This window comes from Ursus arctos, unplaced genomic scaffold, assembly GCF_023065955.2.
Source record: "Ursus arctos isolate Adak ecotype North America unplaced genomic scaffold, UrsArc2.0 scaffold_28, whole genome shotgun sequence".
Classification (NCBI taxonomy): Eukaryota; Metazoa; Chordata; class Mammalia; order Carnivora; family Ursidae; genus Ursus; species Ursus arctos.
This window is the reverse complement of record NW_026622963.1, coordinates 29,239,029-29,482,821: the sequence shown is the minus strand read 5'-3', so window position 1 is coordinate 29,482,821 and position 243,793 is coordinate 29,239,029. Positions and strand designations below refer to the sequence as shown.

General features: G+C 44.4%; 1 protein-coding gene across 1 annotated transcript; it reads left to right on the top strand.

Moving 5' to 3' along the window:
- Positions 1–13,606: 13,606 nt before the first annotated feature.
- SV2B (synaptic vesicle glycoprotein 2B) lies at positions 13,607–192,241 on the top strand. Its single transcript, XM_026510421.4, has 13 exons — positions 13,607–13,728; positions 123,961–124,800; positions 149,919–150,099; positions 150,410–150,561; positions 155,526–155,659; positions 156,982–157,071; positions 160,757–160,867; positions 161,677–161,765; positions 163,918–164,082; positions 179,988–180,121; positions 182,466–182,666; positions 186,572–186,731; positions 189,155–192,241. Exons 2-13 carry the CDS (start codon positions 124,260–124,262, stop codon positions 189,336–189,338), a joined length of 2,142 nt encoding a protein of 713 aa, XP_026366206.2. The 5' UTR covers positions 13,607–13,728; positions 123,961–124,259; the 3' UTR covers positions 189,339–192,241.
- The last annotated feature ends 51,552 nt before the right edge of the window (positions 192,242–243,793 follow it).

The following is a 243,793-nucleotide window of genomic DNA, read 5'->3' as shown; positions in this document are numbered from 1 at the left end:
ATTCTTTTTCATGTGGATATCCCATGGTTTCCCAATGCCTATCGAAGCAATGTGACTTTCATTAAGCCATAGAGTTACATAGTAGCAGAGATGGGCCAGAACTTCAGTTCCCTGATTTCCTTAGTTTTTAGGATTTCCCCCGCTATTCTTGGTCAGTGCCCCATTGCCCACCATCTTCGATAACTAGGGCATTGCTATAACAGCACTGAGGCATTATGGGATCTATACTCGAAGAGTATACTTGCATTTTAAAGGAAGATTTGGTGTCCCCAATTTTTTTTTAGTAAGGAGATCATACAGTGCTCCCTGCGCAACTGGTCATCCAGCTACTCCCCACCCAACAGATCATGCAGCTACTCCTCTACTTTACTGTTCCACTGAGTCTGGAAAGGAGAGCAAATCGCAAAGATTTGGCTTCATGGTCACCTGTCATTCATACTTTACTTCACATACTTGTCTTTACTAAACCATGGGGCTCCTGAGGAACCAAGCATCTCCTCCGAGGGAAAGAAAAAGGGCTTGTTTAAGAAAATGTAAGTATTTGGAAATATGAATTATGAAATGATTAATGGAAGAAGTCCAGACTTAGTGAACTTAATTTCTGAACTACATTCTATCTACTGAGTCTCTCTTTGATCATGATTCTAGTTTGATTCACATCTAAACTGCCTTCTCTCTCCTTTTCCTTGCAAGAGTTGGTATTTAATGTATTCCAGAGGGAAAGATTTAATAAATTAAGGAGCAAAACTATTTGAAAACCGCTTTCAGAATGTGTTAAACAGGACAAATGTCATCCAGTGTAAGCCTGTGCAACCCGATATATATTGGGTCCCACATGGTCTAGCCTTGGCAGGTGTTATATTTAAAGAAACAGAACCCAGTGGCTGAAAGTAATTAAAAGCAATTCCAATATTATCGATCATACGGTTACGGATTAGCATCAAATGGGTTCTTGGGGCGCCTGGGTGGCTCAGCCTGTTAAGCATCCAACTCTTGGTTTTGACTCGGGTTGTGATCTCATGGGTCGTGAGATCCAACCCTGTGTTGGGCTCTGTGCTCAGTGGGGAATCTGCTGGAGGATTCTTTCCCTCTGCCCCTCCTCGCACTCCTGCATGCTTACATGCTCTCTCTCTCTTTCAAATAAATAAATAAATCTTTAAAAAACCCATTAAAGTAGATTCAATTCATAATCCACATTTCTTTCAATCTTTGCTTCTTTCGCCTACTTGACTCTTCCTGCCCACCTGCAGTCAAATGTCCTCCCTAACACCTATCCAGTGGCCTCTTCTAATGTACTCTTTTTCCTTCTGGAGTTCTTTTTCCTTCCTCAGCCATTTGCCTCCTCAAAGATTTTACTGGCATGCCAAAGGGATGGGAATGAGCACCTCTCATCCCTCTTGTCCAGGCCACTGTCATTTCCAGCCCAGATTATTGCGTTAGCATCTAAACTGGTTTCCATGCTTCTGCTCCTGCCCCTTACTGTCTGTCCCTAATACAGAAGCCAGATGATCCTTTAAAATTATGTCAGTCTTACCTTTCCCCCCTCCTATTTATTTGTTTACTGTCTGTCTCCTTTACTAGACCCTAAGCTCCTCCATAGTGGGGAATTTTGTCTGTGTGTTTCCCTGCTATATCCTCAGTGACCACAACAATGGCTGGTACACGGGGGGAACCCCACATTTGTGGAATGAAAAACTGAGCTGATTAATGGATTTTTTTTTTTTTGGCTTCTTTTGTCTGTGGTATTTCTTCTGTATAGGATGCCTTCTGCAAGAGTTGGCATGATTTCAGCTTCTGATTACAGAAAAAACAGCATGCTTTAGTTTGCAGAAGCAAATATAAACAAACTTTGAACGTGGACAATACAATACCATTAAGGCTTCACAACCAATGAGGAAAACAAATCTTCTGTCTCAGGGAAAACTAATTCTGTATTTCTGGCTGCCTTCCTGCTGCTACTTGCCATGCCAAAATTCACAAATATATCTATATGTCTATATATCCCCCCCCAGGAGTCTCCTTTTATTAAAGGGGGGATTAAAAGGAAAGAAGTGACTTAAACAATAAGGAAGTTAGTGTGCTCACCTAACTGAAGCTACAGAGATAGCCAAATTCTAGCAGCTGCATAATGACCTTGGGCTTGCAGGTGCTTTCAGTTTCTCTCTCTGACATCTGGTACTGCTGTGTGGACACCTCATATCCTCATTCCACCTTTCATCCAGCCATTGGTGCAGGAATAAGCTGCACAGTGGTATCAGCACCTGCCTCCAGCTGCAGAGCGTGTTTTTCACTCTCTGCCCCAGGGATTTTCTGATACATCCATTCTGGGACTCTTTGGGAACCAGCCGGAGGGCCAGCGGGACACTTGTGCATAGTCAAACCTGCAAGTATGATGAAGTTAACATTCTTTGGGCAACATTTGACCAATGGGAGATGAAAACTGGCAGAAAAATGATTCAACCCTCCAAATGTCCAATGGTGGCATTTCTGAGTCATAGTCTGTATAATTCCTCAGAGTTTGCTAGCAGGACCAGTGTTTGGTTGTCAGCAGTAGGGACTAGTTCGCTAATGTGCCCTTGTATTTACTTTCCTTTTCTCCTTGTTTTGTTCTTCAGAGTTTCCCCAATCTTGTTCCCTGGGGTCATTTAAAATAAGCTACCTGTATAGAAATCCCTGCCTCAGGCTCCGCTTTCAGGAGAAAATTAAGCAAAGACAGCTCCTACTAGAAGGGACCCAGGAAACTAGTCACTCAGGTTGGATTCTGTGACTGGATCCCTCACTGGCCTGATGGTGGTGAGGACTCTGATTGTTGGTGGAAAGTAGTGTGGTATGAAGCCTTGGCCTGGGGTGCCATTACAACTAAGACTTTCTATGATGGAGAATTGGATGAAGAGCAGGTAAAACCCTGGCTTAGGAGTGGGTAACTTAGGTTAAGACTTTGCCATTAGGCTAATGCTCATCCTCTTCATGGTTGTAAAATGGCCGCCAGTAGGAAGCAGGGTGATTTGTTTCCTCTTGCAGATCCAGGAAAGAGAAAGAGTAGTTTTCTCTTTCGTGTGATCTCGTGGACTAACTTGAATCAATTTCTGTTGCAAAGAAATGCCATTAGGTTCGAGTTTCTGAGTGAATCATGGACCATAGCACTGGAATTACTTACTGGAATTACTGACCTGGGGAACTTAGGTCAGTCATGGGCCCCTCATGGAGTTCACATCTTCTCCAACTTTTCCAAACTTCACAGTTGCTTAGGGAGACTGGATTGGATGCTAGGGAACCAACTACAATGTCCACTACCTCCTTCTTCTCCTGGTCCCCACGATGAACTCATCCTTCTTCAAGACACTTTTAGAACATCACCTCTTTTGTGAAGTCTTCGGTGGGACAGGATTGTCTCCTCTGCACTATATCTGGACATAAATATGGTGGTGGTCTTGGAAGCACAGGCTCTGAAGCCAGTTCACCCAACTTCCTAGTTGTGTGACCTTGGGAAGCTTGTTTAAACTCTGTGTGTGTCAGTATTCTCACAAGTAAAAAGGTACTTATGTCACAGAGTTGCTATGAAGAGTATATACGTTAGAACATGTAAGTGGTCTAGAATGGTGCCTGGTAAATAGTAAGTACTCAGTAATGTCAGCTATTATTAATATGGTTGTACATATAGGTATACATATTAATATATTTGTTTTATTTTTTAAAAACTATTAATCAATTAATTAATTAATTTATTTATTCATTTATTTATAGAGCGAGTGAGCTGGGGGGAGAGGCAGAGGGAGAGAGAGAGAAGAGAAACTCCAAGCAGACTCCCTGATGAGTGGAGAGCCCAGTACAAGACTCAATCAGTCCCAGGAACCATGAGATCATGACCTGAGCTGAAATCAAGAGTCAGACACTTTAATCAACTGAGCCATCCAGGTGCCCTAATATATTCGAAAATGTATTTCATCTTTATGAATCTGTTATAGGATTTCACTTCTGGTCATCTCTGTATCCCCATTGTTTGAAGCAAATACATTTTTGTTGAATGAACAGATAGTACAGAATACATGCTGTAGAAGTATCTGGAAGGGAGAGATTGCTGTGGAGACTGGGAGAGGTAACAGGGTGGTTTGGTCAGGTTTATTGGAGGAGGTAGCATCTCAGGAGTAACTTGAGAGACAACTTGGCTTTTTATAGGGTTGAGGACTGGAAATAGCATGAGGAATTATGTGTGTAAAGATGTAGAGGAGAACATAAGTACAAAATATTTGAGGGAATGGACACATTTGGAAAGAATGGACGTGGTGGGAAGGGAAGTGAGGAGGGATAAAACAGGGCAGCTAGGTTGGAACCAAAGTGAGGAGGAGCCAAGACTTTTAGGGGAAGAAGGGTGATTTTGTGGAAAAAACCCAGGCTTTGGAACTATATCATGATTTAACTCTTAAATTTAACTCAGTTCATGATCCCATCACTTACTCTTCGTGTGGCTTTAGACAAATCACCTGACCATTCTAAGTTTGTTTTTTATTTATAAATTAAAAATAATGTGCATCACTTGCAGTGTTTTTAGGAAGATTAGCAAAAATATACATAGAATGCCTTTCAAGTGGCAGTCACGTGGTAAAGGCAGCTGTAAGGTGTTGGTTATAGTGACATGTAAGGTTAAAGGCTTTTTTTTAATTTTTATTTTATTTTATTTTATTTTTTTTAAAGATTTTATTTATTTATTTGACAGAGATAGAGACAGGCAGCGAGAGAGGGAACACAAGCAGGGGGAGTGGGAGAGGAAGAAGCAGGCTCATAGCAGAAGAGCCTGATGTGGGGCTCAATCCCACAACGCCGGGATCACGCCCTGAGCCGAAGGCAGACGCTTAACCGCTGTGCCACCCAGGCGCCCCTAAAGGCTTTTTTTTAAATACAGGGAGAGTGGCATTGTAACATCATTTGATGGTAGCATAATTGACCCACCAACATTTATAGAGTGATAAAATCCAGGAAATGAACCAACACGTCTACCAGAAATCTCCAACGCATGGAAATCATGGTCTTCTTTGGTTGATTGACAAGCAGCGAAAGGTAATGGGAATATTTAAAATCCCATCATAAGATTATGTGGATTTTTTTCTTTCCTCCTTACGTCTTGGGTTTATAATTCTGCTTTCAAACAGACCATTGCTTTCTTTATAGAATTGTTTGTTTTTTCTGCACTATCATGTGATGTTTTCTTTTCTAAAAATCAACAACCTGAAGTCTTTCTTCGTAAGTTCATGTCCTGGATTTTTACTATGGTCAGATATGAAGTTCAAGTTCCTCCCTGCCAGTACAGGGAGTGGAAGAGATTCTGATTCTTCGTATCTTAAACCTTTCTCTGGTTAAAACTGGTTAAAAGCTAGAAGGGATTTATCATTATCACATTATTCTTAGGCAAAGGCCCACAAAGAGTGAGCACTGGCGCTTTCAGAATGTGCTAGTTTCCGTGTTGTAACGTATGTTGAGACTTATTGCTTGTACGCATGAACCAATAGCTGCCTAATGACCTCTGGGCCCTCATCTGGTATTCTTTGGTTCTTTTCAAAATACGAGTTGATTGTGGATTTTCCCATTTTTGCTCTAATTATCTTAGTCTTTGCTGTTCTAATCAAGCAGTTAAGGAGGTCACTGCACTCAAATTCCAAAAATGAAAACCATAAAATGAAGGTGGTCTCTATAATGCATTTGTATTAACGACGGGAATTGTCATAACTCACCATAGCATTCTGTGGGAGGAGGGCACAGAAAAATTGACGGTTGTCCCTTATGTTTCCTGAAGACAACAGGCAAAAAGGTTTTTGATTAAGATAAATTTATCTCTTAGGGCTTGAGGAATAGAAAAAGGTAATGTAGTTTCTATAGAAAGTTTTTGGTAAGAAATATGCCTTGAATTTAAAATAATTTATTTATATATCTGACTCAAAACATATCTGAAAAGGTTTAAAAAATTAACTTCTCTTCAGATTTTCAGTTAGAAATCAAAATTAGCATTTCTTTACCTATTAGAAAAGGGCAATCCCATTCATTGGTGGCAATATATCATCATGGCTACTATCAGCCCTAGTTTTGGAATGAGATAGCTTAGGTCCCTCTCCTGGTTTCATTATTTGCTCTTATGTGATCTATGTGAACTTGTCTGAAAATGGTACCTACCTCATAAAAATGTCGGGAGAGTTAAAAAATCGATTTCTACTTTCTGTAAGATTAAAAAACATTTTATTTATTTGTTTGAGAGAAAGAGAAGGAGCAAGCACAGCAGGAGAGGGGGAGAGGGCCAGAGGGAGAGGGAGTAGCGGACTCCCCACTGAGCAGGGAGCCTGATGTGGGGCTTGATACCAGGATCCTGAGATCATGACCTGAGCTGAAGGCATACACTTAACTGACTAAGCCACCCAGGCATCCCTCCAGTAAGATTTAATAAGTAATGGTAAGCCATTAATCTTGTGCATCAACTAGAAAATATTTAGAAAGCACATTTTTTTTTTTAGAAAGCACATTTTATTTTATTTTATTTTATTTTTTTTAAAGATTTTATTTATTTATGTGACAGAGAGACAGCCAGCGAGAGAGGGAACACAGCAGGCGAGTGAGAGAGGAAGAAGCAGGCTCCTAGCGGAGGAGCCCGATGTGGGACTCGATCCCGGAACGCCGGGATCACGCCCTGAGCCGAAGGCAGACGCTTTAACGACTGCGCTACCCAGGCGCCCCTAGAAAGCACATTTTAAAAGATATCTGAGGGGAGTGGAAACAAAAAGGACTAAGTGAACTTCGAAAGCTAGACGTGCTCTTCCCAGGGGAGCTGAGTTTACTTTTTTTTTTTTTTTCCTTACTCAGATTCGCTGAGTCTGATCATGGGTTGAGGAACAGGCAGAGGAACTATACTAGGGGAGGAGAAACCGGCAGAGATTTAGACTGCCATATGGCTCGAAATGCTGGTTTGAAATTTAGAGAACCCCCAATGTCAGTTTGCCTGATAGAATATTTGTTGAATGCTGAGTTGAGGGGATTTATGAAACTAAATGCTGGACTGGAGAGGCAGATGACATGCTTTTGCAGTCTCACAGTGCTTATAAGAAAAATTTCTCCTGGAGTCAATGTCCTACAATAAATATAAGACACATCTCATCTTTGAGACATATAAAAACAGGAGTGAAACTAATCTAAGTAAAGCTACTCCCTAACTCCTTGGAAACTTAATTCCTGCATGGATCAAGGTGACCAACACCTCATCCTGTCTACCTAACAGGTGGCAAGATGAACCATTTCTGGAGGAAAATAAAAAGTTCAGTTTTCAATGGTTTTTTCATATACAATAAAAAAATCAGGATACATGCAAAGAGGCAAGAAAATTTTTACTAGTAATCAATAGAAAAGAAAAGACTTAAGTAGACTAAATTATCCAAATGTTGAAGTTAGTAGATTTTATTATATTAAAGAAAATAGAGGAAAAGATGAACAAAATGGACAAAAAGAATACTTCAAAAAAGCCTATGCAAAGTAATCAAATGGACATTTAAAAAATGTAATGTTTAGACTTAAAAACTCCTTGGATAGGTTTAACAGCAGATTGGTCACAGCAGAAAACAAGTTAAGTGGACTCAAAGAAAAGTTAATAGAAAATATTCAAGCTAAAGCACAAAGAGGGTAAAAAAGGAATAGAAAAAATATAATGTAATAGAAATGTAAGATGATATCTAAATGGTGTAATGATGTATAACGTATATGCTCTTTTTCTTTCTTTTTAAATAATTTTTAAAAAGATTTATTTATTTGAAAGAGAGAGAGCAGGGGGATGGACAGAGGGAGAGGGAGTGAGAAAGAATCTCAAGCAGACTCTGAGCTGAGTGCAGAGCCCAAACTGGGGCTTGATCCCGTGGCCCTGAGATCATGACGTGAACCCAAACCAAGTCAGACACTTAATTGACCAAGCCACCCAGGTGCCCCTATAATTTTTTAAGTTATCTATTTATTTAGAGTGAGCATGAGTGGGGGAGGAGCAGAGAAAGAGGTAGAGAGAGATCCCAAGCAGACTCCATGCTGAGTGCAGAATCTGATGGGGGGCCTGATCCCACCACCCAGAGATCATGACCTGAGCCGAAATCAAGAGTCGGCTGCCTAAATGACTGAGCCACCCAGGTGTGCCCATATGTGCTCTCTCTTGATCTAAGAGCATAGGAGAAAGATAAAAGGTCAAAACAACATTTGAAAACATAGAAGCTGAGAATTTTCTAAAACGGATAAAAGACATTAACCCACAAATTCGAGATGTCCAGAGAACCCCAATCAGGATAAATATTTAAAAAATACACGGGAACATCATGATTAAACTTCTGGAAGAAAATAGAAAGAGAAAATATTAAAGGCAGTGAAAAGAAAGATAAATTTTGAAGTGGGGATAACAAGACTAACAGCAGACTTTTCAACTGAAAGTATGGCAGCAGGAAGACAATGAATGATATCTTTAAAAATCATTAAAGTAAAAGAGACTTTCATCTTCAAATTCAATACATAGTGAAAAATCATCCTTAAAAATTAAGGTGAAATAAAGACATTTTATGTCAAGAAAAGCTGAGAGGATTGTTGGGCTCTAGCAGAACTTCACTGCAAGAAATACTAGAACGAGTGGCTCAGACTGAAGTAACAGGATTCCCGATAGATGCACAGAACTCCAGGAAGGAATGAAAACCACTAGAACTAGAAAAGGTGTGGCTATAGACATAGAAAAATATCGATGTTTTAAAAGAACAATAATAACAATATCTTGTGGGTTTTCATCTACAGTTGGTTTTGAAGTGTATGGGTCCACTTATAAGCAGCTTTTTTGACAAATACGAAACAGTATTGTGAATGGGCTTTCTCTTCCTTATGATTTTCTTAATCACATTTCCCCCTCCAGCTTACGTTATTGTAGGAATACAGCATATAATACGTGGAACATACGAAATATGTATCAACAGCTGTTTATGTTATCGGTAAGCCTTCCTGTCAGCATTAGTTATTGATACGTAAGTTTTGGGAGAGTCAAAAGTGATACATGGATTTTCAACCGTGTAGGGGTCGGTGGCCTTAACCCCCACATTGTTCAAGGGCCCGTCGAATATATTACATATACAATATAATCTATAAATGATATAGTAATTTGCCACATAAAAAGTTGTCTTATCAAAACTCTATAGCCTGACCAATGCTTGGGACAGCTTTATTTTTGTAAGAACTCTCTTCAGTCCACATCTGTCACCCCATGATACTTAACATCATACATAACACTATGAAGACTTTTTCCCCTGAATTCATGACTAAGACAAGGATGTCCAGTATTACGACTTTAATTCAACATTGTATGAGAGGTCTTCATGGGAGCAATAAGACAAGAAAAGCTTAAATAAGAAATAGAAACGTTGGAAACAAAAGTGAAATTTGTCTTTTTCATATATGTCATATACCTTCAAAATCTAAAATAACATACAAACTGTTAAAATTAATAAATGAATTTAGCAATGATACAAAGATACAGGATAGGAGGACAATATATTAAATATTTAATAGATATATTAAAATCAACGTACTTTGATACTGGATATAAAGCCAACATAAAAATTTTTATTTTGGCATACTAGCAACAAATAATTGGAAAATCAAGTTAAAGTACCAGTTACAATAGAATCAAGAGTGTGAAATACTTAACGGAACACTAACAAAATATGTGCTAGATCTCTTCACTGTAATCTATAAAGTAGTACTGAGAGAAGGGAAGTTCTAAATAAATGGCGAGATATACAATGTAAAAGGAGTAGAAGACAATAGGTGTCAGTTCTCACCAAATTCATCTATAGATTTAGGGCAATTCTAATCATAATCCCATCAGGGTGTGTGTGTGTGTGTGTGTGTGTGTGTGTGCATACATGAGTAAATCAATAGGTTGATTCTAAAATGCATGTGGAGAAGCTAGAGACCTAAAGGGGCCAAGACAATTTAGATGAAGAAGAACAAAGCTGGTGAGCAAACATTATCAGATTTCCAGACTTATAATAAAGGTAAACTAATTAAGATGGTGTAGTGATAGTACAAAGATATGCACATAGACCAATGGAGTAGAATGAGGAGTCTAGAAATAGATCCACTCTAGGTGGCCATTTATTTGATTTAGAACACAGGTGCTATTGTGAGCCAGTGGGTAAAAGGGGTCTTTTCCATGATGTTTCTGGAACATCTGGATAGCTATGGAGAAAAAATAAATTAGGACCTACTACATCACATACATGGATAGAAGATAGACCAAAATATGAAAGGTAAAACGGAAAGGCATTCCAGAAGAAAACAGGAGAATAATAGGTACCTGACCTTGAGGTAGATTGGATTTCTTAAACAGGATCGCCCAAATTATATGATTAATATTTTAATCATAAAAAAACCTGATAAATTATATTTCATCAAAATTAAGAGAATAAAAACATAAGCCCCAAACTGGGAGAAGATATTCAAACTACATATATCCAATCAAGGACTCACATTAAATAAATAGAACGCCTACAGATCAGTCAGAAAAAGACAAGGAAACCAGTAAATTGGTCCAAGGACTTGAAATGGCACTTCACAAAAGGATATTCAAATGGCCAATAAATCAACAAGGAAATGCAAATTAAAACTACACTGAAATATCACTACACACCCATAAGAATGGTTAAAATTAAAAACATAATGCCAAGTTATGGCAAAGGAGTAGAAAATCTGGAATTCTCATGCTCCAGGTGTGTCTGCACTGGCACAACCACTTTGGAAAGCTGTGAGCTAATCTCCACTAAAGCAAAGCATGTAGTTACCCCACGACCTAGCAATTCTACTCCTGGTTACATACCCAAGAGAAAAGTGCACATGTCTATCATACACTTTATTTGACACCAACTTTATTCATAACAGCCCCAAGCTGGAAGCAACCCAAACGTTCCCCCTCAGGAGAAGGAATAAATAACTTGTATTATATTCAAACAGTGCGGTACTATATAGTAAGAAAAAAGATGGTCCTACGAATATATATAACAATATGGATGAATCTCAGACATTATTTTGAGTAAAAGAAGGCATACCCAAAAATACCCACTGAATGATTCTATTCATGTATAGTTCAAGAACAGGCAATACTAACAGATGTGGAAAGAGGTGAGAATAGCAGTTACATCAGGGGGATGAGCGGTTATTGCTTGGGAAGGTGCGCAAAGAAACTTCTGGATGCCAGAACTGTTCTATATCTTCATCTGCTTGGGGGCTGCACTAATCTCTATGGAGCAGAAGCTATATGCCTGTGCCCTTTGCGACAGCAGCCAACAAGAGACCATGCTTTCCTATAGCTTACATTCTAGTGAGGACAGACGTTAGGCAACTAACTTTAGTAACGTGTTGGGTGCTGTGGTAGAAGACTTGGTGGTGGCTCTAGGCACACAGATCAGGGAGAATTCAGTTATTCTAGGGAGGAGGGGAGAATTCCTCAAGGAACAGATGGCTCAGCTCAGAACCATTAGGCATTAGGGAAAGGAGAGGAGAAGGAAGAGAACATTGCAGGCAAGGCAGAACGCTATGTGCAAAGTGCTGGAGGGGAGAGGGAGACACGTGCAAGCAACTGACAATTTGGTATTGTCTGAGTACAGGAGAAGGGGGGGGCGTGGGAAGGCAGGGAGGCTGGGCAGTGAGCTGCCTGCCCTTTGGCGACTAAATGAGATGTGTTACAAGAGTTTCAGCTTTTCTAAGGCCACTGGGAAGCCAATGCATGGTTGTAGGTAGAAAAGAGTCAAGATCACGTTGGCGTCTTAAGGAAGAAGTCCAGGAGGCTGAGTGGTGGGAGCTCCTGGGGTGGTCCTGCTGAGAGAGGATGGGAGGCCTAGAGTGGGGCGGGGAGGTAGGTGCTGGCCAGCCACGCACTTACTGTAGAGACAGTGACAAGGGGGGAGCCGAAGACCTCATGACGGTGGCTTGTGCTGGGTGAGGAAGAGGAAGTCTTTCAGGACTTGTGAGCATTTCAGCACTACTAGCAAAGGAAAGCAGTTCCAGACCCTCCAGGAGGCCAGGCACACGGGGCGATAGTTGATTTCATCTCTGAATTTCCAGTGTCATTAAGTTCCCTCTCACTTCCTCCTAGAAGGAACCCTGTTCCTGAAAAGAGCCTTTCCGGGTGAACTTTTCTCTGGGTGAATGGAGCGGGGTGGGGGGATATTGGTAGGAGGGAGACAGGTGGAGGGGTTCATCTGATGCAGCAAGCCCCGTCGCGTCTTCCTCTTTCTTCCCACTCGCCAAATAGGTTCTTTTCACTCAGTTCCCTGATGAGGGAACAAGGACAGAGCGATTTAATTGCATCCATTATCTGAGATACTTCGGCGATACAATTAGCAGAGAGCTCCCCTTGCCAGGAATTTGAGTCCTGTCCTCTGATGCGTCCTAGTCTGGAGTTGGTGAGAGGGGATGTGGAGTCCACAGCGCCCCCTCGCCCCAGGCGGGGTGGAGAGAGCGAAGCGAGATGACGACCAGAATCGGTCGGGTACCAAACTCGAAACTCGAGGAATAAGTTTAACATCTATCGGTCTACAAATGCAGACAGCCTGGGGCCCCGCCGGTCCCCTTCCCGGCGAGTTTTTGCATTCACTCGCCTTCAATCAGAAGGGATTTAGAAGCACAGAGCTGCCGGCAGCGGATACCGCTAATGCCTAGGCCGGGGGAGAAAGCGGGTTAGGATCTGATCCCGCTGCACAGAGGACCCAGGAGCCGCCCGCTCTCGGTGCTCGGAGTGGCGGGGGCGCGCTGCGTGCTGCGCCTGGGCCGGCGGCGGCGGCGTGGGCGCCGTGATGCAGGTGTGACAGCCGCGGACTCCTGCCTCCGCCGGGATCGCCCCAGCGCCGCGGTGGCCGGAGCTGCGGGCCGGGCCGCCAGCGCCGACGCTGCTCCGCCCGCACCCACACCCGCACCCACATCCGCCGCCGCCCCCGCCCGCGGATTTCCCACCCAGGTAGGCGAAGCCGTGGTTCGCTCCGGAGCGTGCAGAGCCGGCCGGGCGCGGACCCCGCGCGCTCCGGGGGCCTCCCCAGCTCGCCTGCGCGGCCGAAACGGACCCGCTGCTACCTCTGAATTGTTTATAGTAAATGGCACCAAAGACAGGGGGAGTCTTGGAAAGCCGGCGCGGAAAAGCGAGGACTTGCCCGCCGCCTGCGGCTGCGCGCTTCTTTGAAGGTGGCATTCCCAAGGGCTGTTTTTAAACCCGGTTTGAACTGTTAGCGCCGTGCAGTTCTGCAACTTAAGGCTACTGACATTTGTTAAGTCCGTTTCCCTAAGCTTTCTAGCCACGGCTGTTAGTTTCCATTCTATACCTAGGAGATGGATTTTGCTGGTGGCGGTTTGTTCCTAAAGAACGGATGAAAAACATGCTTACACCTGGTGGCTCTTGGCTGGGGTTCGTGAGTGTGTATTTCTGCATGTGGAGGGCGCCCTCCGCGGGCGTGGGAGCCGTTTCTTAGGGACACAGAGAGGATCTGTTTAGAGATGGATTTTAGCGCAAGGCAAAGAACATGATTTGTTCTGCAGGGATGGGTGAGCAAACGCGTTTGGCCAGGGAGGAGCGAGGCACAGCCGTTTCTTCTGCAGACGGGTGTTAGATATCTGCTGTCCGGGGTTCAGCAAGGCTGGGGAAACAGGACCCTTGAACCAACAATCGCAGATGCAAACTAGCTCCGTTTCAAGGTAACTTAACGTCCTTGTCTTGGGCTCTGCTAAGAGCAGCTGGGTGGGGTGGAGTGCCGGGGGATCCCTGCTTGTTTTCTTAAAACCTGTTTGGGGGGTAAATGTGGGTGGCTTTGAGGTTCCAGGAGCGGCAGGTGAGGGGCGAGAGGTGAGTGGGGAGGGAGGTAGGCGGGCATTGCGGCCAGCTCTGCTACACTGGACTGCTTCTACGTTTCTGCTTCCTGCCCTTTCCAGAAGAGGTGGCTTGTCCTGCTTGCTCCAGTCAATGCAGCAGATCCCCTTCAGACTCATTCTGCATCTTTCTTGAGTCAGCAAATACTCACCCAGCACCTAGTATGTGTCAGAGGCTGGATTAGTCCTTGCAGAATGCAGAGACCAGGAAAACAGAGTCTAGGTTTACCAGAAGCTCACACCTGGTCGGGTAGAAACACCTGTAATAATCAAGTGTGATGAGTTCCGTCATGCAGGTGTGTGGAACGGGTGGTGGGAGTCGTGAAGAGCAAGGAATAAATTGTGCCAGGAGATTATTTTTTACATGAAGCCCTCACCGATGAGGTATGACATGGATTTCAGTAGGCCCTGGGTCCCTCTCTTGGTCCCTTGGTCTGTGAGTGACCCACATTGCTCTCCGACCCCATCAGCATCCCAGCCACTGGATGGGCAGAGCGCTACAGGTCACGACAAGGCTGGCATTTGCAGTGCGTGACCAGACCCCAGTACACACACACACACACACACACACACACACAGGAGTATGCCCAATGCAGATCAGGCTTTTTTCTCTTTTTAAAAAAATTGGTGGTTTTCCTAAACTCCAGGACCAAGAAGGTTTTGAAGCAGTACTTCACAAAGGCAGGGATTCTGGAATATTCTAAGGGATTTTCAGAGCAGATGAACTCTGTCTTCTTCCCCTTGGGTCCCTGACCTGTCTGTATTTTTCCCAGCCCAGTTCAAAGGGAAAGCTCTGACCTTGATTATGTCTCAGTGGGTGGGAAGGAAAACAGAAGCCGTTACTACCTATCTGTTGTCTGGGAGATGAAAATCCAACCTAATGGATGTTTCTTCCTGCACAAAAACTGTGGTGGGGGATGAAATATGATAGCGCTCTTGCATGTTGCATGTTTGCCGGAGCTGCATATCACATGCGTTTGCTCATCTAAACCATCATTCAGGTGTTTGAAAAGCTCCTCCTGCAAGGAGCCCAGGCTTTGATGGGCGAATGAACCCAGGTGAGTGTCTTGAGCAAGTTAGAGCCTCTCTTTGAGCTTTGCTTCCCTGATCTGTGACATGGAGATAACAACAGGGTTGTTACAAGAATTTCATAGTAGGTGCTTACAAAATATTTGCTCATTGTTGAATGATTTTTGGACATAAATTGTGTGGTAGGAAGTCGGTGCTCAAGAAATTGCATTTCATCTATTGAGTACCTACTGTGTGTCAGCGACTACTTTATGTGTGGGGAATGCAGAATTGAACTAAGCGAAACCCCTATCCTCAAGGAGCTGAGTGTGTGTGTGTGTGTGTGTGTATAAAACAAGATAGTGGATCGGCCAATGGTACGTTGTAATGGAGAGAAATAAAGCAGGGTGAGAGGAGGGAAGAGTGCTGCCAGAGGGTGCGGTGAGGATTGTTGTTTTTTTTATGCAGTCTGGTCAGGGTAGGCTTTGCTGATAAGTGACATTTGATCAGGGCCCTTGGGGAAGTGAGGGAGTGAGCCAGCCAGATGCTGAGAATGAACATTCTGGGCAGAGTAAAAGCACCTGCAAAATCCTTGAAGCAGGAGAGAGGCGTGTTCATACGAAAATCAGAAAGGAGGCCAGGAGGCTGTGGTTGAGGGAGGGAGGGGGACAGCAGTAGGACTCGAGGGTGAAGCAGCAAGGTCACTGGGGTATTGCCTCTTATGATTTATATGTGTCACCAAGATTTATGTCCTGAGCTCTTGGTTAAGGAATTGGCCGAAATGCTACACTCTATGTTTGGAAGAAGGTTGGTCGGTAGACGTAGGTTCCTGTGGTCACTCAGAGCATAAGTCAATGCAGCGAGCAGAGGCATAAGTCTTTGCAAGGCGATGAGAGGCACAGGAATTAGGGAGGCAGTGCAAAACAGTGTGCAGATATCTTTCATCCAGATCAAGTATTTGTGTTCCTTTTGAACCTGAATGTTGTTTGTTTCCTTTCCCCCACCGTGAAAGAAAGCACTACCTTTCGTGAATAGTCCTGCAGACATTGTTCTTGCTAGTTATTACTGGTTTTCTCTGCAAATGGTAAGAGTTTCTATGGTTATGGAAAGGTGTTGTGGTTAACTGGAAACACCCTGACCTCTGGGGTCTCATGGAATGCATTTACCTGGTGTCATATGATGAATCGATTTGAGGGTTCCATCTTGCATGGTTAGGATGAAGACCACAGTTTGCTGCTCTACCCTTTCGAGACTTTGTTCCTGTAAAGACCTGAGAGCTCCATACCACAACCATTTGTGGGGGCAGTAGGGCTACTGCAGTGTGTTCTATGGACAGAAATGGGGCTGGGTGCCTGAGAACCTTGTCAAAGTCTCTGTGAAATACGATGTCATGTGGCTATGTCACCATCAGGGTGGCTGGCAGGATTTCCCTCAAGTTGCCTCAGAAGGTGACATTTACCTCGGTGAATTCCTCCCATCCAAGGTCTGGCTTTTAGTTTTGCTGCCTTGCAAACCGGATCTGTCTCTCTGGGCCACATCCCTGTGATCTTGCTCTCCTGCATGCCACTCTACTGATTTGTAATGGCTGAGACACCGTGGGGCATGGCTAGTAGGTCTTTCTGCACACTCCCCTTCGTGAGGTCTAAGTCAGAAGGGGGAAGTTTCCCAATGAGCATGTACTCAGAGCAGAGCAGCTTAGATGACTACCCTAGGGCCTGATCACCCATGTTAGGGTTGATATTGCCAATGGGACTCCAGGAGAAACCTCCCCAAAAGCAACCATTTATTGTTTTCGCACATGTCTATGGGTTGGCCTGGCAGTTTGCAGATCTGGGTTATGCTTGGTTGATCTTAGCTGGGTTTACTCATGTGATTTTGGTCTGCTGATGGAGTGGCCGAGGACTGGCTACTTTAGGATGACCTCAGCTGGGATGACTCGGCTCTGCTCCATGTGGTCTCTCATCCCCCAACAGGTGAGTCTAGCATGTTCCATGGTGATGGTAGGAGTCCGGGAGAGAGTTGAAACCTGCATGACCTCATGGGGCCTAAACTTATAGCTGGCACACTGTCATTTCATCCTTGTGTGTTGACAGGATGTCACAAGGCCAGTGCAGAGTGAGGGAGTGGGGGATAGACTCCACTTCTTGGTGAGAGGAGCTACAGAGTCACATTGCAGAGTGTGGATATAGGGAAGGGAAGAATTAGGAGTATTTTTGCGATTGATCTACTCTAGGGACCTTAATATTTCAAGTCCCCTGGCTAAGGCTTCTTTTCTCCTGACCTCTGTTTGAATGGGCAATGCCTGCAATTGGCCCCTTTTCTCTTTTCTTCTGTGTTTCCATGGCTGAACTCTGGGCATATATAACTTTAGATAGTCATTCATTCACCAGATGTTTGTTGAGTGTTCTCTGTTGTGTCAGGCATGTTATAGACAGGGGATACAGCAATAAAATACAATGTCCATCCCCGTGAAACATTAATTCTAGTTGGGGGAGATAAATAATATGGAAGTAAATAAATAAACGTGTAATGACAGAACATCAAGTGGGGAAGGGGGGTTGGGGAGTGCCTGGTTGAGTGGGGGTGGGAGTCAGGGTCGAGTAGGTGGTGGGCATTTTATAGAAAGTGGTCAGGGTGACATGAAGGAAATAAAAGAGTGAGCCAGATGGATATCTGGGGAAAGATTCTTTTAGGCAGGGGGAGCAACAAGTGCAAAGGCCCCGAGGTAACAGAGTACTGGCATGTTCTGGGAACAGCAAGGAGACTCATGGAGAAGGAACTGGGAGAGGGTCAACATGGTAGAAATTGAGATCAGGGAAAGAGCAGGCAGTTAGGCAATACATAGTCTTATAGGGCCTTGTGTGGACTTTGGCTTTTACTCTAAGCAAGATGAGAAGTTATTGGAGAATTTTGAACACTGGTTGCCATGATCTGATTTATGTGTTATGATGGCCACTTGAGATTTAGACCTTATAATCGACTTAGAGGGTCAAGAATGAAAACAGGGAGAGTAGCTGGGAGGCTACTGCAGTTCTTCAGGCAAGAGGTGATGGTGGTTTGGACCAAGGTGGCTAGTGATGATGGTGAGAAGTGGTCAGATTTTGGATATGTTTGATGATGGAGAAGACAGGACTTGCTGATTGGTAGATTAGGGTATGAGAGCAAGAAAGGGGTCAAGGATGACTCCACATATTTTGATTTGAGCAACTGGAAGAAGAAGCTCTTTACTGAGATGGAGAAGGAACAGTCATGGGGTTCAACTGGTTGTCCAATGGGAGATGTTAAGTAGATAGTTATATATGTGAGTCTAGAGTTGAAGGAAGGGTTTTGAGGGTCATTAGCATGTTATTTATTTGTCCTTCAGCAAGCCAATTCACTGCTGTATCACTAGTGCCCAAAATGTTGCCTGGTGCATAGTACATGCTCAATGAATATTTATTGAATGAATGAATGAATGAATGAATGAATGAATGAAACTGTTTATTCACTGGCGGTGACTGTACGTCGTTGCTTCAGTAGATCTTGAAGTGTAACTCCCCGAAGTTATTCCCTTTCTATCCAAGGTCTGGTGGGAGCCTTATTGTGGATCTCATGGACTAAAAACAGACTTTAACAAAGGCTCCAGTTGCTTATTTTTTACAGAGAGCAATGTGTGGTGACAAGTAAGAAAGAAAAACAAGTGGAAGCCAAAAAATAGCTCATACTTTCGAAAAAAAGGAGACAAGATCTTCCAGAGAGAGGTGGCTGAAATTCAGGGGTGTGATGTTCTTTGGTTATTATTATACTGCTCTTAATTTAAGATTAAGCAGGAGCAGGGAAGAATCTTGAAAAAGGGAGAGATTTATTTAAATCAATTTTGTGCCAAGTGAAAGAGTGTCACCAGCTCGCTTGAAAAATCCCACATCTACAGCATCTTGCATAATATGCTCCTCTTTATAAAAGGAGAGATATAGGCAATAGTTTTATTGGAAAGGGGGAGGGTTAGAATAACCTCAGTCTCAAATTCTAGGTGCTATCCATTTCCTCCCCATGGTGTGGCTGGATATGTGTGAGGGTGAGTTTTGTTGGCAATGATATTGAGAGGGAGGGAATGAGAAAAGTAGGTCGACTATAGTCGAAAGTGGTTTCCTCTATGTGTGTGTTTGTGTGTGTATGAGGAAGGAGAGAGAGAGAGCGTGTCAATAGCAGGAGGGAAAAGCATTGAAGCCCAGAAGGAAGTAAGAGAAATATAGCAAGTTGGCCTCCATTTTTATGTATGGGTAATAAGCCTGACCACATAGGGCATGGGATGGAGCAGTGGGATTTGGAATCAGACAGAACTTGGTTTGAACTCAAGACTCATTACTTTCTATCTGTGTAAACTCAAGCAAGTTATTTAATTTCTCTGAGCCTTGGCTTCCTCGGGTGTAAGGTGATGATGATAATGGTGATGTTGATGATGGTGATGGTGGTGGTGGTGATGACGGTGGTGCTGGTGGTGATGGCAGTGATGATGGTGGTGCTGGTGGTGATGGTGGTGATGATGGTGATGATGGTGGTGGTGGTAGTGATGGTGATGGTGGTGATGATGGTGATGATGGTGGTAGTGATGGTGATGGTGGTGGTGGTGGTGGTAGTGATGGTGATGGTGGTGATGATGGTGATGATGGTGGTAGTGATGGTGGTGGTTGTGGTGGTAATGATGATGATGATGGTGGTGATGGTGGTGGTGATGGTGGTGGTGATGATGGTGATGATGGTGGTAGTGATGGTAATGGTGGTGGTGGTGGTAGTGATGGTGATGGTGGTGATGATGGTGATGATGGTGGTGGTGGTGGTGGTGGTGATGATTGATGGTGATGGTGGTGATGATGATGATAGCAATAACATCCAAGTGTTCTGCAGTTCCTTTCATGCTCCTGGACTTGGAAATATGTTTGTCAAATGGTGATTAAGTGATCACCATATCTATAAGTTCCTAAAGGACTTAAAGATTCTGTGTGAAGAGAGAATTGAGAACTGTCATTTAATGTTCCTAGGGCTATTGAGAAGACGATTTTCATGGGGTTCATAATATTCAAAAGTAGACAAGTGGATAATAATCAGCCTTATGGGCTGGAGATTTCCAAGTGCCTCAGAGGGAAGCCAACCTTCTATTCTCTGTAGTAAGCCAACCCCACTAGCTCAGCTCAGTCATATCCCATTGTTTGGTGAAACTCCATGGCAAACATTTCTTAGTCCCTTGGATTATGTAGATGCAGAAACTTTCCTCTCAGGTGCGTCTGGGCATTGCTCCCAAAAATCTGCCTCATGGCGTCTTCTCCTGGAAAAATCTGCTGTAATCTCTGTTCCAGGCACATAGTAGGCCTGTACTAGATATTTACGAGATACATGAATGAGTAAATACTGTTGCGGTGGTTCTATTGGCTGAACTTCTTCCTGGGGATTCTTCACTGGCCTGGGCAAGAAATGAGAGCACAGCTAAGACTCCAGCACCTAGTAGGTGCTCAGCAGCTAATGGTGTCTCTTCCCCCAGCTTCTGTGCCTTTGCTGCCATTCGGGCCTCTTCTAGATCAAAGATCATACACTCAACTTTCCCTTGGAGCTCTCAGATACATCAGCAGCAGAGGCCAAAGCTCCTTTGCTGTCCTGACTATTGATTACAGTTCACCCAACAGCGTCCCCTGCTCCAGCAATGAAGAGCCCCATTATGATTCCCTCCACACAGAAGGTGGGCCTATCCGATCTTCCTGTTTTCTACAGAAACTCCTGCTTCACCCAATTTCTGTTTCCTTTTCAGAGCTTGCTTCTGTCTTGGATGGCAGGGGAGAGAATAACGTTAACTTTTTTCCCCCCCACAAAAGACATTTGAAATTTCTCCCCTAACTGGTACCTGAAATTGAGTTGAACTGCACTACTTTATTTTTTTTTTATTTTTATTTTTATAATGATTTTTTATTATATTATGTTAATCACCATACAGTACATCCCCAGTTTTCGATGTAAGGCTCGATGATTCATTAGTTGTGTATAACACCCAGTGCACCATGCAATACGTGCCCTCCTTACTACCCATCACCGGCCTATCCCATTCCCCCACCCCCCTCCCCTCTGTAGCCCTCAGTCTGTTTCTCATAGTCCATAGTCTCTCATGTTTCATTCCCCCTTCTGATTACCCCCCCCATTTCTTTATCCCTTTCTTCCCCTACTGATCATTCTAGTTCTTATGTTCCATAGATGAGAGAAATCATATGATAGTTGTCTTTCCCTGCTTGACTTATTTCACTTAGCATTATCTCCTCCAGTGCCATCCATGTTGTAGCAAATGTTGAGAACTCGTTCTTTCTGATTGCTGAGTAATATTCCATTGTATACATGGACCACAACTTCTTAATCCAGTCATCTGTTGCAGGGCATCTCAGCTCCTTCCACGATTTAGCTATTGTGGACATTGCTGCTATGAACATTGGGGTGCATATGGCCCTTCTCTTCATGAACTGCACTACTTTAAGGAGTTAGATCCTATAGGCCGCATCCTTTCTCCCACTTTCCAGATGGGAAACCTGAGGCTCAGCAAAAAGAAATGACAGAGAAAAGTACCCTTGGAGATGTGGAAGGAACAACCTCATTTCCTTCTGGTCCAGCTCTGCATAGATGCAAGAGAAGGTAATTTTGCCAGACCTCCGGCACCTTTTCGAATCACAGATGTCAGAGTCTGGAAGCTGGCTGTTTCAGCTGGGGGCGCGGTGCCACGCCCTGCTTCCATGCCAACCACAGATGCCACGCAGGCGCTCTGGGCCCCTAAAACTCACCTAAGCAGGGTTAGGTGTGAGTTTTCAAAGTCTTCCCATGACAGAAACATGCAAATGAATCCCTGTCCATGGGAAAATGCGCCTTCATTACTCCCAAGTGAGCAGGTTTTGTTTTAACGAATATTTCACGGGCATTTTCCTTTTCAGGTCCAGAGAAAATCCGAGTCAGTAAGGACTTTCTTGAACCACAGGGTCTTAGTGTTTCTGAGCCGAAGGGACCTCAGAACACAGGAATCTCAACTTCTTGGGATGCGTTCATTGCTCATGGCGGGGGTAGGAGTGGGAGTCCTCCAAGTGTGGGGGTGGTGGAGCTGAGTCTAGAGAAGAAAATGACTTATCTAAGGTCCTGCAGTAAGTTATTGTTGGCAAGAGGGTCAGAGCCCAGTCAGGCTTGCAGCAACAGAAGTTCATCTAAGGGTAGGGACCCGGAAAGAACAGAACAATGGGGCCTGGGCTCCCTTCATGGTTATGCTTCGAAGTCCTCGGAAACAGCACAACTGGTTTGCAAAGGCAGGTGGGAGCCTGGTTAGACCCCTCCATGGTTGCCTCTGAAAAATCCCCTGGGGTTTCCCCTGCCAGCCTCCAAACTCAGGCCCAGTGAGAGCTGCTCTTGCTCTGCCTGCGGCCTCTGCTCTCTTGCCATGCCCAGAGTCTGACCGTGGCCTCGGATCTGATCTGGGGTGCAGCCGATGGCACAGAGGGAGGAGTGGAGCTCAGCTGGCACGTGGGCAGTTCTGAGGGAGAGGAAATGGCCTTGTGGGGAGGCCTGCTTCGGGCAGAGTGCTGGGCCCAGGGACAGGGCCGGAGAACTCATGGCAAAGGCATCGGCTCCTGACCTTGGCCCCAGAGGGCTCAAGGGACTCAGTTCCGTTCCTACCCCTATGATGAGTGACGAACATTCCACCCATGCTCACTTGAATGTCCATGGGTTAAATGCAGCCACTTGAATTTTTTTTTTAATCAAAGCATAAAAATGAATCTTGAAGGAAAGGGAAGCTATTGGAAAGTAATGTAAAAGCAGTAGCTTAAAAGTTAAAGTGATGGAGGATGAACTCCAGGGGAATTGTCATAAGCAATATGGAAGCAAGATGTGGTGCTGAGCCAAGTCCTCTTGTTCCCCACAATGAATGACTTTTTTCCCCCTGCTTTGGGTGATGCTGGCCGATCTGCAGAAGCTGTGCCAGGCTCCTCCCCTCCCCTCACAAGATTGGTGGCCTCCTATTTCCACAATGGCCCAGGGTGTGGGATTTTGGGGCACGCAGGGTTGTGGGAGGCCGGGTTAGTCCTATCCGGTTTCTCAGTGTCATCTGCGTCATTCCCAGGTCGCTGTCCTGTTGCTTTCAGCCCATTTCCTGTAGACAACAGGGGGTCCTTCGGGCTGACTGGATCTTCTGGTCAGCTCCTGGATTCTTGAGCTTCTTGGAGATGCTGGAAGGCAAAGAGCCCCAGAGCCAGTCTGCCTAGGTCCCCAGCCTGGCTCTGCTTCTTACGAATGTGAGACCTTGGGCAGGTCATTTAACAGCTCTGTGCCTCAGTTTCCCAATCAGTAAAATGGGAATGATGACAGTATTACCTACTCTATAGAGTTATGGGGAAGAAGACATGAGTTAACTTGCACAAAGGGCTTAGAACAGTGCCTGCCTCCTAGGAAAGCGTTCCCTGGGGGCAGATAGTATAAATGCCACGGCCTGGCTGAAGTCTGTTTATGGCAGCTGCCACTTCAGTCTGAGTCCGTCACCCCAGATTCCTTGGAGCATGCTCAGGACTCTGCCCCTCTGCTCTCACCTTGGAGAGACAAGGTGCTGCTTCGGGCTTGCTAATAAATCTGTTTTATTCTCACTTCATAGGTAAAGAAAGAAACAGAGAAGTGTATTTTTACAGCAAACGATTTTGTACCAGGTGCTAGGACCACACATGCATTCGATGTGGTTTCTCCACGAGCTTCTTCTAGCCATGTGATCATGTGACAATAAGGATTATTATTGTGATGCATCCATGATTTCAGTGCATTTTCACAATCTCTATGAAGTGGGGGCTTATTGTCTCCATTTTATGGCAGAGTAAACTGAGGTTCAGAGAAGTTAAATAACTTACCCGGAGTTTAGCGACCACTGAAGGGCAGAGTGGATTCAAATGCGGAGCTGTCTCATGCTCTGGAGCGTGTTCTCCGCTCTGTGCTCTGGTCCCCCCTCCCCCAGTCCCGAAGGCTTGTTAGGTGCAAGGCCGCAGCCCACCAACCTGACTTGGCCTTCTCTATTTTTGATACTACAACCCACTGTCTTGTAAAGGGAATTTGCAAATATCTGGCTAGTGCTCCATGGGCTTAAACCAGGCACTGGATGCAACCGGCTTCCCAGCCTCCGGAGCTGGTTTCCTACACTCACATGTCCACCTGCCCTCCCTGTAGGCTTGTTCTCGGGGTCAGTACTTACCTATAGGTGGAGATGTTTAACTTCAAAAAGTGTCAAACTTCAAGTGTCCTTGAGGGTTGATGGGCCCTAACTCAGTGCCCCGAGGCTCATAACTGAGCTTCTTCTATTACTTTAAGACCAGTGTCCTATCTTCTCCAAGGATGAGTTGTGAGAAATCTGCCTGGGCTCCTCTTCACAATCTGACTTCATTTGTTCTGGATGCTCAGGTTGGGTTTGGACCCACACCCAAACCATGCTCTTCGGCAGACGTCCATTTAGCCACTGCTACATTCTACGCTTTGTCTCTTACACTTTTCTCTTACTGGAAGTTCTTGCTCTAGAACCTTTCCTCATCTGGAAGCGGAGTCTTTGAGCTTTGGCCCAGGTGCATCAGGTGCTTATGCAAACGAACTCCAGGGCCTTGATACTCAAAGTGTGGGCCCTAAACCAGTAGCATCAGCATCACTTGGCAGCTTACTGGAAATGTAGAATTTCAGGCCCCACCCCAGACCTGCTGAGTCAGAACCTGCATTTACTGAGATCCCCCGGGTGATTGCACAGGTCACACCATCTCCGTATCACTTTTTCCCTGCTTCAGAGCTCGCATGGTCACCTACTCTCGGCCCCACACCTCTGGCTCATCAGAGAAACAGGAACATGACTCAAATAGGACCTGAGCTTCCTCTGTTGGCCTGGTCCTAGTGCTTGAGCTCTGCCATCGGGGAGCTCATTAATTAGTAACTAGAGCACAAGGTGAGAAAGTGATAATCCAGAGGTACACACCGAGTGAATGTTTGTGGGAGCACAAACTCTAAGCAGTTGCTCTTGCTAGATGAGGAAAGAAGACTGGGGACCAGGAAAGCTATTGGAGTAGGTGAAGGGGTATGGCCTCGTTGGGTGCTGAAGGATGGTATAGGTTTCCGAGTGGGTGGTGGGGAGGAAAAGGGGATTCCTGATAGCAAAGATAGTTTGCAGAGTAGAAAACAGACGTACAAATGCTTGGTTGATTCAGAAACAATAAAAAGCAAAAGACAGGTGTGGCCAGAACATGGAGTGTGAAGTGGTTTGGGTCACGGGGTGGAAGACAGGGAGAGAGGGGTGGGGAGGAGAAGTTTGTTGGGAAGTGGTGTGGACACCCACTGGAATCTCTTGGGGGTCTAAAGGTTACCAGGTGTGTCAAGGTGGGAAAAGCTCAGGAACCACTGAGATACATAGAGTGGCTGATTGTCTTGGCTCCTTGAAATGGTCCTGTAAGTAATGAGATAACTGCTCACTGTTCTGAGCTGTGGCCACAAGGCTTGGCTGTGTATGAATTGGGTGGATCAGAAGTCCGATATGGTCTCGTTCACAGACATGCATCCAATTAGAGAAATAGCAGCCTTGGAAACCGTGATTGATGTCTTGGAAATGCTTTAAGGTGCAGAAAGACCCAAGAGAGTATGGACAGCATTTAAGAAATAAAAAAAGCCCTTAGAACAAATGGAGCAGAAAGTCCCGTTTCTTGTATTTGAAAGAGCCTGAGCCACTATTTCTCAGGTAGTTGCCTGGATTACACGATTTCAACCCATAACTGTTCCGACAGTTACTAATTAGGAGTCCCCTCCTGCCCCCCCACAACCTTTCCCCTTCTTGCCACCATTTTGGGTGTATTAGAACCACATTACTGATAATCCAGAAAATTGGGAAAAGAAAAGGGAAACCCACCTATAATCCCATCATCTATGTAAGCATTTTGCATTATTTTTCTTGCTCTCTCTCTTTTTTAAAGAATTTATTTATGTATTTGACATGGGGAGGGGGTATAGCACACAGCAGGGGGAGCAGCAGAGGGAGAGGGAGAAGCAGGCTTTCCTGAGCAGGAAGCTGGATATGGGGCTCGGTCCCAAGACCCCGAGATCATGATCTGAGCTGAAGGCAGATGCTTAACTGACTGAGCTACCCAGTCGCCCCGAGTTATTTTCTTTATTTAGAGATAACTATGTTAAGTATGCAGTTTTTGGAACCCCTGTGGCAGAGACTGGCAAGCTCTTCATCAAACAAATCTGGTTCCTTAGCTTCCGGTGCCAGCAAACTACATCTCCCAGCCTCCTTTGCAAGTGGGTGTGGCCATGTGACCCATCCCTGGCCCTTGAAACCTCCCCGTGTTCCTCCAGACCCTTTTTCTATCCTGTTTGCTGCTGTCTCATGTACAAGAAATAAACCCTGCCTGTGTTGAAACACAGACTGACATCACAGAGTTCATTTGTTACAGTGGTTAGCCTACCTTCACCAATACAGAGCCTGAAATTGTAATTTCCCATTCCCCCCCCCCAGAAGCTTATGGGAACACATTATAAAAGATCAAGAAGAGTGTTTCTTGACAATATGAACATTACAAAGTTGCCCCCTGGGCTGACCATTGGGTTGCCTGTTTTCTAGGTGCTCCTTCAGGGCAGAGAAGGGTAGGGGGTTGAGCATCAGTCTTTCCTCTGGTGAGTATTCCAGGAGCGTATACACTCTGAAAAGTCTAAAGTTCAGTATTTTCCCTTTCCTTCTCTCGTTTCTGACTTGTGCAAAATGATGGGACTATCTTGTAGAATCTGTTTTTTAAAAGATTTTAGTTGTATAGTGCGGTTTTAGGTTCATAGCAGAAGGGAGTGGAAGTTGCAGAGGATTTCCATACGGGCCTGCCCCTACAGGGGGAGAGCCCCCACTGTTAGCAGCCTCCCCCCCACAGTGATGAACTGATGAACCCACATTCACACATCATCATTCCCTGCAGTCCATAGTGTACCTTAAGACTCACTCTTGGTGTGGTACATTCTATGTCCCATGTAATTTATTTTTACAAGATTTTATGTATTTATTTGAGAGAGAAAGAGAGACAGCACGAGCAGGGAGAGGGGCAGAGGGAGATGCAGACTCCCCACTGAGCAGGGAGGCGGATGTGGGTGGATCCTGGGACTCTGAGATCATGACCTGAGCCGGAGGCAGACACTGAACTCCCTGAGCCACCCAGGGGCCCCATATGTCCTGTATCATTTTTAAGCCAGAAGGCTTGCTCTGATACTTAAAGGTTGTGTAACTCCGGGCAAGCTGTTTAACTTCAGACCCGCAGTTTTTCCAGCTGTGAAGCGATCACAGTACAATCTACTTTCTAGGGTTCTTGAGGAGTTTATCAAGGATTTAATGGTTGTTCCATGGTGCTTAGCGAAATACATAGGTGCTTAGCACTCGGTAGTGCTTCCCCACTAGACTGGAAACTCCCTGAGAGCTGGGCCACGTCATCTTGTCTACCACCGTAGCTCTGGTGTCTGACACTGTCCCCAGCACACAGCTCAAACTTACTTACCAAGCTCGGAGCACCTTTAAGAAACCTGCATATTTCAAAGAGGAAGTGCTGTGACCCTGGATTACAGAACCGAGAAAGGTGTGAGAGGAATGTGGGGAAGGTGTAACACCTTGACCTTGGGGTGCTGGAGGGTTAATCTATCAGCTTACCAAAAGGGTTAGAGAACAAGAATTTGCAAGAGAAGGCGGGGTGCTCCCCATTCCTGGTGTGGGTGCTTGGGATTGCTCTATATTTGGATGGTGACTGTCTCGTCTGAGGGTTAATCCTCTTTGTCCGAATCATCCATCCTGGGGATTAACTGCTTTAAACTCCAAGCCTCACCGGCCCTGACAATGGGAGCTTTATGTTGCCAAGAACCAGGGCTTCCAGGGGTCAATTTCTGTCGACCCAGCACACAAGGCTCCTTTGTGGTTAAGTCCAGCCCCTTAATGCTATGGAGGGAGAGACTGAGGCCCTGACAGGGGAGGTAACTTATTATTTCCTGTAGTGGATCTGTGTTTAGAACCCCCATTTCCAGCTCGGAGATCTCTCCTCGGCTCTGTGCTTGTCTCCAGTGAAGGATTCAGGAAAAGGAGCTTAGCTGAAAGAGTCCAACAGTGGAGCAGCGGGAGAGCCCCGGTGCTGATGTAAATTCCATATCGATCTGGAGAAGTCTCCAGTCTGTCGGTGAAAAGTCCAGCCTGCTTCCTTGCTCATAGGTAGGCTACTTAGAAACCTCCGTGGGGCTGAGTCCCCCAACCATTTTCTGATTTGGTGTGCTTGACTCAAGATTCCCATCCTGGGATGAAGGACATCTGCCCGGCCCACACCCGAGGGCACCCTTGCTCTAAGTCACATATGGAATGTGAGGGAAGAGGGGTTCTCAGAGGAAAACTGAGGATGGTCCCAAGAGGAGCCATGGTTGTTGGACAGGCAGTCCCCTGACCATCACACACCCTGGGCTGGCTTCTCTTGCTGACGTAAGGATTCCTAAGCATTAGCTTTGTTGGGGAGTGTCAAAGACTTTGAAAGTCTGGCTGTATTTCCATCTTTCCTTCTTTTTCAAAGGGGTCCCAGTTTTCATAACCATGCCCTTGTTTGCCCTAATCTTGCATTTTAAGAATTAAAATATGCACGATTCAAAGATGGATTCCCTCTCCCCATTAAATCCTTTTTACATTGATTTATTCAGCGCGCATTTCTTGACTGCCCACTGAGCCAGGCACTGGGGTTAGTGGTAGGCAAGGAAGACCTGAGCCGTGCCCTCTGAATTTCGAGCTTGTCTATAATTTGAAGACCCGTAGGCACCCTTGCTGCCCGTCAGGGGTACGAAGTTCGGTTAAAGAAAGTGCATTGTTGAGTCATATCGATGACGAGCTGTTCTGCCAAACAATGTGACTCTACCTCCTATCTGTGCATAGGGAATCCTCGAAGGTGATGAGTAAAGAAACCCATCCACCTGAGGCTGGGAGAGAGGGGGTGGCCTGCGTTCATGCCGCTTCTCTTTGCAGGGTGAATGAGAAGCGGCACCCCGGGGCTGCTCTGTTGCTGGGTGGTGGTGTTTGAGCACCGGACAGCATATCGCTTTGCTATTGTCAGGTTATTTGTATAATCCCAGCAGCTGACAGTGGTGTAATCATTTTCAAAAGCAAAAGCCTGACGATATTTGCTTAGAGAGAGAACAAAAATAGGCAGAGAAGGAGGTGTGTTCCACAGTCCCGTGCTGAACGTGGGATTGCTCTGTGCCTCACAAAGGCCAGATTGTTCCTTGGTTAGAATTCCCCGTGGGACTTCCCCTCCTCGAAGTTCAGGAAAGGGTCATGAATTCTGGAAGGGAAGCCTGTCTCATTCTCTTTGCACGCACTGACACAGCTAGAAAAACCGCCTTGGCCCCCGGGATCTGGTCGGACCCGTGCTGCTAGCTGATAGGGAGCTCACAAGCAGCCACTGTGGCTTTGAGCCCAAGGTCAGCAAGCAGAGTACGGACTCGGAAGCGCACAGAGCTACACTTTTCTCTCTTTCTGTTTTATGTCCCATGGTGGTTAGGCTCTGGAGTCAGATTGCTGCATTTGAAGCTCATCTCCTGTACTTATGACTTGTGCTTCACTGCTCTAGGCCTCCCTTCCCTTCCCTGCAAAACAAGGGCAATGCTAATAGTGCTCTCTCTCATACAGTTGTTAAGAGAAATACGTTAAATGAGATAATACAGTGGTCGGCATAATGTTGGGTGTATAGCAGGTGTATGAGTCAGCTGTTACTGCATCACGATGATGCTGCGTAACAGACAGCCCCAGGTAGCTCAGTGACTCCCACAACAAACGTTATTTATCTCCCTCATGAGTTGGCTGGTCAGCTGGGCTGGCTTGCCTGCAGGCGTCAGGTCAGGTTCAATCCAGCTATCAGGATGCTACTTGCATCCACTAGGGACATATTCTTCCCGTGGCAAATGATAAAAGGACACGAGGGATGCCAAACCATATATATAAGCACATATAAAGCCTCTGTGCACGTCATGTTTGCTAACACTTCATTGGCCAAACTAAATCACATGTCCAGAAGCCCAACATCAAGGAGGTGGGAAATATACTCCTCCTTTCATAGTGGAAAATACTACCGTGTTACATGGCTAAGAATGTGGCTTATGATTACATGGGGGAGAAGAATTGAGAATAATGATTTGATATCCTAGAGCAAGTTGGTTCTGGAACAGGATGCTGAATGGGACTTTTCTATCATCCCCGAATCGTCCCTCGGAGTGCAAGTCTGAAAATAAGAAGGTTTAGGCACTCTGCTTTTTTTTTTTTTTTTAAGATTTTATTTATTCATTTGACAGAGATAGAGACAGCCAGCGAGAGAGGGAACACAAGCAGGGGGAGTAGGAGAGGAAGAAGCAGGCTCCCAGTGGAGGAGCCCGATGTGGGGCTCGATCCCGGGACTCCAGGATCATGCCCTGAGCCGAAGGCAGACGCCCAACGACTGAGCCACCCAGGCGCCCCTAGGCACTCTGCTTCTTAAACTGAGCCACGGGAGTGCCTGGCTGGGTCAGCTGATGGCACATGTCACTCTTGATATCGGGGTTGTGAGTTTGAGCCCTGCATTGGGTGTAGAGATTAAATAAGTATATAGATAAATCTTTAAAAAATATAAAGTAAGCCACAGATAACTGGGGTCCGTCATGACTTTCCAGGAGGTATCAAAACTGGCCTCGGAGCCCTCAACCCTAAGCCCAGGGTCTCTGTAAGTATAGAGATGGAAAAGGAAAGAATCTTTGGAATCTTGGCCTATAGGAAGTTCTTGCTTGAAAGCAAAAGACTTTTAGTGGCCCCTGGGTGGCACAGTTGGTTAAGCGTCCGACTCTTGGCTTCAGCCTAAGTCTTGATCTCAGGGTTGTGGGATCAAGCCTCGCATGAGGACCTGTGCTCAATGTGGAGTCTGCTTGGGGTTCTCTCCCTCTCCCTTTCCCTCCACCCCTCCCACTCATGCTCTCTCTCTCTTTCTAAGATAAAGAAATAAGTTTTTTTTAAAAAAGAAAATGAAAGACTTTTCACTCCCAACAAAGTCAAGTGAAGAGAATTCGGGAGACTCCCTTGTGGAGATGAGATTTTGCCAGGAGGGAAGATAGGGTACCCTGCTCTCTGGCTGAGTGTGTGCTGACCTGCGAGCCAGACACATTCCAAGCCCTGGGGCTATTAACGGACTCGAGCAGGCTGTGCAGAAGTCTTCCTTTGAGGGCTTGATGTGTCGGTTGATGCCTACTTCTAGTCTGGAAATTTTGGCAAGCAAAAGGCTTCATGGAGTAGCCCATTCTAGCAGGGAAAGATGAATGGTAGCGTAGTGCCAAGGGAAGAAAGAGCATTTTTCCAGTACATTCATTAAGGACTCAGGAAGGTGCAGAAGTCTCCATGGGAGGGAGCATAAAGCTCAGGGGAGGAGCTGAAGCCCCAGGGCTGTCCAAGTAGTACCTGAGTCATGATGCTGAATCCTGCACCAGTGGAAAATCTATCTGAAGAAGTGGACAGATGAAAGGACAATGGGTGGCTTCAAGGTGGGACCTGGCTGCCCCTCTCTGAGAGGCTTCTCAGTGCTGGTGGGGACCTAGGTGAGGCTGAACACTTTGCCCCAAGAAAACTGCATACACAGGAGCCACCAGCACCAGAGGGGACAGTGCAAACCAGAGTAATGCCAGGGAGGGACATCTCCCTATCACCACCACCATCATCATCATCACCATTTCTGCTGCTTTTCTGCTTCGCTTCCATTCTAGTTTGAAGGAACAAAATTAGTTTACTTCCGTTTTCCACTTCTGGCTCCTCTTTATAGCTCCTTCATCTCTGTTTGGAGCCTTACAAATTTTATGCACTGGCTAATGAGCTCTCTCTGCACGGAGGCAGGGTCTGGGGGTGTGGGCATGCAGGCTGATCCGCTTGGGGTTCCTAGCTTTTACTCCTAATCTCCAGCTTCTCTCTGGCCGACAGCAGATGGAATTCTCTGCAGGAGGCTCTGCCAAGTTGCTCCACTTTTGAGAATAAGGGAGGGTCCAAAATACATAAACAAAATCCTGGTAGGGAACCTGTCTTTGCAAGGAGCAAAGGGCTGGCATTTCTGGGGGAACATGCTTTTCCCAATGGTAAGAGTGATCCTTTTAAAGATAAATCTTGTCCTCCTTTGATCATCTTTTAGCATTCAGGTAGAGATTAGTGGCTAATATGGATGAGCAAAGGTAAGCTGTGTTGAAGGTTCTCTGTCATTTGTGGTGCAAGTACAAAGCCATGGCTTGCTATTCATTTGTTCTCATGCTTAGGTTGGGCTGCCTGATGACCTGCCTGAAGTGAGCAAGTGACAAATCCCATTTCTGGCTCTGGTTGTTGTAAACTAATGTAATATATGAAGTGTGACTTGTTTCAAGCCTTGTGTTTGCAAGGAAATTTGAGATTACCCAAATCTATTGGTGAAATTACTATCTATTCAGTGGTGACATCCAGGTAGTCCTTATTTCCTTATATTTAACTAATTTTTTTTTTCCTGATCAGAGAAGTGGTACTTGCTATTGAATAAGATTTGGAAAATAGTGAGACTTAGACACTGTAAAGCTCTTTATTTGTGCTTCCAGTCAGCTAGCTGCAAGGTTTGTTCTAATTTACCCTACAATGGGCAATGTATGAGTCATTTCATCCTTGCTTGAAGGACTATCTTTAAGAGAAAAAGCAAACATTGTCAATTTGTTAATTGAAAAAATATCTTATTTTACTTTTCATTTATTTGATTGTTAATGTGAATCAGCACCTTTACTAAGTGACTAGTCTTATTTCCTTTTCTAAGCCCCGTCTTTCCATGCCCTATGCCATTTCAGACTGGGTGTTGGTGTTTTCTGTATTTATCAGTAAGAGCTCTGTGTATATTGAGGGTATTAAATCAGTGACATAGTAAGTCTGTAAACTGTAAATGTTTCCCCAGTCTATTTGTCTTTAACTTTGTATTTATGTGGTCTTCTGGCCATGTAGAAATCTCGTTTTATATACTCATATTACCAGTATTTTCAGTTAAGATCTCTTTCATTTCATGCTTAGGAAGTCGTTTCTTACCCTAAAATCAGGAAAGTATTCATCTGTAAATCTTAACTATTTTTATTATTTTGATCTTGTATGTGATGTAATATTAATCATTTGGACCTTATTATGACTTATGGCGTGAGGTAGGGATCTATCTTTATTTTAGTCCACTTACCTGTTGTTAATCAGTTCTTTCATAGTACTTAATGAATACTCCTCCTTCCCCCAGTGAACTGAAAATCACCTTATATTTTGTTTCATTTGATCTCCCTGCTTCTTGTGCCCAAACTAATGTAATTATTTTAGCTTTATGTTATGCTTTAATACCTAGAAGTACAAGTCCCTCTTCATTCTTTTAAAATGTTTCTTGGCTATTTTCACCCATTTATTCTTCCAGATGACTTGCTGAGTCATGTGGCCAAGTTAAAAAAAAAATCCTGTTGGAATTTGGATAGAAATCCAATTTAATTTCATTACAAATTACATTTATATTTATGTAGTTACATTACAAACTAATTTGGTAAGAATTGGCCAGACAGAACATGGTAAGTTTTTTTATTTACTCTGTGTTTATTTTCTGTCTCCTTAGAAAGCTTTGCCTTTTAAAACCATGATAATAAAATAATAGAAACTAATCCTTTTGAGAATTTAATATGTGTGAGGCTTTGGGTTCTTTAAATTCAGTATCTCATTTAAGCCTCCCAACCTACCCAAGATGATTCAGATAGCAAATGGCAGAGCCATGATACCCACTCAGAGCTTTCTGATTCTGAAACCTGAGCTGTTAACCTCTACAATAGAATCCTTTCCTTAAGATTTCTGCAAATTGAAGTGGCAGAGAACTAGTCTATGAACATACTAATTTTTGTTTTGTCCCCTTGGGCAAGTTTTCATCTAGTGCTATGGTTTTCAATCTGACTGTACATCAGAATCAGCTGAGGAGTTTATTAAAAAAAAAAATCAATTTCCTAACTGTCCCGAGACAGTGAGGAAAGCCTGAAACTATAGGGACGGGGTGGGACTTTGACTTTTTAAAATAAAATGACCCCGATGTGACCTTTTTAAAATAAAATGACCCCAGTGATAAAGTACATCTTCAATTATTAGTTTGGCTTCTACCGTTTTAGTTTACCTGCTGACATCACCCATAATTCTTGGGTAGAGTTTTCTTTGTCTTTCATGCCTATTATATTTTCTCATAATTTGTACCTTTTTATATTTTTTCTCTTCTTTCTGAAGATGGACTCTACATCCAGGCAAACCAAACAGGGCACTCCTTAGCTGGGAGAGGGAGGAGTTGGTGTGGAAATGGTAGCAAATGAGATCAGAACATCCCTCTCTTGAGTGAGGTGGGTCCTCATCCTAATCAGGGAATGAGTTCCTCTTTGCTACTCCCTTGCCTTCCACACCCACCTCAAGAAAGGGTCTATTTATATCAGTAATATATTTTTTGAAGATTTATTTATTTTAGAGAGACAGAGAGAGGGAGAGAGGGAGAGAACATGAGCAGGAGGGGAAGAGAGAGAGGGGGAGAGAATCTCAAGCAAACTCCACGCTGAATGCGGAGCCCGACGTGGGGCTCCATCTCAGCCCCCTTAGATCATGACCTGAGCTGAAACCAAGAGGCAGAGGCTTAACTGACTGAGCCACTCAGGTGCCCCCATATCAAAAATATTTTTATTGCAATCTTGCCCGTTGACTCCAGGAGTCTTACTACAAAGACTGTATTCCCAATATGTGCTAAACAGACCCCTTTGGTAAACTTCCACTACATCAAGCCCTATGAACCTATTATCTCATCGACATGTGTCCCATTAGGCCAGGGATGCCGAGGATGTAGGTAAGATGTGCACAGAGCCTGATCAGAGTGGGTGTTTATCATCTGTGCCCTCCCTCCCCTCTACCAAGACGTTGGTGTCAATGCTTACAAATGGGGTCTGCAGACATCCTCCCTGGGGACTCAGTCAGGAAAGCAGGGGTCCCGGGGTTGGTTTTTCTGTCTGAATCACGTTTAGTCACTAAGCTTTCTCCTGCTGGGTTGACTCTTCCCCATCCTTACGCATTGTGAGCCATTTGGACACCAGTCCCCTGCTTGTTGTCTGCCAGCACACTTGCTGCAGAGCTGGCACTCCCCAGTTCTGGCTCCTTCTCCAGCCTTTCTGCTGCTTCTAGCTGCTTGTTTCCTCTCCCCGTGATTTAACAAAACTGGATGTCCCAGTCGAGATATTTTACATCTGGGGCTCATCTTCCCCAACCTTTCATCTGTTTTCAGTCCTCCACTTTCTAAGACATCTATTTAAATAAGAACTTGAGGAAGAGACGGTGTGGGTAGGCCATAACACCACTGAGTCTGCATTTGCTTCTCTAGGAATAACCTCAAAAGTCAAGATCCCTGCAGTCAACACGCATGGGCCCCTTTGTCCACTGTGCTATTTGTGGGACAGAAATGGTGGTGGAGGGGATTTGCATTTGTTGAATGCCAGTTACTTGCCTACCGTTTTCTGAAAAGTAGACCTCATTTGCTCTGCGCAGCAAATTCCTGCAAGGTAGGAAGTTTACTTTCCGCTTTATAAGGAAGCTAAGTCACACACCCCAGGTCCCATGGTTGGTGCATGGTAGAGTGCTGTGTAGATAAGCCGTCAGCAGGGAGGACAAACCTGAGCTCTGAGCACACTTGGTCTGTGTCCCCTGCATGACTCTAAGTTCCCCCTTTACCTGTAAGTCACCTGGGACTGCACGGAGAACTGTGGCCCCGAGACGTGCCTTGCAGAGGTACATAGGGAAAGTGGGGGTGCATTGTGTTGCCCCGAATGTCTCTCCATCACGAGGTGTTTAGCTCTGCCAGTTCAGAGAGGATGCTTCATATCCACTAGGAAACGATTCACCCGGGGAACCTCGTGCCCCTCATTCTGGGGAGATCATCTTGGGGTAACACCAGGGTGGGCAAACTCTTTTGTTTCGCTGGCACTGGTTCGCTATCCTTTTCTCACCACATTCATTAAATTATCAAAATGTTATTAAGATTTAAATGAAATCTCCCCGCCTCATCTCTCCATCTGTTCTCCCTATTTATTCCCTCAGGGACGTCACGAATCTGTCATTTGTGATTTTACAGCTTCTCGTATCCGCAGTGCCAGTGGTGTACCCTCCGCAGGCTATGAGGCACAACTCTCTAAGCAGGACTCTGGGGGGGCCCGTGAAGCTCCCAGTACCTCCTTCCTCGGGGACTGAGAACCGTCTCGTGGGGGCCAAGCCCGGCAGCCGGGTGCGGGTGGGGGCACGGGTGGGGGCACATGCGCCCTTCCTGTACAAAACAGAGATTTTCAGGCCCGCAGAGAGATCAGGGGCTTCTGTTAAGTCATCCCCCAACTTTCTGCTGTCCAGAGATGTGGAAGTATTTGTTCTCGAAAGGGGAGCGGGTTAGTGGGCTCGGGGCTGCCGTGACCAAAGACCCTAGACCGGACGGCTTGGACAGCAGACATTTACTTTCTCACATGGCTCTGGAGGCTGGAGATCCGACACCAAGGTGCCCGCAGGTTGGTGTCCTCTGAAACTTCTCTCCTTGGCTTGCAGATGCCATCCCGATGATGCGTCTTCACATGGCGTCCCTCTGCGGGGGTACTTGCTGGGGGCTCTGTGTGTGCCTCATCTTTTCTTTTTATGAGAACACCAGTCAGACTGGGTCGGGGGCCACCCTTGGGGCCTCATGGTAACTCGACACCTCTTTAAGGCCCTATCTTTTTTTTTTTTTTTTTTGAAGATTTTATTTATTTATTTGAGAGAGAGAGAGAGCACAAGCAGGGGGAGTTGTGGGAGCTGCAGAGGGAGAGGGAGGGAGGAACAGACTCCTTGCTGAGCAGGGAGTCCGATGTGGGACTCGATCCCAGGACCCTGAGATCATGACCTGAGCCAAAGACAGACGCTTAACTGACTTTGAGCCACCCAGGCTCCCTAAGGCCCCATCTTGACATGGAGTCACATTCTGGGGTACTGGGGCTTGGGACTTCAGCATATGCATTTGGGGGGACAGTTGAGCCCCTCACAGCGAGTGAATGAGTATGGATGTAGACACCTGACTTTCTGCTCTATGCCAGGCACTGGACTCACAGCTTCCCCTCCTTTTCCTCATTTATTGAAAAGGATCCTGCGGCTCTCCTGACAGGGATCCCAGCTGGCCTTGTATAATGACCACTGTGACATCCGTACGAGGCGTGAGGCTCCCCTTGAGAATCTGGAAGTTTAGGACCTGGGCATGAAGAGCAGAGTGGGAAAAGGGCCCCCAGCGCCTCTGTACTTGACACAGCTGCATTGAATACAGTAATAATGATAATAGCAGATATTTGTTGAATGCTTCCTGTGTTTTAAGTGCTTTAAATGTATTACCTATTTAATTGTCACAATACTAAAGAAAGCACATCTGACACTTTGAAGAGGTGTTGGTCAGCCAAGTATGCGGAGAAAGAGGAGCTTCTCAGAAGGTGGTGTTGACAGGTGCCTTGCAAATACTGCCCAAGATAGAGGGCACTGCAGCCGAGAGACTCAGGTAGGAGGGTTCCCTTGACAAGGCTGCTGCCACGGTGGGCACGAGGGCAACAGGCTCTGAGCTGGAGACTGGAGCAGGGTGACTCAGCTGCCTCTGCTCCGATCCTGTGTTCTTCCGTGTCTTTCCAGATAGCCTTCCCGTGCTGGTCTGCCTAATGGGAGAGGGGAGGCTAGCAAGCTGAGGTTCCTGTCTTTTTTTTTTTTTTAAAGATTTTATTTATTTATTTGACAGAGATAGAGACAGCCAGCTAGAGAGGGAACACAAGCAGGGGGAGTGAGGAAGAAGCAGGCTCATAGCAGAGGAGCCTGATGTGGGGCTCGATCCCATAACGCCGGGATCACGCCCTGAGCCGAAGGCAGACGCTTAACGACTGCACCACCCAGGTGCCCCTGAGGTTCCTGTCTTATAGGTAGATCTCTCATTGCAGATAAGTACTGTGGCATTCTGGTTGCTATCTCTGTCTGGAATGCTTGGGTAATTCCGAGGGACCCGTGTTGTAGGGTTGATGCAACCTGATTTAGGGTGGGAGCCAGATCTCGGGCTGGGATCGTTTCTTTTCCATGGCTGCTATAGCAAGGGACCACACACTCAGTGGCTTAAGATGACACACATTTATGGTCTTATAGTTCTGGAGATTGGAGGTTGAAATGGGTCTCACTGGACTAACATGAAGGGGTTGGCAGGGCTGCATTCTTTCAGAGGCTCTAGGGGAGAATCTGTTTCCTTGCCTTTCCCTGTTTCTTGAGGCCAAGGGCATTCCCAGGCTTGTGGCCTCTTTCTCCATGTTCAAAACCAGCAGCTTAGCATTTTCAAATTTCTCTCTGACTCTGACATCCCTGCCTTCCTCTGTTAGTTACGAGGATCCTTGGGATCCCATAGTGGGTCCACTCAGATAACCCAGGATAGTCTTTCCATCTCAGGATCCTTAACTGAATCCCATTTGTAAGTCCTTTCTGCCACATAAAATAACATCTGCATGGGGGCGCCTGGGTGGCTCAGTCGTTAAGCATCTGCCTTTGGCTAAGGGTGTGATGCCAGCGTTCTGGGATCGAGCCCCACATCGGGCTCCCCCGCTGGGAGCCTGCTTCTTCCTCTACCACTCCCCCTGCTTGTGTTCCCTCTCTCACTGGCTGTCTCTCTCTCTGTCAAATAAATAAATAAATATTAAAAAAAAATAACATCTGCATGGGTTCTAGGGATTAGGCCATGGAGAGCTTTGGGGGGGCCATTACTCTGCCTACCACCATTATCCTTACTGAGGTAATGCATACCCTCTTGGGAAAACTCTTGGATGATGGTTAGTTGGTCACCTTAGTTCCCCTGCACACTGTCATCTTTGAAATTGTTCTCCCTTCCTGATGAGGCATGGAGGAGGGTGTTTCTATCCCACGTGAACATCGAGGAAACTGAGGTTCATGGAAGCGGCGAAGTTTTGTGGGATTGGAACTATTCTGGCGAGGAGCGCTATCCTTTTCATTACACCATGCTTCCTTTCCAATCCATAGGGACACTGAGATTTATTTCTGTGGGGACAACTAAGTGGAGAACGATGAGAAGGGATACAGTTTCCCAACCAGGTGGAGGGAATGTGGAAATAAGGCACAAGGCGTGCAGGTGTAGATCTTCCCGCAGTGCGCCAGAGATTGCTCTGTTGCCTGCAAAAGCCAACTTTTCTCAGTGGCTGGTGCCACTCTGCATTTGGCTTTCTCATAAAACCAAATCAACAAATCAGGTTATGAATCACCTCGAGAAGGAAGCAGGAAAATCTATTTCATTAAATCCATCCATCCATCCATCCATCCATCCATCAGTTCATTCATTCATTCATCCATCCATTCATTCATAAATTCATTCCTTCCTTCCTTCCTTCCTTCCTTCCTTCCTTCCTTCCTTCCTTCCATCCGTCCATCCCCCACAGAGGGCCTTTCCTGTGGTGAGTGCTGTGGGGAATATGGAGACATCTAAGGTATGGCTTTTGTTCTAAAGAAGTTTACAGTTGAACAGTTCAGCCTGGTCCTCTGTCCTATAAGCCACACAGCACGGGTGTTGGAGTTGCAAGACTCGGACCCAAATTCTAGCTCCATCCATCCCTAGTGTGTGATGCTGGGCCAGTTGCTTAACCTCTGTGAGCTTGCCTCATTTTTTCCTTCTTTACGATGGGATAATGACTGTAGCTACTTTGGGCGGGGGGGGGGTCGTTGTGAGGACTGAATGAATGTCAAGCATTCAGCACTGAGCTGGGCTCATGGCAGATGCTATTGAGACGTTCTCTACCCTTCCTTCCCCTTGGTGCTTAGCTTTACCTTCAGAGAAAAGAGGAAAGTGTGGATGAGCGTGGCGGGGAGTATGGGAGCTGGATTTAAGCATTCTGGGATATAATAAACTTAATGAATGGGCAGAGGCCAGCCTGGAAACAGATCCTTTGTGGGCCGTTCTCGAACGAGCTCATTATGCCGTGCCCCCGGTTTGAGGCTGCTGGGAAGGCATTCTGTTCTCCAAACCCACACTCAAAGCACTGTCCAGCCAGCTTTTCTTGCATCCTCTAGCAGAAAGGCTCGGTAGGGGCTTAGAAAGTGGATTGGCCACACCTGTCCTGATTTTGGGAAAGAAAAGCTTTCTGTGGAACAAATAGCCTTTTGGATGAGAAAGAAAATAAATACTCCAGAGGCAAAAAGACATGGAGTGGGTCCAGGGACAGCCCAGAGGGGGGTTGGGGTGCATAGGGAGCTGAGATGTAGGTGAGGAGGTGGGGTGGGTGGAGGGGAGGGAGGAGCTGAGTGTTCTGCTGGGCTCTGGCACGATGCCTTTGTGGGTGGAGTTCAAGTTTTAACCGCTGCACATTGGGGGTGTAGAAATAGCCCCAGGGGTTCACCAGGAGTTTTGTGTTAGCTCTACCAAGCTAAGCAGATTCAGGAGTAGTTCTTTGAGCTTTTCTTTCCCTTTTCTCATTATGAGCCTTACCGTGGCATGTGTTTTATGGACCCTAAGGAGACTTGGGAAGAGGTTATGAATAATGACATTTGGGGCTCTGCACAGAAAAACACCCCCCAGGCATTTGTGCGGAGGAAAGGGAAGGAGTTCACCTGTGAGCACTCTTTTCTTTCTCAGGTTCATCCCAAGGGTCAAACCAAACTTGAGATGGTGTGGGAACTGCAGCTCCACCCTCCGGGGACACATCCCATGTCCCGCGTGGTGTCTCACAGAGGTTGTCAGTCCCTCCGGGGAGCCACGTTCACCCCTCCCACGGCCAGCCCGCCTCAGAGGCTGTTCTAGGAAGTGGGATGGGAGAACGGGAGGAGGTGTCAGAACGCAAAAGCTGTTCTGTTCTTTCCTTGAAAATGAACTTTGCAGCTTATAAGCAATTATTTTTCTGCATGTATCAGAACAAGCGAGTGGACCAGATAGCGACTCAGGGTCCAGAATCCCCCAACCCCCCACCACCTGGTTGAATATGAGATCCCTGTGTCGTCATGCGCAAGTCTCTAGACGGGTAAAATCATCATAGTGGTGGTGGATATGGGAGATCTGTGGAGTGAGCCACATCACAAATATTAAACATGTCCTGGGTTACATACACAACACGTATAGAAATGAGTCTGTTGAGGGGAGCTGCCCTCAAAATCCTTAGAGTCTCATTGGCAAAATAAATATGCAACTGACTGTCACATCGAGCAGGAGAGAATGAAGGCTGTGGCAAAGGGGTGAGCGAAGTGCCGGGTGTGATAAAGAAGGAGAAGTCAGTTGCCCGGGATTGACTCAGGGGAGGCACTGTGGCATCGTGGCTGAGCCCAGCAAGAAGACACAGCCAGCAAAGGTGTCGTATGCTTGGGAAAAGCCCGGAGCTGGAACGTGGTCTGCGTGCACAGATGTGGCTGCAAAGGTGGCTGGGACCCAGGTGGAAGGTAACACGTGGGCATCCAGCCCGATGAGCCTTGTGCAGATGACAGCTGCCCGGGAGGGCCTTAAGGACTGTGCGGGAATTTGCTAGGCAGTAGGGAGCCCTGGCCTCTTTGGAGGAGATTTTTTTTTTTTCAGTCTGATCTGGTCTGTGGTTGGAGGCAGTAGGACTTTGTGGGTTTGTGGGTTTGGGTCTTTTCCCTGGTTAGACTCTGAGCCCTGCTGCTTACGAATTGTGTGCCCACGAGTATGATTTTGCTCAGCCTCTGCTACATCTTCTGCAAAATGGAGGCAGGACTAATACCCATGGAGGGGGCTTGAGAGGGTTCAGTGTGCCAAACTCTTAGAGCATGTTGCTCGGTGACTGCTACTTGGCATGGCTCAGCAGGGGGGGCGCATGTTAATAAGAGATAACTCTCCTCGGTGGGGAGTGGACAGCTCAGGGAAGATGGGGGGCTGCCATCTTGGGGCCACGTGGGCAGTTATTGTGCACACAGGCTGGGGGTGCCCCAGCCTACACCCAGACAGTGATAGGGAAGGGAAAGGAGACGCTGGTGATGACTCACAACCTTGAGATTGGATGGCTGGGACTTGGCGGGTGTGGGAAGGGGGCTGAGGTTCCCAGGTCTGGGCGGCTGGGAGGGAGGGTGAAGGAGTGTCCGATTCCACACGGGACCCTTTGGGGGCTGGGGGACATCTGCATGGGCTAGTGCATGAGCTAATTGCAAATTCACAGGCGAGGCCAAAGTCGAGTTATGTGGTGGCGTGGTATTCATGGCAGCAACCTTCTGGGGAGACAGGATAGAGTCAGAAGAGAGATGCGTGGTGCATAGAACCCTTGAAAACATTTTCGCTTAAGCTGGAGATGGAGAATGAGGAACAGAGTGAGAGAGAGAAGAAGCATTCAGGGAGGAAGGAGGAGAGCCGGGAGAGAGCAGGGGCATGGAATCCCAATGCAAGAGAGGGCTGACCAAGGAGGGGGCCCAGGAAGAGGGGGACCTAGAAGAGGTGCTGCTTGGTCATCAGGGCCTCCGGGTGAGCCTGGAGGACGTGCAGCCAACGCATGGGTGAGAACAAGACCAGGAGTGAAGACAGGAGTGTGGGGGGCAGGACACAGACCAGTGAATCCAGGCATTCCTCAACGTGTTTGGTGGTGGAAGTGATGCAGGCTGGCTGGGCCCGAGAACCTGGAGAGGGTCCCACAGGATCAGCCAAGAGGGTCCTTTGCTTCACGCAGGATAGAAATCAAATGTGAGCTGGAGAAAGCGCAAACAGAATTTATTAAATAGCTCGAGTGACAGAGAATAGCAGATGAAATGTCTGGGAGACTCAGGAAGGAGGGAAGAATGACTCTCGTTGTTGCTTGGGGTAGGGGTTTACGTTAGCAAAGGGCCTAGGGTACGCTTTGCTCCAGGAATCCAGGGTAAGGTCCAATTAAGCTCAAGGGTCAGGTGAACAAGAGGTGTTATTCCGTAAGTTAGTAAAAGTCCGGGTGTGGATGTCCATGTCAGCTGAGGGCTATTCAAAGCTAACGTCGTAGAACATGTCTGGGGTCTGGCTCTCCTCAGGTGTGATCAGGGGTTTGGGGCTTAGGACAAAACTCAGAGAATGACTCATTTTCTTGCTTCCCCCTTGAGTTGGGAACTTCAAGATTCTTTGGCTCTTTCAGTAATGGGGCCTAACAGAAACACAGCAGACACGGAGCCTTTCGGCTTCCCTGTTTCAAAAGGGAAGGACAGGATGCAGATTGGAGTGGTGGGAAAAGGAGCTGAGAGGAATGTTTTTAGATGGTGTGATATTTGAGCGTCTTTACGGGGTGAAAAAGGGAGAGTGTGAAGAGACGGAGCTTAGCGATGCAGAGGGAGGAGGTGGGGGCTGGAGCCAAGTCCAGGAACAAATGGGGGGCGGGGGGACGTGGGGCTGAGCCCAGGGGGGAGGTGAGCTTTTGAAATGGGCGGTGGTGCCGAGGAGGAGGCATGGCGAGGGGGAGAATGGGATGGATGGAGGCAGGAGGCACTGTGAGGGAAGGCAACAGTGTTCACCGACCTGGAGATGCGTTCTGGAAGGAAGAGTGGTGGTTTAGGCTTAGGGAGTGGGGTGGGATTCTTGAGAAAGGTTTGGAACAGCCCCCAAGGGAATAAGATGAGGCACTTCGTAGGGGCTCTCCAGCCGCTGACAAGCAGGACATCGGCTCAGGTGATTTGAGCATCTGTCTTGGAGGTCGAGCAGATGAGTACGTGCGTGTGTACATATAGGTGTATTACGTGTATGTATATGTGTACGTGCATTTTTTTAAAGATTTATTTATTTATTTATTTGACAGAGAGAGAGAGAGAGAGAGACAGCCAGCGAGAGAGGGAACACAAGCAGGGGGAGTGGGAGAGGAAGAAGCAGGCTCCCAGTGGAGAAGCCTGATGCGGTGCTCGATCCCAGAATGCCGGGATCACGCCCTGAGCCGAAGGCAGATGCCTAACGACTGTGCCACCCAGGCGCCCCGTGCATTTTGTTTTTTATTTTGCAGTTGTTGGTTTTCTTTTATGCTGCGTGTTTGGCAGCACGAGCAATGGGAACAAGAGAGAATGGGTTTCTGCTGGACACTGTGCCCGTCTGTGGTCCCTCCGGGAACCAGCAGCATTTCACGTGCAGTCAGTGCATAATGAGGACCGGGACACTAACGACCCCTGGGATCTGTTATGTGCCACCTCCTGGGAGACCTCTCCCATCACCCCCATTGGCTCAGTTAACACTATAAAAACCCTGTGAGGGGGGCGCCTGGGTGGCTCAGTCGCTTGAGCGTCTGACTCTCGGTTTCCGCTCAGATCATGCTCTCAGGGTCATGGGATCGAGCCCCGCGTGGGGCTCCACGCTCAGCATGGAGTCTGCTTGAGATTCTTTCTCTCTCTGCTCCTTCTCCTGCTCGTGCACACACACACACACACACACACACACACTCTCTCTCTCTCTCTCAGCTCTCAAATAAATAAATAAATCTTAAAAAAACCCCAAGCCCTATGCGGAAGGCTACGCTTTTATTCGAATTTTGCAGATGGAGAAACTGAGGGCCAGAAAAGCTAAGGGACTTGAATACGGTCACGTACGGACTGAGTGGTGAAGGCGGAAATGGACATCTGTGACCATGTAAGAAGCAGGCATTTTCTCTGACGTCCTGGGTACACAGTGCAGACTTTGTTTTAGAGCTAACTAGACGGGAAGGGCAGCCTTTGCTGTTGGGCCAGATGCCCCCATCAGCACAGGGCTTTGACTGTAGAAGAGAAACGAACCCCATTGAACCGCCGCCCTCCCATTGCTCTGCTCTCAGGCAATACGTGTGGGAACTTTTCCTTCCCTTTCTTTCTTTCTCTCTTTTTTTCTTTTTTGGAGACTGTCTGCTCGAATGCACAGGAATTGACAAATTCTAATGATAGTCTATTTTGGAGGGAGTGTTAAATTATTCAAACACAGGCACAAATAGAATTTCTCCAGCAGCCTCGATTTCCTGCTTGAACCCGCATATGTCAGTTAGTGGAGCCTGGGAGGGTCCGCAGACAACGGAGGGGGAGGGCGGGGGCAGGCAGCAGGGCTTGCGTCCGCTGTCCAGGAGCCTACAGCCCCATACCGCCCTGTTTCCAGTCCCAGGCTGCGGGATCCCTGGGCGGGACTGGCGCTGTGGTGACCAGACCCTGGCTGGAGCTTCTTTGGGTGCGTGTAGGTGTGACTCCCAGGTATGCCATCCACCAGATGCTGGAACAGTGGCAGCTTGCTTTTGTGGTGACCACAAAATGTGGTTTTGCTTTCCTCTGAGCTCCCAAAGGTCCACATCCATGCATCAGGGTTTTGTGCAGGATATTTCCAAAAGCGAGATGGGCTGTGATACAGGAACGTGGGAATCCTTTCATAACTCTCGACTTTTCTTGCCACCGCTCAGCCTCCCCTCCTCTAGGAACTTCTTTGCCCCCTCTGATGAGGGTGTTGCTGCACAAGGCTATTCAAGGTTGCTCTGATCCCAGCCCTCCTTATGGAAATACCTGGAGGGATGGACAGTCCAACAATGTAGCTGTGACCTAAGATGATTACTTATTATCCAAACCAGGACACTTACCAGCGTGAAAAGGGGGTGCTCTTTCATAGTGGCTCCAGAACACCACGTGGGCACCATCAGGCAACTGTCCACAGTAATTTGGCATGGTGGCCACTTCGAATGAACCATATGCTTAACTTCAAGGGACCGCAGTTTTCTCATCTGTTAAACTGAAGCCTTCTTTTCATGATCACATAGGAGTAATACAGCTAATACGCCAGACACAATTCCTAGCAAATAAGTATTCAATATATATTAGCTCTTTTTTCTTTGTAGTTTAAAAAACACAGAGACTTGGGGTACCTGGGTGGCTCAGTTGGTTAAGCATCTGATTTTCGGTTTTGGCTCAGGTCATCATCTCAGGGTCGTGAGATCGAGCCTGGGGTAGGGAGGGCTCTGTGCTCAGCACAGAGTATGCTTGAGATTCTCTCTCTCCCTCTCCCTTTGCCCCTCTCCTTGCTTGCACGCATGTGCTCTCTCTCTCAAATAAATAAATAAAATCTGTATTAAAAAAGAACACAGACTCAATTAAAAAAAAAAGCAGCGGCCACAAAAACCACCCACACCAAGATCATAGATCATGTGTAGATTTCTGGCAGGTGGGATTGAACGCCCCCTCCCCCACACCAGGCACTCTTGCTGACCCAGACGGGGTGTTGCTTTTTCCATCAGCGCTTTCATCTTCTCCCCAGATGTCTCTGGTCTCTATATAGTGGTGTTTCTCAGCTTTTTTTCTTTTCATTATTAGCCCCCACAATGCTTTTTAGACATTTCCCCCCGTGATTGCCAATGCTTCCCTCCCTGCCATGAAATTTTAATACCATAGATAACACCATGTATCTGTTTACGTATCGTGGCCCTTTGAGGAGACACCAACCATTGTGATACCTAAGGTCGACCTCACCTCACGGAACCAATTTTTTGCCCCGTCCAAGAAGTGATTTTCACACCCTTGGGGCTGAGGGCACCCCCTTTGAGAATTCCTTGCATAGAGCATGGTCCACGTCTATCTTCCCACTCCACGTTAGATCCTGACGTGTGTGGGGTGGGGTGTTTCTGGGTCGGAGCCCACATGGTGGGGAGGGGGAAGAGCCATGAAAACCAGGAGGAATTGCTTCTGTTGAGCAAATGCCTCAGGACACTTTATCACTAACCCTCCCAGCAACCCCGCAAGTCAATTTTTTTTTTCATGGATGAGAAAGCTCAAGCTCAGAGAGGAAAAGTCACCCACAGCTGAAGTGACAAGTGACAGAAAGAGAATTTAAGACTGTGTCTGTCAGATAGAATAATTGAAACCACTAGGCCCCACTGCCTCTTCCTGAAGGCCAGGGAGAAGGTGATGGTAGAAGGAAACCAGCCTTAGCTGAGCTCCTACTATGTGCCTGGGGCTCTCTTAGCTGCTTATCTCTGTGAAGTGGGTGTCCCAGTTTAGAGATGAAAAATGGGTTCATGGTGCTTAGTTTGTTAAAGCTCCCATGGCCAGCATTCATGAAGGCTGGGGGTCTGCTTGCTCCTAGCACCCCTCTCTCTGTTAGAGAGAGGAAGTGCTCTGAGCCTCTACCTTGCAGCAGGGTGAGAGAAACCCCATAGCTGTAGCTTCCTCCCATGGCCAGTATTTTATGCATTTCAACTCCCCTTCCCCAACACGCATACTCAATTTGGGGGGGGGTGCAGATAGGAAGAGAGATAGACACTATCCTGTTTGGAAAACTTTGTAAGTATCACTACCGTCCACACACTATGAGGATCTGGGAATCCCAGGTTAAATCACTGGTCCCTGATATGGCAAAGAGTGACCTGTGCTCTTGGGAGATAATAGAGCAGGATGGCATTCGGGCAGTCATAGGCGGATAGTGTTTGGCTTAGGTATGAACGCCAGATCCGGAGGGAGAGAGCGGCCCTACCTGAGCAGGGTGCTGGGAGATTCAGTGCAGGGTGAATGCATCTGAGAACTCCAAAACATAAGGGCTTACTTCCTGGGGGGCTCCTCTCTAGGGCCCTTTGGAATGTCTTTGGGGAGAGAACCTTGATCTACATGTGCTGTTCCCAGCCAGTGGAAGAGATTGTGGGAGGGCCCAGTCCCCTTGAGTGCTTTGCCCCAGGCAGAGAACCATGCGGTGGAATAAGGGATCTTGGGGACAGCATCCCCAAGCCCCTTATGTCTTTCATTTCATCCTCGGCCTGATTCGCTGAGCCCCGACCTGAGAGCCAGGCAGAACCTACCCAGCCTTCCATACCCTGGAGCAAGAGCTCAGGCTCAGTTAGGCAGGCTGCTTTTTTAGTCATCATGTCTGTGTCTCCAGGAGCGGGAATGGCTGCCTCCTTCCCCAGGGAAGGCGGGGGGCGGTGACAGCCGGGGTTGGCTGGCTCTCCTGCTGCGCCGAGAGGCATCTGGAGGCTGGCTCCCGGGGATCCAGAGCTGGCGGTGATGAAACACAGGGCGGCAGCTTTGGCCGGAGAAGCAAGATGAATGGGAGGGGGCTGCTCATTCCTGCCCTCCTGGACACGGGCTACTGCCCCTGACTAGTGTTACAGCAGATTACAAAAGAAATATCTGGTCCTAAATGAAAAATCAGATCCTGCACAGAAGACAGTCTGCAGGCAAATCAAAAGGGCCTGTGTCTGATTTGCAGGGAATGGAAATCCCAACTCATATACCAGCTGTTGGGATGACTTGGGGAAATCAGGCCACTGGCAAGCCTCCGTTCTCCAGCTATAAGATGAGAGAGGGGTGGGGCAGATAACCTCCACACACCATTTATCCCCCCCCCCCCGGTTCTATACATTTTTTAAATGGCTTTATTTAACTTGAATATGCCATTGGGACACCCCTCCAGACTCTGATTATTAGTCACCCCAACTAATGAGTGTTTAAGCCATGCTCATATCAGAATCCAGCAACTGAAGACGAGAGTGGCATCACAGCCTTTACTTAAAGCTCTGACTTGTTTCTAACTTATTATTAGGTTTACTATGGATAAAGAGGCAGCAAATAACTAGTGAGTAGCTATATGGCAGGCATGAGATGGTAAACACATTACATGTGCATTTATCTTGAAACTCAGAAATCTTACTTCTAAGATTTAATTACAAAAGTACAGCAATGGAAATACAAAAGATATATACCCAATGTTATTAATTTTAGCTAAGAACACCAGTTGACCTAAACACATTGAATAGGCTAAAACCTGTAGGTTCATAGTGGTACTCAGAATAAAACATCTTGTTGGGCACTTTGGAAGATGCTGGGGACCCAACTTGTTATTTTGAAAACTGGTAGATAAGGGGAAAGAATCAGATGTCTACTTTGCTTTTCCTTTACAAACTGTATCTCAGGATAAGCAAAGAGTAGATGTGGGGGAAGTTTCTCTTTATATAAGCATTCCAGCTAATAATTGAAGAAATAATTTTATAATTAGGGTTTTGGAATCCTGAGTCTTGGGGTCTAGGCAATGATCACAGGTGTCTATTAGCATCATGGGAAGAAAGACAGAGAGATTTTATGTGCCCTTGATAGAAGTACCATAGCACTGCCTTTGAAGTAGCCTTGACACCCTCCCTCTCCCCCCAAAGCTAACCTGGATATGAATAAGAACAGCTATCCAATAGAAGTTTCAGTGATGATAGAAAAATTCTGTCTGCACAGTCCAACATAGTAGCTACTAGTCATACGTGAGTATTGAGAACTTGAAATAAGACTAGTGTGACTAATTAATTTAAATTTAAATAGCTATTTGTAGCTAAGCACTGCTACATTAGGCAGCCTGGCTCTAGACTCACCTATGAACTATGGGAGACACAGGGGACAGAAGAACATGTCAAATGACACCATAGGAATGCAAACAGCAGAACACACTCTATAGAAAACTTTATAGGACAAACTATCTGGTCTCATCAACAGATTCGATAAGAGATTGTGGGGGGAATGTATAAATTGCTAAAGACAAGTGATATGAACCAATTATAAGGCATGGGGTTTATCTGAATCATTTGAACAAATACTCTAGAAAGATTATGAGATGATATTACAAAGTTTGTATTGTTTTAGGTGTTATAATGCTATACTGATTACTTTTAAAAGGAGTCCTATTTTTTTTAAAGGAGTCCTATTTTTAAAGAGACACTACTGATATATTTATGGTGAAATCATGTGATATCTGGAGCTTAATTTAAAATAATCTGGTATGTGTGAAAGGGAAAACTGCATGGGGTGTAGATGAAACAAGATTGGGGTGATTGGTAATTGCTGAAGTTGGTTGGTGGGTATATAGGAGTTCATCATATCCTTCTCTTTAGTTTGGAAGGTATTTGAAAATTTTCACAATAAAATGTAAAAAACAAAAAGAAGTAAGGGAAACTTCCAAGGATCGTCTCTCCAATGCCAAATAACCTCAGCCATACAGCAACAAGAAGCTTACCCTTGAGCTGAAATCAGAGCTGGAAGCCAAGGGCAGAGGATGTATGAAGGGTACCCCAAGGGGAAGGCAGGGTCCCCTGAGGACAGACACCACTCTCAGCACTGCAATAAGGAGAGTAAGTCTAGGGCCGGGGCAGCGTTGCGGGACAGGAACTGAGACTTCTCCAGCAAGCTGCAGCCCCAGCTAAAGTGATCCCAGATCTATAGTATCTATTTGCGAAAGCAAATTCTCTTTGTAGGACGGCATCCTCTGTTTTGGCATGTGGGATTCCTGTAGATTATGATCAAGCAAATATGAACAAAGATTAGGGTGCATATAGCAACTGTCATCTAAACCGGGGCACTTTTGAAGATGAGAGGGTGTGTCAAATAACTAACACGTATAAAATACTGCAAAAGACATAAACCCGGATTGTCCTGGAGAAACCGAGGCACGTGGCTCTCTGGCACACAGGAGGGAGGAGGACAAAGTCTCTTCTGTTCCTGGAGTTTGGTGGCAGTGAGAACCTGCATCTCACCTCAGATCCTTTGGAGGTTGAGCTCATGCTCTGAATCCGGGGTTCTCAGTGTGTGGTCCCGGGACCAGTAGCATCCGCATCACCTGGGAACTTGTTAGAAATGCAAATTCTTGGGCCCTACCCTAGATCCTGGTGGGGTCCAGCCAGCTGATTTGGAACAACTCCTCCACGTGATTCCGATGGACCAAGTTTGTAAACCACTGGTGTGGGTGAACATTTTAAAACTGATGTTCATCAGCTATTAGGAAACATTCCATGAACATCACCATGCCAATGATATTTTTCTTAAAAGTAATAGCAGATAGGAGGGGCGCCTGGGTGGCGCAGTCGTTAAGCGTCTGCCTTCGGCTCAGGGCGTGATCCCAGTGTTCTGGGATCGAGCCCCACATCAGGCTCCTCCGCTGGAAGCCTGCTTCTTCCTCTCCCACTCCCCCTGCTTGTGTTCCCTCTCTCACTGGCTGTCTCTCTGTCAAATTAATAAATAAAATCTTAAAAAAAAAAGTAATAGCAGATAGGAAAAAAGTTAACATTTTCCCAATAATGAATATTTTAACGGCACTAGGTAATTCTATAAATAATGTGTAATAAAAGTCGCATGGCAATTATCCATTAAGAAGGATTTAAAACTAATAAAACTGCCTTTTAGCATTTTATGTAGATATTTTCTATCCCAAAGGCATGGTGATTGTCCCAGAGAGGGACAAAATATCACCTTCTCAAAGGAAGCTTTCATTAGATATATGCCTCTCCTGTGCACCATTTCATGGATCCTTCCTCCAAGGAGTTAGGTTCTCAAAAGCTTCTGGCTGGAACTATCTTTAATTAGCACTAGCTCATTGAGGCCTGGTTTCCCTTAACCTGGGATCTGGGCAGCAACAGTTCCTGTCTCTTCTCTTTGATCTATTCCCACAAAATTGGAGAATGTGGCTCATGTTCAATTTTTCTTTCCCCACTGGGCTTCCGGAGCTAACCAGACTGGGTTTGGGGCATGTACCAGGTATTTTTGCTGCTTAAACCACCCTCTTCTGCTAAGGGCATGCTTGTGCTTGTCCTGAACAAGGTTTTGGCATGCCTCGGTGGCTGTTTATCACTTCTGTATTAAGCATAATAGGAAGGGTCCCTCATTAATTACAGTCTTGCTGGGAGGTAATAAACAGATGGAGAGAGAAGTCTCCCTGCTTTCTGATGGCCACAGGCACCAAACAGAAACCCATAGAGCCTCAGATGAACATATGTTAATGCTACGATTCCCCACACTTCCCCCAACTTCTCTTAAAATAGAGCAGTTATTGTGATGGAAGCTAGAAGCACTAAGAGCGTCAGGGTGGTAAGGATTGTACTCAGAGGCCTAGAATCACACCGTTTCTTAAACCCCACTTCTGGAACTGGCCACATTATTTGGGGACCTCTTAAAATATACAGTCTCTTTTGCACCCCATCTCAAAAGAATTTCCATTAGCAGGTGTGCTAATTTGAGACCTGAGAAAACTCCACTCTTGGAAGGTTTCTTAGGGGATTCTGACGTACAGCTTGAGTTGAAACTGCCGGTGTGGAGTCAGAGCTCTTCTGGCAAGGGCTGGAAGTTTTCCCAGGTCCTTTGCTGGTGTCATCTATGGTCTTTCACAGAGTAGGGACATGCTCTTCTCCGGGAAGGCTTGACATTTTCAGGAACATCTCTGCAGTTTGCTACTCCAGCCTAGTCCCAATCCAGGGAAGGGTGAGTCCATCAGGGTGGCCTGGTCAGGAGCACAGACAGGCCCCAGCACAGACAAGGTAACCCAGGCTCTGCTACCCACCACTTGGGGCGAATTAGCACATTCCTGTGAGCCTAGCTTTGCTTATCTGAACAATGGTAAGAATACTATTTACTTGGAGGGCTCTTATGGGGATTGAATGAGAGAATATAAGTAAAATACTTAGCCAACAGCCTGGCACATCTTGGATACTCAATAAATCGTGTTTTTTGTTTGTTTGTTTTTCGTTTTCCCCTTGAGGGTTCAAGCCCATAGAGTTGCCACATAGTGTTTTGTTTGTTTGTTTTCCTGGCTCGAGCTCACATTTTGGTAATACTTTTCTGCTAAGGGAGACGATAGAAAGTTTCATTCGGAGAGTGAATGCTGTACCTGCAAGAGCATGGGTTTAAAGGACTGACACTTCCTGCTGGACATTGGCAGTAAAGAACATAGGGTCCCCCAATGCCGGTGCAAGCTCCCTCAGGCTCCTGAGCAGCCGGTGAAATAGCACCAAAGGAGCAGAGATATAAGAGAGCAGGTGGCTTTTGCAGGAATCTTAACGCAGCCCAGATGTTAGCAAGAAGCGCTCTGACTCTAGAGCCAGGTATGGTTGGCTTATACTGCGGAAAAGCCCCAAATTCTTGCAGGACTTGGGGGCTCTCCTGCCAAGGTCCGCTTTGCCTTCTTTCCTCTGCTGTGCATCAGCTTTCCTTGGTTGCCACAAAAACTCTTTGCATGTATAGCACGTTTTCCTTCAGCTTGGAGAAATGGGTGTGAGTTTATATCATAGCAGGGCAACAAACTCAAATAGTAAGCCTCCCTGTTATAAGACCGTCTTCCTCGTGGCCCCCAATCTCTGCCACTGCCCGTCCACTGTTCTGCCAACCCCCCTCCTTCTCTTCTGTGTTCAGCTCATCCAGTTCATTTCAAATGCAGAATAATTTAACTACCTCTTTTGCTCTGTTTTCTCTTGCAAACTCATGCCCCCAGGGTTTCTGCTGCCCCAACAGGCACTGCAAGATATTTTCCTGAGCAAAGAGAATAACTCCCTGGAAGGAATTGTGTAGCTGGCTCTGAAAATGATAATTTCTTTCTTATCCCCCATCCAAACCTAAATATTTAAGCAACAAGATGCTGAACAAATATAGGCGTGATCATGTGGGTGGTGGAGGTGGTATTAGTAATGGAAAGAGAGATTGGATCCAGGAGATACTTGGAAATAAGATCCCACAACACATTGAGCATAAGAAAAACGAGAGGAAGGGGAAGGAAGGAGCCAACACTTACTGAACGCCAGTATCTATCTCATGTACTCCCCAAACACCCCTAATTAGATTGATTACACACCTAGGTTTGGGGACTGTTGGGACAGGTTGCTGTGAAAGTGCCCTGTTATCTGCGGAGTCTATGACTCCTGTCCTCCATTAAGAGAAGGAGAGTCCGGGCCTTCCCTGTCTTGGGTTTTTAAAGCACAGTCTTCTGTTCATGTGGGCAGTGACAACTGGTCAAACATTATTTCTGTTTCTTTCTTGGGGAAGATATGATACTGAGCTGCCTTTAAGATATCTGGGCTGAACATTCTCTTTGTAATGGAACACGTTATTTGCTGCGGTGGTACTTGCCAATGATGGCCTTGGACCACACACACTTTGCTTTGAAGAAGCTGGATCCCATTTACACCCCTGCAGGAATGAGCTAGAGAGATCAAGATAAGATTCTTAGTTGATATCAGTTTAAAGGGTAAACACAGGACTGAGGTGGTCTGAGCAGTGTAGCGGGCTTACATACACTTTTCCTTGGCATGCCTGAAGCAGGAAAAGAAAAGGTCTCAGGAGAGCCCATGGTAAATGAATAATATTTTCTGGGTCTTGGAGAAGACACTGCTCACTATCTCTCCAGTTCTTGAGTTGAAGCTTTCATGGGTTTTTAAAAAGCATTGGCTCATTCTTCCCCAAATAGACGGATGTTAGTAATAAATAATGAAAAAATATTGAATGCTAGGAAAATGACATGCAATTTTCCCTTCCTCTTTGATATAAGCCCTTCTGAATAATTGATGCACACATCTTTCCTGGTGGCAAAGGGCCTTTCCTTAAAGGGAGGTATTTCGTGGATGAGCCGAGAGAGACTTTCTGGGTCTGCAGCCAGCTCCAAGGGCTTGGAGGTGTTGGCCGCTTAACCTTTCCCTTCTCAGCAGAGGGTTATCTGTCAGGTGAAGACGGTGTAGAGAGGTGATGTCTTCCTCCACTTTCCTCACTTTATTCTGCGATGCTGAGTCTTTGGCAGCTGGCCTGTTCCTCATTTTTTTAAACCAGGAAGGCTCTGTAATTACCCGGAGCCTATTTCTGCTGTGTTAATTAATGTGTACATGCAGGAGGTTGCTGTTTTCCCTTAAGGTGTGATGATGACTAGAACTGGTTTGCATGGAAGTCCGCTCGAGCTTAAGCAGATGTAGCAGGTGCCTTTGGGAAACATTCGGATTGCACAGCAAGACGCAACCCGTGCTATTGATAAAGTCTACCAGGGTCTAGGGTATAAGGGGTGGTCCTCAGTTTCCTCTAGGCTCTCTGTGGGCACTTGAAGATGATGGGCAGGGTGGAAGGAACCTGTCCACTGAATTCAGTCAGACCTGAGTCTGGGTCTTAGCGCCATGCCGCAGTGACTATATGGTCTGTGGTAAGTCGCTTAACCAACTGGAGTCCTGTTTGCTTATACCGTAGGTGGGCACCGAACACCACTTTTTGTTAGAATTAGTTCAGGCAATATTTGGAAAGCTTCTAAGACATGTAACTCAACTCATGAGTCTACGAGCTGGTCATGACTCTTTATCCTATCACACTGCTGGTTCTTTGGGAACGCACTCTACGTCCTATTAGATTTTTGTCTCCACTGCTTACTAAGGGTAGGAACTCATTTTTGAAAGCATGAAAGGTGAATTGGCCTCATGTGGTTAGTAGTGTTCACAACAGTGCAGCGGCTAGTGCTGGTGTGGACAAGCTTTTGAGCCCTAAACTCTTAACATGTCTCTCTGTCCATAAAGGAGTTTGGACCCATCACTTAACCTCAGAGTATTGGGCTTGCTAGTCCACAAAGCCTGCACCGAGGATGGATCTGTCCTTCCTGCACAGTCCTTCTGGTCTAGCAGTCTTCTGTAGCTCCCCAAAACTTCACAGAGATGGCAGTGGTCCGGCCCAGGCAGCCCAGGTGCACCATGCAACCGCTCCTCTCTAGGGTCTTGCCGGTGGCCAGTGACAGTGATGTAGGCAAGCAGAGTGTGACAGGGAGCGGGACATAGGTCTCCTCTGCCTCAGAGACCTCTTTGCCGTGTCTACGTCTGCTCTTCTTCCTCTATTCCAGGGAATCTCTTTTTCGCCCCTGTGAGATCAACTCTCTCTTTTTAAGACACTCAATCCCATGTCTGCAATCCTCTTTCTTAAAGGCCTTGGGTCTTTGGAACACATGAGCCAGAAACACATTCAGGTGATTTATTTTGTGCTCTTCCATTAACCTCTCCTGGGTGCCAATGTGCAAAACTCACTCCTTGCTTAAATGGGGGAAGGGAGAGTCAATATCTTAAAATACTATATACACAGTGCCCAGGAGGAAATAATTAGATTCTGGGGCTTTCTCTTATGAGAGATGGTGAATCCAGGGTCTATACATTCATTGTGGCTGTAAGATGGTGAGAAAAATTCAGGTACCATCTCAGGATTTAAGGCAGGGAGAAGAACAGAGGAGATAAGTTTTCTTTTCATATGTTCCCATTTTAACAAGAAGTAAAATAGCATTTCAGAAGCCCCCAAAGATTAACTGTTACATCTCTTTGTCCAGGATTGGGTCACCCAGCCACCTGTAACTACACAGGAAGCTAGGAAAGCAACCACTGGGTTTCCAGCCTCAATAGGAGGGAGACAGCCAGGGAGAGGGGGTCAGGAATGCTGTTGAGTTTTTCTGTCTTAGTCTGAATTCCCTCAGAAGCAGATTCTGATACGAGGATTTGAATGGTGGTAGTTTGGTTGGTTGGTGGAGTAACCCCGAATAGGGAAGTGGGGGAAGTGAGGCAAAGAAGAGAAACCTCATGTATTAGTAAGAGCTCGCCAGAGAAACAGAGCTAATGAGTTATATATATATATACACACACACAAACATCATATATATGTGAATATAGCATATTCGTGATTATATCATGATTATATCATGCACATACCACACACACACACACACACACACACACACACATTTATTATAAGGAATTGGCTTACATGGATTCTAGAGACTGAGAAGCCCAAGATTGGTGGTCAGCTAGCTAGAGCCCCAGGAGAGCTGATGGCATACATTCCAGTCTGAGTCTGAAGGCAGAAGAAGAAGATGTCCCAACTCAAAGACAGTCAAGCAGAGAGGAAGAATTCTTTCAGGTCACACTTTTGTTCTATTCAGGCCTTCAGCAGATTGGACGAGGCCCATCACACTGAGGAGGACAGTCCGCTTTACTCAGTCTACCAATTCCAATGCTAAGTTCATTTGGAAATACCCTCACGGACACATCCAGAATAATGTTTGACCGAATGTCTGGGCAAGCTGTGGCCCAGCCAAGCTGATACATCAAGTTACCCATCATCCCAAGAACGAGGGCATTGTCAAGCTGGCTGCCACTGAGGGCGGTTGGAGCCCAGTCCTGTCGGAGTGACTCTGGGAGCCAGAGTACAATATACCCTTGGGAGTTATCATACGTCCACCGGCCACTGGTTGAGGGCTGCTGGGGAAGTCTTAGTCCCTGACACTTCCGGCCTGCCCTTGAGCTGGCAAACAGGCTTTGGCCAGAGAATGCCTTCCGGCAAAGCGGTGCAGGTGTTGACCACTGGAATCCTGGAGGGTGCTCTAAAGGAGTAAGATGAGGGGATGCGGGTGGGCCCTGCGTGTCAGCCGTGTCAACCAACAGTCTGCCACATGGTGTGGTGAAGCACATGGGAGTTCATCACGTGCTTTTTTATCTCCAAAAAATTTTAGATGTGTATTTTTTATTTTTTAAAAAATTTTATTTATTTGAGAAAGAGAGAGATAGTAAGAGAGAGCACAAGCAGGGGGGAGGGGCAGAGAGAGAGGGAGAAGCAGACTCCCCCCGTGAGCAGGGAGCCTGACGTGGGGCTCTGTCCCTGGACCCCGGGATCATGACCCAAGCCGAAGGCAGATGCTTAACCGACGGAGCCACCCAGGTGCCCCTAAAAATATTTAGATTTTTAAATTGATTCTAAGTCTCAGATGTTTTCACCTTTAGGACTTTATCTCAGAAAAGAAACTTGTGCTCGTAAGACATGTTCTCTGGGAACAAACTACTGAAGACAGAATGAGGATCCTGTAAACAGAAGCTTAAGGGATGTTGGTTACAACCTGAACCCCTGGGAGCCAAGGCCTTAGTCGTTCCATCTTGGGTTTGGTTTGGGGTCCAAAGGGAGGGTGAATCATGACCTCACGTAACCTTCAAAATCAACCTCGGGCAAGATGATGCTATCTATTGTTCCCGAGAGAGAACACTGAGGTCAGGGAAGGGGGAGGAATTTGCCCAAGTCGCACAGCTGGAAAAGTCGCACAGTGGAGTCCAGGGCCACCTGACAATAAAACGAGTGCCCTTTCCATGATACTCAGCTATTCCCCCAGGAAAATGACCTTTTGAAGTCTCAGCATGAATTAATAATACTATAATTATACACTTCTACACTTCTTTTTGAGCCAACTCATAACCAGGCCAGTGGCAGAAAGTTGTTTTTCTAATGGGGGAATAAGTTGCAGTGACCCTCTGACCTCCTGTCTCTTCTCTTCTGTCCTTCATCCTCTCCCTCCCCCTCCCCTCCCCTCTCCTCTCACCCCCTTCTTTCTCCACTTTCTCTCTCTCTTTCATCAGGTGCATGCAGCTGTTCATAGCGTATGGTGTCATATTCCTGAGCCAATCAGGGCAGCTCATGCTGAGCTAACCATACCCTTGACCCGTTGATACTTCCTCATGTGGCATCGGTAGTCAGAGAGTTGCATTATCTGAGTTAGACAAACGTAAGTTGCAAAAGAAATTTGGCTCTCTTCCATCCTTCTGTTAGTAAGGTTAATACAGAATGGATGTATGAAGCCCCCTCCTTCTTTGGAACCCCTCCTGACGCACAGCCCCCCACACAAGGGAGGACCATGGTTGTGTCTGCTTTCATGAGCACAGGGCGGACCCATGCCAGAGAGGGAAACCAATCAGATCATATTTTCTGTCCCAGGGATTTAGTACTGAGGCTGGGAGAAACCAAAATAGTCACACTGTGACCAACCATGCTGCAAAATCAAGTGTGAGCCTCAGCGATGGGCCAGCAAAGGAGCTGGGAGTGAGCGGAGAGGAGGCAGATGCTTGCCAGGAAGCAGAGACGGGAGAACAGATGGCTCTGTGTGGAAGGACCCTGCACCCCATCCCTCCCCAGGCTAGACTTTCCTCCCTTGTCTAAAAGAGCCACATGATTTTGCCTAAAGAACCCCACACGTAGCTGGGAGGGGGCGTGGTCTTCTTTTCGTCCAGATGATCCCCAGTCGACATGATTTGTGTCGGAGCCTGTGGGCTTTGACCACAGATGCCGCCTCATGATGGGCATGGAACTTTGCCCGTGCAGACGTGGAGCACGGACAGCTAAGCAGGCTTGTGCAAGCCCAAGCCTGTGCATTTACTCGCAACATTGATCAAGGCCAGAACTTCTGATTGAAACAAAACAAAACCACAAGCATCAAAAAAACGCACCATGACATGAGTGAGTTGCCCAGAGAGGTTGAGTCAAATTATCAGGTGGTTTCCATAAAAGAGTTAAATTGCAGTTTTATAATTTTGCTCTGTTATCCCTAGGGGGCAAATTATGATTTATTTGTTTGTTTGGTTATCTAAAAAGGTAAGCAGAGACAAACAGGAGTGGGAATATACAGTATGGGCCTTAGACCATCATCTGTGGCCTGATGAAGAAGTATTGGCTTATTGCAATGTGGTGGGGGGGGGGGCATGTACCCCAACACAGGAAAAGGTAGAATGATTATAGGATTTTTAGGAAGCATAAAGTTTAGGTAAAATGGAAATAAAGGTTCAAAACAAAGCAGAGATGGGTATCAGGGTGTCAATGTCAGTTCTGGACTGTAAATTGGTCCAGGCTCCTGTTTCCTTGGAAACAACATAGTTAAGAAAGAAACGTGGATGTCTTCTAAACCCCCTTCTCCGAAGCTCTGCTCCCGGGCTAGAAATCGGGGCTGTGTCTCTGTGTCACAGTGACTTAGAGCCTTCACCAGATGAGAGTAAAATGTTTCATTCTTACCGGCATAATTTCCAAAGCCGAGTTTCTGGTCGTCTCTGATTTTAGACATCAAGGATTTTCAGGATGTGAGAAAGCCACGGTTAACTCAAAGAAGGTTATAATGGGCAGTGTGTCCTTGGGAGAAATACTGTTTTCTCTTCCTTTGCTGCTGGCTTCATCTGTGAATGTTATCCCATCCTGATGAAGGGCCAGGCAGATTTTTACTTCCTTGGTCTGAACTCATCTTCCCTTTCTCAAAACTCTGGGGCTTTTTGGAGGAGAAGGTGGGGGGTTTCCAAAACTTGTGAAAACGTGTGGATATTCTAAATGACTATAAACCATAGGTGTTTGAAGAGCAGAGAGGTGGGAGCTGCCAGCTGGGCTGGTACGGCAGCCAGGACCCCCCCCCCACCCCCCAGTCCCAGGAGGTGGTAACGCACACGTGCTCCCCGTTCCTCTCTGGAGTCTCTTGCGCTCCACCTTCTGAGTGGACCATATTGGGTGTGTCATATATGTCATACACACTGTTAATTTTAAAGAAGTGGAGTCACATGCGGTTAGACAAATGCATGACAAAATGAAGCCTTTCATCGCCACCATGGAAGGAAAAATGGTATCACTTGCACAAATTCAAAGTCACCATAAACAAGTAATAAGATGATGACCACCATCATATCCCCCCCCCCCCCGATGGTTGCCTGGCACATTGCCTGAGTTGGAGGCTTGCCTTGCCTTTTTAGAAAAACCAGGGAGGGTGGTGGAGGAGGGGGGGATGGTGGAGAGGATAACAGCAAATATCAGAAAGGTGTTAAATCTGGTGCCACTCGGCACCAATCCAAGACTTTTTCCGTGATATGACCAGAGAGATGGGAGAGGGTTAAAAGGGGAATCTCATGCCAGGCATCGATGTAAGGACCTCCCCAAATCATGGTAGTGCTAACAGGACTGCGTGTCCCATGCTCAGGGAACAGGCATTGTGTCCTGGGACCACTGGCTACATAGTTAGAGGCCCAGGGAGGAATCAAGTGCCATCACTTCTTAGGTGTGTGACCTTGGAGACCGGTGTCCAACCTCTCCAAGGCCCAGTTTCCCTATCTGAACAATGGGGATAGGAATTGTTCTTCCCTCTTGGGATTGCTCTGAGGATCTAATGAGCTGATCCATGGAAAACCATTAGCACCGTGTCCAGCATAGATTAAGTTTTGCACACATGTGAGCTAAAATGTTGGGGATAGCTTGTGTTATATATCTGTCAAACGGCCAGTGCCGGGGTGGGTCCTCTGTGGTCTGATCTGGGTCACATGAGATGTCCATCCAAACTGACAGGGGGGAGGTGAAGGGCAAGCTGAGCGCTGAGGGTCAATTCCTATTTTACCAAGGTCATGAGAGCAGGGCTGGGGACAAGGGTCAAAACAGAATAGATAAGAGCCCCATGGAAGGGGGCAATCATCGAACATCTGTCAAGATCATGGTAGGAGTGAGAGAGAAGGCTCCCAGAACCCAGGCAGGTGGTACTGAGGGGCGCCTGAAGTTTTGCTGGCCCTCACATCCCCCGTGTGGGTAGACGTTCCTGATTAAGGGGGACACATCTTCTTCATCCTCAGTTCCCCCAAGGCAGTTATGTCTAGGGTCCTTGGTCTTGTTCCCAGAACAGGACCAGCTGGATGTCATGCACTCATCATCTTCTGTATGCCTGCTACGTGCTGGGCACAGTGCTAGGCAGCAGGCGGGGTGGCCCAGAAACGTGGCTGGCTAGGAAGGCTCAGCGTGTGGGGTCCTGGACATACTGGGACCAGAGGACAGAAGCTGAATGTTAGAGAGGGCCATTGTGCTGGAAGGAGCAGGTGGGATGTGGGACAGAGGCCCAGCCCCACTTGGCTTGTTGAGTCAGGTGAATGGTCTCAGTGTCTGTGTCACTCTCCTGTTGTGGGTTGAATTTTGTCCTGAAAAGGTATGTTCACATCCTAAGCCCTAATACCTGGAAAAGAGACCTTATTTGGATTTAGGGTCTTTGTAATCAAGTTTCAGATGAGATCATACTAGTTCAGAGTAGACACGAGTCCAGTGACTGGTGATCTCATAAGCAGAGGGTTTGAAGAGAGACACACACAGAAGGAGGATGCCCGTGTGAGGGCAGAGGGAGAGACTGGGGCCTCGCAGGTGCAGGCCACGGGCCGCCAAGAAATGTCAGCAGCCATGGGAAGCCAGAGGAAGCAAGGAGAAGGACGCCCTTAGAGGCTTCAGAGGGAGCACAGCCCTGCAGACAGCCTTGAATTTGGACTTCTAGCCTCTGAAACTGTGAGAGGATACACTTCTGTGGTGTTAAGCCACCCAGTTTTGTGGTTGTGACAGTAGCCTTAGGAAGCTGCTCCCTCCCCTGCTTGTCTGGGGCGAAGGGAGTCCTTCCCCCTCACAGTGGTCTTTATGAAAAGAAAGAAAGACTTGTCAGTTGAATTGTACCTCGTCTAAAGAAGAGGTTTAAAATAATCTGTGCCATTTGACAAAACCAGAAGGATTGGATAACAGGTTTGTTTTTGTTATTTTTGTTGTTGTTTTCATTTTTTTTAATAATAATTTTTTATTATGTTATGTTAGTCACCATACAGTACATCCTTAGTTTTTGATGTAATGTTCCATGATTCATTATTTGCGTATGACACCCAGTGCTCCATGCAATACATGCCCTCCTTATGTTTTTATTTTTTTTGATATTGGGTGGTGGTCATTGTTCTAGACAGTTAAAACTGTCATCTGGGGATGTACTGTATGGTGACTAATATAACAAAATAAAAATTATTAAAAAAACCCTGTTATCTGGGCTTAGTGGAATCTTGTGCATTAAGCAGTCCCCTAAACCCATGTGGCCACTCCAGATTCACGTTACCTCAACTCTGAATGCTCTCGTCTCTCTTTCTAAGAACTGATAGGTCCACATACTGTTCTTCTGCTGAGCTCAGATAGACATGAACTTCAAACACGGGAGTTTGGTTGGAGAGGAGCAGAAAGATCAGGTGGAAGACAAGGAATGAAGAAATGCTTGATGTTCAAGCCTCGGGGTCCTTCAGGTCACCCCAGGCTGGAGCTCGAGGAAAAATGTCTCAGGGGACCATGGGACAAATGCCCAAGGGACTTAGGAAAGGAGAGGTCCCAGTAAGCTTGCATTCTCTCTGCCAGATTTCAGGGAAAGGGTGCAGTTGGCCATCCTTCCTTCCCTGGAATGGAATGGGAGGCCCAGTGTGACCACTTGGGACTTCTTAGAGATGGGTTCTCTGGCGTGGGATCACTCAATGAACGTGTGCGCCTAAGAAAGCATGGAGAGACTCGTGAGTTCCAGTGGCAGAGACGTGGGCTCAGTTGGCCACCAGGTCCACAGGCATAGCTTTCCTTTTCCTGATGACCCTTCTTAGAAGCCAGTGGGGGGCCTGCCGGACCTTTAGTTCCCTGGGATGCAGCCATGGCAGGGGAGACGGCTCAAGACACCAAAGCTAAAGGAGCCCTGGCACTGGAGATGGGTAGGAGTGTCTAAGCATCAGACAAAGGAAAGCTCAGAAAAACCAAGCCACAGCCCTAAGCAAAATGGCTGGATTGGAGTGGGAACCAGTAGCTGAAGCTGAAGGGAAGGTGCTGGGAGAAATCACAGCAGAATGGGAGCAGGTTGGTGATGGGAAGATGTACAGGGGGACTGGGGTTAATGGTTCTGGACTGTCTAGCCTTGATGGCCATTGGCTTGGCTTAAACATACAGGGGCAGCTACTCATATCTTCTTGGAGATCTCTAGTTGAAGGCAAAGTCAGATAGATGGAGAGTGAAAACCAAAATCCCCCGTGGAGCGAAATAATCACCTGCTTCTCACACTGCCTGGAAAGCCTCCAGGTGTTCCTCCTTTAGCCCATTGTTCTTGGGCATGCGCAAGCCCCCGGTGTATGAGCCACAGGGGTGCAGAACTCCCACCTCCTTTATGTGGGCTGCTAATCACTGTTTTTTTGTGTTTACATAAAGCCCTGGGACAGATGCTTTATTTGGAAGCTAAAACCTCAGGTAAACAGGTGTGTGCAGGAGCCCATCGCTTGTTGCCCAAGGCTCTCTGTTGCTGTGCTGGGCCCCAGCTGCAGGGCCAGTAGCCTGAGGTAAGGGTGTGGTGAATGCCCTGTGCGCAGGAAACACTGAAGTCAGGAGGGCAGGTCAGGGATGGGGGAGCTTGGAGAGGTTAGGGGCAGGGGAGCAAGATTCAGGCAGGATTTTCTCCTTTTCCCCATTTCCATCCCCATCTTGAAGGAACTGGGTGTGGAATCACTGGATGCCCGGAGAATAAATGGTTTCTGTGTTAGTTCCTTTCCCTGAAGTGACAAGAAAGAGGCATGAAATCAGAAGAGGTGTTCTAGATGGACCATGGGAGACCCTGTTCTCTTTTTCCTTCCCTCCCTTCTCATCCCACACAAGCGGTGATGTTCACACTTCTCTCATCTCTCCCTGGCTCCAGGATAATTTTGGCCAAAGTCACCATCTGAAAACATGGTTTTCTTCATGACTCTCTCTTGATCAAAAATAGTAATAAAGCAGACACTTTTTGATGCTCACAATATGCTGGGGGGTGTTCTGCGCGCTTTGCACATGGCGGCTCATTTATTTCTCACAACAACACCGTGATGTCGATGCTATCATCATCCCCATTTTCAAGAGGAGAGAACTAAGTAGTGCAGGGCTTCGTTAACTTGTGCCAAGTCAGAGCTGGTAAGTGGCAGAGGCAGGGTGTGACCGGGGATCTGGATCGAGAGTCCGCGCTGTTATCCACTCTGCCTGTCGGATGAATTACAAGCTCACCCGCCTGGCGTTCAGTGTCCTCCACCACCCGGGCCCCATCTGCTGTGTGCCCTGTGTCTGCCTAAAAGTACTCTCTGTGCTTTCTTATCTGCACCTGGCGTGTCCTCTCTGATCTCGTAGGTGTGTTCAGTTCTGGGAGGGCAGGTGGAAGCATTGCTGGCCTTGGGTTCCGAGGATTTGGTCGAAGCTCATTCTGCAACTGACCTCTGTGCCCCTGGGGTGAGCCAGTGACCCTCGTTGGCCTCCTGTTTCTTTACCCATGAAAATGGAGGTTGGACTTCATTGCTTCTCGGCTCTCTCCAATTCAGAGATGCTGGGATTCTATGATGCTCTCGCACCACGGCGTGGTCTAGACGGATGTGGATGAATGACTCCTTTATTCTGGGCACAGTGTGGGCCTAACATCCTGCTCCGGTTTCCGTGTGTGTATCCCTCTTGATGTTTCCCAAGAGAGGCTCTGCTTTGGTTCGTTTGTCTCTCCTGTGCATCTGAGCCGTGCTGGCCTGCGCGGCATAGGCTCTGTTGACGGCTGGTCCAGGTGGCTGTGGTCAGCACAATATGTTGGCCTTTCCTGACACACGTGATGGGAGCCTTAACTTGGACCACTTTCCTTAACAAGTCCCTTGAAGTCCCATGGCCATTTCCCGTAGCCTGTCCAACATAGCTTAAAAATATGAAAAGAACTTGACCATGTATCTTTTGGAGTAGATACGATTATCTCGTGGTTACAAGCACGGACTTGCCGTCCAAGATGGGGGTGTGAGCACCTGCTCTTCCTCTTTCTTGCTGTTTGATCTTGGGTGAGTTATTTAACTCTCGCAATTGACATTTAACTTTGAATCGTGCCTTGTGGAATTGCAAGAGCTTACCAACTCTCTGGGCTCCCCCAAAAGGTAGAAGGAGGGGGGATTCTTTTGGAACATGGAAAGGGGAGATACAGCCCAACCTGGGAGCTTCAGAGAAAGTGTCCTGGGGAAATGACACCTGAGTTGAGACCCAAAGAATAAAGAAGGGTTATCCAGCTGAGACGAAGCATGTTGAAAGAGAGCCGGTGGGGGTGGTGGTGGTGGTGGTCTGAGAACAGCAGGTAGGGCCTTGCCTGTCATGCTTGGGAGATTGAATCTTACATTGCAGGTGATGGGAAGTGTCTGAATGATCTGAGTGCGGAGCGCCAGGTCAGAGTTCCTCTCTGGAGAGATCACATGTGGGGCAGCAGAAAAGAAGGATTGGAGGGGAATATGCCCAGAAGGGGGGAGTCCAGGTAGTATGCTGTTGTAGATAGGGTGCGTCCTGCGGGTGTGTTTGTGACTTCCACAGGGTGCTAGGCCATGTGGGTAAATGGGGGGGGGGGGGTTAATTAAGGCCTGGAGAGAGGTGGCCTGTTTTCTTTTAAAAATTGTATTTCACCTCCTCCTTCCTTCCTCCCTCCCTTCCTCCTTCCCTCCCTCCCTTCCTCATTCCCTTCCTCCCTCCCTTCCTCCTTTCCTCCCTCTCTCCCTTCCTCCTTCCTTTCCTCCCATCTTCCTTCCTTCCTTCCGTCCTTCCTTCCTTCCTTCCTCCTTCCTCCTTCTTTTGCAAAGTCACCTCCACTCTTTAAGCCACGAAGGTCTGAGTCAGCATAGAGGGGCACCTTTTCTAACTAGTTAGCCCTTCTGCAAATTTCATCCTGCGTTGTGGCGACGCAGGAGGGAGATGAAGTGAGGCCCCGTACAAGCGGAGGCCAGCAGGATTGAGGGGCATGAAAACGTTTGATTATTAGAGATACAGCTGACAGCCTCAGTGGCCATTGCAATGTGGGGAGTGTGGGAGCAGGAGGAGAACTGCAGAGACTGTTGGGGGACGGGGCGGCCAGGCACGAGGAGGCTGAGCAGGTGGGCTTGAGCTCTCTTAGTCGAGAGCGCCAGAAATCAGTCATCAGGAGCTCTGCGAAACCATAGTCACCTCGCTTCTTGGCTGCTTCGGAGAGCTCAGCTGCTTTATCACTTTGACTCACTGCTGCTTGGCCAGCCTCCCCTCTGCCTCAGCCTCTCACCCCTGCTGCTCAGCTTCCCTGGGTCTGGACTTGGCAGCAGGACCGAGCTCAGCTCTTGGATGTAACGTTCAACCTTTTCCCTTCATGATCTGGACAGATCACCTTGTGACTGGGAGACCCTCAGCCTCTATCCTGGCAGACAGACTTAGTCTATGCGAGAAATTTCTTTTTGGTGCTTGTGCATGTTGAACAGTTAGCAATGAAAAACACACAGTTCTTTAAAAAAATTATTTTTAACCTTAGAGTTAGAAAAGATGGAAAATTCACAAGGAATTTCTTGGAATTACATGAATTAACTTCTTCTTTTTAGATAGGTTTAAAAACATTATTGATTCAGTATATATTTTTTGAGCACGTAGATATGAGGAGTAAAACAGATGAGATGTCTGCCCATCATAGCTTGTGGTCTAGTGGAAAGTTCTGAGTTTTACTCAGCAAACACACAAACACATACCCTTTGCAAAACATTCTCTGAAAATTTGTTGTTGACTTCTGTTTGAGAAGAAGGAAAGCGGACAACAACTTTGAATTTATTTAAAAGATTTATACTGTTTTATCCTACAGACCTATTACTATTTTCTCAGAAGAGAAGCATAGCTTCCATTTGTCTGGACCAAAGTGGAAGAGGCAGAAAATGCAATCAGTGAAGTTGTCTTTTGTACAAGATTATTTCCTTCAAGTGCACCTCCAATTACAGATTGGGAAGGTCTAGCTGCACAAAGAAATGCAAATGAGTCACTGGGCAGTTGGAGGTGGGGTTGAGAATAAAATTTCCACCTATTCAGATGATTAGCCTACACAATGAAGCTCTGCTCTACCGAAAAGGGGGTGATTTTAAGCCTGTCACAGTGATTTAACATGGTGAAATCACCTAGCCAAATCATTGCATTAACAAATTAGAGGGACAAAATAGGGCCAAATCAACAGATAATGGAAGAGCAGGTGCTAATATTCAGCAACCATTTCTTTTCTTTTCTTTTTTTTTTAAAGATTTTATTTACTTATTTGACACAGAAACAGCCAGTGAGAGAGAGACAAGCAGGGGGAGTGGGAGAGGAAGAAGCAGGCTGCCAGCAGAGGAGCCTGATGTGGGGCTCGATCCCAGGACCCTGGGATCATGCCCTGAGCCGAAGGTAGACGCTTAACGACTGAGCCACCCAGGCGCCCCCTCAGCAACCATTTCTGACAAAATATTGGGAAGTAAGAGTAGAAGACAACTTTATGAAAGGGATAAGGAAATTTATTAAAAATCAACAACAAGGCTTATAGCAAAGCATAACACCTTCCCATTCAACTGTTGTATAAAGTGGAGATGCTTGTTAACACTGCTATTGTTCAGTGAAAAATGTAAGGTTCTAATTGATGGAATGCAACAATAAAGATACATGATTTAAATTCTGAAGGAGAATGATAAAATCATTGCTACATGCTTCTGATATCACTTATATCTACAAAAGCTATGAGCCCGAATGAAAAACTATTGTAACTATTAAGGGAATTTAGCTAGAAATAAGATGTATATGCAAAAATTAAGTTTCCATTTTCTCCTGTTGAAAATGATTTAGAAAATAAGATGGAATAAAAATGAGTGGCGCAGGGGCGCCTGGGTGGCTCAGTCGTTAAGCGTCTGCCTTCGGCTCAGGGCGTGATCCCGGCGTTCTGGGATCGAGCCCCACCACAGGCTCCTCCACTGGGGGCCTGCTTCTTCCTCTCCCACTCCCCCTGCCTGTGTTCCCTCTCTCGCTGGCTCTCGCTCTCTCTCTGTCAAATAAATAAAATCTTAAAAAAAAAATGAGTGGCGTAACTATCAAATACTTAAGGATAAATTGAATAAGGATTATAATAGCAATGTGAAGAAAACTGCAAGCTTTTACAGAAGAACATAAATTTTACCAAAGGCATAATGAAAGGATGTGCCGTGTTCTTGGATAGAAGATTGACGTCCTAAAGATAAAAATCCTTCTCGAACCAACATAAATATTTAATGCAATATTGATAAGAATCGTAACGTTATCCTGGAGAGGCGGGGAACTGAAAAATGTATTCTAAGTTTCATATCAAATACTAAATGTGTGGAAATGGCTAAGAAATCTTTGAAAAAGAAAAATTGCTACTAGATATGAAAATATAGCATAAAGCTACTGTGGTCAAAACAGACTAGCAGTGGAATGAAAGAGGGAGTCTAGACATAGATCCAAGGATGGATAAATGGGAAGTTAGCCTGTGATAAATGTAAGAGTGTAAGTCAGTGGGGCTAATATTACTCATTAAATAGCAGTGGAAGGATTGTTACCCATTTAGAAAAAATAGATCCCTAGGTAAAACCTTAAAATAAAAATAAATTTCATACGGAATAATCATCTAAGAGTTGCTCTACACTGGAAACAATCCACATGGTACCAAGTGGTGATTGGATGAACACAATGTGATTTATTGGTACAGTGGGAAACGAACTGGTCAGCCACAGAAAGGACTGAACTCCTGATACACACAACAACCTGACCGCAGCTCAAAAATGTCGTGCTAAATAAAAGAAGCCAAACGTAAAATACTAGGACTTGTGTGATTCCATTATATGCAATTTCTGGAAAAGGCAAAACCTATGACATCAGTCATTTCCTGGTGACTAGAAGGGGAGCAAGGATTGAAGACAAGAATGAGGGACGTTTTACGGTGTTTGATGTGTTCTAACACTGGATTGTGGGGACAGTAGCATGACCGCATGAATTTACTGCATGTTATCAAGCTGCAGAATTGAAATGGGTGATTTTTTTTGGGGGGGGGCAAATTGTCCTCAGTAAAGCTATTAAAATATTATGAGTAAGAACAAAAAAAGTATAAAATATTGGAGGAGTGTATTGGAAAATATGGTTTATAACCTTATGGTGGGGAAGGCTTTCTTAAGCAAGTCATAAAAAACAAAAGCCATGGAGAAAAGTGCACATTTGATAAAAGGAAAATTAATAAAAATCATGGTGAAAGACATTTAAAATGTAAAAATGCAAATAATATATTTGGAGAAAGTAGTTGTCCTTATTTGTAAAAAAAACAAAGAGTGACTGTTTCTATGATACAAAACGTCCTAAAGACTAAGAACCATCCTGCTCAGGAATGACTCGATAAACCAGGAAATCAAAAATCAAATAAAACAATTTATGGAGACCAATGAGAATGAAAATACAACAGTCCAAAACCTATGGGATACTGCAAAGGCAGTCCTAAGGGGGAAATACATAGCCATCCAAGCCTCACTCAAAAGAATAGAAAAATCTAAAATGCAGTTTTTATATTCTCACCTCAAGAAGCTGGAACAGCAACAGAGGGACAGGCCTAATCCACGCACGAGGAAGCAGTTGACCAAAATTAGAGCTGAAATCAATCAAGCAGAAACCAGAAGTACAGTAGAGCAGATCAACAGGACTAGAAGCTGGTTCTTGGAGAGAATCAATAAAATTGACAGACCACTGGCAAGACTTATCCAAAAGAAAAGAGAAAGGACCCAGATTATTAAAATTATGAATGAAAAAGGAGAGGTCACGACGAGCACCATTGAAATTGGAAGGATTATTAGAAATTTTTATCAACAGCTATATGCCAATAAACTAAGCAATCTGGAAGAGATGGAATCCTTCCTGGAAACCTATAAACTACCAAGATTGAAACCGGAAGAAATTGATTCCTTAAACAGGCCAATTAATTATGAAGAAATTGAGTCAGTGATAAACAACCTTCCAAATAACAAAACTCCAGGCCCGGACGGTTTTCCTGGGGAATTCTACCAAACATTCAAAGAAGAAATAATACCTATTCTCCTAAAGCTATTTCAAAAAATAGAAACAGAAGGAAAGCTACCAAACTCATTCTATGAGGCCAATATTACCTTGATCCCCAAACCAGGCAAAGACCCCATCAAAAAGGAGAATTACAGACCGATTTCCCTAATGAATATGGACGCCAAAATCCTCAACAAGATACTTGCTAATAGAATCCAACAGTACATTAAAAGGATTATCCATCACGATCAAGTGGGATTCATACCTGGGATGCAAGCGTGGTTCAATATTCGCAAATCAATCAGCGTGATACATCATATCAACAAGAAAAGACTCAGGAACCATATGATCCTCTCAATCGATGCCGAAAAAGCATTTGACAAAATACAGCATCCTTTCCTGATTAAAACCCTTCAGAGTGTAGGAATAGAAGGTACATTTCTCAATCTCATAAAAGCCATCTATGAAAAGCCTACTGCAAATATTATTCTCAATGGGGAAAAGCTGGAAGCCTTTCCCTTAAGATCAGGAACTCGACAAGGATGCCCACTCTCGCCACTATTATTCAACATAGTACTAGAAGTCCTTGCAACAGCAATCAGACGACAAAAAGGGATCAAAGGTATTCAAATTGGCAAAGAAGAAGTCAAAATGTCTCTCTTTGCAGATGACATGATACTCTATATGGAAAACCCAAAAGAAGCCACTCCCAAACTATTAGAAGTTATAGAGCAATTCAGTAACGTGGCAGGATACAAAATAAATGCTCAGAAATCAGTTGCATTTCTATACACGAATAACGAGACCGAAGAAAGAGAAATTAGGGAATCCATCCCATTTACAATAGCACCAAAAACCATACGTTACCTTGGAATTAACTTAACCAGAGACGTAAAGGACCTATATTCTAGAAACTATAAATCACTCTTAAAAGACATTGAGGAAGACATAAAAAGATGGAAAGATATTCCATGCTCATGGATCGGAAGAATTAACATAGTTAAAATGTCCATGCTACCCAGAGCAATCTACACTTTCAATGCTATCCCGATCAAAATACCAAGGACATTTTTCAAAGAACTGGAACAAACAGTCCTTAAATTTGTATGGAAACAGAAAAGGCCCCGAATCTCCAAGGAACTGTTGAAAAGGAAAAACAAAGCTGGGGGCATCACAATGCCGGATTTCGAGCTGTACTACAAAGCTGTGATCACAAAGACAGCATGGTACTGGCACAAAAACAGACACATAGACCAATGGAACAGAATAGAGAGCCCAGAAATGGACCCTCGGCTCTTTGGGCAACTAATATTTGATAAAGCAGGAAAAAACATCCGGTGGGAAAAAGACAGTCTCTTCAATAAATGGTGCTGGGAAAATTGGACAGCTACATGCAAGAGAATGAAACTTGACCACTATCTCACACCATACACAAAAATAAACTCCAAATGGATGAAAGACCTCGATGTGAGACAGGAATCCATCAAAATTCTAGAGGAGAACATAGGCAACAACCTCTACGACATCAGCCAAAGCAAACTTTTTCATGACACATCCCCAAAGGCAAGAGAAACAAAAGATAAAATGAATTTATGGGACTTCATCAAGATTAAAAGTTTCTGCACATCCAAGGAAACAGTCAGAAAAACTAAGAGGCAGCCCACGGAATGGGAGAATATATTTGCAAATGACACTACAGATAAAGGACTGGTATCCAAGATCTACAAAGAACTTCTCAAACTCAATACACGAGAAACAAATAAACAAATCAAAAAATGGGCAGAAGATATGAACAGACACTTTTCCAATGAAGACATACAAATGGCTAACAGACACATGAAAAAATGTTCAAAATCATTAGCCATCAAGGAAATTCAAATCAAAACCACACTGAGATACCACCTTACGCCAGTTAGAATGGCAAAAATAGACAAGGCAAGAAACAACAATTGTTGGAGAGGATGTGGAGAAAGGGGATCCCTCCTACATTGTTGGTGGGAATGCAAGTTGGTACAGCCACTCTGGAAAACAGTGTGGAGGTCCCTTAAAAAGTTAAAAATTGAGCTACCCTATGATCCAGCCATTGCACTACTGGGTATTTACCCCAAAGATACAGACGTAGTGAAGAGAAGGGCCATATGCACCCCAATGTTCATAGCAGCAATGTCCACAATAGCTAAATCGTGGAAGGAGCCGAGATGCCCTTCAACAGATGACTGGATTAAGAAGTTGTGGTCCATATATACAATGGAATATTACTCAGCTATCAGAAAGAACGAGTTCTCAACATTTGCTACAACATGGACAGCACTGGAGGAGATAATGCTAAGTGAAATAAGTCAAGCAGAGAAAGACAACTATCATATGATTTCTCTCATCTATGGAACATAAGAACTAGGATGATCGGTAGGGGAAGAAAGGGATAAAGAAAGGGGGGGTAATCAGAAGGGGGAATGAAACATGAGAGACTATGGACTATGAGAAACAAACTGAGGACTTCAGAGGGGAGGGGGGTGGGGGAATGGGATAGACCGGTGATGGGTAGTAAAGAGGGCACGTATTGCATGGTGCACTGGGTGTTATACACAACTAATGAATCATCGAGCCTTACATCGGAAACCAGGGATGTACTGTATGGTGACTAACATAATATAATAAAAAATCATTTAAAAAAAAAAAAAAAAACGTCCTAAAAATTAGAAGAGGGAAACAATCTAATCTCAGATTAGCAAAAGATGTTCACAGAGGACAGTACAAATGGACAATAAAATGAGTAAATTTGCTTAGGTAGGCATGGACATGAAAACTTAAAATTTACTGACTGGCAAAATTTATAAAGTTTAATAATACTTGGTACTCTCTATAATGGTGTAAGGAAATGCATGGTCTGTTTTGGGGAGTATAAATCAATTCAGCAACTTTGGAGATTAACTGAATAATAGCTATTAAAATAAAAAATGTGCATGCCTTTGGTAAAATAATTGCTCTTTTTGTAATTTGTCTTCCAGAAAAAAATAGTATAGCTATTTCAAGACAAATTCATTAGGATGTTTGTTGGTCGGTTATTTGAAAATAACAAGAAATAGGAACAGGTGTGTTTCTATAAATAGGGATATGTTTGAATATGTTTTGCTATATCAATATTATATCAAAACAATATATTATACAGCATTGAAAATAAGTAGAAACATTTATGTATATTGACAGGGAAAGCTATATATTGTTATTAGATTTTTATTGCTGTGTAACAAATCACCACAAATTTAGGAGCTTTAAATAACACTCAGAAGTCTGGTATGGCTGGGTTCTGTGCTCAGAGTATCTCAAAGCTGAAACTGAGGCATCAGCCGACATGAATTCTCATCTGGAAGCTCTGGGGAAAAGTCAGCTTCTGACTTGATCCTTCTCGTTGGCTGAATTCAGTTCCTGTGGTTGTAGGACTGAGGTTCCCGTTTCCTCGCTGCTTGTCCACTAGGGACTGCTCTCAGCTCTTGGAGACCCCTGGCAGTCCTTGTCATGTGTCCCCTCCCTTCTTTATGCCAGAGGAGCACATCAAGTCCTCGAGATTTCCATCTCTGAATTCTTCTGTCTCTGACCTTTCTACCCGGATTGAAAGCATTCATGTGATGCTATCAGGTGCACCTGGATAATCTCCTTATCTTAAGGTGACCTGATTTGGGGCCTTAATTACATCTGCAAAATGCTCAGATCCATGTTTGGCTGAAGAGTGGGAGAAGGTATGTGTATACTGGAGATAAGAATAGTGGGTGCCGTCTACCACAATGAAAAGGCCGCTCCTAGATCAGGAGTGAGCATTAAGCCATTAAAAATGTTTCTGTTTATATGTGGCTAGACATATAGATGGATATGTTTACATGTGTGCAGTTTTATATGGAGCTGGACAGTGGAGAGCCCTTCAAGAATATTCGAGGGCACACTGTTCACAGCAATTATTTCTGGGAGTGGGACTGGATGGCGCAGAGGAGACTTTTACTTTTTCTTTATGTTTTTACATGTTTTAAATTATGAAATTATGAATGTTTATCTTCTTATGGTTTTTAGTATTTTTTAAAGAAAGAGTGAACATCCTAAGGACTCATTTGAATACATAAGGTCCCAGACCTCACCTTATTAGACACACCTGAGGGAGGAAAATGGTCCATCTGCAGGTCACACGGTCTCTAACTTTTTTCTGCTCAGGGCCCAAGACATGGGCTCCCTTCAAAGGTAAAATTAGACAAATCTGGGGAAAGGGGAGGGCTCCTGAGGGAAAGGATTCTGTCCCATGGCTGTGGACAGAACTTACGCATTTAGTGAGCACACAATTAGCAATGTACTTAAATTATGCAAATGAAGGAATGATGAAGCAGGAGGGAGTCATACAAACAAGTAGGCTGTGAGAGATGCGACACCCAGAATGGACCCAGGAGGCAAAGCTTGTCCCTATAGAGGAAGTGTGTGGAAAGATAGTGACAGATCACTTCTCCTATTAATGGCTAATGAGGAACGCAGAATGAGGGATGCTTAAAAGTAGCCCCAGTGGTATAGATTCTGCTTTGAACGAAGAGTCTATGATAAAGAAAATTCTAAGAAAGGGACTAGAACGCGTGGAAGCCTTGACAAATTGTTCTAGGTAAGATTTGGATAAGGAAATAAGTGACCTTAAAAAAAATAAGACACTGAAATTGGTAGAGGTTGGAGCTGACAGTGGAGAGCCCCACAAGAGCATCTGACGACAGGATGAACTTGCAAGATTGTCCCAAAAGTTCTAGTAACCCAAGTGTGTCTTTGTCACGTAGCACTGACCACTCAGCAAACAAAGCAGTATGGTTATGTATTCTGTTGGTTACTGAAAACAGCATATAGTTGGGTCTTTCTTAAACCCAATTTACAGTGTTTTTTCATTGACTGGTTTACACCATTAATGTAATGATTAATATGGTTTAATTCAGAGCTATCATTTTACTATCATCGTTTTCTGTTTGTTCTCTGGTTTTCTTTGCTCTGTCTCTCCTTTCCTGCTTTCTCTTTGGATTTGAATTATTTTTAAATTATTTATTTATTTATTTATTTATTTATTTATTTATTTATTTATAAAGAGTTTATTTGTCAGAAAGAGAGAGAGAGCAAGCACAAGCATGGGGAACAGCAGGCAGAGGGAGAAGCAGACTCCCTGCTGAGCAGGGAGTCCAAAGAGGCGCTCCATCCCAGGACCCTGGGATCATGACCTGAGCTGAAGGCAGACACTTAAATGACTGGGCCACCCAGGTGCCCCTTAAATATTTTATTTTAATTTGTTTTTTGGCTTTAAAAATTTTATTTCTTTGAAGCATTTCTCTTTCTCTCTTTTTTTATACAAAGAATTAGAGTGTAAATATTGTAAAGAACTACAATGTATATAATACTTGGGAGACATTGTGGTTTTAGTTCTAGAGGGCCACAAGAAAGTGGATATCACAGTAAAGTGAGTCAAATAAACTTTTTGGTTTCCCAGCACATATAAAAGTTACGTCTACATTACACTGTAGTCTGTTAAGTATGCAGTAACATTATGTCTAAAAAACCAATGTACATACCTTAATTTAAAAATACTTTGTTGCTAAAAAATGCTAATCACCATTTGAGCTTTTGGCAAGTAGTGAACTGATCACAGATCACCATAGCAAATATAATAATAATGAAAAAGTTGGAAATAGTGTGAGAATTAGGGGGCGCCTGGGTGGTTCAGTCGTTAAGTGTCTGCCTTCGGCTCAGGGCGTGATCCCGGCGTTCTGGGATCGAGCCCCACATCAGGCTCCTCCGCTATGAGCCTGCTTCTTCCTCTCCCACTCCCCCTGCTTGCGTTCCCTCTCTCGCTGGCTGTCTCTCTCTCTGTCAAATAAATAAATAAATAAAATCTTTAAAAAAAAAAAAAAGAAATACTTTCAGAATTACCAAAATATGGCACAGAGATACAAAGCGAATAAATGCTGTTGGAAAAATTGCTGTTAGACTTACTCGAGGCAGGGTTGCCACAAACCTTCAATTTGTAAGAAAAGGCAGTGTCTGACGTGCGATAAAGCAAAGCACAGTAGAATGCAGTATGCCTGTATTTAACTTCTTAAATAATGTTTTACCAATTGAAGAGAAATTTAGAACCTTCCCTTACAAGCCTATGGGTTGCAGTTTTCCTGTATATTACATCTTCATACGTTGAAAGTCCCATCGGACAATGTTATAGTCTTTGTTTCCAGCAGTCATACACAATTTAAAGAACTGAAGAGGAGAAAAATAGTCTATTATATTTACCTGGATATTTACCGATTTCTGGTTTCTTTCTAGTATTATTTCCTTTCCACCTATTCAGTTTCCTGCGGTGTTTCTTTCATATCAAATCTGCTGGTAACAAATTCTTTTTTTTAATTCTTCTTCTTCATCTGAAAGTGTCTTTATTGTGCCTTCATCCCTGAAGGATTTTTTTTGCTGGATATAGAATTTTAGGTGGACAACTCTTTTGGCCCTTTAACAGTGGTGTTTCATTGTTTTCTGACCTTTGTGCTTTCTGATGAGAAATCTCTAGTAATTTGAATTGTTCTCTTATTTCAGTGTTCTGGATTTCAACACTATTGGCATTTTGGGCTGAATGGTTTTTGTGGTGGGGTGTCCTGTGTGCTGCAATCCTAGCAGCATTGTCCCTACTAGATGACAGTAACGTCCTACTTCCGGCCTGCTAGATGACCTTCACAAACAAAAATATCTCCAGACGTTGCCAAATGTCTCTTGGGAGGCAAAGCCACCTCAGCTGAGAACCACTGTCATGCCCTATACGTAATGTGAAAGAAAATTCCTTCCTTTCTCCCTCTTTCTCTTCCTCCCTTTACCCCTTCCTTCCTCCCTTCCTCCCTTCCTCCCTTCCTTCCTTCCTTCCTTCCTTCCTTCCTTCCTTCCTTCCTTCCTTCCTTCCTTTCCCTTCCCTTCCCTTTCCTTTCCTTTCTTTTTTTTCTTCTTTCTTTCTTTCTTTCTTTCTTTCTTTCTTTCTTTCTTTCTCTTTCTTTCTCTCTCTCTCTTTCTTTCTTTCTTTCTTTCTTTCTTTCTTTCTTTCTTTCTTTCTTCCTCCATCTATTCATCCATCCATCTGTATGTCCAACTGTCTGTATATCTATCTATCTATCTATCTATCTATCTATCTATCTATCTATCTATATCTATCATCTTTCCATCCATCCATCTGCCTACCACCCACCCATCCATTCATTCATCCATCCATCTGGCTTTGGTTTTTCAGCAGTTTGATTATAATGTATCTGGCCATGGTTTTCTTGGAGCTTGTCTTAATTGAGTTTCACAGAATGTCTTGAATCTGCAAATTTATGTCTTACATATTTGGGAAGTATTCAGCCATTACTTGTTCAAATATTTTTTTCCTGCATTGGTCTCTTTCTCTTCTCTTTTTGAGACTTCGGTGACATGGATTTTAGACCTTTGTATATTGTTCCCCAGGTCCCTGAAATCTTGTTAATTTTTTTTCAATTTTTGTTCTGCTTTTGTTCACATTAGAAAATTTCTGTTGATCAGTCTTCAAGTTCATTGATCTTTATTGAGTCATCATTCTTCTGTTAAACTCATCTAGGGAATTTTAAATTTCAGTCATTTTATTTTTCAGTTCTAAAATTTCTGCTTTTTTTATTTTTTATAGTTTCTACATCTTTGCTGAAAATCTCTTTCCATTTATTTAAAGAGAATTTGCCTTTACGTCACAGAACATGGTTACAGTAGCTGTTTTAACGTCTTTTTTTGGTAATGTCAACATCTGGGTCACCTCCGGGTTGGCATCTGTTGACTTTTCCTTGAGTGGATAAGATTTTCCAAGTGTTTTGTAGAGTAACTTTATTTTATTTTCCCCTCCTCTTCCCCTGTGTTGAGTAATTTAAAATTGTCTATTGGTTTCCTGTTGCTGATATAACAAATGACCACACATTTAATGGTTTTTAAAAACCACAAATGTATTCTCTTCTAGTCCTGGAGATCAGAAGTCTAAAATTAAGGCCTTGGCAGGGCTGCATTCCTTCTGGAGGCTTCAAAGAAGATATTTCTTACCTCCCCCATCTTGTCGAGGTCTCTGTATTCCTTGCCTTATGGCTCCTTTGACCATCTTCAAAATATATCATTTTGACTTCTGGCTTTATCATCATATCTCCAGTTTGTTTGGTGCTAATCTTCCTGCTCCTCTAATATAAGGACCCCTGTGACTACATCAAACCCAACCAGACAATCCAGGATAATCTCCCCCATTTTAAGATCCTTAACTTCCTCACATTTGTAAAATCCCTTTTAACATATTCATAGTTTCTGGGGATTAGGACATGGGCATCTTTTGGGGGGACATTACTCAGCCTATTACAGATTGCATCCTGTACATAGTAAATATTGTGTTTATGAGACCCTGGTTTCTATTAAAATCTCCTGGAGAATGTGGAATTGTTGTTGTTGTTGTTGTTGTTGTTGTTGTTATTATTATTATTATTATTTTTAGAGCAGGTAACCAATCCAGTAAGGCTCATATTACAAGCCCTGCATTCTGCAGGCTCTGGTTCCAATGCCAATTTTACTTTCAAAGTGTTTGTATTGCTACTTGGGTCTGCCCACGCAGGGGCCAGTCTGGGCTCTGTGAGATGGTCCATGCTATAGCTCAGTGCTCAGGTTTTGCCTTCCTGCTTTGGGAAATTCTACACACAGGAGGCTTGAAAGTGAGCCTAGGGATTTCATCCTTGAATTTAGAGGATAGATTTGCCAGCCTATTCCAACTGGTGATACCTTCCATACTCTTGATTCTCTGGCTTAAAGTCTGGGGTTTTGGTCTTTCTGCCTAATTCCACACTTCGTGTGAACAGGTCCACCTTAGGGTGAAACGGGGACAAAAGAGAGAGGGAGAAAACAATGGGGTTTCTGCCACACTCCTTGCCCCAGAGGGGCTCTTCCCTCCTGTCAAAGAACAGGATTGGTGACTCTGGGGCTGATGCTGTTACCTTTACTGGAGAAGTGAAGATTTATGACTGGGGCTTGCTTGGGACAGAGCCAGTAGAAGTAAACAGAAGAAAAAATATAGGGATACCTCCACATCCTATCTCATTGGGGGCCCCCCTTTCAGGTTTTCTGGCCAAAAGAAGAAAGTTTCTCCTGGAGATTTTTTTTTCCTTTTCTGTCTGTGCCTGCTTTGTGGTTCTGGGATTCGGGCCACCCTGGGGTCCAAGCTGGAGAATTGAGTTAAAACATTAAACCAGGAAACTCACTGCTGTATTGGTGGTTCTTTGACTTTGGATTTTCCTCCCCAGCCTGCTTGCTATTATTTGCTTTTTGCAATTGTCATAGAGTTGTTTTATCTAGCTTATCCAGAGATTTTAGCTGCAACCAGTGGGAGAGATAGAGCAGAGTGTACTCATCCCAGAACTGGAAGTCCCAGCTAGAGTATTAATAATATAAATGACGGCATGGCTGTGGCTTTAGATAAGAAAGTGAAATGCATCACCAGTCTTGGCCATAATGATTCATCTTAGCTGCAGGAAGAACTTCTACTGAATTCTCCTTGTTATTCCAGGGGCAGATTATTGATACTTTTTTTTTTTTTTAGTTTTTTTTAGATTATTGATACTTTTTAAACCACCCCAGTAAATATTTGTTGCTCATTTGATGTCTGTAGGGGGTTACTTTGTCTTTCAGCATGTAAACTACTCACCATCATCATCACCCTAAATATTCTCTTCTTCTTTCTCACCAGTTCCTGAGTGCTTCCTATGTTCCAGGGCCCATGCAAAGGGCTTTGCATGTATCATATATTATTCATCTTTGAAGTGGTCCCATCAGTGTATATTTTGCTGATGTTCCAGGTTTGGGTTTGTGTAATAATGGCTTCTTTAGGAGCCTGGACTACCTGTATTTTATTCTCTTGCAGATACTCAGAACTTAGCCCAGTACCTGGCCCACATTAGTTGCTCAGTAAATATCTGAGTGAATGGATGGATGCAAGACCACCCTTGACCCAGTAAATATCCAGTGAGTGGATGGATGCAAGACCACCCTTGACCCAAACAGAGCTTTAGAGGCTATTTAAGGAGAATTTAGGAATTTGTACATGCCTTTTTCCTTGCTGCAGTGGAGGGGAAAGACCCTTTCAAAGAAATAGATCTGTTTTGCCCTTCATCTGTTAACTCAATGAATACGTGCAGCAGGCAGCAAGCTTGTGGCCCATGTGGATACAGTAAGGGAGGGCAGGTGGGACCCCGGCCCCGTGGAACTTACATTTCAGTATGTGAGATGGACAAGAAACAAGTAACTGATACACAGACGAGATAATTTCAGGTCGTAGTAAGTGACATGAAGAAATAAGATAGGGTCATGGATAGACCCTGGGGATGTGGGGCTACTTTAGTTAGGGTGGTCAGGGCGGGGGTGGGGAGGTTCTCTGAGAGGTCACATGTGGACTGAAATGTGAGAAAGGAAATGTCAGACATTCATCTGCAGGTCATACACCAGCCTGGAGTTTTCCTCCTGCTTAAAATGCCATTGTTTTCACTGGGAAAATTAGTAGTATACATAAGACTGAAGAAGAAATAGTTAAATTCAGTGGAAGAGAATCAGTTACTGTCATATTGGTGAAGGTGTCTTGGAGACTGTCCGATGACTTGTGTTAGTTCAGTGGGATTTTTTTTTCCCCTGATCATCAAAGGTTAATTTAAAAAATTACTGATTTAATTTCTCTTCCTAAGTCTATATTTTCAGTTTCACCACCAAAAACCAAAACAATCAACAACAACAAAAAACCCCAAACCTTAATTAGTTAAGTAGATTTCTCATGGGATTGCAGTTCCAGTCAAAGTTTATTTATTAATTTTAAGTCACCTTTACACCCAACGTGGGGCTCAAACTCATGACCCCAAGATCAAGAGTCACATGCAGTTCCAGTCAAAAGATGGACACTTGGCTTTTTTTTTTTTTTTTTTTTTTACATTACTTGTGTTGCCTTATTATAGGTAAACATGTTGGCTTGTTAGAGCTTTATTTATTTATTTATTTATAATGAAAAAAAAATTTTTTTTTAACTCATGACCCTGAGAGCAAGACCTGAGCTGAGATCAAGAGTAGGACACTTAACTGAGTGAGCCACCCAGGCACGCAGTATGTTAGAGCTTTTTAAAATTAAAAAGAACCTTATACTGACTTGATTAAAAATACATTAAAAAGAAATCTAACTGTCCTTGCCCTTAAAGTCAAAGATTTTCCTCTTAGGTTTACCATTGTATTTTCTGAAACCAGAATAGTGCTTGGCACTAAGTACTTGATACTTGTCAAGTGAATACATGCTTTCCAGTCTAACAGGATAATAAAGCTCTTATTAAAACCAACAAAAGGGGGCACCCGGGTGGCTCAGTCCATTAAGCCTCTGACTCCTGACTCTTGTTTTGGGCTCAGATGATGATCTCAGGGTTGTGAGATAGAGCTCTGAGTCAGGCTTTGTGTTCAGCAGGGAGTCTGCTTGAAGATTCTCTTTCCCTCTTCCCCTCCCCCTGCTTGCACTCACTCACTCTCTCTCTCTCAAAACAAATAAATACATAAATCTTCTAAAAAATGTTCTTTAAAAAAATAAAACCAACAAAAGTATATTAGTACTCAGGTTTTTTGGTGGCTATTTGACAGTGAAGTTTGAATACTACACACCTTGTAATTAAGTGGTTTGTGAGCTCCCGAATAAATACCGTCCCATCTCCCGTTCATCGTGGACTCACTCTGTGCCAGGCGCTTTTACACATTTAAATCCTCACAACTCTGCCATTTTGCAGATGAGACAACTGTGGCTGAGAGAGGTCAAGTGCAAGGTCGTGCAGCTGGTGGGTGGCAGAACAAGAATTTGGGTCTCCCTAAGTCTGGCTCTGAAACCAGCACTCCGAACTGTTCTGAGCAAAGGCAAGAAAGCGTGGAGATCGCGGTCTCCAGGTCTCAAGGTCTCCGGAGCTGGGCTGCCTGGGGTTTGAATCAGGGCTCTGCTTCGTGACCTTGGATAAATTTAATCCCCTCTAAAATGGAGATAAGACCTGTACTCACCTAATAGGATTGTTATGATAATTAAGTTTTAATGTAAAACAAATAGTAAGTTCACAAGAGTCGCTTCCTGCTTCCTATTGTTATTCTGAGCACAGAGTTTGGGTATGTGGTCTTTGGAGCTGTGCGAGCACCAGGCTGGTGGTATATACGGTCCTGCTCATCTGGGCTAGGCTGCCTTTCTGCCACTGCTCCTGCAGCTCTGGCAACAGCCTAGCCCTATGCAATCGACTGCAGTTGGTGTCAGACACTTCACACTTGCCTGGTCTGCTGGTTGGGGTCGTGCGTCAAGTTGGCAGCTCATTTTCCCAGAGCAGTTGGTTGGAATGGGACTCAGAGGCTGTGCCTATACTCATAAAACACACAGATGCGGCTAAAATGGTCATCATCTTTCCTCGTGATTCGTATAGATTGCTGCGGCTTTATTGATCAGGCAGCAATCTCTTGTTCTCACGAAAAGCCCTGGGCTTACCCCACAGAGACCAGTTCCACTGTTTTGTGCTTGCTTTTCTTTTGGCATTTTGACAAAGTCTGCGAATTAACAGTGTTCCAGGGAGTGTTTTGAAGTGGTTGGCTGTTTATGAATCTATCTTGCTCTGTGGATCAGAAACGGAGACGACTGAAGATTATTATTGCCTCCTTGATCCACTCCCTCCCCGAGCAGCTGCAAAATCATCTTTCTGGAACAGCAATCTGATTGTGTCACTCTTTTGCTTAAAAATTCTTCAGTGGTAAGGGAGACTTTGGGGAGGATGGAAATATTGATGGTCATGATTGTGCTGGTCATTAAATATCAAAACTCATCAAACTAAATTAACATCACATCATTAAAATTTGTGCAGTGTGCCATATGTAAATTACACCTCAATAAAATAAAAGTAACCAGGAGCAGAGAAAAGCCCAAACTCCTTTGGTGCTCATTCAGGGCACTCTTCTGCCTGGCCACAGTGTCTTTCTAGCCTCCTTTCTTGCCACTCGGCTTCCCTGTCCCCAACACTGTAGCCATGCACCTTTCCTTGCCTGTCATACCCACACACAAGCCCAAACATTTGCATGTGCTGTTTCTTCTTCTAGGAAAACTCTTTTCTGTCCTCTTCTCCCTTCCTTTCAAGATCTTCTATGTGCCAGGCTCTCTGGATCCCACTGAACAAGTGTATTACCTCCCCTCATAAGGCATTTCTGTCCCCATTGAGTCTTCTTTTTCTTCTTCTGGCATGTGGGATCTTTAGAACAGAGAGAAAGGAGGGAGGCAGGAGCAGATAGGAGGGCCTGGATACAGGCAGGCAGGTGTAAATAAGATCCCTAAAGCTTCTCTTTTGTGGCTTCTTCTAAGTAGCCTCCTGTTCTCCCTCCAACAAATAGAAGCAGGAGAACAAGGTGGTTAAGAGTTTGGGCTCTGAAGACAGTCTGTGGAGGTTCCCAGCTTTTGTCCTTTCTAGCTGTGGACTTTGGGCAAGGTACTTAACCTCTCTGTACCTCAGTTGTTTTTTTTTTTTTAAAGATTTTATTTATTTATTCGACAGAGATAGAGACAGCCAGCGAGACAGGGAACACAAGCAGGGGGAGCTGGAGAGGAAGAAGCAGGCTCATAGCGGAGGAGCCTGATGTGGGGCTCGATCCCAGAACGCAGGGATCACGCCCTGAGCCGAAGGCAGACGCTTAACGATTGTACCACCCAGGCGCCCCTGTGCCTCAGTTTTATATCTATAAGATAATGAGGACAGTAACAGTTTTCTACCCCAGAGGATTAAGTGGATTAATACATGTCAAATTCTAACCACAATATCTGGCTTGTAATAAAGGCTATCTGAATATTAATATTATTATACCTGTCCACCAAAGATACTGAGGTGAGTAAGAGCCCATCTTGAAGGAACATTTTTTCCTGGTAGAGTTCAGACAATCCAATGAACAAGTCAATACCAAGGTGATACCACATTGTAATAGTTGCTAGGAAAGGAACAAAGAGAATAAGGTGCTAGGGAGTAATTATTTTTAGAGGCAAGAAAAACTTTCTGGCTGGTGTGGTGAGGCCTCTACGAAGGGAGTATACTCAGCCTAAGTGCTGAGAAGGAGCCCGGCATGCAAAAACCACAGGGGCTTTCCAGGGGTATTCCAGGAAGACAGAATAGCAAGGGAAAAAGCCCTATGGTGACATGAGTGTGGTGTGTTTGCAGAACAGAAAGGAGCTGCTGTGGCTGGAGCACAGGGAGGCTGGGAGATGGGGTCATAGGACCAGCAGAGGCTTCGTCATGCAGGAGTGTACCAGCTGTGGCAAGAAGTCTGAATTTGATTTTAACTATGTTGGAAGCCACTGGAGAGTCTTAAGCAGGTCCGATCCTACCAGAACATTGAATACCTTCCCTTTCCAGTGGAAGCTAGATCAGGAACACTGTCTTCTGGGTTGTTTCCTGCAAAGGTTCTCCCATGGTGGTATTATGATATTGTTTCCTCCAGTAGACTGGTCCACCCAGGGCTGCCCTGTTCCCAATGCTCTCTCAGCCCACCTTTTTGTCCCCCAACCCATCTAAACTGACCCAGCCTGTGTCCACACCCTAATGACCTTCCTAAGCAAATGTCCAACTCCAACCTTGGGAAATGCTCCCAATCTCTTCCAAATGACTGAAAGTTCTTTAGCAGGAAGTCCCACAGAGGAAGTGCAGGTATACATAGGAGAGTAGTTCCAACAATAGACTTAGTCATCATGCAAGCCAGCTGGGGGAAATGTGGGGCAGAAGGACCATTCTTTGTGGCTCTCTCAGATCTGGCCATGCCTCTGATATGAGAGCCTCTTCCTCCAGACACCTTCTCAGTGTTTGATGTGGGTTTGCTTTGCATTATTTTATTTGGTTCTCACAATAAACTTATTGGGTGTGTATGTTTTAATCTAGGTTTTGCTAATGAGGGATTGAGGCTCTGTATCTTTCAGGGTTTGGTCAAGAAAACTAAAGAAGTCCTGGTAAAGATGTTTTTCTACAGGAATTAGAGGCTTGTACCACTATTGAGATGTCTTTCTGGAGAAGGAGAATGAAAATTGGGAAGGCACTAGTGGAATTCCAAAAATCAGAAAACCTGTGCATAGAATCCCTGGTAACATCAAATCAGGAAATTAAAGATTTATACCCCGAAGGAGCTGCAAACATCAGCAGTCACAGGGAAGAGGCTACTGAAGATTTCTGTCTTCATCACCTTCACGAGTGCCCCCGCGAGCACCCCACGATGCCGGCAGATTTCCTGTCTGAAGATTTCCATCTCACCCTTGGGATCTTGGTTTCAGGGTGTGTTGAGAGCCATTGCAAAAAGGTCCTCAAACCAAGCTAGCTACTGTCTGTATGAGAAAATACTCTCAATTGTCGTCTCCCCCGATCCTTTAGCAGTTTAGTATCCTGACAGCGTGGGTCTTCTGATCACTTGTCTGATGGAGCTGACACTAAACAGATTCTAGAAGAGCCAGTGGATCAATGTAGAGATATAGCCTTCAGCAACTCCAATTCCGATTTGAGCAAATCGCAAATGAAGTGCGCTAGAGCCTGAACCACAGAAGGGTCCATGGTTAAGAAAGTTTGGCTTAAGAGACAGAGAAGCCCGGCTTTGAATCTCAGCTTCACTGACTATTTTTGTGGCTTTAGGCAAGTTACTGACATTTTTTGTGCTTCCTTGGGGTTGATAATTAACCTTTGCAATTACCAATGTGATAGCTCTGCATGTGATAATCATGTAAACTGTCTGACAGTGCATAGTAGGTCCTCTATACTTTCTCACTCTGTTCCTGGCTGGAAATTGGATGTTGAAGTCTGTGTTATCATTTAGTTGAGTGGGCTTCGACTTAAAGCCAAAGATCACATTCTCCCAATAGTTTAAGTCCCTTGCAGTATCCCATCCTACCTTCCTTTACCTTCCCAGTCAATAATATTCTCTTTTAAAAACTAGATTTTATTTTTAGGTAATCTCCATACCCAACATGGGGCTTGAATTTACAAGCCTGAGATCAAGAGGCACTTGCTGTACTGACGGAACCAGCCAGGCACCCCGATATTATTCTTCATTAATGAGATCCAGCATGCATAAAGCTGCTGGCTAGCTCAGGTAGTTTATACTTTAGGGAGCAGCCCTTGGAGGGAATTTTAATTCGAGGGCAAATGGAATCTTACTGTAGTGATAGTGGAGGAAAAGCTTTATCTGAAATAGCTCTCCAACTTCGTGACATTTCTCTATAGCTCATTAAAAGGCGGTTCAGGCCACTCCTGGTTGGGCCAGTCTTTCAGCATTGATCCTTCTGAGCCTATTGATATCCCCAGTGTAGGACTAGGTTGCATTGTAGACACTGAGAGGAGTGAAGGTAAGCTTGCCCCCAGCTGTCTTGATCTGGAGGTGAGGGAAACCCTGCACATTCTGTAGTTCACAGAAGAGATGAAGAGGTGAATGGCCATGAGGTTCGTTGTGTTCACTGCATCAGAGAAGGTGAGGATGATGGTGGGGTAATGTCTCTAAGAGCATGGATGTGGGAAGTATTCTCTATCAGCCCCGTAGGGGAACACATTTCAGACCCGTGAATATGTAGTGAGCTGTCCTGGCATGAAAGAAGCAAGTCTGTTGAAGAGGAACTTTCCAACCAAGTATTTGTCATATTAAATGTAACACAATCTCCTCCCCCATCTCTCCCGCTGGTAAAAGAAAAGTAAAAATTCCATATTGCTGATATGTCCCAAGGGGATCTACTGGGTGTTTTCAGTAAAGGAAAGAGAACAAACATTTCCTTATTTCCTAGTAAGTGCTGACATGTTATGGGCATGATCTGGTTTGCTTCTCACCTTATCCCCATGACGTAGGCACTACTTACCTGCACACTTGATAGATGAGAAATCTATGGTATAGAAGGTTTAAGCCATGTGGCCAGGGTCACGTGGCTAAGAAATAGGGGTCAGGATTAAAAAATCTCTTGTTTCTGACTCCCGAGACCACCAATTTCCATTTTGCTACTGCCGACGGGCACTCTGGCAAGTTGTTTCCATGCTCGGTTCTATTTAATGGGACTTTGTGACAGGTCTGTGCTAGGTACCATGCCACAGAGATAAGTGAGGCATATATTCTTCAAGTCCCTGTCATGCTTTCTGAGATCACAATGTTTGAATGTTAAGTGTTCCAAATGCTTCATAAGAGATGAAGGTATATACGATTTCTTCTAAACAAGACTAGAAATGAAGTTATTATTTTTTTTGGCCCCAGGCAATTATTTAGGGTGTTAAGATACTTGTGAAAATAAGACATGTAGAAATGATGAGCAGATGAAAATGTCAACATTTTCAACGGCCAGGAGGAAAATTCAATTTGTGTTCCATCCTGTCCTTGGCAAATAGTCAGTTTCCTCCCCCTCTGTTTTCTTATTAATCACAAGTGAATGTGGATCTGGCTTATTTACTTCTTTGATCTGTTTGCTCATTGACATTCACGCAGTTTTGGGACTGGGGTTTTCATTTCCTTTGTCATCTTGATAAATGTCTGGGCAGTCACACAGCAAAATGACAGTGCAGGCCAAGAAAACGGATTCAACAGTAGAACTTAGTCAATGGGGAAGGATCGGTGACACCTTACAAGCAAGGAAATAGCCTATGATGGGATCTACTATCATACGTATGAAGAGTTTTCAAGAGAGGTGCCTCAGAGTTTTGACCTGGTTCAAGTCCGAAATCTTAGACCGGATACAAGTATCCCAAGTGAGGTGGAGAATCCACGTAGCCGTCTGTACAGTTCCTATCTAACCATTTCTTGGAGGGTCTTTATGATTATGGCGAACATACTTTCTGGTCCATTGCTTTCATTCCGTACTTGGTATTTCAATAGTTTACAACAGAAAATCGAATGGCAGGATCTGGGTCATTCAAGTGAAGGCCAACTTTCCCTATATTTATCTAGGTAGTTTAATCCTAATTTGTATGTAATCGGGATCACATGGCGACTAGGGCTGGTTTTTTTTATTTGTTTGTTTTAGCTGATTTTCCTCCTTGGGCCACTTTCCCTCTTGATCCTAGACTTTGAGAGATGGCCCGCTGGGCACCTGGCTTGGAATCCCCAAAGCTGGCTGGCCTCCCAGGGGCTCAAGTTCATGAACGTAACCTGAGGAGTATCATCAGCACTGTCATCATCATTGGGATGATATTCAGGTTCATAATATTTCAGACTCTTGAAATAGGAACCTCTAGATCTTGAGCTTTTCGAGATAGCTTTTATTGGGTTATTAATATGTATGCATGCATCCAACAAATATTAATTGAGAACCATCTATGTGTCAGCCAGAGTGCAAGGCCCTAGACTGCATGCAGGGCTGGAAGCAAAGCAGGTGCTCAATCACGATGACGTTGGATGGATGGTCACACACTCACTTTGAGAGGTTTCTAAAAAGGAGAGCGCTCCCTGATCCTTGCTTTAAATTAATCATAAGAAAAACATTCCTCTTCTGTTTCATACAAGCCATGTTTCTCCTACTTAAATTTATTTTGAAGTGTCACTATGTTTTTTATTTGAATGCATTTTTTTTTTCACTAGAAGCGAGCAATAATGTGATTCTAGACGATCTTATCTGGGATGTGTATTTCAAAATGAAAGAAGAAAGTGCAAAATCCCAAAGGTCTATTCTCGCTCCTTGTCTTTTAGACTCAAACTCTTTTAAAAATGCCTGTAATGTAAATATACATATATACATCTTCTCTTTGTCTATCATCTATCATCTGTCTATCTCTAGATACCAACCACAGAGACATACAATCCAGCTTGAACTGAAATCTTTCTCATTCTAAGAGACGACATGCCGTGAAGTTTCTTTCTTTTTCTTTTTTTTTAAGATTTATTTAGTTATTTGAGAGAGAAAGAGTGCATGGTGGGGAAGGGCAGGGAGAGAAGAGAATCTTAAGCAGACTCCCCACTGAACCCGGTTTGGGGCTCAGAGCCTGATGCCGGGCTCAATCTCACAACCCTGAGATTGTGACCTGAGCTGTAACCAAGAGTCAGATGCTTAACCGACTGAGCCATCCAGGCGCCCCATTTCTTACATTATTTTACAAATAACCCAATTCAGTTTTTAAAAAATATTTTATTTATTTATTTGATAGAGAGAGAGAGAGAGAGCACAAGTAGGCAGAGCAGCAAAGAGAGGGAGAGGGGGGAGCAGACTCCCCGCTGAGCAGGGAGCCCGATGCAGGACTCAATCCCACGACCCTGGGATCATGACCTGAGCTGAAGGCAGACTCTTAACCATCTGAGCCACCCAGGCGCCCCAACCCAATTCAGTTTTAAGCATGACTCCCACATGGAAGAATGACAAGTGACAGCCCCTCGACTCAGAGAAATGACAGCCTCATTTTGGCTGCCAAACTGATTATGCCTCTTGTTTATCTAATTAGTTAATTGGGGGATTCATTATTTGAAGACAATTAACCAAGATAATATTTTTAAAAGAAGCTTTAGGGCTGTAAGAAGTAGTGGGTTTTTTTTGTACACATAAAAAGGAAAGGGAGAAAATACTGGCTCACTTAAGAAAGTCTCTGATGCTATGGAATTGTTATCCCCATGGTTCTGGGATTCTCCTGTACTGTCAGTTTTAACTAGAGTATGCCTGAGTGAGAATATGAATAGATATCTAATAAGATTTTACTACTGAAGGAACAGGGACTACATGGAATTCTCCCTTCTTCATATCATTATGTTGAGCTCTATTAATTTTTTTAACTTTCAAGTAATTTATCCCATTGTGTATATAAAAGTGCAATTATGCGGTTAAGAGCATGGGCTCCGTGTGACCTTTCTTGGCTCATAACTGGGCACCGCCGTGGATGTGTTCACATCCTTAGGCAAGTCATTTAATTTCTCAGAGCTTTAGTTTTTTCCTCTGAAAAATGGGGATGATAGTGGCTCCGACCTGGAAAGGTTAGAGAATGCTCATAAAGTGCTTAGACAGATGTCTGGCACGTAAGTAACTTTTCAGTAAATGCTACCTGTTAATATCTTACTTGGGCGTCATGAGCAGATGGTCGATGTTGTGGGATTTGATGCCGAGGGGCCAGTTATTTCCTGGGGGAACATTTTGGCCTTGGTAATGCTCTCTAAAACGTCCCTTGGAATCTTCCCTAAGGTCCCGCTGTTAGAACCTATACTGCCTTCTGATTCATCACCTGAGAACTTTCTACTCCCCTGTTTCTTTTTTCTTTAGCTTGTTTTTTTCCATTGCTAGTCAGCTGCTGCTTCCTTTGTGAGCCTGGAAAGTGCTTACTCATGACTTATCTGCTCCTTCAAAGCCATAAGTTCCATTTTATCATTGGCATCGAACTTCTCTATCTGACCTTCACCACTTTATTCAGGATTCAAGCAGTCAGAAGCAATTGCCCTTCATCTCCTCCAATGTTGGCTTGGAAACTCTGAGTCAAAATGTTACCGTAGTATCATAGGATTTCTCAGACTATTTTGCATAAATGTAGATAAAATATGCACATATACGTGGTGTTCTAATGTTAGTAGAATAAAATTATTAAGCATTTACTTCAATTAAGATAAATATTTATAAAAATTTATTTCATTTTTTAAGGAGGTGTGATATTAGAAATTATTCCGTCTTGCCATGGAAACAACTACTTCTTCTTCTTGTTCTTCTTCTTTTTTTTTTTAGAGAGAGGGATTGGGGAGGGTCAGAGGGAGAGGGAGAGAGAGAATCTCAAGCAGGTTCCACGCCCAGTGTGGAGGCCGGGGCTAGATCACATGACCCTGAGATCATGACCTGAGCCAAAATCAAGAGCCGGACGCTTGACAGACTGAGCCTCCCTCAGGCACTCCTCTTATGGAAACTTCTGAACCAGATGTTCTCTCCATCCAGTTGAACATCAACTTAAAGACATTTAGGGGGGCGCCTGGGTGGCTCAGTCGTTAAGCATCTGCCTTCGGCTCAGGGCATGATCCTGGCATTCTGGGATCGAGCCCCACATCAGGCTCCTCCGCTGGGAGCCTGCTTCTTCCTCTCCCACTCCCCCTGCTTGTGTTCCCTCTCTCGCTGCTATCTCTCTCTCTGTTGAATGAATAAATAAAATCTTAAAAAAAAAAAGACATTTAGGGAAAACACCTCTAAGAATCAAATTTATTTTGATTTTGAATTCACAAAGATCTGCAGCGCATTTCTGTTTTGTTTTGTTTTGTTTTTTCTGTTTGCATCTATTTGGTTTTTTGCATGTTGTTCTTTTGACATGATACAGATGGCATTTTCCTTCCTTCCATTTAAATAGTCAATGAGCACTGCTTGACCTGGAAGATACGCAGCTGTCTCCCACACACTGATGAATGTCCTGGTCTTGTGAGTCCAGAGCTCACAGCTCTATTAGAAGGTATTTTGTTTTTCCCCAGCAATGACTACAAGAATGAATGAAATGGAATGGAGATGATTCTGCCCTTCATACCCAAGGTCCGTGCCCTTTGAGGCTTCCTGGGGAAATTAGTACGTTTACAAAGGTCAAATTGCTGAACTAGAAAAGTGACATAATGGTGATTAGGGTGATGATCATAGTTGGCATTCGTTCAGCCTTACCCTGCACTCAGTAAGTCATTGAACTCTTTCAGTACCCGGGGGGGGGGGGGGTAGATCTCATTACCTCCTTTTCCCAGCTGAATGCAGTTAAAACTCAGGGGAGTAAAGTAACTTGCCCAAGGTCACGTTGCTGTGGCCTGACTCCAGAACACACACCCATCATCCCCTTAGGAGGCTGACCAGAGTTTTGTCATCAGCGTGCCCTGATAATGCAATGGGTTCTGTCCAGACCCCTCTGAAGATAGGCTCCTGAAGCTCTCTCTGGACCTCTGCTCCTTTTCTCTCCTATCTTAATCATTTATAAATATATAATTTATAAATAAGGGTTTGTTACACTATGGTATTTTTCTTCTTTGAACAAGAAGTGTTTGGGTGTTGGCCCAAAATTTCCTGCTTACTTTCTCCTAACAAAGTATGCCCTGGCCAATCTGGGTATTTGTCAGTGAGATGTGGAGCGAAAGGCTGAGACTGGTTTCCTTTACATCCAAAGCTGGTACCTGCAAATCTTCAGGAGACCCATTTGACAGCTCGCTGTCATAAACATGTTTTATTTTATGTAAATAAAACTAATGATACAGTTTAAATTTCTTTATGCTTTGCTGGAAGTGAGATAAAGCCTGAGCAAAAACTATTTGTATAACATATTAAAGGGGAGCAGTGTCATGAAAAATATAAAAATCATTATACACGGAGTTGGCCAAAGCTAGTTTCAGAGCTCAGCTCCATTACTTGCTGTGTGTACTTTAGCAAGCCACCTGACCTCTCTGAGATCTGGTTTTCTAATTTTTAAGAGGAGGTAAGCCCATCTACCAGCAGAGTTATTGAACAAGCTGTAGAAATGTGAAAAGATTTATGTGTTCAATGAACTTTAAAAAATAGGACTCATCTTTCTTAGGCACTTAACTTGGAAGCATGATGTACCCACCAAATGCACAAAAGAAATTTATTTGTAGGACTTGTTTACCTTTTTAAAGCACACATTGTTTTTGCAGTAGAAAGAGATGATTGTTTGAGCATATTCTATTCTTATAATGAGTGCAGGAGAAGTCCTGAGTCACATACAAAGCATACTTTTAAGAAAAACTGACAGGCATTAACATTTCACAGGCATCCATCCCTGGATGCGTGAATATTACATTAAAAAAATCTACTGGCATTACACTTTGTGGCATATTGTTGGAGATGAATAATTTATCTAGTGCAACTGCTTGAGGAAATATTTCTCCATATCTGCAAGTGGATTCTTCTTTCTCACTTCTCAATAGATATATTGCATAGGTAAAATGAATTCTATAATGCTCTTAAATGTTTCTTAGTAAGCGATGAATTTCAGAGTCTCACATTTAATCAATAATTTTCTACTTGACAGCAGAGTAGGAAAGCATTCCAACCAGCTTGCTCACCAGCCACAGAAAACAGCAGGTAAAGGTCACTGTCCAATGTGCTGAACACTACTACGGCTTTTGAAAAAAGTTGCCCTGCTTTGTTTTCTAACATAAAATCCAAATTTAAAAATACGTTGCAGTATTTAAAGTAATTTTTGTGGCTTGTAGGATAACATCTGTCAAATACTGGTTTGATACCTGGAAGAATAGTGATAATCCTGAAATTATTTGATTTCATGTTCTTTATTACAACAATAAATAAGAATTTCTCCTGCTGCAAATATAAGTGGATTTGTATAATTTCATTGAGTGTAAATTATAGCTAATTTAATAATTTTCTATATTCACTTATTAGGAAGCAGCACTTGGGATTTGTGGGCTTTCTCCTGCACAAAACTCTGACTATATTTCTTTTAAGGCTGGTACTTTGATGCTTAGAGCTTTTGAAGAAAAACTGAACCACATAATTGAAAGTTAAACTAGCTTTGATTCACTATATTTGGATTTGATTTAAAACTACAATGCCCAAAACTACAAAATCATAATAATGAATTTAACTTATATGCATAAGATATCCAAATATGAATTACAAAGAAATTTGGCGGTTGAAAGTTTAACATGTTGTATTAAGACTATATATTAGCTTTTATTTAGTGATTTTATTTTATCAGTATGTTTTCCTATGCTCACCTTATTTTAGAGGGAATAATTACAGAACCATAAATACAGAGCGCAAATCTGTGGTTGCCAGAGAGGAGGACAGTGAGGGGATGGGTGAAGTAGGTGAAGGGGATTAAGAGGAACAGACTTTTAGTTATAAAAAGAAATAAGTCATGGGGGTAAAGGGTACAGTATAGAGAATATAGTCAATAATGTTGTGATAATTTTCTATGGTGACAGATGGTAGCTAGCCTTACCGTGGTAAGCATAGGTAATGTCTAGAATTGCTAACACTATGTTGTACACCTGAAACTAAAATAACCTTGTATGTCAATTATACTTCAATTTTTAAAAAAGGAATAAGTATAGAGAGATCAAGTGAGATAGGCAGAGCTCCACCACCTACCTTCTTCAGAGGCCAGGACAGGTCCCAGGAAGATGTCTGTTGGTTGAATACGTGCTTTAACCTCTTGAGTCCGGAGAATATGGAAGCCAAAAGAATGCCTTTTACTTTGAGCAGGAATGTATGCTTTGAATGGTAAAAGTTATCTAAAGGCTTTTTTTGGAAAAAAAAATATTTGGAAGCTTTCATTGTTATAACCCATCAACTATTATTATAGGTTGCTTTTCTTATTGTTCTTATGACCTAGCTTTTAATACAAATCCTTAGCTTATTTGCATTCTCTTTCTTATCTTAGCTTTTTCTTTTTTTTCTCTCCAAATGTCCCCCCTCCTCTATTGCTTTTGTGGATCACATTTAGTCCATGGCACGCTGTCATCATGGGTCCTCGGAAAGGTGTCCTATGTTTGGTGATCTAGTTATTGTCATTCTTTCCTCACCTCCATCCCATTTACCTCTGCTCAGAGGCATCCACTCCAACATGTCTGAGGAGTGCACCTACTTATTTAGAGAGCACAGTCAGGAGGGGCAGAGGGAGAGAGAGAATCTGAAGCAGACTCCCTGCTGAGCACAGAACCCAATGTAGACCCTGAGATCATGACCTGAGCTGAACCAAGAGTCAGCTGCTTAACCAACTGAGCCACCCAGGTGCCCCTCATCATTTTATTTTTATGTATTCTATATACATAGATGGCACCATAGTTTTGTTCTGTTTCTTCCTTTTCCATTTGATGCTATTTCAAAAGATCTACCCATGCCAATAATATATATGTGCTAACGTGTATACACATATATGTTTGTATTTCAGGGCTTCTGAATTTATAAAGAAGTCAATTTTCTCCCAATTAACTTCCCAATACAATCTAATTGTAAGAAAATCCTCCCTTTGTATATAATGTTGCAATCTCAAACATGAATATGGTAAATCTCTCCATATAAAATATAATACATAATATAAAAGTGTTATTTGTCAGAGTTTTAGATTTTCTCCATAATGGTCTTATACACTTATTTTTAGAATAACTCCATGATACTTGTTAAATTTTATTGTTATTGTGTATATTATCTTATTTTATATTATGTTTTCTTGTTAGTTACTGCTGATAAAGAGAAATGTTATTTATTTTAGTATGTTGATCTTTTATTATCTATCAACCTTGGAGTATTACATCTATATGAATAATCTACATGAGAGATCACATCATTCATGAGTAATGCTCATCATGCCTTGTTACTTCCAATGTTTCCTGTTTTTCTCTTGCTTCATTCTTTTGCCTAATTCCATTGATGAGGATCTAATATAGTGTTGTACAGTTGTGGTAAAAGTGTGTATTATTTTCTTGATCTTAAAGTGAATGCATATAGAATTTTCTCATTAAGTATGTTTTTCCTATAGGTTTTTGGTAATGTATTTATCTATAGTCATAAATACTTATTTAGAGTGCTTTCTGCTTCACTAAGTTCTGAGAATCTTCAATTTTCCATTTTTATTTTTTTTAAGATTTTATTTATTTGTGAGAGAGAGAGAGTGGGAGGAGGAGTAGAGGGAGAGGGACAAGCAGACTCCATATTGAGCATGGAGCTCGATGTGGGGCTCGATCCTACTATCCTGAGATCATGACCTGAGCTGAAATCAACAGAGGCCTAACTGACTGAATACTCAGATGCCCCCCCCTCATTTTTATTTTATCTTTCTCCCAGACACAGAATATTCTTATTTTTCAGAAATATGTTGATTTCTAATTTTATCGCTTTGAGGTCAGAGACTGATATGTACAAAGCTTCCGTTGTGGCTTGGTACATTGTAAATTTTTGCAGACATTTTATATGTATCAACACACCTCTACATAGAAACATTGTTAGTTCTGTGAAATGACTGTGTTTGCCTATCTTTTTCTGAGAAGAAAGTATTAAAATCTCCACCTTCTCTGTCGTTTTATCAGTGTTGCTTCATATATATATTTTTAAAGATTTTATTTATTTATTTGACAGAGAGAGAGACAGCCAGCGAGAGAGGGAACACAAGCAGGGGGAGTGGGAGAGGAAGAATCAGGCTCCCAGTGGACGAGCCTGATGTGGGGCTTGATCCCAGGACTCTGGGATCACGCCCTGAGCCGAAGGCAGACGCTTAACAACTGAGCTACCCAGGTGCCCCTGCTTCATATATTTTGACATGGAATTATTAGAGCATTATATTCATGACTATTATAATTTCTTGATTTGGTCCTTCTTCTCTCAGTACATATCATATCTTTATCCTTATGATAATTTTTACCTTAAATTTTATCTAGTCTGATATTAAGGTTGTTTCTGTGAATTTCTTTTGATTCCTATTGTTTCATTCCTTTATTTTCAACTGACAAAAACTCCCTCCTTGACCAAACTTCTGTTAGGCTCCTTTTAACCCTCAAGACTACACCTTGACCTTGGCCTGCTAATCTTTGTAAATATGACCTCTTGACTTTAGTGTTTCCATTATAAGATCTGAGGGCAGTCCTGGAAGTGGCTTTTGGCCTCACTGAACTTCAAGTTCCTCATCTGCAGAATGAGATAATATCAGTACATATTTTACAATGGATGTGATAAGAAATTAATGAAATAGCATGCGAGACATGTGATATCCTTTTTTTTATTTTTTATTTTTTTATTTTTATTTTCTAAAGATTTTATTTATTTATTCGACAGAGATAGAGACAGCCAGCGAGAGAGGGAACACAAGCAGGGGGAGTGGGAGAGGAAGAAGCAGGCTCATAGCGGAGGAGCCTGATGTGGGGCTCGATCCCATAACACCGGGATCACGCCCTGAGCCGAAGGCAGATGCTTAACCGCTGTGCCACCCAGGCGCCCCGAGACATGTGATATCCTTGATGTGCTCATGGACGAGAGAGCAGCCACTGAGCTGCCCCCACTATGGCTCTAAAATTTTTGATAAAATTCTTCCTTTTTCAAAAGAATGGGAAGAAAAGGGGAAAGCAGGTGATGTTTTCTTCTGTTTCACCATGTCAGGGAATTTGCTGTGATTTTTCCCATTTTTAAAGACCACGGGGGTGCCGGGCTGGCTCAGTCGGTGGAGTGCTTAACTCTTGACCTCAGGGTTGTGAGTTCAAGCCTACATGGAGCCTACTTTAATTAAAAAATAAAGACCATAGAAAGTTTTTCGAGCTGTGGACAGTTAATGACTTCTAGCAGCTTCTTTTTATGAAGTGGGCCTTAAGGATTGGCATGGGATTCCGAGCTTGAAATGAAGCCGAGCTGTTTGCCAAGCACCTGCTGGGCAGGCTCCTGGGGCTGGACAGGATAGATGTTTCCCGTTGCAGCAAGTTGGCCTGGGCAGTTCACACCTGTCATTTTCAGGCATGTGGCTGCTCTCATACCACACATTAATTTTTTGCCCATTTTTTTCCTTTCTAAAATGAAAACAATGCAAATCTGGTCACTAATTTGTTTTCTGTTCATACATGGTGGTCAGTTTAACTCAGTGAGACTTCTGTTTCTTGGGAATCTCTGTTGGTTCAACAGCGTGCCCTATTCAGCTCTTGGAGGTGAGCGAGTGGGGGAGAAGGCAGCAAGCTGGAAGGGTGCTCCTGCAAGGGTTGTGGGAGGGGAACCCATACAGGGAGTTTTGGCCAGCCTGATGCCCTGCCATAGAGTAGTACCTCAACAAACATTTGCTGTACCCTGTTAACTTGACATGTGTGGTTAGTCTCTCATTTCCAATGAAGTAGGGCTAACTCTGCTCTGCCTTGACATTTTCCAAACTGAATAATAAAAAGAACAAGAACAAAAGCAACATCAGAGCCAGGGAACCACCTCAGGAAGACCCAGACTGCCTGTGGTTCCTCTGCTCCCTTGGAGCAGAGCAGATGGTGGCCCCACTTGGCAGGACTAAGCAAGAAGAAGCAGATCGGAGAGTGGACCCACACCGTGCATTTTTAAAATGTTAAGGCCTTTGAAGACATCCATATATATGAGAAAAGCGCAGACACTTTGCTGGCACAGAATGAAAGCAGAAATCATCCCAAGTTGCTTCCCATCCTAGTTTTGGAAAGCACTCAGCTTTTGTTGCTGTCCGTTTATATTAACATGAGGACTAATTCTCGAGTGAAATGCTTGTACAATGACCCCAAAAGAGATCACTGGAATAGATTTAAGTGGGATGAATGTGCTTATCGGCTGAGAGACAGCAGGCCAGAAAGAATATTTTGTTTGTTTTCCTCCACATTATAGCACATTTAAGTATATCAGACCTAGATTATAACCTGGAGGACCCACCAAGTTTTCCCCTCCTTTTATAATGGAAATACGGGAATTGCAAACCTGTGTTTGTGTTAGCTAACTAATCATCAAGGGAGAGATGAGTGAGAGAGCTTTCTTTCTCGTAGGAACATGACCAGGGCACCAGGATGCTGGAATGGATGGCTGGTGCAGGACAGGCTCGTATTTGGGCTGAGTCAGCTGAGATCAGTTGAGGGCAGTTTCTTCTTCCTCTTCTTCTTCTTCTTCTTTTTTTTTTTTTTTAAGATTTTATTTATTTTTTTGTCAGAGAGAAAGAGAGAGAGCCTGAGCACACAAGCAGGGGGCGGGGCAGAGGGAGAGGGAGAAGCAGGCTCCCTGCTGACCAAGGAGCCCAATTTGGGACTCGATCCCAGAACCCTGGGATCACGAACTGAGCCAAAGACAGATGCTTGACTGACTGAGCCACCCAGGTGTCCCGAGGGCAGTTTTGATTCGTGTCTTGCATTAGGGGAGCTAGTACAGAGAGAAGTTCTGGAGAGAGAAGACCGTGTTCCAGTTAAGCAGAAATGGCAGGATAGAGAAGCTGGGAGCTCTGGCTCCGTCACTGGAGTGACGATGAACAGAACAACGTGCATGGCACGAGAAGGCTTGGCTTCCCCCCTTCTGGTCTGCCTTGTAAACTTGTGTTCCTGGGCCAGCCCACACATAACTCTGGGCCTCCTGTTTGATAATGGTGGGATAATGCCTTTGGGCAGTTGGGTTGCTTCCAGTATGGGGTGAGTGAGAGTAATCTCATCTGGAAACACCCTCACGGACACACCCAGAAATACTATTTAATAGGGTACCCCATGGCCCGCTTCAGTTAACACACAAATGAACTTCACTACCTTCTAGGGTGCTGGGCAGATTAAAGAGAAAGCATAGCAGAGTGCCTGACCCTTGATGGTTATCTGCTCTCGCTGCCTTCACTGGGTTATGGAGGTGGCTCTTGTTACCTAGGTACATCTTCCGTCAGCATCGGGATTGGACCGTCCAGGGGAGGGCTGGTGTTCTGCGGTTCTATTCTATTATAGCTGGAACAAAATATGTCTCTCTCTTTAAAAAAAATCCGCAGGCATGGAAAACATCCATATAAGGGCAACTGTTTAAGTGCTTTAGACTTTGTGCTCATAATAATTTATTAAAGATCTGCTACTAAAAGTGTCTTCTTTCAAAAATAAATCAATAGTTCACACATAGGCCAAGATACTAAAATTTTCTTCTTGCTTGAAATTAGTCATGGAAAGAAAAATCATATTTGATGTACTTGTGAAACATTTATTCGCTCTTCTATGTCCTGGGTGAGGCATGGGCATAACATTATGCAGACGGCATCGGTGTAGAGGGTGTGTATCATTCTATATAAAGAATTAAACATGAAAATAAGATGCTGTAAGTGCTGTTGCATCACAGAGTTTCATGGAAAAGCTGGGAGTGACAAGTTCTGTCTAGGTAGGTCGTGGCCAAAGCCTTGGTGAGGAAGAGACATTTGAATTGGGTTTTATAGGCTAAGTGGACACCCCTTGGATATGTGGGACTCTGTAGGGTGGAGGGAGGCATGGACTGGGAGACAGGCCGTGGAATGTGGCCACAGATGAGGCAAGGAGCTGAGCTTCGTTGTAAGGCCCTCCATGCCAAGTTAGGGAATTTGAATTTGATTCTGCAGCCAAGGGAGGGATATTGTAGAGCCATATGCATTTGGCACATATGCCTTGGAGAAACACCAGAGACAGAGAGGAAGGAAAATTGGCAAAGTTATGAACTATCCTCTATTTATATATCAAGCAAAGCCTTTTTCTTTTTTTCTTTCCGGCTGAACAAGGTGTGTCTACTGAGGTCTGTCCAGATGACATCGCCCTAGAATAAGGGCTATGACATTTGGGACTGTTAATGAGTGAAAGTGTCTCCATGGGGTAAGTCTAAAGGGGAGACACAGGAGGGGAGCCTTGGGATTCTGGCCAAGCACAGGGTCAGGCAGGTAATAAGAACAATGACTATTTTTCACATAGCACCAGTGACATGCCCAGCTGTGACACTCAGCCCTACTGCACGGGGCCGTTGTGATCTAATGGGATCTTTCCCCTCTTCTACTCGGCCTGTCGGCCCATAGATTCTGGTCTTAGATGGTAGCAAGTGAGGAAGGCCTATATGCCCTGCTCCTGATAGATACAGGAGTGAGTCTGACCTTATCAAAATAATCCTACTTCTTCCCAGAGAGTCAATATCAGTTAACATAAAAGAATGTTCTCGTCATAGTTTTTAATAGCAAAAAGCCTTGCCATAAAGAGGAGAACAGACCATTAAAGAGAAGTGTACAGGGGAATATGATATGGCAGTTAAAATAAATTAATTAGAACTGCATATATGCTAAATAAGTATAAATTTCTAAAATATAATGTTGGGCTGAAAATTACAAATACGATACGATTTATAGAAAGCTTAAAACACACCCAATACATATTGGACACAGACATTAATATGTAGGAAGATACAAAACTTGCTGACTCTGGCAGGAAGAGAGAGGGACAAGATGGGAAGGGTCTACACAGGGGGCCTTAGTTTTATCTGTAGTGCTTCCTTTGTTTTGAAAACAAAGCCAATGAGGTAAATGCTAAGTTATAGAAAGCCAGGCAGTGGGTTCATTATATTATTTTCTCTTCCTGTTTCTGAAGAGAAAGAGAAATTTCATAATACAAGAAAATTTTAAAAGGACACGCTTTAATCAGAGCACCAAGGCCTACTCAAACAAAAACGTTGCTTTTGGCATTGAGGGAATATTTGAATTGCTTTTTCTTCCCAGTGGTAGCTTTTGGTTTTTGCCCATCATGCATGAGTGTGAGTGTTTAGAGGTCTGTTAAGTGGAAGCGGGCACATTTGTCCAAACGGAGTATTATGTTCGTACCAGAAACCTGAAAGCATCTTTTCTTTAAAAGAAAAGCAGGATATGCTACCTTAATGAGAGAAGGGCTTGTGCTCTGGTAATGGGCCTGGGCTACAAAAGATGTGGGGCATCAAAGGGGTAAGCATGAGCTAGAGTGACAAAGCAAGAACCTGGTCGTGGTGATCTTGCTCCAGGGGAATGGCTGGAGATCTTAATCGTAGTTTTCAAAGCTGGGGCCTGACCCAGGCTAGTGCACATGTGGCCTAGTGGAGGGAGCAATAGGAGCAAGGATTCTAAATAGGTGGAGATTTCTCTCTAGGGCTGTCACCCTCTCCATGTGTATTTAAAGTTGGAAACAGTGCATTATAAGATATACTTTCTATTTTGAATATAAATACTTTTTTTGTCATGTAAACTACAGAAAGTTAAACTCAACAAATCTTGGGGGAAGACTTTTCAGGAAATAATCTGACTCTTAACTGCAGCCATCAATCCTTGGGGGGAAGAATGAGGGTTTGGGAATGAATGGCCATGAGATTTGTTGGAAGAGGGGGAGCATGCTCAGGGACCAGAATCTTGGCAGTGATGATGAGAGGATGGGGGAGGGGGTTGACAAGCAAAGTGTGCTCTTCCTCAGTGAGATCCCCCAACGGTGAGTGGGTCATGGTTCTGTTTGTTTAATACTGCTGTCATAAACCAGGGTGCCTCTGGGGATATGTGAGGCCCTCAGGTGTTTTGGGGCAGAGCCAATGCTTCGAGAATCTTAGTTGCAGGCAGTGGTGTTCTTTCTCTGTTTCCAAGCCTGTTCTTGTTGAATTAGGACTACAGGCAGTATGGGCTGAGAGGAGTCCATCAAGGAATGCAGGTTTCAGTGCCCAGGTAGGGTGACGGGTGAGCCAAGTAATGAAACAGAGGCCCAGTGGAAGTTTCTGGATATGCACAATGCGGATGAGGTCTTGGGGGGTTATTCTGGGTAAAGGCTATTAATTTCAGGCCCACTTGCTGATGAGGAAGTAGCTTTGAATTACTGAGGAGGAAAACTATTCTTTTTTGCCATCTATCTTAGGTTCGTTGGCTGGGGCCCTGTCAACTAAACTGACCAAAGACAGGTGAACAAGAGAAACAAACTGAAGCTCTGGAACAAGAGCCGTGTGCATACACACAGGCGTGCTCAGCAATGAGGAACTCAAAGGGGTGGTTAGAACTTGGGCTTATATAGCATCTTAAGCAAGAGAACAATGCATTTTGGGAAAAGTGACAAGACAAGAGAGAAAGACTTTGAGTTTATAGGGTGGCATATTGTGGGAAGGTAATATGGGGGAAACTAATGGAAGGGAAGGGCTTGTAAGTATGATTTGTTATGTTGACTCCTCCCATGCCACCTTACGTCAATAAGTGTCTAGAAATGAAATTCTGTCCTTCCTGGTAGAGAGGAAAGAGGCAATATCTTTACAAATTTGAGTCCTGCTTTCAGGCAAATGGGAGAGGGCAGAGATCTTTTCTTGTATCTGCTTCTTCTCAGCTGTCTTCAGCTCAAAACATTTAATATGTCAAAGTAGTATACTTTGGGGTGGCACATTCCACTGCCCTTCAGAACATATTGTGGCAGCTGGGTGATTAGGTGCTTCTCACTGACTGGGGACCAGATGGGGCGGGCCTGAGGGCCAAGGGGCTTCAGATGTGTGGCCCAGCTAGGGAGGCAAGCTCTGACAGCTCAGAGTCTGGCTTTCTTCTGAACTGTTACCCCTGGTTAGGACTTTCCATATTTCTGTATCTGAGGTGCATTCAAAAGTCCTGCAACTGCCTTGATCCTACACAGGTTCAGGCCTTTCCTATTGCTTATGTTCTGATATTTGATAATTTATGGAGAGGTAAGGTTTCTGTTGAGGGAATCAGATGCTTTATTTTTGTGTCTGGTCTTTGTGGCTCATTCCACTGAGATCCAGGTGGAATTGCTCTGTCAGAATCAAGCTTTTGACCTTTGAAATGCTATTTCTAGAACTGATAAGAATGGTGAGGTACAGAGAGTTTAGGCATAATAGTTGAGCTGTATGGTCTTGAAGCCTGTTTAAATATACAGGTTCTCCCCACTATTTGAAAGTAGAGCAAAGAAGCAATTACCATTAATTTATACGGAAAAATTTTTGAGCTTTCCCAGACCCCCAAAATAACCTCTCTTAGGCTTTTCTGATACCGTAAGACACATCTTGTTAACAGATGCACAAAATAAATCAAGATCCAGCACAGCTGCTCATAGACAGTTCAAAGCTCTGGCGCTTGGAGCTTAGATGCTGAGTGTCGTTCTGGGGAAGGATGTTGGTGGGGGGGCACTCTTGCTGCTTGGGGTGCATGCTGCCTCTATAATGGCTTGCTGCAAAACAATCCCAGAATGCTATTTTCATGTTTTTCACAAAAGCAAGAATCTTCTCCGGATTTCTTTTGGTTAGTGAAAACAGGTAGGTCTTTCTTAGAAGAAAAGTGGTGTAAGGTGAGCTTTCAAAAAGCAGGGGATACTGCAATTAGAAGAAAGGCAAATGCCAGCTACTGTTGATGACATTTTGAACACATTTGCCCAGGGGACAAGGGAAGAAACTTCAGAGGTGCTGGCGGGGACCATTAGCAGCTGTTGGAAACTCCAGTATGTCAATGGGGGCTTTCACATGGTCAGTGGTGGCAGATCTGGCGCAACTCTTTAAAGGCAGATGCATGAGAAGGTCTGATGGACTAGTCCAGAGTTGATTTAGTTTCCATAAATAAATTGAAAGCCATTATTATTCTCTTTAGACGTATTGCCAATTCTGAGATCAAGGGGAAGGATTAATACGAGTGTCATAAGATAACTATTTTATATTGGCTACAGTTTTGGGGAAATAGATATGCTGGCCCCTCTGTTTTGAATGCTCCCCCACACCCCACACTCTGTGTCCATCTGACTACCCCCTATTCATCTTTCGAAGTCAAGCTCAAGTTTCATCTCTGGGAGGCAAGTCTTCAGATACAGTGACTCTCCCTTCCTGGGCACCATCTTGTACTGGATTGGGTTCAGAGCATGCTACCCCCCAAATAGCACCTTGGCATGTGGAATATTTTAAGCTGAAGGAGTTTGAGAAAATGGCAAAAACAGGAAGGTCATTCTGACCTGACTTCCTTTGCCCTTCTTCGCTGAAACAGATCATAAAACCCACATGTGAAAGGTATCCTCCCTATACAAAGAATAAAGGAGCATCCTTGTCTTTGAAGCCAAAGGAACTCCGAGAAGAATCCCAACAAATAGGCCTTACTAAGTTTCCCTCAGTTTACTACACTTATCTCATGTTCTATAACCTATCGTATGTCTACCTGGCTGCCCACTCTTCATCAAATCTAGCATAATATACTCAGCTATAAGTGTTTCTTTGGGTCTTCATTTCCTTACAAAGGATCCCATGTCATGTAAAATGTATATTAAATAAATGTGTAGGCTTTTCTTCTGTTCATCTCTCAGTTTAATTTTCAGACCCACCCAGGGAACCTAAGAGGGTTGAGGAAAGCTCTTTCCTCCCCTACATGCTGCATATGAATCCTCAAGTTTCAAGATCAATCAAGGGAATAGTTTTTATTTTTAAATATTGTGCTTATTGCATAGAACCCCTGTTCTAAGCACTTCTACATATATTTATTCATTTAAGTCTCATCGTGACCACATGAGACAAGTACAAATATTCTCCCTGTTTCACAGATGAGAATAATGAAGCCCAGAGAGGTGTAGTATCTTGCCCAATCTCAGCTCGTAGTAGAGCTGAGATTCAACTCTGGATAATCTGCCTATGGAATCTGTGTTCATAACCAGCGTGCCACACTGCCTCTCCCTAAATGCGAAAGCCTAATAACAGCTACCTTGCACCCATCTGGATCTCCTGATCCTGCTTCACCTACAGCCAAAGCTTGTTCTCCCAGGGGTTTTTCTTCTCTTCTCTGTTCATGGTTACTCTAACCTCGGAATTGCTCAGACCCACAAATCCTTGATTCCTTGACTCTTCTCTTGCTGTCACACCCACATCTGATTCATCTACAAATCTGGACAGCTTTACCTTCAGCATCGAGCCAGATCTGGCAGTTCCTAACACTTCCATTGTGGCTGTGCTGGACTAAAGCCACTGCTATTGCTGGCCCGGATGATGGCGGGATACTCTTCCTGTTAGCGTCCCTGCTTCCTTCCTTGTTTCCCCCACCCCGGCCTGTTCCCGACACAGCAGCAGCCAGAGTGATCCCTTTGAAATCTGTCAGATCGTGTCACACCTCTGTTCAATATCTTTCATTGTTCGTGACTTTACACTTGCACCCTTTCCTTGAAATACTCTTTAAATATCTACATGGCTCACTCCTTTCCTTACTTCCCGTTTCTACTCAAATGTCAACTCACCAGTGAGGTCTTCCTTCACCTTCCTACATAAAACAACTCCGTCGTTACTGCTGTAGCTTCCGTCCCCCTTAACCTGATTTATTTTTATGCAAGACACTTATATTGCATTTACATTGACTTGTTTATTTGTATACTTCTTGCTGCTCGTGCTAGAATGTCAGCTCTGTGGGGACAGAGACTTGGGCTCTTGAGCTCCATGCCGTGTCTGCAGTGCTGAGAATAGCACTTAGCATAGTAGATGCTCAGTAAATATTTATAGTGTGAGCCAAGAACATTAATGAATGAGGTGACTACTTACTCCGTGCTAGTCACTACTATAAGTGTGTTTATAGACATCATCTCTTTTAATCTTTCACAAGCCCTCTGAGGCCCCCTAGGTAACACTGGAAAAATTATTTACCTCCGTTTAGCTCAGTTTCCTTATCTCTGAAATAAGCATAATGATAGTACTTGCTTTGAAGTACATATTAATCCTGAGAACAGTGCTTGGCACACAGCTCCTGTCCTGGGTGGATTCCCTGAGAAGCAGAGGGGGTGGGGGTTAGCATGCGGGATTTGTGCTCTTGGGAGCAACACTGGAGGGAGTAGAGAAAAATGCAGGAGTAGCCAGAGGGAGGAGGTTGTTGTAGTCTCATTACTGCTGGGAGTGCAGGAGTTGGAAAGACCCAGTAGAGTTGGCTTGCACTGGGGCCAATGACTTAGTGATTGTCTTCAGGCTTCTCTGGAAGGAGGCATGGCCTTGGGCAAGGCTATTCTCTAGGGTGACTGATGGCCACCCACACTCCCAGCAGCTGGGCAATGAGGGTTGCAGTCTCGAATGTGTGTGAAGATCTACGTGCAGCATGCCAGGACCCCCTCGAGTAAATGTCAGTAAATGCTTAAGATCATACCTTCTTGTTGCATGGCCTTAACCTAGCAATCACTTCCCCGGTAAGAGCCTCCAGTTATTCTAGGGCCCCTCAAGCACAGGGCAAATGCCACCGTTTGGGACTCTTGGCTTGCCTGCAAAGATTTAGGATTGGATTGGATCTATAAGCCTTTCTCCATGTAGACTTCCTCAGTGGGGGCCTTGCCCAGATGCACCATTTTTTAGGAAAGGGCGGAGATGTCAGCGGGTTCTACCTCATCCCCTGTGCTCAGGTGATTTAGGACAAAACAGGGTGAGCCTTTTGGGTAGTTAGGGTCAGCAGTCTTGCGAGTGTGCCATATAAAGGAAATTCCCTTATCATTTGGAATTCTACCATTACAGTTCCATGATGTATCGAAGCGTTTAAGAAAGCATCAAGAGCGTCCTGTTGAAATGCAAATAACTCTGTGGCAGTGAAAGATTTGAGCCTTCATGATGAAATACTCTTTATGTCTTTATTCAAAAACATTGTTAAGTATTCCATTTTGAATTATTCCAAATACAGTAATATTGTTCTGGTTTCACTTGAAAGTGAACAAGATTATGCTTTTAGTGAAAACAGTCTGGATTTCTTCATTTGGGCATTTTCTTTGAGGGGAGTTGGGGTCTAGTAGAACCAGGGTTTTAGGCTAGAGAAGTGGAGTCTAGTGTGAGATGTGTTCTGGAAGGTGGAGAACTTCTGTCAAGTTCCTTACTGTTTCTGAAGCTTATTGCCCCCTTGGTGGAAGGGGTTCTATCTAGATCTGTATTGTCCAACACTAGCCCTGTGTGGCTATTTAATTCAGTGCCTCAGTCCCACTAACCACTTTTCAAGTTCTCAATGACCTGTCATGGCTAGTGGTTGCTGTAATGGGTGATGTAGAAGTGTTGGGGTTCAGAGCCGACAGCCAAGAAAGAATTCTTGAGACATGTTTGACGCAAAAAAGGTGGTTTTATTAAAGCACGGGGGACAGGACCCATGGGCAGAAAGAGCTGCCCTGGGATTGTGATGGGTGACTGATTATACACTTTCAAGTTGAGAGGGGGTTAGGGATGGCACAAGCCTCCAAGGAATTTTGGAAAGAAGGTTTCCAGGACTCTGAGGGGGCTAGCTATTGTTAGGAAGTCATTTATTACTGTTTAGTGAAACCTCAGTCATGAGACCCTTAAATGTATATGGGTGGGCCATATGCTTGGAAGATGATTGCTAGCATGTATCTTGGGGGTTTGAGACAAAGGAAGTTTCCCAAGGAATTTTTATATGTTAAAGCAGACTTACAGGATCCTGGGGGAAGGGGGGTGGTCAGGATAATGTTAAGCTAAAATTGCCTTTTGCCCTTAGCAAAGTGTCCGCATTGAGGGACCTGAGCTCCCAGAGGTAGGTCACGCTACCTGTTTCAAGGACTTGTCAATGGACTGTAGGTGGTAAGGAACTTTAATTTTTTTCTTGTGCCTGTTTCCTACATCAATGGGCAGCACAGAAAGTTCTACTGGACAAGTGCATGAAGATAATTCCTTCCTTTCTTGTAAATGTGTAACATTTTTTTTAGTTTTGAGTAGGGTGTTTGTTTACAAGGAAAATTAACCCACATTTGTGTTGTAGATTGAGAGTTGATGGTAGATGATATTTATTGGGATTTACATACGTGTACTGGTGCTTATTTATCTATTCATTTACTTTCTTCTAACGTTCACCAGCACCCTAGGAGCTGGATTTTTTTTTTTTTTAATTTTGGACTCTTAAGTAAACTGTATGCCATATGTGGGGCTTGAACTCATGACTGAAAGATCAAGAGTTGCATGCTCTACCAACTGAGCCAGCGAGGAGCCTCCTAATGAGCCTGTTTTATTTATTTATTTATTTATTTATTTATTTATTTATTTATTTATTTAGTAAGTTAGTAAGTTAGTAAGTTAGTTAGCTATTTGAGAGAGAGAGAGAGAGAGAGCTTGAGCAGGGGTGGGGATGGGAGAGGCAGAGGGAGAGGGAGAATCTCAAGCAGACTTCTCACTGAGCCTGACATGGGGCTCCATCTCACGACCCTGAGGTCATGACCTGAGTCGAACGAAATCAAGAGTCAGACACTCAACCAACCAAGCCACCCAGGTGCCCCAAACCTGTTTTTTTTTAACAGATGGGCAAATTGACATTGAGGGGGTCTAGTAACTCGCAGATCTGAACTTGGATTCAAACCCATGTTGATCTAATGCTGAAGTAGGAGCCCCCATTTTTGTTTGTGAATAAGCATTTGCTCAAAACTTCCCAACTCAAAGTGCTTTAGAAAGTTCAGTGATTCCTTATGGCTGCATTTTCTCCTCTTCTCCCTCCTTTGTATCCTCTTCTTCTACCTCTTCTTCTAGAAGGCTTTATCGTCTTCGTACAATGTACACGATTCTCCTTTCTCAGAGGTAGCTACGGCTAATACATTGTTTCGAAAGTTCAGCCTTCCAGCAGGTTCTCTGTGAATATAGCCGTATGTACGCTATTTCTACATATGGATGCCGCACCGATCCACTGGGGCTGCTCTTCGGAGGTCTGGTTATAACTATTTGAATTTCAGTTCAGAAATTCAGGAACCCCTTTAGGAATTTCTTTGGGTTATAATCAGATTGAAAGCTTTCAGTTTGCTGGAGATTTCAGAAGGGCTGGCCGTCTGGGGACATTGTGCACAAGCCCCACTGGGAAGCTAAGAGTCACACGATCACTTTGAGTGAATGGGAGTGGGACGGAGGGGATCCACGACTTCTTAGGATGATAATGGGGTTGTCTTCTGGTTTGTCAACTGATGTGTTCATGAAGTTGTCATTGTTAGACCTGCTTAGTACCTGTTATCTCTCCTCTGGACTTGATTGTACTGTAAAGAGAGCAAGTTTAAAATCAGGGGTGTCCAGAGGAGGGAAAATGGGTCCTTGGATCATTCGAGAAGTTTGAAAGATTGATGCTCTGATGTTAGGATCTGTTATTTTTCTGCATCATCCCAAATAGGAAAGAAGATTGTGACCCAGCTCTGGGGATATGTGTCTCCAGAGAGGCTAGGGAGAGCGAGAAGGGGGCACTTTGAGCAGTTCTCTTCAAAACATTCATCTGCTGCAAATTTTAAAAGGTGGGGCTGAAGAATACCTTTGTGGAAAGCATTCTGTGTCAAGAGCCAACAGTTGCCTCAATGGGGCGTCCTTCTAGTCTCTGTATCTGAAAGCGACTTGTGTGATGCCCACCAGGGAAAGGATTTGTCCAGTCCATGCAAACAAAGGGCCAGTCTTTTAGGAGCATGTTTATCAAATCTGTGTGGTCAGCTTGAGATCAACAGCCGAGCTGAGGTCTCTGAGCCCAGAGGAAGTAGCTGTAGCTTTTCTGATGTAGTAGAAACTGACCAGCTGCTGGTTTCCAATTCTCCCAGCAGAGACCACTCCCATTTTGCAAAAAAAGTTGTGTGTCTGTCCTTCTATTTATATGCACAACAGCTTGCAAATTACCTCTCTTTCCTTAGATCTCTAGGGGAAATCATTACTGTGTGGTTTATGATGAAGAAGAAAGTGTTATTTTCCCCTTTGAAAGGAAAACAACTCTGGGTGAGCTGGTTTCAGGGGCACAAGTTTCCAAAGATCATTTTGCTAATGACACTCGCGTATTCGCAGAACACAGAAAGACATCCTGTGTTTGGTTTCAAGGCTCCTGATGACAACAGCAGGCTGCTCTGGAGGTGGACCCGGGATGAGGCCCGAGGAGGAGCTGTCCTTCATGTGATATGTTGCAGTGATGTGCCATCTGTTTCTAGGATGATTCTAGTAGCTGTGGAGGAGCCCATGAAAATATCCCTGCCAGGTCTTCTCCAAATTCATCTTTTTCCCTCCTTGTGTATGACAGCCCTCTATATAATAAGGCAATCTAGGAATAGGAGGACAGGGAAGACACACCTTTTAAAAAAATGATCGTCCTGTCACCCAGATTCTCTCCGTACCCCTCCCTTTGATCCCTGCTCAGGATGCTAGGACATAGCTCTCTCAAAGTTCATTTTCACCTCAAGGGCAGTTTAAAGGATGCTGTGTCTCCATGGGCCTGGGCTTCTGTTGGGCAGGTGTCCAATCTCCTCTTTCTCTTTTGTAGTATTCTATTTATTGAGGGCCTATTCATGCAAAGTTCTGCCACCAGCTTCCTAGGAGACAAAGATGAATATGAGATGGACCTTGCCCTCAAGGTGCTTACATTCTAGGCAGTCAGCAAGAGTAAACGATGAGGGCAATACTACTTTTGGTGGCTTAAGCAGAGTTCTTTAAAACGTTGACATCATTTGAAAATTGTCCTTGCCAAATTTGTAGGAGTAATTTTCAACAGTAAAGCCAAACAGTGGAAAAGGGCGTGTTGAAGAATTGCATCCCCCAATTAGCCAGAGACGCCAGACAGATAATATGGGATGTTCTATGATAATGTGGGGAAGCCTGTAGACCTCTGCAGAGGCCATGAGGTATAGCGCTTCCTCTTTCCAGGTTTGTGACCTTGGGCAATGCTCTTGGCTTCTCCGAGCTCCTGTTTCCCAAATCCACCTCCCAGGTCTTTGTGAGGATTATATGAGATTGAGTGCGAAAGCTCCCGACATATACTACAAGCTCATTAAAGGGTTCCTTCCTCTCCCCTGTCCTTTCCCTGTTACTCTAGGATTTGGAGCAGAGCCCAGAACTGTACAAAACGCTAAGCTCTAGCACTAAATATGTTTGCAATCCTGGCAACATTTTAGCCCTTTCTAATTACAAAGTTTATACTTTGCCAAAGCTGAATTAGGGGCGAGGATGGAGGGGGGGGGCTAATTATAGAGACTAAATACACTGGAGTGGGGGGAGGGGAGAGGAGGAGACCCACAGGGCCAATCACACCCAGAGGCTGAGTAATTCCAGGATAATGAGATGCCGACAGGAATTCGGACATACGGAGGTAATAAAAAAAAAAATTATTTCAGGGGAATACATGAGACTAGCTATGAGCCTCTACTTAACAGTTTCCCCAAAGTGAGAAGTGTGGGGAGGTTTCTGGGGCTGGGAGAGCTGCAGGCTGATGGGGACCAGGGTGGAGCTGTGCCAGGCAGTAGAGACCAGTGACCCTAGCCAAGCAGTGTGGCCTAAGTCCAGGGGCCCTAGCTGCAGAGGGTGGAACTGTAGGCAGTCCTAGAGGAGGGAGAATTTCCACACCTGGGTAACTGCAAGGCTAGAATGTAGCAAAAGCTGGTTAGTTTCAAGACAAAAAAAAAAAAAAAAAAGCCATGCAGGAGGGTTAAGAGGAGAGCTGCGGTGAATCAGGACACCAGGACAGCAGGAAGTCCTCCCCCAGCCTGCTGTGGCTCTCTGACTTGCCTTCGGGGCAAGCTGGGAAGGGCTTGGATCCTCCTTGATACCACCTGCTCAGTTTGTCCGTCTGCCAGTCTTTATGTTCCTCCCAGATTTAAATCTACAAAGTTTTTAAAGATCCAGACCTTTCACCAGTGTCCCCTCCTGGACCAACACATTTGTTTCATGCCAGTTCTGTATTTTTACTTTTGGGAGGTATACTTCCAAAGGTTCTAACAAACCGCAAGATGGGGAATATCTTATGGGTGAAGAGAAGACCCTATCCTTAGAGAAAGCCTGTGGTTTTTAGATTTAGTAAAATTTCTATCAACTAGGATATGAGGGCCACAAGGGCAGGAGCTTGTTATATTCTCCTTGGGGTTCGGAGCACCTCTCATGTAATAGGAGACCCTCCCCCCCAAGTATTCATGAAATAGGAAACAACTGTCATGATGACAATTTAGTAAGTCTAGTCCCCTAGGGAGGGGCTACCAGAAAGGGTGAAAACGCAGCTGGAGAAGTGGGGGTAGGTGTTTCATGAGGGTCCTTCAAGGCCAAATTAAGGACAATGCTTTGGAGGTCTTGAGAAGCCACTTAAGAGATTGTAGTCAGGCCGTGTGGAGCTGGGCTGACAGTGTTGAGGGAACCCAGTTGAGCGATGAGCTAAGGCAGCACCAGTGGGACGGAGCGTAGGGCATGTCTCCAGACCTTGTTGGTTCAGCATAGTGTCAACAGTTAAAAGCAAATAGGGTCAGCTGGCAAAATCTGCAGGCCATACCAGAAGGGGATCTTTGGCTGTCTTTGATGATGGCCAAGCTAGTCTTCAAAGATACACTCAATTCTTTTATTGGCGTAGTCGTCTAAACTGTTTGTTCCTTCTCTTCAAGCCAGTCTTTCAACCAGGAGAATTGTTTTTGAGTCACATCTATTTGGGGAAGGACAAAAATGTGTCTGAAAGGCCCAGCAGGTTCCAATAGTTCTTCTTGCTCTGGGAGATTGAAGTCCACCAGCAACGTGACCTACCTAGAAATGCTCCCTTAGATAACCCTGTGTTGTGTTCCCTGAGTCTCCCAGGGGATCTGGGTAGCACAGGGGTTCCATTTTAACGGCTTTTTTCTTTCCAAAGGAAGTTTTACTTTGCAGGAAAAACCCAACCCAACAAAACAAACAAACAAAACCCCCAAAACCTGCCTCCGTTTCTTTCCCTTCCTCTAGCCTAGCCTAAAATGTGTCTGTGCTAGCTTTGCTCCTCCAGTTTCAAGGCATTAATTAGTTGAACGCCCTCTGTTGTCACTCAAGGACCTTCCCAGGCTGGCCCTAACTTGTTTTCCGCATTTATCTCCAGCCATCCTCCCAGGGTCCCCCTAAACTCCCTCTTGACTCATCAGCTGCTCTGGAGGTATACATTAGTAGAAAATTTGGCATCATCAAAGGAGAGCAGAATATGCCACCCCGAAAGATGTTACCTTGGCCAATTGATTATTTTGAATTGAGCTTACTTAAGAAATCGTTGGTGCAAGAAGGGTCCTCGAATCCTCCTTTGTTCCTCTGAAAGCAGGAAATAAATCCCCTTTGTGAAAAGTATGCTCCTTGTACCAGGAGGGTACACTGGCAAAGATCAAACATCACCTGTACTCCCATTTAATTAAAAAAGCAAATTCGTTCATACTAACAGAATACATTTATTTGGGAAGGAGACTCTATCACTCCTGTAACCACAGGGTAACTATAAAAACAAACACAATGAAAACAACACACTGTTGTGTTACTGGTGTTTAGATACTGCTCCCTGTTGAAGGCTGTGAGTCTAAGGCGTGTTTTCACTTTGTTGCAAAAGGGCAATTCATGAGTTAGCAGGTAGGTGGTAGAGCTGTGCTGGTCCCCCAAAGAAGATTTTGATGTCCTCGGGCATCAAAAGGGGCACAAGAAGAGTGGGAAAATGCAATCACCCTTTCTCTATGTGATTCAATGTTATTTAACGCTATGCTTGAACACCTTTTGAAATCATGTCAGTTCCCACAAAAGATAGCATCTTCCACTTTGGGAAATGCTGGCCTTGAGCATCAGTCATCTGGGAACACAATATTAGCCCATGACTGCAGGGATGTGGGTCAGGGTCAGGCTCTCTAGAGAGGGAGCTGGCACGGGGTGCTCGGGAGAGGTGGTCAAGACTCTGGCCTGGGGGGGGAGGAGTGGGGGGTGGGAATTCAGGGCCGGGCTGCAGCAGAATGGAGTGCTAAAAATCCAGAGGGTCTCACCTCAAAGGCTGCAGATTTGCTGCTCGAGTGGGGTGAGGGTAAGGCTCTTATTGTCCTTTCGGCTCTGCTGTGCATTGCTGCAGAGAGGAGGGCATATGGAGAGACGTAGATCTGTGTGTTGGGCATTTATATAATTGGAGCTATTGTTATGGAGCTCTTACCAAGGTTTCTGAACATAGTAACTCATTTAATTCTGATAGCAACCCATGAATAAAGATCTGTGTTTTCTTCATTTCACACATGAAGACACTGCAGGCTAAATGTTTAATCACTTGCTCTGGTTTTCTGAGCTTGCAAGCGGCGGAGCTGGGATGTGTGAATGTATGTGGTGGGCAAGGATTTGCTTTATAACATCACCCAAGACAAGAAAGAGCATTAAAAGTGTTTTTCTTAATCAAATCGCAGTAGTGTTGGTAAGATGGCCATTATCAGTCTTTGTTAAGGCTCCCCTTCCCCACTCCCACATACCACTTAAGTGGTCCCACAAACAGTGGGGGGCCTGGCTCTTAGCCCATGGCTGTGGCCACCATGGTTTTCCTTGTTCTTGCTGCTACTCAGGGCTGCCTACGAGAGCAAGGTCTGTGCCCTCTGCTAGGCAGTTCCGGTCTGGATGAATACAGCGACGCCACCCAACAGTTCCTGTTTCTGTTTACAGATTGTACGGCCGGGTGGGACCAGCCTTGCTGATCTCAGGGTTGCAGGATTAAGAGTCTCCATAGCTGCTCCCCAGCTCTCCCCATCCAGAGTGCTGCCTGCCAGAGGGACTGGGGTCCATCTCCTCTCAAGGAACTCATTTCCTACTTCTCAGAGTTTCCTTCTCCCAGAGCTTGGGCACCTTATCTACAAGTCAAAACACCAGCCCCTCTTCCTCTTCCTCTTCCTCTTTCTCTTCCTCTTCCTCTCTCTTCCTCTTCCCTTCTAGCTTGGCTCCTGGGAGGGTCTAATTGTCTAAAGACTTGGTTGAAGGCTTCTTTGGCCTTCACACACACACACACACACACACACACACACACACACACACAGGCACACAAATCTTACCTGTTCCCTGTGGAAAGAAGAACATAGGGTAGAAGTTCTTGGCCTTGAGTTAGCACGAAATTACCTGGAGAACTTGCTAATAAAACAGATTTCTGTCCCTGTTTTGTTTCAAAAGATTTGGAATGGGGCCCAGGAATCTGTATTTAACTGGCACAAAATGATTTTGCTGCAGGGCATGTGAGGACCACACCGTGGAAAACATTGACCTGCCTTTAGCACGCAGAAGAGCCAAGAGGGAGAAAATTAGCATTTCAGGGAGTACTGGAGTACTGGGTAAACATCAACATCTTAATAAATCAACCTGCATAATATAAATACATATTTGCAATATATAATATTATGGAAACTATTGGTATAATGAGATAAATATATGATTTGTTTAGCATTTTCAGCTACTATTACAGCTTGATCATTTACTCCTCTTTCTTAATAAGTCCTTCAAAAAACATAATTTTTATAATGCCATAATATTTAACTGTATAAGTATGCTAACATTTATTTACCTATTCCCTGTTTTTTAATACATACTTGTTTTCCAGGTTTGATGTTCTAAGTAACGCTTTGGTCAATATATGTCTCCATACATTATTCTCTTGCCTTTGTATTTTAAAATGAAGAACCATTCTGAACATCCCTAGTACTTTTAAGTTTTAGTATTGCTTTGAAATACTTGTTTTTTCCTCCTACTGAAAGATCGGGTGGTTTTGTCTGTGTTTAATAATCAATTGTTTCTCACACCTTGGAAACTAGCTTTCTGTTTTAACACAATGGGAATAGCTGGGTGATTCAGCTAAGAAGGGAGAGAAGTGTACTTTCCATGTCATACTAATGAGCAAACACTCTTGTAAGTGGGACAGGGCCAGTGATTGTGGGCAGCCTTAGAGAACGCTGTCTCCCACTACCAGCCAGATAAGTCTTGGTATGTTCAGCCCATGGGTTCATGTAACCTACCCCAGAATCATCAAGCAGTGTTCAAGAAGCACCACAGGTGGTTAAAACATATGTTACAGTCAGGAAGTTGATAACAAAAAACTCAGGCCTTCCTGAGAACCCCTGCATCACAGCCATCTCAGCTGGGAACTTGGTGGTAGTAGAAGGGAAGTTAGGGAAGCAAAGGAGTGAATGGGTCCTTGTGAAAGGTGGCATCTTCAGGATGTCAGCTGACCTGACTTTTTTTTTTTAAAACGAAGGCAAACCAGTTGTCTATTTACAGCAAGTGCAAGGGCACTCTGGCTCATGGGCCATTTTAGACTTGCTTTCAGCCTGACACTGAATAACTATTAACCTTTAATGAGCAAACATTTTCAAAGACCTTCTATGGTTAAAGTCTCTGTGTTTGGTGCTGGAGATGCAAAAATAAGTAAAAACCCAGGGCATTATCTATCCTAGAATTGCTTATAATTTCTTGGCAGAGAAACACAGAAACAATTACAATAAAATATGATAATCACGGGATCTCTTGGAGTAATTCTATTTTTTTTTTAAAGATTTTTTATTTATTTATTCGACAGAGACAGAGACAGCCAGCGAGAGAGGGAACACAAGCAGGGGGAGTGGGAGAGGAAAAAGCAGGCTCATAGCGGAGGAGCCTGATGTGGGGCTCGATCCCAGAACGCCGGGATCATGCCCTGAGCTGAAGGCAGACACCCAACCGCTGTGCCACCCAGGCGCCCCTCTTGGAGTAATTCTAAATGTTTAAGAATAAAGAGCCATCAGATTGCCAAAAAATGGCGTATCACTTCATAAATGTTGCTCTTAAGTTAAAACAGATACTACTCCAAGATATTAAAATAATAACAATTATGTTTTAAATATTACTTTGATGGTTCAAAGCATTGTCACAGATATAGAAAAAAATGTTGAGTCCGATACTGGAAAGGACCTAAAGAAGTCACCTAGTACAGCCCCTCTTTTTAGATATCTCAGAAAGTGAGTGACTCATTCAAGGTCCCCCAGTGACTTGATGGTAGAGATAGGACTATAATTCAGGTCCTCCTTCCAGTGCTCCAGTGGTCTTTCTCTTCCCCCGCATACTGTATTTTATACTGAGTCCCCCTGCCCTCTCTTAGTGCTCATTTTTGGTATGACCTACGCAATTCGTATGGGAGCTTAAGGAAGAGGTGTCTGTAAAGCTAACTGACACATTGGACATCTCATTAGTACCCGTCGGAGTTTGTTGACTTCCCTATCTCTTGTTCACGTAAAATAGAATTACAGCAAGGTTCTCAAGTAACATTTACTCAAGTTATACCTTTATATGCCTCAATACCCCCTATGCTTCTATCAAATAGTTTCAGGGGTACCCAAGTCTAGCTCATGCTTCCGGTCCAGGTTATCTGACATTTTCTTCTGCCTTGATTCACTGGGGTGAATCTCCCTTCAAGGCCAATTGCAACTGAGGGTACAGATGCTGCTGAGGGGGCCAACGAGTGTGCCCAGCTTTCCAGGAGTGGGTGTTGAGGACACTAGTGTCTTTGCTAAGGGGACCATCCTCTATTATTGCTTGAGCTAATGTTGCTACATGCCAGGTTTGGTACATCACCAAGATTTGCCTGAATCCGGTGAAAAATCTGAGGTATCCCTTTCTCCAGTTGTGACCCACTGGGCTGTGACCAGGCTGTGCTCCCCAGTTCTCTCTTCCAATAGGAAGCTCTTGGCCCCACATGGAGATAGACTTTGGGATGCTCACCAAGTGGCCTCTCAAGACATGAGAAAATCCTGGGATGAATAGACCTTAGGCTTGAGGCATAAAACCAGCTGACTTCAACAAGTGAAAGAGATTTATTTCGGTGGGGGAAAGAACAGCAGCTTTATTGAGGTATAACGTATGTAACGTTAAATCCACTCACGAGTGTACAACTCAATGACTTTGTAGCAAATTTATGAAGCTGTGCAACCATCACTATAATCCAATTTTAAAGCATTCCTGTCATTCCCCCAACCCAGATTTCCTTAAGTTTACTTAGAGTCAATCCCCACTTCCACCCCTGGCCCTGGGCAACCGCTAGTCTACTTTCTGTCTCTGTTCCGGACATTTCATAGAAATGGAATCCTATAATACACGGCCTTTGGTGTTTGGCGTCTTTGACTTGACGTGATGTTTTCCAGGTTCATTCATGCTGTAGTACGTGTCAGTAGTCTGTGCCTTTTGATTGCTGGTGATTATCCCAGTGCCTGGATACACCATATTTTGTGATGGACATTTGTATCGTTCCCAGTTTGGGGCCGCTATAAATTATATTGTTATCAGCATTCCTGTGTTAGTCTTTGTGTGGGCATGTTTTTTGTTTTTGTTTTTGTTTAATTTCTCTCGGGTAAATACTTAGGATGGAATTGCTGGCTTATTTTGTAAGTGCCTGCTTCACATTTTAAGAAACTGCCAAACTGCTTTCCAAAAGAGCTGAACCATTCTTTATTTCCAGCACTGATGGAGGACGGGTCCAGTTCCAGCACATCCCAGCCCACCCTTGCTATTGTCTGACTGTGGATTGGAGCTGTTCCGAGGGGTTGGGGTGTAGCTCATTGTGGTGTTAAAGGTATCCATCCAGGTGTTTCACAGACTTACATCTAGCCATGTGCAGTTTGAATCTCCAGAAAGGTATGCCATGTTTCCTAAGCTTCTTTGCTTCTGGAATTCTCCCTCTCTCTCTCTCTCTCTCTTTTTTCCCCCAGAAATGAGCTCATGAAAGGCCTAACATTCTGGAGCACACATTTTGGGAAACATTGCATCATTTTATTCTGCTATTATTTTTAGCTTTGTTCTCCGTGATATTTAATTACACACAAGTGTTTACCACGCAGTGATGCTGAGTCGAACAGCACAGACTCAGAGGTTCAGAGGATGTGAGAGGTGAGGGAAGAAGAGGCTGACGAGCTTAGGGCTGGCATGCATCTGAGAGTGGTTTTCATGAGGAACGAAATGTCAGTTTGTTTTTCTCTGTACTTGGTTCCCCAGCGCGGCCCAGATGGACCCCCGCGTCTCAAGCGGAGCTGGGCCGGGCTCAAGCTGAGCTGCTGGCTACACTTTAATTGTCAACGCTCAGTCAGATAATGATCGTAATGACAGCAACAACAATGATAATCAGATCAAATTCACATCAATCACATCTGTGCCCGGCACCATGCTAAGCGCTCTTTACGGATTATCTCTCGTGGGTGCTTTTATGACAACCACTTTACAGATTAGAAAATTGAGGCCCGGGGGCGCCTGGGTGGCACAGCGGTTAAGCGTCTGCCTTCGGCTCAGGGCGTGATCCCGGCGTTCCGGGATCGAGCCCCACGTCAGGCTCCTCCGCTAGGAGCCTGCTTCTTCCTCTCCCACTCCCCCTGCTTGTGTTCCCTCTCTCGCTGGCTGTCTCTATCTCTGTCGAATAAATAAATAAAAAATCTTAAAAAAAAAAAAAAAGAAAAAGAAAATTGAAGCCCGGAGGGGTGAAGAGCTTGCGCTTGGGTCATTGGGCCCTTGCGCTCTTGGACTGCTCTGCTCTGTGTCCCACCATCCCCCCAAAAAAGGCAATCTGAAAAAAGTCTGGAAAAAGATTTTTTGTTTGTGTTAATTATACAGCAACTGGAGGATTCTGGAAAGATTTCCAGTATAAAGTTTCCCCCCCCGAGCATCATCACCGTCCAGGTCACCTCACCTTCTCCTTGGCCACTGACAGGAAAGGCACCACCTGTTCTCCTGTGGGAGTCTCCTTGTGTCCGTCCTTCTCTTCCAGTCCCACAGCCGCCACCATTGTCCTGGCCTCACCTCACCTCTGGATTGTTACCCTTCTCGCCATGAAAATTTCTACCTAGTGTCATTGTTCCCAGGTTTTCTCTTAAAAACTGGGTCACCTATTCCCACCAGGGAGATCTTTCTAGATCCCTGCTCTGTGTGACACGCTTCTCTGCTTGTTTCAACAACTGTCATGGCTCCCTTTGCGCAAAGGAAGTTTCCCAGTCCCTGAGCAGGGCGTTCAGACTGACCACTCTTCACTTCCCCACTGTGTCGCCCATAAGTCTCCCTTCTTGGATCGACCCCTTTGGCAGGTGCTCCATTGCTGTCCAAACAAGCTAAGTCATGTTCTCCTCCATGACTTTGCTGATCCTTCGTCTCCAGCGTGCAGTGGCCTCCTCTCCTTCTGCCATCTCTAAGCCCTTTCTGCCCTTGACAGTCCCCAGCCTCTAGGATGGTATTCCAGCATGTCCCAGCCCATAATGACCCGTCCCTCTTCTGAACCCCCTGGGAGAGCCTATGACTGTGACGTCCTCAGCAGCAGTCTTGTTTACAGTGAAATGAGCTCGTAATAATAGTCCTTGCCTGATAGGGCTATTGTCCTGGTTAAAAGACCAGGACACACGTGATACGCTCAACCTAGTACCTGGCACAAAGCCATAAGGCACGTTTTTAATAAATAAAAGATACTATTATTAATAATTAAGATTGTCATTTTTATTACTGCATGACGCTTTGCACTGTTCCATCTGACTCTTCCATGAGGGGTGGACGTCTCGAGAATGGGGCTCAGTATCTATCACATTGCCAGAGATCATGGGGGACGTTCGTGGAGGATGGGCGCACAAAGCCTAACCTGGGGGTCAGAGCCTTGATGCCACTCTTGGCTCTGTAGGCAACTCGGTGTGTGACCTTGACTTGTCTCTTTGGAGTCCAGTCTCTTCCCCTTGTGCCCCCTCCCTAAGGTTCTCTGTGAACCAGCTTCAAATCCAATCCCCGACATTGTTTCTCTGTGTTAACTTGGACACCTTCTTTAATCCTCCCTAACCCTCAGTTTTCTGCATCCGTGAAATGGAGAGAACGGTTTTGCTTCACGATTGGCTGGGAGGATAAGCGATTCTTGCTTTTCAGTTCATAGTTGCTCTCAGGCTTATTCTGTTACTGCGGCTAGGTGATAAACACGAGGCTTGTTAACGTTGTTGAATGCATTGGTTTCCTGGGACCGCCTTAACCAGGTACAACAAAGTGGGTGGCTTAAATGAAGAAATTCACCGTCTCATGGTTCTGAAGGCTAGAAATCCATAATCAGGGTTGGTCCCTTCGGAGGGCGCTGAGGGAGACTTCTCTTCTAGCTTCGGGTGGCCTCAGGCATTCCTTGGTTTGTAGATGGCACTGTCCCCGTGTCATGTCATCTTCCCTCTATTCAGATCGGCATCTGAGTCCAAATTTCCCCTCTTTATAAGGTCACCAGTCATCCTGGATTAGAGCCCACCCAATGATCTCATCTTAACTCAATTACTTCTAGAAAGACCATATTTCCAAATAAGGTCACATGCTGACGTACTGGAGGTTAGAGCTTTAATATACCTTCTTGGGGAATCCACATTTCAACCCATAGCATTGAAAGTGATTAGTGGTTGTATTCTCTGGAAAAATGCGTTGCTGGAAAAATAACTTGGCATTTCTCAATGGAAGAGAAAACAACCCCACAGCCCCCAATGAGGACTCCTCCCTACTTGACTACACTTACCACTCGCGGAAGCTCATTTCACTGGGTCAGATGCGTGGAATCAGCTTCGACACAGATCTGCTTCTTTCCACAAAGCGACTCCCAGGACCTCTGCCCCTTGTGACATTTCCCACATGTACTTTTAGAATTGCAAATCTATCATTTCTGGTTCATGACATTTTTTGCGGAGCCCCCAGGATGGAAATAACACACTAGATCTCAGGCAGTTGGCATTCTTTCTCTGTTTTTTATAGCACTCTGCAAAACCCATGCTGTTTACATGTGATTTATATTCCTCCTGTGGTTTCTAAATGGATATAATAAAAACAGATTTAGAATATTAATCTGACATGGTTCAGGCCAGCATGGTCCAATACAAATTTATTTACTGGGGATGGTGAAAAATCTGAAAAGATAAAGCGAGAATCAGCCCTTAGTAAATCTTTCTTGCTGGCTCTTACCACACTGCTCCTGAGAAGGCCGTCCACTGGAGTCCTTGGGATGTTTGTGGAAAATGTAGGTTTCCAGGTCCCACCCACCACTCTGCAAGTTCAGAGTCTTTGGAGGACGGGTCCTTGGATTTGCATTTCTAATAAGTCCCTCGAGCCCCCCTGGTTCTGGCCCACCGTGCGTTTGAGAACCACTTGTCTCCGGCAACGCCCAGAAGAAATGCATATTGTTTTTGAGTCACATGAGTTCCAGAGCTGGAGTCTGTCCAGGGCTGAAGTGAGGAAAGCCAGGCAGGTAGGCGTGGGGCACGGGGATGAGTGTGTCCAGTCCATTGTGGGGTGGCTTCTGCTGAGCGTGGCAAAAGGCCAGTGTGGATTTCAGATGGGACAGGGAAGCCTGTAATGGTTGATGGCACATACGTCCAACAGAGGGTGGGTGGAGCTGGGGAGTGGGTTTCTGGCAGTTTTTATAGCACCCTAGTGAAGGGGTCTGACAGCCAGGGAGAGCTGAAGTGGGGTCAGGTGTCTGGGAGGGGCCTTGCCTCCACCCCTGAGTGCTGCTCAGGGAGCAGCTGGGCTTCTGTGTCCCCCCTGGGGAGCAGTGTGAAAACTCAGACCCCACTAGCTTGAACCAGCCCTCTGCATGCTCGGTCATCTGCATTCTAAAGCTCTCCAGGTGACCTAATGTGACAGTCCCTCTAAATAGCATTTGGAAAGCACAGGCGCCATGGAAAGAACTGGCTTTGGGAATCAGTGGGTCTGGCGTTGAGTCCTAACTGTTTGATCTTGACCTAACTCCAGCTGAGCCACAGTACAAATACGTTCTTCCTCTTGTTTTGATTGTTGTGACAATTAGGGAGAAGGGACGTGACACATTTAGCACAGTTTCTGGCACACAGTAGGCTTCATGAAGTGATGGCTCCAAACCTTGTGAGAACTGCGATTCGAAGGATGGGATTGGGACAGGGCGTGCCAGTCGCTGGGCATGAGAATCAGCAGGTGGCCCCAGGGACTGGCCTTGGCTCTGATAATACCGGGTCCTGGTTTCTACAATGGGGACTAGAAAAAAAAAAAAAAAGAGTGACAATAATATCAAGGCTAAAATAATATTTCCCACACAGGTCTAGTACTGTCCCAAGCATTTCATGAACAACTTTACAAGTTAGCTACTATTGTTATCCCCATTTTACAGATGAGAAAACAGAGCCTCAGAGAGATATGAGCACGGTCCCATAGTCCTGATGTGGCAGGATCAAGCTCTCCAGCTCTGGACCTTCAGCAGCTCTTCCTGCCTAGTTAAGCCAAGTACGAGGTCAGAGTGGCCCTTGAACCACAGTGCTGAGTCTCAAAGTGAGCTGGGTCTTTGGAGAAATGTTCCTGGATATTTGCCACACCATCCTAGATATAAGATCGTATAGCCATCTCATAACAAAGTTAGAAAAGCTGGCATTTTTCCAACAGAAGCTGAGCTGTAATAAACCTGCCCTGTTACCAAAGGCTTGATAAATTCTAACAGAAAATCCCCTAACACAAAATCGTCTTGAATTGAGAACATTTTGCCCAATTTCTGTTCCCTTCTCTTGGAAGAATTGACCTGTTTTATGGGTTAATCAGCACCTCCAAAGGCCTCTCTGACCACTGTTGTTTCTCCCCTTCCCCTTTGTCTTACTGATTTGGTCCTTATTCATTTGATACGAATATAGATATATATTCATTTGATACGAATATAGATTTCCTCCACCCAACGCCTAGAGTGCTGGCATTTGTAAACATATTTGATTAATTCTGAGAGTATTTTCAGAATTTCTGTGTTTTGTAACACTCTCCTCTCCCTTTTCTGTACTCCCAGGGCATAACCTTCAGTAGCAGAACAAATCAGGCCGGCTAGCAAGCTGCCAAGTCCTGTGGGCTCCTTGTCAAGGAAAACAGCTGGCCCCATTTCGAATCAACATCTCCCCACAAAACACTGCTGGGTCACTGAAGGAGACCAGACCAGAATTTGGAACTTTCCAAAGACTTCCAATAGACATTGAATGCAAAAGGATACTTGCATTGTCTTTGCGTAAATCTGCTGTTTGGGAGACGAGAGGGAGAATCGCTCAAGAAGTCACATGAACAAATACTGCCTTTAACGCCTCTGCACATATAATGGATGATGGTTATCGAAACAGCCCAACCCTCTACCACGGTGCAAGAGATATAGCTCGAGAGGCGACTCGGCAGTACCGGAACCAAGGAATGGATGACTACAAGTATCAGGACAACTATGAGGGGTATGCCCCCAATGATGGCTATTACCGTGGCAACGAGTCCAACCCAGAGGAGGACGCACAGAGTGATGTTACAGAAGGCCATGACGAGGAGGATGAGATCTATGAGGGCGAGTACCAGGGCATCCCTCACCCAGATGACGTCAAGGCCAAGCAGGCCAAGATGGCGCCCTCCAGGGCGGATGGCCTTCGGGGCCAGGCCGACCTGATGGCCGAGAGGATGGAAGATGAGGAGCAGTTGGCCCACCAGTACGAGACCATCATTGATGAGTGTGGCCACGGGCGTTTCCAGTGGATCCTCTTTTTTGTCTTGGGTTTGGCTCTGATGGCTGATGGAGTGGAGGTGTTCGTGGTGAGTTTTGTCCTGCCCAGTGCAGAGAAGGACATGTGTCTGTCCAGTTCCAAAAAAGGAATGCTTGGTAAGTAAAAATTTCCAAAGATCATTCTCTTTGTGATATTAAATTATGAAGGGGAAAGAGCAGTGAAATTTGTATAGTACCTGTCACTATTGGGCACCTTAAATCTACCACGATGCCCTTGCAATGTTCTCACTTTACCTGCATTTGCCTTTAAGGCATTTTTGTATCTCAGAGAAAATTAATTGGCTCAAGTTTACCCAGCTAGTAAGTATTACAGCTTGGATCCCTACTCAGGTCTGTCTGACTCTCAAGTTCTTAGTCTTTTTCCAAATCTTATTGCCTTTTTGAGAGTCAGACCTCTCTCATCTTCATATTAAACCACCTTCCACATCCACATGACAAATACATTTTGTGAGTGGTAGACCAGAAGGCCTCTTTCTCTCAGCGCTCTCTGTGTCCTCTAGAAGCCGATGGCATCTGCTCCCAGTTTCTCTTGTATGTAACTGTTAGTGGGCTGCCTGCCCATGTACCTTGGGGATGCATGCTGGGCTGAGCTTACCCCCAGATCCCCTGCAGGCCACTGGGAACCACACTGTGAAGCACAGATGGAGTCCACAGGATGGAGGACCAGCCTTGCAAATCAGTAATGAGACTGGCACCATGAGAGCCAAGCCTCAGATATCAGGGCCTGAGACAAAGAGGATTTTGTGAAGTCAGAGAGAGGATGGGCACCAATGGTGTGGTGTAGAAGAGATTCATCATAATACAGACAAGGATTTGTCTTGGTCATGAAATGTCTTGGAAGCAAATCCATTCTCTAAATGTAAAGTCCATACAATTGATTATTTAGCAAACATACAGTTATTGAGAACTTACTGTGAGTCATGTTCCTAAGAATCTGCAAGAACTCAAAACCTATGTAGCAACTTAGTTCATTCATTCAACAAATATTTATTCTGTGTTTACTGTGTGCCAGTCTCTGTGCTCAGCCCTTGGGGAGAAAATATTGAACCAGATAGTCATAGGGACTCACACACAGCAGGACAAACAGGCATTAACAGACATAGAGAGTTACTTAATTACTCTAGGGATAAGTGCTATGAAATACCTTGTAGTACTCTCTTCCCTAGCACTTGCTTTAATGCAAGCATTGGCAGGGGCCCCTGGGTGGTGCAGCCAGTTAAGCATCTGACTCTTGGTTTCAGCTCAGGTCCTGATCTCAGGGTCTTGATCCCAGGGTCGTGAGATCGAACCCCTCCTTAGGCTCTGTGCTCATAGTGGAGTCTGCTTCAGATTCTCTCTCCCTCTCCCTCTGCCTCTCCCATTCGTGCTCTCTCTAAAATAAATAAATCCTTAAAAATAAAAAGCCAAACATTTTCTATAAAGACCCAGATAGTAAGTATTTTAGGCTTTGCAGGTCCAGATAGTTGTTACCACTACTCAACTGTGCCTTGGTAGCACAAATCAGCATAGACAATACGTAGACACACGGGTGTAACTGTGTTCCAATAAAACTTCATTTACGAAAAAAGACAAAGGGCTGGATTTAGCCTATGGACTGTAGTTTGCCAGCCCTGATTTAAAGCCACTCTAAATAAGATTGGGATATAAAATAAAGAAAACACCTGCAATACAGGGTTGTTCCTGGAAGCTTTTAAAATTTGTTTAATCCATTTATGCTTAACTAAGGGGCCATTTAAAATGATTTAACTGTGTCACATATGACCAGTTGGGAACTGAAAGAGACTGAGTATGTAAAAACAGAAGGAATGACTTAAGGAGCAAAGCTATCACCCAAAGTTTTTAAAACACCATTAGAATTTTAGTTGCTTTTTAAAATTGTATTTTTATTGAAAAAATTCTGCTATGTGCTTTTACGTTTGAATCCTTTTTTTTTTTTTTTTTTGGTAAGGGCAAAAAAACAAAACAAACTCCAAGCCCCAAACCAAACCATACAGTCCCCTGTTGATCTAAACATTACCAAGGCATTAATTTGCTTTGTGGTATTCTCAACTGAAACCCTGGGTCGCTGTTAGGCCAAATTGGCAATGTCAGGAACAATTTCACGCCCTCCTGGTCTCTCTGCCACCCCGGTGCTTGGCAACCTCATTAACGGAGCTGCGGTGTGACTGGAGCTCCTGGTGGCTCCCAGGGCAAATGCTGGGAGTCTAGGGAATGTGGTCCTACTCTGGAGAGCTCATAGTTGTGCAATTTTGCTTTTGGTGTTTGCCAAGAAGGGCAGGCAGACTACCTGAGCAGAGCTGGACTTCCTATGTCCTTATGGGCCGCTCTGTGTGGTCAAGGAGATGCATCCAGGCTGGTAGATGGTGGGAAGGTCTCCAGGGGCCAGCATTTCCACATGCTGTTTCATCTGACCTTCATGGTCGCTCTGGTGGTTCGAGGAGTTTCACCTCATTTGTACATGTCAGGAAACAGGCTCAGAGAGCTATATCGTAGGTTACGCAGAAAGTGCTGGAGCTGGGATTTCAACCCAGGTTTGTCTGATTTCAAAGTCTCCTGCCTTTCTCTCCTACATGGTTTTTGGAAAAGAGGTCATGGCGTGGGGCAGGCCTTCTTTCCACGTCATCAAGCACACCGTAGACTGCTTAGAGGACCATAGATTACTTCCAACAGAGAGGTGGCATGGTGTGAGAAATGATGGCGTGGGCGCTGGAGTCCGGCCACTAGGGTTTGGCCACTGGCTATGTCATTCATCAGTTAGTGACCCTGGGCAAGTCATAAATTCTCTGAGTTTCCCGTATGTGGAATAGGGTAATAATACATTTTGTGTGTGTGTGTGTGAGGACTAAATGAGATAAAGCTGGTAAAGCAACCAGCTCTGCGTAAGTCCTAAACAACTGTTCGTTCTTGCTATTTTGTATCTTGACATTCTCCTTCCCCGCATTTGCGACAAATTATAGTTACAGTGACATAATGGAGCGGCATGTGCCCTGGAGCCAGGCAGCCTGGGTTTGTAGTCCTTGCTCTGCCAATTCTTTGTAGGATGATTTGGGGGAAATGGCTTAGCTTCTCTGTGCCTTGGTTTCCTTGTCTGCAAAATGGAGATGACAAATGGGATTTACTTTATAGGGTTTTGTGAGGATTTAATGAGTTCTATGCATTTAACTTGCCTAAAACAGTGCTTGCACATAACTGGTGCTCAAGATATCTTAGTTATTATTATTGTTGTTGTTGTTGTTGTTGTTTATATAGTTGTTACTAAACTGATGGCTTGGTAATGATGCCCCCCAAATTCAGGGCTAGATCTACTCAGGTGATGACATTGCACATTTTTTTCAGGTCAAATTATTTTTTGCAGGCTTTTAAGGTCAAGCTGCCCTACGTTGGCTGGTGACAAGGCCCCCCTCCTCTGTGTTAACCCAGTTCTTTCTCTATTTCCTATCCCTGTGTGTGTGTTTGTGTGTGTGTGTGTGTGTGTGTGCATGCTTATGTGTGTTTAAGACTTAATTTTTTTAGAGCAGTTTTAAGTTCACAGCCAAATTGAGAAGAAGGTACAGAGACGTCCCTCATGGCTCTGCCCTTACACACGCCTAGTCTCCCCCCATTACCAATATCCCCCCCCCAGAGTGATACATTTGTTATAATTGTTTAACGTATGTGGACACATCATTGTCACTCAAAACTTGTACTTGACTTTGAATTTAGGGCTCACTCTTGGTGTTATACGGTCAATGCATTTGGACGAATGTATAATGACATGTATCTATTATTATAGTATCGTACAAGGTAGTTTCACTACCCTAAAAAAATCCTCTACTCTGTCCATTCAGCCCTTCCCCAACTCCGATCCCTGGAAACCAGTTTTTTTGTTTAATTGTTTCTGTACCATTGTGCTCTTTCCAGAAAGCTCTGTAGTTGGATCATGCAGTATGCAGCCTTTTCACATTGGTTTCTTTCAATTAGTAATGTGCATTTAAATTTCTTTCGTCTTTTCATGGATTGATAGCTCATGTCTTTTTAGTGCTGAATACAATCCCATTGTCTGGATGGACCGCTGTTTATGTATCCGTTCACCTACCGAAGGACATCTTGGTTGGTTCCAAGTTTTGGCAACTAGAATAAAGGCTGCTATAAACACCTGCATGCAGATTTTTGTGTGGACATAGGTTTTCAACTCCTTTGGATAAATACCAAAGAGAGTGATTGCTGGATCGTATGATAAGAATATGTTTGATTTTGTAAGAAATGGCCAAACTGTCTTCCAAAGTGGTTGTAGCATTTTGCATTCCCACCAACAATGAATGAGACCTCCTGTTACTCCACATTCTGGCCAGCACTTGGCATCCATGGTGTTCTGGGGTTTGGCCATTCTTATAGGGGTGCCTCCTTACTGTTTTAACTTGCCTTTCCCTGAGGACATACCATGTGGAACCTCTTTTCATATGCTTATTTATCGAATATGTATCTTCTTCTGTGTCTGTTAAGGTGATTGGCCCATTTTTAAATTAGGTTATTTCCTTATTGTTGAGTTTTAAGAGTTCTTTGATATTTCAGGTAGCAGTCCTTTATCAAGATGTGTCTTTTGCAAACATTTTCTCCCAGCGTGTGGCTTCTCTTCTCATTCTCTTCTTGACTCCTGAGTTTTTAGAAAGATGAGAGTTGAGCTCCTTCCAGTGTTGCATTTTGGTGGGTCACTCATTTAGAACTGTCTCACTTGGGGAAGAAAAAGTCTGTGAAATGTTGTTAGCATTGAAGGCCCTGCCCTGCTTAATGTCAGGTGGTTGGTCTCCTTCAAGACAAGGAGAATGCATTCATTTGTTAATGAAAACCTTCCTTCGTTATTATTTTTAAAATGACTGAATATTATCATGTGCCTGGATTCCCTCTGGTCGGTGGCCACATGAAGCAGGCAAGTCCTAGCACTTAGTGAGTTTTATTCTTTTATATACGTGTGCTAACTTATTAACATTATTATGTGAACGGTTTCTTGGTAGTTTGTTAGAAAACAAGAAGGAAAACTCTGCATACTACTTTTCTGGCCTAAAAAGTATTTTTCATGGAATAAAACTACTTTGTTTTCAAAGCCACGACTTCCTTACAAACAGTATATCAAAGAAAATCAATGCAAGTCCAGTCCTTTCAGTAACTGCTTGCTTTCAGAGTGCTTTTCAGAACATTTCAAGGATAGATGGGTCTAGCAAGGCCTGTCTGCACACTGCAGGGTAGAGCAAAATGCTTTTATTTATTGAAAGTCCATTAAAAAAAAGTTAAAATTGGGGAGGGGGCGGATATGCAATACTTAACTGTACCATGTACATAATTAAATTTATTTTTTTGCTGTTTTACATTCTGCTTTTTTTTTTTTTAATTTAAGTTCAATTAGCCAACATAGAGTATGTCCTTCGTTTTTGGCGTGGTGTTCAATATTCATTAGTTGCTTGTAACACCCAGTGCTCTGCTTTTTTTTTTTTTTTTTAATGCAAGTGTAGTTGACACAGATCAATGAGTTTTATTCTGAAGGCAGAGCTGGAGTTCACACAAGAGTTATAAAATATAAAACAGCACAGGGGAACTTGCAATGCCACATCCGATATTATCGCTCTGGCCCAAACATGAAGAAAACAAAGGCCGCGTAAGGGATGGAGCCTGAGATCGGGCTGCCCTGAAGTCTTTCTCTGAGATTCCACGATCTTAGGTGGTTGACAAATGAATTCATATTTCTTTTTAATGCCCTCTCAGGTCACATTGATGTATTTTCCAGTTATATGTAAAAAATCATTCAAAGAAATGATGTTAAAGGTAGGTTTAGTTCAGGATTGTGTTTGGTGTTTTCAAGTAACATCCACTTGTGGGCATCTCAGTGCCTTGTTCTCTTGCGTTTAATATTGGTGACACGTAGGGCAAACCAATGCCATCCTCCTCTGTCCACCTCGGGTCCCCTGACACCAAAGTTTCTCCATAATTGCAGAAGTACTCCTTAAGCTGGTGGATTCCCACCTTCCTGCTGACCGAAAGAAAGAGAGTCCCATTTTCAGGCATGAGTTCCAGTTTTGCCTTCAGGGTTTTGATTTCCTGGAAGGGTCTAGTTGCTTGGCGTGTATTTTACTGGCTCTCAGTGTTTCTTGCCATCTGCAGTGGGACAGCTCAGGGAGTCCTACTCTTCTGACAGTAATTTAGAACCTAACCAGGGACCCCTGGGGCTTGGTGTCCGTGTGATCTATAGGGCAGACACAGAGCAATGTCACACGGGTTGGATGCATTAGAATAAATTTTGAGCTCAATTTCCGCGGCAGCTCAGAGATGCCCTTACTACTCTGCTGTCATAGAAAATGATCCTTTAATTGTTTTATGTGTGAATTCGAGGTGGACATCAGGGCAGAACATTTGATTTATGAAGTACTTTTTCTTTAGCCCTGAATTCAGAGTGTCAGTTCCTGAAAGGAGGGGCCACTCTGGGCCCAGGGTCCTGCACAAAATATGTGCTCAGTAAGTACTTAGGTACCACCGTAAAAAAAAAATACTAAGGATGGTGAAATCCACTGCTAGGAATATATCTGTATCTGTATCTGTATCTATATATACATATATGTATGTTTTATTTATATAAGTTGTTTTTGTTTAGACTTTTTAGATGATGGGATTCTTTCGAATAAAAGCTAAGTGTTCCCTTAACAGAGTCCACACTAACCGCCATATTTAGGAGTATGGGCTTGATTCCACAGGCAGTGGGGAACTGTTTAATGAGGAGCTATTAAACCCCTTTGAGGAAGGGGATGGCAAGTTGGGACCTGTGTTTTAAGAGGGTCACTCTGCCCCAGTGGTTTTGGTACTGGGAGTGGTTCTAGAGGATGAGAATCTGAATTGGTTCTGGAGCATCTGGAATTAACTCTCCAATCTGATTAGATATGGACACGATTGTCTATTCCGTTGGTAAAGAGACTGCTGATTACCCAGGGTGTGATGTAGCAACAGAGATACGCAAACTATCATGCTTGGATACTCCTAATTAAATGCTTCGAAGAGGCAAGATGACCATGTACAGAATCCTTTGGAACATTGTGTCCAACTAGCGAGTATAATGAGCTTGGCAGAGTCAGAAGCAATCAGAACAGTCTGATTCACGGACACCGTGGTGTTTCCTGATGTGAAAAAAGGTAGGAAGCATACTGAATTCTCACTTGTTCTGTATAAGCAGAAAAATTCTAGGTAAAGTGAATAAAACTCCAACTTGTATCATAAGAACAGTGTCATGTCCATTTCTAGACTTGAGCCAGTTTACAGACCCAGAACCCCTGAATGAGGAAGCAGCTGAGTCTCCTTGAGGAAGGGTCCTGGTACACTACTGAAAACATTCTTTCTCCCAGGCTTTCCAATTGTGCACTGGGGAAAAGGACATAATCAGAACTTTTGAGGATGATGGGACATTGGCTCTGAACTGGCTCTAATTCCAGGGGTCCCAAACATCTCTGTGGTTCACCAGGCAGAGTAGGGGCTCATGGAGGTTAGGTGATCAATGGAGATTTAGCTCAGGTCCCTCTCACAGTGGGCCCAGTGGGTCCCCAAACCCTCCTGTGGTTATTCCCCCAGTTCTGGAGTGTGTCATTGAGGTAGACCTACTGAGCAACTGGCAAACCCCCACACTGATGAAGAATGGATTGTCAGGGAGACTAGAGGTAGGAGAGCTGACAGACAGTTGCTAGAATAGTCCAGGGGAGAAATACGCAGTCCCTGGACTGGTATGTAGAGGAAGTAGTAGACACCATGTGAGTGTTTTGAAAATTGAGATTTTTATAGAGAGCTTTAAAGTATTTCTGCTATAACTACCATTTTTCTTGTTTAATTTATGCAAGCAAGGAAGCAGAGGACCTAGGCAAAGAAAATAGCCCCTCTCTTTTACACTTTTCCACGGCCGGTTGTATTTATTATAAGATCAGTGCATTCATAGCAAAGGGTTGACTATGACAAAGCTGATGAGTAAACCCAGTATTGTTGTAACCAACATACAATGAATAAAAACAATTTTCTGTACAACCAACCAACCCATCGGCCAACCACCCATCCAAAAAACCAGCATCGTGTTCTCAAGATGAAGAGGTTTTTTTCACAATTAACCAAGGGGGGTTGGAAAACAAAAAACAACAACAACAACAAAAACCAACAACTCTTACAAGCAGAACTTCTTGCAAAGAAAACCCCCACTTTCATGATGTGGGATACAGATTAGTATGGGTTTAGCTTTGAGTGAGGCACTTTCCCACTTGTCTGGAGCTGTTTCGGTTTCGGTGCCTTTCCACTCGCTCCTACATCAAAGGACAGCACCTACCTCTGTCTCAAAGCCCTTGTGTCAACAGCCTCAAATTATTAACCGCTGCTGCAAATTTATGGATCCTGGCTTTTACTCTGATTTTCATCTAGGTTGACTCAAAGATATTTGGAGCTTATGCATGTGTAGTTTTCAGTTCTACATGGAGTACATAGCATTGTCTGGGGGGGGGGGGGTGAGAGAGACAGAGATAGAGACACAGACAGAGAGAGACACAGAGAGAGAAGGGAGCAGGCAACAGAGGATGGTATTTAGCTCCCAGGGTCGCTGGGAGAATGAAATGGAATAGCTCAGGCTAACCGTGCAGCTCAGTATGTGCATACAGTAGGCGCTTAGTCAGTGTTCCTCCTGCGCCTCTGATCCATCCACAAAACCTGATGTTTTGGCTTCTCACTTGTTTTAACCTTGGTCGGGGCAAGGAGAGCTCAGCAAGTTCTGTCTATTCTGCTTACAGAACATCTCCTTTGGCAATAAGATCTTCAAAGACTTGAAGGATTTTTTTTCCCCCTCCACAGTTATGTGCACATTTCTCCAGACCTTGTAAATAAAAGGTGTTGGGTAATTATGGACTTAACTAATCATCAAAATAAAAATGTTGTAGTTATTTATTAATATTGACCTCCTTAGATTTATATTTGTCCCCACCATGGAAAACTTTAGCAAATAAAAAAGCTCATAAGGCTGTTAATCCGCATATTTGAAAATAAAATTCCCAGACCATGGAAAATACAGTGGGAATGAATGAGGGGAATTCTTAAGTGAACTTGTGTATTTATTACAAATGGAGGGGAAGTTGCAGGGTTGGGCATGGGCTCAATATATATAAGTAGCCCAATCCCTGTAAAAGTATATAAAGCTTTTGATGTCAGTTGTCTAATCAAGGGGAATCTGGCATGGATCTTTCACAGAACCCTCATGGGCTTCATTCTGGTTCTATATTGCTGCGTATCAACAAACAAACTAGCAAACATTCCTTGTAGAACCAAAATCCTCGCACCATTTCCTTGGCTAATGAACCTGCAGTCTGGGCAGACATCTGGCCTCTGCTCTACTTGGCATTTCCTGGGGCAACGGGAAGGTAGAGCTAGAATCATCTGAAGGCTCACTCACGCGTGGCTGGTGCCAAGGCGGGGAAGACACAAACAGCTGGGGGCTGTTTATGTTATATGGCTTCTGTATGACAACATGGCAGCTTCGAGATGGCTGGATTTCATGCTTGTTGGCTCAGGGTAGCCAAGGTGCCTATCCTGAGAGAGAAAGACAAGCAAAAGCCATATATTTAAGTTTTTATTTAAATTCTCATTAGTTAACATACGGTGTCATATTAGTTTCAGGTGTATAATATAGCAACTCAACACTTCCATACAACACCCAGTGCTCATCACGACAAGTGCCCTTCTTCGTCCTCATAACCTATTTCCCCCATCCCCCCCCCACCTCCATTCTGGTCACCATCGCTGTGTGCTCTATAGTTAAGAGTCTGATTCTTGGTTTGCCTCTCTCTCTCTCCTCTTTTTTTTCCCCTTTGCTCATTTGTTTTGTTTCTTAAATTCCACATATAAGTGAAATTTTATGGTATTTGTCTTTCTCTGACTCATTTTGCTTAGCATAATACTCTCTAGATCCATCCATGTCGTGGCAAATGGCAGGATTTCATTCTTTTTATGGCTGAGTAATATTCCAGTGTGTATATACCACCGATTCAAGGGGATGCCTACACCCCAATGTATATAGCAGCATTATCTACAATAGCCAAATTATGGAAGCAGCCTAAGTGTCCATTGATTGATGAATGGATAAAGATGTGATAGATTGATAGATAATAGATAGATAGATAGATAGATAGATAGATAGATACCCATATTGGTTTTTTGTGACAAAGTCTGAGAAGGTAGACAATGTCACTTCTTCTGCATTCTATTTGTTGAGGCCGTCATAAAGACCTTCTGCATTTCAAGAGGGAGGGAAAATAGACCCCATCTCCTGATGGGGGAGTGACAAGGTTCTGGTGAGCAGGGAGCAGGAGGGACCAGAAATATTGCTGAGCCATTTCGTGCAGTACAGTCAGTGACTGACCTTTTCTTTTATTTTTTTTAAGATTTATTTATTTTTTGAGAGAGAGAGAGAGAGAGCATGGTGGGGGGGAGGGTCAGAAGTAAAAGCAGACTGCCTGCTGAGCAGGGACCATGATGCGGGGCTCCATCCCAGGACCCTGGGATCATGACCTGAGCCGAAGCCAGACGCTTACCCAACTGAGTCACCCAGGCGCCCCAGCGACTGACTGTTTCGAACCAGTCCTCTCGGTGGCCCCTCTCAACAGCACATGTGATTGCCATGTGGGGGCTAGATAATTCTCTGCTCTGGGGCTCTGTCTTGGGCATTCAAGTTTACTAGCAGGATCCCAGGCCTTTACCCCACCAGCTTCCCGAAGCACCCAGCTCCCACTTAGGACAACCAAAAATATAGACAGATGTTGCTAAGTGTCCCCGGGGAGGGGTGTGGTGGGGGTGAGGGAATCAGCTCCAGAGGCGAACCACCTCTTGATGAGTATTCTCAGCCCTGGCTGCCCATTAGGTCACCTGAGGAGCTGTTACAAAGAAACGGGCCCTGCTCTAGCATAAGGAGGTCAGAATCTCTACGGGTGAGATGTGGGCATAGGCATTTGCTAACGGCTCCCTGGTGACTGTGGTGCAGCCAGGGTAGAGAACTAGGTATTTTACAGACGCTCAGAGGTAGTGGGAGCTGCAGAGAGGCTTTTTGCTTATTGTGCTCTGCAGGAACTGTCCTCCAAAGGCTTCCTTCTTATGTTTGCGATGATAGTTGCGATGTTAGCACGCGCCTTGACCAGCATGAAAACATGGGGTTGCATCCGAAAATCACGTGTCCTTTTGCACAGTGCTTTACAGATCTTCAGTGGTGTGCACGGATACTCTGAATTTTAAATGACCCCATGAAGTGGCCGGAGCAATAATCTCCCATTTACATGACGAGGGAAATGATGTCGGAGATCTTAGGTGATGCGTGCTGGCCCGCAGTTCAGTTTTCCTGTCCCGTTTGTCACTCACTGCCACTCGTCTTTCTAGTGATGAGGCTGGGTGGCTCTTCTCTTGCACAGATATATTCACAGAGAGCCACAGGAGAACCAACGCTAAAAAGTCAGTTATTTCCCAGTGCCTGGTACAACCTCTGTGACCTTTCTTCTCATTTGAAAGCCAATTATAATAATTACACTTCCACCTCCAAGGGCTACAATCTGATAAGCTCTTCCCTTGTAACCATTCTGCACTAGGCATTTTATATATGACATTTCTCACCCTTATGGCAACCTGCAAGGAAAGCATTGTTTTCAGCATTTTACAGATGGAAAAGTTAGGCTTCAAGAGGTTGAAGTAACTTGTCAAAAGTAGTTAGTGATACATCTAGGATATGAAACCAGTGATTAGGTCTGACTTCAAAGTCTATTGCTTCTCCTTTCCCTTGCTGTCCCATCCATGGAAGTTGTTTCTAGGTGCCTGTTGACCTTAAATAACCTTTTATGTAAAGTGCATCACTCTGGTACGATGCAAGCATGGGGCCTGCATGGGAGTGTTGGAGTGGGGTACAGCCCATCTCTGGTACGATGCAAGCATGGGGCCCCCATGGGAGTGTCGGAGTGGGGTACAGCCCATCTCTGGTACGATGCAAGCATGGGGCCCCCATGGGAGTGTCGGAGTGGGGTACAGCCCATCTCTGGAGGTGAGAGCAGGATGTAGTCCATGTTCCAACCAGCTACGCTAGAAAGGCAGGTGCTGATTTTACTGGGGACGCACAGCAGTCCCTGAGGCATAGGCCGTCAGCCCAAGTAGGCTGTCCAGAGAGTGAAGAGCAATGCTGTGCTCCTGTATCAGGCCACGGGAAGGCTCCCAAGGAATGATCTATCACCCTGTAGAGACCTGAGCAACAGAGGCGAAAAGAACTCCCCCAGGCCCCAACTGCAAAGAATCATGTCAGATGTGGAGCTCACAACTGCTCAGCTAAAATGGTCCTTTGTAGGCCAGTGGGTGTAAAAATCCCTCTTTATTTATAAATCACGGGCAGCACAAGCCCAGATGAGCTGGTTTTCACTTTGCAAAGGATTGTTTTAGTTTCCAGAGAAAGTCTCAAATAGTATCAGGGCAGGGAAGAGGGGAGGGAGAGTCAGATAAAGGATCCTGGGATTGTAATCGCCTTTGACATGCCCCATGGGGTCCACTGAACGGACTGAACGCGAACACCTTCCGCTCCATGGGGGCTCGCTGGGGCTGCTCAAATGTGCAGAGTGAGCGTTTTCTGTTTCACTGCTGGAATTTTTGCTGACTCAGAGGCGTGCATCAATCTCTGCTGGGGACGTGAAGGAAATGTCCCAGAGAAGTTTCATCCTTTCCTTGGCCCCTCTGCCTCACCTCCCTTGGGTCCCAGAAAGGGAAGTGTATCCTTGAAAAGAGATGTGATGACAAATTATAAGGCATAAGCCATTAATTATAACATTATAGAATCAACTAATATTAGAATCGAAAAGGATGAATGAGAACTCCTAGCATGCCCTTCATTTCTAACTGGAGGGAACTGAGTCCCAAGAGGAAGTGAGTTGGTCAAGGTCAGATACTCTGAGACTGGGGCCTGGGGCCCCTGACTCCCGGCATAGAGCTCTTTCCTCTCTACCAAGTTGTCTTGCCTTTTGCTCTTGAGAAAGACTATATAAATCAATCAGATGATCTTTTATCTATGATTTCTTTTCTGGGAGGCAGTATGTGTCTCGGACGCATTCAGTTGCTGATAACAATGGCTTTGAATCATAGAGATATTTATTATTTACTTATCAAGAATTCCCAAATTCGTGGTTCCAGGGGTGGGTCAGGGGTTCACCGATGTCAGGGCATAAGGCCTGGCGTCTCTGTCATTCTCCTTCCCTTTCCTCATGGTCACAAGATGCTCACTGTAGCTCTAAGCTGTCCATCCTCCCATACTGGCTTTCCAAGCAGAAGGTAAGAGATGGTGGCAAGAAAGTGCTTTTTCTGCTTTTATCAGGCACAAAACTATTGCCCAGAAGTCTCTGACAAATGTCCCCATATGTCTTATTGCTTGAATAAATCACTGACAAGAGGAATTGGATGGAGATGGCCATCTTAAATTAACTGTGATCCACCCCCTAAGCTTGAGTATGGACATAGGGGGGCAATTTCTCTGAGCATATTTTAATACCTAAGGGCCCCTTCTTCTGTCTCCAGTTCACTCTGTGTAGTTCTCCAGCCCCTCCCGATGTTCAGCCTCAAGGACACCTTCTAGTTTTCCTGGTGCCTGCCCCCCACATGCCCCCGCTGGTCCTTCCCAGTCTCTGCTGCTGGCTTTTCTTCATCTTTCTGACCCTTAAACATTGGAGCATGTCAGTACTTGGTCCTGGGATCTCTTCTCTATTGTCCTTTCTTTGGGGGCTCTGGTCGTCTCTGCTTTAAATACCATCCATTCTCTTGGCTCTACCTTTAAAACAAATCCAGAATCCAGCCACTTCTTACCCCTCTCACTGCTACCTACCACCCCGGCCCATGCTGTCAGCATCGCTCACTTGGAATGTAGGTCATGGCCTTCTCACTGGCTTGTCTGATTCCACCTTTGGAAGGAGAATCGCTGTGAATGGGTGATCAGAGAAGGCCTCTGAGAGCCTGGGGCTGGAGTATGAGAAGGGGCCACCCATGCAAAGATATCAATAAAGAGCATACTAAGTGCAACAAAAAACAGTGTGAAGACTGAGATGAGAAAGAGCATAGAAAATCACCACCTGGGAGTAATTGATACCTAATAAGACAAGTTGTCATAGGAATAGAAAAATGAAGAGATCTCAACCATGAGAAACATTTTATCTTAATGAAAATATGAATATTCACATTCCTAACATTCTACTAAAACCTGGACTGCTCTCTGTCCCATAGGCTTCTCAAACAGTGGAGGAAAAGAATTGCTTTGCTGGTAAAGTGTTCTAAAAAGCAAAGAATTTTATTTAGAAATCCAGATTTCTGATGCTTTTTGAAATTCTAGAAACAGCATCTATATTCCATAACATAGCAGTTGGCCAACGTTGCGTATGGCTGCTCCCTTTAGATGGCCGTATTTTCCTTACTAGGTGTGCCTGGCCAGCTTCACTCATTTCCCGGCCTGGCCCCTGGAAGCATCTGATTTTGTAACCCTTGGGCCAGGTGGTGAAAAGATTACATCATTTCAGATATTTGAAGGGATTCGCAAGTCTGCACTGAATATAGTCACATAAGGCTTCTATTTAAAGGCAAAGGACGCAGGGGGGCATGGGAAGGTCATATAAGCAAGCACTGGGAATTCAAGAGACATTCAGGCACTCTCTCCAGGGTCCTCCTTATTCCCATACGGACCCATCTCCAGATTGAACCACTAAGATCTGTGCAAGAAATCTTCACTCTATGAGAACTCAAGGCTGAAGTTCCCCCAGGGGCTGTCTCGTCCCTTTGGTCTTGCGATCAAGCTGGGCTGGCCAACCAGTTATACCACTGAAAACCATCAGTAAACAAACAGGTCCCAGGGGTTGCCAGGGGAGTTTCAGACTTAAAAGAGCTTGTCACAAATACCATTGCCCCTATCTTGCCCAAAAGTCAGACCCAGATATCCAGGTGTCTCCAGAGATGAAGATAGATCTTTTCCAGGCCAGCCGCAAATCAACTCTATCCTCACAGAGAAGATAATGTCCTTTGAAGACAAAGCGGCTCACTTCGGTGCAGAGTGATTGGACCAAAAAGGCAACAAAGTTCTGGAGATCGTGGGTTGACTTTGGCCAATAACCAGCTGCATCGCTTTCTGATCCCTTGATGTGACGCTCAGCCCCGCCCCTCTAGCCATCTGCCCCTTCTAAGACAGCCAAGCTCACCCACCACCCTCTTTCCACATATCAGCTTGCCAGAGTTCTTGCTGCTTCCCTTCTCTGGCCCTTGCCCTGATCCACCACTTCCCCATTCCCTACCTCTTTATTTCTGCTAGATTGTGAGGTTTTTTTGAAAGCAGAGCGCTAGGACTTATTTATGTTTATGTCCCTATTCTGGGTTCACTGACATGTAGAGAATGGGGCTTAGCAAATTTCCTTGCAAAGACTTGGGTTTCCTCTCCTGATCTTTTATCATCCACTCCTTTCTCAGCGTCTGGCTCTCAGCTGTTCTCCATAACTGGCTTTATTGTGATTCCCCTGTGCTGGTCCACCCTCTAGAAATGACTGCAGTGACAGCCCCAACTTGGTCTTTAATGGAATGGCCGAGGGATCGTTGAGTCTCACTGGGTCACGATCCCATTGGAGATACCTACAGTACCATGACAGCTATCAGAGATGTCATACCTCCCCTGGCTTTAGCCCAGGTGACACCCTCTGTCACCTGCCTCACCACCTCTCACGTGCTGTGGAAGGTACCTGAAGGGAAGCTTTGCTTTTCTAAGAGATCTCTAGTGTGGTAGTATATGAACAAGGCAATTTCAAGATTCTCTCGAGCTGTATCTCTTGCACCGTGGTAGAGGGTTGGGCTGTTTCGATAACCATCAGCCATTACACGTGCAGAAGCGTTAAAGGTAGAATTTGTTCGTGTGACTTCTTGGGTGTTTCTCTCCCTCGTCTCCCAAACAGAGCAGATTTATGCAAAGACAATCTAAGTATCCTTTTGCTGAAGCAAGGGGCTTCTGTCCCTCAGACTCCCCAGTCTGTCTGCAGACTTCCATCTTTGGACCTGTTGATCACATGCAGAACCTAGAACTTCCAGAAGGGGTAATTCTACTCTTCCATAGGGCTGTGGCTTCTCCTGAGCTGAAGGGCCAGATGTGATTGAGTGTGATGTGTCCTTGGCCAGAGTGACAAATGCCTTATCCAACCCAGGTATCCCTGAATAGTCCGGGTATATCTTCTCTTGGCAGTTAGTTACTCCGTAACCTGGGTCATTGATGAGTCACTCAACGTTAAGCCTGGATTTCTTCCATCAGCTATCAGAAAACGTAGATATTTTAATAATTGTGGTCAGAGAGGAAAACTCTTGATCTCAATTTCTTCATCTGTTAAATCAAGATAGTAATACTTCCCTCACACTGTTGGAATGGCAAATTAAAATTATTACCTGTGTCACCTACTATAAATACTTAGGACCTAAACAGATACTAGTTCCTTTGTCTTTTCCTTTCTCCTCTGCCTGTTTGTTTCTAAATAAATATGTTATGTGAGATTTGGGAAGACTTCCGACTTTCAATAGATTAGGAAAGTTAACCTACTTCCAAAGATTCATTCACTCGAACTTATTGGACGCATAAAGTACTAGAAAAGTCCAACATCGTGATTGCCAGATTGGTTTTCACTTGAGAAGTTGTTAAAGCCAAACCTTTTCTGTGCCAAGTACCTGGATCCAAAAGAAGGTGTTTATTCATCCCAGAAGTTTCCAAGCATCCACATGTCATATACGCACAGTGCTTGGCTGACTTAACCTAATGCATCGGACCTCATGGAGCGTGCTGATAGATGGTCTCCTGTTGTTCCATGACTTAGTACCGCAGTGAGTCTTCACTAGGGGATTCCCGTATATGGTAAATCTTTATCACATTAACCCTCCAGGCCCTAGTCCAAGAAAATATTACCCTTTAAGAAGGTATTTTTGGTTGAAAAATAAAGAAATGGAATGGAGACAGTTCATTTGGGAGGTGGTGATTTCGGTCCCTGAAAAGCACAGTCCAGTAAATGAGTGGTTGCGAGGAAAGGGAGCTTAGAATCCTCCCAAGATAATTAATGCATTTAATTTCCACGTGTTCAAGCCAAAAAAAAAAAAAGTTAGAAATGGCTTCTTTGTCCTTGGTTAATTGTGTACTTCATCCTGCTGCCTTGGATGCTCTGAGGGTATATTCTGTTTTCACGAAAAGCATCTCTAGGGATCGCGAGAGATTTGTGATATGTGTGAGCTCTCTGGAAGGAAATTTGGCATGGAGTCTCAAGAGCCTCAAACTCATTGAGCCCTGCTCTTTTGACCTCATGATTTCATTCTTGGAATCAATTTTGAGCAAATGACCAGCAAGGCAGACAAGGACATATGCACAAAGATGTTCTTTGTGGAGTTATTTATCAAACGGAAAATAGGTCGTGAAACTTCCAAGACAGAATGGTCTCAACCACGTAAATAGAGTATGTCGTTGTATGTGGCCAAGTAGAAATACAAAGACGAAAACAGGCCATGGTGACAGCTTGGGGTGGACAGTTTTTGCTTTCGCTTTTCTACTTTTTTTTTTTATTTTCCAGATTTTTCTGTAGTGATTAAGAATTATTTTATTTATTTCTCGAATGGATTTTAATGGAGTGCTTAGCATGCGCTAGCGTCCGAGCTGGATGCTAGAGACACAGAGAGAATTTCACTCGAACAAAACCAACACAGTCCCTTCCTCCAGGAGTCTGCGGTCTGAGCCACTGGACCGATGATGAAGAAATAAGTGTGTAATAGCAAATAGACATACGTGATAGGAAGGAAGAAACAGCGTGCTGCTGAAGTACCAGCAGGGAGGACAAATGTCCTTCGGAACAGAGGTTCTGGAAACTATGGCCTGTTTTTGTTTGCACATTTTTTAAAGGATTGTTTAAAAAAAAAAGAAGAAGAAGAAGATGTCACAGAGACCATAGGACACCTGCAAAGTAAACTATTGACAAGTGAACTATGTTTTCTCTGGTCCTTTAACAGAAAACGTTTGTTGAGTTCTAATTTGGAACATCAGGGATGCCTCTCAAAGGAGAAGAAATCAACCTTGCAGCGCCAGTATGAGTTAGCAAAAAGAAAATACAATTCCCAGCAAAGTCTTATTAGAGGAAACTTGAAAAACATTTTAGTTAAAAAAAGCTTTTTATTGGAACCTGGCTCCTGCTTCAGGTTCGGAGAGAGGCAGGTGCATTTAAAGGGCGTGCTACTGTAAATACGGTTCTTCTGCTAGTCTCTGTCCTCTTGCCTCCAGTTCTTTTAATAAATGGTTGGTTTGATTTTGAAATACCACCAGCTTATTTTCATTTTTCTAATCCTGTGGCTTTCTTAGGTCACAGCCAGTTCTCCGCTGCCCTGCTCATAACCACTGTAGCAACTTTTATTAATTGTGTATTTACTTTTGTAAATCCTGCTAGGTACTTTTGATTCGCTGTGCCTTGTCCTCCTAACAACTCCACAAGACAAGCACCGTCATCTGACTTTCACAAAGAAGGAGCAATGAACCGAGAAGCTGAATGGGTCACCTGTGGTCATGTTGTGTGTAACTCACGGAGCCAGGACGAGGAGCTTGCTTTCAAGATTGACCTCGTCCTCGGTGTGGGCTCCTCCTTCTTCCACGGAGCCATATTTCATTTCCTCTGTGGTGTTATCACTGATTAAAAGTCTTTCTCACCCTCCCACATCCACCTCCTTTCACCCCCATCCCCTCTACCCTGCAAGTAGAAGTTTTAGTTTTTAATTTCCTTACAAAGCTCATGTATTTGGGGGCATTTCCTTAATATGCCGCTGAGCTTGTGGGGTGGAACTGAAGGATGATAGTTTCCAGCTTTATCTGCTTTGTGCTAAAGTAATTTTTGATAACTCCATTGCATTTCAATTTCCCAAATTTATTGTCTTAATTTCCTCTGCTAAAGACAGATTTCAAAGGAGTTTAATAGCACGGCCATTTCAGAGGCATTGTTAATTTTATATTTCTCTTCTCTGTGGATTGGCCCTTCTTGCCTCTGTTCTTCCTTGTCAGAGCCTGCCAACGAGAGCAATGGAGGAAAAACTTCCCTCAGCCCTCCCAGGCTGCAGGCCTGTGAATTAAACTGACAAAAGACAGATTAGCAAGAGAAAAACAGTTTATTAGCACGTGCAATGCACAGACTCCGGGAGTCATTCAAAGGGCTGGTGAGGACTTGGGTCTTAGATAGTAACTTCACAAAGAGCAATACCTTTGTAGAGAAGGAACAAGACAAAGGAAAAGGGTTATAGGCTTCCCTGGGTGGCAAGTGGGGCAAACTTACAGAAGACAAGGTTGTTTTAGGAAGGATTGTTCTGTTGATCCCCCTCGGTGCAGTCTCTGGCCTGGTCAGTGCCCTTGGTGATTAAAAGCCTAAGCCTGCTCTTAGGCAAATGTGCAGGAGGGCAGAGCGCTCTCTCTTGGAGTCTGCTGTTTCTCCACCGTCTCAAGCTCAAAATAATCCTTAGACCAAGGCGGCACGTTTTGGGGGCAGCATTTTCTGATCCCCTGCAACGGCATTTGGAAAAGCTCTTCTTATTCTTTTAGTTCTTCCTCTGCCTTGGATAGTGAGTCTCAAAAGCACCAGGCTCAGAGCCAGGAGACCAGAAGCACAGTGCCAGCAGGGCCTGAGCCAGCAGGGAACTTCTAGGAGAGTCTCTGACCTGATCTGGGGCTCAGCATCCTCAGCTAGGAAAGCGAAGGAGTCAAATTCAATATTGAATCTCTATTCTGCATCGCTTTGCTGATGTGTCTGCCTCGGTCAGGGCATAGTCGGGAGACACAACTCATACCAGTTATTGGAACAGAGAGAATGTAATATAAAAAATTATGAGCGGGGTGAGTGAAATGTGTTTATAAAGTATATTGAGATAGTGAAGGCAACTGCCAGCCTGGGACTGGGGGAATCAAGGGAAGAGAATGGAATTAGTACACCTCAAAAGCTCAGAGAAGGGAGCTCACAGAGCTGTAACTCAGATCTCTAGAGAGGGGACCCTCGCTGGCTGGTGTTGGTGCGGGAGCGGAGGGGAGGGCAGGATGTGGCTGCTTCTGCTAATTGGATCCGGCTGCTCCCCTGTGGCACGGCACGGCACTGCTGCTGCCTGGGGAACCAGGCTGGGGTGGAATTCTTAGGAACAAAGAGCACAGGTCCCTCCTTCTTGCGCCAGCCTTTCAGCCTCTAGCTCTCTAGCGCCCTCTATTGGCAGGGCCTAGCAGTGCCTGGCCCGCAATGCGCAGGTGTTGGTGGACAAAATCGGGGCGAACGGGTGGCTTCGGGGCTGAGTGACGGTAGTTTAATAACCGACAGAATGTTCTTGGTTGAGATTGCACGTTGGTGGTCTAGGAGCTGCTTTTGGCCACTGGCCACGTATGGCCCATAGACGTCTCGTGTGGCATTTACGATAGTTTAATTGAACATGTGTGTCTGGGTTTATTTTTTAAATCTGAACAGGTGCTTCCTGGAAATCTACACAACTTCATCGTTCATGATGTATATTTTTAAGAGACAAATGAATAGGAAGGCAGCCTGGAAATTATCTAGTAATCAGTTTACACATGTGGTGGTAAGGCCCTTAGAGCGCGCAAGAATTTCCTCCGCAATCTCACAACCAGCGAAGGCGATATTGGGGTGCTGAGGCCGGGATTCTCATCACTTCCCATCGCTGTGTTTCCGGGAGGGTGGGTGTGCTCTGGCCTCCCACTGCTCAGAGTGAGGTCGAGGGATCAGCAACGCTAGTCTTGTTAGAAAGGCAGAATCTTGGGGCGGGGGCGCCTGGGTGGCTCAGTCGTTATGCGTCTGCCTTTGGCTCAAGTCATGATCCCGGGGTCTTGGGATCCAGTACCACCTAAGGCTCCCTGCTCAGTGGGGAGTCTGCTTCTCCCTCTCCCTCTGCCCCTCTCCCTGGCTCATGCTCTCTCTCGCTTGAGCTCCTTGTCTCTCAAATAAATAAATAAAATCTTAAAAAAAATTTCAGAATCTTAGGGGAGCTTGGGTGGCTCGGTTGGTTGAGCGTCTGACTCCTGATTTTGGCTCAGGTTATGATCTCAGCGTCGTGAGATCAAGCCCCACGTCGGGCTCCACACTGGCATGGAGCCTGCTTAAGAATCTCTTTCTCCCTCTCCCTCTGCACCGCCCCCCACCCTGGCTGGCACACACACTCTCCCTCTTAATTTAAAAAAAAAAAATGCAGACTCTCAGGCCTCAGTAACAGGGAGGCTGCAGCCTGACTCTTACTCAGGCTTACGTGGTGGGGATGGGTCATGGGAGCAGAAAATGGTTTTAAGCCCCCATCAGTGAGTAAGGCAGTCCTGCTGGACACGACTCACAACAGCTAAGAACTGAGCATGATTACTGAATCAAAATCTGATTTTAATGAGATCCTCCCATGATTTGTGTGTGCACGGTAACGTTTGAGAAGTGCTGGAGATAGCTCTATTGAGAAAAGGAAAATAAGCTTTAATTGGCTGCTAGTGTTTTTCTCCAGCGTGGGAACAGGGTAAGGAGTGTGCAGACCGGTTCTCAGCAAATCTCCTGACCACGCCTCTGATTTCTCGTCTCCCTTTCTCCCAGTTTATAGGCCCACACACATGATGCAAACAGCCACGTGCACATACATAACTACGTGTGCGTGCATCTGAAAATGCATACGTATTCTCTCTCATGCACGCACACATGCATGCACGCGCGTGCACACGCACACACACACACACACACCCATGAGCCATTTCTGATGTGGTTTTTGCTCTCCCCCCTCACCCCAATCCCTCACCAGGTTCCCCCACGTGCTCTCTGCTCTACTCACACTGAACTGCTTGGGCACCGTCGCCCGAACATAGCAGGTGTTCTTTTTGCCTCCCTGTCTTTTGCACGAGCTGCCTCTCACTGCCTGTGATGCACTCCCCCAACCGCCAAGAGGGAAACCTGAATAACTTCTCTTTGTCCTTCACCCACAGCTCAATGACTTTCTTTTGGAAGTCTTCCCACATTGAGTGAGGTGCGTCGAGGCTGTGCTCCTCTGTGTTTGTATAATAGCCGGCATATGCCTTTATTGGAACATTCTTTCTCACCAGGAGATAATCGTATAATGTATTGTTTATCTCCCTGAAAGGAAGGCACCATGCCCCACTTAGCAAGCAGTTCTGGGGATGAGCAAACAAGGAAAGAATAAACGAATATAGAGCGAAGAGATCTGTCTGATGCTTATCTATAAAGAACAGGAAAGCATAGTAGTTAAAGCACCACTCTGCGGTTGGAATTCCCAGATCAAAATCTTGGTACTTCCACTAGTTGTATGACTTTGGAGAACTACTTTGCCTCTCTGTGAATCAGTTCCCTCCTTTATAAAGCAGGGGCACAAATGGTATCTACGGCGTTGTTGCGAGCATTCAATGGGACCAACGATGCCCGTGAAAAGCTTCGCGTGGAGTCAGGCCAGTGGGGAGTGCTCACTCTGTGTTTGCTACCTCGGTGCTGTGATGTGAGATCTTATGCTCTCATGATCTGTTGTTGTACCACTTCCTGGCTGAAAGCACCCATAGCACTTACTTTGCAATTTGGGCAGGACTCTCTCCCTCTCTTCCTTTCTTCCTTTCAACATCTGTTTCTTTATTCCAAACATTATTGACCATGTATCATGAGAGTACCACAAGGTATTTGTCGGCCGAATGGGGTACTGGAAATTCTTCACAAGGAGTTTAGTTGAGGCCAACAAAGTTTGGAAACTGAACAGACCTAACTTGGAAAAAGATGTTTCCTCTCTGCTCTGGTCTAGAAGTCTAAATTACCAAGTACAAAGGCTTGTGTAAAACGCTACTTTGTGTTGGGCTGGTGGTGACATCCCCATGGTCTACCTGAAAGGGGGCAGAAGGGCAGGGCATCTCAGATATGGGGCTGCTGACCATGGCCATCATGTTCCGTGGGTTACCTAAGTCAGAGGAAGTAGAATCCAATTCTTTCCTGGGGAGGACTTGGTTAGGCATGGACAGAGTCTAGGTCTTTTCCAATTGGTTGGGGTATCAGATGCTAATTGGAAACTAGCATGGGGATGAGGATCTCAGGACCAGGCACAAAGCCAGTCATGTGGGCTGGAACCACCAGGTAAAAGTAACAGGGAGGCTGCAGCCTGACTCTTACTCAGGCTTACGTGGTGGGGATGGGTCATGGGAGCAGAAAATGGTTTTAAGCCCCCATCAGTGAGTAAGGCAGTCCTGCTGGACACGACTCACAACAGCTAAGAACTGAGCATGATTAAGTCTGCAGGGAACCAGATGTTGAGGATGCTTGGTTGGTCAGGGCTGGATAGCAGATAAACTCATAGTCTAACAGAGCACACGGACCCACACATCATTACAACACAGCATGACACAGACTATGAGTGGTGTTTGCAAGTCTTGACTCATTTTCTGAAACACAAGTGTTGGTGACCTAATATTAGTGGGAAATTGCTCACTACATTTTCTGAGCTGTGGACTGGGAAACTGGTGAAATAGGGAGAGGGGGGTATCCTCACTCCATGACTTCTCCGTGGGTCCTCAAAGGATGCAGAGAAATGGCAGAACCAGGAGCTCAGCAATTTTCCCTAGACATCCCCATGGCTGACTTTTTTCAGGTCTTTGCCCAAATGTCCCATCTCAGTGAGGGCTCCTCCCACCCTGGGTCTCGTCTCCCTATTTCCCTCCTTCGTATTATTTTTTTCTAAAACTCTTATCAGTCACCCACTAACTGTATATTTTACTCATTTGTTTATTATCTCTTTTCCCCAACTGGAATGTAAGCTCCGTGAAGGCAAGGATTTTCATGTGTTTGGACCCCACTGTATTCCCAGTAACTACAAGAGTGCTTATCTAGTGACAGACATTTAATAGATACTTTGTAGACTCAGAGACATATTCCATGAAGTAACAGCATAGACAGGAATGTAAAAGGAAATAGCATCTTTCATGGCTTTGAGCTACGTAAAGGCTAAGAGTTACAACCCAGGTGAGTGAAGAAAATCTTTGTGAAAACCGTTGACAACCCAAAGTTATCATTTCTTTTCATCTCATAGCATAAGATGATAAAAGAAGGAACTCTGTCATGGGGAAGATAAAACAGAGCATAGTCAAATCTTTCCTTTTGGGGGCCAGCCTTCACATTGATTCACCAGCTAACTGAAGCTCTTTGCTTTGGGTCGGCCCCTCCTGGCACACATCTGCATAAATAAAGCACCAGCAGGTCCAGAGGCTTCCTTTCTGTGAAAGACAATTTGTGTGCATCGTTTGACTTACAGTTAAGGCTGGGCGAAAGGATCCTTCCATAATTTGTATTCAGTTATTTTCTCCTCGTGAAGGGTGGTCTGCGAAGTTTCCTTCGCAGGTAGAGTAAATCACGTATGGACTCAGCGTCATCGTTGATAATTAGTAAGCGCTCAATATTTAGCAGGAAGGAGTTACCCATGTGCTTCTGGAGATGGGCCACGTCTGTGAGGATGCTGACACCGTCAACATGTCAACAATATATTTATATGATAAATTAACGGATCTTATTATTAGAAGGCAAGTACAAGTTACACATGTTAAAGAAAGGACGGCTCATTGCTAGTCTCTTCCGCATTCCCCTAAGGAAGCTGAACGTCGGTTGTGGCGTGGAGAAGGTCTTTTTTGGGGGTTAATAAAATAGCCAGGCTTATTGGTAATTGTTGTGTGATGCTTGTACCTTTTTCTTCCTTCCCATGTTCCTTACACCCTTTTGGCCCTTTTTCCTGGAAATTCTCTCTTTAAACCTACCCCTGCAGGTAAGGATTTTTATAACACAAACACTCTTCTTTTGCTTAAAAATAAAATGACAGCACTGCCTTCTGCCGATTATGCCTCTAAAAGAGCCATCTCCAAGAAAGGTACATCAAACTGAGTTATGGCTGGTCTATTTTAGTATGCGCACATACGTATCAATCTGTGAAGCTATTCTTTTGAATAGCATTCTTAAGAATTTGAATTTGTACAGCACTTCTAATTTGCCACGAACATCTTTTAGAGCCCACCTTTTATGTCTGTGACATGGAATTTCTAGAATGCATAAAAACTGGCATCAGATTTTCTAGCACATTGCATGGGTTCTAATGTCTTGTCTCTTCTTTCTACCCTCCCTTCTTTTTCTCCCCCACGCTTGCAGGGCTCATAGTCTACCTAGGAATGATGGCCGGAGCCTTCGTCCTGGGGGGCCTGGCTGATAAGCTGGGAAGGAAGAGAGTCCTTAGCATGTCTCTGGCCCTCAATGCCTCCTTCGCTTCTCTCTCCTCCTTCGTGCAGGGTTATGGAGCCTTCCTCTTCTGCCGACTCCTCTCAGGCATAGGGTACGTATATGCAGGGCTTTGCTGGACCCTTGTATACCAGTGTTCCATCCATCCTGCTACTCTAGCTCTGAGTGGTACCCCCAGAAAACCTTGGACCAAGTTTTGTGTTTGACTTCAAAGATATTATATTAGAGTTGAACCTTAGAAAGGGTTGTGAAGTCCGTGTATAAGGTCAAATAACCTGACACTGGCTTGGCCAGTCTTTCAAATTCACAAGGGTGGGGCATAAGGTAACTAGGCTTCTGTTATGACCTATGACCATTTTTAATGTATGACTTGATTATTTCTATTTGGCATTTTCTTTATGCAGGATTGGGGGTGCTCTGCCCATTGTTTTTGCCTATTTTTCTGAATTCTTATCTCGGGAGAAGCGAGGAGAACACCTCAGTTGGCTGGGCATCTTCTGGATGACAGGGGGCATCTACGCGTCTGCCATGGCCTGGAGCATCATTCCACACTACGGTGAGTGCACCGCCTTCAAATAGCCCAGGCGCCCTTGTTACTATGGCACCTGCCTCCAACAATGTTTCCTGTCCTTGACCTTAGTTCTTATATGACTTTGTTCTTTCAATAACACTTCCAACACTGGAGACACCTAGCTAATTTCAATACACATGTCTTTCTGGAAATAATACCATCTGTCCTTCCTGCCTCCCTCCCTCTCCATCCCTTTCTTCTTTTCTTCCTTTTATTTGAAAGAATGGCAATCTTTATCTCCCCAGCCCTCCTCTCCCAAGCAAGTTAGGCAGTTAGGCTTCGGTGACTCCATTTAATAGATGATGTAACAGAAGCCAAGAGAAGTTGATGACTTGGCCAAGGTCACGTCCCTGGCATGACCTTGAATCTTGATGCTCTGCCTGTCCCCTGCCCCCATGCAGAAAGAACCCTTGTACACTTTCCACTCTAGTGCCTGCTGTCACTCTTGTTTGGCTGCAGAAATGGAGGAGCCCTTACAGACAAGGTCTTGGATTCAGCCGGGACAATTTTATTATCCTGGGTAATTGCAAAAACCGGATTCTCTGGACAGAGACCTGGCAACATTTACTTTCACAATTGGTTTTGTTAAGAGTAAAGTAGGGAGAAGGCAGCAGTTTCGAATTTGATTATATCTTTTGAGCATCCTGGGCAATAAATGCTATCAGCATCCTTCAAAATTTTTTTCGGTAAACCAACGATTATGGGCGTAGCCTTTGTCATCATTCAGAATCTGCAGACCTCTAAGGTAAGCAGACAAGTGCCCTGAAGCTAACCAACACTTCTATACCCATTGAACTCCTTGTTCTTGTATTCTAAGGTAATGGAAGCTCCATGTACATCTCTTTAAGAAGAAGCTTTGGTGGAGACAATGCCTACTCTGTTAGTTAATGTGAGGCCGGATGCATTATTCTGGTCATCTGATAAACCCTGAAATCTCAGTGGTTTAACACAATGAAAGTTTCCCCCCTTGTAAAGTATGGTGAATGTTTCCTATCTGCAGGTGGCTTTGCTCCATCGGTGATCCTGGGGCTCAGATTCCTTCCTCTACTTGGTTCCACTGTCTTCCACATGTGGTTTGAAGTCTGCTTGGGGAAGGAGCATAGGCAGTTGTACCTGGGAGGTTTTGAAGAGCAGGCTGGGCGGTGGATGGTGTCCTCTCCACTGGCCCCAAATCTGTAATATGATCACCCCTACTGTCAAGGACACTTGGCAATGTAATCTTGCTGTGAGCCGAGAAAGTAGAGGAAATGGATTTGGGAACAAGTAATCTTTGCCCTATCTGGTCTTTGAGAACCCACTGGTTTTTGTTTTTGTTTTAAGATTTTATTTATTTATTTGAAAGAGAAAGAGTGAGAGAGAGCATGAGAGGGGAGAGGGTCAGAGGGAGAAGCAGACTCCCTGCTGAGCAGGGAGCCCGATGCGGGACTCGATCCCTGGACTCTGGGATCATGACCCCAGCCGAAGGCAGTCGCCCAACCAACTGAGCCACCTAGGCGCCCCCCACTGGGTTTTTGTATAAGTAACAGAGAGGAAATATGAACAGGAATAATGAAATAAATAGCTGAAGAGTTTTCCAGATAATTCTGTCACCAAAAGCAGTTCTCCATCATTTCAGATACAAAATCATATTACTCCTAACATCATTTCTACACTCTGCCCTTCATCCGAAGGCACACTTTACACACACAGAACATTCCATGTACTGTGCTGTTGGTTATATGGGTCAGAGGAATCGCTTACCCCCCCCCCCCCCCAATTCTTAATGTATTATTTACAACTGTTAACTGGTCCAAACGTGTGAGTACTAAGAAACTATTTCCACATTTAAATTGAGTAAAAAATATTTTTGGGGTGTGGAGAACAAACAAAATCTTAATAAAGACTGAGTCAGAATAGCAGTGCTGTGTGATTGGGAGCAAGTCATTCCATCTTGTCTGGTGTGGTTCCTTCACCTATAAAGTGGAGATGGAGGGACGCAAAAAGAGCAGACTGTAGAAATCGTGCCAGCCCTCGTGTTCAGTAATTCCTAGGATGCAAAGGGGTGTGCTGAGAACACGTTTAAAACAATTCTTTTACTCTAGCTAGCTCCCTTCCCCACGGCATCAACATCAGCCCCCTATTTGCAGATTGCTTATTCCCCAAGGAAAGCTTACTCGCACACGTGACCAGGGAGCCTCCCACTGGCTCAGCTTAGGTCATGTGTCCACCTCAGCCAATCACGATACCCCAGAGGATGCTGAGTTCTGATTGGTTTCCAGATACTTGGAGGGGCGGGGTCAGTCCCACGGAGACCACGTGTCTGCCATACAGTGGAGACCGCAGGGTGCGGAGCGCTCCAACGGTAGTCACTACGTGCTGCGTCACTTTTTCACTTTGCTTTATACGCACAAGCACACACACACGTCTGGGGGTATGGTTGCTAAGCAAGTGAACAAAGATTCAGATTGGGAGTGCGTTGACCAAGACTGAATGGGATGCCCATGGCAGAGGGGCCGCGTGGCTGCTGGCTGACTGCTGCTGGCTGCCATCAGGGCTTGTGATTCAATATTTTACCCCAGACAGGATGTTTTTCCTGTTTGCGTGCTTGTATGAAATCTGTGACTTGTATGTCCCTTTTTAAGAGCCAAGGCTCTTGGGTGATTAGCTGGGCGGGGAGGGAGGACCCACCCAAGAACCATGGTAGGCTAGAATCACAGTGTAACAGGAGTGATTATTTACTTTAAGCCTCATTTTACCAGGACCAGATGTTTTGTCCAGAGTGAACCAGACATTTGATGATATTTCTCAATGTGCCCAAGACACTAATCCTCTCACACCCCTCCACCAGCAGGGACAAATGCCAGGGTAACTGCAGAGAGGACACCGATGTTTCTGTATGGCTTGTGCAACCCATTTAATTGCTTTTGTAGGAATGAAATGATGGGAGGTCTTGGCACCAGGAATTTGGGTGACTGAGTCATTGAGAAAGAAAATTATAAAACTCAGAGTGTTTTCCTGGGAACTCATGGTCACAGCCCAGAAAAAAAAAAATGGATATATTATGGGAGATTAATTCCCATTGTAGTCAGCACACCAGCTGTTTGTGAAATCCTGGTAGAGAAAAGTAGGGCAAGCTAAAAGATCAGTGAGCAGAACCACCCCTGTCTCCAAATTAATAGTTGTTCCTTATATTTGGAAGCAGTTCACTGTTTAATTTTATTTAATTTAAGGTCCCGAAGATCTGCTTAATGAATGCGATAAATGCAGATAACTAAAATCACCATAAAACCACAGAGGCATGAGGGAATAACGTATTTGGGATAATTTACACATATTATTGTAAAGAAAAAAATTTGTCTGGGGCAGAATACTTTATAAATGTCCCCGCTTCTGCTCTCCTTCTTTATTATCCCCCTGAGTTTGACTGCTCTGTAGTTTGATCAACTTGACTTCTAATTATTCCAGAGTAGCTTTTGGACACGAGCGGCAAATGTGTAAATATTATGGTTTTACCTTCCTTTATCTTCCTCTTTCTAGCGTTGCTGTCAGGAGAAAGGAAATGTGCAACCCATTTAATTTTAATTAAAATGAAAACCAACCCACCCCAGGGAGAGCATGCTGTGCAAAAAGAGATTTGATGCTGGTTGAGAAAGTTGGATGATGTGTGTACCGTGTGGCCACATGTGTCCCAGCAGCTTCAGTCCCACGTTTCCCCACCTGGGATTCCCTCTGGCGAGTCCTTTAGTTGCACAGACTAGGAAATATCAGCAGAAACAGCAGGGCAAGTAAAGCGAGTTGAAGCACAATGGGGTAAGAGTCAAGGTCAAATAGAAGGAGTCGAGGGGCGCCTGGGTGGCTCAGTTGTTAAGCGTCTGCCTTCGGCTCGGGGCGTGATCCCAGGGTCCTGGGATCGAGTCCCACATTGGGCTCCCTGTTCCGCTGGGAGCCTGCTTCTTCCTCTCCCACTCCCCCTGCTTCTGTTCCCTCTCTAGCTGGCTCTCTCTCTCTGTCAAATAAATAAATAAAAATCATAAAAAAAAAAAAAGAAAGAGTCGAAATACAAGGGGAGTTGTAGAGCATTCAAGACATTCGCTGACCACCCCTGCGGTTGGCCACTTGGCATATGGTTACACAGGGACAGAGTTTATTTTATTGTCCTTCACCCTATTGTTCTTCGCAGATAGTAAATGAAATAAAGATTTTATGTCCCAATAATGACTATGCTCTGAACTTTAGAAATCAATATATTCATTTATACAGTTTTGTCTTTTTAAAAAAATGCTGTTGACATTGTCCTCAGAGGTACTTGGAGTGGTATGAGAAGACCAAGCCATTTTATAACCTTGGGTTATTTATTTATTTTAAAAAGATTTTATTTTTATTTATTTATTTATTTAGAGAGAGCACGGGCGGGGGGAGGGGCAGAAGGAGAGGGAGAGAGAGACTGTCAAGCAGACCCCCACTGAATGTGGAGCCGGATGTGGGGCTCAGTCTCACGACCCTGAGATCACGACCTGAGCCAAAATTAAGAGTCAGATGCTTAACTGACTGAGCCACCCAGGCTCCTCTTGAAAGCATTTCTAAAATACATTTATTTTAGATCTATGGATCTACAAAATATCATTTCAAACATCTCATGGGTCTCAAAAGTCTCTCTTTTAAAGAATGGGTAGCAGAGTGGGAAGAGCCTAGATCTTTATAGTCACGTAGATCAGAGTGCAGATCCTGGCTTTCCCACATCGTTACTGTGTTGGTGGCCCCTCCCACGGGCCCGGCCAACCCTGGGGGGTTGTTGAGATGCTCGTTCCCAATACCTGTTCCAGACTTCTGCATCAGAAACTTTGGGGACCATCAGGGGTTTGCAATTTAACCTGCTCCCCAGGTGATGCGCTTGTGCCCTCATTTGAGAGCCAGGGCACTCTAAGGTCACTCTAAGGTCATGTCAGAAATCCTCTGACTGCTTCTTCCAGGCTGGGGCTTCAGCATGGGCACCAATTACCACTTCCACAGCTGGCGAGTGTTTGTCATTATCTGCGCACTGCCCTGCACCGTGTCCATGGTGGCTCTGCGGTTCATGCCAGAGAGCCCGAGGTTCCTGCTGGAGGTGAGTCAGCACGCCCCCACCCCCACCCTATGTGAGGATGATAGCCCTTCAGCCCCCCTCCTCTCCTGCTTGCATGATGCCCACCACCCCGTGTCAGCCCGCCAGGCCCATCATTACATCTGGCTTTATTGTCATCTGTGATGGCTGCACACCCTGGATTCACAGACTGTCAGAGGCAGGGGGGCCTCCTGAGGCTGCTTCCAGCTCCCACTCTCTCCAGAGGCTCTTCAAAGCTGTGGGATGTTGTTTCAAGTTGCTACAGTGAGCTCTGTGGGAAAACTCGCATCGCCCCCAAGCCCATCAGGACCTCTGGCCTCCCCGCCAGGAAAGCGGCTCCTGGTGTCATGAGAGTAGAGTCCTTCCAACTTGGGGGGCTGCTTGTGGTTGCAGGGGTCAGACCAGGAGGGGCTGGCAGAGGAGCGAGAAGACTTGAAGGCTCCTACACCCCCAATTCTGAGTCCATGTATGTGTCTCCTTCTAGATCTTTCTACAGAGTGATCGTCCTTGTCAAATTCCGTTGTGTCCCATTATCAGGGGCAGACACCGCAGGGAGTTTTATTTCAACCAGGGATCTCTCAAAATTTACCCTTTTGGTATATTCGTTTTCTAGGGCTGCTGTGATAAAGGATTCTGTCACAAGCTGAGTGGCTTCAAGTAACAGAAACCGTGTCACCGTTCTGGAGGCTGGAAGTCCAAAATCAGGGTGTCCGCAGGGCCGCGTTCCCTCTGAAGTCTGTAGGGGAGTCCTCCCTTGCCTCTTCCAGCTTCCAGTCCTTTGCTGGCACTTTCCACTCGGCTCGTGGCTGCACCACACTTCCTGCCCGGGTCATCCCACGTGCTCCCCTCCTGGGTCTCTGTATTCACATGCTGGCTTCTCATAAGGACACCAGTGGAACTAGATTAGGGGCCCACCCTACTCCAGTATGACCTCATCTTAATGACAGATACCCTATTTCTAAATAGGGTCATATTCCGAGGTCCCCGGGGCTGCAGGGACACAATTCAACCTGTAACATGTTGCTTCTTTGCTTTCTCTGGTCAGGGAGGCACGTGGCTCCCACCCAGCTGTCACTCCACCTTACAACTAGGCGTGTTGTACTGTGTAATGGGAATGGTGGGTAATGTAAGAATGCCCATGTTTATACCTCGGAGGCACTACCGTAGTATCGTTCCAAGGTGGGCTGGGGACAGAGACCTGTCCCGGTCCCTCCCCAGCCCTAGGTGGCAGTGGCATCCATGTCTAACACTCAGGGCTGAACGCATGGCGTTTCCACCCCTCGTCAGGAATGGATTTCTTACGCCTTTTGCCTTGCTTTCACCAGATGGGCAAACATGACGAAGCCTGGATGATTCTCAAGCAAGTCCATGACACCAACATGAGGGCGAAGGGGGCCCCCGAGAAGGTGTTCACGGTGAGTGTGCGGCACCTGTGCCTACAAGAGGGGGCCTCCCCTCTTTACTGGTTGGCTTGCTAAAAAAAGTAATTTTATTGTATGATTATGATAGTATACTAATGTGACCAAGAAAACGTATCAAAGGGAGACTAACAGCCCTGACATTCCTAGTACTGTGTCATAATTATTTGTTCGTCTTGATAGATATCCTTGTTACTGCTGATTGTCCAAAAAAAAAAAAACACTGAAAGAAAAAACTGGCTGTGTTCATATGGGGATAAGCATATGTACATATATTTACATCTACTTTTTTTTTTTTTTTTTTTTTTTTTTGGACATAGAGTGTGTGCGAGCAGGGTGGGAGGGGCAGAGGGAGAGAGAGAATCTTAAGCAGGCTCCACGCTCAGCACGTGGGGTCAATCCCATGACCCTGCGATCATGACCTGAGCCGAAATCAAGAACTGGACCTTTAACCCACTGAGCCAGCCAGGTGCTCCTCCATCTGTATATTTTTAAAGAATACTCATAAGCCTTCTGTATGTTGTCTCGTGGCATATTCATAATTATCCTTTCAACCAACATTAATGTTGGGAACGTTAACACAGTGTTCCTACACCTGTCCCAAGTGCTAGGAATTTATTTACCCCGTTTTATTACCTTGTTCCTGTAAACATTGTCGCAGTGAGCCTTCTCATACACATAGTTCCTTCCCCTTCATGTTCTCGGTTTGTTTTCCAGGATCGACTCCTACAAATAAAATGACTGGCTCCAAAAGCTCTCATATTTTTATAGCTCTGAGTTATATTGCCAGATTACATTTCAATAGGGTTGGGCCAATCCACAGTGCCACAGGCAACAGGGTAGCCATTTCTCTCCTCCACACTTACCAGCACTGACACTTAGCCTGAATTTTGTTTCTTGCTAGTTTCCGTAGTGAAAAACCAGTGAGTGGTAATTTCCACGAAGATGTCCTGTTAGTTACCAGGATCCGTGCTCCCCCAAGCACTCTCTGTGGCCAAGGACGAATGCCTACCCTGGGTCCCTGTTTTGCATAACGCCCCTTCAGGCTGACTTCAGATCCATTTCCACAAGGAAGCCCTCCTGGGTTAACCCCCTCCTACTCTGATTCACTGCTTTTGCAACTTTGGCCTCTGCCGTGGATTCTGGACAACACACTTGTCCTTGTGAACTGTTGCTTAGAAGCCCTGAATCTCAGGCAGGGCCACATGTCTACTAACCCACAACCCGGAGCCTGACAGTCTGGGCCCAAATCCCAGTTTTGATACTTTCTAGCTGTGTGGCCTTAGGCAGCGTACTCCCTCTGCCTCAGTTTCCTTATTGGGAACAGAAGGATAATAATACCTGTAAATACGGTTATGGTAAGGATTGAATAAAGTACCTAATTCCGTACGTGCCTCGGAGTAGGGGCTGCGTAGATGTTAACCGTTATTCAAAAATGTTATGACACAGGGACGCCTGGGTGGCTCAGTCAGTTAAGCGTCTGCCTTCGGCTCAGGTCATGAACCCAGGGTCCTGGGATGGATCGGGCTCCCTGCTCAGCGGGGAGTCTGCTTCTCCACCTCCCTCTGCTGCTCCCCCTGCTTGTGTTCTCTCTCTCTCTCTGTCAAATAAATAAATAAAACCTTTAAAAAAAAGTTGACATATTTTTTCTTAAATTGTGTCATGGCCTCAAAAGTATAAAAGCTTTCTGCTCTGGTCACTTCTTCAGGCCTTCATTCTCTTCGGAAGACTCTCTTGCCCACGTTAGAATTTGACAGACTGTGTGGGCTTTTCTCCTGTTCATCTGTCTTTGTCAGTTTAATTTTCAGACCCAGCCTGGGATGCTGAGAGGGACGAGGAAAACATCTCCCTCCCCTACGAAGCCCTAGGTTTTGGCCGTCCCATTGGCTGGCTGCCTCACGGGCTTCTGATCTGCCACCTGGCAGGTGTCCCCAGTAAAATGTTCTGCAAGGCTGGAGTAAACACAGGCCATAATCTGATTTAGACCCAATCAAAGACAAGTATCCTAGTGAATTGTAAATTAGAGTAATTTTGCTTGAAGTTGTCAATACACCCACTCCCAAATCCTCAGGGAATAGAATGCTATTTTCCCTAGGAGCACCAAAAGGGAAAACATTGCATTTGAGTGGATATATTAATGCTTTCGAGTATGATTTTTGCCATGCTTCCTGACTTGATGTCAACCTTGCCCTCTGGCCTCTTTTGGCTGCATTGAGGGCTCATGGGCTCCCTGGGGGTATTAGATAGCATGAAGCCCAGCTCCAGCCAAGAGTTCTGTTGTAGGGCCTGTGCGTTCATTCCCGTGTCAGAGCCCAGGCAGAGAGATTTGCAAAGGACACACACCTGGAGATGGTCAGACACGCCCAGGAGGCTCTCAGCGTGCTCACACACCTCCTATTTCGGGAAGAATATGGATGCTTTTATCAGACTCTCAAAGGGGCACCCAGCCCTCTCCAAAGTGTAAGAACTACTGTTTTTAGGGTTTAGAAGAGCACAGCCATGCCGTCCTAGACCTCGTGCTCAGAGTTAATGAGTCTGTTGTCCACACCCAAGGGCTGTTTTTTCCCCTGTGGATTACCAGCCTCATCTCTGTATCTCTTCCTGTCTCCTCACACTCTTAGATGGCTGAAGAGAGTGATGGAGATGCTCGTAGGATGAAAACCTTTTTCCCTAGGCAAAAGTTCGTAGGAGGGGGTGATGGAAACCCCGAATTTTTTTGAGTGTGCTCCTCCATTTTCCTCTGAATAAGTTTGCAGGCATGGACCTTGCTAACTTGGCTAACCATCTCCTTAACATGATGGTTAGTTATCGAATTCAGTGGTTGCTTTAAACACGAGGTGACTTGACAGTCACTGTCTTGGTGAGTCAGGATTGTGCATTGGGGCTACCTGCTGACATTGGACAAGTCCATACTTTCTGGGGCCCTTTAGGGGGAGTGCTGAGATATATAACCTTATCCTTATTCCCCATTTCTTTGATTTCCACGAGGAAAGCCAGAGACATGATTTCTCCTATCCTGCTGTGTTTTAAAAATATCTTAAGTAGTACGGCACCTGGGTGGCTCAGTGGGTGAAGTGGCCAACTCTAAATTTCGGCTCAGGTCACGATCTCAAGGTCCTGGGATTGAGCCCTGCATCAGGTTCCGTGCTCAGCGGGGAGTCTTCTTGAGGATTCTCTCTCTGCCCTCTCCTTCTGCCCCTCCCCCTGCTCGTGCATGCGCTCTCCCTCCCTCTCTCCCTAAAATACATAAATCTTTTTTAAAAAATATCTTACCTAGCAACCCCCTCTCCCAACACACACACACCATTGCTTACATGGGTTCTAGACTTCTGTGATGTTAATTGTTAATGCCTAATAAGATAGATTTGTGAATTTTAAGGTCAACTCAACTGTGGGCAAATTAGACGTACATGGAATTCAGCATATTATGACTGACGAATATAAATTTCTCAGAAGCGTGAAAAAGATGGATTCATCTTGTCTGCAGGGGGACATACCTCCCTGGGAAAGGTTCCCTAAAAGAGGCCATGCACATCTTTGGTTAAGAATCACTGAACTAGAGGGTCCTCCAAGGCTCCCGTATCCTTCGATATGTGACATAAAGTCAGTTACATTAAATTAAACATCGAGAAGTCTGACACAGAGTGGGGTTAAGACTCTCTAGACCATCTTTGTTTTGCAGGTTTCCCACATCAAAATTCCCAAGCAGATGGATGAATTCATCGAGATCCAGAGTTCAACAGGAACTTGGTACCAGCGCTGGCTGGTCAGGTTCAAGACCACGTTCAAGCAGGTACGATTGGGAACATGTGGGAGATGAGAGGGAGGACATCTGGAACTCTGTAACTTCGGTGAATGAAGGATAAATCCCATGAACGCCCCCACCAACCCAAGGCAGTGTGATGGGGAGGGAGTGCCCTGGATGGGAGTGTTTGGGACACAACTCATGCCTGCTTTTCACTCACTTCATGTGACGTGAGCCACAGATTCTCCAAACCTGAGTTTCTTTCCTTTGCTCTTCCTTCCCAAGGCAAAGATTTTGAACACAGGTGAAATGTCTACTCTTGGTAAACATCCTTCTCTCTAGCTTCTTCTCTTTACATAATCTGTAGGAAGAAAGGAATGAGTGAAGTAGATGGCCCTTTGAGGTGTGTTGGTGGTTTCTGAGAAAGTCTCCATAAAGGGCAAGGCCATTTCTCTGGAGAAGTGAGTCCCATAGGCAACTCAGCTGTCGAGCACTGAGGCAGCTGATGAATGGTTGAATGGTTGTTAAATGTTGGGAATATCACCCGTTCCCACATGCTGGGAGCAGAGCTCACTATTCAAGGTTATCCAGGGTCTTGAAATCCCAACTCAGTGTGCTTTTGATGAGGTATTAATGTGTTCCCAGGGAAGATGCTCCAGGACTGTTATGTAGGAGGCCGAGGCCAGGTAGGAAGAAGAGAAAAGGCTTTGTTATTTGAACAGAATTGCTGCCTCTGGGAGATCACGGATGTCCATTCTCTCCTGGGGCCCTAGGAAATTTATCAGAAAATGCTAGAAACGAGCTCTCCCAAGTCACAAGTCTCTTGCTTTAATAACCCTTCTGTGTGTGGGTTACAGGTCTGGGATAATGCTCTGTACTGTGTGATGGGGCCCTACAGGACGAACACACTGATTCTGGCTGTGGTCTGGTTCACGATGGCTTTAAGGTAAATCCTATCTCACTTAACTTCATTAATCTCCCTATGCCTCCAGCGCCTCATCTATAAACCAAAGATTACAATTCGTTCTAACTCCTAGATTCTGGATGCTTTTGGCTGCAAGTAACAGGCAGCCCATTCTCGTGGCTTCTACAGCAAGGCCACATCTTGTCCTTTGTAACAAGAGTTCCGTAGAGAGGCAGGTCCCGCGTGGGGTTTCAGCCCCAGGCTACGTCTCCTGGTGGTTGCCAGATGCCTATGCTCTTCTTGGCATCCTGTCAACGTGGGAAAATGTCCCAAGGAGGAAGAGGCTGCCTCTCTCTGAGCTTCTCTTTGTAACAGCAAGGAAAGCTTTCTCAGGAACCCCCTGCCAATCCCTGCAGCCTTTCTCCCTATTAACCAGATGTGTGTCACACACCTAGTACCAAACTAACTGGCGAAGAGGATGGGATTTCCCAGTGATTTCAGACTAATCAGGATTTATGTCTGAGCTAAAGGTACTGTTAGCTTTCCTGAGGGTTGATGCCCAAACAAAATCTAGTTTCTGTTCTTGAGGAACGAGCAGAGAATGAGTGCTGGATAGGTGGCTGTCAGTTGCACTGTGGCTATGGGATAAAAGAGGGAGACTCTGCAGTACTATGCCCTACAATAAGGAAGATTGAGTGTAATAAGAGTGGTGATTAGCTGGCTCCTTTCTTAATTGGTAGGTCATTTCACGCATCTCCAAATATCATGACCCTCTTTATGCCACTTAAGCCACTTACGGCATTATGAAGCTATTTGCTGTATAAAGTGCTTGCAATAGTTTCTGGCACTTAGTAAGTGCTCAATTAATTACTATTATAATCGAGGAACTGTCAACGAGATTTTAAACTTCCATCTGTGAAATTGCTTGGTTCACCATCACCTGTGCCCAAAGGAATGAAATGGGGTCTAATGGCCTCTTTGACTCGTGGAGGAACATGGGGAGACCTGATTTCTTTCAATATCTATTCACGGAGACCCAAATGAGTAAAGGTAAAGAGGAAGCCAGACCCTACTGCCCTCCACTTATTCTGTCTAAGTGAGAAGAGAATATTTCGGAAGCCAAAGATGGTAGACAGTAGGATTCAATTCACTGGGAGTTCTAAATTATGTCTTGTTTATATTTACTTATAGCTGATTCAATTTTGTTGACTAGATAATGCATTTCAAGTGTTGAAACAACAGAGAAATACATGTGCATAGCTTTCCATAGTACAACACCACACTGTCTTCAACCAGGGCCTTATTGCTAGACTCTTGGGAAGTCTTCAGACTTCTGCTATTACGAATGATACCACAATGAATAACTATGTTTGTAGGCAACTTTGTACTTGGGTGAGCTGATCAATGGATAGGTTTCTAGAAATGGGATTATGGAGTCAAAGGAGTAAATCCATCAGTGACTTTTTTTGGCCATTGACCTCTCCTCCATAGGATATTTTTCCCCGCAGTGTAGGAGGGCATCTGTTCACCTATGACCTAGTAGTTGAGAATGATAATGGTGTGGCTTTCATTTGCATTTTTCCTCTTATGAGTGGGACTGAGCACCTTTTTTTAATGTTTACTAGCCAGTTTTTTGAGTTTATGATCTTGAGTTCAGCACGTATAAAGTTATATCATCTACAGATGGAGGTGGTTTTGCCTCTTGCTTTGCAATTTTGTATTCCTGCAATTTTGTATTTCTCTCCCCTGTCTAAGTGAGTTAGCTAAGCCCTACGATGTAGTGTTAAAGAGCAGTGGTGATAAGGGGTGTCGGGTCTTGTCCCTGATGTTTGTGGGAATGCCTCTGCTATTTCCGCATGAAGTAAGACTTTACCTTTGAGCTGAGGTATGTATTTTCTTACGTGTTAAGGAAGTGCCCATCAATTCCCAATCTATTGTGTATTTTTTTCTTTAACCAGGAATGCATTTTTTAAAAATCAAATACCTTTTTAGAATCTATGGAGATGGTCATGACTTTTTCCCTTAGATCTGTTCAAATGATGATGAGTGATAGCATGGCACTTAGCAAGTGTCTTAATTTCTAATAATGAACCATTTCGTACATTTGAAATGAGCTTGATTTACATCAGGTTAGGGATACAGACTCTGATCATGAAAGGATAAAGCCTGTCGCTGCTCGAATATTTTGTTGCAGCTACTATGGACTGACAGTTTGGTTCCCTGATATGATCCGGTATTTTCAAGATGAAGCGTACAAGTCCAAGATGAAGGTGTTTTTTGGCGAGCACGTGTATGGTGCAACCATCAACTTCACGATGGAGAATCAGATTCACCAACGTGGGAAACTCGTGAATGACAAGTAAGTGAGAGATCCTGGGCTTTCCCCAGATCAGGCTGGCAGTATGTGGGAACTGTTCTTGGGAGAGGGGCCATTGGAAAGAGCATTCAATATGGCAGGTGAAAGAGCTGCAAAGCTGTTGAGGTACCTCAGAGACATAGCGAGGCCTCCTGGGGCTCTGTACCGTGCCAGCCTCCAGTCATCCCTGATCACCTGGCTGGAGCTGATTCATCCAGTGATGGAGACATTTGACCGAGGAGAGGCAATCAGACCATTTTTCCTGAGACCTCACACCTTTAATGAAGACGTGCACAGGGCTCTGGCCTCCTACCGGTACTTGCCTAGAAAGAGGGCCCAGAGGGTTGAGATCCCTACACCAATTTACCTCCTGGATTTGAGCTTTTTCTTTGGTTTTGGAAGCTTCTCTAGAAGCAAATCCAGAGGCTAATATGACACTATATTATGTTATTCTTTCACCTAATATGACCTCCAAGGGTTGGTCAGCATGGCCTGTTGTCATCGAGAGTGTTGCCCCTTGGGGGCAAAATCGGTGGTGTATTGGAAGAGTCCTGCCCACATCTTTGTGGGGCTGCTTTCTCAACTCCTTTCACTTCTCTTCCTATTCCTGGGACCAATGAGATGGGCAGTCCCCCCACTGGGCTAATTTAAGAATCCTTTTTTGAGGCTGCCCTCTGCAGACCCCCCAGATGGGTCAGGACAGCACATGAAAGTTGACCCCAGGCCACATTATTCACTACGCTGAACATTTACTCCTGTTTCCCTTCTTGAATTGTACTTAGCAAGCTCATCAAGTCAGCTGCACAGTGACATCCGAAATACCGTGGCCCAGGTAGGTCAGTGTCAGTGACATAAACCACCCCATATTTACCGCCTCTGTACAAGAATTAACACCAAGAATTCTCCCCTGCAGTGCCTGGTCTCTCATGACCCTCTGTGCCCACCTATGTGTTTGAGTGAAGTGGCCCGGCCCGTGACTGTCAGCCTATGTCTGGGTGAAGTCCAAGGGGGCGAGGAGAATGTCTTCTGCATGCTAGTCCATACCGCTCTCACAGGCCACACCCGAGCAAACGCTCACTGGTATTTAGGATGAGAAAGTGTGAGAGGAAAGGGGGGATATTATTTCTATAAATATGAGACCTTTGGGGAGGAAGGTTAGGACCAAGCATGAGTGGACAAGGAATTCAGACTTTCAGATGATTGTTTTTTTATGCAAAACCCAGTCACAACCATCTACACATCCGTGTGCCCACGCACGCACACAGCCTCCGTGCAGACACTTCAGTCACCAAAATCTGTTGAGAGTGGCCCTTCAGGGATGGCACCTCGAGCTGGGGGGGTGGGCGGTGGCCACCCCAGGATTTCTCACTCTCAGGGATCTTTGGTATAAGTTGAGGGATCTCGTGCTGACATTGCCAATGAAGAAATGTTGCTCTTGCTTTATAAGAACGCTTTGGAAATGTTGAAAACGAAGGGGTATTATGGATGGCCAGATATCACCCATGACATGACACCATTCACCGCAGAGACGAATTCAGTAAGAGAGATCTTATTCGTGAAGTTTCCAATGCTCGTCGATACTCTCTTGTGATATTAGTAATAATAGTATGACATTGATCAATAGGCCCATAATCATAACCATGGCAGCCAACATTATAAAGCATTTCTAGGTGTCAGCACCTGCCTTAAGCACCCTATGTAGATTCTGTCATTTAATCCTCACAAAAATGAAGGAGGCCTCCAGGAGACAAGACATACGCTTTCCATTGTACAGCTGGGGGAATAGAAGCTCAGAGAGGCTGAGTAGCTTGCCCAAATCACATAGCTAACATAAGTAGAAATATCTCTCCCAATGCAGGCATTCAGACTCCAACCCCATACCCTTAACAACTAGACATTTTTTTCACTGGGACACTCTCCATTCCCACAGAGGCCCTGAATTACATGGTGTCTTCTGCATTTAAAAGTTCATCATGGTGGGGGGGGCGCCTGGGTGGCTCAGTCGGTTAGGCGTCTGCCTTCGGCTCAGGTCGTGATCCCAGGGTCCTGAGATGGAGCCCCGCGTCAGGCTCCCTGCTCAGCGGGGAGTCTGCTTCCCCCTCTCCCTCTGCCCCTCCCCCCTGCTCGTGCTCTCTCTCTCAAATAAATAAAATCTTAAAAAAAAAATTTAACAAGTTCATCGCAATGCCAGCGTCCTCGTGGTTTGCAACAGCCCGGTTTTGTAGTTCTTAGACTTAGCTATATAAAAAATGGGAACTTCTGATCCACTCTGTTCTTTTCACCTGTCTCAGCCTCTGGAAGCTTTCCTCAAGCTTCTGGATGGGAGTGAGGAGGAAGCAAGTGTTCCTGTGGACCCGGGCCCGCCCAGGACCGTAGTTTTTGCCAGGGTCTGGGAGTGCACAGGCACGCCGAGTGCTGTGAATATTCTGCGTGCACGGATATGCCGCCACGTTTCCATGTTTCAAGAGCATGTGGTTGCTTTTGTGTAATTATTCAAATATAAATTCCTTCGGAAGTTGCAGTGAGTTAATTTTAACTTGTCATTTACATGCTCTTTCTCGGTTTTGTTTTGTTTTGTTTTGAAGAGAGGGAGAGAGCGGGGGGAGGGCCAGAGAGAGACTCCTAAGCAGACTCCATGCCCAGCGCGGAGCCCGACTGGGGACTCCATCTCACAATCCTGAGGTCGAAATCAAGAGTCAGACACTTAATGGACTGAGCCACCCAGGAGTCCCTCATTTATATTTTTTCACCAATGGATCCTAAAAGTACAACCACTATCAAGTGAAACCCATCATTTTTACCCCCAGCAAGTTGAATAAAAAGGGTGTTTTTCTCCTGGGAAGATTAGGAACCTTGAAACTTATCTAAGGAATGGAGGAACCTGGTTTCTTTTCTTGAGTTATGCTGCCACCTGCTGATCGTGGGCTAGAAAGCACCTCGTCTTTGAAAACCCCAAGCCTCTTCGGGGAGTTAACTGCTGTATTCTAGCTTGGGTGACGCATTTCTCCATCCCCACCTTGTATCCCCCCTTTGGCTTCATCCACACCTGGCTAATTTAAAATTTAAATAGAAATTATTTACCTTACTGACTGTCGCACGTGGGGGAAAATGACTTTGGTGTAAGTAGGGTTTCAGACTTCACCCACAGGCTTTGTCAATAAAAGAGAACCTCTTGAAGCCTGAACTTCATCCTGCTGGAAAGACAATCCCTTTGGCCCCAAGAAGAAATGAAAAGTACACAGATGAGTTTGGGCCTGTTCCCCCAGCACCATCTGCAGCCCTCCTGCTGCGTCTAATGGGACCGGGCGGCTCTGAGTTCTCATCCCGCTTTTGCTCTAGGACTCGTAAGTTTCTGGAAAATGCAAGAAAGGCAAGAGAAGAACTTCCTATTCTAAATGCTGAGCCCAAATGTCAGGCCAGGCTTCTCCTACTCTGAAATCTCTTAACTGAAAGCAGGATGGCTTTTTTTTTTTTTCGTCCAAGAGTATGTGTAAACTAATTAATTAATTGCCCTCTCCGGTTGGGGAGACATTTCTGCTTGGAAGGGCTCATTTCCGTGAGGGTTAGGATTGGGGAAGAGTGTGATACAAGACAGTCAGCCGGGGGCGGGGGGCGGGGGGGAGGAAACCAGGAGAAAAGCACTCATGAGACCTTCCAGGAGAAGGTCAGGGGGTTGAACTCTGAAATGAGGTGGTTTAGCAGAAAAGAGAAGGTTGGCTTCACGCATCACACGGAGGCGTTCCCCACACTGTTCAAAGCTCCTTTGTGTAAGGCAGAAATAAGATTTTTTTTTTAGCTGCCGTGGGTCTGTTTGAGGGCACTGAAGTCCCGTGAAGCTGCCACGGGTGGGAAATGTGTAAATGCACCTTCTGGCTTCCAGGTCTGGGGAAGGAGCTTGAGGGACTGGGTTTCGAGCCTGGACAGGTCAGAGACTAGCTGAGACATCTCTGAGCTGTGTAAGCCTCCAATGTCCCGTCTGCAAGCCCTACTATCGATAGATAACCTACCTCATGCTTCAGAGTTGATCCAGTCTCTCAATTTAATACGGGTCCTGCAAAGATCTTTGTAGAGACTCTTCTGGGATATTTTATAACCTCACTGGCTACTGACAATCGGCTTGCTTTCTCGCCATCAAACATTTACACAGGTTATGGCAAATAGAAATCCTATTGGTTTGAGGATGTTGATTTGGTTTCTAAGCTCTTTCATTAGTCCTAACGGTTCCCCTTTGTTATTGATGGATGATCCCATCATCTGCAAATAACCATTGTTTTGTCGCCTTTCTTCTCTTTTCTATTCCATTGTGAAGCACATCAAATATGAGGGAAGAGCGGAGAGTGCAAACAACCCGTTTCAGAGCAGCCAGCTTTACAAAATCATAAACTGTGCTGTATTTACTTCAGATTTTAAAATAGATGGAACATTGCTCACTCTGTGAGTCTCGATGCAACTCCTCTCCCTCCCAAAGCATAATGATCACGGTCGTTAATAAAGCTGGTGTTTTACACTGATGGGTGTTTTTATACTTTTCCCGTGTGTTCCTGTATCGATAAACATTGTGCAGTTTTCTTTTGCATGGTTTAAAGTTTAGATAAATATCATACTATGTGGTATATGTAAATGCATAATTATACTATAAATTTTACGACTTGTTTTTTTTTGCATAAAACTAGGGTTTTTAAAAAATCTTTTCTTTTTAAAAAAGATTTTATTTATTTATTTTAGGGAGAATGAGCGAGAGAGAGAGAGAGAGCTCTGACCAGGGGGAGGGGCAGAGGGAGAGGGAGAAGCAGACTCGCGGCTGAGCTGGGAGCCCGACCTGGGGCTTGATCCCAGGACCCCAGGATCATGACCTGAGCCGAAGGCAGATGCTTAACCTACTGAGCCACATAGGAGCCCCTGAAATTAGGGTTTTGAAGACCCTTTGCATTGGTTAACATGCTGCATAATTCAATTTCATTAATTTAAATGTCCTTATGTGAGTATTCCGTATGTGTTTTTCTGTTCTTCTTTTGATGGACGTTTAAGTTGTTCGCAATTTTTGGCTGTTGCACATAATACTGCAGTAAGTGTTCTCATGGGAGGAATTTTCTAGCCTGATAGCCAGAGGTGGAATTGCTGGATGCGAGGATGTGAGCATCTCAGGCTCAGTGCACAGTGGTCTCCATGAGCCTTGTACTAACCATACTTCCCATTGGCAGGATCAGTGTGCCTATCTCTCTACGACTGGGGCCATTTTTGGTTTGTGAGATTGAGGGGTAGGACATGGCGTCTCTTTATCCTTTAACTTGTATTTCCCCAGTCCTGGCGAGATTATCTTTGCCTGTGTTTCTTGGCTCTTCAGGTTTCTTCTTCTCTACCTGTTCATGGGCTTTATCTTATTTATTGGATAATCATTTTCATATTAATTTGCATAATGTCTTCGTCTGTTTAGGCTGCTGTAATGTAACACCACTCACTGGGTGGCTTACAAACAGCAGAAATTCATTTCTCCTAGTTCTGGGGACTGGAAGTCCAAGATCAAAGCACAGGTAGATTCTGGATCTGGTGAGGGCCCTCTTCCCAGTTCATAGACGGCCGTCTGCTTGTTCTGTGCTCCCGTGGAGAAATGCAGGAGGGAGCTTTCTGGGGCCCCTTTCATAAAGGCACTAATCCCATTCATGACCCTCCTGACCTAAGTCCTCCCAAAGGCCCTACCTCCTAATACTATCACACTAAGGATTAGGTTTCAACATACGGATTTTGAGGGGGACACAAACATTCAGTCTCTAGTACATGAGTTCTTTCTTTATTTTAAATTTTATTTATTTATTTGAGAGGGAGAGAGAGAGAGAGAAAGAGAGAGCACACAAGCAGAGCAGAGAGAGAGAGGGAGAAGCAGACTCCCTGCTGAGCAGGGATCCCAACGTGGGGCTCAATCCCCTGACCCTGGGATCATGACCCGAGCTGAAGGCAGACGCTTAACAGACTGAGCCACCCAGGCACCCCCGTGAGTTCTTTAAATGTGTATGTAAAAACCAAGGGTCAATTATGTATTTGGAATTTTTCGGTGTTTTTTTGAAAGTAAACTTTTAATGTTAGAACAGTTTTAGTTTCACAGAAAAATTACAAAGGTAGCGCAGAGAGCTTCCGTATACCCCACAGCTTATTTGTTCTATTATGACACCTTATGTCACTATGACACATTGGTCACAATTACTAAACCAATATCAGGACGTATCCGTAACATCCATACTCCACTTGGATTTCCTTATTTTTTTTTAAAAGATTTTATTTATTTATTTGAGAGTGAGAGAGAGCGCACAAGCAGGCAGAGGGGCAGAGGGAGAGAGAGAAGCAGACTCCTTGCTGAGCAGAGAGCCTGATGTGGGGCTCCATCCCAGCACCCTGGGATCGTGACCTGAGCGGAAGGCAGATGCTTAACCGACTGAGCTACCCAGGCGCCCACACTCAGATTTCCTTTTACCCACTGTTCTCTGTCCCAGCATCACACCCAGCCACCACGTCACCTTTTAGTAGTCATGCCTCCTCGGGCTCCTCTTGGCTCTGACAGTCCGTGGCTTGCTTTTTTACTTCCTGTTAGGAGCACTTTCTTGGCCACATGTTCTATATTTTAATGACAAGTTTGTCACTTTCCCTTTCAGATGGGTGCCTTTTGGCTCTTATTTCAGAAATCTTTCATGTTTGGAGTTGTAAAGTCATTTTTGGTTTGTTTCTCTTTTTTAAAGTTTCCTTTCACACTCAAGGCCTTAATTTACATGGATGTGGTCTCTGTCTATGAAAGGGGAATACTTCAATATTCCCCCCATGTGAATAGCCAATTGTTTCCACATCTGTAAAATTGGCCATCTTTTCCCTGTTGGTATGTGGTGACACTTCGGGGTTCCTCGTATGTATGACCGTGTTTCTGGGCTCTGTGTTTGGTTCCATAGTTTTATTTGTCTCTCCCTTTACCACACTGACTTCAGTGCTATTAACTTTATTGTTTTGTTGTGTTTCCAGGAGGATTAGTTTCTTCCACCTCGTTCTTAACATTTTTCTTGGCTGGTTTTGCCCCTTGTTTGCTTTTTCAGGTGCATTTTAGGATCAAGTTCTAAAATCCCATTAAACACAGCTGGTTGGGATTTTGATTGGAATGACCTAGAACGTCTGGATTCATTGGGGGACATCTTTAGAATATAGGGTCTCCCAGTCATTGCATATTGTATTTCTCTCTGTTGACTTAGTCATTCTTTGATGTCCTTCCATAATGGTTTATACTGTTCTTTATAAAGTTCTCATATGGGGGCATCTGGGTGGCTCAGTCGGTTAAGTGTCCGACTCTTGGTTTCAGCTCAGGTCTCCATCTCAAGGTCGTGAGTTCAAGTCCTGCACTGGGCTGCACACTGGGTGTGGAGTCTACTTTAAAAAAATCGGTCTTGTATGTATTTTGTGAAGCTTATTGCTGATGCGTTATTCCTCCTGGTGCTGTTGTGAGTGGGGTCATTACCCTCTCCTCTTTCTCCTCCTCCTTGTTCTCCTCCTCCTCCTCCCTCTTCTCTCTTGTTTCTTTCCTCTTTTCTTCCTCCTCCTCCTTTTTCCTTTATACATGATTTTTTTGGATCTAACACATTGGCCCAACTCTTTATTCATTTTGATAGCTTCTTGGTAGATATGCTTGGCTCTTGTATGTGACAGACACACTGACAAAAGTTAATGACAGTCTAATCTCCTCCTTTCTTATCCCTACAATTGTGTTCGCAGTGAGTTTCGTTGATTAGGACCTCCACTTCCGTGATGGATCGGAGCAGTGTTGACCTCAGTGGGTGCTTTTGGTGTCTCCCTCTTAAGTAAAACATCTGCTGTGTGTTTTTGAATCATAGACTTTAGAAAGTTAAGGAAATTCTTTTCCCTTTTGAGTGTACTGAGATTTTTTTTTTATCATAAAAGTGTATCGAGTCTGTCAAATATTTTTCTGTGTCTATTACGATAACTATGTGGTTTTCTCCTTGGACCTACTAAGGTGATATATTAAAATAATAGTTTTTCCGATTTTCAACCACATGTGATTTCTGAGATTTATCTTACTAATTCATTGTTAATTTTTTCAAAGTGATACATTGGCAAATTTGATTCGCTAGTGTGTTATTTAGGATTAAGTGAAATTGGTGTATATTTTCCTTATATCGTTCTCATTCAGATTTGGTATCAAGTTTATAGCCCCTCCCCCTTTTATTTCTAAAGTGAACTGTGTAAGATGGGGGTAGTTGATTCCTTGAAGGTTTGGTAAAGTTAGCCTCTGTGTCCATATCAGCTTGCTGTTAATTGAGGCCGCAGATTTTGATTGCCAATTTATTTTTAAGTGTCATTAATATATTCGAGTATGATCATTTTTCTTTTGGAAAGTCATTTCCTTTAAGCTTGAAGTATATTGTCACAAAGTTCTTCATAACATTGTTTTATGAAGTTTTAATTAGATTTGCAATAATAAATCCTCCCTTTTTATTGCCAATACTGTTCATTTGTGCTTTTGGTCTTATTTTATGATCAGTCTTACTGGAGTTCTGCATATTTTATATTTAGGTAATAATATTGATTTCTTTAATCTTTCTTTCTTAGGGTTTACTTTTTTATGTCTCAGTTTCTTTACTGTATTTCTTGATTTTTTAAAAAAGTGAATGAATTTAATTCGGTACATTTCACTCTAATTTTGCTTTGGCTGTTTCAAACAACTTTCCATGCTTACTAATACATATTTTATATTTTCTGGTAACATTTACTCTTCATCTCACAAATTATTTGGGAGTACGTTTTAAGTGTCAGAATGCTATTTTTAGAAAAGATTTGCTTATTTGGGAAAGAGAGAGTTTGAGTAGGAGGATCAGAGGGAGAGAGAGTCAGAATCTCAAGCAGGCTCCACACTCAGCTGAGTGCAGAGCCCAACGTGGGGCTCAATCTCATGACCCTGAGATCACAACCTAACCCTAAACCAAGAGTCGGATGCTTAACCAACTGCACTGCCCAGGCATCCCGCAAAATGCTGTTAATTATTGATTATATATATATATGTTATAGACAGAAAATGCAGTCTGTATGGTATAGGACTTCTGTTTTTAAAGCTCTGTTTTTATGTGCATACACATTTACATTTGTTTTGTCTAATTGGTGAATTGATGCCTTTATCATTATGCAATGCACCCCTTATTCCCTGATAATATTCTTTGTTCTAAGTTTACTTTATCTGATGTTATCAGATAAATACTGAATCTCCAGTATTCTTTTGATTGGTGTTTACTATTTCCGTTTATTTCTTTTTACGTTTGTTATGTTTTTAGAGTTAAGCAGGTTTCTTGTAGATAGCATATAATTGGGATCCACTTTTTCTGTTATCTTGTTAGCTGTTTTCTGTTTCTTCTGTTCTATTCTTTTTAAAAATTTTTTTTCCTGCTCTATTTTAGATTATTTTCATAGTTCCATTTTATCTTCACTATTGGCTTATTATTTGCTCATCTTTAAAAAAAATTTTAATGGTTGCCTTGAGCTTAAAATGTACATCTTTAATCAGTCTATCTTCAAATAATATATTAATTTCATGGGTAGTGTGAAAGCTTTACAGTAGAACATTCTCATTTTCTCTCATGTTTTATGCTATTGTCATGCATTTTACTTTTACATAGGCTATAAGAACAAAATATATTGCCACTATTTTTGCTTCATATACTCAATTATCTTTTAGAGTGATTTAAAAAAGAAAGAAAATGTCTTTTAGATATGCCTATAATTTAACCATTTCTGGAGATCTTCATTTCTCTGTGAAGATCCAAGTTTCAAATGTAAATTGATATTATATTCCTTAAGCTTGAGGAACTTTACTGTTTCTTATAGTGCAATTGTGGTCGCAGTACATTTTCTCAGTGCTTGTCTTAGAAGTATTTCTTCTTCGTTTTTTGTAGGATATTTTTGTGGGTATAGAATTCAGGGTTAGCAGTTTTTTCTTTCAGAAATGTGAAGATTTCACCCATGTGTGTTTGGCTTTCATAATTTCTGACAAGAAGTCTGCTAAAATCTTTAATTTGGTTTTCTCAGTGTAATGTGACTTTTCCGTCTTGTTCCCGTCCACATTTCCCCTTCATATTTGGTATTCAGTTGTTTGAATATAGTGGACTTAGGTGTGCCTTCTTCCTCTTCCTTCTTCTCCTTTTCTTATTCTGTATTTACTCTGCTTGAGGTTCTATGAGTTTCTTGGAGCTGTGGTTCGACTCTTTCATTAATTTAGAAAATTTTGGGCCGTTATCTCTTCAAATATGTATTTTTAAAAAAAGATTTAGTTATTCATTTGAGAGAGAGAGCGAGAGCACATGTGAGCAGGGGGAGGGGCAAAGGGAGAGAGGGAATCTTAAGCAGATTCCCAGTGGAGCACAGAGCCTGATGCAGGGGTTGACCTCATGACCCTGAGATCAAAAATCAAAGATCAAAATCAAGAGTCGGCCACTTAAACAACTGAGCTACCCAGGTGCCCCTTCAAGTATGTCTTATGCCAAATTTTCTTTCTCTTTTCTTTCTTAAATTCCAATCACACTTAAGTTTGATTGTTTGAGAGTTTCCCAAAGCCTTTGGAGCCTCTTTTCTAGGGTTTCCCTTTATTTTTCTCTTTATGTTGTAGTTTTGGTAACTTCTCTTGAATTATATACAAGCTAAGTAATTCCTTCCTTAAATATGATGAGTCTACTGGTGAGTCCATCAAAGGTATTCTTAATCTGTTTTCTTGCTTTACGAAATTTCTAGTATTTCTATTTGACTATTTCTAATAGTTTGCATATGTGTGCTGGAATTTTCCATCACACACGCATGTTACCCACTTTTGCCATTAAGGCTTTAATATGCAAATGATAGTTATATTAAATTACCTAATAGTTCCAGCAATGATGTCATATCTACTTCTGGTTTTTTAATATTACTTTGTCTGACATAATATTGTTTTACTCTCGCTTCTTTGTGTGTCTTGTAATTTTTGGTTGAAAGTCAGATATGTAGGAGAGTAGAGACCTTGTTAGGAATGGGTACATCTCTTTTCCTAAGCACTTACAGGATGTGGGAGTGTTGAGTCAATCTAGTCAGTATTTGAACTTGTTTTGGGGTTTTTTGGGGGTAGCAATTATTGCCTTAGAAATCTGTTGGGACTTCCTTTTTATTGGAGTATAACTTATAATTTATATACAGTAAAATCCACCCTTTTTACAGTATAGTTCTGTGAGTTTGCCAAGTGCATACAATCATGTAACCACCACAATCCAGATACCATTACTCCCCAGATTTCCTCATGCCACTGTGTAGTCAATCCTTACTCCACCTCCAGTCCCTGGCAACCAATGCCCTTCTTTCTGTCATATAAATGGAATCCTATAATACGAAGCCTCTTAATCCTATTCGTTTTCATTTAGCATTATGTACTTAGATCTATCCGTGTTTTTGCACATCTCACAGTTTATGGCAGAGTACTATCCATGATGTGAATGTACGAATACATTTTTATCCATTTACCAGTTGAAGGAATTTTGTGTTCTTTCCAGATTTTAGCATGTTTAAATTAACGTCTTCTATAGAATATTTACAATGATATTTACATATGAAGTTGTTCTATTCTTTTCCTCTTGCAAATTAATAATTGCTTTTATCTTTATTATTTCTTTTTTTCCCTATATTCTATTTTTATAATTCTGCTTAAGATTTTACTCCCAAAGGCTGTACATGTTCTAGGACGTTTGTAAAAGGGACAGGATGCGATCTTGTGACTTCCGCACTGGGGTAGTGTTGAGCATAAAAGAAACGGAAGAAAAGAAGTTGGGTTTACCAGCAGACCCACCGAGGCACGAGAATGTATGTTCGTAGAGTGGCTATTGGATTGACATTGGCACCAGTATTTCCATGAATACTTCTTATTCTCCATGAAGTAATATGTTCATCATTTGGAGAAGAAAGATAGCCATATCGTAGGTCCACTCCTTTATTTCTTTTCAGGCAACACACAGTTAAGGCACTCCCCATTTATAGAACCATATAGAGCTGGAAAAAACCACCTTTTCAATACCTATACTTTAAAGATTTGTAAAGGCCAACCTAGAGAGGAGAAGAGACTTGCCTGAGATCTCTTGGTGATTAAGCTCTGAAGGTTGGACTCCACTCATCAGTTTTTGGGGAGTGGTATCAGAGGTAGGGGAGAGGCCTGATGATGACACAGGAGAATTTAACAAGTTATGTGGAACATTCAGGCAAGACTTCCACCTTCCTCCTCTCTTTAAGGAAACTAAGTCCAAGCATATATTTTCTGAAGCGAACAATCCCCTTCTTTAAGCTCTGCTTTGCTTCAGGTTAGGCCCTCACACGAGATAATGTGTAAGAGACTAGAATTCCAGTTCTTTTCCAAACGGTTCTATTTCATTTTACTGTAGTTGGAAGGCTTATGATAGTAGGATAGGTGTATGGAAGCTGTGGAGAACTGTACCCTTTGTTTATTTTCTCCCCAAAAGGTGATTTAATTTATCTGAAAGAGAACTCTCTACTTTTCAAAAAAGGCAGTTAAAGGGTGTATGTAATATGCCTCCATGTTTTGCACATGCTGTTCCCCCTGCCTGGACTGCACTTCCTCCCACTTCCTCCCTGTCTTCACTTGGATAGCTTTTACTTGTCCTTCAGGGTAGGTCACCTCGTGCTTTTCCCAACCGGATCACAAGTGCCCCCTTTGAAGTGACCTTAGAACATACCTCTGTCTTGATAATTATCACCCTAAATTCTAATGATCTGCTTTCTTGTTTATCTTTCGTTAGACTGAATTCCTGAGGATGCCATCAAGTAAAACACAGTGACTAAACAGATACAGTTTTTTGGCAGAGTTTACCATTTGGGGGACTAACCATTGGCCTGAGGATAACTGACATAAAGTGTTTGTAGTAATAATTCTGCCATAGATTCTGGATTGCCAATGGCTCCTGTTTTCTTACAGGACAAGTTCCATAAGATACTTGGTCTTACTTTTCTTGCAGGCTTTGAGCTGAGATCTCTTGGTGATTAAGCTCTGAAAGCTGGACTCCACTCATGGTTTTTTTAGGGAGTGGTATCAGAGGTGGGGGAGAGGCCTGATGATGACACTGGGGAATTTAACAAGTTATGTGGTACATTCAGGCAAGACTTCTACCTTCCTCCTCTCTTTAAGGAAACTAGGTCCAAGTATATATTTTCTGAAGGTCCAAGAATCTTGGACCAGTTCAGTATATAAATTAGAGATAGGAGGTGATTTATAGAAAGACTCATAAAATATGCCTTGGCCCTTTCTCCTTTTATCTCTTTCTTTATCACTTTGGCTTTTTATAACTCACTTGGAGATACATTTTAAGGTCTGCTTACGTCACGCCCATTATGATTTATGGCTCTGCTCCCTCACCCACCCTTGGCAGAACATTAAAATATATCTGAGGGCCACATCAGCAGCCTATTACTATATTAAAGAGAAGGATATATTAAGAAAGGCAAAGACCTGAGACAGCCTCCAAGAATAGCTTTCCCGAGTAAACATATCCAGCATACAAATTACATTAATTTTGAAATCAAAGGCATCTTCCTGTAACACAAGGCTTACCAATTTCCATGGAAATCTGAAGAGTTCAGTGATAGCCTTTGGAGGTCCCTGTTTAAACGTCTGTAGCAAATCTGACCCTATGAAAAATTCTATAAAATAATTTGGCTTCTCTAGACCAATGGCTCTCACATTTTAAAAATAATCTGGCATCTGCCTCTGGTGATTCTGGTTCAAGAGATCTAGGAATATAGAAAACTGCATCTTTCATAACAACCTTTGGTTTTATTCTGATGCAAGTGTTCTGGGGACTTCTCTTTGAGAAACACTCGCTCAGGCCTTCTTCCTGGGGGAGGGGAGGTCTTTTTGCAGAAGCTCATGACAGGTGACTCTAGAGTAGGGTTGTTAGCAGAGTACAATATAGCATGAAGGGAAAGGAGAGCTGGTCGTCATCTGTGGTCGCAGACTTGGTTATGTGATGGCCCTGAAGGGAAAAATGACCTTTGCCACCTCTATCATGGTGACTCCCATGGTATTGCTGTCTGCTGGCTTGTTTGTTTTTTTCCAATTAGACTTGAGGGCAGGGACCATGTCTTTCCTCTCTGTAGGCATAGCACCTAATACCATGACGTACGTTTTGCTGAAGACCGAGTATATAAACACATGAATAGACAAATGAATGAGTTGTAATTGTTCATAAATGGAAATAGATCCAAGGTTTCTGGCTTAAAAGTTTTGACCATGCTTGGTAAAGGTCTGGCAAAGGATGCATGGCAGTATGTGGTTTTGAATGTAATACTGCTTTTGCCTATTAAGTTCGTGTCGGAGTTGAAGTAGAACGGTGGCTCCCACGCATGGCTGTACCTCACAGTCACACAGCTGTTTCCAGCCTTGTTTTATTTTTCACCAAAAAAGTAATACGTATGCTTGGTATAAAGGAAAAAGGAATTTTATCCCATCGCACCTCCCCAGGACCAACCACGTCTACCAGTTTCTTGTGTAACTCTTGGGGCATATTCTGTGCATTTGCAGGCATATGGGATATATACTTTCTTACATGAATGGTCACAGCTTGCATTGGATTTTTTTCAGTTAACAATCTACCTTGAAGGAAGAAAGGGATAAAGAAAGGGGGGGTAATCAGAAGGGGGAATGAAACATGAGAGACTATGGACTATGAGAAACAAACTGAGGACTTTAGAGGGGAGGGGGGTGGGAGAATGGGATAGACCGGTGATGGGTAGTAAGGAGGGCGCGTATTGCATGGTGCACTGGGTGTTATACACAACTAATGAATCATCAAGCCTTACATCGGAAACCGGGGATGTACTGTATGGTGACTAACATAATATAATAAAAAAATCATTAAAATAAAAAAAAAATCTACCTTGAAGATTGTACCGTATTAAGACACATCGATCTACCTAAAAACTGTGAAGGCCACGTGGTATGCCACTGTGTGATGTCTGTCTGTCTACCTACCTACCCATCATCTGTCTAGTAATCAGTTCTTATTATGAGAAATGTTGCAACGAGCATCAGTGAATGTATCTCTTTGAATGCGTGCACAAGTACAGATAGGGTCAATTCTTAGAGGTGGTATTTCTAGGTCAGTGCAACGGCGCACTTAAAATTTTGCACAATTGTTCCCCAAAGAGGCTCCACCAATTACACTCTACCAACCATGTGAATGAAAGTGCCTATTGCTCCAAATCTTTGTTGGGAAAATTTTTGAAATGAAGACTTTCAGCCCCTCCCAAATGTATTGCTTCCAAACCTACTAGGATGAGCTGAGGGATCTGCATTTTTTAAAAAAATTTTATTTATTTATTTGAGAGAGAGAGAATGTGCGGTGAGCGGGGTGGGGGGGAGTTGGGCAGAGGGAGAGGGAGAAGCAGACTCCTGCTGAGCAGGGAGCCTGACGCGGGGCTCAGTCCCAGGACCCCAAGATCATGACCCGAGCCAAGGGCAGATGCTTGCCAACTGAGCCACCCCAGCAGCCCGGACCTGTGTTTTTAAAGCTCCTCATGAAGGGCCACATGATCAGTATTTTCATTTCACACTAGTTCATATCTTGATGAGTCTGACGCAGAAGGTCCATGACTGCATTTGGGAATCACTGGGCTGCTGCACAGTAACCCCCGTATCTACCTGGACCAGATACCAGCTTCCACACTCCCGGTGCCCTCCATCCGTCATAAACACCAGCTAAGGCATAGGGAACTAACCTTGGAAAATAATGTTTCAGCACCTTTGGGTTTGAAGTTCTCCTTTTTCTGCCTTTCTGTGCTTTCCATTTTGGTCTCAAGTCTTCTCTCTTCCTGGTTGAATCACTCAGGGACTAATGTCTTTCCCACAGGTTCACAAAGATGTACTTTAAACACGTCCTCTTTGAGGACACGTTCTTTGACGAGTGCTATTTCGAAGATGTTACATCTACTGATACCTATTTCAAAAACTGCACCATTGAATCAACCATCTTCTACAACACAGGTGAGAACAGGGGCGGTGTGGGTGCACAGTATCAAGGGTGGACTGGTCTTATTTAAGAAGCAGAGTGCCCAGTCATAAGCTTTAGGTGTAGTAAGGTATATACAGACACGGCTACTGAGCGTCAGGGTAGAGAAATGGGTTCTAGCCCCAGGTAAGGCACGGATTAGTTGCACTGTCTTTACCAATGCATTTAATCTGTCTGCATGTTTTATCGTATGTGAAGTGGAAACAAAAGTTCTGGGTGAGTGCTCTGATCTCAAGGAGACCGACGCTCTCTGCTGTAGGTCTTCGGTAGGAAAAAACTATGACACGGATGAAAAGCCAGCATTCCAGGAAGGCTGCATTTTATGTGGGGAGTGCATTCTCGAAGACCTCACATAATTTGAATGTCGCAAAATTCAAGGCTCCTGTTCTCACAGTAGTAAAGGAAAAGGGAAAATTGTATCTTTTCAAGCCTTGTGCATAAAGTGAGATGAGAAGCGTATTTTAAAAAACGCACCATTTTGGACTTCCATGATTAAAAAATATTCACAAAATCCCACCACTCTATCACTCCTCGTTAATTTTACTGCTCTCATTATATGTTAATAACATACCAAGGGGAGTTGAGACAAAAGAAAACTACCTGAACTTTACCAGGGGCTTCACCTACATTGTATCTAGTGAGAAAGGTACAATGACTCCCATTGTATAGCTCCGGAAACCCAGGCTTACACCCTTGCCCAAGGCCACAGCTAGCAAGCTGAGGGAGCGTGGATTCATTCCTGAGTTGTTTGGTTCTTAAGTCTGTGACCTTTCCACTGACCTCCATGCATTGTGCGGATATTAGTGTTTTCTCCGGGGCCTCAGCACCGTGGTTGATGCGAGAACATCTTTTTCTTCCATGAGGTCAGCCTCAAAACGTTCCATATCTGGCCTCCAAATATCCCTCTGTCTCTAAATGATCCATTATGAGATGTACCTTCATAAATTTTTTTAGCCTGAATTTTAAAAAATGAGAGCTACATTGCCTATTTGTCATTAAAACCTGATGCATCTTTTAGTTTCTTCTTCCAAGTTTTAAGATTGCCTCTTTGTTTGCATACGTGGGGATTGGTGCAGACACCAGTAGTCAAGAAATGTCAGTGCTGGGAAGTGATGGAGAGAATCAGGCGTACTTTTCCAATTTTGTAGGAGGAGTTTCGGGAAGGTTAAAGAGGGCCAGCCGCAGAGCCAGTTCCCAAAACCCAGATTTTCTGAGAGCTCACTTAGGCACTCTTTCTGCTCAGAGTTGGTGTTAGAAGGTGTTGGAAGCCTTGGGAACTAGGTCCAAAGCAAATGGTTTATATTTTTTAAAGACTTGATTTTTTGGGACATGTTTTAGGTTTACAATGAAATTAGAAAGAAGGTACAGAGATTTCCATAGAACTCCTGCCCCCGCATCCTTGCCTCCCCCATTATCAACATCCCCCCACTAAAGTGGTGTATTTGTTATCATCCCAAGTCCAGAGTTTACAGGAGGGTTTCCTCTTGGTGTTGGACATTCTTTGGGCTCGGACAACGTATAATGGCATATATCCACCATCATCATGCCATATAGAGTATTTTCACTGTCTTAAAAATCCTCTGTGCTCTCCGTATTCGTCTCCCCTGCTCCCCACCCTGGAAACTACTGAGCAAATGGTTTGTAATTTTATTTTTAATTTAATTTAATTTTTATTTTTTTTAAGATTTTATTTATTTATTTGTTTTAGAGAAAGAGAAAGGGAGGGAACACGAGCAGGGGGAGGGAGAGAGAATCCCAAGCAGACAGTCCCTGAGCACAGAGCCTGACGTGGGGCTCAATCCCAGGACCCCAAGATCATGACCTGAGCTGAAATCAAGAGTTGGACACTCAACTGACTGAGCCACCCAGGCACCCCGCAAATGGTTTTTATTTTGAAGAATGTTCAGATTTCTGCATGGGCTCTGGAGTGGACACCTCAATCCGGACCCAGTGTTCTTGTCTTCTGCTTCCTATACGCTGGGTAGTCTCGGAGGAGTGGCCCGGCCTTGGTGTGGACCCTGGTGTCATCTCACTGATGGCAACAGGACAGTTTCCTACTCGAGAGATGACGTATTCAGATGTGCCTCTCCAGGAGTGTTCGTTTCATTTCCCTTTGCTTATGTGAAGTTGAAGCAGTCATTACATAGAGTTTTCTCTCCACACCTGGCCGCACATCACCTTGACTTTGAAATTGTCTGATTGCTGGAGGCTTGGGGCAGCCTGCCCGGGGAGGGGGCACAACTCCATCCCCGCCTCTGCCCCATCTCTCTCCAGACCCCCTCCACTGTACCTGAATCCAAGGTGTCCTTCTCTCCCCAGACCTCTACGAGCATAAGTTCATCAACTGCCGGTTTATCAACACTACCTTTCTGGAGCAGAAGGAGGGCTGCCACATGGACTTTGAGCAGGATAATGACTTCCTGATTTACCTCGTCAGCTTCCTCGGCAGTCTGTCCGTCCTGCCCGGGAACATCATTTCTGCCTTGCTCATGGATAGAGTTGGCAGGCTCAAGATGATCGGTGAGTAGTTAGGGTGCCGCATCTCCTCCAAGAGGCAAGGATCGTGGCTTTCAAAGTGTATCAAGAGAGAGGGTTTTTTCTTTTTCTTAAAGAAATCTTGCACTGGAAACCAAACAGGTAAGATGGGATCTGCTGGTGGGGAGCCTGGGAGGCAGGCGTGTCTCCAAAACCCCAGGACTCCATGGATGTAGTTTGAGGCCTATGGTCCAGGTCAGGGACTCATCTTCATTTCCCAGCCGAGCAATTCCGTGACAATCACTTATGCACTATTAGCACTTCGGTAGGGATATTAAACATGCCCATCCTACCTGCTTTGTAAGATGATTGTTGGAAAATATATAAGATGCTCTTCAATGAACATTGGTTTGTCTGATGGGTTTAAAATAGATTGCGTTACTTATTATGATTTCATAGTGATCACACTTGGTTTTGGAGGTGGACAGACTCACCTCCGAGTCCTATCACCTCAAGGCTATTTGACTTTGGACATGTTCCTTTACTTCTCCAGGCTTCAGTTTCCATATCTGTACCTATAACTAGCTGGTAGGGTTCTGTGAGGCTTGAGCATAATGTAGCCAGAGGACCTTAGAGTGCTTGGTGCCCTATAGGTTCTCGAAAATGCTAGAAGTTTTCATGTATGCCTTGCTTCACTGCACCAGGACCCGTAACAGTTTGCTACAGAAACACAGGCTGTGCACGGAAAGTGAGAAACAAAACATACACACCCAGGGCCAGGGAAAACATATATAGGAATATATATATTGTAAAGCCAGGGTGGGGAGGAGAACAACACTCTGATACACACGCCATGAAGGGTCTACTCTAGGGTTGTAGTAGATCAGGAGAATTAATACCCACTCCTTAGCAGCAAAGCTCAAAGGGAAATAAAATAAATCACATAGTCATTTTGTCAGAGAAGAGCACATTGATCAGAGCTTGGCACGGGAATCTTTTGCCAGTGTGGGTCTCATCGAATATTATTATTGTAAAAGTAGCATGAATATTCAGCAGTGTGAGCATAAAAAGGCAGCGTGTGGGGAGGATGGAGTCACATGTAGCCATGGCAGATGGAGCTGTCTCCAGGGTCAGAGTGGGGCGCTGGATAGACCTGAAGCCCCTGGGGGAAGGGCAAGGTTGACTAACTCCTTCATGCCCGAGCTTTTCCACAGAAGGTAGCTTACAGTGCAAGAACAGGGACTGGGAATCAGATGGCCATCTCTGCTGACATTTGCTTTATCAGTCTACACACCTTCCTTTCCTTCTCTGAGCTTCTGTTTCACAATTGTGAAAGTAATACCTTCGTTTGCACCAATGAGATAAGGTGTGTGAGTAGACAGGTGACATTTCTGTCGTTCTGCCCCTGGCCTTTCCAGCCCCAGGTTGAACAGCGAATGCTATGGTTGAGCCCTGGGGGTAGCTCAGGACGTCCTTGGGAAAGCAGGGTCTACGAGAGGTGGGGGGGATGCACGTGTGCAGGGGCGTGGCCCGCCCCCTGGAACAGCCATATGCTCCCCCATGGAGGCAGAAGGAAGGCTGGACGAGGGGAGGAGGCAGGGCAGCCGGAGAGCGGACACCCCCTTCGCGGCCGCTGCACCCCTTCTTGGCGTCAGGCATGTATCCCAGATCAGAACTGATTTCTGCCACGTGCCCCAAACTGGAGAGCTGGAACTACTATTTCTCATTCTTTGGATCCCCCTCTTTCATTCATGTCTGTATTTTGTTTCTGAGCTGCGCTGTTAAGAGCTCAGACAGTTCTTTCTTCGACCTTTAGTAGAAGGTCCGGCGTGAGGCGGACCAGCTGTGCTTTTCTCAGTGCACAGCACACACTGGATGCTGAATACACATCTCGATGGGACGTGGGTGACCTGTTTGGAAATAGTCTTTCCATGAAAGGAAAGAGCTATTTCCTTAGACAAATTCCCTCTCAGATCTCCTGGGGCATCAGATGTGTCCCGCAGACAACGGGAAGGGAGCAGTCACCAAAACCGACAGCCTGCTCATGCTCACGGAGCAGATGATCTACTGGGAGAGACAGACATAAACTAGAAATTTCATTGAACAAACACTTATAAAACACGTGTTATAGGTCAGGCTTCGTGCCAAGCATTTTGTAAATATTAACATATTTAACACTCAATAACTCGGTGAGGTAGGTACTATTTTGTTGCCAACATTTTACAGATAGGGAAAGTGAGGCAGCACAGAGAGATGAGGAGACTGGCTCAAGGTCATGCAGGGGAAGCTGGGACTTGAACTCGGGCCTCTCCATCACAAGGGAAATGAGAATTAACAGAGGGAAGTACAGTGGGCCACAGGGATCTACAGTAGGATTACCTAACATCGTTGAGAGGTCAGTTCCCTGAATATCGCTTGATTTATTTGATGGTAATGTTTTGTATTCAATCAACATTTGTCAACATTTACTGTAAGCCAGGTGCCATGGCTGGCCAATTTGAAGAAGGCATGTGTTTAGATGATATGGTTCCCAAGGCACTTGTGGTCCTGTAGATGTTTGCCTCCTTCCTAGCTGTTTGGGAAGATGTTACCAGGTGACCTGCTCACAGCCCTGCCCCTTCCAAGAATCCGCAGAATTCAGGTGACAGTTACCATGTCCCAGCTCCTCAGTCGGGTTTGGCATCAGTGTTGGGAGCTCCAGATCTGAGGGGGAGATTCCAGGCAGAGCCCCCTTCACCCCCTCAGGAAGCCCTTGTGGGGGAGGCCAGGCCACCAACATGGCTTCTTGGCAACGGGTCCCCCAGGGTCCTGATGCCTGGCGGGGGAGCATTGGCCTGTTTCCCAGCTGGTTGTTTGGAAGCCGCTTTCTTTCCTTCTGCTAACTATTCCCACTGCATTTCCAGCCATACTCCTGGTCCCTGTCCTGCATCCACTCCACACTCCCCAAGCTCTTCTGGGATGGATGGAATGGATTTGGACAGCATTTGACATGGCCTTCTTTCAATGAGACCTCTTATCATGAGTCGTATCAGCCAGAGTGCTGGTGGGAAAAAGAATCCACTCCAGATAGTTCTAGTGAAGAGACTTTATGGATGGGATGTGGCTTTTGAGGCGGGGGGCCGGGGGGGGGGGAACAGGGTTATGAAACAAATAAGGCAGATGAGATACCCGGATGTTAGCAAAACTGGCAGCAGCTACCACCCCTAGGATTGCAGGGAGAAGACGGCACTCACAGAGCCCAGGGAGAGCTGGAAGCAGGGAGGTGGAGGCTTCTGGAAGGATCTCTAGGCTTGGGAGGGGATGAGGCCATGACCAAAAAAGGGCTTTATAGATAGACAGGAATCCGGAGGAAATACTCCAACCCCTATCTGTTCCCAGCTGACGAGGGAGCCGCAGGTATGCAGTCCCTGGGGTTAACTTCTCAGGGTCCGGGGCAGGGCTGAGAAGGGCAGATCAGATATCTGGAGTGGAGATAGGATACATGGAGAATCAACAGCAGGGCCCTTCCGGTTTTCTTCTGCAGCTCATTTATAGTTCTGTTCCCAATAGCATGTAAGCTCCACGAGGATTTTTTGACACTGCTGTGTCTCAGGCACCCAGAACGATGTCTGGGACATAACAGATTCTCAAGGAATGTGCCCTCAGCCTCCTCCCCAGTAATTCCGGGCTGGGCAACTCCGCAGAGGGAAGATTTCACAATCCTTCCAGAAGGCTAACTCTGGTGACATGACCCCTGCAAAAGGCTCTAATCCCGTGGCTGGAGTGCCATCTGTGTGTGTGGGGGGGGTCAAGCTGCGCTTTCTCTGGGTAGAGATGGACCTGTGACTTGAGGTAATCTGTTACTTCAGGCACACCTGTGAGGATGGGAGAGGGGAAGGCCTATGGGTGGCAGTCTTGTCTAAGACATGGGCTTCATGGTTTTTTTTCCTGCCCTTGACCTCCCCCCGTAGGTGGCTCCATGCTAATCTCGGCGGTCTGCTGCTTCTTCCTGTTTTTTGGCAACAGCGAGTCTGCGATGATTGGCTGGCAGTGCCTGTTCTGTGGCACCAGCATTGCCGCCTGGAATGCTCTGGATGTGATCACGGTGGAGCTGTATCCCACCAACCAGAGGTCGGTTCTTCCCTGGGCTCCCCTCTGGGACGTGTTCAGACTTCTTGGGCCAGAAGTCTACCCATTCCAACATCCTTCCCCACAGCCATCTTGGCCTTCTGGTGTTTCATGGGCCAAGCATCTCTTTGGTGGTTGAGTTTCTCTTGCATGGGGGCTGGCATAGGCATGGCGGTGAGCAGGCTAAAGTCTGATGGTGTGGGGTGAGGGGCCAGGTACAAAGGACAAGTACAAGCCATGTTCGGGAGAGAGAAATGAGGGTGACGCCATAGGTATCATGCACTCCAGAGAGGTGAGAGTATTGGGAGAGAGGGGGAAAAGGGGAAGAACTAGATAAGCAAAGGGTGGGGGAGAGGCAGGGGCAGATAAAGGTGGGGATGACTCCTGATGGTCTAGGGCATTTGCAAACAATGTGGTAGGAATGCCTGGTGCTTACTTTTATTTTTGTGCAAGTCGTATGGAAAGAGGCCTGTTTGAAAGGCATAGGGTCAAAGCCATTAGGTAGCAGTCATCTCTCCTTATGGAGAGGGAGCTGTGAATTTTAAGGATGGCGGGTAAGTGGTCCTATGGTCAAAAAGGAGTGCGAAATGATGTGGAAGGTAAAGGAAATTCTGTGAAACTTCGTAATGGTATTCCCCAAATTGGTGACAGAGGAATTAGAAGATGGATAGCTACGGCAAAGCACAGTAGCCCGTATTTGGAGCCCCTCTCTCCTGAACCAAAGAACTTCTAAGTTTTACAAAAAATAAGAGGAGGAAAAATTATCATTATTTCAATGGTATATGATTTTTACATCTAAGAAACCCAAGACAATTAACTAAAGAGACTGTTAGAAACAGTAAAATAATTTGATAAGGTAGTCAGTAATAAAACTAACTTAGTAACATATGGGATTTAAAAATGTATCCAAACATTTAAAAGTAAAACTGAATTCCATTTCATAATAGCAGAAATCATAAAATATCTAGGAATATAAGACTATAAGGAACAATAAGAAAGATAAAACACTTATGTGAAGAAAACCATAAAGCTTTCCTGAGAGATAAAACAGAAGACTTACATATATGTCAAGATATACTTTCTGAAATTCTAAGAAGATTTATTCTTACATAAATTTCAAATCTTCTTTTGTTTCCTTCTAACTTCAAAGAGTCCCCTCAGAATTCAATGAGATTTTTTTTTTTCCTTCCCTCTGGAAGCTTGGGACCACTTTGGAAATTTCATTTGGAAAAATACACATGTGAAAATATCCAAGAAAATTCTGAAGACAAAAAGATTGAAATTGGAGGCTAGTTATATATAACATGATTAAAAATGTAAAAAAAAATTCATGTAGAAAAATATGAACACATTCTTAATAAACCTGTGGTATGAAAAAGAAATATTTTGCGTCAGTAGAAGAAAGCTGGTGTTGGGAATATAGTCTCTGTATACAGATGGAGTCATGAGAGGACAGATGATTAAGATCAGTTGTCACTGAGGAGACACCTGGCTGGCTTAGTCAGTAGACTGTGTGACTTTTGATGACGGGGTAGTGAGTTTGAGCCCCACGTTGGATGTAGAGATTACTAAAAAAAAGAAAAAAATTAAAAAAAAAATAGTTGCCCCTCAGAAGTGTGATCGAAGGACAATAATTAGGATTTTGCCACGGATGACAGAAATCTCAAATAACTGCAGCCTTAGGAAGGGTAGGAATTTCCTTTTTCTCTCCTGTAGAAGTCAAGAGCAGGCACTGGCAGGCTCTTTTCATCTTGTTGATCACCCTTTCATGAACTCAGCCATGCGCCAAGATGAGACCATCTACATTTTTGGAAGCAGGATGGAAGGAAGAAAAATGGAAGAGAAGAGAGCAAAAAGTACCACTCATGACATCTCTCAAGGAAATTTCTCGGGAGCTGCCACTTGCACTTACATCCCATTGGCTAAAAACATAGTCACATGGCCAGAGTCCACAGCAAGGGAGTCTGGGAAATGTAGTCTATGTTTGGAGAAATGCGAGTTAGGGACATCTAGCAGTGTCTGCCATAGGAGGGTCTGGGTGTTATTAAGGAGGAACAGTGACACTTTCTGCTTCATTCTCTCTGTTTTTTCAGTGTTTCACAATATGCATGTCTTATCTGTGACAATTTCAAAGAGATAATATTTGAAAAGAGAAAGAAAACAAGTGTGAAGGAAATACTCCGGAGTGTTATAGTGGTGATTGCCTTTCAGTGTTGGGGTTATAAACCTTTGCACCTTTATGTTAGTCTGTATTTCCAAATTTGATTAAAATGAGAATGTTCGACTTTGACATTTAGCAATAAAAGTTCCCTCCCACACCTTCACTATACCTTCCCTCACAACAAGGGAAAGAAAGGACCCAGTCACTCTCATCCAAGGAGGTCTGGTTCATCTTTTAGAATGATTACTCTCTTCTTCTTTCACAGGGCAACAGCCTTTGGCATCCTTAATGGATTATGCAAATTTGGCGCCATCCTGGGAAACACCATCTTTGCTTCTTTTGTTGGGATAACCAAAGTGGTTCCCATTCTTCTGGCCGCAGCATCTCTCGTTGGGGGTGGCCTGATTGCTCTTCGGCTGCCAGAGACCCGAGAACAGGTCCTGATGTGAACAACCTCTGGGGAAAGAAAATGGTGGAAGAACCTTATCCAGGAACGTTAAGTGCACCCACGCTTCCTGTCTGTCACTGTGCAGAGGACGCAGGAGGAGAAGTTAATTTTGTGACTCCTGGCTTAGGACCCATTTCAGCTGTCAATACGTGTGTAACTCAGGTGACTGACTTGGGGGTGTCCTGAATCACCTTTAGAATCCCAGAGCTGTGTACTTGGCTTCGGGTCTCCCCAGCCCATGCAGGGGAAGAAGGATCACATCTTCCAGTGGGTGCATACACAGAGCAAGGAGTGTATATTCCCCAGAGTGAGGTGCAAGGACTTATTTGCATTTCAAGATTAATTTGAGGGCAAGAAACATTTAAGCTCCTCCTCCATAAAGTTTCTCAGAGCCCAATGACCTAACAAACTGACTTGCCAGGTGAAGTTAGAGTCATCATAGAAATATTGGGCCGGACGTACAGGATACTTATATTTTTGCATTTAAAAGTATCACCGATCCAATGTTCCATGGGAAAATTGGCACAATAGCATTGAAGATACTCTAATATAGAAAACCAGAAATTTGAGAAATATCTATAGAAATCTACTCTCCCCTCAACCAAGCGTCCTAGGTTTTCCATGACGACGAGGTGGTGAATTGAAGGATATGCTATTTATTCCTGTTTTGATCTCTTCAAAGAAACTGAATGCGATAGGTATTCTGTAAACTAACCTTGTACATAAACTCTATCTGGGTTTCATTTGCAGAAATGGTACCTGCAAATATTTGCCAGCGTTTTAGCCATATTTTGGGAGGAGTTGGTGTTTGGGGTCCCAGGAAATTGGGTCTGGTTGAATGAAATGCAAGCACAATATCTTATAGCCATTTAACTCGCTGTCAGGAGGATGCACGTCACAAACTCACGTTGTACAGTTCGCTTAATCCAGGCACTTTTCTTCGTGTAGGTGGAGTAGTTCCTTTTCTCTCTTACGCAGATCACTTGCGAAACAAGCTCACCATCGTGGGTACCGGCATTAGACGCTGCTGCTTCCCCAGAAACAACAGAAGGGTTCAGGGGCCTCTGGCACTCTCTTTATAGGCAAGAATAAAATACAGCAGACAACGTGAGGGATTGAGGGAGAGATGGGAAAGTGTAGCCACAGTTCTCCAAAGCGTAAATTCTTTTTGTTTCTTTTAGCTGTAAAACATGATCTGTATTTGTTATCATGGCCAGGTCCCATGAGAAATTGATGCTATGTGTCTCGGTTCAGGACCTTTGAAAACAGATGTCAGTGGCATGGGAATTAGGGCATGCAGTGGATGTCAAGCATGTTTCCCTTCAGTGCTCCAAATGAATTCTTTTCTGAGACCTGTTTGGAACATGCATGGGGGTGGGGGTGGGGTGGGGTGGGCAACCCAGGAAAACTGCTTTGGCAAGGGTCAGCAATAGACTGAAGTCTTGACAACACAGCAAAGGAAGGTTTCTTACACTGGAGCTCTCCAGCGTGGGAGGGCAGTGAGCTGTGAGCTCTCGTCCCTGGAGGTGGACTGGCCGGGGCCAGGTGAACAGCAGTTTGCAAGAACTCATGCTTCGAGTTGATTTGCAGTGTTCTCAGTGCTGTCAAGTGCCACACGGTCCCTATCCGAAATCGCCAGAAACTGAAGCAGGATAATGATGACCCCATGGCGTGTTTGCTCAGCTTTGGGGAGACACTTAGGCTCCAGGACCGCTTCAGGACCTCTTTCTGTTGTTCTCTGGAGTAACAGGTAGACAGGAGGAAAGAGTAAATATTACAACACCTTTCCACCTTGGATCTGAGATCAGTTTTAATGGTTAAAATGTTGACTCTGCTTTCTCTTGTCTCCTACCTCTTTATTCACTCTTTTTTTCTTTGCAGGGAAGGAAGACATGTCAACTCCAATATGACACCCTGACCCCCCAGTATATAAATATACTATTGTGTATTAACATTTCTCTCAGTGTTTTATAGGAGTCCCCTAACATAAAGGCTACATCAATAAGGAGAGTCCCAATGTAACATAGCTGTAAAATACTTTCTGTACTCTGACCATGTGAAATGCAGTGGCTAGGTTCGTTGGAGAGAATCGTGTAAACGGAGATGGCCGCATCCCTTGTAACATTATTCTTCAATGGGATGATACGATTTACTGAGCCTCTACCACTTAAGAAATTTACAAAGCAGGTAGAGTCTGCATTTGTAGTTAAGATGGATCTTGTAAATCTCACGTCTGATTAATTTTTGAGTGTTGAGGTGGCTGCCATAATTTGGGGGTAAATTCCATTTGGTTTTCAAGCTCTAACTTCTGCATTACCTTTATGGCTCCTTAAACCAACCACCTAACCAACCAAGGGCAGTTCCTCTCTCATCCATCACGTAGCCCTTTGTAAAGGGTGCAGCCAGGCTCTGCAGCCTTTCCCCGTCCGTGAAGGATTGCCTAGTGCTGGTACCTGGCCACTTCTTCAACGCTGTCATTCCTGCTGAGATAAATGCTTCTTTAAAAATAGTCTCTGTGGCAGGTTATTGGGGGATAATGTACAGCATCCCTGGCCAGGCACTTCTTTTTCATTTCGTGTTCTACCCCGAGAAACTCCCAGTGGCATCCTTGCTGCGCGGAAAGACGAGGTTCTCCTTCGTTGAGCAAAGCGTTCACGGTTCACGACGTATTTTATGATGCCGTTTTGGGAGTCGTTACTTTTAACAGCCTCAACCGTGTTGTGTCATCTCTTGATGCTAATTTTGGACCTTCTGTTTTATTGGAAATAATTAGTGAAAGCTCTGTGCCTATTTGTGAAGTCCATAGCACACGCACCCGAGGTCATGTGATAAAGTACCACGTTCCCAGGGTCCCTGCTACCTTGTATTAGCTCATTAAAAATAATAATAAAAATAACTATAAACAAACCTTCAAGAACTGAGGCTAGAGGTTATTTCCAGACACTAAGGTTTCTTCTGGATTCCTAAGCTGATTGGATCGGTTGGGGTTGGCCTGTTGAGAATTGTGTCTTTCATCTTATTTTGCATGTGGGGACATTGAGAGGTCCAACGATGTGACCCAGGAGACATGTAGCATGGGGAGTGGGTTACAAAGCCTACAGTGAGGCTGTCTCTATAATTCTGGAGTAATCTCTCAGTCAGTAATCCCCTCCTACCGGGCCTCCCGTTGAGTCTCTGAGGAATGGGAGCGCGAGACAAACATTTATCCTCCATTGCCAGAGGCCATTCATAGACAACTCACTTGATTGTCTTACCTGGAATAAGTGGAAGGATCGCCATATATATGAAAAGATTGGTATTTATGAATCCATCTGGTCACAATAAATCCTTACTGTGCTCATACCATGTGCCAGGCTCCATGCTGAGCCCCGCGGGATCCAGCGGTGAAAACCCTGGTCACCGGTCCTGCCTCCTGCCTCCTTCTACGTAGAGCAAGTGGGCAAGATGGTTATTAAGTTGGCAATAAAAACAACGAGCGATGATCTTATCATCGGTAAAATGCACCTTCTGCTTGGAAGAGGATTCTCATTTCCCCACCAGCCAACTGTGGATTTCTGAATCTCATTGTTTTCTTTCCCGTTTCTCTTTTCCTTAAGGAGTGTGCTCATTTCTTATCTTCATAAACCAGGTAAGGGAAAAGACACCCGAGCTCATTTTCTCCAGAATGTACACAGTTTTTACTTCATTGACTTTGCAGAGGATTGTACAAGAAAGAAGGGGTGGGGGCCCGGAACACAAGCAGGACACTGGGTAGTGGGCAAGGCTCCCAGGAGTCCCGGGCAAGGGGTTTCTACTTTCACCTTTGGCTCTTTTAGGGGGCATCTGAGCTAACACTGACGCAGTCTTTAGGGTTTGGTTAGGATTAGGTTGGATAAGCCCCAACCAGCAGGTTTAGAGTATATCCATAATAAGTTAAAGGTTCATCTCTCTCTCGTATTAAGGAAATTCGGAGGAAAGAAAGCCATAGCTGGTATGGCTGCTTTGTGGTCTGGAACAGACTCCTGCCTTTAGGCTCCTCAATTCCTCAATTTTTAGTGCACTTTTTCCATGAGGCCACCTCAGGGACCGGGATGGCAATTTTCCTGCTGGTCCTCACATCCACGGTTCAGGCAGGAAGCAGAAGGAAGAGTTAAGGGGCAAGGGCCAGCACCTCCCAGCTAAGACCTCCTCCCTTGAAACTTCTTTTAGATGCTCCTTCCAGTTTCTTCCATATGTATATTGCCATCCTTCCTCCAAATTGAGGATCCTGCCGCTAAGGGAGGAGGGGAGAAAGGAGAGGGTGGCTCATGCTTCTAGAACCTTAGGGTGTATCAGAATCCCCTGGAGGGGCATTCAAACTCACACTGCTGGGCCCCACCCCCAGCTGGGGTGGAAACAGAGAATACGCATTTCTAACAACTCCCAGGTGTTGCGGTGGTGTAAGGCCTTTGGGCCGTATTTTGAGAAGCACTGACAGCCTACCAATTTCATCCGTTGGGAAGCTCTAGTACCCTGATCGTTTAAGTCTAGCCCAACCAGAAACTCACAAAAGCTAACAGCTCCTGAAAAATGCTCACCATCTTCTCGAAGTCCAGAGACAGTCCACTAGGGCCAGAGCATCAGGAACTGAAGAGCATCAGTAAAAACACTCCCTTCCCTGGAAACTGCTTGGGTTCACTCAGACCTTGAACTTAGGAGCCCATGTCTATTTGTAGGTCTCTAATTATTTCCTGGGCTCAGCAGAGGGTAGACACCCTTTCACCGGGGGTTGATGAGCTCTGTTTTGCCTGTTTCCACGAGGTAATGACTTTTACAGACACAAATATATTTTTGGCACATTGTAATCCGTTAGGCCTTAGATCGGTTCTCTTTGCTACTAAAAGCTTTCTCTGACCTAGGGCTGCACGGTGGGGGGGGGGGGGGGGCTAGGTGTGAACCTGACCTGTGATAGTCAATCTGAACTTGGTTTGGAAAGGTTTCTTGAAAAAGGTGAAGAGATATTTCCTTTAGGTAAGAGAAAGGCAGAGTGGGACAAATTCCTTTACTTAGACCTCATTCAACACATATTTACAGAATGGCCCCCATGTGTCTCGTTGTCACAGGTCCCTACCTTTAAGTGGTCCCCACCTCCCTGACCCCATCCAAAGTCTTGTGCTTTTGTGGGTAGCTGTGTGGCTTTCAGGTATAGCCCTAGGAGGAGTTTGGAAATAAATCCCTTTGCATTTGAGGCAAGCTTAAAGCACATTTTACTTAATTTGCATTAGTATGGGGAGGAAATTTCTGTGCATGATTTTGGTGACAGCAATGAAGTTTCTAAAAAGATTAATGATGAAATGAAACAGAGACTAGAGCTATCCACAAAGGTTAAGTGGAGAAATAAAAGTTATGTCATGGCTAATTATGGAATGAAGAGGGGCTCTGTTTAGCAGGACTGTAATACACCTTCTGGAAATTTTGAGCCATGAGCTGAGTTCCTGTCACCTCACCTGAAACACATACTCAGCTGTCCATGCACCTCTGGTCCTGCTGGTTTAAATGATTTTTAAAATTTTAGAAATGATAAAGATGTACTCCTTCAGAAAGAGACTGTCCTCTACCCAAGGTAATGTGGCCGCCATATTTGATAATTTTGCTGGGAAGGGGAGTCTGTTTAATCAGTGACTGTCACTCAAAACCACGGTCCCATCTTCCACTTCTTACATATGATATAGAATCTCAGTTATTCCGATTTCTCAAAATCAGCCTGTGTGATTTCAATAGGGCATGAACAAAAGACCCGTAAAAAGATCTTTGCAGGAAAACCAGACTTTGGACTATAGCACAAAAGACTGCTTCAAAAATACTCAGAAAACAAGTGGTAAGCTAAAGATGAACACATTGTAGGTGACTCTTACTTATTAACGTGTTTCTCCCAAGAATTACAAAGCAAATTCTATCAACCTCAAAAATATTTGAAAGTGATAAAACTAAACTGTAAAATGTGTTTTATGATATAGCTTTCTTTTCAATTTGGAGTTGGTCAGTTGGGGTCAAGAAAACCCAAGTATAACCAATGTTTGGAGTGGATCACTGATAGCTGATTTGCTTGTCCTTGTACTAATGATTTTAATAAGGACAATTTACAGAAGCCTACAGTCTATATATTTTACAGTGGAAAAAAACTAGAAACCAAAGATTTTTTAAAAAGATTTATTTATTTATTTGAGAAAGAGAGAGAGCATGAGTGGGCGGGGCAGAGGGAGAGGGAGAGAGAATCCCAAGCAGACTCCGTGCTGAGCACAGAGCCAGATGCGGGCCTTGATCTCAAGACCCTGAGATCACTACCCGAGCAGACTAAGAGTCAAGTGCTCAACCAACTGAGCCACCCAGGTGGCCCAAAGATTTGCAATCGGAATACAGGTTGTCCATTGCTGAGATGTGTGTTAGAACCAAGGCTGTCACGAGTGAAGCATAGAAAGGGTATTGATGTGTATCCAGCATATTTAACACATTATTTTGAAAGATAGCTCAACATTTTAAAGTTACATTTTGGGGAATGGGAGGTATTCATAACATACCAAAATAAAAAAAAATACCTCCCACAGCATCTAGATCTGAAAACTCTTATTGCTTAATCTACATGCCATGGATTAGTCAGTTTTGATTTGGGCTATTTTCACATAAGGGATAAAAATCTAAAAGATATTTTAAAATTTATACGTGTGAAACACTGACCAAGTAGCTAAATGCAGATTTGTCAATTCCACTACATTTCAAATGGGGTCAAACATTGAAATAGCTGACCTGTACATTTCCAGTTTCAGGAATGGAGTATATAAAGTTATTTTTCTGCATGAGATTTGGTCCCAGCTTTTTGGTCCGTCTGAGTCGTGGAGGTCCCCGAACCTGAGAGATGAAGGGAGTGTTTGTACTTTGGTTACCCCTTCTCTGTTCTTGAGGTGATGGGTTAGGCAGGTAAAGCAGCAGGCTCAGGTATTAGGAAGTTTACTGGTCCATCTTTCCATACCGATTTGTGCTGATGAATCTTTTTTCTATTTAAAGTACTAAGCTGTATTTGGAAAGTCCAAACTAAGCCTCCAGGCTCCAAAGAGCCATGATGGGGGATTAAGAGTTTTTATTCTCTGGTGGGAGGGCGGCTGAGAGACATGCCATTTTGGGGGAGAGGTCAAAAGTTTTCAGATGTGGGTGACTATTCATGGTGTTCCTGAATGTTTGGTCAACGGTTTTGAATCTTTTCTTCAGCCACTGCTACAAACGTGGCTATCTCCGTCCTTTGATTGGGTGGAACACTTTTTCTAGCCTGTCGGGCAGAGAGGTTAAGCAGTGATGTCTGCTATGGCAATTTGCTCCTGGAACCCTGGTGTCCGGGAAAAAGTCAAAGGCAATCTCTCCTTCCTGGTGGCCCTATGAAGTGCTCTAAGATTTGTAAAGAATACTTTGTGGGATAGAAGGCATTTGTAATACCATCACTGTTGATGAACCACACTGCCATAGAGCCAGTGGAGGAAGGATGTGTTTCTTTGGAAGCGTGCCATCCTTCTGTAAAGCACCTTCAAGTTGAGATGACGAAAGGTCAGGTATATTTCACAGACCTGTGTCATACTGAGCCGTGCTCTGTTGTATGGCTGCGAGGAGAACAGAGCCACATGCTGTGAACCATGAAAAGGAAGCCTGCAGGTGTTGGGGAGAGGGACCCCTTACCAAGTGTTGCAACGACTCGGCCGATGACCAGATGGATAAACCCCTGCCATAGGTCCATCTAGAGCCGTTTGGATGCGTCTGTCAACAATGCCGTGTGCAGTAAATACATCCACTGAATGATTAAGCTCACACTGCCAGGGCACAGTGACCAGAGCCATTTTTGTTTTCCTCTTTTTCACGCTCTAGTTTCCCTCTGTCTTTAAGTGTTTTCCGTCTGACTGTCCCTGGAAAGTGGAATTGCTCCGATGACCTAGGCGTTTTTGTTCTTTAGTCTATTAAAATAGTAGAAACAGTTGATTTGGTGATTGGTGATGAAAATTTTAACGTTTAAGCTCTGTGAGCGACATATTAGCCAACCCTTCTTGAGGGCTTAGTGTATGACAAGGAATGTGATAAAGATTACCTCCTTTAATTATCATAATAACCTAATGATGTTAAGTGTTGGTTTTTTTCCCTTTAGAGATGGGAAACCTGAAATGTAGAAAGGCAGAGTAGCTCGCAAAAGGTCAAAGAGCTATTAAGAGGTGAAGCCAAGGACTGGTCCCTTATCGCCGGGCATACAGTATAGTATAATCATTCCCCTGAATTCCTCCCAAAGAAGCCTGGGTATAGATTAGTCGTTGGCTGTAGATGTTTCCAGGCCACCGGGACAGTATTAACCAAATTAGAAGCCATCTCAAGTTCAGAGAATGCCACAGGATGGTGATTATTTAATAGAACACTCCTCGATCAATGCTGAATGGACAGATGAAGAATCACGATAGTTGGACGGTGAGAAGCAGTTAAGTGTCACATTTAAAATATTTAATCACTGGATGGACTCAAACACTGACCTAACACAGCATCCATAGCGCTGGATCAGGGTCTTGGGGGTCCCTTGCTTTGCCAAGTGTCAAAGCGTTATTGGATGGTGGGGAGCTCAAGGGGGGGGGTGCCCAAGGGAGAGTCCTGGTTCTGGGGTGGTGGTGGGGATTCAGGAGGCATAGGGTAGTGGCTCTTTGCCAACCAGTATAGAAGCATTTCAGTATTTTAACAAGTATAGAAGTACCAGTGTGAATCGGCTGAGTAGAAGCCTTGGGGGCAGCAACTGGTCAACCTCAGTGTGGCATCTCTTTCTGGTGGTGTTTTCCAAGGACTTCCTAAGGCTGCTGAGACTTGCTGTTAGTTGAAAAACTGTGAGGCTGGATTCAGACCTGTTTGCTTGAGTCCTATAACACTAGAGGGCAGTAACTACCTTGAAGATGAAGGCCGGTTCTACTCCAGGGTTGGTTGGTCTTTCGTCCCCGTCTCTGTCCAGTGGAATGAGACAGCTTTTGCAAAACCATGCATATTTCCCTCTTTTCTTTAAGGTGCATCCCAAATGTAGAGATGATTCCAGAACACATTTGCTGGAGAGCCCAGGGTATTCTTCCACCATGCGTAATGTACTCCAGCCGACATCGAAAGACCTTCCTAATCTTGGTGGGGCACTAGTCTAGATTAGGTTTAGCAAAAATTTATTAAAGGCCCATGTAGAAACATCTAACACCATCCTAGCAGATGGCTGGCATTTAACCCATGCTTATTTAACGAGTCCTTCCCCATTTACTGTTGCTGGGTGATTTCGGGGTATGCCTGGGAACTTGTGAAGATGAAGTGTTATAAATGAGAAGGCAGAAGTGAGTGGGGCTTTGTGTATTCATAATGTGTCTACTCAGAGATTGAGCCCCTCCACTTCTGACATTAACCATATTTAAATACATGTAGCCACTGCCCTGAGGTCATGGCAACAAATCTTTCCAGCACAACCCATCCGTGGAAAGGTGGTCCGATACACTAGGAGAGGTTCAGCCTGGAAGCCCAGAGGTTCTTGGCTCTACTCCTAACTTGCGTGATTGAGGGAAAGGCTGTGAGGTCTTGGGCTGGTTGCTTAATCCCAATGTCCTCATCTTTAAGATAGAGGAGGTGGAGAAATGGGTGTAAGACCCCTCCAAGTTTTGACTTTCTACAGTAAGAACAGTGTCTCCTAGGGAATGCTTACAAAGCAAAACACAGAAATATAATTTTTGAGTGCGAGTCTTGGTAGGACGCAAGGAAGAAGATGCATGTAGTATTAGGTATGTTTCATTTTGAGACTCTTGACACTCTGTACTTTGCTTGCTCCCCACAGTGGCTTTTGCTGGAGGAAAAAGCACCAGGTAACCTATAACTGTGATGTGGAGGGGAATCTGAAATCTGGGCTCAAGGCTAACTTAAAGAAAAAAAGAAAAATGAAGTTTCCATGGAAAAGATTTATGTTCAGATGTTAACTGAGATATTTACAAAATAGTGACAGGAAATTTCATTTAGCTATAACATGGAAACTGTAAAAGAAGATAATCGGAGAGGCCGGAAATTGAGAGAGAGAGAGAGAGAGAGAGATGTGTGTAGCTAGAAATTCCCAGGGTTCAAATCCTGGTTCTGTCATTTACTAGATGGGTAAACTTGGGCAAGTGAGAGACCTCTCTGAGCCTCCTTTTTCTCATCCAATGTCTGTAAATGTTAGGTGCTTTCCCCCCTTTTGCCTTCCTTTCCTTGAATTTGTAGTTCTAAGAAAAAAAAAGTGTTTCCTGTTTCATCTATTCAGTACAATGAATTCTCTGAAGCCAATGGGTAGAAAGAGTACCAGCTAGTGTGTAGAAAGTTCACAGTACACCATGCCATTTGCAGAATGTTCCACAGCTAAAGATGAGCACCCAGAGAAAGGAGACCAGAAAAGACAGATGGGTGAAGGATCTGGAAATGTGCCTAAGTGTGAGTCCCGGTGTGTATCATGAAATGGACCTTGCATTCCGGGAACCTGGGTTTCCTGCGTCGCAGAATCCTTTTTGGCTGGAAAAGAGCAGAGACAGTTGTGTGGTCCATGCCTGGGAGAAAGAAGGGTGGGGAAGACAATGTCTGAGAGATGGGTCACTGGCTACTCCTTGGACTTGCATGGGAGTCTTGGAGGGGGGATGGGGAGGTCGTGGGGCTGTGAGCAGCAACCCTAGCAATGGCGCTAGTGGGGACGGCTTTGTGGAGGACTGTACATCAAAGCGGGGAACCGAAGCTGGCAGATGAACTTGAGGAAAGCACTTACACGCAAACGTGTGGCACCTCTTCCAGAAATAACCAGGTGAGACTCTTAATGGAATTGGAAATCCTAAATTAACAGCCCAGAGGAAATTTTAAGAGACATAGTTGATTACTGTAAATATGACCCACTTTACAGGAAACTTAGAGACCTAGGCCATGCGCCATGTGAAGAATGACAGAGGGAGGTTCAGGTTTCCAACATAGAAAACAGGTGTAAGAAGCCTGAGCGAAGTTTAGCAGAAATTGATGTCTCTTCCAAAATTCTAGTATTAGGGTCTCATTGAGTCTGACCGCAATGCCTGAGGCACCAATAGAATGTTCCAGAATCATATGCTTTCATGATTTGATCGTATGTAGTTCCTCTTTTTTTTTTTTTTTTGCCTGCCTTAGATTAAAGAACTTCAACTTCATGATTTTGTTAAAGGAATTTTGGCAAGCAAGATAATGGACTATCCACAATTTACATAACCTTGCTTAAAAATCAATATTGCACATGCATGAAGTTCTCCCATGTAATTTTCACCGCATAGAGGATTTTCCCCCTGGGAAACTAGCCTAAAGGAAAGAGGATCAAGAGGAGAGACAGAAAGAATGAATGAGGTGATGGACACAGAAGAGCACAGAAGGTGAGGAGGAGGCCAGGACGTGGATGGAGGCCAAGTCAGAAGGGACAGCAGGTGGGGCACACAGAAGCATAAAAGAGGTCATCGTGAGAAATTCTAGGAAGACAGAAGGAGAGCAGGTTCGGAAATTCTGATTCCTCCAACAGGGGAAAACTGAAAAGGCGCAGAATCATGGATTATAGGCGTAGGTCCCCACCGTGCATTCCAACAGGTCAGAGGGAGACGGGATTCATGCCTGAGAATGCAGAAAGTTCATATCGATGTACATTCAGCACATCACAGTAGTTGGAGAAGATTCTAAGGAGGGAAATGGGGAACTGCATCTGATCAGGGAGGGACAGCCAGGTCTTTAATACCACAGGCCCAAGGAATGACCAAGGGTTCCAGAAGGGCGTCCGCCTAGCCTCTGCCCTCACTGTGACATCTCTGATGAGGGGACTGAATACCTACATTGAATCCTCTTGGCTTTGCCTCATTTCAATTAATGATGCTGTGGCAAGCAATCCACACAGGCTTTCCCGCAGTTTCCTGCAGGTGTGACCTGACCGCACCTAACTCAGGTCCCTGCGGGGGACCTCCTGCCTCCTGCCTCTGGAATTTCTGACTCTGCAGCATGGCACACCCAAAGAAGTGCTCAGTACTCACGAATGCCCCACTCTAAAACAGAGGGGAGTCCTTGCCCCGCAGGGGAAGCCCTGGACCATCAGGGGACAGAAACCTAGGATAAATGCTTTCCCCTTTCTTAGTCCTGGAGGATGATTCAGAGACACATTTCATGACTTCTCAGGCGATACCGTGTAAGTTCGCAGGAGTGAGGGCAAATTAGAGAATGAAAATACCTTTTTTTTTTCTTTTTAAATATTTTATTTATTTATCTGAGAGAGAGAGGAGGGGGAGGAACAGAGGGAGGAGAGAGAGACTCTCAAGCAGATTCCTTACTAAGCATGGAGCCCGTTGTGGGGCTTGATCCCAGAACCCTGAGATCATGACCTGAGCTGAAATCAAGAGTCGGGCACGCAGCTGACTGAGCCACCTGGGCAACCCTGCAAATAAATACCTCTTTGTGTTGGTTTCCTTAGTCTCCTCTCCCTCCCCCTGTCCCTCCGTCCTGCTCACTGGAATCATTCTCCGAAATAAACAACTCTGACATCAGCCTTTGTCTCAGGCTCTACTCCAGGCTAACACAGGCTAGGAAAATAATAGACTGAGAGAGAAGGAGATAAGGATCGCCTCCCTGGGAAGGCTTCTTGCACATCACCTATCACGGCGGGGAGCAGGGGTAGGAGATGCGTCAGGACAAATACTTTCTCCATCCTTCGCTTTGGAGGGGCAGAACATGCTTGGGGCAGGTTTCTCCCTGGTTCAGGACACTCCTTTTTTTCAGTCTTCCTGATCTTCAGAGATCATTTCACATAAAACACAGACTTTCAGACTTAAACATCCCATACGAGCGTCTCCAGACCAAAGACTCTCAGGTTCCCCTGGGCTTAGTTTTAAGACACAGTTTCCAGATCTGCTCACGGACTTGGTCTCTGGCCCATGAATGCAGATCTATTCATCAGTGTTCCCCTGAACTCGGTCTCCTGAGCACCGGACATCTCACCAGCTGTGGCCTGACTAAAGCAATTGCAGGGGAATTCTTGCCTCTTGTCTTGGAGATTTAGTTCTTGGTCAAATAATTGGGACCCGGATTGTTGAATGCACATCTTGGCTTTCAGGGAATTCAATTACAGTGTTGGAAGCACTAATTACCTGCTTTAAAAACCAACATTATTAGCCAAGAATAATTATTACGGCAAGGAAAGTAAAAACAATCAGGAAGGGGCACATCTTTAAAGCCACCTTCAATTTCAGCTCTCCTCCTAGCAGAGCGGGGAATGCACAAATCCCCCATTCTCCTCCTATTAAAACGGAAATCCTCAACAGCAAGCAATCTGCTACTGAATTCCATTTATATTTTTTACCTTTGGTGTGAATAGTAATTAGACATAGTGACAAAAACACAACATGTGGTGGTTCATACAACTTTCGGTATTTGTTATTTTAAACTCATTTTCAGGATATAAATGAGTTTCGGAGTTTGAGTTGTGATTGGTGGGTAACGCATGGCAAGTGTGTGCGTGCGTTTGTGTGTGTGTGTGTGTGTGTAGGGGGAGGTGGGTTTCATAGTGAGGCTTCGTGGTTACCATGACTACACCACGAAACTCCCCTGGCAACTTGAACAGTGTATGGGCAAAAGGAGGGTCTGAAAAATCACACAAATGAAATCAGAGGGGGTTACAAGTTCCCAAATTGGAAAACTATATTTCCTTAAATACCACTACCATCTGGGCACATTCTCTTTTAAGATTCTGTACTCCAGATGCATTTTTGTCAAACAAAGCAGAGTTATCTTTAGTAATATAACATGGAAGGAGCAGTGACTGAATGTAATAATTTAAGGAAATCTGGGAGTTGGCTCCACAGCGATGCTGGATTTAACTGGCATTGCTGGGGTCTCGGTGCCACATAAATAAAATATGCCCTCAAGGGGAGCAACCTTGTTGAATGAGGGGGGACGAGCTGGACAACGTGACGATTCTTGTTGTCCTCCCTCAGCCTTCACCTGCCCCAGCTCTTCTGGGCCCGCCTGGGCTCCTGAGCACGTCCCGGTCTTTGGGGAGACATAACAAAAGGAAGGAGGATGAGGACGAATCACTGCCTTGGGGCCTCGGGTTCTACACCCCCAAATCATCAGGTTTGGGTTAAAAAGTCTTCCAGATCTTTTGCTTGTCACTTTACATTTTCATTAATTACAAATGTTGTATAAGGTCAGTTGACTGAACAGAGACGTCTGGAATGATAGCGTGAGGACCTCCACTGATCCACTCACCAGTGAAACTGGTGCAAATGTTTTAAAAACCCAACCATTAAGAACCTCTGGGGATGGTCCTATGGGCAAACAGCAAGTGAAAAAAAAGCTTTTAGAAAAAAAAAAGAAAATTGGGTAAGAAAGGGCAGAGTTTGTAACATTTGAATCAAGACCACTTCCTTTCTCACCACTCCTGCTGAGCAAAGAGGAGACTGCAGTCCAGGCTCCACACAGCTAAGACCCAGGTGGGTGGGTGTGGGAGGTGGGGACTCCCTTCCTCTGCCCAGCCCCCACTTGTGGGACAATGTCCTACCTTGGGCGCTGTGTGCTGTCAGTACTGAGGTTGCCTTTGCCAAAGCTTATGAGGTGCTGGTTCCATATCAGGAAAGGCAAGCCAAGGAGACTTCATGCTGTACCCCCCCTCTCAACCCCCAACCAGGTGCCCAGCACACAGAGCCAAGTGTCACTCATAGCAAAGCTTGCCCTTCGCCTTACCCCCCAGCTCCAGAGATGTCACTCAGAGATTTGCTTAGGGGATAAAAAGACCATAAGACAGATAGCTCCTAATCTCTTCAGTCCAGTGTGGAGAAGTTCAAACCTAAGGGTGCTCTCAAGGACAGCTCTCAAGGAGACTCATGATAAGTTTTCAGGAGAGAACTGGGGAACAATGATAGCTGGGAGGAGACTTTCTGGGGTCCAAACGAGTATCAGACACAAACTCACAGAAACTGTTCTTCCAAAGGGTCACAATTTGATTGGATTAGCAGATAGAGCAATTTACATGCCAGGTATTGTTGAAAACAACAGACAAGGAGTAGAGTTTAACAGCTGGGCAAAGTCAGGGGAAGAGACAAAGAGAGCCCAACCAGTACCTTCATTATCCAGGCATGACTGTGGGATTCCCCAAATCCGCACCTCCCCGGGGAGCAACCCCAGCGGCTTGGCGCTGAGTGTGGGGTGGGGAGGCAGGGGTGGAATAGACTTCACTAAAATCCAGCTGGACACCAAAAAATAAGTTAATAACAAAACAAGCCTTGAAGGGGTACTGGTACCCAGAGTGGCTACAATTATATATAATCTCAAATGTCCAGTTACCAAAAAAAGTTACGAGGTCCATAAAGATATGGATCAGTATGACCTACACACTAGGGGAAAAAAAGAAGACAATAGAAACTGTTTGTGGGAGTGACCAGATGTTGGATTTAGAAAGAAAAGACTTCAAAGTAGCCTCTGTCCATATGTTCACAGAATTGAAGGAAACCATGATTAAAGAACTAAAGGAAAGCATGATGGCAACGTCATATCACATAGAGAATATTTGCAAAGACATAGAGATTATAACATATAGCTAAGTGGAAAGTCTGGAGCCGAAAAATACTTAACTGGAATAAAAATTTACTAACGAAAATGGAAAATGAGCAACATCGCCGAGAAACACGGAAGACCGTCGATCATACCAATGTATGTGTAGTGGGTGTACCAGGGGAGGGGAGAGAGAAAGGAGGAGAAAACTTGCAAAGAAAGAATGGCTTGGGGAGCCTGGGTGACTCAGTCAGTTAAGCATCTGACTTTTGATTTCAGCTCAGGTCGTGGTCTCAGGGCTGTGAGCGCGAGCCCCACAGCAGGGTCTGCCCTGAGTGTGGAGTCTGCTTGACATTCTCTCTCTCCCTCTCCCTCTGCACCTCCCTGCCCCTGCTCACGCTCTCTCTCTTTCTTAAATAAATAAATAAATAAATACATAAAATATTTTAAAAATATAATGGCTTAGAAGTTGCGTAAGGGGCGCCTGGGTGGCACAGCAGTTAAGCGTCTGCCTTCGGCTCAGGGCGTGATCCCGGCGTTCTGGGATCGAGCCCCACATCAGGCTCCTCCGCTGTGAGCCTGCTTCTTCCTCTCCCACTCCCCCTGCTTGTGTTCCCTCTCTCACTGGCTGTCTCTATCTCTGTCGAATAAATAAACAAAATCTTTAAAAAAAAAAAAAAAGTTGCGTAAGATTGTTGTAGCAAGGGAAGCAGTATGATGACGGATAAAGTAAATGCCGCTAATCTTTCACTCACAGCCGAGTTCCCTACCCACCCTCAGGCAGCCGGAGCGACTGTTTGGTGTGTATCCTTCCATACTTTTCTCTAACTCATGCAAAAATAAGCAAATATACATTATGTAGCTTTTTCGATCTCTATAACAGAGGGATAATGTCCATTGTTTGGATATGCCACAATTTATTTAGCTATTTCCCTATTCAACCATTTCCCCACTTCATCTTTAACAACTAGGATTCTGTGTATCTAATAGCAGACATTACTCTGTAAAATTTATTCCCAACCATGTCTAGTCCAATTTTAGAAGTGCAGGGAAATACTTGTGCTGCAATAGGTTTAATAGAATTCATCGTCACATGAATATTTAAGTGTGGGAGGTCAGAGTGGGAAAAGAGAAAGATGACAAAGATGAACTTATTCAGTATTCCATTTGGTTCAGCCCAATTTCCCATATATCAAGTGTGATTTTCGTAGAAGTTTAGACTGTGGGCTAGTATGGCACAGAAAAAAGCCTCTGGATTTGGAGTGAGTGGCTGAGTTTAAATTCTGATGTAGTCACCCTTTCCATTGACAATGGCCACAATAATGCTAAGTCACAACCAATCATGAAATCTCAATAAGGACTAATTTAGCTCATGTGTTTGTGGGACAGTGTGAAGGCTGGGTGTTTAGGGGGGAGACTGACCAAGGCTACTGACCAAGGCGTGGCTCAGTTGGGCTGCTCCACTTCATGTGTCTTCTTAGAACCAGAAAACTAGGCTGGTGATGGCAGAGATGCAAGAAACAAGCCCAATGACAACAGCACTTTTGCAGCCTCTGCCTGAGTCAAAGGGGTACTAACGTTACATGGCAACGGGAATGGATGTATGATCCTGTTATTGCGGTTGGAGTAAAGATTTGGAGCCAGCCCTCGGTTTACTGTAGTCGTTTGCTAGCAAGTTACTTTGTGTTATCTGAAAGAAGAAGATAATAGTACGTACCTTGTAATTTTGTTTCAAGCATTAATTGCAATATTGTCTGTGCACCCCTTGGCATGTAGGGCAAAATCGATGGCTATTAACTTCCTTGCTTTACAAAAGCTATCATGGAATATATGCTGTTTTATGTTCTAAATCTTATACAGTGTTGATCAAACTGAAAACATTTAAGAAAGTGTACACATAAATCAAAAAATTCTTTTCCCAACACACTAGTACAATAATGACTTTTACGACGCCTATTAAATACCACTCGCTATGCTAAAAGTACCATGGATAGTTTTGCATTGTTGCATCTGGAGTATATGGGATGCTCTGAATTTTGCTCTTTTACATTTTCTTACATCAGAACATCGTTTTACACTTTTTACGCTGTCTTCCTCATAATCCCTTTTGGAGGCTGTGTGATAGCTTACCATTCGGCTGGACCATAGGAGGTCAACTATTTCACGGAGCGGTTTAGTTACCTGGGCTAGCGTCCTGTTGGTTTCGGGGAAGTGGCCCCTGCTGAGTGATGGCAGGGACGGTCTCAGGGCATGGGGGTTCTTGAGCTCCTATAAATCCTCTCTTCCCTGAGCAGACAAGCGAGCGTGCAGGAGAAGTAATAAAGTCCTCAATGTTGTATTAGTGTGACTGTGCCCGAGGGAGGACAAACAAAGCCGTCTGCAGGTGCTGTCAATGACAATGACACATGCTGCCCGGCCGCAGCCCCACTGAGTTGATTCTGTGGTCTAAGATATTTTAGCCAGATGTAGGACTGAATCTGCGTGGCTTTGCAAACCCAACAAAGGAGCCATATTGCCTCATTTGTTAAATTGAAAAGCAGTAAGTGAAGTGGACCTAGTATTGGTTTAACAAGGGAGTAGCTCAAGTGTGGTGAGCAGCAGGTGAAGCCCATTCCCTGGGCAAGTTTCGTCCAATTAGGGACAGTTTGGGCAGCAAGTGGCTGGTCTTTGGGGGGGCTGGGCGGGGGGGCTCATGTGGCAAGCCACTGTTACTAGGACTAGTTCCATCACAAGCTTCCAGAAGCTCCCTGTCTAATTAGGGATTCAGTTTCGGCAGCAAAGGGAATTCTTTTGTTCAGGGTTGTCTGATAAATACTTTCTTGTGAACTGCCCAAGGTCTTGCGGATGTGAGACTGGCTCCTTGTGGGTCCCAATCTCTACTGTATCATAACCAGCTCTGCAGAAGTGATTACACCTTGTTTCAGGTCTGCCCAGGAAATTCAGACGATGCTCTGAGTATTCACCATATCTCTCATAAGCATCATTCAATTTCCCTGTGAAGCCTTTCTTCTGTTTTTGTGCCTCGACTTACAAGTATTGCAGTGGAGCCCTGTGTCAGGGGTTAAATGGTTTTATAACTATATAAAGTGTTACATAAGTGTGGCCAATATTGGGGTGCCTGGGGTGGCTCAGTGAGTGAAGGATCTGCCTTCAGCTCAGGTCGTGATCTCAGGGTCCTGGGATGGAGCCCCGCCCACATCAGGGTCCCTGCTCAGCAGGGAGTCTGCTTCTTTCTCTTCCTCTGCCCTTCCCTCCCCACCCCCCCCCATGCTCGCTCTCTCAAATAAATAAATAAAATCTTTAAGTGTGGCCATTATTATCTTAAAACCTTAAGGAACATTCATTAAATGGATAATGCATGCAACATTCTAAGCATATAAGGATGTCGAATTGTACATGTTATCACTATTATTCTAAAATGTTCAGGTTTTATCTCCTTTTGGATGAGATGCCTGAGTGTTAATAGGGGCCTCAAGGAGATAAAGCCCTATCTGCCTTTTCTCCAACTGAGTGGCTTGACAGAGGAAAGTGTTCTGAGGTCACGTAAGTTTGAGAAATGCTGCATGGCTCTGTGTGTGTATGTGTGTGTGTGCGCATTTCTAATACATATTCAGACCATAGAGCTAATTGGCCCGAAAAACACACTTTGGAACGTTTCCCCATACCCTATTGAATGACAGTGGGAATTTCAGATGGGGAGAATCATCAGGGGAAGTAGAATTCTGATCTCTTTTCAAACAATGCTAATTCAGAAGCTGCCCTTTTCACCTCCAAGGAAAATGAAGGGGATTTATTAACATCTCCTCTGGGCCAGGCATTGATCCTGGCACTTTGGATACATTATTGCTAATAAAAATACGCTAATAGCTACCATTTACTGACCACCTAGAATGCGCCAGGCATTTCATATAAGTGAGTGATCTTTACCATCCTTAAATTTTTTGCCGAGTAGGCATTATCATCTCTAGAGGATGGAGGTTCCCAGGGCAAGCATGGGGAGCTAAGTTTCAAGCACAGTTTTGAAGACTTCGAAGCTTCTCTTGGTGAAACCCTGATGGGAGAATTTGGCATTTCCAGCAGCACTTAAAGAAGGCTAGGGAAGGGAAGAGGAAGGGAGGAGGAAAAGAAGTCATCATCATAGCAGATGTTCATGTTCATTTTACAATTTAGAAGATGTTTCCCCACGCAGTTTCCCATTTGACTCCAAGTGTACCAGATCTGGGCCCAACCTCCCTTTCCAGCCTCCACTTGCACAGTGCTCCCTGCCTTCCCTGAGCACCCGTCCAGTTCTTCCAGACAGTATCAATTGTGCCACCTTCTTTGTGCCACAGGATTTTGTTCAAATTTATTTATTGCAGTTATCACATTGAATCATAATTGCTGGTTAAAAGAGCGAATAGAGGAACACATAGCAGCTCTTTTAGGCAGGCATTCGTTCTTTCTTGCCTTTCGTTTCCATGTTTTCGAATAATGGTTGTGAAGCTTGGAGAGATCCAGTGACTTGTCCAAGGTCATATAAGTGGTCAGTGGTGGAACTGGGGGTTCAGCCTTGAGTTTAGGAACTAGGGACACCAACCCAGAAGAATTACAGTGATGAGTTCAGTTTCCATAAACCCTTTACCCAGTCTCTTCCCTGAAGGAGCATGACTTTTAAGGCAGGATTGATGAGCTTAACACAACTCTTATAAGATGAGTGAATTTAAAAAGTAGCTATAACTTCCTATTTATATGCCTCACAGAGTTTATAACCACCCCCATTCTAGCCACTTCAACAATTAATATCAAGAGGGCCACATGGTCATAACATATTTGTTTCCTAACTAGTTGAGGTAAGGAAGTGTATCTTCTGGAGGTCTTTAAATTGAGTGAAAGGTCCTGCTACAGATCTCTCATGATCACCCTCTCTACTTAGTGCTTTCCTGAGACAGGCCTCCTCTTTCTCCTCTTTAGTTATGGTGTAAAATTTTGGACTTTTATACCTTACAAGAGGACAATTAAGAAAATCAATTGGGGGCACCTGTCTGGCTCACTTGGAAGGACATGTGACTCGATCTCAGGGTCTTGAATTTGAGCCCCACGTTGGTATAGAGATTACTTAAGTAGATAAAAACTTTTAAAAAATCAATTGAAGTCAAATTTTGAAGGCAGTGATCCCATAGACGAACAAAGGATGTTTGTCACAATGGCAGCTAAAGGCTAATATTGCCTAAACGCTTATTTTAGGCCACAGGACTGACGGCAGGATCCCAACCTAGGAGGCTGTGGTTAGACAAAAGCTTCCCCTACTCCTGTGTTTTCTTGAAATATTCCCTCTGCAGGCTGGCTTAAGTTTCAGGTCTTCAGTCCGATGGGGCAGTGAGATAGAGCACAGCAGCCAAAGGAGACAGGCTGCCTGGTTTTCCCTGGGAAATCTGGAGTCTAAAGCCATATTAGCAAGAGTCATAATATTAACTATAGCTGTGACTTGTATGGCAAGTCTTCTGTTTTTTTTTTTTTTTTTTCTTTTTGTAACTTTACTTTGGAGATAAGGAGGAAAGCATTACACCCAGATTACGGTTTATCAGTTCTAGGAAGCACCTGTTAGAGCAGCATCTCACACTCTTCTGGACAGTGGAAAACATAGCATAATCTTGGTTTGGGAAGCAATGACACATGGCCACTCTTGGGAGCAGCTCCAGGCCTGGCCCGTGGATCTTCCTTGTCCAACAGCACTAAGCCTGGAGACTTGTCTTCTGATTGCCTCGTTGGGACCCTGGGAATGTGGCTTAAGACTTCTTGAGAAGATCCAAACAGAAGCTTGACTTTTTTATTCATTCTTCCCCCCCCCCCCCTTGTCTTAGACTGCTTCTTCTGAGATCTCAGTTGTCCATCGGGGTCTGGCGCCCTCCTGTGATGGGGTTGGGTCCTTGAATGTGCAGCCGTCATTGGAGGCTGAGGTATCGTTTTCTCCTGAAGCCAGAAGCTCAGAGCTGAACTGGAGAATGAGCCCGGTGGGGCCTGGGCTAACCTGTCTCTTTCGTTAATTCTTCTTACTGACTGTGGGCCTTACGCACGGTTCAGACTTTGACCTGCAATTTCACTAAACCTTTTTTTTTTCTTTTTCAAGAACTGAACATCTTGGGTATTACATCTCAGATGAAGACTTTTATGGCCCTATATTTTTTACGTAAAAACAAAGCCTAAGTAACTAGAGAACTCTGGGTATAGCTCAATGACACCTACACGAATGCTGACCCTTGAGAGAAGTTGCCTTGGGTGGACACACTATTATTTAGAAACATTCAGGTACAAGTGGAAGAAAACCACTCTAGCTAAATTAGACAAAAGAGGGATTTATTTTAAGGATACTGGGATGTCTCACAGAACCCGAGAACACAAATATGACTAGTTCCTGGGATCAGAAACACAGATGCTCTCAGAATTCAATTTCTATTTCTTTTATCTCTGATTTTCTCTCTCCCTTCCTTTCCTCCCTTCCTCCCTTCCTCCCTTCCTTCCTTCATCGAGGGAGAGAAGGGCTGAGGTGCAGAGGGAGAGGAAGAGAGAGAATCTTAAGCAGGCTCCATGCTCAGTGCTCATGGAACCCAACAAGGAGCTGGATCTCACAACCCTGGCATCACAACCTCAGCCAAAATCAAGAGTTGAACACTTACCCAACTGTGCCACCCAGGCACCCTCTGATTCTCTCTACATATCAGTTTCTTTCTTCCCCCTTTTTTATGTGTGAGTGGTCCCTCCATTTCTTTAGTCTCCATTATAGGAAAGTAGAATATTAATCCAGCCTGCACACCCCATCCTACAGTAAACCACTCAAGGACTGACTGACTTTCTTTCTTGGTTCTAGTTTGCAAGGTTCCCACCCCAGCCCTTTGCTTGGCTTAACTCAGGAGAGGTGCCTGACTCATGGGGCTCTCCTGGTAGCCATCTGGATGGAGCTGTCAGATGGCGGTAGGTGGTTGTCAGAAGAAGGGCGAAGGTGTTGGGAAAATGAAAAATAAGCATGAAAACCAGCAACTTGTCAATGTATTTGAGTGAACACTGAATTCATTCGTTCGGCTAAGTCAGGTCAATCCATTTTCCTAGGAAGTGAGCAGTTGTGGGTTTTTTAACTCTGTGAGCTATATGCCTCTATTATTAATTGAATTTAGTTACTTCAAGAAATCAATTCCTTTATAAGATAACCATTTATTTAAAACCTATCTATTCACAGTGTCCTTTTCCTTAAGAAGCGTGCAGTAATAGCAAGCACACAGGGCTCGCTCGGCCCTCTGCACTGACTTCTGTCCTCTATGTGGGGACATGCATACTCATTCTGGTGCCCGCAACCACCACATGAAGAAACTGAGGCACAGAGAGTTCAAAGTATTTGCCCAGGGTCAAGAGATAATTAGTGGTGGAGCTTGGCATGCAAGGTATATAATCAAAGCGGGGAGAGAAGACGTATTCAAATTAATAGAGAATAATGCAACAAAGAGTGGGGTAGAGTGACTGTTTTTTTTTTTTTTAAAGATTTTATTTATTTATTCGACAGAGATAGAGATGGCCAGCGAGAGAGGGAACACAAGCAGGGGGAGTGGGAGAGGAAGAAGCAGGCTCATAGCGGAGGAGCCTGATGTGGGGCTCGATCCCACAACGCTGGGATCACGCCCTGAGCTGAAGGCAGACGCTTCACCGCTGTGCCACCCAGGCGCCCCAGAGTGACTGTTTTTTAAGCAAATTTGGAGAGATTTAAGAACCATATGAACCAGTAACATTACTCTACATCGATTTCCACACACATCAATGTTTTCTGAGCTATCTATAAGGTGCCCATTGATTCAGGAAGGTTATTTTCATAATCAGGACCTTGCTTGTGGCCTAAGCACCTCTACTTACTCGAATGTGAATTTGTTGTTGTCGTAAATAATAGAATCATAGACGTCGTCTAGCCTCATTCAACCTGCTCATTTTACAGATGGGGAAAAACAGCAACCACAACAACAACAGTAACAGCAACAAACAAACCTTGGGGCCCAGAATGCTTAGAGCCCACAGTTACTGAGTGCCAGGTCCTAGTTTTCAGAATACACTGGAATGTATTTGCATTAAATTACTTTCTATTGTGTTATGTCAATATCCGCTTCATTTCAGCTTTCTCATTTCAAGGCAGATATAACGACATTTCTATTCCTACCAAAAATAGAAGTTGTTGAGGATAAAATGAACATAAATCGAAAGACATTGTTACAGATTAAAATGTGACAGAATCTTCAATGCTATTATCATCACCATTGATTTCAGCCTAAGACCTATCCTCCTGCCTGTTGGATAAGCTTCGGTCAGCGATTGTGATGCCGGGAGGGTCTTTAGAGGTCATTTCTTGGAGCCCTCATTTTACAGATGAGGACACAGAGGCCCAGAGAGGCCTCTGTGACTTGCAGAAGGTCACATTTAATCAAAAAAATTCTTCAATATTGGACTTCTGTAAGGATGAACATCTTGTGAACCGACTCCCTTGAAATGCCTGCACAAAATCAAGCTGAGGCTGTTGTCTATTTCACATATAATTTCCCCTCTGGTATTTGACATTACAAATGAAAGCACAAGGCCAGATGCTTAATTGCTTCTAAATGGAGGCTGGGAAATGATAAGCCACTTTTTGCCATCTTTTCTGTGGGTCATTGTGTCTTTTCCAAAGTCATTGTATTTTCATTGTTTGTTAGCTGATTTCCAAACTGGGAATTATGAAAACAATCGTCTAAGGCATTAGAATGACTTACGGCAAACTATAATATAGCATTTCTAGATTTTTCAGGCATTGTACTTTACCTTACATCTCCATTTGGTACGCAATTAAATGACCATAACTGGCATATTTCTAGTCGACTCCCAGCACAACAAAAAGCTGTACATGGAAAGAAAAAGACTATTTCTAGCCAGATACTCCTTGACAGTCTGATTTGCTCTCCTTCTTTAACAAGCAGAGTTTATTCCTCTCATATAATAAATGGCGTTCAGGAGCATTACAGAAAAATTAGAAAATATTTTAAAATGTAGGAAGAACTGGGTGTTATACACAACTAATGAATCATCAAGCCTTACATCGGAAACCGGGGATGTACTGTATGGTGACTAACATAATATAATAAAAAATCATTTAAAAAAAAAAAATGTAGGAAGAAGAAAAAATACCCATGATCTCACCATTCAGAGAAAATCTCCTCTGTGATTTCAGTCATTTTATACCACTTTCTTTTTTTTTTTTTTTTACATTGTTATGGTGATAAAAGTATATAAAACATATGTGTGTAGGGGCGCCTGGGTGGCTCAGTCATTAAGCGTCTGCCTTTGGCTCAGGGTGTGATCCCGGCGTTATGGGATCGAGCCCCACATCAGGCTGCTCTGCTGGGAGCCTGCTTCTTCCTCTCCCACTCCCCCTGCTTGTGTTCCCTCTCTCGCTGGCTGTCTCTCTCCGTCAAATAAATAAATAAAATCTTAGAACAAACAAACATGCGTATAGCTTAACATATAGTAATAAAACTTAATGAATATTACCAAATCAAACATTTGTTTTAACACCAATTACCCATCATTTGGGTCAGGAAATACAGTATTATAAGCACCTCAGAAAATACCTCCATGGGTCTTGTGATTGCAACCTCCTCCCTTCCTTTTGGATAATCATTGTAAATTTTTAGCTTCTCTGTATAGTTTTACTGCCTATACAGGTGTCCTTAAACTATATATTAATTGTAACACTTGTTACAATGAATGAACCACTATTGATACGTTATTATTAACTAAAGTCCATAGTTTATTCATATTTTCTTAGTTTTCATCTAGTGCCCTTCTTCTGTTCCAGAATCCCTTCTACGATCCCACATTACGTTTAATTGTCATGCCTCCCTCCTAAGGCTTCTCTTGGCTGTGACAGTTTTTTAGACTTTCCTGGGTTTTTTTTGTTTTGTTTTGGTTTTGGTTTTTTTGGTTTTTATTCATTTATTTATTTTAGAGAGAGAGTGAGCGGGGGGAGGAGCAGAGGGGCTGGGGAAGAACCTCAAGCAGACTTTGCACTGGGCGTGGAGACCGATGTAGGGCTCCCTCTCAGGATCCTGAGATTCCAACCTGAGCCTAAACCAAGAGTTGGATGTTCAACTGACTGAGCTACCCAGGCGCCCCCAGACTTTCCTTGTTTTTGATGACCTTGACCGTTTTGAGGACTACTGGTCAGGTATTTTGTAGGACATCCCTCCATTAGAACTTTTTTTGATGTTTTTATCATGATTTGACTGGAGTTATGGGTTTTAGGGAGGAAGATTGCAGAGACCTAGTGATACCGTCATCATGTCATCTAAAAAATGTACGTACCATTCAGGTGATTTGTGACTATTGATGTTGACCTTGGTCACCTGGCTAAGGTCATATGCATCGTTCCACCACTATGAAGTTACTCTTTTTCCCTTCTTTCCACACTGTCTTCTTTGGAAGGAGCATATTATGGGCCGTTCACACCTAAACAGTGGGAAGGTATATTGCCCCTCCTTCAGGGTTGAGTAGCTACAGACATTATTTGGAATTCTTCTGTACAGATTTATCTCTAATTTTCCATTTATTAATTTATTTGATTACACATTTACGTCAGTACTGATTCATGGATATTTATTTTGTATTTTGAGCTATAATACAATACTACTTCATTGCTCAAATTATGGCATCTTTGGCCATTGGGAGCCCTTTCAGTCATCTCCTGTGTCTCCTTGACGTACTCTTATCAATGTGTGTGTGTGTGTGTGTGGGTGGGTGTTTGAACACTTCCTTACTTCTTGGCAATACAAGGTATTCCAGGTTCATCTTGCATATTTCCTTTGCTGTTCCTAGAATCAACCGTGTCTCCAAACAGCCCTGGCTCCTTTTAATGGAGAATGATATTAGGAGTGAAAATCTGGGCTCTACGTGTGCTTATTGCTACTGAAGAATCATTTATTTTACTTTCCTTAGCTGACAGAGAAAAGAAACATGTGTGTATATATTAGCTGGTATACACTTATCTATAAATATTGCTATTATGTGAACATACGTATTTATATTAAGCTAAACATGAATTCTTACTGGTGTCTCCAACTTTTGTGCCTTGCTGTAGATCATTCCAGCTTCTTCCCTTGCTTATCCGTAAACTCAGACTCCAACAGTGAGAAACCCGACTCCCAGTATCCATCCATTTGCTTAAGTGTTCAGTTGCTGTTTGTATGCATGTAAGTATCAAGTTGTTAATCTAGGCATTCTATTTTCATTCTATTATTTTCCCCTGACTGTGCTAGTAGTTACCATAGAAATCACAACGTGCACACCTAACTTATTAAAAATTAAAACTTAATAAATTTTTTCCCCTTCTCCTTGATAGACCTTAGAATACTTCAACTTCAGTTTCCCTCCCCTTACCTTATTATTTTGTGGTATCTTAACTCTCCAGGGATGTGCTTCTGTGGGTCATGCATATGTGTACATGTGTGACATTATTTATACACATCTATGTGGTGTGTACTTACAACGTATTTACCACTGTCTTTGCTCTTCATTCCCTCTTACATATCAGCTTCCCATCTGGGATCCCTTTCCTTTTGTTTGAAATATATCCTTTGTCAGTGAGATGCTTGATCATGAATTTGATGTTGGAGTGTTTGAAAAATGTTTACTTCGCCCTTGTTCTCCAAAGATAATTTTGCCGAGGATAGAATTTTAAGCTTGTATTAATTTTCTTTCAGTACATGGGGATTTCATTGTTGCTGTTGAAGTCAGTTATTGATCCATTGTTAAACTTTGCAACTAATCTAACCTTATTCATCTTTTATCAGTTTTCTCTCTCTCTTTTCCTTTCTTTCTTCTTTCTTTCTTTCTTTCTTTCTTTCTTTCTTTCTTTCTTTCTTCTTTCTTTCTTTCTTTCTTTCTTTCTTCATTTTTGTCACTTTGTCTTTTGTCACAGTTTGGCTATGCTGTGTATAGGTAGTAATTTCTTTTTATTTATCCTGCTTGGGTTCTCTGAGCCTGAATCTGCACGTTAGTTCCACTCATCAGTTCTGAAAAATTCTCAGATATTAGCTCTTCAAATATTGCCTCTGCTCCATTTTCTCTCCTCCCCTTCTGAGACTATAATCATCAGTCTTTCTGTCTCTCCTTCTGTCTCTGTTGTATTGCATGCTATGGTCTGAATCCTTGCATTCCCCTCAAATTCATATGTTGAAATCCTAACCCCAAGGTGGTGGTATTAGGCGGTGGGGCCTTTGGGAGGTGATTAGGTTATAAGGGCAAACCCTCGTGATTGGGATCAGTGCCCTTATAAAAGAGACTCTAGAGGTTAGCTCACCCTTTCTGCAAGCGAGGACACAGCAAAAAGATGCCATCTATGAGCCAGGAAGTAGGCCCCCTGCAGACACTGGATCTGCTGGTACCATGACCTTGGACTCCCAGCCTCTACAACTGTGAGAAGTAAATTTCAGTTGCTTAGGAGCTGCCCCGTCTGTGGTATTCCGTTACAACAGTCCCAGAGACTTAGACACTGGAAAATGTCATCTTCTTTCCTAGTGTCCCTTCAGTTATGTCTAATCTGTTGTCTGATACAGCTACTGAGCTCTTCATTCCTTTTACTGTATATTTAATATCCAGAAGTTCTGTTTGGTCTTTTTTTCAGATCTACTGTATCACTTCTTATAGTTTTCTGCTGCCACTGAATATTTTCAAGCTTGCTTTCTATTTCTGTAGATGTCATGGTCATGGTTACTTTATAATCAGCGTGTAATTCTGCGGTCTATTCCTTTTGTTGGTTTTCTTTCGTGTTGCCTTGCTTCCTTGTACAGCCGGTTATCTTTGCCAACTTCCTGGTCATTACACTTGAAAAATATTTGTTCCGATTCCCTGAGGTCAAAGGTAAATGTGTCTTCCTCCAGAGAGCCCTCCAAGCTTGAGGCTTCCTGGCCTATGCTAGGCTATGCATATCGGTGGTGTGGGAGGATGGCAGATGGTTTTGATCTGGTTTTCACCTATCCTTAAGGGTCATGATTATTGAGGGAAAGAACTCCTACAATAATCCCAACCTCAGACAGGTTTTGGGCCTGAGCTTCTGCCCTCTTGCTTAGCGAAGCCTTAGGACCAGCATCTAAGTAGTTTGTATTGACAAATAACCTCAGAGCAAATGCTCCAGTCATTATACGTGTGATTATTCATTGCATATTCTGTATCCTGACTTTTCTGCTAAACATTATAATATAATTGTTTTCCATATACTCTGTATCCTGAAAGTTATCTTTTAACAATATGCTGCTTTAAAAAAAATCTTTACATGATTTCAGCCATATCAAGAACTTGAACAGATTGTTTTAACAAAATTGTCTATTACCAATAAACTCTGGTTGCCTTTTAAATCTTTTATAATAGAGAAATAAAAATATTAAAAATCACAAAGTTTTAATCTGATACCAGAGAACAGAAAGCTGAATTCGATCATATTATCAGGTGAATAGCAACAACAACAAAAACCCCAACAGTAGGTCAATTTCAGATAAGGCTAGTGAAGAAGAGAAGTAGAGGGAAAGAGTGTTAACGTCTGTTTGTGCCAGTAGCTGGGTGTTGATTTCTGGAGCCCTCCTTGCTGTTCCAGCTTGGGACTTGTACTTAACTTTCTCCTGCATGCTGAAAGCTAGCCACCACCAGGGAAAGATTCCTGCTCTAATAAGAAACATAAACGTCCCCTGGCTGACCCTCCTTCACTTCTGGAAGGAGTGCAAATTGCTACAGCTATTCTGAAGACCAATCTAACAATATTTAGTGCAATTAAGCAAACATTTTCCCTATAACTCAACAAGCTCGTTTCTGAGTAGTGTATCCAGAGAACCTCTCACACGGGTGGATAATGAGAATCTATGAGAATATGTGTAACTTACAAACCAGAGGCAGCACCACTGTTCATCCTTAGAAGAATGAGCATGTAAAATACAACATGTGTATATGACAGAATGCCATGTAGCAGCCAGAAGGAGTGGAACAGATCTAAAAATAGCAATGTCTCCAATACGTACTGTTAAATGAAAAATAGTAGGAAATAGAATGAGGTCAGAATGAGATCTGTTGCTGCTAACAACCACCTCAAACTTACTGGTTTATAACAACTGTTCATTAGCTCGCGAGGCTGGGAGCCCATATTTTGGGTGGAGATGCGCAGGGCATTTCTGCCAGTCTGTCCAGGGCTCACTCATTCCCCTGCAGTTGGCTGGCGATTGGAACAATTGTTACAAGGTTGTCTAAGATGGCTTCACCTGCCCATCTGGGCATTGGTGTTGGCTCCTTCTGTCTGGGAGGGTCTCATTCAGGTCTGCTGCAACGTGTAGGCTAGCTCGGGTTTTCTCCCATAGTAGGAGACTTGTCAGCAGCAAGAGAGGTCAAGCCCCAAAGCACATGGGGTTATTAAGCCTTTGCTTGATCATGTTTGCTAATGTCCTATTGCCCAGAGCAAGTTATGGGTCACACCTGGAGACACAGACGAACAGGGCACACGAGAGCATGGACCCAAGGAGGTGTGTGTGGTTCACTGGCTGCCAGGACTGTCACAGTCCACCACAATAGAACTATAATGACTATAGGCTGAATTGTGCTCCCCCCAAATTCAGATGTTGAAGACTTATCACCAGGACCTTGGTATGTAACCATATTTAGAGCCCAAGACTCAAAAAAGGCAATTAAGTTAAAATGAGTATTTTTTTTAGGCTGGGCCCTGATACAATCTGACTGAGGTTCTTATGAGAAGAGGAAATTTAGAGACCAGGTATGTGCCCGCGCAGAGGAAAGACCATGTGAGGACACAGCAAAAGGCCACCATCTGTAAACCCAAGTCAGAGGCCTGAGAAGAAATCAACCCTGCCGACACCTTGATCTTGGACTCGAGACTCTAGAACAACGTGAGAAACGTCTGTTGGTGAAGCCACCCCATCCACGGCAGCCTGAGCTAACATAGACGATGTTAGCCATATTTGTATTGTCCATTGACATAAAAGGCAGTTGAATAAACATATATGCAGATTAGAAGTCTGTACCCTACATACCAGAGTGGAGGTGTCTGCGTGGGAAAGAGAATGGCATTGGGGCAAAAAAGAAGGTGGGAAGCAATCTGAAAAGAGTACCATGCATGGATGGGTGGTAACAGTGTGCCACGTATTTAAGAAGGTGGTCAATTCAGTGATCTGTACCTGAGCTCGAAAAATGGGATCCGGTAGAATGAAAACAGTCTTTCCTGCTTGAGGCAGAATTAGCCTTTGCAGCGACGATAAGACCATTTTTAAAGCCTAATATGACTGAATTCAACCACATGATAGGATCTTTTACATGAGGTAACATTGCTCTTGTTTAGAGGAGGAGAAAATCGAGGCAAAGAGAATTTAAACAAGCTGCCCACAAGTGCACCGCGAGGAGCGGAGGGCAGGGGGTTGAACACCAATCTGTGTGATTCCACCCGGAGCCCTGGCAGCTCCCATCTGATCATCCATCACTTAGCATCTGTGTCTCTTCAGCTCCTTCGGCTCTTTCCTTGTGTCTGGAGTTGGACTTCTCCCTTGCTCTCGGGGGCTTGTCTTGTTTCTGGGTCACTGGTCTTCCCGTGTCACCTGCCTTACTCCTCTCTTCTGTTGGTTGGGCCTGATTGATAGGCTAGCTCTGTCCTGGGGTGGGGGGCTGGCCCCCAACACGCTTCCATGTTGCCAGGGTGGCTCAAGCATTGCATCCCCAAGGTCAGGGGGCTGGAGCGAGAAAGAACACAGCCAGCAATTCGCAGAAAGAGGCATTGGGTCAACCTTTACCTCCCAAGGTTGTGGTTGTGGGCACTTTGAAATATGGATGACCAGATCCCGTCTTCCGAGGTTCTGATGTAACTAGTCTGGGGTGTAGCCTGGGCAACAAACATTTTTAGAAAGCTTGCCAGGTGACTGTACTATACAGTTGAGGTTGAGAACTACTGGTCAAATTTTAGTGCTAAGTGGAGATGTTTTTATTATTATTATTATTTGAAGATTTATTTATTTATTTGACAGAGGTGAGGGAAGAGGGAGAGAGAGAGAATCTCAAGCAGACTCCATGCTGAGCAGGGAACCCAACGCGGGGCTTGATCTCATGACCCTGAGATCATGACCTGGGCCGAAATCAAGCATCAGATGCTTAACTGACTGAGCCACCCAGATGCCCCTGTTTTTATTATTTTTAATGGATAATAATTTTTATTTTTTATTATTATCCCAATTTGTTTTTTAGCTTTATTGAGTTATGATTGACAAAACCATAAGATATTTAAAGTGTACAATGTGATGATTTGATATATGTATACCTTGTCAAAAGATTCCTCCCACCGAGGTAATTAACACTTCCATTACCTCACATATTTACCCCTTCCCCCCCTTTTTAGTAAGAACACTGAAATTTTAGTAAATTTCAATGATACAATATGGAATTATCAACTATAGTCACCAAGTTCTTCATTATAGCCTCAGGCCTTATTCATCTTAGTTTGCTACGTTTGTACCCTTTTACCAGCCTCTCTCTATCCATCCCCCCCATCCATCCCCTTATAACGGTCAGTGAGAGCAGGTTGTTAAGCACTGAAGACTTTTCCAAGATGGCTGGTGGTAGCTTGAAATTAGCCATGGGGAGAGTATTTATGCCACCAAAATTGGCGAACGTGACAAATCAGGGCTTGTTCTTTGGAGAGTTGGTTTATCAGAACACCAGTGGATAGAATTTACATGGGCTATAAAAATTCACGAATGTCAAAGGTCTGAACACGGCACGATGGCGTGCAAGTGTCCATGTGTCGGAGACGTGAGCACACATCAAACACTTTACAACTTGACAGCCCAGTGATGAAGGGAAAATTATTTTGTCCTACCCCAGCTTTGATTTCCCTCGCTTTTAAGTAGGAATAGTAATACCTACCTCACAGAAATTCTGTGAGGACTAAAACTCCTGTGTGAAAGAATTTAGCATTGCGTACAAAACAGGTGCTTGAAAAATATCAGTTGACTATGCCCAAGGAGCGAAGTCTAGCTAATGCGTCCATCCATAATGCTTTCCGAAAACGCAAATGATAGTCCTCCTTACAAACGTTTAGTGTATGCCTGATATTATATTTTTCACGCATTAGTCTCCTTTACTTACAACAACCTTTCGTGGTGGGTGCTGTGCTTTGCCATCATTTTAAAGATGATTAAATTCACAGAGCTATTTTTTTTTTATAGGGTGTGGGTCTGTCGGGTTTCAGAGCCACTCCTCTTAACGGTTCCGTGCTACTGGTAAAGGGAGGTAAATGCTACATGACGATAATGCATGCGGTAAACATGGTCACATGGGGTAAGTGTGCCTGCCTCATTCAATTAGGCGTGAGGTCATCTGGAAAGCAGCACCCTTTGCATCAATTAACATGGAATCACAGCTTTGTAGGTCCCTCAGGGGCTGCCGGAGATCTGCGCCAGAAAGTGTGCCGTAAATTGTGGTCATGTTTTACACAGTGCCGTCGCTTTCTTCAATCCTGTGGGGATTAGAGTCTTACTGGAAGAGGTTCTTACCATCCTCCGCTAAACCAGCTCGAAGCCCCATTCTCATTCCAGGATCCGATTCACAAACCTTTGATACAATGACTGTGATAACTGCCTGCCGCTCCCTGACGGGTCTCCCCGCTGTCTGCCGAGCCGGCCAGTTCCTTTAAAGAATGTAAAGTGAAGTCACTCATTTCATCCTGGTCTCCTCACTTAATCAATTCTGCTGTCTCTGGGCCATTAGAAGATCTCAATGTCTTCATCTATCCACACTTCGATCTGCATTTCAAATCAGGACAAAGTTTTTTTTCTCCTCTGGAATTTTCCCTCCGGTCTGGTGTCTGGCGGAACAGAGGCAATGTAAGAAGCTTCCTCCTTTGTTTTCAGGGAAAAGAAACCTTGAAAATGGGTTTTGTTTCCCTACCATTTTTTTTTTAATTCAGTAGCTACACTTATTCCCCTGAGAGAACGAGCAGCTCCCTCTCCTCTCTCCTCTCCTCTCCTCTCCTCTCCTCTCCTCTCCTCTCCTCTCCCCTCCCCACCTCTCCCCTCCCCTCCCCTCCTCTCCTCTCTTGTCCTCTCTGTTCCTTGCTCCTTCCCTTCCTCCCACCTTCTCTCTCTTTTTCTTTCTCTCACTTTTATAGTGACTTCTCCATAGATCATGTTAAGCATAATTTCACCTCTGAGGAGTTGCCAAAATAGTATTCTGAATCTACAGAGAATGAAACACCCAAAATAATCTGTTTCTACAGCAGAGTTGATCAGATTTTGAGAGGAAATTTGAAGTCTTGTTTTGAGAGTTTCATCTTTAAATATTTTGCATTAGCTCCTAATTCGTGATTAGTATTCCTAAGTCATACCTCATAAGTATAACCCAAGTGGTTATTGGAGATCTTTCTTTGGTGCACCTTTCTGTGCCTGTGTGTGTGCACTCGTGTGTGTGTGTGTGTGTGTGTGTGTGTGTGTGTGTGTGTGTGTAGTGTGCATAAATGCCCCTGTGGGGAGGGGACTGATTTAAATTGACTGAGAAGGGCTTGAAGAACTGCAAGCTGATACCAAGTAGAACCATATTTTAGGGAGATTTTGGAAAGAGATTGGTATACCCCATTCTAATTAGAGAGGGAAGCAGACCCTGAAATTCTCCAACTACAGAAGGATAGATGTGAGCTTTGGTGTGGGGTGAGTGTGTGGCTGGGGGTATGTGGGAGTGTGTGGGAGTCTTTATCATTCCTCAAAGACAACACCATACCTCTTTGCCTGAGGCTTTCTTTGTCTTTGCTATAGGCTGTTTCACATGAGAATTCAGGGCATATGAGGAATAACCCGTGATTTGACTCTTTTTTTCCAGTAGCAAGTTTTATTATAATAAATGCTGGGTTAAGAGTCTGGGCATTCAATAATCTGGAATGCTGGTTTTATCTTTGTTGCCTGTGCAAATCCAGACAAATTCTTAACCTCATGAGCCTCAGCCTTCAATAGGAAAATAGAATTGCTTGGTATCTACCTATGGAGGTTAAGTGAGATAATGCCTGGGAAGACCTTTGTACAAGTTGCAGGTGCGGGATAAGGACTCAAAAAACGTGAGTGATTTTAATTGTTTTTATCTACTCATTTCATTAAGATACATCAGATTTCTTTAAGTCTATGCTCAAACAGTTTTTCTGAGAGCTTTCCCCTGGCCTTTCAAGGTACAACTTAGGCAATGTTTCACGTCTCCATTGAAGCTCCAAACATGTTGCTTTGTAATTTATCTGTTTTTTTTTTTTTAATCTGTCACTTCCAGTGCATTGAATCCTCTTGACCAAGGGAATGCTGTGAATATTGCTCATCTTGGTATATGACTAATGAGTACCTAGCCCAGTACCTGTCCATTATTGTCTCTGTTTATTCATCAGATATTTACTGAGTACCTGTTATGTGCCAGATATTATGCTAGGAGCTAGGCATGCAATGCTATGCAGCCCCTATCTTCAGGAAGCTCACAGGCTAGTGAAGAGTATGGATAAAGAGTGAATTAACACAGGGGTACCTGGGTGCCTCAGTCAGTTAAGCATCTGCCTTCGGCTCAGGTTGTGATCCCGTGGTCCTGGGATTGAGTCCCAGGTCAGTCTCCCTGCTCAGCAGGAAGTCTGCTTCTCTCCCCCTGCCCCTCCACCCTGCTCATGCTCTCTCACTCTCTCTCAAATAAAAATCTTTTTTTAAAAAGAGTAAATTAATACATATTGTGGTAAAAAGGGAAGTTCAACTATACTTTTTATACTTAGGAGAGGTCAGAGAAGGCTTCCTGGAGGTGGAGGTTAAATATAAAATGATAATGGGTACATATGAGAATTTGGGGGTCTTGCTTTAGCTTCCTCTAAGAGCTGAACCCAAGAAAAGGACTAGTTTATTTGGAAATTGATCCCAGGAGGCAGGATTGAGAGAAGAGGGAGAATGAGAGAGGGAAGGAAGAAAAGCCAAGAAAGGTGCAAGACTGAACTGAGTCCTGCTCTGGTGAATGGAATGTACAATACCCTATACAAATTCCCTTTGAAAGGCCAGAGATGGCGCACTTATTCATCGGCCCAGTCTTCTGTTGGATGAGGGTTACCTCCAGAGATGTGAACTCTCTGGAATTTCTGGATCTGTACAAAGGCTGAGCCAGCTTCTTTGACTTCAGCAAGAGTGTTAAGGCAGAAAGTGGAGAAAGGCTTGTGGGAGGTGGGAGGGTGCAGTAGGAACTGTCCAGCAGAGCTTCAGCTGAAATCACATCGGAGGTAGCTATGTACAATGCAGAGAGCCTTGGCCATCATCTACCCACTGGGGTGAAAAAGAATGCCTTGCCCTAAACCTCATGGGGGAGTTTGCCAAGGTTCAAGACATCTTAAAAGCTATGAAAACCACGTCAGAGGTTCCTGAAGTTTCCCACAGTTGCATGCCGTGGGGCTCAGTCTGCCTTCCTTCTGTAACCACCCAACAACTGTAGTTGAGATATAAACCACTGGTTTAAAAAGAACACGTAATATATTCATTGGGCTTGATTTAATTTTTTTCAGAATAAATTCTAGCATTTTTTGAAACCAAAACTTGTTTTATATTCTCTCAAAGCCTGATTCATCTCTCCCCCTTATCATGCCTTGTCAAATCATCAACCCCCTGAGGAAGCCACTGATGTTCTTTCCTGAAAAACTAACCACTCTTTTCTTAGCAGGAGGATGAGTAGTCTAAGGGAAGGAGAAGAAGAGAATGCATATCAGTTCCCCACAGCATGTACAATATTTGAAAAATAATGCAATGGCCACAGTTTCCTCTTGAGGGTGTGGTGGGGAGAGAGTGTGGCTCTGAAAATCTCTAAAGGTTAGATGCAGAAAAGGTTAGGCATGGTCTTTAGCTCCCTACCCCCCCCAAATAATTATTTTTGAAAGAATGGCTACCACTCTACATACTAACCTTCTCTTCAAACTACAATATCCATCAAGATTATGAGTCTTTGGTACAGTGGGAAGTGCATGTGCGTTAGAGGCAGAAACAGCTGGGTCCAAATTCTGGCTCTTTGAATACAAAGTCTATGACTTCGGGATGAACATTTATTCTTTCTGAGACTCCATTTCCTCATCCTCGAGGGAGAGAAATAATACTTCTTTCACAGTTTTTTTTTCCCCAAAGATTAAATGAGGTGCTATCTGTTAAACTGAGTGAAGAGTCAATATTCAACAATGTTAGTTCCTTCCCTATTTCCTTAACCCAAGGGGCATGAAGCAGTGTCAGGTTCCCCCTGCAACCAGAGACCCACATTCCTCAGCGGGATATTTTTCACATTCAGTACAGTCACCCCTGTTGAGTTTCCAGAGCTCTGAGAAGCAGACATGAATTAATTGTATTTACTTACTGGATTTTTCAATTATTTCCCTAATTCGATTTATTATATTTATTGTTCACTTATTAGATCTTTCTCAATCAAGCTTTCCATGGACTGTCCTCTTCTAAAGTAAAGAGAATATTGGGATAATTTGGAACAGACTTTTATAAGGGTCATCCAGAAGGAAAAGGAACCAAGAATATATATGGGCATGCAATTAATGGAAGAGGAAAACCTGATGGTCAATAAACACCTGAGAAGATCCTCAATCTTAATCATGTAAATGAAAATAAATATGAGGAGATGTCATTTCAAGTCCATCCATCAACAAAAACATAGGAGACCGACATCACTAAGAGACAGTGAGGTGGTAGAGCGGCGGATATCTTCATGTCCCACTGGTGGTCGTGCAACTGAGTAGAGCTACTTTGGAGAGTGATGTGGCAATACGTAGCAAAGTCGCAAGTACACGCACCCTTTGACCAAGGGATTGCAGCTGTGGGTGCATCCTCCAGAGCAGCTGTCACATGTGTCCATAGAGATAAGTGAGCATGTTGGTCACAGCACAAGTGAAGGAAGGAGCAATGTAAATGTCCAGCAATGGGGGCGCCTGGGGGCTCAGCACCTGACTCTTGATTTTGGCTCAAGTCTTGATCTTGGGTCGTGGGCTTAATCCCTGCATTGGGCTCCATGCTGGGCTTCGTGCCTACTTAAAAAAAAAAGATAAAAATAAAATTAATGTCCAGCAATAAACCTGGATTAGAAATAGTGCTTTCCTAAGCTAGAATGCTATGAAGATGTTATAGGATGAGTTAAACAACTTGGATAGGCATGAAAGTACCTCCAAGATGTACTGTTTCATTAAAAATGTATCACAATGGGGTGCCTGGGTGGCTCCGTCCATTAAGCAGCCGACTCTTGATTTCAACTCAGGTCATGATCTCAGGGTGGGGAGATGGAGCCCCAAGTAGGGCTTCCCGCTGAGGGTGGAGCCTGCTTGAGATTCTCTCTCTCCCTCTGCCCCTCCCCCATCCCGTGCATGCTATCTCTCTCAAAACAAAAACAAAAAACATATCACAACAGTTTCTTGTGTGCACAAGGAGGCAAGCACAAGGATGTGTATTGGTATTTTCTATCACAATAATGAAAAGTCGAAAACAAGTTAAATACCCACCAGCAGGGGAAGCGATGGCAGTTAGATTAAACTAGGGGAGTTGTATCAATATGGGTGAATATCAAATGCAGAAGGAAGTATGTGTATCTTTTAAAAGTTAAATGCCTGCAAGATTATACGAGGTGTTAATTACTACAGTTGACCCTTGCACAATGCATGGATTAGGGGCACTGATGCCCTGGCAGTCAAAAATCCATGAATAATTTAGGACTCCCTAAAACTCTTAACTAGTAGCCCACTGTTGACTGGAAGCCTTACCGATAACATGAACAGTCCATTAAGAGATATTTTGTATGTTACACATATTATATACTGGATTCTTACAAAATAAGCTAGAGAAAAGAAAACATTAAGACAATCATAAGGAAGAGAAGAATACATGTATAGTACTGTGTGTGTATTTATTGAAAAGAAAATCTGCCTTAGGCAGGGTGAGCTGGGTGGGCTGGACAGGGGCAGTGGCGGATGGCAGGGGGCCTGGGATGGAGTTTTTCCTTAGCCTGGAGGTCTTGCTTCAGAACAGGAAGCCCAATGCAGGGCTCAATCCCAGGACTCTGGGATCACACCCTGAGCCAAGGGCAGACGCTTAACGACTGAGCCACTCAGGTGCCCCTAACCAGGAAATTCTTAAGCTGTATTTCTATACTTTGGGCTTTTCCAAGTTCATGAGGTGAGCTCAGCATCTCTGTTCCTTGTTTCAGTCCTGAGCAAGGTTCAGAGACAAGACAGGGAAATAGGACGAGCTCCAACCAGATGTCGGCACAAGCCCCTCTCCTCTCTGCTCTGTATACTCATTTCCCCACCGGCCCCTTCACCTCCCTCCGCAGCCCCCAATCTCCTCGTGGCTCCTTGGGCTCCGCCATCTTTCCTGAAGACTAGGAAATCAACAAGTGTTTCATCATCGTCAGCCTCCGTGGACATTGCTGAATGGTGCCCAATTCTTTGAAATTTTACTGCAGTCCTTGTCAGTGTGATGAATGAGGCTTCTCATCGTGTGCTTTGTTTTAAGCTGCTGTAGATCCCAACTCCATGGTTGGGAAAAGGGGGGGGATATGCATTTGCTTTATGGGATTGTTCACAGTCCTTCACAAAGCGTGCAGCTGAAGAAAGATGTTTTTAATGGACAGAGACTTTCTCCTACCCTGTGCGGAAACTGCACCTTTCCTGGAATTAGCCCTGACACAGGAAATTTTCCTCTTATCTTCAGGGACTTCTTCCCACTGGGAAAAAAGGCAGAAAGGCAGGCAGGACACCAGATAGGGACTACCTTTTGCTTCCTTGACAGTCTAAATCATACTGTTCGCTCTGGATGTGTCCCACTCTGTTGAATTCCTGCCCACGCTGAACACATGTTGAAGCTGAAAGCTTCATGAATGACCACATGTGTGGGTAGAGGAGGGACCCTGCAGTGTTAACTCTATTCCCAGGAGGGGTCAACCCAGGACCAGAATTTCTTTTTCACCTTGAAAATAAGGCATGATTTTAGGCATTGGATTCTAGGTGAGTCTCTATGTAGATTTAACAGGCACGGTGCGGTTTGGTGAATTTTCTTTGCCTTCAAAGACAGAGAATGCAGGAGGCCAGATGGGGAGGTTGGTTTCAGATGGGGCTGGACAGGGCTCTCCAGGCTCTTACTTCCCACTGGGGAGACTGAGTGGCGTTCCAGGTTCTGGATACTCCTTCTTCTGGCTGGTACAATTTTGTTTGCATATGAAAGCTGAGAGAAAAGCTATCAGGATGAAGAAATAACCCTGCTGAGTAGGATTTATCAGTTTGCTTGATGAAGAGGTCCTGCTGGGGAATTAGTTTTAACTCTGTGAGGTCTGGCTTTTCACATGCAGGACTCTGGTTTTATAATTCAATCAGCTGCTTAAAAATCTAGAATAAAATGGAAAGAACAACAGGTAAAAAAAAAAAAAACCAACTCTACTAATAAATGCATCCTAAGCCTAGTGTACTAAGTAGATTCTTCCTTTTACCCTTTAAATAAGCACGGACCTTCTGTGCTCATAGGAAGGCCGTGCTGTGCTCAGGGCAGAAGGATTTAGCCAGGGTGAATTGAGGGCAAGATGGTTACTCTTGCAGCCTGAGCTTCTTACCCGAACAATGATCTAAAATCAACTTTAAAGGTAGCAGTAGAACTGTGACTACAGGGAGGTCACATGGTTTGCCATTCGTGACCGATGTTCAGCTACCGTGTGCATCCTTACGGGCGTGCCAGCTGGTTTCTGATCAATCGAGTGTCCAGTCTGATTTGTCAGTTACCGTTTCATGCAGCTTGTTAAGCATTGTTAACCATTGCCACAATCCCACTGTTCCGTGGATATATCATTACTTATTTGATTGGTTCCATATTGATTGACGCTGAGTTATTTTCCTCCCAGTGTGTTTGCCATTGCAAATGTTGCCTCGATAAATACTGTATGTATGACATTTCACACAAAAGCAAGAGTATTCATAGGGCAAATCGCTTAACTTCTTGATCAAGTGGCATGTATGTTTTTTATTTGGAAACACTGGTAAATTGCTCTCCATGAGATTGCCCAAAAGTCATGAGGTGAGAGGAGCCAATGGGGGTTATGATACGTGTCTGTGCATAGTGGACCCTTTTGTCGTTGCCCATTATATCCTGGTGAATGCACCTCTAGTGGCAGCTGTGGCCGTTAGGCAGTCGTGCATCTGCTTGTGTGGCGGCCACTGCATGCCACCTGCCGTGCACCAAGCCTCTTTTCACTTTCTGCCTCGGGGCATTGTTCCAGGCAGCTGGGAGTGGGGGTGGAGGCAGTCAGCACCCCTCACAGTGGCCCTATCCAAGATGGGGTGGGAGGCAGGGGATACCTGCCCCAGTGCTCAGTTGCATGGTGCTGTGTGCACTTCCCAGGGCTCCCTGCAGAGCCCAGCCCAGCACAGGGACTTTGGAAATGCACACATCTTGACCTTCCCTCCTCCCTGCCTTCTTCTTTCCATTCCCTCGTGTGTGTATTCAGGCTTCTCCTTCTGGATTCCTTACTCAGGCTCTGTTTATAGAAAAATCCCAGGGACGCCTGGGTGGCTCAGTTGGTTGAGCGTCTGCCTTCAGCTCAGGTCATGATCTCAGGATCCTGGGATCAAGCCCTGCATCAGGCTCCTTGCCTGCTTCTCCCGCTGCCTGCTGCTCTCCCTGCTTGTGCACCCTCTCTCTCTCACACAAATAAATCAGTAAAATCTTAAAAAAAAAAAAAATCCAAATAAGACACTATGTGAGGGGCTAATCACTTGGCGGAATGCAAAAAAAGATAGATGTTACTGTGTTTAGAATTTATGTTAGCTGCATAACCAAAGCTATTGGGAAATCCGTTCTGTTTCCCTGTCCTTCAAAGTCTGCTTCAAATGCCCTTACAACCCAGCACCTTGCCTGTCATTAGCTAACATCACAATTCTGGGTAGAAAATGCTAATTTTAGGGATAATAAAAGAGACCTTTTTTTTTTTTCCCCTTTCATAGTCACCTGGCTCGATTGAGGACAGCATGGGGGAGAAGCTTGGAGCGGGGAGAAAGATGCCGTGTGTAATAGCTCAGAAGAAATAATTGATTCTTTATTTACTAGATCTCCTTGGTTAATCTCTTACTTCCTTTTCTCTCGGGTACGTCTATTATCTCTGCATGATCTAAGCCCTGGAGCTCATCCTTGTTTTTCAACCTGGCCGTAAATGACATAGACAGGGCAACTGGGCCTTGTCACAGCTGTGATGGAATCAGAGAAGAGTCAAGTTGCACGTTTCCTGGAACATTGTACTATGGGAAGTCGCAGGGCTGAAGGCTGTCCACTCCGCGACAGAAAATTCCTAGAATACATAGTGTTAATATATCCCTGAAACCCTTGTGATTCCTTGGCGAGGAAATGAATAGGTTAATAGTTCAAATCTAAATTAATGGCAAATGAACAAATAAACAAACAGGTGCCTGGGGGGCTCAGTTGGTTGAGTTCCCGCCTCTTGAGCTCTTTTGGCTCAGATCATGATCCTAGGGTCATGAGATTGAGCCCCATATCAGGCTCCATGCTCAGCGGCGAGTCTGCTGGAGATTCTTTCTCTTCCTCTCCCTCTGCCCCTCCCTCCACTCTCTCTCTTTCTTTCAAAAAAATAAACAAATAAACAAAACAAATGGCAGAAGAGGAAGGAGAGAGGTTTGGCAAGCTCTTCCTGGACATTCCTGGGATAAGAAATTGGGGGTTCAAAACTGTGCATCCATTGGTTTTCATAATATTAGACTTTGTTTTCTTAAATTATCAGCACAATTTACTGTTCCTTCAAAGTAGAAGAATGGAAAAGAATGGAAAGAAAAAAGTCAGGGAGAAGGAACGGAAAGAGTAAAGAGTAAAGTAAAGCAATTACAAACTGGGAGGACAGAAAACATGTATAGAAGCAGGTTTCATGCTTTCTTTCTTTCTTCATTTTGCTAGGTTTTCTTCCATAGGGACAAGACAAATGCTGGAATGTACTGGGAAAGTCCATCCCAATCCCGATGACCTTAACAACCTTTGTGCAGGAAAGCTGAGGTCAATACTCCTGGAGGCAAGATGGCTTTGGCACTGGGGGGGAGTCACAGAGATGAGGACACGCTCTCAGACTGGGAAGGCTTCAGCCTGTTCCTTACCCTGCTCTTGCTTTGGCAGTGAGACTTTGGCCCAAGACCACAGGTAAACGGCCCCACCTTGACTTCGGTGGAAAGCTCTTGTCCTTCCAGCTGTTACTGCCAGTTGGTGGGCAGGGTGTTACCGCCACAGGGGGCATGAGTTAGGACAGGAGTCTTTGGTCACCCTGGGGATGTATGTCTGGTGTGCACGTGTTTGCTTCTGAGATTTTTGAGGGCAGGTCTATGATCTAACGTCAGATGTAACCGTACTGGATGGTTTGCCTGTGATTTGGGGTTATCTTCATGTTGACTTCCCTCTCACAGTGTGGGTGCTGGAAGGAGACACGGTTCAGTTTCCCAAAGAGACTTCCGGTTGGGCATGAAGGACTGAGCCAACCGATTGGGGTCACTGTCAGTCTTTAAAGGCCATGTTGCCAATAGAAAGAGAAGACAAAGGAAAAAGGACGCTGAAGGAAGCAAAGGCCCTGCTGTGTGTTCTGATGATTCATGTGTCCCTGGCTGTTCCCTTTGAGGAAGCAGTAGCTAAACAGACCTTGAGGCAGGGCAAGGTCACTGGGGAAGGGAGGAGAGTGGCCTCTAAGGATGATACCTAACACTCGAACAGTATGTTCAAGAATTTTCACTAGTATTATTTTCTCTGCTCATCGCAATAGTCCTGTAGAGTAAGTGGGATCAGCCCCATTTCACACATGACGACATGGGAGCAGAAAGGTTCATTGTCTTCCCCGAGTTCCCAGGGCACATTGGTGGCCCAGCCGCAGACTCTGGCTTCATGATGCCAACCAAGTGAGAAGTCCATCAGATCGGCACCACCATCCTCAAGGGGGTGTGGCTCTAAGTGGAGGCAGGAGAGAAGCATTAGTATCTAGTCTGAACGAGTCTGAACGTCCAGCATGCTGCCCGCAAATACTGAATGCTTTTCTATAACTGAAATAACCTGAGTGAGAGTGATTATATTTGGGTCAATAATGGCAAGGCTCTTCCATTCTCTTCTCTCCCCTGTGCTCTCTCAAATTCTGTATTCTGACGGGTGCTGAGTCTCTGGTTTTTACCAAAGATTCAATTGATATGAAAAGGTAGCTTCATTTATAGTATGGACTCTGCCTAGGGAAACAGGCAAGTAACCTCACTTCAGTTTTGGGGGAAATAGGGTCACATCCATCCTCTGTAAGACTACGGGAAAGACTGACTCTGATAGTGCATTTACTGTGCTCAACACAGTGCCAGAGACAAGATAGTAGCTATTATTGGTTATAACTCTTGCTAGTCCAATTTTAAACTAGCTGTGATTACAAGGACGTCACTAGGTCTTGACCTTGGCGGCTGGTTGCTGATGACCTGCACCAGCTCCCAGCTTCAGTGACCACGATTCCTAAAGGGTCTGGTGCGAGGGCTTTCGAGTGTAAGGACTGCCCACTTCTTCTCTGTCTCAGAATTTGTCTCTGCTTTTTTCCCCATGACGACTGGCATATTTAAGATAAACTAATATAAAAATGCAAAGCACTCTTGCCTCAAAAGTGCTGTAAGTGTGAAATAATAATGCCAGGCCTGTCTCAGCAGCATCGTCCCACCCTCAAAGCCAAATAGCTGCTTGTTCAGGCCCAGCCCTCCACTGAGAAGCAATAGAGTTAAGCCCCGTCCCCTGTCTCTGGGCCCATTCATACCTGGAAGAGAACCTCCCCGCTGTGATCCCCGGGGGCAGACAGTGCTTAATTGATTCTAATGAACACAGAACAGTCAGCCCCAGCTCATCCCTGAGATGTGACCCAGGGGGTTAACCTCCCATCTCCCGGTTAATCGGTTTCCTCCCCAGGCTGAATTAAGCCTCAATTTTTATTTTTGATTGAATCTGTCTTTGCTGACAGATGTTTTCTGGGCAACCCGGAAAGTCCTCAGCATGTGATAATGTGATGAGGCCATAATGAATCTGTACTCCTCTGCTGGAATTATTTTCTGGAGGCTTTAAGATATCAGGGCTGCGCTGTCACAGGGAAGTCACTGGGCTGGTAAACCATTGACATGATGGCTCTAGGGAAGTGTTGCCTCACCCTGTTCCAAGCAAATCCCGCTCCTTTTCAGAGGCAACATGGGAGCTGCAGGGCAAGGTTAGGTCATCTTGGATTTAAATCCTGGCGCTGCCACTTACCAGCATTGCTTATCTTGCTATGGAGATCATATCAACAACATAGCTATTAGCTATGATTCTTTTATATCCTCATTAGTCCGGACGTGGTCCTTGGACCTGCAGCATCAGCCTCTCCTGGTGGCTTGCTGGAAATGCAGCCTCTCAGGCCATACTCCAGAATCTGCATTGTACTAAAATCTCTACATAATTCGTATACTCTTGAAAGTTTGTGAAACACTTGCATTAGCTCATTTGTTTCTCATTATAATACTGAATATTTCTGGAAGGTGTTGCTGGCTCTGCTTCTTTCTCACCCCCACTGCAAAGACTTGGTGATGTTTGTTCCTGGTCCTCTCACAGGCCAGCATCTTGTTCCCTTTCTCTTGACAAGTATCTTAGATTTTCCTAGGGCAGAGATGGGATGAACAGGATTTTCACGTGTTATTTCCTTTTCTCAAGAGAGTTGAATAAATGCTCCAGTCTCTGGAGGACTAGAGGTTTCACAATTTATTTGCTTTGGAAAAAGAAAGGGTTCTGATCCATAAATACATTTAAAAAAAAAGATTTTATTTATTTATTTGACACAGAGAGAGACGGCCAGTGAGAGAGGGAACAAAAGCAGGGGGAGCGGGAGAGAGAGAAGCAGGCTCCCAGCGGAGAAGCCTGATGTGGGGCTCGATCCCAGGACCCTGGGATCATGCCCTGAGCCGAAGGCAGACGCTTAACGACTGAGCCACCCTGACGCCCCCCCATAAATACATTTTTTTAAAAGGATGAGCATGTTTATTGTGAACAACCAGTTTCTATGGTTTTGGTTTCTCAGTAATAAGAATGATAAATCATAAAGGACAGGAGCATGGTAGAAGTATTTAAAAAAGAGAGAAACATGGGATCGGGACTGAATAAACAAGAATATATTTAAGTACCATGATCCTATCATTTGAGGATCCAATTTTTCAACAGATGTAACTGAGATCTTATTACGTGTTCCTCAGAGGACAGATCAGATAAAGAGCATGTGACACCCACACTGCCTATTCAACCTTATCTCAGGCTCTAGACCGGAGTCTACCATGAGGAAATTGCTTGGGGACAAGATGGAAAGCTGGGGCATCTAGCTGGATGAAGGCCATGGAGAATCAGATTACTGAAGCAACATCTTTCACTTGATTAATGTCTCTGAGAGCAACTTCAGGAAACTACTGAAAAATGGATTTGTGACTACATTTTAGGGAGAAAATCCTGGAATCCAGGAGAAGAAAGAGGAATGTGCACATACCTCAGAGAAACTACTATCCACGATGGAAAGTAGATTAGTTTTTTATTGCTGTGTAGCAAATTACTTCAAAACTAAGTGATCTGAACAGCAATATACATTTATTATCTCACACAACTTCTGTGTGTCAGGAATTCAGGAGCCATCGATTAGGCGGGGTGGTTCTGGCTCAGGGTCTCTTACGAGGTCATGGTCAAGATATTGGCAGGCACTGCAGTCATTAAAGGCTTGAATGGGGCTGGAAGATCCATTTCCAAAAAGATTCAGTCACACAGCTGGAAAGTTGGTGTTGCGTCTTGGCAGGATGTTTTTGTTCCTTGCCATGTGGACTTCTCCAAAGGGCTCCTGAGTGTCCTCACAACATGGCAGCTGGCTTCCCTCAGAGCCAATGATTCTCTAAAGCAAGACACAAATCACAGTGTCTTTGATGACCTAGCATCAGAAACCACACGTTGCCATTTCCTCCACATCCTATTGGCTCGACAAGCCAGCCCTCTTCCGTGTGGGAGGAGATGACACAGGAATGTAAATACTAGTAGATAGGGATCACTGGCGGCCATCTTTGAGAATGGCTACCACAGAAGATAAAATATGACTATTTAGGGACCCAGGGGGAAGTGTCCTGCCTGGATTCCTCACTTTCTCCTTAATTGTATTAATTTAGATCATTTGTAATTTCATAGTGTCCGTTTCTTAATCTCTGAATAGATGATCTAGAATAGATGTTAGACTAGATGATCTCCAGTGTTGGGTGCTGGAGGCTCTTGAAACGATGGGAAGAGCAGAGCCTTGGCAGTTCAAATTGCAATCCTCTCTCACTTGCTGGAGGGTCTAAGGCAAGTCACTTGCAGCTCTGAAGAAGGGATTTCTAATCTCAAGTCTGAGGGTTAAAACAGATCCTGGATGTGGAGGTGTCTTGTAAATCGAAGGTCCACGTATGTGTAAGGTGCTGTCTTATTTCCTCATGAGGAAGTTGTAATAGAGGCCGCCAGAAGGCAGTTTCATTACCATGCAAAATAAAATCACCTCTACTCCACCATGCATTATGAGCCCTCCAAACAGCCTCTTCTATCTGCCAGCCCAGGTCGTGAGCTCTTGAGTTATGCCAGGTGGTTACTATAATAGAAACTAAAAGCCATATTATTTCACATGTGTATTTTACAATTTATAAATAGCTTTTACTGACATTATATTGTGTGGGTCCTGGTTTCTTATGCCAACATAAAATAACTTGTTTATGAAAGTACTTTTTAAGCTAGTAATGGTTAGAAACACGAAGGTATAGCATTCATGCTGGTTGTTATTTTTGTGATCGATTATCATCCTCTCCCATGAAGTAGGTAAGATCAGTCAGTTAGGTCCTATCTTTATTTTCTATCACATGAGAAATTTGTGTCTCAGAAAAGTTAAGTCGGTTATCTAAGGTTGCAGAGCTACTTAGGATAAATCTGTGGAGAGATGTCTTATGTCTATGATTATATTTTATTTTTAAGAATCCTGTTCTGGGGGCGCCTGGGTGGCTCAGTCGTTAAGCGTCTGCCTTCGGCTTAGGGCGTGATCCCAGGGTCCTGGGATCAAGCCCCACATCGGACTCCCTGCTGGGAGCCTGCTTCTTCCTCTCCCACTCCCCCTGCATGTGTTCCCTCTCTCGCTGGCTGGCTGTCGAATACATAAATAAAATCGTAAAAAAAAAAAAAAAAAAAAAAAGAATCTTGTTCTGAACGACTGAGATGAAAAAGACCATAAAAGGAATCATAACTGTTATTATTATTAAATTTTATGAACACATGTTATATTTTGTATGCCAAGTGCTAGAGTCAAAAAGAGGAAGAGATTGGTTTTTGGTTTACTTGCTGGTGGACATGGTGGGTATGCTCAGTCTAGATGTACAGGGAAGTCATTTCAAGGTCGTATGTGATACATCGCTTTTTGCAGAAGTTTATAAAAAGTATGTGCTTTGGGGGGAAATTGGTGAACAAAAGAGTCTTGTGATTGAGGATCTGAAAAAGGAGAGTGGGCTGGACTTTGAGGGCAGTAACGGAGTTGCTACATAGATAAAAGTGAAAAGTATTGTGGCAGAGTGGGGAGGTTGGCTGCAGGATGCTTGTTTCAGAAGTGAGGGAGAGGTGGGGGCTAGCTTTAAATGGCCTTATAGGCATATCACGACTATTTTGGACTTGGTTCCATAAATAATGGAGAACCATTGGCACATGAAAAGATTCTTTTTCCTGATTCTAAAGTATATATAAGGCTTTTGAACAGGGTGATGGCATGAAGGTTATGAAAAATATGTTTTAAAAAAGGGCAAGAATGAAGGCAATAAGCTCATAGCTGGTGAAGTGGATTGGGCCAGAATGGAAGGGAATTTGTCTTGACCTGTACTCGGGGATAAATGAATTTGTAGCCTTTGAGCAGTAATGTGCCATAGTTTAGGGGTCAAGAAACATTTTCCGTAAAGGGCTAGATCGTAAATATTTTAGGCTTTCCTGGCCAGATGGTCTCTGTGGCAAACACTCGACTCTGCAATTGTAGTGGGAAAGCAGCCACAGACAATATGTAAGTGATTGCATATGGCTGTGTTCCAATAAAACTTTATTTGTGGATGCTGAGCTTGAATTTTATATAATTTTCACATAATTTCATAGAATTTTCACATGTCATGAAATATTATTCTTCTCTTGAATTTTTCAGCCATGTAAAAATGTGGAGGCCATTCTTGGTTCATGGGCTTTCTAAAAACAGCTGATGGGACACATTTCACCTACGGGGCATAGTCTGCCCAACCTGGGGTAGCTTCTTGAAATTCCATCACCATATTTACCTGTGCGGTCTTGGAAAATGCATGGACATTGGTCATAGTAAGTACAAACTTCACAAAGCAGCCTTCTGTTTCATAATAGTCTTCTCCAGGTCACATTGGGAGTTAAAACACACTCACACATAGTAGCACTGAGGCAATAGCAAGGAGAGCATGCATGTTTATTTGGACCATTTTCCCCATAGGATGCTGAGATTTTGTGGGCAGGTAGGGGGACTCCTTGAACTCCTGACTCAGACTTTATTCATGTGCCTCTGCACGGGCCATCCCAGGCTGGGGGGCATGTAGCTGCAGTCAGGCCAATGGGTGAAGTAGCCTGGCTCAGAAGACATAAAAATGTACATGCCGTTTCAGGTGGTGATGGGCGAGCTGGGTGAAGAGGAGTCATATGAGTCTGGCACATTAGGTCGAGCAACTGAAGGTCTAATCCTGTTTAGGGGAAATGTCTATTCAAGTCCTCTGCCCCATTTTTAAATCAGATTATTTGTTTTAATGCTATTGAGTTGTAGGCCATCCTTATGTATCTGGGATAGTAATTCCTTCTTGTGGTTTGAAAATATTTTCCCTCGTTCTGCGGTTTGCCTTTTCACTCTGTTGATTGCTTCTTTTGCTGTGCAGAAGCTGTTAGGTTTGATGGAGTCCCACTTGTCTAATTTGGGATTTATTTCATGTACATTAGGTGTCAAATCCAAAAAACCATTGCCAAGCCCAATGTCACGGAGCTTTTCCCCTATGTGTTCCTCTAGGCGTTTTACAGTCTCAGGTCTTATGTTTAAATCCTTGATCCAATATATTTTTGTCCATTAATGTTAATAAGTATTCATAGAAATGTACAGAGTACTTGCATTATCTCATTGATGATACTCATACTCATGTTTCATTCATGAGAAGAAGCAAAGCCAAAAAGGATACAGTGTTCTGTTTAGAATCGCTGAACTAATCGATGACAGAAATTGGGACTCACCCCCAGATCATTTGACTTCACATTCTATTATCATTCACCCACCACCCCCAGTCTTTAATTATTTGGTACATTTAAAAAAAAAGATTTATTTATTTATTTGAGAGAGAGAGAGAGCGAGCACATGATCGGGAGGGGCAGAGGGAGAGGAAGAGAGAATCTCAAGCAGATTCCCCACTGAGCGTGGACCCCTGACTCCGGGCTCGATCTCACGAACCTAAGATCATGACCTCAGCTGAAACCAAGAGTTGGACACTTAACCGACTACACCACTGAGGTGCCCCCATTATTTGGTATGTTTTGAATAGGGTTGAGGGAGGCATGAGGAGAGAAGGAAGGATGAATGGAACACCCAAAAGTCTACCTTTTTCCAAACAAAACATGGCAGATGTATTCAGTCTCCTGGGGAGAGAGATCAGCTTTCTTGGTCTGTTTCTATTCCCTGACTGCCCCTGCCCTCCTCCCCACCCTTGTCTTTCTTCCCCATCCTCTAGCTACCAACTACCAGCAGGTGCAAGAAATTATTACCATGTCCAGGCTAAGAGACATAAAAGAGAGTGATATCTTAGCAGATATGATTTTAAAACACAACAACCCAAGTATTTGAACTTCAGTAAGGTGTGACCAAAGCAGATGCTGTTTTTCATCAGCTATATTTTTGGCAAAGAGGGAAGGACAGAACTAAGGGGACTACATGTTTGTTTGTTTGTTTGTTTGTTTGTTTTCTTTTTTCCGCGTCCTATAAGGACCCCGCAGTGTGCCTTTATTTAGCGTGGTGAAACAAGAAACTGGGAGCAAGCATGAACATTCTTCAGTTTCGCTCCTTCTCCTATCTAAACCAGGTGTGTCACTTCATGGGCCATCAGAGAGCATTTACATGTATGATCCTCTTTCAGCCTTTGTGACACGATGGAAAGCTTTCTGAATGAATGATCTGGGTCCCTGCTTTAAGTTGGCTAGACGAAGAATGATATCCTAGAAGCCAAAGCTGCTGGTTATGTTTTCTCAGATTGTTCAGAATTGAGTGATTTCCTCCCTATCTTCTTCTTTTTGTCTTCGGCCACATCTGACACATACAGTCTAATTCCACACATTTTATCCTCCTTATGCAACATGGAGCACGAGCCCCACTGCTTTCCCACGAGAGCACCTCGGTGGGGGTTGTCCTATGTCCTGTCTGTTGCTCTTCTTCACCTAGTTTCAGATGGAGGTCATCTCCTCTTCATGTCTCTAGACTCATCGCAAAGCATTTATAAATAGTCTATGATGTAGGAAAGAATGTTAGGGTTCGAGGCCGACAGCCAAGAAAGAAGTCTTGAGATGTCTTTGGTGCAAAATGGTGGTTTTATTAAAGCACAGGGACAGGACCCATGGGCAGAAAGAGCTGCACCGGCGTCATGAGGAGTGGCCCCTTATATACTTTCAAGTTGGGAGGGGGTTAGGGATAGCGTAAGTCTCTAAGGAATTTTGGAAGCAAGATTTCCAGTACCTTGAGGGGGCTAGCTATTGTTGGGAAAATATCATGTATTACCGTCTAATAAGACCTCAGTCATGAGACCCTTCAGAGGTATATCGGCGGGCCATATGCTTGGGGGATGATTGCCAACACATATCTTGGTGGGTTTAGAGATAAAGAAAATTTCTAAAGGAATTTTTATATGTTAAAGTAGGCTTACAGGGTCCAGGAAGGGGGGGGGGTCGGGCTAGGATTGCCTTTGCCCTTAGCAAAGTGTCAACATTGAGGTAGTTAAGTCCTTAGCGGAATGTTACTCGGCCTGTTTCCAGGACTTGTCAATGGGCTGTAGGTAGTAAGGAAATGTAATAATTTTTCTTTGTTTCCCACATCAGTCTAGATCTTCATGATGATTCTGAAGATAGAAAGAAGAAGGAGGTACATTGTGTACCGTGGAGCAAATTTCTCAAATCCCTGTGGACATATTCTCTTGTTCCAGCCTTTCTCTCTTATTACCCTCACGCCCGCCCCCAACCCCCTTCTCCGATGCTACCTTCCATATTCCTTGGTCTTTCTTTCTTGTGAATCATCTTCTGGGTCTTTTAACCACTCAACCCTCGTGACATGCCGTTTGGTTCCACCCAGCTTTTACTCTCAAGATCCTCCAGATACCAGAACCCACCCTCCTTAGAAAGCTGTGGGGCACTTTAATGACAAAAATTTGTTCTGTCATATTTAAAAGACTTGATTTCCTATCTTTGTTTTATCGTTTACAAGCTGTGTGAGATTATGCAAAATGCTTTACATCTTGGAACCGGTTTCCTTTCTATAGAATGAAACTAACCTCTGTTCTGCTATCTGGAGGATCATCGAAATATAAAATCATCATGGCAAATATGTATGGAGCACCGACCACGTCCCAGGCACCATGCTGAAAGCTTTGGCGTATGGTTCCGCTTACCTTATGATGTTGGAACTGGTATCACCCCCATTTCACAGACTATTAAATTGAGTATCTGAGCTGCTAAGTAACTTGCCCGAGGTTTTCTAGCCTCTAAGAAGCAGAGCCAAGATCAAAATTTGAGCTATGAACCTCAGTACACGAAAGGTGCTATTACGGAGACTCTATGGTGGTACCTGGCCCAGGTGAGGGCTCATACCTATTTGCTTACTGAATCAGAGAACTAGATGACATTGCTTTTGTGGTAGGATGATGGCAGGTATTGTGTGAATTTCCAAAAAAAAAAAATCAGGATAATGTGAAATTACTCACTTTATTAGCTTTATTGGTATTTGACTCTCCTATGCATGAAGCAAGTTCTGCAGAGGTATGCCAGTCTAGTATAGTGGCTGCGGAAAGAGACCAGGATTTAGGAAATGAAACTTTCTGAGCCTCCCCTTTTCATCTGTACTTTCCGTAATTCTGATTTATAAAAGCACCCTTATTATAGGTTGCTGTAAAGGTTCAAGGAGACCATGCATGTGAAATGTTTAACATATGGCTTGGCATATACTCATCATTCAACTCATCTTGTCTGTTAATGACAACCACAATACTAGTGAATTAATGAATTGCTAAAATACCATTTGAACTTTCAAATGAGTTTTGATTTTGTACCGCTCTTAGGTCTAGTGGCTGCTTGATCTTTATGGTCTCTGGTGAGTGGTTTGACATTGGCAGGGGGCGCAGTGGATGTTTTGAATGGGAAGCCAGACTTGTATTTAGATCACTTCTAAGACTTCCGTGTTTTGTGAGCTTGAGCAAGTTACTTTTTCTCAATTAATCTCATTTGTAAAAGTAACAATGGAAACACCTGCCCTTCCTTCCTACCTCCTACAGTGTGAGGTTCCACTGATACAAGTGCTGTGTCCGTGTTATATTTTTTCTCCCTTCCATTTGAGAGCAGTGCCTTTCGGTTCCCCTTAAATGACCCAGCGCTAGGCCCTTGGTTAATAAACACGTGTGTCTATGAGCATTTGGCTAATAGCGGGAACTGTGTTTGCCATCCATGTTTTCCCTTGAACAGCAAAGTGAGCCACTGTGAGCTGAACTGTAGCAGTGACGTTTACAGGAAGTTTGTAAGAGCAATTGCTACCTTGCCTGTTTTGCTAGTATGACGTAATAGAGACTATTTAAGATGATTTGATCAGTAAACCGACAGTTTGAAGGAATGGTTAGAAAGGAGAGTGAAAAGAAACAATGTCTGAGGTCCTGAATTTGCAACCAGGTTAAGAATAGCCTATGACAAGCAGAGAAAGACAATTATCGTATGGTTTCTCTCATCTATGGAACATAAGAACTAGGAAGATGGGTAGGGGAAGAAAGGGATAAAGAAAGGGGGGTAATCAGAAGGGGGAATGAAGCATGAGAGACTATGGACTCTGGGAAACAAACTGAGGGTTTCAGAGGGGAGGGGGGTGGGGGAATGGGATAGGCTGGTGATGGGTAGTAAGGAGGGCACATACTGCATGGTGCACTGGGTGTTATACGCAACTAATGAATCATCGAACCTTGCATCAGAAACCAGGGATGTACTGTATGGTGACTAACATAATGTAATAAAAAAAATAAAAAAAATAAAAAAGAATAGCCTATGACAATAGCTACCATTTATTTTGGGGTGTGCTGTACACCAGTCACTTTCTAGGAACCTTCCCTAATGCTCCTGATCGCTGCGTCATTTACGTATGCAATATTGTGATTTATAAGAAATTTATTTTTGGTCATTCAAATGATCAGAATATATTCTTGTGTATCTGGTCCTCCTCCAGGGTTTCTGGTTTACAGCTCCTAAAACCCTTGAGATTTCCCGTGATAAGGGCTCTAGAGGTGTCTTTTGTTATGTTAATGGATGACTTTTGGGAAGCTCTTAGGTAACCAAAGCTTGTTGTGGGGAGGGAGTGCTGGTTGCCAGGAGAACCAAGCCTGGGATTGCAAGGGCTGGAACTTCAAGTCTTACCTCTAGGCTGCAGGGAACGGGGGAGGGGCTGGAGGCTGAATCAGCCAATGGCCAATGACTTATTAGCCAGTCATGACTATATAATGAAGCCTCCATAAAGACCCAAAGGGACCGGATTAGGATC

Coding starts and splice junctions, on each gene's coding strand:
- SV2B (XM_026510421.4), top strand. CDS start 124,260: ATGGATGATGGTTATCGAAACAGCCCAACCCTCTACCACGGTGCAAGA. Junction 157,072..160,756: donor CCCCCGAGAAGGTGTTCACG/GTGAGTGTGCGG, acceptor TTTGTTTTGCAG/GTTTCCCACATCAAAATTCC. Junction 180,122..182,465: donor AACCATCTTCTACAACACAG/GTGAGAACAGGG, acceptor TTCTCTCCCCAG/ACCTCTACGAGCATAAGTTC.